The sequence below is a fragment of the Drosophila willistoni genome, assembly GCF_018902025.1.
Source record: "Drosophila willistoni isolate 14030-0811.24 chromosome XL unlocalized genomic scaffold, UCI_dwil_1.1 Seg141, whole genome shotgun sequence".
In the NCBI taxonomy this organism is placed as follows: Eukaryota; Metazoa; Arthropoda; class Insecta; order Diptera; family Drosophilidae; genus Drosophila; species Drosophila willistoni.
Window position 1 is genome coordinate 14,804,302 of NW_025814052.1, and position 288,358 is coordinate 15,092,659.

The window sequence follows — 288,358 nt, forward strand, 5'->3', positions numbered from 1 at the left end:
TTTTGAATGTTGTTTTCCCTCCCTTTTGTTTGGGCTGCCTTTATTCATTTCAATTTTAATTTACAATTATTGGTTGCCTTTTTCCCCCTTTTTTTGAGTGGGATATGGGGGCGGTGTATGACCAAAGAGGCCGTTGAGGGGAACGGCACAAGAACACAAAAACTCAGACAGAACTGAAAAAGGATTCATGACCCAAAAGTTGTCTGCTCCATGACAATTCTTGTGCCGGCTGCAACAAAAACAAAAAAAAAAGGGGCCAAGTACATGACATACCTAAAAACAAGACCAAAAACTCAAAAAAAGAAGATAACAGAAAGCAGCTAATCTGTCATACCGACATTTGTATGCTCTTGCCAATATTGGTCCAATTAATGACCAGTTATGTTTTGATTTTGATTCAAAGTCTTATTTTACTTCTTTTCGTTAATGTGATTCTATTGTTTGATTAACAACATTTTCGAATATTTTTATGAAAACTCACCGAGATATGAGACCACAAAAAAATGACAGTGAACATATTCAATTAAGAAAAGGGTATTCTTGAACGGGGCAGTGGGACAAAAAATATACACAGAATTTTCCAAACTCCATTTCTATGCCTCTTGATGATGTTTCTTGTTGAAGCTGTTGTTTTTGTTGTCCTTCAGGCTCGTTGTTGTCGTTGTGTTTTTGAACAAACATATCATTGATATTTGCGCTGGGCATTGTCAATGTTGTTGTTGTAGTTGTTGCTTCTCCTTGTAAATGAAACTTTTGCCAGTTTGCACAAACGACATTGAAAGTTACGACAACGAAAGGCCTTCAATATGAGTCTGGTTAGTGAACAAACTAAACAAACTGACTGAATGATGATGATGATGATGGCATTCATTACAGGTGGCAAATTCAGTGCCTTATATCAGTCTCTTTGATTACGACTTGTCAATAAATTGTGAAGTAAATTAGGGAATATCATAACGTTATCATTGAGCAACTTGATAGTTGTGAAATAGCAATTAAAGTGTTAAATTTAAATCAAAAATCAATTCATCTTAAGTTGTATTTCATTTAATGGACCATAAGTTATTTTAATGTTAAGAAAAAAGCGATGCAGAAATAATTTTAATAGAAACATTATTTTTATACTATGTATACTGCGGTTTGCATTGTTTTGAAGAGAGCTCAGATCTCCAGTGGCTTTCCTTTGGTTTTCCGCCTCTTTTCCTATTCACTGACCGCACTTCAAATGCAAAAAAAGGAAAATAAAAGTGAAAAAAAAGAAATAACCAACAAACCAAAAATGAAACTGAAACTAAACTTGATGTAGACATTCACTGAAAATTACGTAAATTAAATTTGTTTTTATGGCAGGCAGACGATGCTTAAATGTGCCATACACCCACACACACACACACACACACACACACACACACACATAGAGCAGTAACAACAAAAGCAAGAACTGAAAAGGGAGCTTAATAACCGCCGGCCACACACACACACACACACACACACATAGACACATACACATACTTGTACGAGAATTTTCCTTTCTTCCAACTCGAACCCTCTGCTACTGCTGTTGCTGCTGCTGCAAAAAAAGGAGAAAAAAATGAAATGAACTAACTCAGAACTTGGACTCTAAAAGGAGCCGAAGGGCAAAACCCAACCAAACCAAAAAACGAGTAATAAGCCCTCAACGGGAGGCGCCAGACCTTGGGTCATGCCCAAGCGCTTTCAGCCACTGTTAATAATGTGCCTCCGACACACACACACACACACACACACCCACACCCACACAAATACACACATACACTCACACTCACCCAACCTAGAGAAGGGTAGCAAGCAACACAGCAGGGCAGCCGGGCCAGGCCAGGCCTTCATCAATTTATAGTTTCATCATTTTTGGGATGGTTAACAAATATGCGTAAAATACTTAAGCATCCAAGGAGATTGAGATTGAAATTGAAGAAGGAGAAAGACGGAGTACGGGTGATGCGGTGTGGGTTGGGGGAGAAGTCACTGGAATATGCTCGTAAGTGGGTAATCTGAAGTCGGTAACTACTCTGATTTCAATTAAAACAACATTCAAAGAGCAGTTTCTTTCAAAATAGCTATCAATTACAATTGATGGTCATTTTTGGACAATATCAAGTTTTTGTTGGCAATTTTGTAGTAATTAACAAGCAGCTAGAGTAAAAAAATCTCCCGATACTAATGGTAAGACAATTCATAAAAAAAGTCCAATGAAAAAGACTCTTATTGAGCTAGAAATAAGTATAAGAAATGACAAAAGTAGACATTTGTAAATAAGTTAATGAATAAGTGTTCTAGAAAAGACTTGCAAAAAAGTCTTCTCAAAAATAAAATATTTTATATCTTAGCCAAGAACCAAAAATTTCCAAGTAGGAGGGCTGAATTTTTAAAAGTGTCTGTTTGGGAATTTTTCGAAATCTAAAATATGTGGATGTTAGACCAGTTCCTAAAAAATACTAACGAATGTGCATAATTAGCTTAGGAACACAAAATTAATTAAGTGGGCCATTTTGACTCATTCTCTGTATATAGCCAGCTTCTCCTCGGGTCACTAATTTCTGTTAACGCTGTGCAAGTGTTTGCTACTGACAGAATGATCCCTCAAGAAGCTGCAACTGCTGACGCTGATGCTGTTGCTGTCGTCCATCACTTGGCCATCATCTCATGGTGCATCATTTGCATGTCCAATCTCAGATTTCTCCAATCAGCCCCAACTGCCTGTCATTGCGCTAATTTGCATGCAAGTCCATTGACTGTCTTAGTTAGCAGTAGAAATTGTGGCTATGTCTTCGATTTGCCATCGCCATCGCCATCGCCATCGTCATCGTCAAAGTCGTGTCCTGGCAGTCGCCATTTTATTTTTGCATTTTTAACTTCTGCCGCTGGCATGACTTCGCTTCAAAACTACGCTGGCAACTTCAACTTAATAATACACAAAAAACGAAACAAGAGGAAAAAAAATATGCACTCTTATTATGCCATTAACAATAAAAACAACGTTCACAACGACGACGCTGAAGCTGCTGACGGCGAGGCAACAATACAAAATAATAACAAAGTTTAACGCTGCGAAAAAAAAGAGGAATGTTAGATGTACCTCGACTTGGAGATGCCTCGCTGTGTGCTGTGTGTCTTTAAATTTCACACACTTTTCCTATGTATTATTTGGCTCTGAACTTTTCATAATAGCATCCTACATCGTCCCAAACATACTTACCTTTGAATAATTAAAATATTTCACGGTTTGACCTCATCAAAATAAAACTGCAAGATTTAAGTTTGGAATTCGCAAAAAAGTATGCTACAAAAAATTAATTGAGATATCAGCTCAAAATGGTTCTACTTAGGTCCATATACATTTGCCCCATAAGAATGGGTACAGGGTAAGTGAAACCGACAACTAACAACAACATGCAACAAGAACTTTTCACTCCTTTTTTTATGTTTTCTTTTTGCATCAGCCTCTTGTGGCAGAGCTGGTCGCGACAGCTGAACAGTTAGGCGGCAGCAGCAACAACAGCAACAGCAACAGCAATAATAACAACTTCTTTCTTCGGTCTCCATGTCTGACTGGGAGCTTCCCATGGTCTTACTACTGGGCACAGATTTCATGATTTGAATTCAGAATACATAAATTAGATATGCTAATCATAAAAAATGTTTGTTTTCCTAAGTTATTTAGATTTCATTATCATTTCAAACTATATATATTTAATCCTGAATCTATCTAAAGTCTCTTTAAATCTATTTTAAACTTCAAACGTAAATTCGAATCAACTAGAAATGTCACCTTTATTTGTCGTTCAAGATTTCGACCTGTTTAAAATATATAAGACTTTGCGCTCAAACCAGCAAACAATTATTTCTAATTAATTTTTTGTCTGTAAGCTAAATCCTGTAAGAGGATAGTCGAGAGTTAGGCGCAACATTTGCATGATAGAAGTTACCATGATCTAAATAGAAAATGAAGAAAGAACCAGAGGGCCGGGGCTAACTTCGACCGCGTCAAAGTTTGAATACCCTTGCAACTTTTATGGTAACTCTTTTCTTACCTATAGCCATCAAAGTGAAAAAACGTTCAAGCTAAAAAGGCTAATGTTTGCGAAAACAATCTTAGCATAGGAATAAACTAAGATATTGATCAAAGTCACTGTTTTCCACCGATCGTTCCTATGGGAGCTATATGATATAGTAACCCGATCTTTATCAAATTCGGCACAGTCATTAACAGATATATTAAACTAACAAATGTTTAATTTGAAAGCAATCGCGTCAAAAGTGACGAAGTTATTGACAAAAGGGAGCTATATGATATAGTCACCCGATCTTGATCAAATTTGGCACAGTCGTTTATATGTGTAATTAACTCACCAATATTAAATTACATGACAACAGCTCAGAAAATAACGAAGTTATTGAGAAAAGTCACTGTTCGTGACTTCGCCATTTGTATGGGAGCTATATGATATAGTGATCCGATCCGGCTAAATCCGAGATATACAACGCCTGCAGTATATACAAGCCTACATGCAAAATTTCAGCTCTGTAGCTCTTACGGTCTAGGAGGAGTTTGCGTTGATCCAGACGGACGGACAGACGGACAGACGGACAGACGGACGGACGGACGGACGGACGGACGGACGGACGGACGGACATGGCTATATGAACTCGTCTCGTCGTGCTGATCAAGAATATATATACTTTATATAGTCTGAAATGCTTCCTTCTATGCGTTGCACACTTCTGACCAAAATTAATATACCCTTTTTGCAAGGGTATAAATATTCCTTGAAATTCCGCATTCCCATGCAGACGCACATTCTATTGCTGATGCTGTTGGTTAAGACTCAATGAGCCAAGATGACAGACTTTAATGACGTCAGCAGCCGCAGTAAGATATCTTCATTTGCGATATTTGACTGAACTGAACTGAACTGCACTGACTGTTTTTGTTGATTGCTGCCCCAGTGACCTACTTGCGTTTCCAGCTAGGAGAACTCACTCTGCCCCCGCTGCGAGACCCACCATTCTTCATTTCCTGCAGCTGCGACTGCAACTGCTTTATGCCAAAGACAACACAATTGCAACAAAGGACGGCGATGACGATGGCGATGGGTGATGGCGAGGGCGACGGCGACGGCGACAACTATGACGACGACTACGATGACGATGAAGATGAGAAAGAAGATGTAGGAGTCGCCGCTGTTGACGCCGTTGACGCCGTTGTCGCCGCCACAGTTGCCATTTAAATGCAAAACAGCTTCTTGGCATGACTTGGTTTGGTTTTTGGGGTTTTGGTTTTATTTTTTTTTTGTGTTTTTTTCTTTTTGGGTTTTTTTGCGTTCCGTTCCTATGGATATTTTTGTTCTTTCATTTTTTGCACAACAAAGTTAAAAGGCGGCATAGGAAGAAGGAGAGCGCGAAAAAGCGTGAGAGAGAGCACGAAACCGAGTGAAATAGAGAGAAATGAAATGTGGGGAGATTGCGCAGATATATTCTCAGTCAAGTGGTGAATTTTTTAAACATCTAAGAGAATTTACTCTCCATACAATAAAAAAGCTCTCGTCCTTGGAAGAGAATTACATTTTATCTATGTGTGTGTGTGTGTGTGTGTGAGTGAGGGTGATGCTGTGTGTGTTGCTAAGGCAAGGGCAGATTTACGCTTTATTTGCTAATAAAACACACACTTTTCGTTTGAATTTTCATGCAGAAGGTTTGAAGCAGCAAAACTCTTGAAAACTTAAAGATACTTTTCTTATCTTTCTTTTTGCGATTTTCCTTGTTTTTGTCTTCTTCCGTTGCTATTGCTTTTGCTATTTCTTATTTGGGTTTTTTTTTGTTCTTTGGTTTGCCTTTGCTAATTGCCGTTTGTCTTGCGATTCAAGTAGGAGTGAAGGGCAGGGGCGTTTGGGAGTTCGTTTGGTTGGATTGTCGGCATACTCAAAAACCAATTGAACTATGAGCCATAAATAATTTGCCAACTTTGCTCTTGCTATGATATCAAAAATGTTTCAAGAAGTTTGCCGACTTTGCCATTTCTGTCGCTCCCCTCCGCACCTTTTCTCACCATTTTGGCTTGCTTTCTTCTTTCATCCCCCCTTGAAATTGGCAAGCCACTTAAAAGTTCAACAAAAACGAAAAGTGAGAGGAAATATAATGATGAAACGGCTATCGTTATCCCATCTTCTGATCTATATACAAGTGAAGTGGCTAGTCCTATTGCAGCTATAGATATTGCAACAGATATATCATATAATCAAGATAGTTCATGAACAACGGACATGAAATTGTCCAGGCATTTCAATTTCCTTCCCGAATCCAAATTTTCGTGTTATCGATCTGACAAATTTTGGTAACATTTACAGTATCCAAACATTAAATTGTTTATAAACTGTAGAGAAAATTTGAGCATGAATGTGAAACAGAATCTGGCTAAATAAGTTTGATTCTTTTTACCTGATGTTGTTGTTATTTATTTGCAGCTATTACTTTCAGATGCCTTTCCCACACACTGTTGTTTATTTAAAACAATTGAAAATTAATTAATTTACTTATGTAACCGAAACTGACACAAAACAAACAAAATGCACATCTCAAATTTTGGAGACAGACCAAGAGAATGGGACGCGAAATAGTGTATATATGTATGTCGTGTGTCATTGCTGTCAGTTTGCTAGACACAAGCATATAGCACACACAAGCACACTCTGACAGAGCGAGAGATAGAGAGAGAGAGAGAGAGAGAGGGAGATACAGTTGTAGTGAAGAACTTCCTGGCCATGACAATGCAAGGCGTTCAACTTGAAATTTTGCTGCAGTAGCAGCAGCAGCAGCAGCTACAAGCAAACAAACAAACAAACAAACATATAAATAAATAAAGCATAATAAGAAGAAGAACTGGGTTGAGAAATTGGGTGTTGGGGTTTCTAGATGATGAGTTAAAGGAGAGAAGTTGGAGAGAAGGATTGGCCTTGCTTTTGCCTAGACAATCTGTCTTGAAATTATAATCAAGTATTTGTTGTCGTTGCTGTTGTTGTTGTTGTTGTAGTACATCAGGTTGCAGTGAGAGGTGCAAACTGAAGTTGTGCAAAGTTGAAGTTGTCAATGTCATTAGCAGCAGCAGCAGCAACACCGGCAATGGGAGCAACCGGGGCCAAGACTGGTTGCAAAATTCATGAAATATTTCTGAAATGCAATAAACTTTTTTGTTTTTGTAAAAACTCTAATGGGAATTCATTTATAATTGATTAATGTTGGTATGTACAAACAAACATTCAGTTTGTGCTCAACTTGATTTCAGTAACAAGTTACTAATTGCTTCCGTTGGCCCTAAAAAGTAGGCAGCTTTGCAACATTTTCTCGATTGAATGCCAGCAGGTTGACTTATATATATATATGTGTATACATATGTATGATACATATATGGTAATTATAATAAAATGTTGTTTGTAACTTTTCGGTTGAATTTGTCGGTTTGTTATTTGGCCACTTACATTTTTTTTTTTGGCATCTCTTGTAGTTTTTGCAGCAACAGCAAGAAATGTTGCAGCAACTTTTTTTGTTGTTGCTGACATGTAAACAATTGGCAGCAGCAGCAGCAGTAATAGCAACACTAAAGCGTGAAAGACAATAGATAATGATGACGCGTCAGCTTTTGTCATGTGACAATAAGCACCGACAACAGCAACAACAACAGCAACAACAGCGAGACGACAACACATGAAACCCATAGCAGCGGCAACATCAGCATCAGCAGCTACTCGATGTCAGTTGTCGTTGTCAGCCGGAGGTAGCAGCAGCAGCAGCAGCAGCAGCAGCGAAGACGCGCCAAGTAACAACTTGAATGGAGGCCACACTCTCCCTTTTGTCTCCTATCTCTCTTTCACTCTTTCTCATCCATTCGTGTTGCTGTCATTCGTTCTGTGTCTGTGAATACAAACAACCTTTGTAAGAGCTGCCAGCAGCAGCAGCAGTAGCAGCAGCAGCAACAGTAGCAGCAGCAGGAGTTGCCTTTGCAGTCTTCCTCAATGCAAAGCACCACAAAAGCAACTCACAATGTTTGGCACACCAACTGCTGCGGAAGTCAAAGTAAAGTAACGGAAAAGCACACAAACACACGCACGTAGACACCAATACAAATAACTGTTATACGCACAAAACAGACTTTATAAAATAGACAATACTGGTACCTAGATATGTATACGACGGATATAGATACATCAAGATCATACAGATGGAACAACCGATAACTTGATAACCTTTCCAACTAAAAAATCGGACAAAATAAAAACAAATTTAATGCTTTTACTACCCTATAAAGGAACGGAAGTCATTTATTCATTTGTTTTTTTTCGATTCAAAGAGATGATACTTAGTTGGCCCACTGTGCGTATACGTTATTCTTGCCAGATGTCCTTCTGTCGCTGTCCAAAACCTATTTCAAATAAAGTGTAAACAGTTTAAAGTCTTTATTTGCCAAATGGTAATCCATTATTATAACAAATATTCTGTATAATATTTATATAATTATTGTAATGATGTATATTTACGACGAATTATGAAACGTGTTTCAAATAGGAAAACTTTTGAAACACAAGAAGTGCCAAAAAATTAAACGCTGTCATTAAATTTTTTCCAGCGAAGGTTTTTTTAAGTGTTCCACTTAAAACTTTTATTGTGAAACTTCGAGATATTTTTCAAAATCATGGCCAAAATTATATTTGTAACCAAATAACAGAAACCCGGGATAACTCTTAGTTAGTGACAAAAATTGAATACCCTTGCAAGTTTACTTTTCGGATTAATTGCTCTTGTGCGACCTATGAGTATCTATGAGCGAGTATTGCTTGGTTTTAGTAAGTTATGGCATGGATGTTAAAGTGCCTTCGGCAGTTTAAAGATCTCACCTCTATGCCAAGGGATTCATCTCATATTTCTATGTCGGAGGTCAGCAGATGATGCTTTTGTTTTGGAACTTTTTAATAAGGTCGCGGTTCAACCGATTTGACATGCCTTAAATTGGCACATCATATATTGAGATAGGCTTCAGGATTAGAACCTAATGATCTAGTCAAGGATACCACTCTTGCCCCTACCACTCTTGCTCCTAATTGTATAAGGAAACCTGTAAAAAGAGTATTTAAACTGTGTCAGTAAGGGGGCGTTTTCTTTCTGTCTTAATTTAGTTGGATGCTTCTTGACTTTTAGTTAGTGTGGCAGGCAGTCAGCTAGTCAGTCAGTCAGTCAGTCAGGAGGTTCAAATGAGTTGAAGTTAAAGTTGAACTGAGACGCGTTTGCGATTTGCGTTTGCCACTGACAGTTGAGTACGTGACGGTTGAGTCCAGACGTTTGACTATGACTATGTTGATGTCTCTATTGTCTCTCCCCCCACCCAATATTCTAGCAACTGAAATCAACAAAGACCACCCGAAAGCAACCGCCAACCCACCCACTAGACACCCGCACAGTGCGTGCCTCAATTGTCTCATTTCATTGTGTTGTTGTTGTTCTTGCTTTGAGGAAGTTTTTCTGTATATGTGTGTTGTTGTTGTTGTTGTGTGTGTGACAAAGAAGAGAGAACTATGGAAAAGCGCAGTTGATGCCACCGCACTATGAGTAGTCAACGGCAAGTCAATTTAATTTATTTTGTCACTTTGTTGTTTGACAGCAATTTTGTTGTTGCTTGTGCTATTGTTGTCGATGTCACACATGCTTTTCTATCTGGGTGTGTGTGTGTGTGTGTATGTGTCAGTGACTTATTAGTTCTTCTCATCAAGTTCTGTCCAAACTGCTGACTCATTTCAATTTGTTAATACAATTTGATGCATGCAAATAGATATATAACGAGATATTTAGTTCGGAAACGATTTCAAAATAAATCGACTTTAGGTTTAGCTTTCTTTCAATCAAATAAATTCTAATAGATAATTATTTCTAATGCCTGATAACTTTGCAAGCTCCGAGATAGTTATAAACATTTTTGATGTGACTGAAAAATGTTGTTCATCACTTTTTGGACCAAATTGAAACGTTTGTGGAAGTTAATACTTGATTGCAACTTTCTTTTAGCATAACTTAATAAAATATTTACAATTTAATTAAATGACAGAAATGCCAAAAACAGGCAAACGGATAGACGTTTCTTGAAGAGGGTTGAGAGTGGACGCACTACATTCTGTGTGGCAAGTGGCACAAAAGAAGATGGCAAACTGGAAGTTGAAGTGAAGAAAGCTTAAAAGTTACATCGAACATGAAAAGAAACAAAAAAAAGTGATAAAAAGAAAGTGGAAATTATATATGTAGATGATTTATACTTGAGCTGGACTCCCTGGGGGAGGGGGGCGATATGTATGTATGTATGTAGTGTATGAAATATTGAGACAAAAAGTGTGTCCATTGAGTGTCATAAAGTGCATTTTACATTCGGCAACATGGCACGTGCTTAGAACTTAAACATATTTCCATGGGCGTGGCTCACACTGGAATCCGAAAGGAGTTAAATCTAAGACAAATATATTTACAAAAGAAGTGAAAGTCGCTTTTGAATTGTTACCCCATTCCTGTTAGATGCTATACCTGTGAATAGTTCTCCGAAAGTAATTGGATCTCTCATTCTCTCACAAATAGGGCATACATACTATGTGGAGCAATTCAGCTAATTTCTCTACTTCAAATTTATGTTAACTTTTTTTTATTTCTAATTTTGATTCTTTTTTGGCAGTAAGACTCAATTACTCTTTGTCTTCTTGTTGTTTTTTGTCCTTATGTTCGTGGGTCACCTCCAAACTAAGTTTTGAAGTGCGCCACATAAGTTATGCATGAGATGATTGTCTGTGTGTGTGTGTGTGTAAGTGGGTACAGCGCAGAGCAAATGTTGTTAGTGACAAAATCAATAATAATCACCTACATATTGAAAAAAGAAAATGAAAATAATTCGGGTACAACTTGGAAATTTTTCAATCCAGAATTTAATTCGTATTCACTTTCTAGCCAAATTCGAGCCATCATTGTCATCATTGGCTTTGTCCTGGCTCATAAAGCGTTAACATGTTGCTGTTGTCTACAAGTTTGTGCCACCAGCACCATCCTTTAGCAGCAACTTCCCCACCTCGAAGAACAAGCTCTTTTTTCACCCCGCAGCGCATAAATTAATAAAGTGTGTAATTACAAAGTTTATAAACTTCAGATATGCCTCAGCCAAGTTCAGTTCAGCTCATCTTCTGTGTGTGTGTGGGACAAGGGAGGATTTAAAGGAACTTGGGGTTGGAGTTTCAGCCAAGACAAAAGGACCAGCATACAACAGAAGCAACAACAACAAACACCAATAAAAAATTTAAAGGAATCGTTGGCTTTGAAGGGTTTTATTTTGGGGCCAAATCTGAGGGTAGCAATTCAATTTGCCTCATATTGGCTTTAATAACTTACAAATAGTTTTTAATGGCATTGATCACACAATTTATAAGTCCTTTAATAATAATATATAAATATTTTGCATCAAGAACGGCTTAGGGCTCATTAATCTCGAATACCATACTAATTAAACCCTTATAATTGATCAGATATCGATATATTTATGTGTCTTCATTTTAATTACTATCTCGAACTTCTCGTAGATCATTAAACTAAAGGCTCAGACTTAAGGAAGTTATCAAAAGTAGAAGACAAAGAAAGGGTATGCAAACTTTGGTACATCATACTTTTCGTTCCATTGTTCTAATTGTGACTCTTGAAGATTGGACTAAGTAATATTAATAGAGCAGATTAACTTGTACTATCGCCTTAATATGCAGATGTTGTTATAGGGGCAAACATAAGCACATGTACATAATCATAAAAATAAATTAATTTGTTGTTTTTATTTGATTTAAGATTCAAAGGGTATTTTTGCTATACATTTAAAAGTTATTTTATTATTTGTTGCCAGTCTACAAAAAAATGTCTACCGTTTTGCCACTCAATTATTTTATTGGATAACACCCACACAGAGTTTTGTATGCTTCATTCTCTTTTTAAACATCTCCATCTCCTATTTGCAACTTTCACACACACACACACACACACAGAGGAAAAGTTTGTGTGCCAAGGTGCGAATTGGTCGCCATTGTGCATATTTTATGAGCTAATTAACTGGCACATTTGGCCGTTGGGCTTGTTTCTTGTTTGTGGTCCTTGTTTCGCTCATTTTGCCATCTTTTGCGGTAAAATTTGTGCAGGTTTTTTGTTGGAAAATTTAGAATATGTAGTCATAAAGTTGTACAGTGGTTTCTGTGTTTTTTTTTTTTTTTTTTGTTTTTTGTGTCGGATGGCACACCAAAAACCAACGTGTCTCTACCCTAATGGGAATAGAAAGTGAGCGTGTGTGTGTGTGTGTGTCTAATCTCTAATTAGCCACTAAAAATGGGATGGCATAGTCGTGGCGGGAGTTGAAGTGTCGGAGGGGAGATGAGTAGATGTAGATGAAAGCAGCTAAAAGGTGCGTAAATGATGCTTTTTATTGCATGCTTGAATTTTTGTTAAGAAAATCTACTTCATCTTGACATGAGTCTTGGTATCTGACAAAATCATATAGCCACTTCTGCTCCTCTCCGCACATTGTCCTTCTGCTGCTTTCGCTACTGTTTCGTCCTTAGACTCGTGCGTCGGTCCTTGTGCCCTGTACCCTATGCCGTTTGCCCCGCTCTTCGTGCAGATGCGCGTGCATGTAAAACATTTCCGTTTTCCGCTACAAAAGTTTTTGGCTTTAGCTTTTTGTTTTTTCTACCTCCAACCTCCTCCACGCATACGAGGATGGCAATAAACATTTTCCAGGCATTTCGGTTGACAGAAGAAAAATGATACAACCCTATAAAAATGGAAGATTTCATGTCATTTTGCGATTTAGATTCGACTAATAACCGATTTGTTACAGTTTACTCAGGAGCGGATTCGCTCCTCCTCTTTCTCAAGAGAAACAAGTATAGAGAATGATTATCTAGTCTATAAACGCTGAAGTTATGGGCTGGCACCTCCAAAAGTCGGATATTACTTTACAATGACGGAAAGCTTTATCATCTGATTTTCTATTTCATAAATGGAGCTTTCGTTTTGACAAACTAACATTAAAGTAATCAATCTGCTATACGAATTCGTAGAACTGTGCAAAGGAAATTGAAAGAAAAGAATTGTGAATTTTTCTGTTCTGATACACACTTTTTTGTGGAACTTGCCCATATGAAACTCCTATAGTCTAGATATTAGAGTATAAATTAGTCGTTGAGCTGAATTTAAATTATGGTATATTCTTTTGTTATTATATGATGTACTTTTGCCCTTGTTGTTGTTGCTGTTGTTGCCGCTGCTGTTGCTATTGCGGACTGGCTTTTGCCGGAGAGAGAAAGAGAGAGAGAGAGAGAAAGAGAGAGAGAGATGGCGACCGAAAGAGAGATTCAGGCAAAACATCGTAAATTTATATAATTTGAGGTTTTTTTTTTTTTTATCGTGAGGGAGGTGGAGTTGGCAAACAGCAGGAACAGCAAAAGCAGAGCGATATAAACGATGTTTTGGGTGGGTGTGGCACATTCCTCTTGTACTAAGGCAAACCTTCGCCACCTCTCTATCTCTCTCATTCTCTCTTTTCTCTGTCTATGTCTCTGTCTCCCTTGCTGCGCACACATTGTTTGTGGGCAAATATGTAATTTAAATTAATTTTTGTTTTTTAAGCTTTTCATAGACGATGAAATGTTGTTCATCTAGACCCCCCCTCTTGCCGCCCTTGCCCATTCGCTCTGTCTTGGCAAACTTTCTTCATATCAAAGTTTTTGGCAAAGTAAGCAGAAGCCGAGGCAGCTTTATCATCATCATCATCATCATCATCATCTTCATTATGTTCATCCAGAAGTCGGTTGCAATAGAACAAGTGGTTTGCGGTGGTATGGTCGGCGTTTGGTGGGCATGGTTGTCCAGAGCAATTGTATAATTTTCATAAATTACGAACCATTAATTTCGTAAGGACCCCGCCCACACCAGTTGACCCATCAACTACAAGATCTGGGTAATTCAAACACAAACACATGAAAATTAGATGCAGGAATATCTAAAAGGATATACACTATGACAGAGTGTAAATCTGTGAGAGAGAGAGAAAACTTTAATATTATTACCATGGTATATACTTTTCTCTGGTTTCTCGACCCACTGTGTGTGAACGGTCTCTCGTCATTGTCATCTTTTGACCGCATTTTAGATATTAAGAAGCATCTAGCACATTTCTCTGCTGCTGGGATTAAATGCAGTCAACGTTGACGCCGGCAGCGCAATCAAAAATTATGAATTACATATTAAGCGACCCAGCAGAAAATGCACCAGCTCCTTTCCCTTCTCCTACCATCTCTAGCTTCAACTCGAGTTCAAGCTCCAGCTGTGCAAGGGCCAGAAGAGCCGCAGCTTTCTCACTTACTCATTACCAACGTCATTTAGGGGCACTTAAACTTTGCATTAGTGTCCATGCACTCGGGGAAGAGCAACAAAATGGATGAAACAATCCAAAAGTACGAGTTTGGATTCGGGATCACAGACTGCCAAAGTAAACGAACTAGGAGACTAGTAAACTATCCCCGACTATTGTAGCAATGAAACCTTTAAAGTTGTCATCATTTAACTACAATGTCACTGAATTGGATATGACAAGAACAAGGATTCGGCAGGTTTTCCTCAACCTGTTATCCGACAGAATTCAGAATATTAAAGAGGATACATTAAATTACTGGAGAAGATAATTTCGACTATGCCAATAAAATTATATTTTATCATCATAAAAAAAACTATACTTGAGTAGAGCACATAGACAATTGAAATCCCAAGAAAAATTTGGATTTTTTCAATTTTCTAGACTTAACTAAAATTTTATCTTATATACATACTCCATTATGTTATATACATTAGGAGAAACCAACTGATAAGTAATATATATATAGGACTGTGGTTTTGCCATCGACTTCATTCTTGTACTAATGCAATTCCCATTTGCAATGAAAGAGAGCAGGATACGCTCTTCAGGTTCAATGGACTCGAAACGTGAGAAATAGCTAATAATAGTTCTCAATTGGATAAAGGTTTATGTATTAAGCCAACTAATAGACAAGTTGATTTGGTTTCATCCTTTAGATTTTGGCCACTCTTCAGAGTCTTTCAGTTGCAGATGCATTCAAGAAGCCAGCCAATCAACTAGCTTAATGGTCATTGGTGGCCAAATGGCAATGGTGTTTTCATTACCAAAATGGAGCTTCAACTAATTTAATTTTCGAATAGAACTGAATGAGCATGTGTGTGCGTGTGTGTGTGTGAGTGTGTGCGTGTGGTAAATGGTAGTGCAGAAAGTGGGTGAATGGGGAATATTTGGGGATCCATCTATCTCTCTCTCTCTCTTATTCGGTTTACCAGTATGCAATTTAATTGAAACGATTGACCACACATCCGGGATCGGGTTGAGAGATTGTTTAAGTGTGTGTGTGTGTGTACTATAAGCATGCATTAATAATGTCAACCGCAGTTTTATGTTTTTTTTTTAATTTATTTGTACATTTCATTCCATGCCATTTCACTTTTATTATTCATTTCTCTCTCGTTCTCTCTCTCTCTCTGTCGTCTGTCGTTGTCATTGTCATGTCATTTACCATTATTATTACCGGATTTAACAGAGATAGAGACACAGATAACTAGAGAGAAAGAGTGAGAGAGAAAGAACCAGATTAAAAGAGAGATAGAAACAATGTCGTACACTAAATATTAAATATTTATAGCCGAGACAAAAATGCCATTTAATATACTCTTACAGAAGGCTTCCCAATGTGAACACAAACATTTTTTTTCTTTTCTGTTTTTTACAATGTGCATATGTACATATGTATATAGTATATTGCATTCACAGTGAACGGTTTGAAAGGGTGACGCGGTTTCATTACGGCAATAATTTAACGTTCTTTCTTATACCGATTATATTTATCGATTGGGTTAGTTGGATCAGCTCATCAGTTTCAGCTTGCAGAATTAATTTGAACAGGATTATGTAAATTGAACATCTGCCGATGTACTTATCTATGGGTTTGTCATAAGAGAAACTATATTAATCCATCCCCGATAAAACTACTTCTCATCGTTGTTGGGGGGGCGGGGAAACCATTTGTTTTTTCGCACGGATCACCTAAGGATATGTCAAAGTCGGCTTCCTTCCTTTTTATTTATTTTACGTGCGGCACTTTTTATTAATTAAAAAGTCCGCAACAGTCCCGGCAATTGACAACTCAAAATTGTGAACGAAAAGGAAAAAAGGGATATACCGATATATGGATATGGTTATATGCATATGTATGTATATAAATGTGCTATCTACATACATACATATAGATTGCGAAGCCGCTGGTAAAAATATTTGTATTATTTATTTATATTTTCTTTGTCGAATTTAATATGCATAAAATAAATAAATTCAAAATCAAATTGCAGTTGACAGTTATCCATGGCGTATGAGGAATGTGGATATTCAGCTAACTTTTTGGTTGGTATTCCTTTTTATAGTCATATTTAAGGCTAATTATGGCACATCAACGAGCAGGTTTATCGATGCTGTTATATCCTCTGTGCATGTGTGTGTGTGTGTGTGTGTAGGTGTATCATGTGTGTGTGTGCTTGTGAATGTGTGTGTCGGGCAACCAAGCAGGCAATCGTAAAACTCATTCGATCGTGCAATGAATAATTTCCGCTTTAATAAATTTTACAACACAAAATGCGATTTGCAATATGAGTTCAGGCAACATATATACACACATACATATGTACATATATATGTATTTATGTATGTTTAAATGCACATATTGTAGATGTGTATAAATATAATATGTACTTATGAATATATGTACAGTCAATCTTTCCTATAGTCAACTCCTATATAATCAAATTGTTCATTTATTAAATAATAATCAATGATAATGATACTGGACAATATAATGAATTAAAAAACAAGTCAGCTTAAACGAAAAATGAAGCCAGGAGACAACCCAGCACCGTCCATGTAGACGGCATTGATCTTGGCAGATTTCCATAGAGATTGGCATTTCACCCGCTATTTGAGGTTTACAGATTATACCAAACTTAATCTATAATATACTTACTTAATTTCATTCTGGTCTCGCGCGCGTTCGTTATATTTAAGTTCGACTGTACCTATATGTGCACATTTGAACATTAACAGCCATCGAACTGTATATTTTTTTTAAACATTTACGAATATTCTACGTATTAACTACGGCGAGCAGAAACGCCTTTGAATTTTGTAATCCAAATGGATTTTTCATTCAATTCTTGCTATATATGTATATGTTGTTTTTACACAAAGAGAGAGAGTGAGAGAGAGACAGAGAGAGAGAGGAAAAGAGAAATGCCAAGCACCTTTCACTTGAGAAGTTTACTTTAGTTAAATTCTAATTTGAATTCCCTTTGAAATCTCTAAAGTAGCTCTATATTTTAGTTGGATGTTTTGCTACAAACAATAATTATATATGTTCTTATTAGCTTAACGTTTTTTGTATATAGTAGCAGCTTGTTTAATTTGCTTAACTAATAAAATACTATTAGATTTGGCAATAGAAAATCAATTCAGTCAAACAACTAACTACCATGTCATGCCAATTAAGTAAAGTCAAATAAATATATCCTAGTACATATGTATGTATGTAGATATATGAAAGTACATATGTACATACATACATATATAACTGTAGTATTGACTGCATTCAAGTGGCAGCCACTTGAGCCACTTTTTGTGGCACAATTTTTTTGTATTATGCCTTGCAGCAAGCTCTTGCCTAAATACTAGCAAAATGGCCAATATTTTATTTTATGTATATAGCTACATATATATGTAACTCTATAGGCATGTACATATACATATATGTATATATAGCTAGGTAGATCGATCGATAAAATATTACAGTTAGTTTAATTGATTCTCAGGCATTGGGTTTGACGGCATTGAGTGTCTCTAGTATCTCGTTTCAGATATCCCATTAAATTGAATTCAGAAGATTGCTTAAGCTTTTTGGGTATAATTGACACATCACTTTTTTCTCTTCGTTTTGGAGTTGCGTTTTTCTGCCATTTTTTTTTTGTCGTCTTCTTCATCTTGAAGCACAGGCCCATCCTAGCATCCTGTGCGAGCGCCATAGCCATCTCTAATGGCACTTTAATATTGATAGACAGACATAAGTACGACCAATGCTAATACATATCTACGAGTGTGTATATAAAATAGATACATACATACATATGGATGTGACGGGAACTGCCAACAGCTGCAGTTTTTCATCTCAATGACGACGACGACGACGACGACGACGACGACGACGACGACGACGACTGGCACAAGGACGAGGCAATGGAATTTTTGGTTACTATATAGCTCAAAAGCAATCAAAGCAAACGAAATGGAACCCTTACGGTGGCATTTTGAATGAAGCCCACCACGCCATAGCCGAAAAATGAATAACGCAAGACGACGACAACGCATGACTGAATGATACTGAATGTGAATATGAGAAAAGAAACGAAATATATACCAACATACACACATACACACATGCCGTATATAAAATAGAAGAAAAGTAAATGAAAAACATGAAAAGAAAAGACAACCAATTGATACAACTTACTAGTAACATCGAATTTGAGATACCCAGCAGCAACATATATAGAATATAATTAAATTAATCAGGAGTTTAATGCAGCTCTCGATTCATATATCAGTCTCGTTTTTTAATGGGAATACATTCTATGAGATTTTTCGAAAATATGCCTTCTGGCTACAGTTGCATTGAATTTTTTAATCGATAGTTTCTCCTCTTGTCACGACGATTACGGTCCATAATCATCATCATCATTCTTTTGAGAAAGTAATCATATTTGTTTAGTTTTATTCTTTTCTGGTTGCCATCTCAATGCTCAGCAGAACTCTTAGCTCTCGATCCCCAGGACACGTTATTTTGTTTCGTTTTTTACTTTTTGTTTGAAGGCAAGAGCCAAAGGCTTTTACAACGTTGCAACTCCAATTCTTTAAGTCGTTGCCGGTCGGCCACTTGTGTAAATTGTAGCCAATCATGATTTAATAGATAAAAAACTGTAAGAGTTCAAGTGGATAAAGCATAAAGCGGTTTTTTTTACTTGTACACAAAATAAGGCCAGAGGGGGTGCACAACAAAAGGATGGGGAAAAACAAAACAGAAAAAAACAAAAAACAAAATATACCAGAGAGCAAAGGGGAAAAACGAAAAGCCATGCAAACCATTTTAAGAGCTCCCCCAGGATCGATCTATGCTAAGGCTAATAGTAGCCAAAATGGGATAGGATGAAATGGTGGAGGACGAGGAGGGAAACAACTTCTGTTGAGAGATATTGAAACAAGACGAACACATGAAATCGCTGCCCGGGCTCTGGACCCAGACCCACACATTCTCAAGTGGGCCAATGCGAAGTGGTGAAGTGAGTTTGGTGAGGGTGACGAGCGAGGATGGGGAGGTGGAGGGGGAATCTCTGCGTTGACGTTGATGGCGTCTTCTTCCTTTTTGCTGCTAGTTGCCATCGTCATCGTTGCTGATGCTGCTGTTGTTGCTCCTGCTGCTGATGATGACGGAAATTGATAAACGCGCAAAAAGGGGGAAATGTTTGTTGCGCACGGAGCGAGCAACCAGAGCAGCAACAGCAGCAGGAACAGGCAAGGCAGCACAGCAACGCAATGGGCACAATAACCAAAATCAAAATCAAAATCAAAAATTGAGCAGCTTTTGATGACAGCTCAAATAGCTCTGTAACTGCGAAGCTTTTAGATATCGATTACAGGCAATAGTCTATAAGTATTTCAGACATTCGAATTTGAGTGCTCTAGGTGCAAAGAAGAGCAGAGTATGTATGTGTGTGTGTGCGAGTGGAAGTGGGGGTGTGTGCAGGGAGGGCATTGGATTTCGACTTTTGGATTCGTTGTGGTACCATTTTAATTGCCACAACTGCACAAGGCAATGCCCTCGAAGTGGCAGCATGAATTAATCAAATTGCCAAGTGCGGAAAGAGAAGAATGAACCGAAGAAAAAAAGTGAGAGGCGATTACGAAAGGGTTAGGCACTGGAGCTGTGGGGCCGGAAATGCTCGCTAATGAGTGCGATACAAAATAATAATAGGAGAAACAGCATAAAACAGGATAACAACAACTACAAAACATAATAGCAAGCAGCTAACTGTAAGTCTAACAAGAAGGAAAGAATAATGTAAACTTCATACCACGAAAGAGAAGAGAAAAGACGAGTCGAGCAAACTTAACGAGCAGTTTATTATAATATGCTTCCATATAGAATATAATTGGCTATGATGAGAACTTTACAATAAAAGAAAGCCCTTGTGAGTGAGAGAGAGAGAGAGAGAGAGACAGACAAAGGAGAAATAGCTAAAAAGACAGCCGAACATTATGGCGGGAAGAAAGCGGAAATTGCTTTTTAACTGATTGGATTCTACTATGGTTAAGACGGAACAAGGAAGAAAATAGTAAAACATGTCGACATCTCTTATAGCATTCAAAAGTAATAGGCTGTCCACAAAAAGTTTACAAAATTGTCGATTTTTTAAAAAAGGTTTTCAAATTTTTGTCATCAGCCTTTATGCATATTGTTGGTTGCATAGGTTGCTCTGTTGCCACAATATATTCATTGGATTGAGCCATAGAAGCTGGACGAAAAATTAAAACATTTGCATGCAAACTGGCCTTAACTTTACTACCAACCATTGTTGTTGTTGTTTGTGTTGTTGCCCATCTGTTGTTGTGATTTGTGTGGCTTTCAAATTGCGAAATTCGCGGAAGCTGACATTTTGTTCAATAGCAACAGGGACCATGGACTAACAACATACATATGCATGCGTATGTTTGTATATACCTACATATATGTATCTCGATACATACATGTGGGAGAGAGTGAATGCATCACAAAAAGAATCACAAAATACAAACAAAAACAAAAATCACAAAAATTGCAGCTTCAGGCTGGATTGATGGATATTGGAGCTGGGCTAGAGCTGAACTTAGAGACGATGCTGATGGGATAGAGCACACAGGCAGAGAGAAAGAGAGAGACACAGAGTGAGAAAGAAAAGGAACAGAACATGTACATGGCCAACATCAACAACATTGCTATCTCGGCAAATATGCACACAAGGACAAAAAAGTGACCTGGCATGATGAAGTTATCAAATTAAGCCCACAATACAACAAGTTGTCCACAAGCAGACGACTAAAGCAACCTGGGGCCACCAACATGAACATAAACGTATTAAAAACATTAATTCATTCGATTGATCGCCACTACTAAAATTGTGTGGGAACAAAAACGGTATATTCAAAATTAATTTACACAAAAAACAAAAGAAAAATTAATGCATTTTCACATGCTTTTTACAAGCATATCTTAGTATCTCGCTCACTCAAGCATACGAGCACCCTAGCGCCCCCACCAATCAACGGCCAACTCCGGCCTTATGGAAATCCGTTTATGCATAACATGGCTATTTTTTTGTCACTTTACAAACTAAACGAGCCTACATACCAAAGTTGGTGGCTCTATCTCTATACTCTACGCGTTCATACGGACGGACGGACAAACGGGCAGACGGACAGACCGACGGACATGGCTAGATCGTCTCTGCTGTTGATGCTGATCAAGAATATATATACTTTATAGGGTCGGAAAAGCTTCTTTCTGCCTGTTACATACATTTTGGTGACTTTAATATACCATTTCGCCCTATGGGTGTATGGTATAAAAATGTATTACCTCAAATTTACTAGGGTTTTTTGCACAGTGTTGCTTACGTATTCAGTTTGTATGCGTTGCAAGCATGTGCCATGAGGTGTTGCTCATTGTTGCTGTTGCTGCAGGAACGAATTGTACTGTTGCGATGCTTAAAGTTAGTTCCTACCATAGATGGGGGCAACCAGTTGCCGTTGCCGTTGCCGTTGCCTTTGCCGTTGCCATTGCCGCTGACATTGCCGTTGCTATTGCTGCTGCCTTATGGCATTGACACCTACAAGGATGCTTTAGTGTTTGTTGTTGTTTTTGTCGCATAATTTAAGCCATGCAACGCTCAGAGCTCAGCCAGTAGTAGTTGCCAGGGTGATGGCTATAAAGCAAATGCGCCATATGCTGGCCATATATATTTACCTAAGCCAACTAGAACTACTGGCAATAACTATGTATGTATGTATGCACATAGACACACAAATATGCTATCTGTGTGGGCCAAATACATACTTCTACATACATAAACACATCTGTATGTATGTATGTATATGAATCTAAGCAAATATGTTGAAACGGAAAAATAATGAAACTCATTTCTCCCCTAACTTGTATATTTAATTGAAGATAAATCTGTGTATCTGTGGGGTATTAAAGTCTTTGATTTTATCATTCACTTATCATTGGCTTTCTCCAAATCCAAATATATTCCCGTTGTGTCGACCTCATGGAGAATCAAAGATCTTTTTCTCGGAGTTTTGAATCGATCTAAAAACATTTAAGATGAACGAACTCAATGAGTTTCAATATAAAATTAGTTTGAAAGAATATAGGGAAAAGGTGAAATGGTTTTCCCTTACCTGAAATTCGTAATCAACCAATGCAAATGAAAATTGACTGCAGGCATAGCCCCATACATATGTATATACCAGGCCATTTATCTATATATAATACATATGTGAATAGGTGCATCAGAAATGCAATACATAGTATAATCTTGTACATATATGCTGTCTATGTAGTGCGTTATATACACGTTATCGTATAGAATTGATTAAACAAATATTTACATTTGTGCCACAAAAGCCTGCGGCTCATCGTCTGTTTGATTTTCGTTACTTTTTTTTATGTTTTTGCCCTCTCATCTTTTTGCTGTTGAGTTTTTCGTTTTGTGTCCTTTGTTGTTGGGTTTGTTGTTGTTTGTGACAAATCTGTGCAATTAGCGTAATGCCGGCGGCCTTGAAACCAAGGCCATGTACAAATATACATACATAGGTACGTTCAGATATTGCAGGTCGATTGAATTTTGATACGACAACAGAAATGTAGCCATGGCCCAAAGGAATTCTAGTTGAATAATTATTGAATAATCATTCGCTATCCATCTCCCCAACAATTTGAAAGAGCTCTTTCAATTGAAGTATATTTTTGTAGCACAAATCCAATATAAAATTCGATGAAGAATACTTGAGAATTTTTCACATAACTTTCAGTTAAATGTTGTGTTGATAAATTGCTATTTTCTACTCCACATTCACAATGGCGATTTGTGTATTGCGATTTCTGGAATTTCATTTCCCCAAGTAAGTAAGATTATATTCTACAATGCAAATTCCTGGCCGAACAAAAGAGAGAAAGGTACGTACATATGTCTGTATGAAGTTTGGTAGTTCAATTAGGTTTATTTGTTGGCCTGTGGAGCCGGAATGAAAGCGATAACTAGGAACTACTGAATGCCACTGGGTGATAAAGGTGATGAAGGGTCAGAGTGCGGGATGTGAGAGAGGGCCAACTTGAATGGCTAATGCTCTGGCTGGATTGCTTGGTGCGTTGGCAGCCCGAAAACCCCACAAAAGAAACCAAGGCACTCTCATTCCATCAGCTGTGGCTATTTTTTTACTAACTACTACATGGACGTTTTTATCCAATCAGATGGCGGGTATAAGGATTACGCCATCACCTATAACCAGCTAACAACAAGCAGGTTATTATTTATAATTAAAGTAACTGTTTTTAATAAGATAAATTCAAAAGTTTTTGCTTCTGTTTCTTACATCTAAGATGAACTGTCTCGATGCAACGTTCTACAGAAATTTTCTTTTTATTTTTATATAGTTTTGCGCTAAGAAAATTGATAAATAGTTACAACTTTAGCGTTGAACACTTGGTTGCAATGGATGGCAGGGTATACATTGCTGATGTAAGAAAATTCTTAAAAGCTTCTCTGGCTTGTTCTTAACAACCATTTTTTTTGTCGAGTTTTTGCAAGGGCTTCTGCTTTTGCTGTTGCTGCTCTTGGCCAAAACGATGATGAATGGAATCTGCTGGAGTGTGACGCCAACTCGGCAACTGTTGCAACTCTGCCGTGGCCTGGTAATGACCATCACGCAACAACAATTGCAAGTGAGCAACAGCAACAAGATGCACGCAAAAATGGCAAATGAAAAATGGCAGTTTCAACTTTGAGGATTGGAGAAGCTGCTGAACTGGACTACTACAGTTGCGTGGCATTGCTGGAATGCAACATACGTTTGGCAATTGCACTAGCACATGCACACAAACACACACACACACACACATACACATTGGTATTGGCATATACTCATCAAGCGTTGACATAGCCAGGCCAAAAAGGTGTTTCTCCCCTCCATCTGGCCTTCATTTTTCTTCCTACCGCCATCTTTCTCATCAAATTGGAAAATATGTGAGTGCTTTTCATTCGTTTTTTTTCTTCTAGTCGTTTCTTTTCTTTTGCCAGTTTTTCTTTTTCTTTTTCGTTTTCTTTATTCTTTTTTTAGATCAATTTTCTTGCCATATTTCTTGGGTTTTTTTTTGCTTTTAAGATTAACTAGAAATTGGAAAATTGCACTCAGGCAACAACAAACAGGCAACAAGAATCAAATCAAACGTGCCAGCGATGAGTAAAATGGGGTAGCAACAATTGTATCCCACATACATATGTGTAGGTTGTATATATATTTTTATCCATACACCAAAAAAGATATATACATACATATGTATATACTTTTGTGGAACTAAAAATAAGCTACAGTTACTGTTGCAATCGAAATTGCAATTGTCGTTTGCAGGTGGCACGTTGGCGGTTACAATTGATAAGCGGTAAGAAATGTAATATAGCCAATGAAAAGAGATTCCAGAGCATTAAATCTAAGAGATAACAAGAGTTCTTGAAAATTGGTAAACAACTTGGCAATGATTGGAGCGCATAGGTGTACATATGTAGGTGTGAGTTACACAACAATATTACAAAAAGAGACCACAAATAATATTCATTAATGTGGGTTTAATTTCCCCGTTGTGCGAGGCTTCCTATGCAACCTAGAAGTATGCAACAAAATATGTTACTTCCCAAATCTCGGGCCGAATGGGTATCGGATCAACAATTTCTGGACTGGATCCTAAAGACTATATACAGACCTATAATAGTATAGTTTTTTTTTTGTGGGGTTGTTGGTTTATGACAATTGCAAGACTCGTAAAATAAGTTGGCAATGACTTTCTCTCTCTCTCTCTCTCTCTTTTTTCTTTTTTTGTCTTTCTGATTTTTTGCCATCCCTCCGCTCTTAGCCATTTGAGCATTCATTGAGCAAAGTGAAGCCAAATCGATTGAATCTTTTGCCACTTGCATTTGGGCTCTAATTTGGCAGCCATCGACGTGCTTAGCAGTAAAAATATGCAGCATCCTAGGATTAGGAATGATGATAATGTTGTTGATGCTGGTGATGATGATGATGTCGCTGCAAAAAGGTGGGCGTTGGAATGGGGGGGTGGCAGATGGAGATGGAGTCGGAGGCTGAGTGCCATTGAGAATTTTCAAGTGTTGCCTGAGCGGCGTGCAAAAAGTTGGCTGCAGTTGCACTTGGGCCAAGTGGCGGGCGTGGCCATAAAACAAATACCCACACACACACATAGAGCCATAAACCCCTAGACACACACACACACACATACACATACCCACCCACAAGTACACCTGAATCTTTGCTAGACATCGTCGTTGTCGTCATTGTCGTTAGCAAATATATGGCCAAAGGGGATCAAAGAGCGCGTTTCACGTACCGCGTTCTGTTGCACAAAATAATTGCTGTCTGCGGCTATACCAAAAGGACATGGACCACCAGATCGGTGACGAGGACGAGGACGAGGACGAGGACGAGGACGAGGACGAGAACGAGGATGGGCACAAGCACGAGGATGCGGACGAGGTCGGTTGTAGTGACTGTGACTGCGACTGCATTCATTTTGAAAGTCAAATTCCAAGCGCTCAACCTCCCCAGAGCACGCCAGCTAAGCCTCCTTAATGCCATTTGTCATCTTTTGGCCCAGGCCTTTGGATTGGGTTGGGACCCGCTTGCCTTGTCTTGCCTTGGCTTGGCATCTCCCTCGCCCTTCCCCGCTCCCCCTTGCCCCTTGAGCCAAAAATATAAGAACCTGCAGTTTTGTCTGTTTGCCATTATGCAAATATTATTTTGCTCTACCAAAGCCGACTTCTCCATTTATAATGGAGCCAAAGCCAGAAGCCAGTCGAGCAGCAAAGTCGAGACAATAATAAAAACATCAACGGCAATAACAACAACAAGAACAAACGACAACAGAAACATCGCCCAGGAGAGTTAATACTTATCGAATAGCTCGAGAGAAATATCTCAACTTGAAGTTTTTCTCTAGCAGCAGCCGTCGCCAAACAGGCCAAACAGGCCAAACAAAGGCTGTCAAAGACACTGTCATGACTTTGTAATGTATGACAATGTAAAGTCCAACGGCATCGGCTTACTTCGGCTTGATTTCTTTAATCTAATTTGTTGCATCCAAAAGAAAACTTCATATTGAAGATGGAACAACTTCCTCTACTAATATTATGGCCAGAATGTTAAGACGAGTCGAACCACATTGATGAGGCAAAATGAATATGTTACGAAAATCGAGATCAAATCATCAAGTTATAATTATGTGAATTTCAAGGAAATATGTAGTAGTGGGTACCATGAACTTTAAAGGGCAAATGCGCCTGTGTCAGAGAAATGAAATGAATTCAAAGTCATTCTCATCAGCTTCGACTGAAATGAATTGAAATCAAATGGAACGTGACCAAATTCGGCCACATGTCAATATGCTAATGATGATGTGGCACTACATTCTACCCCAGACTCCACTCCTATTTGCGAGGGGGGTAGGGTGGTGAGGTGGCGTTGAGCTTCATCTATGGCCATTGTTTCTCATACATATGAGAGCTAGACAAGCGGCAGTGTGTTAAAGGTTTTAAACACATTTTTGGCAGCAACAGAAACAGCATCAAGAGATGGCAAAATGTGTGTGTGTGTGTGTATCTGTGTTTGTATATGTAGGTACATGGTTTCATGGTGAGCCGAAGAGAGCCCATTGCCAGGGCCATGTTGTGTAATTGCCGGCCCGAAACGAATTGAAATGGGAAATGGTAAATAAATTGAATGAAACGTGCATCACACACATATGTATACATGCCTAGAAAGGGAGATGAAGCAACGGGAGTGCGGAAGGATGGTTGGGTCTGAACCAAGGACAGGTGGGCAGAATTGAAAGGGCGTGGCTGTTGCTGCTGCTGTTGACCACAAAGTGACATTTCCGTATCCGTTTCTCTGGCATCCTCTCATTTCTCTCCCATATCTTGCCCACCCTCTCTTTAAATATTTGATTTTAAATGTGACACATTTCTGTCCCCTGCATTTTGTCTTTCTCTCTCTCTTTCTCTCTCTCTCTGGTGCTCCTTTGACGACCATGCACCAGGACATGGACACCTGCATTCTACACTTTGTTGTTCAATAAAGGTGAATGCAGTTTCCTTTTTCATTTCCCTTTTTTCGGTTTTTGTTTTCTGGTCTATTTGTGCAATACTCCCCATTGGACTTCAGTGCAACTGAAAAAGAAAAATGTTTGCTGTATTGTACTAGACAAAGTTTAATACTTCTGCACACCTATGACACCACCATTTCGCATTGATCCTGCTGAATTTCCTTTATGGGGGCTCTAACCTCAACGCATGATACATTTAAGGTCTCGCGAAGTCATTTCCCCTCAGCCAGCAAGCTTTTGCTTAAAATTTTGGCTTACTCCTTCTTCTTCTTTAACTTACAAACCTTTATCTCCATGTTGAATTTATATATCGACATCTGTCGATTATCCTTAACAATTGGCCTCATAAAAAGTTATGATCTTCTGTTCTTGGCGTGAAGTTCAGGGCTAGAGCTTCTTATGCCCATTTGAAAATGAAGTAAGTAAGTCGTCTCGCCGACTACTATGTATACACCAGTAAAGCAAATATTTCAAATTTATTAAACATGTGATAAAACTCCAACCATCAAGGTCTATCCCCGATGCAAAGCACATTGAAAAAATTACAAGTCCAAAAAACAAAAGAGTGCTCAAACCTCTGTCATTTTAAGGACGACTGGTATATCCTTTGGCCAGCTTAAAGTCCTTGTCCATGTCTATCGATTGACATCATCAGGTCCTGGAATTTCCTTTGAGTAGGTAAGAAAAAGGACGTTTTTGGAATATTGCATGTCCTGCATCCTCAGATAACCCCAAATTTTTTGATGGCAATCTGTAGAGCTCGTCAAGGACATCTTAGGAAACCATGTCTTTTTGTCCTGCGGCAGGATTTTTGGACTCTAGAGCTAAGAAACGAAAAAAGGATAATTTTCTCGATGCCATATCTCCGCAGGACATTAGTGGAATTCGACAGGACACACTTTTTTGGATTTTCCAGGAGCAGGACTATTGATCTGCATTCAAGGATTTGCAATGTCCTTTAATAAATATTGCTCGAATTTTTATAAGGGGGTTGCTCAGAAAAATGGCGAAAAATAGCAAGAAACGCATAAATGTCCTTATAACTCAGTCATTTGAAAGACGAACAGGACGTCCTTATATCAGATTGTAGGCCTTAATGATCCGCTTCGACTGACGCTAAGAGATCCTGGAAAGTCCTTCAGGAAAGTGAGATAAAAGGACTTTTCGGTTTGACGAAAAATGTCAAATATCTCGCGAATCCTGTGAAGGATCAGGACGAAAGTGGTGTCATAAAACTCCGAATATCAAGGTCTACCTCCGGTGCAAAGGACATCTCAGTAGTCCTGCGGAGAGCTGAGATATTAAGGTTTTTATGGTGCAGTTTATTGGCTACTTGGTTAAATTTGGGACTTGGAAAAAATTACAAGTCCAAAAAATAGAAAGAGTGTTGTTGTTGTAATTGTTGTAATTGTTGTAATTGTTGTTGTAATTGTTGTTGTAATTGTTGGTGTAATTGTTGTTGTAATTATTGTTGTTGTTGTTGTTGTAATTATTGTTGTTGTAATTGTTGTTGTTGTTGTTATTGTAATTTTTGTTGTTGTTGTTGTTGTATACACAATTACAACAATTACAACAACAACAACAACAACAATTACAACAACAACATCAACAACAACAATTACAACAACAATTACAACAACAACAACAACAACAACAACAACAACAACAACAACAACAACAACAATTACAACAACAACAACAACAACAATTACAACAACAACAATTACAACAACAACAACAACAACAACAGCAACAACAACAACAACAACAACAACAAACATTACAACAACAACAACAATTACAACAACAACAACAATTACAACAACAACAACAATTACAACAACAACAACAACAAACATTACAACAACAACAACAATTACAACAACAACAACAATTACAACAACAACAACAACAACAACAACAACAACAACAACAACAACAATTACAACAACAACAATTACAACAACAACAACAACAACAGCAGCAACAATTACAACAACAATTACAACAACAATTACAACAATTACAACAATTACAACAATTACAACAATTACAACAACAACACTCTTTCTATTTTTTGGACTTGTAATTTTTCCCAAGTCCCAAATTTAACCACGTAGCCAAAAACCTGGACCAAAACCATAAAAACCTTAATATCTCAGCTCTCCGCAGGACTACTGAGATGTCCTTTGCACCGGAGGTAGACCTTGATATTCGGAGTTTTATGACACCACTTTCGTCCTGATCCTTCACAGGATTCGCGAGATATTTGACATTTTTCGTCAAACCGAAAAGTCCTTTTATCTCACTTTCCTGAAGGACTTTCCAGGATCTCTTAGCGTCAGTCGAAGCGGATCATTAAGGCCTACAATCTGATATAAGGACGTCCTGTTCGTCTTTCAAATGACTGAGTTATAAGGACATTTATGCGTTTCTTGCTATTTTTCGCCATTTTTCTGAGCAACCCCCTTATAAAAATTCGAGCAATATTTATTAAAGGACATTGCAAATCCTTGAATGCAGATCGATAGTCCTGCTCCTGGAAAATCCAAAAAAGTGTGTCCTGTCGAATTCCACTAATGTCCTGCGGAGATATGGCATCGAGAAAATTATCCTTTTTTCGTTTCTTAGCTCTAGAGTCCAAAAATCCTGCCGCAGGACAAAAAGACATGGTTTCCTAAGATGTCCTTGACGAGCTCTACAGATTGGCATCAAAAAAAGTTGGGGTCATTTGAGGATGCAGGACATGCAATATTCCAAAAACGTCCTTTTTCTTACCTACTCAAAGGACATTCCAGGACCTGATGATGTCAATCGATAGACATGGGCAAGGACTTTAAGCTGGCCAAAGGATATACCAATCGTCCTTAAAATGACAGAGTTATGAGCACTCTTTTGTTTTTTGGACTTTTTTCAAGTCCCAAATTTAACCACGTAGCCAAAAACCTGGACCAAAACCATAAAAACCTTAATATCTCAGTTCTCCGCGGGACTACTGAGATGCACCGGAGGTAGACCTTGATATTTGAAGTTTTATGACACCACTTTCGTCCTGATCCTTCACAAGACTCGCGAGATATTTACCATTTTTCGTCACAGAAAAGTCGTTTTATCGCAGTTTCCTGAAGGACTTTCCAGGATCTGTTAGCATCATTCGAAGCGAATCATTAAGGCCTACAATCTGACAAGAGGACGTCCTTACTTAACTTTTTGTTTTGGACTTCACGTTTTCTCTTTGGGCAAAGTTATATGTATTATTGTGCGTTTAGCAGCAAGAAACAATTACTACTTCAGGGATTTGCTTCAGCTCGAATGGTTTACTGTTTTAATTACAGGGTTTTTTTTTTGGCTTTTTATGAAAATTGCCAAGTTGGAATACAATGGCTAAAAATTAATTTGTATAAATGCGTTTATTTTGTTGGCACGACTTAGAGAGAGTGTTAGAAAGTGTGTTAGAGCAAAGAATAGGGGTAGAGGAAAGTTTCCTTCTAAAACGGTTTGGTGGATTTGAGTTTTGGGGCGTGTGACTGAGGTAGGTGTGGGCGGTGAGCTGTGGGTGTGGCTGTCTGGTTTTGTGCATTAAGCGTAAGCTGCAACAAATGATGCCGCTGTCCGGGCTAAAAATAGGAACAAAGCCAAAAGCCCAGACAAAAAGACTATGACAATGAGGTTGGAGGATGACATCTGCCCAAAAATGCATGCTATTGTTTTTTGCAAACTTCCTCCCGTCCCCACCTCCCGAGTTCCCGCCCTCTGAGGGTCTGTTCCTCTTTCAGTTGGTTTCTCCTTGTGAGTGCGTTTAACTATGTGTGACTGCTGAAGCGTTAAGCCTGGCGTCGCCCATTTTACTCTTCTCTCGCTTTCTCTCTATTTCACTATCGCTCTTGGTTACCATACAACTGGCCCGTCTAGTGGTTAACCTAATTTAGCTTAATTAACATGCTAAATATTTAATTTATCAAACAAGGCGACACGCATACATACACACACACACATACACATATATGAACACGCAGGTGTTTAGTTCGTTTTCAATTAAGCTCCTCTGCAATTTTCTTCCCCTACCAGAATTTCATTTTTTTTGTTCTCTTTTGCAATTTTATCTTACATTTTCTTTTTGTCTACGTGTATATATATACATACATACACAAACTCACACACATTTTGTTGTTATTACTGTTGTTGTTGTATTTGTGTTTGGCCAGGTTTTTGTATTATCTCCATTTGCTCCCCCACAACCATTTCCACCACCACTCTCTCGCTCTCTGGACTGGTTGACTGACTTAATTACAAATTGCATTATTTATCGTACGACAAAGTTCGTCAAACTGCAGACTCAGAGTGTGGGAAGAGGAGCAGCAGCACGAACAGGAGTAGGTGGTAGCAAAAGGAGTAGGAGGTGAACTGGCAACAGAAGCAGATGCTAGCTGTGGATAATCACCATTCGAATGTGTTAATGATATTTGAGTATACTTATACACACCCACACACACACAAGCACACATTTGCGGTTTATATCGGTATATACATATAGTATATATAGAAATCCGAGTTGTCTATATATGTGCGTGTGTGTATGAGTGTTCGAGTGCGCTAATGATTGTGCTTGTGAATCGTTAAAAGGACTCCTAAAGGACTAAGGTGCCACACTAGATACTTAAATCTGAGAGGGGAGAGAATATATGGGAACGGCAAAGTACTTAAAAGTCGATCAATATTCAGCTTTATCTATGGGATATATAACACAACACAATTGGATAGATAGATCTACAAAGTTTGCAATTTACGCGCAAACTTGAACAGTTCGTTAGTACAAAATTGATTATGAGGTCCAAGAAGTACCTATGTTTTGAAAAAATGTAGTGACGGAACATTACCCGCCAATTAATCCAGTTTAAACTCAATATTCTATATGATAGACTAGGATATTTTCCAATCAAATAGAAGTGAAACTCATAATGGGTATTTTATCTCTAAAACTAGTCAAATTCCGATTACGACTGCGGTAGATGACTAAATTATCTCGGGCTGAACTTAAACGGTATATTGGCGCCTTAAAGTATGCAATACTCAGTCAAAGAATCCGTATTAATTTTGGCAAAAAAAAGTATTTGAAGCATTCTTTAGAATGCATTTGTTTTGCAACAAAATGTGGTGTTACAAGCTCGAACTACACTTGTCGAATTCACAACACCAAAAGTCATGTCAGCCTGTATAGACGACTAACGATTTCTAGACTATTAGACATAAATTTCAAATATGTTTGCAATGTAGAAACTATCCATTAAAATTCATAAATATTTCTCCCACATTGCATTTGTTAGCCCAAAGGAGAATGATAAACTGAGTGAAAGAGAAAGACAGAGAGAGAGAGGGAGAGAGAGAACAAGCGAGGGAAAACAATTAAGCTGCAGTAGAACCTAAAATTAAACTAATTGTTTACACATTTACAACGAATTTGAATTCGAATTATTTCCATTATGTGGTTCGGGAGTATGTATTGTTCTCTGTTTACTGAAAATCTTGTCCTTCAGTCAGTCAGTCAGTCAATCATTGAGTCAGTTAGAAGGGGAGTTAGAGGAGATTATAAGCAAGTTTCTAATGAGTTTTCAAACAATGCCTTTTGAAAGGTTCGTTGTATAATACTGAAATTGAGTAAGATTACCTCGATGGAATCTTTTGTGTGGTGATTTTCAATTGCGTTGGTCAGTGCCTTTATATTTGAAAATCAAATATATGTATATGCACACACATACACAAAGAGAATCTGACACAGTCGGTTGAATGTATTGTAAATGCAAATGCTTGGGAAATTATGTCACCCTGGTCAGTTGGCCACATATTCCGCTTGAGACGACGACGCAAAGCAGGATGCGGAGGAGGGAGAGGATGGAGAATGGTGTAGGTGTCGTAGTATCGCTGGCGTTGTGTTTGGGGGACGGGGATGCCATCGTGGCATCGTTGCGCTGAAAAGGTTGCGCTATATGCCTAGCGCACATGGCACATAATTGAGTGACAACGTGGTTAGAAACATTTGCCATGTGAGAGGGGTGAAGCAAGTGGTTGGGGGCTATGAAAATGAGCACACAAGTGTGTGTGTGTGTGGGTGTGTGTGTGTGGCGGCAAGCATTTGAATTTGTAATGAGATTACACACAAGGCCTGCCAAATGAAATGTGTGTGACACAGACAGAAATAGTGAAAGCGAGAAAGAGGGAGAACTGGGGGAGAGTTACAACTGTTAATTGTGGCCATAATTAAGGTGGTGACCTCCTACTCGTACTACCCCCTCCCTCTAGCCCCTCTTCTTAACCTACTACCGCTGTTCTTCCACCCCCCTTCACTAGCTAGGGCAAAACGTGACGAGCTCATTAATTTTATATACTTTATTTGCTATGCCGTTGGCAAATTGGTTTCATTTTTTGTTTGCTTCCTTCCATGTGACTTAAGGACGATGTTGGTGGCATCGCCCACTGCCACTTGGCAGCTTTATGTCATTGATGTTGCTGTTGCTGCCGCTGTTGCTGGTTAAGCGATGCGTCTAATTTTGCAGCTGAAATTTGCATTTCGCTTGTACCATTCCACATTGCCTTTGCCATTTTACATTTGCATTTACTTTTGAGCTAGGGCACAAGTAGTAATGGAAGAGCCATCTGCCACATGCCACCTGGTGGTTCCAACGCCCAGTCTCCTCTCCCCTTCTCTTCGCCACCCTCTCTGTCCATATCTCGTTCGCTTTCTCACTATACTCCTCTTATAGCCCACTCTCTCTCTCTTTTCACGTTGCTCGTTAATTTTGCAGCATTTCCGCTAGCAATTTTCAGGCAAGCATTTTCGTTGGCATCGTCTGCAACCGGAAATGCAGGAAACGGATATTACACGCTCCAGAAAACACACTGAAGAGCAAATGGAGACAACTGAGGGTGAGAACGAGAGTTGGAGAGAGAGAGAGAGAGCGGGATGCAAGCTTCAGCTGAAACTCCAGTCGTAGCTTCAGTCGAATAATATGCCAGAGATATGACTTTTGATGACAAGCAACTACGACGACGATGATGACGACGACGTCGACCACGACGTTCTGTTCTGCGATATTCTGTTCCATTCCTTTTGAGTGCTGCTGTTGCCGTTGCAGTGAGACATTTCGCATGTTTAGACAGCTGGTGGGCCTGCCAAAAGTTGAGCCTGGCAATTTCAATTGGAACTGGAGCGCAAAAGAACGGTAAAGTGAATAACGCGAAATGTGCCGCTTTAATTTGTGTACAGCATTCCCCTATAGCACAACACCTCAATTCAGCTCACCTTCCCCGTTCATCACCACACACCATCTATCGTGTATCCGTTCATCCGCTCCCCCGCTTGCGGCAATCTGCTGCACTCATGTTATATGACCTCGCCAGCCTGTTCAATTGTTGGGAAAATTAAATTATGTGGGTACTTGAGTCAAAAAGGAAATGCGAAAAGAAAAAAAGAAGACAAGGAGCAAAGGGAAAACAACAAACACAAACACTTTGGTGGATATTAGGGGAATGGAGGGATTGCCGATAGCTGTTCATTCTCTCCCTATCAGCCAGCCGAGGTTCTCAACTGTAAGTGACCTTATTTGCAGAAGCCTCAACAGTCTTTCACTCTGCTCCCCACCCCACTTCTACACTTAGATGTGCCTTTTGAATGGGCTATCTACATGGACATTTGCGGTATTTTTTTTAATCTTACCACTTAACTAACTAACTGTGTGAGCTTCTTTTATAAATTAGATATTTTAATTACCAGAGTTTTTTCCATCAGACGTAAAGTCGAATATTAAATACATACCTTTATACATATAGATACCTTTATACATACACATACCTTTATACATCTACATATTACGCAGTGGTGAAATGCCCTATTTGGGCTTATCAAACTTTTGTTTTTAAAAGACCAATGTCCTTTTATATTCTTTTTACCCTCAATAAGTAGGCAACACTTTTTAAAAACATCATATTATTCACTGATTTGAGAAATGTTATTTTTAAATAGGGTTTACAATATTTTGAATATTCTCTGTCTGTGAAGATACTTACCCCCTTCTGCTTTCCGCCCCGATTTGCTTTTGAAATTGAAATGCATTTATTTAATTCTGTCAGATTTCATTTTGTTTTTCTTTATTGAACATAATAATTTGTTGTTTCTTTTTAATGCTTGCTCACTTTGCTTTGTTAATCTTAATTTAATTTTAATTTATTTAAAGTTAATCATTATTATTTGTATGCATTTATCTTGTTTTTGCTGCTGTTGTTGGTTTTGTGGTTGTTGTTGTTGTTGCTGTCGCTCTTGTTTGCCTATGCAAATGTTATTTCTGTACTTGTAGTTGATTTTGTTATTTGTTTTTGTGTTTTTTTTTTTGTGTAAACTTATCTATTAGAATCGTAGCATATAGTTTTATATTAGTTTAGTTTTATCATTTCTTGATTTTTTTTCAATTTCTTTGTCTTTTAGATTTAATATTGTGGTGATTTTTATTTTCATACTTGCATTTGTTTTTGCTTTTAATGTTTAGTTTTCTTTTGCAGCATAAAAAAGGTTTTCGATTTTGTTTTTGTTTGTTTGTCTTGTTTTGGTATTTTATTTATTCTTTAGCAATATTAATATGAACATTAATTGTAGTAGCTTTTGCATTGTTATTTTTTGTTTTTTTTTTTTTTGTTTTGTATTTTTGTATTTGTAGAGATGTGTCTGGGGGTGTGTGTGTGTGTGTTGTGCTGTTATTTCTGTCACTTGCTTGACAGTGTTACAGCTATTGACAAAATATACTTCGTAGTTTGAAATGTGTATGCGTGTGCTGTGTGTATGTGTGTGTGTGTGATGGAAAACTAGATAGAGCCAATCGACGATAATCCCTTTTAAATAAACAAAACTCAATTGTTTTGCTACTGAGACATTTTGAATCCATCATGCATCACATATTCTTCTGTGAATGCCAAAATTGACATTATTTTTGGAGAAGGTTTCCTTGTCTCACCTACAGATTATAATAATGTATTTGTTGAAAATTGTATGAATAAACAGGAATACGGATTCAAGGCTTATGTAGACTAAACTGCAAAATTAATAGCAGAAAAGGATTGTCTACCTCCTACTTACTTATCGATGGCAAATGCTCTAAATAATGATCCTGGCCTATCTAGTTTTTGTTGGTAACTTTAACTTTTCTTTTATATGCCAATACTGTATGTGTGTGTTAGGATTAGTTTGCATGTGTATGTGTGTGTGTGTGAATAAATTATTCAATAATTTCACGTGCACGAATAAATTCTGAAATTTTTATTTTACTTTTAATTCTTTTATGCCCTTGCAGAATCGTTTGATATTATCCTTCTCTAGATTTGTGTAGCTAAAACTATATTTCATATTCGGACAATATTGGCAATACAATTTTAAACAAAAAAAAAAAAAAAATAAAAAAATATTGAATTCAATTGCATTTACTAAATATCGGAATATTGGAAAATCGAGCATGCAAGGGTATTAAGCTTTCGGTTTGCCGAAGTTTATCATCCTTTACTTTTTTTATGTATTATTTGTTTTTTTTTTTGCAAATTTTATTTTGTATAAATTTAAAACTGTCAGCCATTTTTTGTTTGTTTCTTTAAAAACATTTCGCATTATCGTGTTATTTATTTATTCTACTAAATGTTCGCATTACATTCTTTTTGTGTTTTGTGGTTTTCCTTTTGCAATATTTATTCTTTGTTTCTTTTATTTTTTGCTTATCTTTTAGGTTTAATTTAAGTTGTTTTTAGTTTCATTATAGTCTATAAAAAGTGCATAATTAAAAATTGTTGGCGCTCGCATTTTTTACTTTATGTTATATATATTTTTTTTTTGTTTTTAGTTTTTGTTTTGCTTTTGTTAAATTTATTTATTTACTTCATTATAGCTAAACATTATTTATTTAGAAAAAAAACTGTTGTAGTTGGCTGCTGCATTTTTTTAGTACTTTAAATTTTTATTTGATTTAAATCGTTTGTTTTTTTGCATATATATTTTGGCTGAGCTTAGTTAGTTAGTTTTTTATTTTTTAATGTTTTTTTGTTGTTTTTTTATCATTTTCTTTTTTAAAAATACCTTTAGGCTAGGTTAATTTTTCTTCTTTTTGTTTTATTTTCCCTTTTTTGTTTTTTTTTTTTGTGTTTTTCCTTAAGTTATGTACAACATTTAAATTACTAATACATAGCTTATCCGTTCTTTTCTTTTGTCGACTTGTTGAAAAGGAACGAAAAATTCAAAATTAAAACAAAAGAAATAAATGTAGTCTCAAAGGAAATCGTTTAATTATTGATCTGATTATGTACACAAAAAAAGATACAACAGAAAACTGCAATTGTTTGCAAAATGTGGACAGCATTTGATAATTTAAACACACACACACTCTCTCAAGTAAACCTCATACACACACACGGACACGCACACAGAGACACAGCCACACAAGCATTTTGATTAACCTTTGATTATTCTGATTGTGTGTTGAATCGTATTTAACTATATTATAATTTATTTGTTTTATTTGTATCTTAATTGTTTTATCAAGATATCTGTCCACAAGTTACATACTTGAAATACTTCATTATTTTTTGTAAGAACTTTATATATATATATATATGTATATGTATATATATATATATATATATGTTTATATACAAAATTTAAACATTAAGTGCAAATGTGGTATGCCTGCCCAGGGATGGAATTGAGAAACAATGGTTTGTCTTCCAGACAATCGAATGCCAATTGCAAAATGCAAAATATATTTAAGATTGAAAACTAAAATGTTTTATATTCGTAATGTATGTATATGTATACATATGTATAAATAAATTCACTGGCAACAGAAGGTTAAACAATTATAATTATTTTTCAAGACGAATATGATGAGTGGAATGATCTTTAAAGCCATTCTTTTTATTATTCTGAATCTGAATTTGAAATATTGCCAGATCTTCTATAAATGTATTTAAATACATATACATACGTACGTATTTATGTTTATTTAAGTAAATTTATATGCATGTATTAGTAAATATCTCAATTTTCGTGGACGTTTGATGTTAGGGAATTATTTTTTTTTGTTTTTGGGTAAGCCAAAAGTTGAATTTAGCACGCTTAAATTGGGGTTTATGAGGCGGCGGGCCAAAGGGGTAGATAGGGAGGGAAGGATATACTTAAGCTTCAAATAGGCCTTTTTCACGATTTTTATATCTTTTTGGACGCAATGAAATTTATAAATTTATGTTTTATGATATTTTGGTAAGTGTGCTCACAATTTTGTTTTGCTTTTTTGTTTCTTTAATTTTTTCGAAAATGAAATCTTTGCCTTTGGCTGATAAGTTTTGCCTAACGTTTTTTTTTTGCAAGTCATGTATTGTTATTGTGTACGTGTGTGTGTGTGTGTGCTATTTATATATATGTATATTTATGTATTTATTTATATATATTTTAAAATATCTTGCCATGCTTTATACCTATGCATCGGGTTTTTTTGTTGTCTGCAATTAGAATTTGAAATTGCGCGCTAATCGCAAAATTTGCATTATTTTATCATTAACTTTTTTTTTGTAATCTTTCATAAATTGGCTTTATTTTTGTAGGTTTTTGTTATCAAGTATTTTTATTTAATTTAATTATTTGTTTTATTTTTTGTTAATTTTTGGCCACTTAGTTTCATTTTCATTATTTTCATTTTGTGTTGTCGTTGCGTTTGTTGTTTTATATTTTGTATAAGTGTGTGTTTGTATGTGTGTTTGTGTGTGTGTTTGTTTATGTGTGTTTTTATTGTGTTTTCGGTTTTGTTTGGTTTTTTTTTCCATCTATTTCGAAAACGTTTTCACTAGATTTATCATAACTGATTATTGCGTTTTATAAACACTAACTCTCTTTCTTCCTTCTCTCGGTTACCATCTGCCTCTCTTTTTCTACCACTCATTTTTATTCTCGTCTATTCTGTTCTATTTAAACTACTTACTTAAGCCTTTGCGTTCTTTCGTTTAGTATGTTTTCACTTTCCGGTTGTTGTTTTTTTTTTTATAATTATATTTAAATATATATTTATTTGTTTGTAATGCTAGAAAAAAAAAGTTTTTATTTTCGTTTTTTTTTTGTGTTTTCTTTTTTGTGTTGTTTATGTTTTTCTCGCTCACACCAACACGTTGAATGCGTAATTTATAACTAGACAAAAAAATTAGTTTGCTTACTAGCCTAGAAATTGTAAAATGTCTATAAAAAAAAAAATTGTTGATAATAGTAATGGTAATAATAATAATAATAATAGAGACGAATGCACTCGTTACCTTCTGCCTGTTACATGCTTGTATTTGTTTATCAGTTGCACTCGCCACTCGTTACTCGTTATGTTGAGTTTAGGTTGTTTTTTTTTCTCTATATTTGATTCAGCTTTGTTAACTAGCAAATTAACGCTTTTTGTTTTTTCTTCTCGCATTCATCAATCCATTCAGTAGCGCTGCTGATACTCATGATGCCACCGATTAAAATCAATATGGAACACAATTATCGAGCCAGTGGAGAGGCCAGCCAGCAAATATCTGTAAAATGCATAAAAAAATAAAACAGAAGAGAAGTGTATTAATAATTAATAATAATTTGCTTCACATATATATTTTTTTAGTATAAATCATTAGCGACAATTTTGTAGGTTCACTTACTTTTGATCGTGCGTTAAGGCCAGCGAACGTATGCCCGCATTACAGGCGGGGAAGGCATAAAGTGGTGCCAAATTGAAGGTACGCCATACCTCCACAATGCCACTATCACCGGCTGTCATCAGATATTCACCATCCCGTGAAAGCAGCATGCACTAATTATGGGGTAGCAAAATGGGAAACAACACCGAAAAGATAACGAGTTAGCAAATGCATTTCAAGGGACATTCGTTTGCATTCGTAAATACCTGCAGATTGTCGTTGTGCGTCTCGTGGCGTAACTTTTTACCATTTATGGTATAGGCAGCCACATTGCCCTTATCATAGTTGATGACTATGAAACCCTCCCGGGACATTGTTATCAATTCGGGTGAATGGAATTCAGCCGGCGGATCCAGTGAGCGCAATAGATCACCAAATGTTGTGTGAATCAATACAGGACCGTCTAAGCGGATAGCGAGACAAATAGGGAGAGATGAAAAGAATATTGGACGTTCAAAACTTGTATTCTCTATACACAACTGGCTTTTTTTTAGATGATTTCACTTACTTGTCGAACCGGACACTACCAGACCTAACTCAGCGCTTATAACCACAGAGGTGACTGCCTGTTCGTGGCCAGTTAGAGTCGCACGAGGTGTTGGCACATCGCCCTCACCCACAATGCTCTGGGTGCGCGCATTCCAATGCCATAGTAGAACTGTACAATCAGCGGAGCCTGAAGCTATATAGCAATCGGAGGTAATATTGCATTCGGATCGGGCCATGCAGGTGACCACACCAAAGTGCCCGAAGACAATTTGAACGATTTTCGCTGAGAATATAAAAAAAGGAAAATAGCAAAGGGATACGAATCGTTAAGGGGGGTGTCTGTTGGGATTGTGTGTGAGTGTGTACACTTACCCGTCTCGGTGGCAAATACACGGAAACTATTGTCCCAAAAGCCGCAAGCAATCAGGAAACGACTATCCACTGTGGTCACAAAGCAATTCGAGCGAATCTTTAGCATTTGACTAAAGTTATCGCCCAGGTGACGCCGGCTAACTGCATTGCTATTATTATTCGTTCCATGGCCAGCTAACACAAAGAAAAAACACAACAGACACGTTCCAGTCGAGTGAAGAGAAAAATATGGTGGGGCATGATAACTTACCAAGAACAGGATCAATGGTCAACGGCTGATTTGAGCCCGGCGATTGCGGTGACTCGGCATAGCTGGGACTCTGGACGGAGGCGGTGTAATTGCAATTCCATCGATTCACGGCAAACTGATGGCCAGCCGTGACAGTCACAACCGAAGGCAACGATAGTTGCGGATACGTATTGGCCGATATGTGTATGATCGGCGAGTTCTGATAGAATTTTAACATCTGGCACAAGTCCTCGGGCATGGCGCTAAACATCATCGGCGACAAATGCATTGCCGAGCTACGTGGCGGATGGGGTTCCATTAGCAATTGGCTAGGAGTTTGTCCGAAATTGCGTATTTGATTTTCGACTGCTTCACGCATCACCGGATCGAGAACTCCGTCTAGATCAACACTTCCCTCATAGGTGAGATAGTAGAACACGTTAGTCGCCCTAATGGCCTCGGGACCTCGCTGCTTATAGCCGAATATCAGATCGATCCATTGATGTAGTTGACACGATACGAACTCTGATTCCAGGGCCATGCGATTGATGCGCACAAACTCTTCCGGGCTCTTGGCCCAAGGCGGTAGTTCGATGTCATCGACCAGAGCGCCATCTTCGCGATGTCCGAGCCGATAGCCAGATGAATTGTAAAACATTTCTGGCAGGAAGTACCATTCGGGTATCAGTTCCTTTACATCGGATGTATCGCGTTGACAATTCTTCCATGACAATGATACAGAAGAGAACAATCGATCGGGATAATCGAATTTACCGCCCTGTAGGGCCAGGAACATGGTGGTAAAAGGCTCGACACGGACCAACCAATTGAGCGTAAAAGCGGCCGTCGAATAATGAGTGCCATAGTGGAAAGGCGGAATCGTATCACTATCCCAGCTCTCGTAGCGCTCCTCAAAATAGGCACGACGCGATGGATTCAAGGCGCCAATGGGCTTCGACAGGTCGCGATAGTTCGAAGGTAGGCTGAGATCCAGATCCTTAGACTCGTAGTTGGTCAGCACCCAGGGGAAGATGGGATACTGATTGAGGTCATTGTATGTCCGTCCAGCGATTGTATTAAGGAACATCAAATACTCGAAATTCGATATTTCACGTCGTTGCCATTTTTGGGTCATGTTAGAGTTGCGCATTAATTGCCGAGGTGACATCATTGAGGCACGCCTGGTTTGCGGTATTCCGTACTTAATGCCAACACCCACACGGGGCAATGCTTTAATGACCTTTTTCACCGTGTGCTGATCGGGAAAGGCAAACAGAATGGAGGTACGACTGGCTAGAAATATCTCAAGTGCCACATTTTGCAGCAAATAACGACGCGAGAAAATGGCTCGCACTTCGGAGAAATACCATTTGCCATGCAAGTGATCGCAGTACTTAAGCACTTCGGCATCAATTTTCTGAAATTCTGGATGATCTTCGTCTACCTCGAAGAACATCTCAGTGCTGGTGATGGACACAGTGCCTGGTGCAACCAATCCGGGGGCAATTAGACGTGCCTTAGTGCTAATATTCACGGGCCCAGTTAAATCCAAATCAAGTTCCCGATCCTCAATAAGCAGTTCGGCATCGTCCAATAGTTCGCCGCTATGCTGAGATGATGGATGTGCTCGCGACACGGCGATTTGTGTGTGAAACTCATCGCGCGTCTGCAAAATGGCATCCTCGGGTGCTCCATTCTCGAGCGCCGCCTTCAGGGTGGCCTGCGGATGTGAAGAACCGCGTGGATTCTGAACCATACGTTTGCGTCGACGGGCATCGTCCTCCCAGGCGTCGAGCTTCCAGTACGTACTCTTTGGCAAAAGCGAACATTGTCCACTTGTAACACTGACACTGCTGGCATTGCCACTGCCATTTCCATTACCTTCACCCCAAGCACCGTGGCGATTGCACATTATGTTGCGAACCTTTTCCAACAATCGACTGGCAATCACATTATCTCTGCGTCGTGCTGCTGTTATCAGATGATCGCACATGCGTTCCTCATCCCGTCTCTCTAGTAAAGTCTGGGCACATTGCGACTCAAAATCGGCATGCTTAAGGACATCATCCGCTCGCATGCGATTCAATATGAATTCCGCTTCATTGGCCACGCGCACAATGTGATCCTTCATGGCGTGGGATAGTAGACGACCCTCATTGATTAGCTCTATGAAAGCGAGACCGGCATGCTTCTGCAGACTGTTTTGCCACTCCTGTGAGCAGAGCAACATGACCAGCTCTACCACCGAATGCGAGTTTTTGAATGTCGTCAGTCCCTTACCCTCCATTAGCAACTCTTGGCCATGGGAGCCCACAAGTGTTTTAGATAGGAATGGTGCGAAGTCAACCATGATTTCACGCAAAAGAGGACACACTGGACCCAGAGCGATTTCCAATTTCTGGGTAAGGCTGGCCTCACGGGACGGTGTTGTCAATGGCAATTGGGCCACCAAGGCGGGTGCCTTCATGGGCAACTCATCGGCCCGTGGACGCTGGACCATGGCGTTATTGGTGTTTATGTCATTTCCAGATCCAGAACCAGGGCCACCGACACCGCCGGGATTACCACTACCCGCGCCAGTTGAAGATCCATAGCCATCGGGTACACGAACAACAGAGATTTCCGAGTCCGGCTTATCGCCACGCTCTTGACTCTGATGCTGCTGATGTTGCTGATGCTGTGAATGATGGAGTGCAGATCCTTGCTGACCGGAAACAATCCCATCATGTTTTGCCATATCGGAGGCATTAGCACTATTGGCATCAACTAAGCCGACAACCATGCCAGCGCTAGCTGCTTGAACGGCAGCATCTTCATTCAAATTGACATCCGTCCAGCTTTCATCATTGGAATTGCTTGGCTTATGATCATCGATCAGTATTTCGCTAGATGATTCCACCTCTGGCACTTCATTTTCGGTTGAATTCATGTTCAAAGACCCAACATCCGAATCGACACTCTAAAGAATTTTGGATTAGACAGAGATAACAGTAATGGAAGTTATAGTTGTAGTCATGGTCATGAAGTCATGGTAAGTGTATCGCAGATTATGCTCAAGCAATCGATGTGGGAAATGTCAACTCTCTAGGCAGGTGTGCTGATGTGTGGGTGTGCTTGTGTATGTGCCAGTGTGTGTGCGTGCTCTCTGCCTATCATTTGCGCATTAATTATGGACATTGGACTATAAATCAAAATAACCCTCCCATCCCCCGTCCACACTGAGTTTCCGCCGTGTCAACACATGATGCATTTGTCATCACCCTCTAACACCTACACTCCCAACCCCCTTAACAGCCCAACCATCACCCAACCCATTCTGTCCATTCTGTCACTCGGTTTTTGGCCATGCCCAACCACGGCGACAGTTTGTCAAGTGATTTGCATAAAAGCATCAGCAGAAGCAGCAGCAGAAGCAAGAGCAGCAGTTCCAGGCATTAGGCAAAACTTCCTGGAATGGAACGAAAATGGCTCTGGCATATGACAAATTTTGTTAAGCGTTTGACAAATGTCAACTGTCAAATACAACAGCAAAATGACAGACAGACGGAGATGGCAACGGCGACGGGGTCGTCGACAGACATATGGAATGGAAGTTAGGGTAAAGGAGTCGCCTGATGCATGTTAACCCCAAAACCCAAAAGTGTAACTAGGTGTATGTCCTCAGCTGTTGCTTGCGTACAGCATGTCATCAACATGAAATCAATCGCCTCTTTGTTTGCCGGAATCCCGTCCATTCTCCCCCTCTCCCACTCCACCACTGGGCACCTAAAAGCAGTCCCAAACCCCATTGAAATCTGTGGAGTAACCCAATATCCACAGCACAGTCCACAGTTGGCCGTTCTCTCTTCTCATCTTGGTCACGTCAAAAGTTGATATATATGCATACACCTTCCGCACCCAGGGCAGTATAGACGGAGTTTGAAGTTCCCACACACGCACACACACTCATAGACTCACACCATGTCAGAGTTCATTAAGGGAAAGGCGATTTTCCGGAGCGCAAAAAAAATGAAGGCTACAAATTGAGTGGGGTGTGGGGAGATGCCAAGAAAAATGCGGCTTGTGGATGCTGATGGGGCTACATATTGTAGGCACATTTCACTAATTGCACTTGCCACACAAACACACTTTGGCACACACACACACATACATAGAACACATACATTTACATATATCTACGGTTACATTAGCATTTACATTTACATAAACATACATACGCACATAAATCGGATTACTGAGACAGAAATACAGAGTGAGGGAGTGAGAAAGTTACATATATACTTTATATAACTTGCATACAAATCGAAATCGAAAGGAATGTACAAGTGGGGGTAAAATTATGTTTGGTATCCAACGAAGTGAAGTGGAATAAATTTAATGGAACAGCAAATACCAAATGCCTAAATAACTACCTCTATCTTCACTTTTATGTTTAGGTTTTTTGATTGCTATCGTTGGACTAAACCGAAATCTAACTAAATAAGCCATTTAACATTGTTTTCTTAACATTTGATTATTAGTTTTTTCTGAATTAAAAAAAAATAAATACCGAAAATACTTTTTTCAAAAAATTATAGCATACTATTTGGGGCGAGTGAGTTTTTAATTTTAACTTATATTACTTTAAATATATAAAAATCTGGACATGAATTTTTGTTTTGTTACATTTTTGCACTCGTTGAATTGACCAGAATTTAATTGGTATTAAAGCTGAATTTTAGAAAAATAAAATTAGTCAGCCTAAGTGAGCGAATTAGAGTTTCTGATCAAATGTATAACAATGTTTGCTTTTAAATTCATTATTAACTTGATTTTTCAATCAATTAATAAGGTTGACTTTTTTCATTTGCATAACTAATCGAGTTATGCATAAGTTTCAAATCAACTTGTGTTACATAGAAATTATTTCCAAGCGCTTTTTAACTGATGACAATTCAATTAGCTATTTGCCTCCCAACTAATCCATTATCCTCTCCAGCTCTATTAAAGTATTAACCATTTCAGTTCGCAAATATTGATTGAATTTGTTTATAATCGATTTTTATTTATTGCCATAATTTGTTTCGTCTGTTGTTCAATTAGTAAAGTTATTTGTTTCGTTTTTTTTATTGTTTTCGTTAATAACTTTTGAATTCAATTTAAAATTAAACTAATGACAAACAAAGGGAATGGAAATGCCATATTTATGAATAAAAAGCAAAGACGAAAATGTGAATTGAAATTGCAAATATTTTGAAAATGCAATAAATATTTATAGATTTATGTGTGAATAAGGCGAGGTGGGTCTTGATGGTGGGTGATGGTGGTTTGGTAGTGCACTAATTAAACAAGGAATAACAATGCAAATTTCATGAAAATTTAGATAATGCTTTCGTATTGCTATTGAAGCACTATGTTAGTGTTAGTATTAGTGGTCTAATGATTAGTGTTTCGAGGTGGTTCGTGGTGGTGGTGGTGCGTCAACATTTTGCCCATTAATGTGGTGCTAGTAAAAATATAATGGAATTTGATAGTTTAATTCACAGTGAATTAGAGTAAAGAAGTGAGTTTGGTTTTTGGTGTTTTTAGTGAGTAATTAAGTAAGTTAGTGGATTGATTGGTGAGTTTTTCTTTTTTTTGTTTGGGTGGTGGGTTTTTTTGTGGCTGTTACGACATGTACACAAATTATTTGCATCATCTGAATGAATATACATTTTTGTTGGTTTTGATGTTTCTTTGATGTCGGTTTTTTTTACCTTTGGCAATTTTTGTGGCACCATTGGCTTGGGTGGTGACAATGGTTGCTGTTGAATTTTAATTGTATCTTTGGTTGTAGTAGTTGTTGTTGTTGTTGTTGCTGTAGCAGTTATTGTTGTTGTTGTTGTTGTTGTCTTAGTGTTGTTATTGTTATTATGAGCGGTTGTTGTTGTGGTTGTTGTTGATGTCTGATTAAATTCAATTGATTTTTGATTTCAAGTGTCGAAAATTTTTTGTTATACATGCAAATGAAGGTTGTTGTTGTTGTATTGTTTCAAATTAGTTAAGAAAATTAGTTCAATGATAAATTTTGTTTTTTAACTTACTAAATAAGTTCACATACACACTGAATAATGTATATATGCATATGTAAATACACATACACACATATAAATTAATATATTTATATATTTATGTATATGAAACATTCACTCAACTGAATTATGAATTAACTAAAACATGCAAAGTGCTTCTGCAGCTTTACTTTCTTTTTTTTCTCTCATAAACCTTAACTAACCAAATAGATTAATATACAGGTATATTTAATATATATATGTAGACAAGTAGCAATTTTACGATTTCATATATAAGAAACAAATTCTTACCTTGATCGATGGCGGTCCACTGGAATGTGAATCATTATCGGCCAGCACTGAGGGATTGTTCTCATCGACAACGATTATCTCATAGTCGCTGTCCTGAATTTGGCGTGCACCTGCAGAATTGAGAATGAAGCATTATTAAATTGTGGCCTAATGTGGCATAGTTTTTGGTCATTCAAATTGATTTTTTCTTTCAATAGGTCTCATTACAATACAAAAATACTTGGAATATATTATGTAAATAATTGTCAATTGGAAAAGCTTTAACAAAACAAATTTAAAATTAAATTCATAGAAAAAACAATAGTTTATAAATTTAATTTTAAGACATTAATCTCTCACATTCGCATACACACATACTTTTTATTTAAAAACAGTTTCACTCTTAGGTATGACTATACATCTATGTATAAATTGTTCTTATTCTCGAGATTCACATTCAATCAATCTGTCCATCTAAAAATTTATCCAAAATCCGTATTAAAGTTGATAGCAGAAATAACGATTTGGTATAAGGCCTTAAGAGTTTAAAAAATGTTCTTTTTTTAACTGCTAGCTACTGGCGTTCTCCTATCTGGTAATAATTAGTATGGGGAATTTCTATTCTACGTCTCTCTGCAGTCAGTCTGCGTTTATCCCCGGCAAATTAACCTTCTTTAACATTTTGACTATTTTTCTCGTTCCTTTCATTCGTTTTTAGGTTTTTTCTGTTTATTTTTTTTTTTCGCTGTGGCTTAATTGAAATTTATGAGTGTGTTACACTTTTTTCCACTCAGGTTTTTGTTGCGGCTTTTGCAATAATTTTTCCGACACGCCGTCCCCAACCTCCTTTCATAGCAGACACACACACACACAAGCGTACAGATAGAAAAGGAAGAGAAAGTGTGGAAAATAGAGGGAGCACCACAAATTACTTCTGTACAACATTTGGAAGATTTTATCGGCTCCAACAGTTGTATAAACTGTGTTTTTTGTCGCTTTTCCTTTTGCCACATTTCTACATTTTTTTCATTCGGTTTTAAATTATCCCCGCTCCGTTTTTCATTTTCTTTTATTGTTGCGACTAATTTACATTTCTGTCGCTGGCATTAATATAATAATGGAAAGGCTGCCCCAGCTTTTTGCTGGTCAATACTACATATATATTTAGTCCTTTTTCTTGGCATAATACTCTATACAAAAAATCGGGAATCGTAAAGGCGTTTGAACAAGAAGTTGTGGAATATATACATGTTTAGTACCCGTATATCCATTTGTTATATCAGTCAACCGATAGTACTAATAAGTAATAATAAGATAATATTATAGACTTTTCAATGAAAATTAAGTGGGTATTTAATTGATTCTAAAGAGTTCTCTTAAATAAATGTCTCAACTGAGCTTTTTGGTTTTGAACAACAAAGTATAGTTGAAGTGTTTTCATATCATATGAAAAGTATCAAAAGAATAATTATTATATACTATCGCATCAACTTTTTGTTTATAGAATATGTGTAACAAATAGAAAACAAAGAAAAATGGAAAACTTTTTGTCAATCTCTCTTACTCCACTTTTCTCTTTTGTTGCTTTTTTTCGTTAAGGTTTTTTTTTTTATTTTTTTTTGAATACACGTTTTGGTATGGCCATGTCCAGAGGCAATTTTTAAAATTGCAGGCGTGCCGAATGCCATTTTATGGCCTGTCGGTGAAATATTTTATGCGCACACACACACAGACAAACACATTTTCATGTATATGTATGGATGGCAAATTGTATAATTTTCATGTAATTCATTTTCATAAAATGTAAAATTAACGAATTATGTTTTATTGCAGAGGAAAAGAACTTTTCGCGCTTCATGGCCCTGATGGCCTTTTCTCTATCTCTTTCTCTCTGTGTGTCCATCTCGTTCGCTCCGAGTGGCAAATGAAGAAAAATTGAATGAAATTTCTGCTGACAAAGCTTGTGGAAAAGCCAAATGAAGAAGAAGGAGGAGTGTGATGACGATGAGGAGGGGCAGGATAAAGAGGAGAAGTCGCATGGTATGTAAGTTCTTCTAGTTTTGGCCTCATGTAAAAGCCGCCTGGATCTGTCAAAAAATTCTGTTTGCTCCTGTCATTTTGTGGCTGGGCAGCATTAAGTTCAGCATAAGTATGAATGAATGTGTATCTGGTGCGTCTGTGTGTGTGTGTGTGTGAGTCGGTGTGTTACGAAGATAGATTGCACTTTTTAAGAGCATAAATCGATTACTGCACATTTGCCACCTTCCGAACATGAATCAACATATATTCACACACACACACACACACATACACATACATATGTGTGTAAAACAAATTAGCCAACGTCGACTTCGCTGTAGCTGCCGCTGTCGTTGCTGCTGCTGCTATTTCTCTTACGAAAATCAAATTCAAAATATAGGTATAACAAAATAAAAAATTTTGTTCTTTCAACATGCGCAACCAAAAATCGGTAGACATAAAGAAAAAACCAACTGAATGTAGAACAAGAAAAAAAATCAACGGAATCATGAATTTCCATAAATCTATGTATTTATGTATTGTATGTGCGCTGTATTGTGCAAAAGGAAAAAGAAATAAACAAAAAGGATAATTCTTGAACTATTTAAAGCATTTCAAAATTGTGAAAAAAGGACAAACGAAAGTGAAATGCAACAGAAAAACAAGAAAATCAAAAAACTGAAAACAAATGGGAATTTTATTTTATCAATTTGTTTCAACTTGATACTTTAATACGCCTTAATCTTCTTTCGATTAATAATAATGTGCCGCAAACAGTTGATAGAATTATGCTTTATGTTCGCTTTTAATTTGTTTACAATGGAATTATTATTATAAATAGTTTATGCATATGTGTATGTATGTATGTTTGTACATCTGTATATATAAGTAGACAAATAGATATGATAAGATTAGCGTGGGTGAAAAAAATATTCTTTCAAATCTATTGATTTATTCTGCTCAAATGAAAATTCTGGCAATTGTTATTTTCATTTCCTAATGGAATTATTGCTACAATTTTTAAGAGAATGTGTTTTCAAAGTTTACAAAACAACAATGTATTTATACAAATATATTTTTTATGAAATAGATAAATTATCCTTAAAGCTGATTGTAGACTTTCGTAAGGCTTTTTTTTTAAACGAGGAGGAGACACACATAAAAGTCGTCAAAACTATTCTTTAATATATTGAGACGTGGATTTTTTGGTTGTGTGATGAAATATTTTATTGTTAAATTGTTGATAAATTACTATTTCCCTTTGGTCTAGAGTTTTATTTGAATGTTTTATTTATTTATTACACACATATACATACACACACAAACAATCAAAATGAAACAAAACTGCGAGTTTGGTGGACAAGGGAGCGGTAAAAAAACAAAACTGTACGGCATACATATTTACAAATGGCTATGGATGATTGTATTTATGCAATTAAATGGGGCAAAATCCAAATAAATTGAAACGCATAAAATGAGCAACAAAATACATATACACCGAAGTGGAAAAAAAACGATAGAGACAAAATTCAAAGCAAATGAAAGCTATACAAAAGAAACAGAAAACAAAAGAACAAAAAACAATAGACAATTGAACAACATTCAATTTCTATTCTAACAAATAACTGATAAGTAATAAATTTCGAATATCTAAATATAAATTAAGGTGCACATATATATCTAAATCTATCCATATAACTATATACAAATTCTTATATGAGTAAATAGAGAGAGAGAGAGAGATAGAGAAAGAGAGAGAAAGAGTGAGACCTAACTTATACTATAAACACACAGAGTGAGATAGATAGATGAAGAGAGAGAAATAAATATACATTTCTAATCTACACACACACACACACATACACACACTCACACACACACACACACACACACAAACTTATAAATACAATCAACAAAGACAAAGAAAATTTTCGCTGTTATAGAGCTAAAGCGAGCGATACCTGTTCCAGAGCCAGACACATTGCCGGTGCGTCCATTGTAGCGGTAATTATTATTTATGGCATTTGTCTTGTAAGCATTAACACCGCCAACGCCGCCGACGCCGACGCCACCGCCGCCAACACCTCCACCTACATTGCCATCAGCCATGCCTATGCCCATGCCCATGCCCATACCCATGCCAATACCCATGCCAGCCATGCCAGAGATGCCACCACCTCCAGCACCAGCACCAGCACCACCACCAGCAGCAGCACCAACACCACCACCAACAGCGGCAGTTGCCGTTGATGAGTTTGGATTATTATGACCATTCCTCAGATTTCTCATATTGTTCACCATGGCATTGTTGTTATTACCATGACCATTTAGATATTCGGCCAAAACATGTCCGTTCTGATGCTGCTGGTCGACATTACGCATATAAGCATGGGAATGCGGATGCGAATGCGGATGAGCATGCGGATGATAGACAGTTCCTGCTGCTGCTGCTGCACCTGTCGACCCATTCTCATAGTGTCCTCCACTGGTATGTTTACCATTTGGTTGTTGTTGCTGATGGCCATTGATCATGGCATAGTGCGGTTGTTGCTGTTGCTGGTGCGTGTGATATTGCTGCTGCTGTTGTTTGTGGATCTGTCTGTGGGTTTGCTGCTGACCTTGCGAAGCCAAACTGGAAAGAGATGAACTTGAAGCTGGCTGTGAAGTGGCCGTCGAGCTGGCCGATGAACTTGTCGAGTGTGTGGCCAAAGTAGTGGGCGAAATGTTGCCACCCAATTGCTGTTGCTGCAACTGCTGTTGCTGCTGTTGATAGTAGCTTCCAGCTATATGATGATGTGAGTGATTGCTGTGGGGCGGCTGTTGCTGCTGCTGGTAGTAGTGTTGCTGCTGCTGTTGTTGCTGCTGCTGTTGTTCTTGCATGTTGCCGGCAGACACATGATTCTGATGCGACTCGGGCAAAAATTGTGGATAGACATGATGCGACCATTGGGGGAATAAGGGGCGAGCACTGGCAGCTTCTAAAGTTTATATTTTTTGTTGTTTTATGAATATTTACAGAGGAATTGTTTTTGGTTTTTTTCGGGGGAAGGGATGGTGGGCGTGGCGAAAGGTTTTTGTTTTTTTTTTTGTTGTTGGTTATCATATATGTATATTGTTTTATTTTATTTTTTGTTATTTGTACAATCCGAAAAAGCAGCAGAATAAAAAGGAAACAAAGAAAAGGAAAAATGAAAAACCGACCAACAACACATGATGAGTTTTTTTTTTGGTTTGTTTGTCTTTTTAAGTTTTGATTCTCTTTTTAATGTTTGGTTTGCGGTTTGTTTTTGTATTGTGGTTCTTTTTTAATGTGTTTTCTTAAATGCTAAGTGATTAGAGTTCAAATGAAACAAAATCAAAATCTAAACGATAGATAAAACGGAAAAACAGAACAAGATGAAGGGCCATGAAAGTGCGCCTAGCTCAGATTAATTTGCTGTTCATTGTTCATTGAAAGGGGAGAAGGTAGTGATGGTGGGGGGTGTTGGGTCGTTACGACTACCACTATGAATATACAGAACAACACATTTGTTTAGCTGTATATAAACTCAGTAATATATATTATATGACAAGAATAACCCAAATCAAAAGAAACGAAACAAGCTCCAAGTATCGAAACAAAAATCACATGAACGATTCAATGAATGAATGGAACGCATGTGAAACAAATGATACAAATATCAAGTAGAAGAAAATCCAGGTGTAATTTGACATTTTTTTTTGGTGCATTAGAAAAGAAATCAAGACAACGAAATGAGCAAAGTAAGACGAGACATAGAGACAAAGACGAAGCAGAAGGCAAAGACGCAGACAAAGACGAAGACGAGCGAGACAGAAACAGAAACGGAAACGGAAACTGATGCAAATAAGGATGAAACCCATAATCAAAACGAACACAAGTAGACAGAGACAATAATAGGTAAACCGGAAACGAAAAAAAAAACAAAAAAAAACGAAACAATTATAATTGATATATAAACCCCCAAATATTTCTTGAAAAATTAGAAAAATTATACATCAAGTATACATATATGGATATACTTTTATACCCATAATATACTTCGAAGCATCGAAGTTTATGTACCCTTGCAGATCTGTTTATAATATATATATATATATATATATATATAAAATAAAATAGTTATCTCCCATGATATCAATAGATATAACAGGTAAACCATTATCTAAACCAATTGAGCAAAGATATTTGTTAAGCGTTCTATCTAGTTTAAATCGAAAGCGGATGGACTAATCAACTGTCAGAGTACAGATACATGGGAAAATTAAAACCTACCAAATCGAACTATATAATTACTCACTGCAAGGGTATAGTAAACCGACTTCATTTTATATAATATAATAATTATTTGATTATATATGAAAATATATTGGTATATATTGGAAATATTTGTTAGGTAACAATATATAAGTTAAGTTAATTTGGAAAAAACTTACCGCTATTACCGCTGCCAGCTGTGCGTTGAAGCACTGGCGATTGACGTTGAATTTGTGGTTCCGCAGGTGGTTCCAATATATCACGATATTTGGATACCATCAATACTGAAATGAAGTAAACAATGGCTAGTGATAGGAACTGAGCCTGTTTCGTTTCCTCCTAAATAAGGAAAGAGAGAGAGAGAGAGAGAGAGAGAGAAAGAGAGATGGGAGAAAAGAGCAAGTTAGAAAATTCTACAATAGTTCGAATTTCGCCATTCAGACCAACTCACCACATCACGATAGATGACAGCGCGCAAACGATTCACATCCATATCTTGGAGGAGCTTCTCTGGATCTTTGACCGGCGACAATTGGCCGGTGATTGATTCGACAATATTCTAAAATAGAGTTATTCAATTTATATAATGAAATCAAATGTGACTGCAAGGTGTGTGTATGTGTGCGCACCTTTGGCGATGCCTGGGCACCTCGTATTAGGGCCTGCAAGTGTGCCGCTCCGGGTACATCACGAGCCAAGGCTCCCACATTGTAACGCGTCCGCTCTTTGCATTCCAAACAATTGCGCACAGCACAGGTGCAGACCAGACGCAGGCACTGACGTAATATGCCGCCGCTTGACATATTTTTTTCGGCCTCTAGTTCACCGAAATTCAACGAGGTGGCAAAGATCAAAACATCAGCCATATTAACGAGACGCTGCAGAAAGGATACGGCCACTTCCAAAGGCATACCCTGCGTTGGTTCTAAAACGTCCAATTCGGACTGAACACAAACAAATAAATGATTGAATGGGCATTGAGTTAGTCAGCCAGTAAATTTCAATAATCCCAGCGTATTGCTTATAACATTTATTACCCCCACAAATGTAAGTGAGAGATACGAGTAAAAACTTACATTTGGCGATGTGGCGCTAGCCAGCAAAGGCAATAAGCCGCCACAGGCAATGATAAGATTATCGGCCAGTTGTGATATCAAATGCACTGTATTCACCACAAAAATGGCATTCTCACTAGAGTTGACAAAGTCAAGGACACTTTTTGTCGAGTGGCTGCGCCAGACTTGTATATCCGTTTCCAGCGAGAAGAGCACATCGCTTAGCAGACGCTGATGTATGTAGGACCATTTGAATTCCGGTATACGGAAAGGCGGGCGTGTTGGTCCAGGACTGAACATGGGTCGCGTTGATCCTGATTTAGTACGTTGCTGCTGTTGTTGTTGCTGCGGCTGCTGCTGCTGCTGGTGCTGTTGCTTTGAATTGGCACTAATTTCAATGCTGTTTTGTGCATTACTGCCAGCTAATACAATTAGTAGTAGATAAAAATACACGCGTTCAATTTGAATATATATAAAAAAAAAAGCAATGTTTCATAACATACCATAGTGATTGGCCTTAAGCTGGGCTGAGACTTCTGTTGATTGCTGCTGTTCGATAGAGTCTACCAATTGGGCATCTGTCTCTTGTCCCGTTATCTCCATAATCTGTTGACCTGCCTCATTCTTCGGTGTTGTTTGAGTGGTAGAATCAACTTCTTGAGGTTTTACTCTAACTGCAGCAGATGGCGCTGCTGTTGTTGCTGCTGGTTTCGGAGGTGGCGTCTGCGGCGGTGTCTCTGGTGTCTCAATTTCTGGTTTATCTAAAGGCTCGGGAGATGTCTGTGTGGTTTGCTCGGCGGCCACTGTTTTGACAGTTTCTTCCACCAGATTGTCCAGGACTTTGCTCACAATCTCGGTTACATGCTCCTGTTCACTCGTCTCTGTCACGACTTCGTTATCGGCCGCTGTCTCATTGTGACTTTCTTCGACCAAGTCGAGAGCTGCTTCAACCACTTCTTGCACAATTTCTTGGGCAGCCGCCGCTGATACACTCTCTGGTAGTTCCGTACTCTCTGGTACTTCTTTAACAACAGCGGTGGGCACCTCATTGTTATTCGTTTCCGTTTCTGTTTCCTGTTCGTTTTCTGTTTGCGTGGCATCGATAACTTTTTCAATTAATTGTTCAACAATGTCGCGAACTGCACTGGCCACAACATCATCCGTCTGTTCTCCTTCCGAGTCAGTCAAATGCAATAGATTCTCCTCCCTTACTGGCTCAGGCTGGTCATCTGATTTTGCGGATTGCGAATCTATTGGGGCTGGTATCGATTCTGGAAGCTTTGCTGGCTCACTTGCCGTCTCTGTTGGTGGTGGACTCAAGGGATGCTCCTCACTGGTCGTTTCCTTGATTTCGCTTTCCAATTTATCATTATTGTTTAGCTTATTAGCTGTTGAATCTTCAGTCTTTTGATTACTGGTCTCTGTTTTCTCCCTTTCGGGCTTTGTTTCCGTTTCCTTTTTCGCTTCCAACGTTATTTCTTCTTCATTAGTCTTGGCCTGACCCTGACTGATCTCATTGGCATTCACCTCAATTTCCTCTGCCTGTGTTTGCGTCTTTGTCTCCGTCTTCGTCTCCAATTTTGAATCAAGGATCTGCTCTTCATTATTGTTATTAAGCAAATTCTTGCTATTGAGCCGGGACACATCGTCATCTTGACCTTCCTCACCGTCTTTGGCATCTTTAGTCTCCTGCGTTGCTTGAGCTGGCGTCTTTTTACTTTCGCTGTTAAGAACTCCCTGGACCACCTCGTTGACAGCCAATTCGATCTCTTCATCTTTGAGCACTGAAGATGCTTCCTGTAAAACATCATCCACTGCCAACTTGCATTCATCTAATGCGGCTTCCGATAATTTTAGCACCTGGGCCACATGCTCATTCGCATCCAGCGAATCCTTAGCCGTAGCCAACTCCAGTTCCTCGACATCCATTGTGTCGCTAAGTTGCAGTGTCTCCTTCAAAGCCGCTTGGCCACCATGCGTGGGTGATTCTGGTTTAAGTTCATTGCTCGTTTCCGTGGTTTCGTCATGGCTACCATTGCAAGTCCGTGTGGGTGGTGCGATTGTTGCCTGAAGGGCTTCGTCTGTTTTGATTTGCTCATTGTATACATCGGAAATGTTAGCTATAACGGATTTATTTGACACAACCTCCGTCTCCGGCTGGTCAATACAGGCACATGCCTCCGTTTCTGGCTCAGGCTCTACATCTATTTCGGTAGCATCATTCTCATTCTCGTTGTCAGCTTCAGCGTCAGGATCTGCTTCTACTTCAGCCTCCACACTGAGACTTTCCATCTCTTCAACTTCTTCTTCCACAGCAGGAGCATCCTCTAATGAGGCCATGGATATTGCTGGCTGTTGTTGCGAATTCGAATTGGGATTCGGTATGGGACTGGCAGCACCATTTTGCTGTTGTTGCAACTCCTCACGTTCCCACCCACTGATCGTGCTAATTGGTCTCGCCTGCCTTAAGGCCGGATCCGTGATATTATCCGTCCGCTGTCGCTCATAATGCTCATACATTTGGGCGAACTGCAATTTAAACTCCTCATATGACACTTTCGAGTGGACAATGGCTAACGTGTCTACCCATACGCGCCAACCGCCATATTCATGCTTGATGGCATGATGAAGCAGCATTCGAAATAGTGAATAAACCATATCACTAATCTTTTGCTCTTCCGAGTTCTTTGGATGAATATATGCCATGGCAATAAGCCATTCTTGCCATACAGACATTTGAAGAACAGTACGGCGATTTTCACGATTGCTATTACACAGCAGTGTCATATCCTGCAGAAACAGTTTCTTCACATCGATCAGCGACTCGGTTTGCTTCGATTGCCGAATGAGGGTTGCAACGACTTTAAGGATCACTGGGAGGACGCAAAGGGGTGACAAAAGATATAACCTAACTACAAGGACAAAAGGAAAACAACTCTCTACTTACTTGGATTCTCCAGGCGATAATGACTCTCTGGCTCTGGATGGCGTGTGTACAGGATTTGCTGTGATATATGCTCGGTCATGATCTCATAGAGCACATTATATGTGGGCAGGGATAGTGACTCCTCGTACAGGAGCAGACGTTCAGCCAGCAAAGTGTACAAATTATGTGGTGACATCACATCATATTTACGTCTGCAGGATTTACAAAACGAGAGAGAAAGAGAAAAGAGAGAGAGAGAGAGTGAAAGTGCAAGTATTTCAATGAGTAATCGGTCGTAGCTTCTGTATCGGTTAACAGGAATTTACTTACTTGTGTGTGCTTCTTGAGAGGAAGAAGCCCAATAGCTTTAGGGCCTGTAGGCGTATCAATTGACTTTCGGCTGCCAGCAATTTAAATATGCTGCGCACACCGTGCTTCACATCGAAGGCAGGTACCATAGAGCTTGGATGCTCGGACATCAATGAGATGAGCATTTGCAAAACATCATGCAAGTTCTCGTCCTATAAAATGGAATGTTGTAGAAATGACCCAAAAATCAAATGTTACTTCTTTTATCTAGAGCCCACTACTTACCTCATGCATGGTCGTCAAATAGTTGAGTATGCTTTGCAGTTCATCCTCCTTGACGCCATTACCGATCATAATCAGCTGCTTTAGAAATAGTAGAATGTAAGCGCGAATGGCTAGTATATCCTTTTGCGCTGGTCGCGGTCCATCTGTAAAATTAGCCATGAATTTCCTCATTTTCGCCCACTGCGGTAGCACGCAGACTCACCTAAGCCCTTTGGTATGATGCCGCTCTTGGCACGTGGATTGACCACCCAATAGTAGTATTTGAGAGTGTGCACTGTTTGCAGTACAGTGCTCACTCGACGAACATTACTGTAGATTTGGGTGTCGCTCAAGAATTCAGTGGCCAGATATGAGTACAGACGTGCCTGTACATTGGCTGGCGTATAGATCCACAAAGCTGGATTGAAAAGAACATGATCGAGCAGCTGCCACGTGAGAAACGAGAAACAGAACAACTGCAAGAAATTAGTCAAGTAACAAATGCTGTCCTCGGGCAAAAGAGACTCGTTGGTTGGTTGGGTGGTTATGAAGATGGTGGTGATGGTGTGTCAGTGATTTGTATTTGATCGATGTATGTATATACAAGTAAGAGTATTGTGTGTATGAGTTCAAGAAGATGGAGAGGTGTTATAGAAAAAGTGAGAAGTAATATAGATAGATAGATAAGTTTATAGGAATGTAGCAGCGAGTAGTAAGTAAGGAGTACAATTTAACGAGTAAAAATGTTTTTTTTTTGGTTTGTATACATACGGTTATATATGAGTTTCATATGTTGATTGTTGTTGGGATATTTTTTATTTTGGTCGTTGGATTTATATATTTTTGGGTTTTGTTGGGGGATTTATATTTGGTTTGTTTGATGGGTAGTAGTAGTAGTAGTAGTAGTAGAGTAGTAGTAGGATTCGGTTGTACATATTTTGGATAAACGATGGATAACACATGCAGCAAAACAGCAATCAATCAATGCGATCGAAACGAAATTCCACAAAGTAAACGAATATAAAACAAAAAAGAAACAGAGAAATCAACGTTTAATGTTATTATCAAACAATCAATGAAGATGGATCTAATAAGGCATTCCAACTAGAAACAAGTAACAAGTAACAAGTAGCAAGTAACGAGTAACGCGAAACGGGAAGACTTGTCGTTTTGTCAATTTCTTTAACAAAGTAATTCGTAAGTAGTATACGTTAAGCTATATTAAGCTAAGATTATGATTATAATAATATAAGTACATATTTATATCAGTTTCAACTAGTTAGGAAGTTACAAAAAATATATATAAAATATGATATGAGCTATATATCGCCTATATCTATAATTTAAATGTAATCCCTTAATGCCTAACCATACACGCACATGTACAAGTTGGGTACATATTCATTATTCATATATTCATTGTTTAATATGATGATGTATGTACGCCTCCTGAATTTCGATATTTTCCTACAATAGCAACTGCAAACAAAAAAGAAAAAGAACAAAGTTGCAACACCTCTCAGAATGGAGAACACAAGTTTTCCCAATTAAAAACTGTGCACGATATGCGAAAAACATACGAGTTTATGTGTGTGAAAGAGTGTTTGTACCATAAAAAAAGGTGGCAAATTTAAAAATTGTTTTTCAACAGAAAACAGAAATAAAATTTTACAAAAAGTTTTCCATGCATAGGTGTGTGTATTGTTTTTTTTCTTTTTCTTTCTTTTTTGTTCATTTAAAGCGAACATGAGTATGAGTCTGAGTGAAATAAAGGGTGAGACGATGGGCTAGATGGATAGATGGGTGGATGGATGGGATGATAAGAGAGAAGCAGCAGTAGAGATTGTCTGCAATTGTTTTATATAGCAATTAAGGCGAGACAGGCAAACGATTTCTTTCAATTATCCAAATGACACATCGAATAAATTGACGTAGCGTCGAACCGAACGACGAAATATGGAATGGCATGAGTTGATATATGTACATATGTATGTCTGTGTATGTTCACTTTATATTTAGGAGAGAGGATAAGTAAGACGGAGGGATGAGGTTGAGGCATTTGTGGCTTATGTGGCAAATGCGAAACTTTAAAAGATTATGTGGTTGATGTGGTTTCATGATTGAAATGAGAGCGCAGGTATTTAACAAAACGTAGATATGTCGGTAAATATACAACTTTAAGACCCATTGCAGAGCTTCCTCTGGTGGTCGTCTCTACATACATATATACATACAATATATGTGGCATAATAATATACAATAACAAAATAAAAAAAAAAAACTTTTACAAATTTTATAAGATTTACATTTTACATTCAATATTTTCTCATAATACAAGAGAGAAAGACAGAGAGAGAGATAGAGAGCGATAATACACATAAAACGTATTTAAGTATTTGTATGTATGTAACTCAAAAAAAAAACGACACAAACGGAACGGAATGTAACGGAACGGAAATGGAACAAAACTTTATATTTGTAGGTTATGTAGAGTATAAATCGCAGAATTGAGCTTCACCTGGTAGAACTGTTGTTGTTATTGTTGTTGTTCGATCGATTATTGTGTTGTGATGACAGAAGTTATCGATAAATTAAGAAGATTTTACGTATGTATTTGTGTATCATATGAAGCGTGGGTGAGTGTACGTGTGTATATGCGTGTGGATATAATGATGAAAGATTCATGAAACATGAGAATAAATGGTACGTGTAATAAAGTTTGAGATCGAGGGAGAGCGAGAGCGACAGAGACAGCGGGGGGAGAGAGAGAGAGAGAGAGATAAAGAAAGACATAGTGAGAGTGAGAGCGAGAGAGCAGACAAAGGAGAAGAAGAACAGTTAAGTTGTAATTAATTTGCACGTTCTCTTTTTTCATATTTCTTGTTTATTTATTTATGACTAAAAATAAATTGAAAATTTGTATTCTCATTAATTTTGATCGCTTTTAAAGTAAAGTAAAGCAAAGCTTATTAATAAAGCGTATATAAAAGAAAATTGTGCGCGCAACAGAAGACAAATTTCTTGAAAATAAAAGAGCTAAATTAAGCCAATTATTTCGATTATTATTCGTTGAATGTAGCCAGAAAAGCTTATTAAAAGCAGTAGCCAAAACACATGCAAATATCATTGAGTGCCGGAATTAAAGAAACATGCCGTGTGTTACCAAGTACATACATTTGAATCGAATTATTCCGATTGCAAATATGTATGTACATAGATATGATAGGTGTATACATATATCCGCTACGCAGTGTATATAAAAAGAACAAAAAACTTCTGGAATTCTTTCCTTTTTAAATTTAAGTACCCAATATAACAAAAACCTCTTAATTTTTACTGGTCAAGATTATGCCATGAATAAATCGGATTGAGTATTGAAATATATGTATATATATATATTTAGTTTTTAAAACATTTCCTGATAAATATGTGTCCATTTTTAATTTCTGAGTAGCGGATAGAAAATTAAAATATGAAAAATAAATAATACATATTAGCAATTCCAATCTGATCTCCCCACAGTATGCAATCAATTTTTATAACGAAAACCATTGTTTCGGAAATAGAGTTGAAACTACAATGGATCAATTATTGTCAATTTGAAAATATGAGAAGACAGTCTGAAAAATATATATCTACGATCCATATTTATAGGGAGAAACAGAGGAAGAGAGATTGGTTGATATAAGCAAGAACAAATTGACTGTTTAATCAGAATTGACAATCACGAAAGATCAATATTATTGTGTCTTTTAGTCAAATTGTTTTATTAGATTAGACAAGTCAGAAAATATTTAGACACAAATGTCTAACTATGTTTAAATATCAACAATCCTTACGAAAATGCTAATATGGTTCTCATTTTATTTGAGGGGTAAATAAGACAGGAACCATTGAGTGGGAAAAAAAGTAAATGGATGTCCCAAGTGTTAAATGTTTGGTTAAAAGAATAGCAAGTGTAGTTACTAAATATAAGTGTTTTTTGAACATATATATTGTGTGTAGCATAAATAAAAAAGTATGTGTCGATATACATATACGTATGTGCATATACATTTCGGTTTTATTTTGGTGTTTACTTTTTTGAAGGGATTACGAAGGCCCGTGTTCAACTGTAAGCCATCACATCATCACAAGGCAAACACAGACACAAAAAGGGGCGTGGAGTGAGTGATACAAAAAGAATGTTCGATAGATAGAGCATATCATTTTGAATTTGTTTGCAGAGGTATTATCATGCCGCAAAGGGAAACAAGAAAAAATAGAAACAAAATATAGTAAAAACACCCAGAGGTGTAGAAAGACAGATAAAGAGAGAGAGAGAGAGAACAACAACAAGGAAGAGAGTGAGAGAGAAAGAGAGAGAGAGATATGTATATAGGTTTTTGTAAAGATACACATGTTTTTTCTCATAAAAAAAGGGTAGGAAAAACAGAAAGTTTTAAAATAATATGTTCCCATGAAATGCTCACAAAACGAAACAAAACAAAAGAGTTAAAACGAATTTACATGCCTGACTTTGATTTCATATTCACTTAAACTCAAACTTAATTACATACAAAGTTAATAATACTAATAATAATAATTATAATAATAATAATAATTATCATAATTGATATCAATACATAACATAGAGACATAAGATATTAATATTTGTTTAATTTAGTTAGTTTAGTTTTAACATTCAATTCAATTTAAATTCAAACAAACGAGGATAACATGCTTGGCAGACATTGCGCATACGCAGCGTGATCCCATATATTATACATCTTTATATTTATGGACTCAGTTTTTGATTGAGATGTAAGCAAATTTTTGTATTTCATTGATAAAAAGAGCCCCATACCATCAACTAGCCGAGACTTACCTGCTTAAGCAGCAGATCACTGTTGGCCGATAGGCAGGTAACCAAATATTTGGTCAAGTTGAGAAATGAGCCCAAAACTTCGAGCGTCAAATGTTCCCGCGAGGAACGTTGCAGCATAAATGATATGACCAAAAATCCACGATTCTGGATCATATGCTGCTGCACTGTCTGTGATGTTTCCACTAGCTCACAGATGAAGCCCAACAATTTGGAGCTGTAAACGACGATGATGTCGATGAGTCGATAAGCAATCGACCACCGTAAAAATACTTACCACAATGTTGGATCTCTTTTGATATCGCCAATACCATCGTGAGCCATATCTAGTTGGGAGAAAAGTGGAAAGAGCACTTGGATGCCACCAATGGAATTGAGGGTACAGTGTATTGAGTGAGTGACCACAGCCTTGACATCCTGTAACATTAACATTATGCATTTTGAATTAGTTAAAATTGGGTAAACAAAAGATTATAATCAGTTTGGGTTTGCATGGATCTAGTTTCAGCATTTCAGAATTTTAATATCACTGTGTGGATCTAAATTGCATTCCAAATTATGTTTAGTGAATCAAATTGAAAATGCCCTTAGCCACAGATGGAATCAGTTATTTCCCATTATTAGGCATAGTTATTTTTTGCGGGTACAATTGGAATTTGCTTTTCTGGCTTATACTCAACCCACTGTGCCGTTTTAATTCATTGTTATTGTTATTTTAGATGATTTGTGTTGTTTGTATAAGAAATTACTACAAAATTTATTGAATAATTTTGTTTGGAGCCTACAAGGCTCAACACTGCGCATTAAGGAAGGAAGAGGACCATGGCCATCGTGACTGAAGGTCCTGTGAGACAGGACCCAGTAATAGAAAGTGGGTGGTGGATGGTGTGAGGTGACGAGCTAATAAGAAATGCCAAAACATGCGCTCGTGTCGTAAAATCCGGCAAGGAAGTTATGTTTGTGTGCGCTCAGTGGGTCTTGTCCTGGGTAGGAGCTTCTCAATAGATGTTTACTTACCTGCAGCATCAGCGCATGCGGCGTGTGTACAAAATATGAAACATTTCCTTTGGGGGATGACTGCAAACAGAGTTGACCATCGGTTGCCACCGGATTGTACATGAAGACAATGGCATTCGATAGTTTACCATCGTACAAGACCTAAATGAATATCGAGAGGCAGATAGAAAGACAGAGAGAGTGAGAAAGCTGAAGATTAGGTTGGGCTTTGGCTCTAGTCATCATTATCATCATCAATATAATCATTATAAATATTATCCTTATCATCATTGTTATCCTCATCACTGTGAATATTGAGTTTAAGTTTGAGGGCAACGTGAGAAACAAAAACGTAGACCAGTTTTGCAATTGGCATTTGTCTTTAAGCTGGCGGCACACACAAACACACACACACAAACAACAACAGATATATAAGTACATATATATCTACATATGTATATAAATAAATTTATATATATATATATAGAAGCACATAGAACAAAGATGAAGACGCAATTTTGTGTTAGCCTCAACTTTTGGCTCGTTGGCTGGCAGCTTCATTTCTTTTATGGAGTTTGGTGCATTAGGCGTATGCGCAATATTCTCTCTAGCTGCAGCTGCTGTGCGGATGTGAATGCGAATGTGTATGTGTGTAGGTGTATATATATATGTATATATATATATATATATATATGCAAGCTGTGCTTATTGTTCTTGCTGTTGTTGTACACACTGCTGTTCGCTGCATAATTTGCTGCTAAAAATACTTCTTTTCTTTTTTTTTTTTGGTAAGAAAATAAAAAGCAACGTAAGAAAACAACAACAACAAACAAAATGGTAAAAAAAAGCAAAGAAAAAGAGAAAACTGAGACGAAGGTAACAAAAAAAAAAACAAATATAGGTACGTATAAAATACACAGTATACATAATACTTGGCAAGTATGCAAGTACGTACAATGGGTATGTATATAGCTATTCCATTATTACTTAGTGTAAGCATGGAAAATTTACTCTATCCCACCACCTTACGCCAACATATTTATGCGTTGAGGCAAAAGAGCAGCTTACATATCGCACATACATTATACATAGTATACAACTTAGGCAAACATAATGGCCTCGCACTGTGTCAAGCATTTACCTCTACGTAAATGTATCTACTACACAAACACATAGTACACTTTGAAAATATGAGAACTAAAAGAACTAGGAAACTGTTTTAGTTTGTGAGAAGTGATACCTATTTTCATATCATTTGAGCATGGCATTGCAACCATTTAAAAGTCAGTATGAGAGTAGCGATATTATCCCATAAATTTGAGTTCTTAAACATTCTCAGTTTAAGTTTAGGAAATGAAATACAATAAAACTGGCTCGTACAAGTATGCAATAGTGAAAAGTAATATAATTCTCAACCTGTTATGGTTCGCCATTTCTGAGGTTTATCTTTTGGGGGTATTTATTTTATTTTTCTGAGTGCATACACAGGTTTCTTTCGGCAACGAGTAAATGGAAGGCGCAGGGAAAGAATTTTTTCAAAAATCCCCTTTATAGGTTAGAGTACAACGAGCTTGGCTAAAGCGTAATGGAGGAGGCATGGGCATGGACATAAGCCTGAGCATGGTATAGAGCAGCTAGATGTATGTAGACTTCTACATTTAGACTTCCTCTTGTTGTTTCGTTTGTTGTTTGTTTTTTTGTGTTGTTTCCTTTTTTTTGTGTGGCTACATTTTCGCTACCTGTTTTTTTTTTTTCGTGAACCAAGCATCTTACAGTGAAAAAGTGAAATGAATTTTTCACAGTTTTCCCCCTGTGCGAGATAGGACTTAAGAATAAATTGCTTACAGCTTTTAGCTGGTTGATTTCCTCTGTGTCGGCTCCAATAGCGGCAGCGACCATGGAATTAAGACTGGTCAGGCTGGACATACGACGCAGTTGATCTGCGGCACGTTAAATCAAATGACCAATCGTCACAATAATAACAAAAATAAACCGAAAAAAAAGAAAAACATAAATGGGAGAAATCAAAAATTGTAAAGCGAAACAAAAAATTAAATTAAATGATAAATACCAAAAGAAGCATTTCCAGTTGGCAAATGAGCAAGTGGATCATCCGACTGTTGCACTGAATCCGAATTATTATTGCTGCTGTTGCCTGAAGGAGTTGCTGGTGCGTTTGCTTCCACTGCTGTACCACCACCTCCACTCCCTCCTGCGGTTGCCGTTGCTCCCGCTGCACCTGTAGCTGGTGATGTTGATGTTGCAGCACTCGGTGTTGCTCCCGCCGTTCCCTGAACGGCTGCCAAAGCAACCGCATTGCGGGCAGTTAGAACTGCACGAATTTTAACAAAAGCCGCACTCAAATCTAAACGCTCATCAGACCAATCAATGGCGCGTGCCTCCTGCTCGGCGGCCAATGTTTGGAACTGCAATTGCAATTGCTGTTGCCCGCTGGCGGCAGCGGCAGATGTCGCCGCATCCGAGGCGGATGACGACGAGCCGCCACCACCGCCTCCTGTTGTGGCTGGTAGAAGTTGAAAGTGACTCACCCGTTTGTGATTATCCGGCAGATTCAGATAGCATTCGTTATCGAAACGAAATTGCGACTGTTCAGTGTGGTTGGTTTTTTTTTTTTTGTTTTGGTTTAGCATGTGCATTAAGTTTAGATTTGCATTTTGATTTGATTTTGTTGCAGGTGCAAATTGAAGTACACAAGACGCAGCGAAACACACAGGATAATAGAGCGAGAGCGAGAGAGAGAGAGAAGAGACAAAGAGAGTGTGAAAAAGACGAAAAAGAAAGTAGAAGATAAAACAAACATTACATTAATTTTCTTTTTTTTTCTTATTCTTTGTACAAAGACAATTGGACACAATATACCAGTATACACGGTATATCGTTTAGTGATTCGGCTTCGGCGGCTGGTGCAAGGTGAGAGCAAGTGCAGAGCTCTTTGTAGTAGATTTTTGTTTTTTGCTTTTTCTTTTATTGGACAAAAGCTTATCTGATATGAACGAATATATGTATGTATGTTCTTACCTTATAGCCGGGCCCCAGACGATGCATGGCACAGATTTGTTGAGTGGTCAATGCCTCACTGAACAAATATATTGCCGACATTTGGCCACAGAAAACACGTTCCTCATCCAACTCGGGCGTGGCTCCTATGTAGCACTTGTCAAAGGGCTGTAAATAATTGACAATATTAAGTTTAATAGCATTAAATAAGGCTATAAAATAATAACAAAACTAACGTTTAGCCCACTTATACGTGTGTTAATGATTACCGATCTAACTAACTAAACTACTTACAATTAGAGAAATGATTAGGATCAAGCTACTTACATCGTTTGTGGAGACAAACCAAGCCATTTCAGTTGACGAGGCTAATTGTCCATTTACTAGGCACTTGATTTCGCTTTTCGTCCAACGATTGTATATATACACTATGGCAATCATGTACCACTGAAAACGTTAAAAGAATAAATAAAGAAGAAAATATAAATGTAAAGAATATAAAATATAGGTACCTATTTATACACAGAGATTGGTACTCACCTTTCGTGGCTGAAATTCATATTTGACACAATGCTGAAAACCTTTGCCTTTCACCTTCATTGAGGTTAGGACAAGGCAATTGCCCACGAAATGCGCTGTATAGCCCACACCTTTTGATGTCTTGAAGCTGCAAAACGGAAACAAATGAGAGCATTTGTAAGAAGAGGTCAAGGAGTGGGTAATGGCAAAAGTACTCACCAATAGAGGTATGGCTTCTCTCGCTCAATGTTCACCGAGTTAATTGGATCCAATCGAAACCATGTGGTAAAGGTAAATCCATTCTCATAAGGCCATTTTGCCAACGGTGGCAGGACCATGGCCTAGAAAAAAAAACAATAGAGCAAAAGCCAAAGCAATTATACACAAATAATGGTTAGTGCAAAGCTTTCACTCATTTAAATCTCTCAATTATGTGTTTGATTGTTTGTCAATTGGCTAAAAACTCGTTAATAATTGTCAAAACAAAGAACTTAACCGAACCGAAGCTATGATGACAAAAGTCAAAAACCAAATACCTAAAACCACACCTTAATGGTTTTGAAGGGGTGTTTTGAGGTGCGGGGTAGGGACCAACTAACCAACTAACAACCGGAAAACGGTAACCAAATGCATCGACTAACCCATATCACACACACACACTCACAGACAGACAAACATACACACCAACAAAGAGACATAAATCAAAGTCTGCAAAACATTTCGAAATATTTTTCAACGGACTTTGACTTTGGCTACTTGTGGCATTTCTCTACTTCTACTACAAACACAGCCACCCACACATACACACAACCTCAAAGCCATTTTAAATGGTCATGACCACGCCACAGGTCTGACTGAGTGCAAAGCAAGCAAAAGTTGTTCAAGCCGCAACAGAAATGAACTGAAAATTAAAAGGAAATGAGTACATTTCATTTATCATGAATTTTGTGGCCTAACCAATACTCACAACCATTCACCCATCTACCCGGATGTTAGTATGTTGCTGAGTAGAGAGTAGAGAGAGAGAGAGAGAGACAGAGAGGATATGGCATAAGTAGGATATTCGAGTCTATAAATATATTTCCTTGAACCACATTTAAATAGTTGAAGCCCACAATATAAATTCGAAGCATTAATGCCATAAAAGTGAGCAATTTTTGTTTCTATAAAACTACCAACTGACTGAATTTTATATTTATGTAAGAAATCACCAAGTAAGAAACTTCTCCAATTGATATTTGCTTTATTCGAATTAGTATATAAATACGTATGTATGTCTGTACCAACTAAAATGATTTTCATTTCGTTACTTCATTTCCTATTTTAGTTTAATCCGTTTTGTGCCTAGTTTTATTGATTCCCATTCCATTCAATGACACTAAATTCATTCACTTGATGTTCATTTTGTGGCCCTAAATCAATAATGGGCTAGCGCATCTTGGCAATGGGTCAGACAGAAAAGACGTGACAACGGTTTCTAGTGCCCAAAAAAAAGTAAAACGACGAAAACAAAATCTGTCTGTTGCAGATTGCATTCTCTATTTTTTCTACTTTTTTATATCTTTCTATGTAAGTTGTGCCTCATCAGGCAGGCATCTTGCAATCAGGCAACATCATCAATGTCATTAGTCGCAGATGCAGACACAGAGGTAGATACACATGCATTCCGAGCTGAAAATGAACAATTTTAGCATTTTTCCGGCTCGTGCTGGAATGGCTGAAGAGAAAAGTCTGTTTATTGAACATTTTGCGACAATTGTGAGTTTTCTCACACACAGACAGTTCGCATTTGACTTCCAATTCACTTTATAGCATTTTTTTTATGTATTTATGGGCAGATGGAGACATCTCGATAAAAGAGGCGGGGAGAAGACACATACACATACAGATATTAACTGTCAGATGGACAGGACATGAAACGACAAATGGACATACACACACATACACATTTCGAATTCGATTTAAGTGCGACGCAATAAAATAAAAGCCTCCCTCACACGGAAATATCCAAAAAGATGGGTAAAATTGGACGACATCTATACACATACATATCGATATATACATAAAAATGTATGTATGTACATATGTATGTATGTTCATGTTTTTTTTCCCCCTCTAGCAACATCATCATATCAATGAATATTTCTGCGTATGGGTAGTCACAACTACCGCGGGGCGTGGTTGTCCATTCAACGAAAGAACTGCATACGCCTGAAACCGAATATCAGAAAAAATAACAACGGATTTCGCTTTCAAATCGAGGGAAACACACAAAAAGAGTGAGCGATTCAAAGTTTGAGTACATTTAATGTTAAACGTAAAAAATTGAATTACTTACCGAACCCTTACGACCTGGAAAACTAAAGAACACATCGGGTCCATTGCGATGTGGCATTTGTCGTAGGACATTCAATAATTTTGCCGAATGTCGCGGCCATTTGGCATTATTGGCCTTCATGGTGCCAAAAAGCAATTTTAACTCTTTAACCGTTATGCTATAGCTGGCCAATACGCCCAACATTTCGATAAGCAAATCTGTAAATAGAGGAAAAGAAGAAAGAATCATGGTAGTAAGTCATTAATTCTCAGGCTGCCACTAATGGTGATATCTTACAAATATCGATTGGCAACTTGTCAACTTCTTATGATTCTACAATAACTTTAATATTAATCTTAAATTGAATTAAAATAAAAGCATCATTTAATAGCTATCATTCGCGAAATAAATGATTGAAGTCAAAATGAAGAGAAAGGATTGTTAATATATTATATTGTTTTTTTTTGCTTGACTAGCAACATCCTTATTCATCTTGGCGACCCATAATCGCTGGCAGTTTCAATCATTTCAAAAAGCTTGACCAAATAGTTATTAATGCCAAAGTTCAAACTGATTGCCACTGCCCCTGAGAGAGCCAGTAAGCGAGAGAGACGAAGACTGGCTGCCCTCTGGGCCCTGTTGCTAGGGTTCTTGCGTTTTGGTTACTGCGCTATTCCCAAACTTAATTTGTAATGCACACTAATTGAAATGGGACGCAGGGGCCGTTTTAATGCTTGGCCGGTGGCCCCCAAGGAGAAGGAGAAGAAGCGTAAGGAGTAGTCACACAAGACCAAGCCGAAAGCTAAAACTTTCCAATGCCCACACACACATAACCATGGACACACTCCAACACACACCCACACACACCATCAACACGTTTCGGGTTGCGTAAATTAGGAAATTGAGTAACAAGAAACGACCAATAAAGTAAAAACAACAAATGTCCAAAGAGCCATGTCAATCCCAAGATACTCTCTTTCCTACATTTTCCTCGATTCCACAGAATCTCTCGATTAGCATTTAACAACTGAAAGTTTTTACAGCGCAATGTTTCAGCATAGCTTTAGATTTGTTGATAAACAAAATCATCTCAGCCAGCAGAAGATGAGAAATTATAGTAAATTTTGTTCTTGTATTTTTTCTTTTTAGGTTTTTTTTTTGTAATGTTATAATATGGCTAAAAACAATTTTCACTTCGATATCTGTCAGACACACATGCGTTCGGGCGTCTACATGTAAGTATATAAGTGTGTGTGTGTTTTTGGAGAACTTTTCTTCTTACTTCTTCAACGAACTTTTAACTTATCTAATTTCTTGGCAAGTGTCACGTTTCGGCATTTGTCAGGTGACACACGCATACACACAGAGATGGAGAGCGAGAGAGAAAGAGAGAAATTATGTCTTTGTTTGTAACTGAAGGGAATCCCCTTTTTCCATTGCCTTTCTCTCGTCCTTTCACGTCTTACCAGAAAGCTCAAAAGTCAGCGACTGCAAATTGACAGCAGTTACAGTTCGTTAAATGCGAAATGAAGAAGGAGAAATACAAGATGATGGTGGGGAATGATTAAGAAACGAATGGAGAAACACAGACAGAGAGTGATAGCGGGAGGGGGTAGTGAGTAAGTGGGTAGAGGACTGAAAAGGTTGTGCCACAGATGTGTCATTGACTTAATAAAATCAAAATCAAAGCCAAAGGCATGCACATGCCTAAGGCAATGACAACGAAGGGTGCCGGGTCGGATAGATGGTTGCCCCGCTAATGAAGAGCAAATTTGCTGCTTCTCGCATGCCTTCCACCCACCACACCAGACTTTATGTATGCGTGTGTGATTGTGTGTGTGTGTGTGTGCGCATGAATGGTTGTGTGGTTGCGATGTCAGAGTTGTAGCCAGTAGAATTCTGCGGCAGTTGTTCCTTAGGTCGACTGGGCGTGTCAGCGCTGCTGACAGGCGTGAAATTAATCGAAAAACAATTCGGACTGGGAGCCCAGTCGATGAATACGAAGCCCTCTTCAATGAAGGGACTGTATTCTCGTACTTGAGGAACCAAAACTATGCTTCAAATTATTCCCTAGAGCGATTAGCCAGTTTATGTAACTCCAAGTTTAGTAGTTTTGTGAATCTAAACAAGATTTAAGCAGTATTGCTAAGTTAATAAAGCTGACTTTACTTTAACGTAAAGTTTAGGTTATTTAAAAAATAATATGGACATAAGCTAAAATTATATTAAGTCATATTGATAATGCAACTTTGAAATACAATGCATTTATCTAGAATTAACTAAACTAGAAGCCTTAAATAGATTGCTCTTATTGATTAGTCTCGCTTACCTGCCACAACCGTTTCGGAGCGCTGCAAACGAACCAGAACATGCTCAATGAGTCCCACATCTGTGCAGGCTTGCAGATTGCGAACACTTTTACGTAGAATCGCAATAAAGACGCTCCAGATTTCAGCCTGAAATGATAAGACGAAACGGAACCAGGATTGAGTATATGTAAATTTATTTTTTACTGAGTATATTCGAATGCATGTTTGTATGAGTAGGTATGTAACAAAAAAAGAAAAGAAAGAAAAACAGTTGTCTTATCGTATACGAATTCCCCAGCGTCTGTGCGTCTGTGTGGGCGCTAAGGAGGCTGAAGGGGGTGGGTAGATTGGTGCACAAAGGGAGTCCAGGCAAATGTATTGCGAAATCAAAGAATTCAGACTGCTGGTCTGGCTGCTGCTGCTGTTTCTGCTGGTGTGTGGCAGACACACACATACAATTTCTCCCTTTGCCCAGTTGAACAAACAAGAGAAACCAAAAAGAGCTCAAGCACTTGGCAAGTGTGTGAGTGAGTGTGTGTGTTTGTGTATGTGCCTAATGTAAACAGTCATTGAAATAAAGTAAAATAATGGAAAATAATGGCAAAATAATCGCAAACTCAAGCCAAGGCAAAAGTTTGGCCCTCTCAGCATTATTGCCTCAATTTCATTCCACTTTGCTTTGCTTTTTTTTTTTGGCAAAACAAAAGCAAGAGCAGCGCTTGGCGGTTTTTATGATTATTGCCTTGGCAATACATACACACAGACAGGGACGCTCACACACACACGCACACACACATATATATATATCCATGACAATTGCACATTGATTGGCCATTGCATAAAAGTGAGGGAGATGGCAAAAGAACGAAATGAATATGATTTCCGTTTCTGTTTAGACTGCCAGGATTTGCAAGCTAATGAGATGAGATTCACCGAGAGCGAACAAAAAAGACAAGGCCAATGTAAGGGCGAAAAGCACAATGAAAGTGCAAGCGTTTTCATATTTATAATATGTACATTCACATAAAGAGAGTGAGAGGGACAAATAACTTTAAATATTTTTAACACACTCGAAAGCTACCTCACGGACTTTCCTTATTAGAAGTTCAGCAATATTTTATTGCATACTTATTAGTTGAAATAGAAAATAAGTTAACTTTAGTTGCAGTCGTGGATATACATATATTAACTATTGATTTGTTGTATATTTGCTTAATTCTCACAAGTTGCGTACAATATCTCAAATATTCTACGGGGTAGGTGGGAACAAGTCTTTAAATTCCCATTTCACATTCTACTTTATCTGTTGCTTAGCTCGTTTTACGCTTCATTTTCTTTCTTTTTATTTTTATTTATTTTTTTATTTCCTGTTTTTTACAAAAGCCCAACCAACGGCTCAGGTCGTCGCCGCCTGTTCTTATCTTCCTGCTTGTTTTCATCTATAACTTTGTGTCTTGTTTTTTTCATTCTCGTTTTCTTGCTGTTATTTTTAATGTACTGCACGCATAATTTAATTCGTCGATTCATAAATTGCCAACAAAAATTCACTCATCCAATGCCTCTAGGTAGGTAAGTAGGTTGTTGGGTCCTAAGGTCGGTTGTTTGGTTGGTTGGTGGGTTGGTGGGTCGTAAGGTAAGGTACTTGTGAATGGATACACGGAGCTTCTCTCGATTTTGTGTTCATACGACGGTGGTTTTGCGGATGATGGTGGGCAAATTCTCCTCTGCCAAAGAAAGCAACTTTTTGAATATACAAACATTCTTAAATAATATATAGTCATGATTTTTTATATGTATAAGTATGTCGTGTGTATGTGTTTGTGTTTGTGTTTGTGTTTGTGTGTGGGTTGTATGCTGTGTTTATGTAATTTTATCAGCAGGCTGGATTTTTTATGTTATTTGCTTCAGAATTTTGTTCTGCTGGTCTCTGCTTAAGCTGCACCACAGGGCACTTATTACGCTCGACATAATGCCCATGGCCTTTTTGTTGTTCTTCTTTCTCTTTCTCTTGGTCTTCTTTATCTTCTTCTCCTTGTTTTTTTTTTGTTTTTGTAAGCATTTGTTTTGCCTTAGCTTTGCTGAACTAGTTCTTTTGTTTTTCATAAATTGTATACAATTTCTGAGTCACTTCAATGCATTATAAGCTAATATTCTGAACTGGTTTTCGAAATATTTTCAAATTTAGCGTTTTTATAGAGTATCTCTAAAGTATTTATTTATTTATGTTCATTAAATATCGCTAAATAAATCGAATTGAATAGAAAATATGAATACAATTAATTTCATAAAAACTTGCTTGAATTTCTACTTAGAAAATCATATTTAAAAAAGGACATTTAAAACTAAACGAGCTAAACTAGTGCCTGCATTGGTACCCTTTTTGAAATTTGGCCAGAAATGAGCAACTTGACGAGCAAATCTTGTAAGTTAATAGATAAGGTATATCCAGCAAGCAAACAGCCTCCTCCCCTTTTTACGTATTTTTCTACAGTCTGTTGGATATCCTAATGTTGCCTTTGGGGCCTCCCTCCATCACCCCGCACTCCTCATCAAAAAAGTAAAGAAAATATAAAGTTGATTTGACGCCGCTGCGATTTGTTTTTACAGCGTTTTGTTTTCCCTGTTGCTGTTGTTGTTGGTGGTGGTGTTATTATTATATTCTTTCATTTCTTTTTTTTTTTTTGTGTTAATAAGCGCCAAGCGGCACCCATCATGTTTTAAATCTCCTCCCAATTTGTGCCCCAATGGGGGCCCATCTCTCAGACAGACCTTAAAGAAAGTTACCAAGTGGAAGATGATGGAAAGAAAACAAGAAAGACGAGACCAAAAAGAAAAAAATAAGAAAAGAACAAAAAATTAAATAATAAGAGAAGCAACTTCAGTAAGATGTTATTACGTAATTGGGTAGCAATTTCTGCATGGCAGCAACAGCAACAACAACAATAACAGGACGCCACAGCCACTGAGCACAAATTAAATTTGGTCTTTTCCCCCCTCTTTCCGTAGTCTTTCTCTACGGTTGTAATTTTTGCTTTTGCTCTTCATTTCTTTCGTATATTTTACTCTGCTCTGCGCAGCCCTCTTAAGTATACTATAGAAATGAAACTTGCTTTTTGGCGGCCTCGTTGCAAGGTAGAAGATGAGTGAATGGGGGGAACGAGAAGAGAGAAAGAGCTCAGTCAAGCATGGATTGGATTGGTCTAAGGTTAAATTGAGCATCGTTGTCCAAACAAAAAAAAAATCAAGAAGCAAAAAAAAAAACGGAAAAGTCAAAAAAGAAATTAAAAATTAAGTGCAAAGTTTGTTAAGATTATTTTATTTATTGTTTTTTGTTTTTTTGCTGTTTTTGTTTTGCCGTTTCTCCTGTATGCAAAGTTGAAATTGAATGCCGAGCGCGAGATGGCAATTTATTTGCAATTTACGACAATTTTTATTTTTGTCTTGTTTTTGCACTCATTTTCCACTTTATCAGCGATTTGTGTATATGTGTGTGAGCTCCTTTTTTCATGCTCCATCTTCTTTTTCTTCTTCATCACTACTTGCAGTCAAATCGTTTCGTTTCAATAGAATTTCAATAAATTTCTTAACGTGTCGTTCCGCTTGCTGAGTGTCTTTGTGTCTTGGCAAAACGCGCAATCGGTCGTATACTTTATCTAGGCGACAGACAGTAGGCGGCAGAAGTGGGGGAAGGATGGATGAACGGTTGTCTGGTTTGCATGCTAGCGCATCGTCCTGCACCATCACCACCATCCCCGATTCAATTTCAACACCCGCTTGGGTCTATCTTTATGTCATCTTTTTAGTGCCCAAGCAAGAGAGAAGCGAGCTGCAATCTTCTTCCGTTTCCTCTTGCTCATGCTCATCGTCTTGCAATGCGCTTATGTGTTTCCTTCCTTATCACTCCATTCATTCTGTCTATCCTGCCTGCTTGCTTGCCTTGATGTTTGCCTGCCTGCTTGATTCTCTATCTCGCTCTTGGCTTGTTCTCCCTGGGTACGTGCCGTCAGGCCAGCCAACTGGTTTTCTCTTGCAAATCTGCTGCGGCTCTAACGGAAATTTATTATTGACAGCAGCTGCCGCTGCAATGCAAACAACTGGCAAGGAGTTTGCCAACCCAAAAGGAGCTCCTCAGCTCCACGCACATGGAAAAGTGGCAGTGGCAGTGGCAGTGGCAGCGTCAGCAGTTTGCGGGTTAAGTAGCATGACCTCACTCTTTTCTTCTGATCCTTTCCACCCATTCCCTGAGTGTCTGCTGATGTGCATAACATTGACACAAAGTGCAGGCATTGACTTAGTTTGTGCTTCATCTAAGCAAAAGCACAAAAATGAGACTGACTGATCCAGGCGACGAATTTGTCGTTTAATAACCAAAACGTGCTCCACTAAATGCTTCAATAACATCAAACACTACATTTCAATTAGTCATCGATTAACAGAACAACTGTTTTCGTTATTGTTTTTTTAAGGTAATTGGTTGAAGAGTAGATGTGCTAATCTTGTCTAAGCAAAAAATGGACAAATGCATGTATCAGCAATCGGCTCAAGTTGGGCTCTACTTAGTAGCAAATATGTATATTGCTTCTGACCAATTTGTCGCCTGCTCCACATAGATAGATTACCTCTACCGTTGGTCTTTCCAGTGCTTTTGTCATTGCCAATGCCTTTTAATGGGCCATCGTTCGTTCTCTGTTCTATCCTTGGTCCGTGTAGTCGAGTCGTTCGTCGTTGTCATTGCTTCTTTCGTTTTTGGTTAATATTGTTTATGCAATGGCAGCTGTTTGTGCTGGTTGTGCTCTCCATTGCAATGGCTCAGAGTGGACTCAAGTGGCAAGTGATAAAGGGCAATCACTTGTGACCGACCCCTAACCTTATCCTTAACCCTCAACTCAAATTGCTCGCATTTTTCTTTTAGCTCTGGCATCAAGTTAATAACATCTGCACTGTCCAAGTGTTTTATTTCAATTTGATATTTGGCCAAATTCTAATTTATTTAATTAATTTAAGGTCCACAAAGGGTGGAAAAGCAAAAATAAACAGTGACGGACCATTTTCTATTTTTCTCACAAAAAAAACAAAAAAAAACAAACAAATGAAAAAGTTCAAGAGTTTAATTATTTGTTTTCGACTTCCTCCTATTCCTCTTCCGTTCTGTAAAATGGGGTGCAACACTTTTTTTTTCTTTTTGGGTGCTTTGTTTTTTGTTATTGTTGCCTATGTGGCAAGCTTTTAACGCGTTTTTTCTGTAAGTATGTATGGGTGAAGACATACCCTGTAATCATCAATACTAGTACGGCCGGAAATATGTATATTCTGTCACTTGATCTTGAAATAACTTTCTTAATCATGACCTTATTTCGAACAAGAGAGAAATGGGAATCCAGTCTTTTGGCAGAGCATTATGAAGTCGTTGCTACCCACGATCCAATATGTAATTGTAAGCTTCTTCTTTTTATTTTTATTTTTTTTTTGTTCTCTTGGTAAATTTCACAAATTAAAAGTTTTGCCGCATGACAGTTTTGTTTGACCAAAAAACAAAAAAATAAGGGAAACATAGGGAGGGGCATAAAGAATTCAATCCATTTTCCCTTTCTAGCATTTTTCGGTGTCAATTTTTTGTTTGCTTTGTTTTTGTTTTTGGTGTGGAAAAACCCACCAACAAGTTAATTGAGAGCAATTTTCAGTTTGAATTTGATTTTGTGATCCTTTCGAGGGATGCTTGCCTGGGTGTTGCGTTGGGTCACCTAAGCGGCTGACTTGTAATTAAGTAGAAGAAGTGTTATATACCACATCACCCCTGCTTCGCGGACGCCCCATCCACTTGGTACGCTCGTTCACTCAACCGTATTAAGGTGTGAGAAATTGCGAATGGAAGCTGTGTAAAAAGAAGAAGGAGCACAAAATAAAAAAGGAGCCCAGCTAACAACAACCCTTCAAAAATGGTTGACAAAAACCTTTGATGCCGGCATTTTACTTGGCGCAAAGTGCTTTTAAATTGAATTATATATAACCCAAGAGAGCGAAAACGAGAGCGGGACCGGCTGTGAGGCAAGCTAATTTTATCTTAACCCTTTTATATTCCCCACCCATATACGTAAATACAGACATATACTAGCTAGTAATCTAAACTTGATCACTTTTCGATTTGCGTAAACAGGAGGTTGAGTGAAATGACAATTCAACTAACAAAAAAAGTGCAAAACCTTTGAGAAATCTTTGTATTACTCTCTTTGGTATGGAATTGATAGAATATCAATATTTTTTTAATAAATTAAACGTGAAGTTTGTTGTAGGAGTCACTTTGTATATTTTTATCTTACACTCTCAAAATGCTGTAAAGAAATTCACTGAAATATTAAACATTTTTCTAGTTGATATTAAATTTTGATGCTTTGTTAAATCCGAATTGATTACACAAAACCATGTTCCCACAGGCACACCATGCACAATGAGTGTCTATGGGCTCTCGAATACATAACTGTGATTTGGAAATTGAAGCCAATGGAAATCACAATAAAATTTTCTTGCTTGTTTTTTTTGGTTGTTGTTCAGTGCCCCTGGCAAAACAAAGAAAACTTTGCGGTGCCAAAAAGGTACTGATGAAAGGGAAATGGCGGGAGGGGATCACAGCATGTCAAACATGAAATTCAATTGTGTTTTGGAATTTGAACCAACACAAAATGGACGCCTAGGACGGCCGGGTAAACGAAAAGCATATGCGTCTTGTTCGAATAGTGTGTGGAAACTGGTCGGAGAATGGGAAACGGAAAACGAAGAAGAAGAAAAAAAGAAGCGATGGCTGTTGTGAGGTTAGAGCGGAAGCTTGGCATTTGTGCAAAAGTTTCACGTTGACATTTCCAAAATAATTTTCTTTCATTTTTTTCTTTATTCATTTTTTTCCTTCAAACAATTTTTTTTTTTTTTTTTTTTTTGAAAAGTTTGCATTGCTTTTGACGCACGACTGATTGTGCCTTGAACGGAAGTACGGAAAAGTTGTGGGGAGTGAGAATATTAGAAGAGGCGGATGACCAATGGCAACCCCTTTCAGATGAGCCTTCCTGCGTTCCTGCCTGCCTTCCTTTTTTGCATATTGATGAGAATGGTAGGAGGAGTCGATGTCGAAGTGAAAGTGATGGAGGTGGAGTCGATGCCATGTGGGATCTGGCATCTAAATCCGAAACTGTCTGTGTTTCTGTTTCTCTGCCCGCCTGTGTGCCTGCCCTGAAGCGAGGGTTATCACCAAGCAACGCGTTGCTCGCGTCAAAATTGAATGACAAACCTCATGTGTGGCATTAAAGACCGCCCGGTCCCGCCCCCGCATCGCCTTCCGTGCCACATTCTCCTGCCATGTGACTTGGGTTTTTTTTTTTTTTTTGTTGAGCTAAGCCCACAAGCCAAAAATGCAAAGCAGCTCAAAAAAGTATTCCAAACAGTTGGCCTGCCTACGTTCTGTGTCCCACGTCTTTCGAAATCCCGCATTGCCTTCACCTCCACCCATATCACGCGCAATGTTCCCACTCCCTTTCCATTCCCTTTGCATCATGTCTGTTTGTCCTTAGGCTGTGCCAAAAAGTTTATACATTTTTCATGCCTCGGCAACAGCAACAGCAAAAGTGAAAAAATGATAATAATAAAATCAACAAAATATATAAACACGTATGTATGTATGTATATATATATACATGTATATGATATACATATGTATACATAAATAAATATAAATAAAATATGTATATATAAGTAGGTACTTTGGGTATATAATATTTGTAGGGATGGTATGTTTTGGCAATTTAAAGTGTATGCTTCAAATTGACAATCAAATACAAATGAACTAGTTCATTTTGTAAACATTGTACAAGGAAATGTAGATGGCAGACAGAGATTTACCAAGAAGATTACAGATGCTATTGACGAGATGCAATTCAAAGATCAATCGAGTAAAGTAACTAGTCGATGGCATAAGTATAAGTGACACTAAAAGAAACCCTGATAGTGAAATTTTCAAATAAACTGGTCATTCCCAGTTACCTCATTAGGTAACGTTTTATTCAGCTTGCTGTATGGTTACACATTTGGCGAGAAAATTGTAGAATCTAAAAATTAAAGCCACACAAAAAGTGAACATTCATTGAGTAACTCGAAAACCATTGTGAGGTTGATGAAATGGGATCAAATAATGTGTTTTTAATTTCAATTGAATAATATTCTCCTTTCTTTCCCACCCTCCATTCACTTTATCCTCATTTTCTCGCTTTCCTTTTTTCGCACAAAGTTCAATTTGATCAAGTTTATAACAACAATTTCAGCTCCATCTACTTTTTTTTTTTTTGTTTATTTTGCTTTCGTCTGCATTGGATTTTTGCTGTACTTAAAATGCTATTAACTCTAAGAAAGAAAAAAGCAGATGAGCCAAAGAGGAGGGGCAAAAAGCAGAAAAGTGAAACTTGAGCGGCTTTTTCGGCGCCGCTTTGGTAATTCTATTTTTCTTGTAGATTTGCCTGGCTTTAGCGATTTTTTTCCCCACTTAAAAATACATTTACACTTTAATGACGAAAAACCCAAAACGACGAGAAGTTGAATACAACACACACATACAATGGTCAGACTGGGACAGGCCGAACAAATCAAAAAGAAATTAAATGACCTTTTCACATTTCACATACACACAAAGAAAGGTAAAGAGAGAAAGAGGGAGAGGGGGAAGAAAAGAAAAAGACTTTAAACTGGCGACGAATGGGATCAGGATCAGGCTCAGGTCAAGCCAATGTGTTTGGCTGTCGTCGTCATCGTTCTCGCTAGGTTTTTTTTGTCTACGTGACGACGACGAAGAGTTGGTCCTTTTAGCTCCCCTTCATCTTCCCTTCTGTTGTTTAACTTGCAGCCAATAAAGGAAGGATGGAGAAGAAAAAGCCAAAAGAAAGCAGCAGCAGCACCACACAAATGTAATAAAAGACGGCATCAAAAGGCCAAAAACACACACATATATACACAGAAGGCGACATCGCAAATACAAATACCAGGCCCGAGACAAATGTTGAACCCATTTCAAAGTGTGTCCATGTCCAAGTCGCCACACCCTCCAAATCAGCCCAATCCAATTCACTTCCTTTTCCTATACGTACATCGATTGTCCCGTATAGCCGTCCAGCCATTCAGCTACGTTTTCTATCCACTTCCATTGCAGCATCTCTTATGTACCTACATGTTCTCCCTATTGATTGGCAATCATTTCATATTTAATGTGTGCACAGCGCCTTGGGAGTGGCTTTTTAAAGCAACTTTTCAATAGTTGTCATAGTTTTGCATATCAATTCGAAGAGAAAAAACAATATGAGCAAATGGGTTTAAAATTGATCCAATATGGTCATACTTTATCCGTTCATATGCATCCATGCATCTTGCATAGGGCATTCAAAGACCCATAGCGAGTGCAGGGCAAAGAAATTGACTTGCATAAAAGTGTGGCATGAAGAGCATGCAACAAAATAAAAAAAAAAAACACGGAATTGAAAGATGGAAGATGGAAGAAAGACGCCAGCGAAGCATAGAAATGGATAACTTATAAAATATCTAACCAGAATACAAATTCAGTTCATGAATAAATATTATGTATAGCCTTAGGCTGTTGTTGATGCTATTTTATATGCTGCTACCAGGCAACTAAGACGCCAGCAACACTATACTTCCATCATTCAAAATTCCTCCGCCCTACACCCATCCCAAAGCACCCAGAGTTGCCCACAGTTTGCAAGTGTTTAGTATAAATGATTATCTGGGAGTGTGTGTGTGTTTGTGTGTGTGTATGCCAAACAGAAGATTTACCACCACTCTCGGATAATTACACTGCGGTCTAGACTTTAAACTAAGTGCTAGGTGCACACCCATCCTTCGTGCCACAACTTCTTTCGCGACCCCGCCTTCCTCCCTGTCTCCCTGTCTCCCTTTTCTTTCTCTGTGTGGCATGCGAGCTTAAACATGCCGCTAAGCTGCAGCTAAGCCGCGGCCAAACGAATACCATCGCCTAGTAAAAGTTTTCACCATTTCAACTGGCTAGGGCTGCCAACTCAAAACTCAAACTCAAAACTCTCTGGCATTGGAACGCGTAGGGCGTTCACATTGGCAACATAATCACAAGTTAATCCTCCGTGTAACTTTCGAACTTGAAGCCAAAAACGAAGGGGACAAGGGACAGGGGACGACAACGATAACAGGATAAAACGGTGGCAAATAGTAGCAAGCAGCAAATGCTGTTCGAACGTAGATAAGCAGTAGCACCACACCCACCAACACCACCAACACCACCAGCACCAACAACAACCTCGAGCAGCTTTACCATCAGGAACAGTAACAGCAGCATCAGCTCTAAACCAAACAAATCGCCAGTGGCAAGAAAAAAAGTTTCAACAAGATTTCAATACAGTAAACTTGCATAGTTTTTGCAAAAGCAAACTATGTAGCACTACAGAATCATCGCAACATTTTACTGGAAACGAAAATTTCAAACTGAAGTGAATTCTTTAAAGAGAAGGAAAGAGAGAGGGAGTTCAATTTAATTTTAGATGAAGGCTCAAAGGTCTTTCTCTTCACACAACGCTCTTCACTTGTTAAGAATAAATGTTTTTAAGCAACTCCATAAAGTATGCAACAAAATCAAATCAGTATTTGTGGCTGTGTGCTATATATGCTATATATTCTTGATCATCGTTAGCTAATTGAATGCAGCTAGCATAAAAAAAATACAAATAATAAAGTTCAAGAATAAAGTACATCTTAAAAGAGGAGCCAAGAGATCCGAGATAGTCAAAAGATAAAACACAAAGCTATAGAAAGTTTTGTATATTTCGTCCGGATTTAATTGGCTTATACACTTTGAGATCTGATGTAATCGGGGGGCCATTAAAGGCCTAACCCTAACCTCTTTTTAATGGATTCATGAATTCAAATGTCATTCTGATGTTCGACATACTAAAAAAATGCATGAATGAAGGCTGCTTTTCAGGCAAAACAAGAGCGGGCCAGACCAAGGGATCTAACAATGTTATTCAAAGCAGCTGCCACCAGGTGAAGGAAAACCAACAAACAAGGCAGGCAAAAAAAAAGGCGGCGTTATGATGAAAGGTGAAAGTTGTTTTGTTGGCTGTTGATTCCTCTCTTTCTCTCACTTGCCAGCTTCACTCCTTTTCACCCTGTCTCCCATTCTCTTGGCTCCGACATTCTATGGGCAAAAGGTAGGCAAAAGAGTTACGCAAATTGCTGAGCTGGTAAAGGTTGTAAAATTTTATTGGGCATACAAAGAAGGCAGTCAAAGAAGGCAAGGCAAGCCCAGACCAGGTCACCGAGGCACGACAAATATGCGGTTAGTGGCCCAAGTAGACGGATGTGGAAATGGATGATGCCATGGATGATGGGGTTGGGGTTGGGGCTTGAGGTGGGGACAGCTATGCGATTGGAGATGGAGTTGGGATGCTTGCTGGTAGGCCGCATTACGGCCTTAATTTTCAAAAGACGCTCTGATTTAGCACGAAATGTGTGCGAGAGAGGGAGGCCGTAAGGCGATGAAGGCGACGAATTTATTGTCAAGTATAAAATGTTACGGCCAAAAAGGACTGAAACAGTTATTTGCACTTGCCATGGTTTACGTGCCGAATCAATTGAATGAATTTGCCAAGTCGCAAGAGCCAGAGAAGAGCAACAAACAAAAGCAGAATAAAAGACATAAATCATTTAAGTGCCAGGTTGCCGGTCGCCCTTTTGCACCTGCGTGGAATGTCAAATGGAAATAAAGACGACGACCAAAAAGCAAAAAGAAGAGGCATATTTGATGCTTGTTTTACATATGCCTAAACACACATGCACAGACCGAGCAAATTTGTTACTGGCAATTTTCATTAATTTTCCAACAATACACGAAAAAAAAAATCAAATACATTTTTCCAACACATACAAAATCACAACGACAACAACAACAACTACTACACTCTGCATATCATTAAATATCTCTTTTGCACTCACACACACAAACACTGAATCACAGGTACACATACACACACACACACACATAACAAACGAGGGAATGAGAACAGGAACAGGCGTCATCACTTTAATGGCTTGCATATGTAAGTCCCTTTTAAATGGATAGCTGTTTGGGTTGTTGCCTCCCACTAACACTGACACACACACACACACAAACACATACAGACACCTACAAACACCCCCGACATCATCATCATCATCATCATAATCATCATCATCGTCATTATATTGAAGCCACCTGAGCAACCTCAAGAAACAAAACACAAGACATTTCACAATACATAAGAAAAGAGTTGAAACAAAACTTTCATTTCCTTTGTTATGAAACATTTTTGGCCACAGTTCTGTGTGTGTGTTTGTTTGCGAGGGAGACTTGAACCAAAATATTTTTATAAAATATCTATATTTGCACTCACTATCTACTTTGTCTGTTGATCATTTCTTGACAAGTGAGACTAATCTACTTTTATCAGAGGATATTGTTATCCTTTGAACCGGCGAAAATAACAACAAACTCCTCCACATAGATTCTCATACGTTGTTGACGCTGATCAGTAGCATGAATACTATATAGGGCGACACCTATTAAATTCATTTATGTTTTTCGTTTTGTTAGGTAGGTCAGCTAAGGTAATGGTAAATTAAAGATGGCTTTAAGTTGTGCATCTACAGTTGAATTACTAGCTGGCTTTTGGTTTCTTTTATTTAAAGCAGTGTACGAGTCGTACGAGTAAAAGATTCTATAACTTGTTGTTGGAGTAGGTTGTCGAGCTGCTGGAGCCGGTGGTGATGACGGGGATCCTTGCCAGCAGTCATGCTAATAATTTGATGGCGCCCGAGCGCACAAACGACAACAGTGACAACGTCAGGTGTAAAATATTGTTTAACATGCACACGCACACACACACACACACACACCCACACCCACACCCACACCCCTCACCGCACACACACACACATGTATGTGAAATATAAATTCATATGCAAATCAAAAAAGCAGCAGGAACAAGAGCAGCGGGTAAGAGAGTCATAGTAGAAGGAGGTTGTAGAAGCAGCCGGGGGCGAACGACAGATGACACGACGCAATGACAGCAGAAGAGTAAATGGTAACGAAAGCAAAAAAAAAAAAAAAAACAAAAAAGGGAACCGGCAGAAGGAGCCATCAGCAAAAAAAAAAAAAAAGAAGGAAAAAAGAAGCAGTTGAAAGGCATTTCATGTTGATGTTGCGTTTTCATTACGCGCAATTTGTGCTGTCACGCCTCCCATGAGCCATGGCACTACCAACCAGCCGCCCCCATAGGCATTGAGGGGGGATTACTCCTATGTACTTCCACGCCTCCCTTATCTTCTTATTGTTGTTAATTTTCTTTGATGCCACAGTGAAAATTGAATTAAATTCTATTAAAAATGTCACCAAATGAGTGAGCTGCTTTCTTCTTTTTTGTCTATCCCTCACACGCTCCAACTTGATAAAGTATATAGATAAATATCGATTATTCGACATGACTCACCTGCAAATTGGGCGGACAATGATCCAACAGTTCCAGCATATGTTTGATATTCTGCGCATCCTGTATCACAAAATTCAATTCCATATCGAATTCACCGCCAACAAGCTGAAAAACAAAAATGAAGAAAAAGGAAAAAAGAAAACAGGACAGTGAGATAAAAATTCACAAAATTCAGTATAAATAAATGAAGGAAATATATGTATATTGCGAGATGTGTTCACAAAGTATGCGGATTTTCGGATATTTTTAGAAAGTAACGTTTTAGTGATGCATCTTAAAGTCTTCTTCTGCTCGAGAATCGTAATTAAATTACTTTATTGACAATATTATAGTATTTTACTATAGAGATTGAACGAATAGTTAATAGAAGATTAGAAAAGCCAAGTAAAGAAAATTGTTTCAAAAACTAAAGGCCTAGGGCTAACTTCGACCGCGTCAAAGTTTATATACCCTTGCAAGTTTTTTGTTACTCTTATCTTACTAACCTAGAGCAGTCAAAGTGGAAAATGGTTTTATCTAAAAAGTCTCGCGTTTGCGAAAGAACGGCCTACAATCTTAGCATAGCAAATAACGAAGTTGTTGACGAAAGTCAATGTTTTTGACCGATCGTTCCTATGGGAGCTATATGATTAAGTCATCGGATCTGAATCAAATTTGGTACAGTCATTAATATATACGAAACTAACAAATATTAATTTTTATGACAATATAAATGATATGAGAAGACCTCGTTTCATCGGTATTATATTTATTTGTATCAGTACACATAATAGTAGCATATATTCTGGGCGTGTGTGTGTATTTATGTTGGTGTGTTTTATCGGCAATTAGTGAGTAAAATTTCATTTAGTATTTTCTGTTTGAAAATTTTTCGGTCAATGAATAGGCGCCTAATAAAAACGATGCCAATGGTGAAGTGAACAGGATGCACAGATAATAAATTATACGTTAGCCAGCAAAATTAATGCCGTGAAATATGAATTTATTTTCAAATTGGTAACTGGCTTTTCTATGTAAGTAGATTACTAAAATAGAATCCAATATTTATGTAATTAATTTTGCTTTTAAAGTTATAAACGTGTCACACGAAGATTAAGTCTTTTACAATTAGAAAGAGATTTTGCTTCAAGCTATAAGCCATATGACGAAATATGAGTTTAACTTTTAGAAATTTCAATTGCGTAAGTTAAAGTTTTCAATTTGTTTAATCTTTTTGCACAGATTTGTCTTTGGGATTTGGGAAACAACTAAAGAAGTTGCTTAGTTCTGTTGCCTTGGGGCCTGAGCCCTGGCGTTGAGCCTTTCTTTCAGAGGCTTAAGTTAAATACAAATGCCGCGCACTGTGTTAACTGATGGGGCGTGTCCTGCTTAGCAGCACATCCTGCTATATCCCAGCAATCACAGCGGCACTTTTTACTAAAACTCAACTCAAAATCGAAAAACCTCTAAGGAGTGTCACGTCACATTGCCAAAAAAACAAGCAAAAAAAGGTTCTAACTTAATTATGCCAGGCGCCAGTAAAATCCGCTTTAGCCCAGAGAAAATAGAAGAACCGAAACATCGTTTCTTGCTTTTGTTGTTGTTGTTGTTTGTTGACAGGCAATTGAGCCTGCAAACGAAATTTTCATGGGCACGCCTACCAACCACCCGCGCATACACATACACACAGACAAGTTTTATCTCCACTCAAATTTCGTTGCTTCTTTTTTTGTGCGCTTTAATAAAATCAGCAAATAAATTCAATAAATTGATTAGACAGTAAAGGAGCAAAAAAAATAGGAAGGACGTGGCAGAAAGAGACTGATACAAAAAGAAACCGAACAAGTGTTACAAGTGTCCATGAACACACACACATAGATACACATTCACCCACTATTTATGATTGTTTTTGTTTGGTTTTCGGAAGGAATAAACATTTTACTGGCGTCCGCCAGTTGGGCGCCCACCCGGCTGGCTATCGATGCCTCTCAGATTTTTGCTCTTTCTCCCTCTTTCCCTTTTCTTTCTGTCTGGCTGCATTTGAGAAAAAAGAGTGTCAGAGAGAGAAAAGGAGAGGGAGTGGTGGGCATTGTTTCTACCTCTTACACATCTTGACAGCTTTATAATTATGCGGCTGTTTTTCAGGTTATGAAACAAAAACAAAGCTGCCGGTGCTGTTGCTGTTAAGCTAAGCGGCTTAGATTTTCCCAAGAAATACGAAAGAAGCAAAACAGTACCAAAAACAATGAAACAATCTTTAAAGAAATGTTCAAATAGGGTTTTAGCCTTTGCCAAGGCTGCAATCTAATTTGCATGATTTCCTTTTATCCGCCTCTTCCTCATCTTTGTTCTGCTGCTTCTCTTTATCCTATGTCTTTCCATGTATACGCTTTACTCAAGTGGCAACAGTTCGTATGAACGATAAGCACAACTGCTTTCTTTTCATCTGCTTTGATTAGAGTCGACAGTGAAATCGGTTAAACTCAGTTTATTTAATATTCTATTCAACATTTGAAGAAACACATTGAAGATGTTATCTGTTTAGATATAATATTTAAAGCTTTAAAGGTTAATTAATCCGATAGTGCTCCATTATTTTACTAGACATCTGCCTTGAAAGCTTAAATAAAAGTCTTGAGATGATCTCGTCATTGATGCTCATATTTTAAAAGTTGTAGCTAAATAGAGTAAACTTGATGTGAGTTAAGTTGAAAAGTCAAAGTTCAAGAGAGAGAGGAAGAGATGGCTGAAGTGCTCTTCATTAAGCTTAAGAAAACATTTCGAAGCTGATTTTCTATAATTCAATTGCCGACTTTCTCTTTTACGAAATGATAACATAGACACAAACCATCAATATATCATCAAAAATTCAAAAAATTTGAATTGCAATCGAAAGTTAGAGTAGGAGAATGAGAAGGAACAGAGGACAGGAATGCTATCTATACGAAAAAAAAAAAATAAATGAAAAAGGAAAGGCCGAAATTGGAAGTCCTGATGATGTTTCGGGCTTTCCTCATTCATATTTAAATTAAACTTTTGTGGAAAGTTTTGACGGGATGCCCCGCCTCATACTAATTAAGGCCGGAGGAGCAACCTTTACCCAATTCCGCCCACCTTTGCCATCCATTCCCGTATTCTACCATCTCATCTGTCGTTTGCCTTCGTTTTATTTTTACTAGTACAAGCGTTTTAAACGCCGCTTAATTATATTCGTCTTCTTCGTCGCCCGTTTCAATTCTCCAGCGAGTTTCGCACCTTCTCTAGCACATTTAGTCAATTTTAAGTTCATTTAAAAAGTTTTTTTCTCTTTCTTGCTTTTTTCTCATCTTTTACTTTGCTTTTAGAGCTGGCAGTGACGTGTCAACGTGTTGGTTGCCTCCCCCATCCCACTCTCTTTCTCTGCCTTCTATTTCAACACCTCCTTGCCAACGCAGTCGCCTGCCTCTTTCACTCTCTCCCTTGAAACATTTCTGTTTCTTTTGCTTTTGTGCGCTTATTTAAAGTAAATTGAATTTCTATTTTATATTTCAAATGCGCATTGAGACGCACTAAAAGTTCTCAAGTGCCAGCGTTTTGTGTGTCGACGACTACAGCGATAGAGAAAAACGCTTGGGAGGGGCCTGGGGGTTTACCTATGTAGCACCTGAGCGTTAAATGGTGGAGGACGCAGCCCAGGAAAATTCACCGTGAAGGTGTAAAAATTACAATTTACAAAAGCGCAAAAAAGAGAAAACTAAAAAGGTAGCAAGACATTGTCAGAGAAAACTCTAAAGTGTGAGGGGAAAGTTTTATACCTTTACACAATTCAATTTATGTAAATATCTAACGATGGAGAGAGAAAGAGCCCAAGTTAACTGTAGGCTGTGCTAAAACTTGAAATTATTAACCCGTACGAAGTTCTGCTAAATAATTAAATGTATTTTCCAAACAGAATTGATTGATTTCATATAATTGCACAAATTTTTAATGCGCTTTAAAACGATTTCTGTGGATATTTAAAGTAGCTTTAAGCATTAAAATTAAATCAGTTATGGCATTATATATATTTTATTTAGTTTGAGATCCTTGAAAAATTCTTATTCTATATATCCTTCTGTTTGTTTAAAACTTCTCCAAATGGTTAACTTTTGTCGATAGATTCCCTTTAGTCCCTTTTGGTCTATTTGGTTCTTTTTTGTTTACTTCACGTCGTTTACTCTTTACGGTACTAATGCCGAAATGATGCTTTATCAGAGAAGGCAGGCTAGCTGGCAGCCTTCTGGCGCAAAGGAAAAAAAACCTGGAGGAAAACCTTTCACTACCATTTTTGTTGTTGTTTTTTGCCCCTCTCTTGGTTTTTCTTTTGCTTCGGAAGCATCTGTCATTAGGGAATATTCACAGTTTTTCGTGGTTAAGCTTTTAAAACAGTTTTTCGTTTCTTTCGCTTTTCTGCCACTTTCAATACACCGCCACACCCCTCTTAATTCCATTCCATTCCCTCCCACGCAGCCCGTCACCTCGCATCCCACTACCTTGCCATCATTCGGCCCCCTTAGCCACTCGCTCTCTCTCCCTCTGATGGTGGGGGATAAATTTGCCTACTTTTAAGTTTCAGTTTCGGCATTCTTTTGCTTATTTGGCAATGTCTTTTTGTTCCTCCTTGGCGAAAAATTGCTCGTTGGGGAAATTTTCTTGTTTAACTTCTCGCTTTATTTCTGTTTTTTTTTTTTCTTCCTTTTATTTTTGCTTTTTTCTTATTGTTTCTTTACGCTTTGGCACCTTCTCGTCTTTGGGAAATTACTTTGATTGTTCTATTTGAATATTTGAAAACGAAAAAGATGGAACGAAAGGAACAGATAACGAAATGCGGTTTGTGGCCTCATTAGGTACCCAGCTGAATTATTGATGACCCAAATGGCCAACACACATTCACACACACGTATACAAACACAGACAGGGAGTATGCGGTTGTTGTTGGTCTTTCGTTTGGGTTTTTTTGTTTTGTGTGTTTTTTCCAGCAAGCAAAATCATTTATCATTACAAACAATTGCTGCCGCCAGGCTCGTCCTATAATTATTACTGCCCACACCCACACAATATATGTATACCACGCCTACACACACACACACACACACACACATCAGCACGCAAACACACATCAATCAGAGAGAGTGAGAGAATATGGATAAAGGTCAAAAAAACAGAGAAAAGAAAACACATTTTCCACACTGCTCGTCTAAATAAAAGAAAATAGATTAAATAATCTACAGCTTTTCCACAGTTGTTTTTTTTCTTTCTCTTTTTCCTTATCAATATGCAAAGTTCAAACACAAAAAAAACAGGCAACGAAATGTCTAGGGGTAAGGAAAAACGAAAGTTTGACTAGGCAAAAGCTGATTGAGTGGCGTCCAGAGAGGGTATGACAGCACAAACGAAAAGCAAATGGTGAAAGAGGAGAAGAGGTTGTGGCGAAGATTTGTGCACTGAAAATTGTTAAGCATATACATTAAAATAAAATTTATGCCATGAAAACACACACAGAAAGAGAGAGAGTGAGAGAGGGAGAGATACGTAGAGCGAGACAGCGAATGAAAAAGTTTTCAATTCACTCGCTTCCTTTCACTTTCTCGTTCTATCTTCCTTGTTTATATCATTTTGCCATATTTTTTTCCCCATTTTCCATTGCATACTTTGGCGGGCGCATGTGTCTATGGCTATGCCTATACATATCTCTCTTTCTCTCTCTCTCTCTCTCTCTATGTGTGTTTGTGTTTTGAGTTAATCGAAAAAGTTAATCATCGAAGTTTTGTGCAACAAAAGCTGCTGGCTCATTGAAAATATATTTTAGAAAGCACAAGAGAACAGAAAGGGATAGGAAGACAAAGAGATAAAGAGAGAGAGAGAGAGAAAATAACAGTAAAAAGGAGGAATAACAAAATAGATTAGAAATCAGAACATAAAATCCAAATGTTTCATTTAAACTGTTTCAAACCGAAACCAATAAATCAGCCAATACAAACATATATCCACAAATCTTATTTATTGCTATTGTTCGCATTGAAACGAACTTATGAAATTCAACTGAAATTAAGGCTATATTGAGCTTAACTAGAAACTAACAACATTAAAAGCACTTAAATGACAATTTTGGTGTGGAAAGAAAAACCTTTAACAAAAATAAACAATTCCGTTTACTAATTGGAATTAAACCTAACATCATAACACTCAAAATTTTAGAAGTTTAGTTAACGAATTCAAGATAATTATTTTGTTTAAATTGGGTTTATGGTTTATCTGTACCAGATATTCCCATACATACTTATAACATTCACATTAGCAACAAAATCTCATTAGTACGTATGACTCATATAACTATTCTTCATTCTTCTCCCTAACACACAGATACAGAGATGACTTGAAGGAGAACAACACAATTTCAATGCATATTATTTGCTGATTGATTGAGTGATTGATTACTAAGGCAAACCATAGGAATACAAACCGATCTACCGACCCAAGCACCCACCATTAAGAAGGAAGAAGCACCTAAACAACATACCCGCACCACCAAGGCACCACAAAGTGGCTGTCATTTGTGCTTGCCTTCATCACATGGAGATATTTTATAGGCTGCTTCATTGAAAGCTTTACAAATTGTCATTTGAACTAAAGGAAGAAAGTGACGGGGAGACAGGAGGGCAGAGTTATTAAGTGCCAAATGGCAGCGCTTAGAGTCCTCTCGACTGACATTGACTGCCTCCTTACCCCCCTTCCCCACTCAGTATCTCTTCGCCTTCAACCCACAACCTGCCTGCTGCTGTCTACTGTCACAATCTCATTCCCTTTTTCTCCATCCTCCAGGGTGGCCATTAGTTTGGCATTGTCTGTGACATTGTCGACTTTGAACGCCAATAATTGAGCGTAAAATATGATTTAAAGAAAAAAAATGAGAGGGTGCAATAGAAAAAAGGAATAACCGAGTATTTTGTGAGGAAGGGAGGTGCTCTGGGACTGGGCTACAACCTGCTTACTGCTTACCCTTGGCTTGATTGTTCTGACTGACTGCCCGACTGGCTAAGTGTGGGATAACGCTGTTAGAAATTATGTTTCAGGAACAGTTCAATTTTCAAATCGAAGCCAAAAAGGAAAAGCCAGAAATTTGGTGCGAGTGTGGCTAGGGTGGCAAGAACAACTAAACGAAGATTCGCAACATCTTGCTTGACTGCGCTTTTCAATCTGCAAAGTCACACACAGACATATACACACAACGAAAAAAAGCGCACCAACACAAGGGAGGAACAAAAAAAAAATTAAGAAAAATAATAAAAGTAATGAAAAATGCCATACCCATAAAAGATAACCTAAGGCAGTCAGTGGCGGGGAAAATTTAAGTTTTTCCCCATTTGCTATTTTTCCTTTTGTTATTGTAATGCAATTAATCAAAAAGATTTTGCCATTATCATATATAAGTTTACACATACATACATACATAGACAGTATTTTAATAGATTGCAATTGACCCTAAATTGGGACTACATTATGTTGTTAAATATTGAAACAAGGTTTTTAAAATTTATGAAATTCGTTTAATTACAATTTGTTTGTTAGCCTGTTCATGTTCATATCATTGAAAAAAATCATAAAAATTTAGTTAAAAACTTTAGCATTTCTCTCCCCCCTCTTATCTACTACGTCTCTGGCGAATCATGCAATGGACTCTAAATGTGCAACGTAAATGTTGCAGCCAGTGCAGCACGTGCAACGATAAAGCAGAAAAATAAAATAAACTATGGGAATAAGGCAGAAATAAAAAACAAATATAGTTGCATACTTTTACGGGCACCCATTTGCAGTTTCCTTCCTTGGCTTTGCGTTTGCTGCTGCTGCTGCTGCTGCGTTTATGGCGGGCTGTCATTTTCATTTCACACATACACAGTCACACACACACGAACATGCATACCTATATAATATTTCCACAGGTAAAGTGGTAAAGACAAAGAAATGAAATATTTGCAAGCCAGTAGAGGGAGAGAGAATGAGAGGCATCAGTTCTTCGTTCTTTTAAAGTTTTTCCTCTGTGTGTTTTTAATGGCACAAGTCAAGAGCCAACAACCTGACTACTTGCAATGAGTGTCTGTTATGACTTTTGTGAGTAAAAAACAAAAAACAAGAAAAAAATTGTAGACACTGGCAAAAGGAGTATAGCATCAAGAACACAACAACAACATGATGACGAAGAAGGAAGTGGCAAAACGAAGTAAGCTCTAAGCCTCAACTCTTCAAACCCGAATACTGAAGGAACCCAAAAAACCCACAGAACATGCAGCAGCAGCCACTTTGCTTAATTAAACGTGCCACTGCTGTTGTTGTTACTTCTTTTGGTTGAAGCAACATAGCTAAAAAAGATGGGAAACTAGAGATTGAAAACTGTGCCAAGTGGGCTACACTTTAGGTCGCGCTGGTATACACACACACACACACACACAAGCACACAAAGTTGTGGCAATTTTTAATTTAAATAATTAAAGAAAGACAGAAAGAAAAAAACGAGTTGAGTGAGGGGAAAAGGTAGATAGATGTAACGCTCCCAGCTCTCCGGGTAACCGGAAGAAGAACTCTTTCGCATGATATGAACGCTCCTTGACAACACCGTGCACTACCTACCGCTACTCCGACTATTTCTTCCTCTCTACCTATCACACCTAACTCCTGGGCTCCTCAGCTTGGTAGCTTCGCCTTCTCCCATCTCTATCATCTCGGCATCAGCACATTTCATTTTAGCACCTTTCAGCAATAAAATTTTCTGCAAACTTCAACAATTTTCTACGCTTTAGGCAAAAGGTAAGCCAGGCACAAGCCCCAGCTTTTCCACACACACATACACACCTATACAGTAACTAGTCGTAGTCAAAGATCTGCACGGTCAGATAGGCTTGCATACTTTTTAATGAAAAGCTAAAAACAAAAAAAAAAAAAACAAAAAATGAAACAAAAACAAAAACAGGCACAAGTTAAAGGAAAACCAGGACCAAATGGCAAAGCCACCTTAAGCAGCCTTAGATATTTTTTTTTTGCTTTCTTTCTTTTTCTTTGGTAAATTGCCAGAGCTTTTGCTCTGATGTGTGGCATAAGATAAGGAACGCATCTCATGCATGCCTTAGAACATGCTAAAGCTAGAGATGGTGTTGCTTCGATAAACCTCACTTCGCGGCAGCTCGCACTCTAGAGATAGAAGGAGAACCCGAACGTCATGCAGGCATATAGGTGTGGTCTTTGTCTCTGTGACATGAGCGACAGACAACATGTACTTAAACACAATCCGATATTTGTAAAGAAAAAAATACGAAAATAGATGAGCATATTGAAATTTGACTTAAGAAGTAATTTTTCCTCTACAAATACATGGAATTATAGATTCTGTTAGGTTAGTTATCCTTTGGAAAATTAGTTGGCTATCGGGCTTCATCCTCATTAAGTTTTATTTCACTCGTTAAATCGATCAAATAAAAACCATTGAACCATTACGAAATATTTTGTAAAGATATTTTTATACCATACACCCATAGGGTGAAATGGTATATTAAAGTCGCCAAAATGTATGTAACAGGCAGAAGGAAGCATCTCTGACCCCACAAAGTATATATATTCTTGATCAGGATCAAAAACCGAGTCGATCTAGCCATGTCCGTCTGTCCGTCCGTCCGTCCGTCCGTCCGTCTGTCCGTCCGTCCGTCCGTCCGTCCGTCCGTCCGTCCGTCCGTCCGTCCGTCCGTCCGTCCGTCCGTCCGTCCGTCCGTCCGTCCGTCCGTCCGTATGAACACCTAGATCTCGGAGACTATAAGAGCTAGAGCCACCAAATTTGGTATGCAGTCTCGTGTAGTATGTACGCTTATCGAGTTTGTTTCAAATTTTTGCCACGCCCCCTTCCGCCCCCAGAATTTACATAAAACTGTTTTTCTTAAAAAGTATAGCAGATAGAAACATCAAATTTGGTTTATATACTCGTTTAGTTAGCGCGCAGAAAATAATTGTTCCAACTTTTTGCCACGCCCCCTTCCGCCCCCGGAATTTACATAAAACTGTTTTTCTTAAAAAGTATAGCAGATAGAAACATCAAATTTGGTTTATATACTCGTTTAGTTAGCGCGCAGAAAATAATTGTTCCAACTTTTTTCCACGCCCCCTTCCGCCCCCGGAATTTACATAACTCTGATTTTCTTAAAAACTATGTAAGCTACCGACATTAAATTTGGTATGTAAGTTAGCATAATAGACGCGCAGATATTGACTATTTAAAAATTTTGCCACGCCCATTTCCGCCCCCGAAAATTAAACAAAACTGATTTTCTCGAAAACTAACAAAGCTAAACTCACCAAATTTAGTATGTATATTGGCTTAGTATGCGCGCAGAATACATATATTTTAATATGTTGCCACGCCCACTTCCGCCTCCATAATTTAGAAAAAACCGATTAGCTCTTGCAATTTTTTGACCATCGCGATCAAATTTGGCAGACTAATAAATCTTATCTATTTCTATCAAACTACCAAATTTGATTGAAATCGGACTAGAAACATGCAAAATATACGTATGAATGTATTTTGCTACGCGATTCATAAGGGCAGAATTGGCCGTTGGCTAGTGGCGGCGCTAGAGTGCTCGTGTGTTTGTAGAGTGAGCGAGATAGCATATGGTATGAATTAAAGCAATTTAATAGACATACATTTGGTTTTCGAAATTTTAAATATTTGTTTCACCTGGTGTATGGTATACCCAAGTCGGCGAGACGACTTACTTACTTCATTTAATGTTGTAATTTATTATTTGATTCTAATTGAATGGATTTGCGAATTGAAGCCAATTTCAAATCAAGTGGAATATGTAAGTTAAAAGATTTCATACATGCATATGTAAACTTCGCTTATACATATGTATATCTACACATGTGTACGATAAATAATATGGCAATTCATTTGTTTTGTGCCACAAGTCAGACTAATTATGTGCCAAAGAAAGAAAATAAGAACACGGAAAGATGTAAAAGCGAGTAAACGAATAAGCCACCAAATAAGCAAAAACTGTTTCCCATACATACATATAGGTATACTATATATATACCTTATATATATTTATATATATATACAATTTGAACCATTAGCTAATATGGCGATTGGCAATGGGGAAACTTTTGCTTTGGCCACTTTGTGAAATTGTTTGCCATATTTGCAGCTGATGAAACTTTATCAGCACACACACGCACATACTAATCAAATAAACTGCTATGCCATGGGTTAGGGGGGGTAGGGGTGATTTGGGGGGGACGGTGGCAGTTCCACGCGTATTGAATATAGAATATGCCAGTCAAAACACAAGCAACATGGATTCAGTGTCCAGTGTTTGCGGCAATATGAACAGCCTTTATTAAGTAGAAGGCAATATCAAGTTACACACTTCGTGGTGAAACTCTAGAGGGCAATGCCTGGCTCCTAGAATGTCTATATGTGTGTGTTTGTTTATATGTGGCTGTGTGTGTGTGTGTGTCAGGATAAAGTTTGTCAAGTCGTTGTTGCTGTTCCTGTGGCAAGTGGCAGACTAATTAATGAATTGGCATAAGTTTCTTACTAACTTCAAGCTTTATATACTCTCTTTTCTTTTTTCTCCTTTTACAACCTCACTCTCGCCATCCCCCTCTCTCTCACACTTTCTTGCTCGTCCACTGATTCTTTTACTTGTTTGCTAAGAACAAAAAAAAAATTGACATCAACTGTACACAACATAAATGTCAACTAGCTACTAGAGGAGCAAAGGAAAAACATATAAAAATAGAGAAGAAAAAATACTAAAACCAGGAGAAAAGAAGGAGAGCAAAAAAAGTCGTTCCTTTATTTTTTCAGTTAAAGGCAAAAGAAATTTGATTGATATAGAACAGATATAATATCACATTTTAATAAGCCGGATTTCAGAATAAAGGGCAATTGTGGTTATAAAGTAAACTAAGATTCAATTATAATCTGAAAACCGATTAACATCGAATGGAACTGAAAAATTAAAGTAGTTGCGAAACATTTTCATAAATAAATATGATGATTAATATCAAGAATATTTAAATTACCCTTGACTTAAATCTTGTATCTCCATTTTATAATTAGTAATTTTTTCATATGTGTCTTAATACAAGATTGTGAAACAGTTTAATCAATCGGAAGTTTAAAGTAAAAAAGTCCTGAACTATCAACTCATCTGCAAAAACATCCAGGAAGAGAATAATAGATAGTACAGGTTTTTTCTTTTCTTGCACGCCTATTGAAAATTACTACTGAAGCGTTAGGCGACAACAACTACAACAACTTGATAAAGCTCACGACGAAAAAACTTAATTTTGTTTAAAAATAGCGTATGGATATGCACATACGCAACATAAAGAAACGAAACCGTTGCCCGACAACAGCGCCTAAAAAGCGGCAACGAATAAACAAACTACAACAACAACATTTTACTTTTTATTGTAAATCTAAACCAAAAAAAAAAAAGAAAAAAAAAGAAAAATGAACATTAGCCGCATTTTGTCTTGGCAACCGCACACACACTCACACACACACACACACACACACACGTATCCATTTGGGCATGCTTCTCACGTAGCGAATGCCGCTACTACCTATTCGAAAAATGGTGAAGAAGGGTGGGGAGCGGAGTGCGGATTGGTTACTGGTGTTTTGTAGCTAGTTTAAATGCTCAACGCCATGCCATGCTCATTTTTTAGTGAAGTTTTATCCAAAACGACAAAGTCTACGACATGTACGTGCAACAATACAGTGAATAGACACAAACACACATACACACACACTCGCAGAAGGAAGACTCAGAAACCCAAAGACTGACAACACGGTTGCTGTTGTTGTTTTTACGAAGAGGGCGCACCATATCCATTTAGATAGATGATGGTGCACAACTGTTAAAGAGAGAGGGCCAAAAAAGGAGCAAGAAAAAAAAAGCGCCTAGGCATATGCAGCAGCTTTTTTCACGTTTCACACACCTACCATCGCACACACACACACACATGCCCGTAAACTAGCGAAATTGTCAGATTCCTGACATCGTCTAGCATACTGAAAAGCAACATTTTTGTTTTCCATTTTAAGTGACAGGCAATGAATTTCAAGTGCTCTTTGGCAAAAAATTCGCTAAGGTAATGCCAGATGATTTTTTCTTATTTTCATTTTTCAGTTGCACTAACATTAATATTGGCCAAATACAAACGAAAATAAAAGCCTCCAAAATTTTTATTTAAAGGCAAATTGTAATTTACGTAAGCTAAAGTGTTTTAGACAGAAGACTGAAACAAGTTTTATCTCAGACTTTTGGAATTACTTTTGCCACGATCAAATCGTATAGAGCTACAAATTATAGCTGAAAATGGTAAACTAAAAATTATTGAAAATTATTTTTGAACCTACTTAGGTTTGGTATAAAAGAATGTAAATAATTATTATTTATAATCGATTGGAAAAAAAAATATTTCTGTCTTCAGTTTATTAAGTTACATTTAAAAATAAATTAATGAGCGAAAGAACCGATAACTATGCTACTGTTGAATTTGGACGATTGATTGATAATAGTTGACCATAGACTAAGCCTTTATTTGAATAAAAATTTGATTCGAGTGATAGACGAGATGAAATGATAAGAGCAAAATGGAAATGCATAAACAAAAGTATGGGTTAAGCAGTTTCAGTGAGAGAGGAAAAGAGAACAGATTGAGGTTATGCAACTCAAATATCCGCTTATCTCATGCATACACATGTTACATATAGCACAAAAATGCAAATGTATGTAGATTTCACTGTAATTGTATCTTTAACTGCATTAGGTCCCTTACACACACACACACACCCACGCACAGCGAGAGGGATACGTGGATGTGGAGCTGCTTAATGAGCGTGAGCTTGTATGCTATCTCAAAAGTAAACAACACGAACAGCACAACATGGCGATGGCATGCACGTGTGGTGTTTGTGTGTGTGTACCTGCATGTTGCCTCGAAAGTGTACACAAATTTGCATAGATCTGAGACAGCAACCACAGCAACAGCTCACCTGGGTCAACAACGAGGTTAGACAAGGATAGTAAAGAAAAAATCCACATAAATGTAAAAGAAGACAGAACGTGAGAAGTAGAGAAAGTTATCGATAGTCATCCGACTTAACGATAATTAATGTACGCAATAGATATTCCTTGTATCGGTTTGTTTCTGTTCCTTTTGTGCTTTATAACTAGCAGAGGACACTTAGAGCTGAAAATTAATTACATAACCCAAAAGAAAAGGCTGCAAAGAGAAATGAGTTACATAAAAATAGCCTTCATCAATCATGTTTGACCGCAAGAAGTGCAGAGGTCTCTGGGTCGGTCTCTGTATGTAGTCAAGGACAAGCGTTTCGTTTCATTTCCTTTTTTCTCACCGCCCCCTCCCTCTCTCTCTTACTCTGTCTCATTTTTGGTCTTTGGTGCAAATATTGCGCAATTTGTCGTCATTATCCAGGATATTGAACCTCATAATGTGCGTCGACATCATCAATTTGAAAATGTTGACGCGCATTCAGTGCAAATAATGGCGGTTTCGTTTGATATAAGTGAGTGGGCGGTTGGATGAGTGGTTCAATACATATAGAATACATAAATTTTAAACACGAAATTAAGGGAAATTTTGTTGAATATTTATTACATGGCATAGCAGTGGAGTGAAAGAGAGAAAGAAACGATTACTTATCGATAACGTGATGGAAAGAAAATAAATTCTCCCCTTTTCCTATCATAAATTCATTTCAGGTTTACGCAATACATAAACATAATTTTTGCTGTTATTAGATGCAAAAGACATTTAATTAATAAATTGATGGTAAACAAACATCTGACAGTGAGTAACAAAATCGATTTCCTCAAGCCTTATACTTTCGGTTAATCGGTTCATCATCGATTGATGCCTTTTTTTTGGTTTGTTGTTTGTTGTTCAGTTGCCATTTTCTTTTCGTTTCTTTTCCCATATTTTTACTCCGTTTGTCGTTGTTTTTTTGTCTGTTGTCTTATTTTGTTTCTCTTTTCAATGGCTTCCACTGGTTTTACTGGCAGACAGAATTGACAATCATTTTACACTTGGTAGGATATTATGTAAATTGCTTTTCATATTTGTGCAACATTTAAATTTCACACACACACACAGGGAAAGAAAGAAAGAAAGAGAGCAGGAGACACCCTGTATAAGCGGATGACAAGTGAAAGGCAAACGGGTAAGAAGGGCACGTAAATCACGACTCTGGCTGGTTGGCAGGCTGGCTGGATGGCTGGATGGCTGGCTTGCTTGGTGGATGGTGTTGATGTCAAAGTAAAGGCCTTCAAGCCTCAACAACGCCAACATCATTATAACCCAACGAAACCAAACCTCCATTCCAACCAACCAACCAATGCCTGATTGAATGAAAGAGTGAATAAGTGACAAACTGACAGACTGAATGAATGAAAGCATGATGTAGACAGCAGGCTGGCAGAATGTTGCCAGGGCATCATCACATTGCCGTCTACAGGGAAAAATTAACGATGCGTAAAAAGTCCTTTTGGTGACTTTTTTATATATCAAAATATATACATACGTATATATAAATTTTTTTTGTTTATACTTGCTTGGTAAGTCTCACCATCTATCTGACTGTCTGTATGTCTGTGTGTGTGTATATATGTATGTATGTAGCAGTGTTCAGCCTTGGCGCTTCATTTGATAGCCCCAGCAAAATGAAATCGCAATGTGTCAGTTTTAATGGCTCTGCAATTGCCGCAAGCGCTTGATGTCTGTCTCCAGCCTCCTCATACTTCTTTTTTTCTCTCATTCTCTCTCTCTCTCTCGCTCTGGGTGGGTCTTTCTCATTTGCCATTTCTATCTATCTATCTGTCTATCTATCTGTCTATCTATCTGTATACTGAATGGGCCAAAAGAATAAAGAATATAAGGAAAACGCAGAGAGATAGAAAGAGAAAAAGAGAAAAGTACAGGGATTTGGTAGGTAAAACGGATTGGGTGTTAAGTGCAAAAGGCCCACAGTAGCAGAAATGGCGGGGGACAATTCGTGCAACCCAATCCCGATCATCGCAGCCATCACAACCGACTGAAGCCACCGTCTGCAATTAAGCCCAAGGCAAAGGGCAATATGCAAGAAAGTAAAAGATGCCAAACATAAAAATGTAATTTACACCGACCAAGGCAATGGGAGGGAAAAACCAGAGGGCTGGAAATATGGTACAGTGCAGAGAGTGATGGCTGAAGGCGGGAGCAGGAGCAGGCAGACGGGCCCACACAACTGTCAGTGACATAAATATTATAACAGCCGATAAAAACCGTAAACCGTAACTGAGACAAAGTTAATTAAAAACTGCAGTAAATCAATCAATTTGCAACAGCAGCATCAACAGCAGGAAATTGAGTTATCAGCCAGAGAAAGAGTCAGGCAAGATAGACAGAGAGACAGAACGACAGACAGACAGCGAGTAAAATGCAATACAAACAAACACCTTAAATATTTATAAATAACAACAAATTGTCGAAATATTCCAACAAATGGCCCCAACAACAATAACTGCAAATAACTAATTGAATTTCAATTGCAATAAATGTGACAACAACTAAACAAATCAAAATATGCATATCACTCATACGCCTCGTGGGGCTCAGAATCAATTTAAATTTTAAATAAAAAAAGTTTACCCCCTAAATAAGTCGATTAAAATATACAAAACATTCGAAATCTGAAACGATATTGAGATTGGAAGCTGATTGTACACAGGTAATTATTTTTTTGAAGCCCTTCAACTTGAGCTGGATCTCGAAACAAGTTTTAAAATCGTTCAGTGTTTCAGTTTCTACAAATTTCCCCAACCAGAAGATTATTCAAATTGTTAATTGATGCATTATTGCCTGAATGACTGCCAACATGCGCTCTGCCATCACACCATATTATGCATGCGAGCCACATATCGAATCCGTAAAAATCCTTGTGCAAATTTGTTTTTAATTATCCTCTTACTGCTGATGCATTAACTCACCTGCAAAGAGAAAAAAGAAGAGAGAAGAGAGATAATATTAGAACATTTTTTCTGATGCATAAGTTGGGATTAAATCAAACTGTGAGGATGGAATATATGGTATTGTGGGTCAAGTGTTTTATACAAACAAAATTAAGTTCTACAATTTTTATCACTATGTATTCGTCGTCCTCACAGTATATTAAGTTATTTCATTATTAAATGTCGCATCTGTGAAGATTGTGCAAAAGAATGAGTAATGTGTCCTGCCTAACTCTCTGCATCTATCTGTCTGTCTATTTCCCTTTCTCTCTCTCTTTTTCTCTCGCGTTATTACTCGCTCCCTCTTTCTCCATTTTTCAACCAGTTTTAGAGTTTCTCTTTCTCTTGTCTCTCCCGGTTCCCACTTACCGAAAATGCTTTGAGAAATACCAAACATTGTATGATGCCCTCCATGGTATCGCCTGTGAGGCAAAATGTCCCAGTTAGATGACGTCCCTTGCGTCCCACTGTGGCAGCTGCCAATGAGGCATGGACCAGGGCACGCTGCTGTATGGCTGCACCCACAACTTGGCCACTGGTTCCTTTGCCAGCAGCAGCTGCAGCAGCAGCGGCAACCACGCCGCTGGTTAGCATTCGAGGCAGTGGAGCCGCTCGCATGAGACGCTCCAGCGAGTCCATTTTTCTCGGTTTCTTTTTTCTCTCTCTCTTTTTTGTATTTGTATAATTATTATTATTATTTTAACTGCTGTTGTTGCTGCTGTTCCCGTTGTACTTATTGTAGTAGTTGGATTTGAAACTGTTTAAATTGCTTTTATTGTTTGTGGTTTGATTGTTCTTTTGAATTGATTTCACTTTGTTTTTCTTGTTAATTGTAATTGTTTTAAACGTTTTGTTAGTATTTTGCTCTCCTTGTACATTATTTTCACCGCACATTTTTGTTCAACTGTAAAATATTTGAATGATTTTGCAATTTGGTTTTTGTGTTCTTTTTTCAGTTTTTTAATTTAATTTTTTTTTTTTGGTTTTGCTTTTCGCTTTTTATACAATTCATAAATAGAAAACTTATAAGAAGGAATTTCGTAAGAAAACCAAACGGATATGTTTGATGTGATTATCACCCAGCAATCAAATTTCAACTGAGACTCAAAGGCCAACTCAAGAAGCAACGAAGACAACACGAAATCAGACGAAGTAGAAGTAGTAGGAAAAGATGACGAAAAAAGAAACAGAATAAGAACTATGGAAAGGGTTGGCAAGCAAACTGAAAAAACCTTTCTGTGTCATTGTGCGAATGACTTGAAACATTTTGTTTGTTATTTAGAGCATTTTCTTCATTTCCATTTTCAAATCCACCCATTCCTTTATTTCTCTCTCACTCTTTTTCTATATCTTTCTCCCTCACTCTCTCTCTCTTATGCTCGCTCTCTCTCTCTCTCACTCACTTACTCTCTTTCTATGTTTAGCTATCTCACTCCAGCTGACCGCTGACTGGGGACTAATAAAATTCAAGTTAAATGGTTGTTAAAAATTTATAGCACCCAGTCCAGAAGTCAGAAGCCAGCCTCAACCGCCTCAGAGAACAGTTTCCGCCGTGTGGCAATTTTTATTCTCAAAGTAGAAAACAGAGGAGACATTTCTGGTAGCAAGTGAAGATATATATTTCGCTTTCTTGTTGGCAGAAAATACAGGCGACAATAATGTCAAATTCATATTCATTGCTAGAAACGAAAGAATTTTGAAAATCAATTAACGAAAAATTTTATTTACCCTTTAAATCATTTCCTTTGAAAATTTTTAATTTTAAATTTCTAATGTATCATTATTGTTTTCGCTGGAATTTTTTAAATTTTTGTCGCCCAACACAAATGTTCCGTCTTGTTCTCTCTATACCTTTCTCTTTGTCTATCACATTTCTTCTTATTTCTATTTTTTTTTTCATTCTTTTGGTAGCATTTACAGTTACAGTTAAATTTAGAGTTGAAGAAAAATATGCATACAGCTGCTTGACAGTCGACAGAGAGAGAGAGAGAGAGAGAGAGAGGCAGAGGAAGTAAAGTTCTTAGTCCTACTCAGCTCAGTTCTTGGCTCCTTCCGTTACGCTTCAGGCGTAATTTATCTGCCAGGCCACAGGATATACACATGCACACAAAAACACACACACGCACATACACACTCAGCATGCAAAATGCTGAGAGAATAAGAGATACTGGAAGTGAGAAAGAGAAAAACAGAGACGAGGGCATGGCTGCTGTCAACAGGACTCGCAAAATTTATGCAGCAGCATCAACGTATGGCCAAAACAGGATGAGCTGACTTTCTACGTACACACACATCACATACAAATATACAGTATATGTTTCTTTCTACGTCTTTGTGTGTATTTTTGTGTGCCTATGTGTGCCTGTAAATGGCTATGGTATAGTTGGCTTGCTTGTAAGCAAGTGTATTAACTGCAGCTAAATCAAACTTTTTGAAAGCCAAGCTATGAATTATTTGCCATTGCGTGTCTCCCTCTCGGTCCTTTTCTTGTACAATTCTGTTCCATGACAGGATATTCCTTTTGCCATACACACATTACTCTGTTATACCTGCCTAGTCATTGTGTCCAGTAGTACATCATTTTGTCTACGAGTAAATTTTAGCAAAAGGAGCAAATTTTTTTTCTATAGCATACTTTTTTGGGCCCAAAGCAGAAAAAAAAAACAAAACAAAAATACAGAACAGAAAAGGTTTTCTGTCTTGCCATTTGACTTCCAGGCAGGTGAATTTAATAGAAAAAGTTCAGGAGTAAACAAAATACAAACATACACACACACACAAAATCATACGCCAAGGAACAAAAAAAAAAGGGAAGTGAAGCAAAAATTAAGTGAAAATAATAAACCCTTGGGCGGTAACAAGAGCAAAACAGACAACAAACACACACAGATACATGACCAAAAGGGCAAAGTGCTTTTCCTTTCCCGCACTCCTCCCCCACACACTAACATTTACTGAAATAGGAGACAGTTAATTAAAGGTCGTCTTTAGGCTCAAACGAGAAAATAAAAACGAATTTCTTGTCTGTGATTAACTTATCAAATTAAAATGCGATGCGTTATCTTATTTTTAATAATTTCAAAGTAGTTAATGTTGCCTAACAAAATAATAGACATTAGATGCTGCTTTACGCATATAATCATTGCAAAATGCACTAATAATAACTGCATAATAAACATTGCAACCTGCAACCAGTTCCCTTTTACGTTGCGTGGCATTTGACAGACATTGCGATATATAATGGATTTCACCATTAGTTAATGATACTAAAGTTTTTAATGCCCAATATAATTGCCATAAACTGTAATTAATTGTACAAATCTGATTAAAAGATAGAAAACAAAAACCAATTCTTGCTTTTACTTTAATAAATCTTTCTGATCAAAGAGAGTCGGAGAAAAGTAAGTTGTTGTAGAATGGATACTTGCCTCATGATGATGGCACCTAGCAAAGTTGGAGCCAACTTTTAACTTTGTGTGGCCATAGAGGGGGCCGATGCTGGTAGTGGGGTGAAGTGGGGTGGGTTGGTTGGGTGGACAAACTGAAAACTTTGCAAATGAATGGCAAGGCATTGAAATAATGAGCCGTATTTACATTTCAAAGCATACAAAGCGGCAACAAAGCATAAAAAAGGGATAAAAGCAAAACCGAAGAGCAACATAAGCAAAGGGCACTGAGGGATAGGATATAGCTGGATACGGTAAGAGGTATAGCCGGATAGGGAATGGAATTGAAAATAGGATTGTGTGCATAGAGTTGGAGGTAAGGGTGAAGCTGGAAGGGGAGTACGAGGCAAGAGGATTGGGGACTAAATTTAGAGCCAAGCATTCTTTGGCCTGGGGATTGCATACAATTTGTTTTATGGCCTGGCGTGCACATTAAACGCACACTTAATCACACGCATACGGGGGCGTAGCGTGAGACGCCCCCAATTGCAGACCTCAGCATCAGCAGTAGCCGACATTCCATTCCGTTCTTCCTAGCCTACCAACCTAACCATTATCCAGCCATAACTAAGGCGACAAATCAAATTGATTTCGTTTTGCTTTTTGTTTTTCCTATTTTATTATTTCTTTCTCTTTTTTTTTTTGGCTTCCCCCCTTTTTGGTTCTTGGTGTTGCTGTTTGGGGTGTTCGGCGTTGCCTTATTAAATCACTTTTGTTACCATTTGAAATGTGCTAAACTTGGCCCCACCAAAAACCCATGACCACACCCACTTCTCCCACGCGTTGTATATGTAATATGATTCTCGCATTTTTTTTCTCTTTGCCTTTTTTCTTCGTTCTCAGTATTCGGTTGCTCAATTTATTGGCAGATGCGGCAGCGGCGGCATCGGTAGGACATCAGCAAATGTTGAAAGTAAATGATATTTGTGGGCTTGTGGCTGGCTTTCTTGGAATTATGCTTCAAGCTCGCTGAGTGACTGACAACCAAAAACAACGACAAGAACAAGAACAAGAACAACAACAGCAACAAGCAAAATAACAACAGCAAAACAAACAATGCGAGTCAGATGACGCCACACGATGAGACGGCATTCAGCCACAAGCAAATTGATGGCAAGCAGGGATGAGAGGCGACTCTGTTCTGTCTGTTCTTATTCTGCCTGCCTTTGGGCTTGTGTGTAAATCAATATAAGACCTGCCTTATAGCCCAGAACTAAGTGGCGAGGGATTCAGCACAAAAGCGCCGAAAAATCTTTGCTTAAAGTGAGAACCAAAAATAAATACAAACAAATAAATATTATTAAGTATAAACATGTAATATTTTGGTCACAACCTCATTCGAATCATGATTTTCATTTAATAAAAATCAAAATCATCGCTAACATTCAGAAAAATTATATTCATCAAATTAATATTTTGCAATAACTTTGTGGCATATGAAAAGGTCATTGGACAGACACAAAAAAGGAACTAAGTCACTTCCATAGCTTCAAATAAATTTCAACATTTTCACAACGTTTTCTAGGTTGATGTTAATTGTGTTTACATTCTCTGTCATATATAGAAAAAGCTTACTAACCACCTATTTCATTCTTATAAAATAACTGTTGGGATTAATAGAAAACTGTACGCTTTGGATTACGTATAATTGGAGATGGATTATAATTTACGTGAAATTTACGTGATTAGTTGTTGAACTAACTGAGAAAATATTTTGTATAAAAAGTTTAAGTGGTGTGAAATTGATAGGTAAAAAGTTAGTTTGTTTTTTCATATAGTGTATTTCATTAGTCGACGTAGCCGACAGGAAAAGAAATGTGCAGTGTTTAGGGCAACCCTTGACATTTCAGCGGGGCATGTAATTCAATTTGCACCTGCAACAGTGCAACACCTCCAAAAGGCAAAGCAGGCGGAAGTAAGTGCAGTAACTCCCTCCCCCTTACGGGTTGTCGATTCTCCCCAATTACACTAAGAACCAGCGGGCCGGGTTAACTTCGGCTGTGCTGCAGTTTATATACCCTGCTAGTTCGTATTTTACTTTTTTCCTACTCCTACATTACTATGTCCCATCCGGCGAAATCCGATATATTAAATTCCAGCAAGAGCCTAATATAGTTTTTTGCGTCAACAGCCAAGAAGTCTACATTTTGAACTCTACGTTTTGATCAAGAATTTGTACACTTCATATGGTCGGAGATTCTTTTTGCAAGGGTACAAAACCATCACTTAACCAGAGAGAATGCTCAAGTGGTTGACAAAAAAATAAATAACTAAAGGCTGTATAAAAATGGGAAAAACAGAAAGAATTTACAGCAAATTATTGAGTCAAATCACACTTTCGTTTTATCAACACTCACACAGAGACTAAAACACACACCCAAGGAGCCAAGGCCAAAATTATATATCAAATTAGAAACAACAACAGACACAACGGAGAACGGGGAATACAAAACGAATCGAAATTTTTTGAAAACAATTGTAAAAATTAGCTGAAACGAATAAACTGAAGAAGTTCAAGAAGCAATATGCCCATGACACTGCCATGTGTGTCAAAGCGCAGCACACTGACCCTGCATTCTGATTGTTATGATAAGCGTGGACGTAAAATTTATCTAGAGCCACCAGCTCCAGCTATGCCACTAGAACCGGATATTGTATCCTGTGGAAATCGTGGCGGCGGTGGTAAATTGAGATCAGGTTCAAAGCAACAACAACAGCAGCAGCAACGACGTACTCTGCCACCTGGCACACGAGCACCAGGTGCAGTGGCTACAGGAGGAGCTGCTGCTGCTGCTGCTGCTGGTGGTGGCGCACCTCGTGGATCTCTAGCTGGAAGTCGTCGCAAATTCGGCAATAAGCCGCCACCGTCGCAAAAACGTATTGAGGGAGCCAAAGCCACGTTCTTTCATGTCCAGGGACAATCATGGGAATCGAAAGGGTTCGCTCAGTTGGATGCTGTAGAGGTGGAACGTATGCGTGCCACCCGTCCACGAACAGCTGAAGAGAAACTGTACGACCAGGAGCGACGACTAGATGAGCAGCGTCGTTATAATGAGGAGGCAGAACGCATACGAAACTATTTTCATGATATTGACGAAGTGCGACGCGAGAAGGAGAGGGAGAAGGAAAGAGAGCAGGATGCTCTGGCCGAGGATAATATCGATGAGGGAACGCGTACAGAGGCTAAGCGTGTACAGGTAGGTGGGTATACACTCATCCATCGAACAATCGTCTATTAGTAAACATTCTCGTTTGTGGTCTAACAGGTCCTTCACAAGGCCTTAAATTCACGATATGAGTCGGATGTGCGTGTTAAAGAAGCAACGCGCGCCATCAATGAGGCAAAGTGTAGTGCCATGTGGACCGCCCAGATACAAGAGCGTCGTCTTCTCGATCGTATTAAGGCCAACTTCGATGAGGAACAGAATAGCAAGAATAACGAATATAATCAATCCAAATGGGGCACTCTTGAGCAAAGGGACTTAAATGAGACCGAAAAGCGTATGAAATTCGGCAATGCTGTTCGTCAACAGATAAGTGATCGTGAAAAATTACGCTTTATGGCTCAAGATCGAAGTCGTGACGAGGCCAAACAGGTGCAGGCCGCCATCGACGAATTTAAACGTTTCGAGGCCGAGCAGTCCTTGCTTAATAATACACGTAAATCGGCCTATCGTGATGAATTGCACAAGTATATTAAATTGCATAAGGACTTCCGTCGCCTGATGTGCGAGCAAGAGCAGCGCGACGAGAGGCGTGCCTATGATTATGTTCTCGAAAAGGAAAAGAAACGCAAGGCGGATCGTGCTGAACGTGAGGCTATTGAAGCCGATCAGAAGCGTAAACGTGATATATTGTTCGCTGTGCAGCAGAAGATAATCGATGCTAAGGATAACCGTGATGAAATGCGTTTCCTTGCCGAACGTGAACGATTGGAGCGACGGTATCGCGATGAGGAACGTCAAGCAGCAGAAAAGGAACGTCGCCTTGTGACCGAACTTAAGCAAGCGAATCTGGATCAAATGGAGCAGATAAGCAAATTGAAAGCCTGCTATTATGTGCAACGTGAAAAGGAATTAAAACAAATTCTCAAAGATCGCAATAAATTTGAAGAGGAGAAAAAGAAAGAAGCCGAACAGCTGCTCGCCAAGAAGGATGACCTGCGCACTGCAGTGGCCATGCAAATGGAGGAGCGCGAGAAGATTCGTCGCCGTGATCAGGAGGAGGAACGTTTAAATTATGAGAAATCACGGGCAGCTGAAGCTTTGCGACAGAAAGAGATCGATATGGTAATCGCTGTTAAATTGGATGATTTGGCCAAAAAAAATTGTCTTCCAAACGTTACATTGCGTTCGCTGACTGGACGATTGACTTATGCGGGTCAAAAAAAATTGGGCGCCAATTTAAGTTAGATGATGATTTTGGGTTTTGCTTCCATTCGTTTTATTTCATTCTATTCGAATATGCACACACACACACACACACACACACGTGGACACATTCGCACACATTTGTTTAGATGACAATGCTTTCCTCTACTCAAAGTCTCCATCTCTACCCACACCTCTTGAAAAAGTGCGGCATTAAAACTTAAAGCATACTTTTGTGGTGGTAACTTTTTTCTCTTTTCTTTCATTTTTTCTTTTTTCTTGTTTTTTTTTCATTTTCTCTTTTTTCGTTATTTTCGTTTTTTTGTTCCGTCATTTGCAGACTTTTCAACTTGAACAGCAACAAGAACAACCAACAATAATGGGGCATCATCATTAATTTGGTGGATAATATTTTAGAAATTTTCTGTTTGTTATATTTAAAGAGTCAAGTGATTTAAAAGGGGGGAAACTGAGGGAAAACGTTAAGGATAGGAGGATGATAAAGCATATTAAGCATTTGGCTTTATTTTTATACACAGAAAATTAAATAAAAGTAAATTCGAGGCCTTTGTCAAGGGGTATCTCTCAATACACACAGAAGGGGGTCATTTAAAAGGACACAATAAATTATGAAAACGGAATTAGGAAAAAGAATGCCGAATGGGTCTCTCATCAGCTGTAATTTGTGGTATTGGCCCCTATTCACTCTTTCTTAAAAGTGGGGATAAGAACCGTGGTAGCACAATTGCCTCGAAGTTAAGACTTTTTTAATGGGCCCCTTTTTGTAAGGGAACTACGTTCATGAACTATTTTAACATATCAACAGAGAGCGGGAGAGAGGGAGCAAGGGAGGATTTAGACAGAGTGAGAGGGAGTGAAGTTCAGCAAAAAAGTTGCTCAGAGAAAAGTTGCTTCATTCGTTGTTGATTAATTGAGTTGGATTTTTGGCCTAGTCTTTTTGCTTGCTTCTTCCATGCTTTCTATAGAAGCTAATATGTCTTGTTGTCTTGATTAACCAGACAAAACCATCACAGCCCAATCCGACCAAACAAAAACCTGGCCCAAGCCAAGCTAAGCCAAGCAAAGCAAAGCCTAGCAAAGACAAAAGAAAGCCTTCCAAAATGAATGATTAACGAGAGATGAGTTTGCTAGAATATAAAATATGTTTAATCCCATAAATGGGGGCCGTTTTATCCGTACCCCACACCCTCTCATGCTCTCTGTCTATCGTTTACAAAATCATGAATAGGGAAATATTGCTAAGAAACACATATATGGATGTATAAATACTTTGTTTTAAAGAAAACAAAATGAAAAGACAAAAAACTATGAATTTGCAAATCTGTTTAATGATGCATGTGAAATGCAAATATTTGCCAAGATGTGGCCTTTATGAAGCTACTTGACAACCCTACCATATGCACAGATACAAATACCAATACAAATAGACACATACACATGGAACTGAATGTATGTATGTGTGTGTCTGTCTGTATGTATAAAGGATAATTGCCCATCATCCCGCATACACAAAAGGGGAACAGCAGCTGCTGGGCCAAAGGCTAGCGAAATCCGTAAAAATACGCACACCCACCCAAATCATCCACCCATATACACGCACACACACACATAGAGAAGTATGTACGTATTGCATGCGTTTGTTTGCATGTATGTATGTGGCAAAAACAAACAATAGTAAAACTGATTAAGTCGGAAAAACCACATCAAGCTAAACGATGATGAAGAAAAAGACCAAAAGATTACGAACAACACACACATACACTAACACAGATTCACATACACGCACACACACAAATACACATGGAAAAATAAAAGCTAAAATGGTATAACAGAAGCGGGCCAAGAAATGAAAACGTAGCAAAAGCTGAGGGTTGAGGGAAAGGGCATTTGGTCGAAAAAATAAAAAGAATAGAAAAAATGGGAATAAAGAACAGAGGACACACACACATACACACACAAACATACACAAGGCAGAGTAACAAAAGCGGAAAAGGGAGCAGAGGAAATAAAGAGGAATAGAGGGCAAAAATACTACCACATATATACATACCCTCACATATATTGAATAATTGAAAAAGATTTAAAAAGATAGAGGGGGAGGCAGTAAGGGAGAGAAAGAGAAAAGAATAGAGAATATGGTAAGGCATGAGGCTGGGCTGGTTGGCTGGTCAGGACTGTGACAATTTGTAAGATATGATAGTAATGCTCTATGACAACCAACCAAAAGCCCAGACTAAGAGCTGAGCGCGGTTGAGGTTCAAAAATGACAGCAAAATTAGTCATTGTCCTCGGCTTCAGCTTCTGCCATTTGCATAGACCTTCCAGCTATGTGAATGTGTGGTGTATTTGTGTGTGTGTGCTGGCAGGAGGTACAGATGGGTGTTTTGTTTGTTGTAGTTCCCTGACAATTATGTACAATTTACTTTGCATAACACTCGACAGCAGAGCTTGGAAAATAACACAACAAAACAAGAGGAGACAGAGACAGAGACAGAGAAGGAGGAAAGAAATGTGGTTGAGGTCAGGTAGCAAGGGGGTGAATGGAGAGAACCACCAACTAGTTAACATATCTATGAGAGACAACGTCCGGACTTTTGCATTAAAATAGCTTTACCTACTATACAAAGGACATTCTAGATCTTGCGACACACACACAAAGTAGACTTTTAGAAAAATACAACAAACCGAAAAAAAAATAGTTTGACCAGTAAATCTAAATAACTTTCTGAAAACTGCTTTCTTATGCGTTTCAATTAAGTCAATTGAAAACTTTCACGTTGGGCGCCAGTACGAGCCAAGAGAAATATGGCAAAGTTGAAAGAATAACAAAGCTTCGTTTGAAAATTTTTGATCTGAATAGTCAAATAAATGAAAGTGTTCCAACGACTTACGTTTAGAATTTGGATTCCATTATGTGTTTTAAAGAGAGGAAAATTAGAACTTTTCTGGTTTTACTTATAATGAGAAATCTTACTATTTAGTAGTATGGTGCGTTTGCTGTGATGTACAGTTTTGCTGCTGCAAAAAATAAACAGGTTACTTTGAAAATACGAATAATATTATCCATAGAGCGAGAGAAAGAGAGCGAGAGTAGGCTAAGTGATAAGTGAGTGGGGTGAGTAAATTAGTTAGTGAGAGGAATAGTGACGAAGAGATAGAGAGAGAGAAAGCTAGTTATACGATATTGTCGCTGCTGGCTGCTTGTGAGACTGCGAGTGCTGAATAGTGGTGAATTAAACGAGCAGAGGTGATAATCGTGAGTATTATTACTTTTATAGAGACAAATGGAATGAAATTATGAAAAGTTAAACCAAAAAAAAAAAAAAAACAGAAATAAATGCAGTGCAAATTTTTATCGGTAGATATTTAATTTTTGTTTTTTTGCTGTTTCTTTTTTTTCGTTCTTTTTCTATCCATTTTGATCCATTTGTCATGGTTTTTTTTTTTTTTTTTGCTAACCTTGTGTGGGGTAATTCTCTTTGGGCAATTTTGTGATTTTGGTTGCATATTGTTCGATTTTGGCTGAATTTGGACTTTGATTAGAGAAGACTTTTGATTAACTTTTGATACTTTTGGTTTTGTTTTTGAGATTTGGTTTCAATTTCGGTGCAATTGTGAGAGTTTTGAGTTGAATGAGAGATGGTGGATTTGAAGGATTTTTGGTGGTGGTTGTGGAATTTTCAAAATTTCTCCGATATGCTATAGATGCGTTTAACGCTCACGCACTTGCGTCGCAGACGCTCGCATTCAATCTCACGGAAATCAGCATGCGATGATGCTATTGCCAGGCAATTGGAGCTGGCCGCCGTTGATGATGTAGTCGATGATGCCGCACCCTGTGTATGTGAATGTCCGCCAACAACACCGCCAACAATATCATCAATGGCAATGTGATGAATGCGGCGAGCAGATGATGCTGCACAAATATTTGGCTCACTTAAGGCTCCGCCAGTAATAGTTGCTGCAGTTGTTGGTGAATTTCTGCTACTGCTTGAACTACAAATATATGAGTTATTCCGTTCGTGTAGATAGTTCCCTTCCTCCTCGTCGTCCTCCTCCTCAACCTCGTTGCCGTCGTCGTCGTCTTCCTCTGCCTGATGCTGCTGCAGATCCCGCTCTTCCTCTTGATAATCCCGATAGTGTTGCTGTTGCTTATATTTATTTTCCTCCTGACACTGACTGCAGATCTGATCGTCGTCTAAATGCCGATGATGATAGTGATGCTGATGTTGATGTTGACTGATAATCGCCCGTTTTAATTCAACGAGAAGGGCCGATGTTGGAGCAACTGGCTGAGGTTGGCAATCGAAGAGGCTTGGTGTTATCTCACCCCCACCACCGCCGCCAGCTGGAGCAGTATTTGTGATTGACAAAGGTTGGGTTGTTATCACACCCAAGACACTGCTAGGACCAGCTGCTCCAGTCTCTGGATAGATGCGATTATCCGATGCAGTCGAACTAAATTTAGATAGCAATGATTTGGAGCTAGCCTTGTTTTTCAATTGCTGTTGCTGGAGATAGTAATAATCACGGGGTAATGATGATGTAGCATGTGCCGGATCTTCTGGATCGTAATAGCCCTGACGATATAGTCCGGGTGTGCTTAATGAGTGTGGTTGTTGCGACTGTTGATACGACTGCGAATGCGATTGTGACTGGGATTGGGACTGTGATTGCTCCTGATCGTATGAATCGCTTATCACGCTGGCTGTTGAGGCTGTGGGTGTTGTGGAGCTGGTTAATGATGACTGAGAACCACCAGCAGCAGCTGCTGCAGCGGCGGCAGCAAATTGGGCACCCAGCAACGGAGTTAAGCCGGCCAGGAATTGTTCCTGCTGCTGTTGCTGGCGCTGTTCGTCTAATTCGCGGCGATATGCCTCGATTTGATCGCTGGGCGATGGGGTGTTGCTATGAATGCAGCCTTGAAAGAAATCCAATGCTTCGTATAGGATAAAACACAGGCCCAGGACAAGAAATGTCTCCATCATAAGTAAATGCTGACAGCCATTTGGCTTAATAAGAGAGAAGCAAAAGCGAGAGCAAAACGTGAAAACGAAACGAAAACGAACGGAAACGAAACGAACGGAAACGAAACGAACTGTAGCACGGACCGTAAGTTTATACTCGCGCTCACTCACTCGATCTCCTTTCGCTTGTTTTGTCGCTTTTCGCACGATTTTTCTTAACTTTTTTGTGGATTGTTTTTTAGATTTTCGTTGCTTGAGTTGATTTTTTTCTTTTTGTCTATTTGAATTCAATTTGTTTACTTTCAACACTTTGCCACTTCATTTTCATTTTTATTTGCATTTTCATTTCCATTTTTATTTAATTTTTTTTGTTTTGTTTCTCTTTTGTTGGCGTTTTAATTCTGCTGAAATTGAGAATTGTGAGCATATTGCATTTTTGGCTTTGTGTTATTCCAATGGGAATTAAATTCCAATCTCTCTTTTTCTTTTGTTTTTGATATTTTTCGAGTGCGTCTGTGGGTGTGTGTGTGTGTGTGCAAAGTGAATCATTGTGGTATTGGAACACAGCAAGCAAACACATACAAACCACATATTTATTTATACATATTGCTTCTATATACAGATAGTTACACATACATACATATATTTAAAGATCGCTCGTAATGGAATATAAGTATATTTAGGTTTGCATTTGTTTTGTGGTTCATTTGTTTTTAGTAGTAGTTATTATTATTATCATTATTTTTTTTGTGCTGTAAGCCTACAACATATATGTACATATAGCGCAATTTGTGCGGTGGTGTATGTATGTGTGTGTGTGTTTTTTTTTTTTTAGTAAGCATCGAACGAACTAAAACTTTAAGAGAAAACCATAAAACAAGAAGCCAACTTTGTTGCAGAGAAGGGAGACAAAAAGAGCTTATCGATAAGACCACAAAAAACACTGTATGTGGCAAATGAAAAACTCATAAAATTCTCATATAAATGAGTTTATATTCTACCATTTGGGACCATTTCCCTCAACTAAAACAAGTCAAAGACTTTAACACAAGCTGAATTAATTTAAATAGATACCGCGGTTAAAGTGAAAGTCTATGATTTGAAAATTCTTTCATTCAACATATTAAATAGACACACACATTGGCGAAGACTACTTCTTCTTAGGATACATACACATCACTTAGATAGAAAGCAGCGCTACCTCTTGTGAATAACTACTTGGATATGATTTTTTTATAGTCTGATTCGCGAACGATGGCAAAATTTGTGCTTTAACTTTCATTTTTAATCGATTTGCATTGCAGCACAATGGAATTTCCAGACAAATTAAATATTTGCCCAAAAATATTTTGTTTTCTGTACGTTCTCTTGGTTTGAGTTCGTTGGTTTATTGTTGTTGCCATTTCAATGGTTATTCTTTGGTTGCACCATTGAGGATATTTCGCTTTTTATTTATTTTGTTTTTCCTTTTTTTTTTGTGTCTGTTCCCGTGTTCTCCACACCACTCTTCTCAATATCTGGTCACCGCGTTTTTTTTCTGCCACTGCCTCTGGTCTATAGTGCTCTGTGCCCCACTTTATTATGGTCGTTTGAATTTGTTTTTCATGGCAAAGGGGCGAAAGCGGAAAGCGGAAAGAGAATACGAAATACCCCAAAATCTGCAATAGGAAAAACTGAAAAACTGCTAAACTGGTTGGCTGCTCAGTTGGTTGGTTGTAGTAGCAGTTCCCAAAGCTGCCATTGTTTACTATAAAGCTTGTACTTTACACCCTGCTGTCATTATTATTACTACTATTATTGCCGAATTGTTGCATTGCATAGATTTATAGAATGTGGCCATAGCAAAAGAGTTCTACATAGAGATATACATATACATATAGAGAAAGAGAGAGAGTGAAAAAGATAGAGGGAAAAGGAAAAAAGGCATGCATTGCACAATTTGTACCTTTTAAATAAAATTGCAATGAAATGTCATAAAAAAAAAATTTAGAGAAAACAGCGACTTTAAATAATTTAATTGAGAACAAATCGAAATAAAGTCGCTTTAGGATAGTCATTTGCGCACACAAATGTCAGTCTATCTATATGTACAGATATACTCTACATATACAGTAATTCTAATGAATGTTAGTTCATCACTTAATAGGTATTTTTAGTTTTGAATGATAAAGAGAAGCAGATAATTTTAGTAATGCGTAAAGCATTAGCAGTTAACTACAAGTAAATACATTCTCTTAAATGAAAATCAAAGACTGTTGTAAAATTACTAAATTAAAGTTAGTCATAGTCTTAATACATTTCTGATTTACCAATTTTGATTGAAAGGAAATGTGTTCATTTACAACCATTTAACAGCCATAATCATAATAATAAAAATCTTAAGATGAAAAAAAAACAAATTGAAATTGAAACACTTTACAGTACAATACACACATGCACACATATCCGCAAAGACACAGACACATGGAAAGAGGACGAGCGGAAAGCGAGCGGAGACAACGATTGAACCTGAACCCAAATGATGTTACCGCCGAGAAGTGAGGATATACATACATAAATATAGTACCACAAGCCAATGATGTGGAAAAGGGCAGGACAGGCCAGAACCAAAGACAGGACCCAAGAAGAGAGAAAGGAGAACGGAACACAGGGACAGTCCCAAACCGTATCCCTTTTTTCGCCCATCAAAATGCACAACGTGTCGTTATTTATACGTCCTTGCCCCACACTTTCCCTATTCCCCAGCCCCGTAGTCTGTCTTAACTCCCCGTTAAAGCTACAAAGCAGGCCGAGAAATCGAGAAATCGAATTCGGACATTGAACATTGTCCAGAAGGGGAGAGGAATGGCCAAAGTGGAGAAGGTAAGGTAACACAAAAGCAATTCAACCGTAGCATTGACTGCAGTTTTTCTTTTTGCTCTTCTTGTTTTTTTGTTTTTATATATATGTATGTATTTTTTTTCTTTTTGTTGTTTCTATGGATTATGCAACTTGACCAATTGTTCAGGGGCGCGGCTACAAATGGATAAAAACATTTCAAAATGCCCTTCTCTGTGAGACGGGTATATCCTTTCTATCAAAATTTGTTGAAATGTTATGTTGTTATGACATTGCTAAAAATGTTGGAAATTAACCAAATTTGCCAACGATAGTTTTGACAAAATATATTAAAAATCATTTTAGAGGGTATTGAAATAGAGCAACAGTCTTCTTGTTATATATTTTTCACTTCGATTTGTGTCGATTGTGATTTTATTTGGTTTTTTTTCTTGCTTTCGTTTGGTATGTATTTCTCTTTTTTTTTTGTATGCTCTTTAATTAAATTTTTAATGTCTGAAAAGAGGAAGAAAAAGTTTTTGCAACTTCAAACAAATTCCAAGTAATTGCACATTGAAATTGACAGAGAACAAGAGGAGACGAGAAGATTGAGATGGAAGACAGAGGAAGTAGAAGACGAAGGTGAAGGTAGAAAGGAATGGCGAAGCTGCAGCCAGGGCCAACTTAAGGGCACAACATTGTTATGCTCACGTTAACTTTACATGGAACACTCTGAGATGCCTCTCTCTTTCTATCTATCAAATCGAGTCCCTCTTCCGCCCTTACTCCTTTTCCATTATGCTTTGTTTGTGTGTGTGTAAAGTTTTGGCCGAAACAAGCAACAATAACAAGGCAGAACAAGACCAGAGACTGATGTAGATGTCTGACTTTTTTGTGGCCGGAAAGGGAATGGGTGGTTGTGTGGGTGGAGAAGTAGGACGTATTGCACTGGCAGCGGCAGCAAAACATTTTTCAACAATTTAATCATTAAAAGCCATTAAAAGCAAAGCAAACAACACCGGCAACAACAGCTTCAGCAGCAGCAACAACAGATGTGGCAAGGATTTCTTTCTTACATTTTGATTTTTCTCACTCACTCCCTCTCACTCTCACTCTCACTCTCTATCTCTTTTACTCATGTTTAGTTGGGTTTATTTTCCGTTTTTCTTTTCGTTTATGATGGCGCCTTTAGCTACAGTAACAGCTATAGCTACTTGTGTTAGCATTTGCCATCGCATTTCCCTTCCAGCCCCACCCATTTTCAGCCCGTTTGTAATTGCCATACAATGCAGCTGTGATTATGGGTTTCGGCCATAAGAGAGATGGGCCAGGAGTAGCACTCGCAGAGGCAGCAGGCGTTAATTTGATTCTGTTTTTTTTTTTTTGCCTTTGTACTTCGTGTTATGAAATTAAATTCTGGATTTTTTTTTTGTTTTTGTGTTGTTATTCATGACATTTAATATGCCAGGAAAAAAATGAAAAGAAAGACGGAAAGAGTTAAAGATATATCTGTTTTTCGCATGTACATGTGTGGTAAAAAGCAACTTTTATATTTGTGCTATTTCTATTATTTAATTGAGATTTATCCGATATTATACATTGATAATCTGGATAACAAGGTGCATTTGTAGAACATTGGGTTCGTTAAAGGCCTTGAAGAGAGAACGCATCTTTTGGTGGTCATAACATTATTCACAAAATTCCACATTCAGTTGAAACTAATTTGTACAAAGTTTCGGACCACTTTTACAATGCTACTGCAAATTAAGAATAGCACAGATGATACTACATATTTTGAAAATTTTCTCATTTTGGTGTACTTCCTTGGGTTTTTGTTTTTTTTTTTTTTTTTTTGCACACACACACCCAACACAATGAAGTGGATGTGGCCGTTAACAGCAGCAGCAGCAGTAAAACAGCTGCAGCAGTTACAAATTCCAGCAGCAGCAGTTGTACGTAGTACGTTATTGCAGTAGTAGTTTTTAATGCCCTTTCATTGGGCTAAGGGCAAAGAAATTTGCAGCAGCATCTAGTCAGAATGACATATAGTGCACTTAATCAACACAATATACATACGACTTTCTGCACATATAGTTCCGCATATGTCTAGAATATGTGTGTGTGTGTGTGTGTGTGTGTATGTGTGCGTGTGTCCACACGAGTGTAAAACTTTTCAATTTCAATTTTGTTTCTTTTTTTTATAACTTTTTAATCCAAATTTAACTATGTTTCATTTTCTGATTAAAAGGAATAGCTGTCTCTGTAAAAATAACTCTAAATTAAAATTCTTCAGAGATAAGATGTGTTCTCTTTGTAGTCAGTTTTTATTAAATGATTTTTGAGAAAGTATTTAAATTCATGAAACAACTTTTTTTCAAATATGCGTATTTTTGTAGTTCGTGAGATGAATAAAGCTAAACCATAGCAAAAACAAAAATAAAACAAATACAGCTGACTGTCCGTATAATGTTAATTTACCCAACATAAGTGTTGCGCTGCTCGTTATTGTGGCCCCATAACAATGCAGAGTAGGACATGGAGATGGACACGAAAGGAGTCCTAGGCTAGGTCAGGTCATGCTAACCTCTTTTCTTTCTCCCCCTCTCTTGTTGTTGTTGGCAGCTGTTGTTGGCCTTGCCTGCAGCATAAATTTTTAAATTGCTTGCCCCAAAAAGTGTGATGCATCACCTTCTTCGTCTTTTGCACCTCTTGCATGACTACCTCATCTGCTTTGGTCCTTGCTTATCCTTACCACAAATATATGGAAAGTTCTTTATATTGCGGCTTGTCAACTGCAGCAACCTTCACCTTGTACGCCACTCCCACACATAGACACAGACCACACGCACACGCCCAAAACCCCACTCACCAGACAATGTAACCAAAGTGACAGCAATTACAACAAATTTGGCATTCAAATCGAATTGTTCTGCAATTGAATTTATTGAAAACTATTGCAATTTTTCGCATTTCATCGAGATGATAGTAAACAAAATCTTTAACAGGACCTCAAAGTGTATGCAGATTAATTTACAAATGTAATGATTCTTTTCACTTAATGGACACTGAATTTCCTTTCAAGGAAATGGAATGACAAATAAAATGGAATTTCCTTTCCATTCATGAATGCCCATATATCAGTCTGATCCGTGACCCTACCCATCCACTACACACAATCAGAGAGCTCCAGTAATTCATTTAAATGTCTCCACATGAATTTTCATATTTATAATGTCTGCCGCTGTTGCCACAAGGCAGAATGAGCCAGTCAATACAGGGAAAAGAAAAAGAGAGATATATATAGAGAACACCATTCTCATGCCGCTTATTTCACAAAAGGAATTCCTGTGGACCATTTTTCATGCAGGACTGAACTGAAACTGAACTGAACGGTATGGGCAGGGTAAACAAAATGACAAAAAGTATATATACACAATATTAAACCCAATATATGCAAATATATATGAATGTGAAAAGCATGCCATATTGTATATTGAAGGAAAATCGAAAGAATTTGAATTTAAAAGAAAATACATGCGAGATTTATCCCTATAGTTTACATAGTAATCCTCCATATTAAATATGCTTAAATGCAACTCTTTAAACGTACACAAACATTTCGTTCGTTCGGTTCTTGGTTAATTATTTTCTTCCATTGAACCGTGGTGGCGGACTAAAGCACCTCAAGATAAACTCCACAGCGAAGGCGATGGATGCGGCAACGCCTTGAGAGAAAATGTCCTAATGGCTGAGTTGTTTGATTTGCAAATTGAACGAAAACAAAGTTCAAAGCTGCCAAAGCCGCGAGATGGCAAGGAGAGATAGAGAAACGGGCGAACCGCACAGAATAAGAGAACCCAAGAGAGCAAGAGACAAAGAGTAAGCAAAATACGTAAGGGAAAGCAAACGATTAACAAAGCCACTGGCAAAAGGAAGGAAGGGAGCACAGGAAGAAATCGTAAAGAGTTCAATTATTTACTTTGAACAATTTTCTTAAATTGTTTGAGAAACTGTACTAAATTGTTATCGATATTGTTAGACACATAGTTTATCGATATCAAAGAAGGAGATGTTTTTGCCCTCATAGATTATATATGTAAAAATTCTTGATCAGCATGAAAAGCCGAGTCCATATAGTCATGTCTGCATGTTTGTCTGTCCAGCTTAATCAACTAGAATGCTCAAATTTAGAAAGCAGTTGGTATCCATTTGACAATTCCCATGCTGAATATCTTACTCAACTACATTAATTATGTGAAAGAGAAAATTTAAGCAAGTCCGAATGACTAATATATAGAATTCCAACAAAGTAAGGGATGGCTAATAGAAAACACCATCAAAAAGAAAATATTGCACAAGAATTGACACAACAAAATAAGTGTAAAAGACAGGTGGGATCGACATCGTGAGACCCTTTTGAAAAAGGAGAAAAAATGAAACAAAATAAAAGGGTAAAGTATCTAAGTGTGTGAAAGGAATAAAAGATGCTGTCAGAGAATGACGTTAATATGGCCTGATAAGTATTGACATAAGTGAAGAAGACACAGCGAAAGAGAGACAGAGAGAGAAAGAGGCAAAATCAAGTTGAGCTCCAGCGGTGACAAGTGGCAAACAAATATGTAGAAATCAGTGAGTTGTCTCTCTATCTCCTTTTGTTGGGCACTCTTTGGCTATTTGTCGTCTCTTTCTACCTTTCGTTGTCGCCTTCTTCACTATCCAAACCAATTGCCATTTTACAATGATGATGTAATTGATTTTTAAGCAAATACAAATACGTTTTTACAAAGAAAAAGGCAAAGAGAGACAAAGGAGGGAAGACGAGTATGGGTGTTGAATCGGTTGGGTAAGCGAATGGCAAAAGAAATTGTCAAAGTGAAAGAGGCAAGAAACGTGCAAACATCGATGACGAGTGCTTGTTTAAAATCTTAGCCTAACATGCCCCACCCACTAACCAACATCCACCTACCATTCCAAACACACACACACACGCACCCACATATACACATACTAACACCCGCGCGGCGTATAAATCAGGTGAAAGCATAAAGAAATCGAGGAGACTATAACAATAGACTACAGTTTTTATTGATCGACAAGGATCAAGTAATATTTAGATGATTTGATTAATATAAAATGAGATATAAAAGTCGGGATTTCAGCTGTAAATTAAACAGTTTCTAAGTATATTAATCTGGAACTCTTGGTGTGTGCATTTCCTTCTGGAATCTAATAAACCTGTTTGATATTAAATAATCAAATTTGAATATCGGTTGTCTGTCAATTATAAGATAGCGATATCTAACATTAAAACATTAATCGGAATATAGGGTATACAAGAAATCACATGCCAATGAAAGACAGATGCAGGTGAGCCACAACCAAGCATCCAGTTCCTTCAAAGCAAACGTGTGTGTCTATGTGTGTGGGTGTGCAGCCACTTTTGAGTGCTTGTACAACGGGCACGACTTTGCTTTATTTACACTTGGTCCATACATCAACACAAACATTCGACAATAAAAAGAAGGATAAAAAGAAAACAGAACACATAAAAGTTACCCAAAAAAAAGGATGGGAGGAAAAAGAAAAGAAAAAAGGTACAGAAGAATATTTGCTGTTTTTTGGCTTCTCTGTTTTTTTTTTTCCTCTACCAAGAACATAAAAAATGAAAGAAATTAACTTCAACAATTTAACCTTGCCTACTTTTTGGTTGCGTTATCTCAGTGTTTTTCTTTTGTCTTTTCTTTGTATTAACAATCAACTGAATCTTCACCTTTGTCTTCTCTTACTCTCTCTCTCTCTCTCTCTCTATTATGGTTTTTTTCCTAGATGTGTTTTGTTCACCCGTCACTTTTACTCTTTTACAGTTTATTGACTTTAATTGAAACTATCATCAGCAATTAGATTTTTTTAAGCTTAAGAAGATACTTTCAATTGCATTAAAATTCGTTTCATTATAATTGACAAATTTGCTGGTGTAGTCTCTGCTATGTGTTATAAAACACAGAAGAAACAGGAATAAATATCTTTTGGAAAGCAATTTGTCACTATTCATCATTTATCAATTTTTTATTAGGTTCTGCAGACTATTCGCTAGGAGAGTCTTTTCAGTTTCATATTTAGAAAAGTTAGTTTTACAGAATTTTCAAGGACACTTTAAAGAAGACCTCTTCTTTTATACATCCAAGAAATATTTGATTTGCTGTTCTGTGCGTTGACTTTTAAAAATGATTCTATTCTTAGCGGTAATATGAGCATAAAAGTGTATTGATTTAAAACTTTAGTTTAGTTTAACTGAATAATAAGACTATATTTAATGTATTCATTTTTTGAAATGTGTCAACTTTCTCGATCAATCTCATAATGTTAAGTTTTTCCCATCAAAATTCAGAACCATTTGACTACCACTTTGATTCGTGACTATGTTAACTTTAACATGTGAAGAGTATAATATCTTCAGCACTGGATAGTAAGCAAATTATCCTGTCCAACCGAAAGCGAGTCGCAGTTATATCTTTATAACAGATAATATACTAAACGTTTAAATAAATGTATACATATGTATATACATATATATAAATTATATAAGTATATAACTGAAATTATTTTGTTTATATGCATTTCTTATTTATTTATTGTTATGTATTTCCTTTATTTTATTGTTGAGTGATTTGGCAAACACCCATACTCACACACTCATACCCACACACACAAACACATACGCACACACACACACAGAGACAGTCCCGTTTATGTGATTTTGTTTTTATTACTGCTGTTTGTTTTATTATTATTATTTCATTCGTTTGATTTTTTTTACTTCTTTTATTTAGTTTTCATGTTGTGTTCCATTTTTCTGGTTAATCCGTATTTTGATTTGTTTATTTTTTACTTCTTAGCTCTGCACTGTTTTAATTTAAATACACTGAACAAAAAATATTAAAAATACAAGATTCAATCATGAATTCATTTGCATTAGCATAATTTTGGGCGCGCGTTATTTTTGATTTCTTTTCCATATTCGTTATTGTTGTTGTTTTGTTTTTATTTTTATTATTGTTACATTTGTTTGGTCTCCTCCCTTCGTTTATTTTTTTGTGGCTGCTGTTGTTCTTGCGTTTTGTTGTTGATAGGCGTTGTTTTTTTTGTTTTGGTTTTCTTCTTGTTATTTTTTTTACATTTATACACAGTATATATGTAAATTATGTTGTTTTTCCTGTTAATTTTTTTATTATTATGTTTTTTTGTTTTGTTTTGCTTTTTCCTTTTTTATAGCGTTCACGACAACCGCTTGACGCCCGTATAGAAAACAGACTGCAGAAGCCAAGGCAAGATTTATCCCAACAGAACACGGCACACGCAGAGATGATGCCGATGCGAATGCCGAAACCGAATGCCGAAGCTGAGGCTGGAGCCAAAGCCGAAACCCCAAGCCGATGTCAAACGACGTTTGCCGTATAGCGGTAAAATTTGTTTTCGTCAATGGAGCAAACAGTCAGCATCCGCTTACTTTTCGTGTCTGTGTCCTTATATGTGATTTTGTGTGTGTGAGCGCGCACGCACTATTTACACACATAGACGCCCACACAGACATCCAGCAATATGCTCTGTTAGTGGTGAGAAAGCCCACGACCAGGTGTGGTGAATATATAACTTCGAGCACCTTTTCAAAAGAGAAATTGTAGCCGCCAAGATCAGTATTCTCTGAGGGAAATGTACACAGTACGCTCTCGTTTTCGACTATGTAGGATTTCGAAATTCTACATCGATTGTACAACATGTCGTATGAGTGTTATCATTCATACGACATGTAGTTCGAATATTGCTTACTACTGTCGATGTCAAATGGGTGGAATAATAATTAGCAATGAATTTTAAAATTTAACCACAAATAATCAACATTTTTTTTTATTATTTTTTATTATCTAATCAAATTTCGTGTATATTTAGTTCCACATGTCGTATGAGTAATTCAAAATATTAAAATTTCAACCGAACAAAAATATAAATTTTGTTTTGATTTTGATAACTTTTGGTCTTTCTTCTTTTGGTCTCTCTTTCCTTTTTGCTTTCTCTCTTTTTTCTGGTCTCTTAAAGGACATTATTCAACACAGAAAAGAGAGAGCGTCGTGTGGGAGAAGGCAAAGCTTTTATTTTGGGAAAGCTTTTTTGACAATTGCAACAGTTACGAAGAACACCATCTTCTGCATAAAGTGCTTGTCCTATTGTTGATGGTTAGGTTGGATGGATGATGATGGTCATTATACGTTTGTAAGTACATATGTGTGTGGTATACGTACACACACACTCACACACCCACACCCGGTCCCGACTAAATACGCCATATCTGCCTCCTACCACCTTCTCATTCTCTTACTGTGTATGCCCGGCAAGAGCATTCATGTTGTTACTAGAAGCTAATTTGAACGAAATTAAGCAAACATTTAATGAAGCAATTAGCAAATGTTGGCAGCTGCTCCTATAACCCCAAACCCCTGAGTCCGCTCAATATCCCTATCTACCCCGTGGACACGCCCTCAAACCCTTAGCTCTACTTTATCCCCATTTCTTGCGGTTTGCGGTAAGTACGGTATATAGTATTAAGTATCCCATAGACTTCCACATACGTAAGTATGTATGTACTTATATACTATATACTTTCGTATTTTATGTCGACGCACTTCCGATTTAAGCCGTGTCGGGGCGTTAGGTAAACGACCTTCTCCCCAAAATATCATACCATTGCCCCTTGTATTAATAGATTTGTATTTCTTGCTTGAACGCACTTTAAGCCACATACAAAAATGAAAAAAGGTAGTTTAACCCTCCCTTCTTAAGAGCGTATGTGGGTTCATCTTTTATCTGTTCCAATTGCGTTTACTTACCTGTAAAGAGACAAGAATACAAACGAAGATAAAGGAGATTAGTAAAAGAGCATTAGAAGACAAATTTCAAGCATAGGGAAAAATCATATCAAATATCATCCCTACCTAAATTATATTGGACTCTTTAAATTAACCATACCTACTATACAATATATTGAGAAATGTTAGTTCCCCATTTCATGTTGTGTATATAATTTTCTAATTAAAACTTTCAACTGATTAGGTGGATGTCTGTATAGCAATTTACAATCAATCACACACATATAAAATACATAACTTAAACGGAATTTCAAGTCGACCTTTTGATTTTTAAAGACCTCAGAAAGATGCACAAACAACAATAATAGTAATAATAATCACAAAACGGAGAGAGAATAGGCAGAAAAAAGAAAAATCAACTTAGACAGAAAAGGCGATTTGAGTTTTACTAGTAGTTGGTTGGGTTCATTGGTCAAGCGTTTAAGAATTACAACAACCATAACAAAAGCAAAGCAGCAACAAGAGCAAAAATCAGGCATCAAAAATTGTCGTTAGATATGCGGCAACACATACAGACACACATATAAACGCACAAAAAAGGCAATCAAAATGCGGTCATTTGTCGTCATGTGTCCCTTTTTATTCTGCTTTATTTTTTTCTTCTTTCTTGCTACTTTTGTTGATTTCTATTTGATGATACCCTTCAATGTGGGTTTCAGTCTCTCCGATAACAAATAAAATTGTTTCTTCGAATATTTAAAAAAGTTCGAAAACGAGAATTTGACTTTAAGTTAAATTTTCATTTTTAAAAATAAATTGTAAAGCAACAATTTTTTTAGTCTTAAATTTAGAATTGAATTAATTATATTTTATCTCCCACATCCAATCAGGTTCATCAACTTATAAATTTACCCTTTTTGATTACTTTCCGAAAAAGCATTTCAACAATTCACAATTGAGTATATCATTTTCCCTACACCAAGGATATCCAAGGATATCTGATTATATGAAGGGGGCGAACTAAAATATGTAAGTAAAATATTTGAACAAACCCCATTTTACTGTTGCGATTTGCACTTCAGACGATGGCGACAAGGACATTATAGCTGCAATAACAACTAGCTTACGGTAAACCTCGTTGTTCCTGACAACCAGGTTACAAACATAAACCAAGTTTCTGGCACAATTTAAGCATCTAATTGGCATCGTATGAAAAACTATACTACACCAGTTTCTTTTTGGCCAACAGGGAAAAGAAGACGAAGAGTTCTACTGCAGCAGTTTTTTCTTTAACTGGGGCGAATTGAAATTCTTTGGCAATCAACCTGAAAAACGTAAGGCGAAACCTCTTTTTTAGTTCGTCGCACAATTCCGCACAATCTTTCCCTGTGCCACTCTATCTCTTGCTTCTTTATCATCCATCCATCTACCATTCAAGTTACCACCCACCCAATTTCCCGTGCTACATCCTCTTTCTGGGCATCTCCTTGGTCGTTGTCAGTGAAGTGTTAAAATCGATTAAATAAAAGTTTATTGCTAAATTGCTAACTGGCTAAGCTCCATCATCCATTCCCCTTCATTCATTCCCTTCTCTCTTACATCTAGACTAATTTTCAGGTTTAATTGGTTCAAGTTTTGTTGTTTGGTCCCTATGAAATTTTCTACTTTGAAGTGTTCCCCTCCTTTCTTTTCCCTCTAGCAATTGGGTTTTCTTTAATTGTTTTTGCCCGAAATTAGTTAGACAAATTGGCGCAAAAATATATGTTTACGAAAATACAGATTGAAGTTTGCCTTCTTAATTCTTTTATTTCATTTTGTCCTTTTAATTTAGTTTGATTTTTTATTTTTACTCCGCAACGCGAACATTTCAACCTTGATTTTTCATCATTCGTTTATTTTTTACTCGGTTTTCAAACCATAATTATTTGTTTTTATTTATTTCATACTAATGATTTTCCGGATGAATTTATTAATGTTTCTTTTCTTTTAACTTTTTTTTTTTTTAATTTCACATTAACACATATTGTTGTAAGGACGTTTAAAAAGAGAGGGGTCAAAAATCGCATATTTTGTTTTGCATTTAGCTCAAAGCCATCTCCCAAAGAAATCGTAAACTGCTTAACTAATTCCCGCCCCTTAACCCCAATTCAAACACAAAGCCCATCTCACTCAGTCTTACCCTTACCACCTGTTTATTAATCTTTTCTCTACCCCCTTTTCCCACCAATCTCTTTGTTAAGAGAGCTTGTGGGCGCACGTGCTTCAACTCCAATTTTTACTATACCAAAGGAAAAAACAACATTTTAAATTATTTTCACATTTTTTTCCTTCTTTTTTTGTGTTGGGGCTTGAAGCGTACTTGAAATTAATGAAGAGCATTTTCGATTGTAATTATGTATTCGTAAGTGGGTGACCTCCTCCCCAGCGTTCCTCCTTACTTCTCCCTTTCCATGAAAATTGCCTCCAACTATGTTGTCCGTTTCCCGCTTCACCGTCTCTTGCCCATCATCTGCCTTTAGCTCATTAGGCATAATTTGTATAAAGAGAGTGAGGGAGTAAGAGAAACAGTGCGAAAGAGACGAGAAGTGGGAATTGTTTTTAGGGCTACATTTAATTGACTGTAAATTTGCAGTTCTCTTTCAAAAAGCTTCATCTACTCATTAAACACACACCGAAAGTGAGGGATAACGAGAAAAGAAAGAGAAAGAAAGAGAGAAAGAGAGGGAAAAGTACCAGAAGCTAATATCACTATGTGGTTTTTTGTATACCCTTGCGGTTCATTCCGTTTTTTAAGGGACTTCTGTTTCGCTGCATCCACGTATAGTTGTTTAATTTTACAGGACCGCATGAGCGTTTGAACATGGTTGCATCATCATATGATATTAAACGTAAACGGTCATTATGAGAGAACTTCCTTGTAATAATTCCAATGGATAATTCGGGTATTTGTATGGTCTTAATTCTCCATTTCACTTACAATTAGAGAACTAGCGCAATCCTACACTATAAGAGCGACATTTGGTGTTGCTTAGCACGAAAATTGTGTGAAAACTGAGATACTCTCAGTTGGGCAATAAAAACAAGATTACGCATACGGCCTGTAGTTGTTAATTGTTTTTGGGGTAGAAGCTTAAAAAACGGACTTGCACCCCACATGTGTATGGGCTGGTGGGAGTAGGGAGAGAAAGAGATAGAGGCACATTATCTGCATTTTTTACGGTCCAAATCCATTTCCAGCAGCAGCAGCTGTAATAACATAATGGCTCTTAAAACCTACAAGGCACCGTTTGCTTACGTATGTGGAAAAGTAAGAGCTGGCTAAAACCACACACATAGATACACACTTACACACACAAGACTAAAAGGAAAAGCTGCTGCAACAACAAAGTAACAGGCAAAGCATAAATAAATAGAGATAATTAGACCATAACAAAACAAAAGAGCATCCCCAAAATGAAAGGGAAACACACACACACACACGCACACACACACACAGACACACAAAGAGAGGCACATACATGCAAGATGTAACCCCTTTCAATTTTTTTTTCTTTCTTTTTTTTTTTGTTGGTCCACCGGCATCTTTTCTTTCCATATTCCATCTTTTGTTTCATCTTGTTGTCCTTCAGCCCTGGTGAGACTTGAGGCACTTGTTTTACTTTTTTCCCCTCCGTTGTGTGGTTTTAATTGTGACCAAAAAAATGTTGTGACCGCAAAGCCAAGCAACAGCAAAAAAGCAGCAGCAGTAATGGCAACGGCAGCAACCACAAAAAGGTAGCAAACAGTAAGTTGACCATAATCTAGTTTCGTCCAGGATCCTAAATTAGGTGAAGGATATGACATGGAAAAACTTCAGCGAACAAGAAGCGGCGAGTCGACCTTTAAATACCTTTTAACACATTTAATATTTTGTGATAATTTCAGTCAGTGTTAGATAATGACACACGAATTCTACAGTACTTATACACAACTAAACTCGATTAAGGAAATGAAAACGAATAACTATAATGTATAATGATAAAATGTTTCCTTGGTTTCGTGCATATCCATTTGCCTTTTGTTATTTATGGGGTATCGAATTTGCCCTGCTGCTGCCATAAAATTCCAAAACAATTTTTGTAAACTGAGTTGCCAGTTGAGATTTTTTGTTTCAGGTGGCTTGAACAATATGTAAAATAAATAACCAAAAAATTGTAACTTTTTGCCTGGACACACAGATAACTAAATGTGAAAGGGATCTCCCTTTCCCTCTCCATCTCCAAAAAGCAAAACGAAGCAAAAAAGGGAAAAAAGCAGTGAGAAGTTAAAAGAGAGTGGAGTAAAATCCTCTGGCATTAAAGTGAAGTTGTGATAGAACCACGTTTCGCTCATTTTGTGGGTTTCCTTTTTGCCTCCTCGATTGGTCTTGCATATCATTTTGATACTCTTCAACTGAAGAATAATTTAATACAATATTGACAGCTAATTTTCAGAACCGTAGTAACTTCTTTCTATATTTTGTTTTCATTTTGCAAAATTATAGCATTCCCATTACAGAGATTTCACATACTTTTTTATATACATTTTCATAAGTCCATAATTAAAATACGTGATCTTAGGTTTTCTTCTGTGTAGCTTTCAGTCAATTTTTCGTTAGCTTTTTAACATTCCAACATTTTGTGGCTTAACAAAAGGGGGAAAAAATTTAAAGAGCAAAAAACAAAAGAAAACTTCTTGAAATTAGCAACAAAATACGAAGACAAAACTCAAACTATTTCTACCGCTACCCCATCTCTCCCATGATATTTAAACTGAATGTGAGAGAGAACAGAGTAGGTTTTAGGGTAGGGGAGTACTCATTAACATGCAAATCTCCTTCATTCTTTCGCTCCTCTTCTATGCTGGTCATTCTCTGTGCTACTAAACAAATTAACGAATTGCGCGAAACTAAGTCGAGGGAGAGAAAAACGAGCTTGACGAGGAAAAAGTAATAATAGAGATATGGAGGGGTGGTAATCAAAAGCTGTATGTGTGGACCAAAATATACACACGTGACCCGTGCACTACATACACCCAGCGACAAAAAAAAAGCCGCACCCGGCCGTTTTGCAAATTGGTGCGTTCTTTGCTCAGAGATTCATCTAAATTTCAATGCATTGATTAATTTAAAATTTTTTTGGATTAATCAATCAATTCCACATACATTTTTAAAAATTTAATTTTTATACGTCTTTTATCCAATTAAAAAAAAAAATTTTTCTGAAATCACACAAATTAATTGATTTTTCACTAAGTTGGTCCTCTTAAGTAAAAAAAATTATTAAGTAAAAAAACAAAGAATTTTCAACAAAAACAAAATTTTTTCATATTAATTAAACTATTTGCTGTTAATATAAATTATAATATAGTCCAAAATATTTCATTCTGAATTTTTAAATTAAATTATAAAGATATCAATATTTGGTAGTGCCACCTTTGGCCTTTATAACACATTTGACCCTATTCGGCATGGACTCGTACAAAGTCTCCAGATACTCCGCCGTTATATCCTCGAACCACACTTTTTCAATCGTTTTCATTAATTCCTGTAATGATTTTGGCTTTTCCTTTCGAATTTTGGCACTCATAAGGGCCCAAACATTTTCAATAGGATTGAGGTCAGGACTGTTCCCTGGCCAATCTAAGGACTCAATACCAAGTTCTGACTTCAAAATTGATATCTGTGGTTAGCGGATAGTTAAAGTTTATTAAAAAATGATCGGAATGACTAATTCTTGAAAATCCACTTACAGAGCGCGCCCGATGACAAGGTGCAGAATCGTCCTGGAATATGGGCTCTTTTTCTCTTTCAGTAATCGACTCAATGCTAGGCACAAGTCCACTGAGAATGATTTCTTTGTACTTCTCTGCATTCACCATCCCTTGAAGCATAATAAGTGATTCTGTTTTGTATTTGGAAATGCATCCCCATATCATAACATAAGGCGAATGCTTAACAGTGGCAACACAGCAGTTTTCCGAATATCGCTCTCCGTTTCTGCGCCGAACTTTCAAGCAGCCATCGGGTCCAATAAGATTAAATTTGGACTCATCAGAAAATATGATCCGTGACCATTCAAATTGACCCCAATTTTGCTTATTTTTCGCCCAGTTTAAGCGAGCTGTCTTCATTTTCTGGTTGAGAAGAGGTTTTTTGGCTGGTGTCCTTGCTATCAAACCCATCTCCTTGAGCCGACGTTGAATAGTCCGAGCCGAAATTTCTTTCGTAAATCGTTGCTGCACTTCAGATGCAATTTCGACGGCATTTTTGAAGCGATTCTGGAGGCTCGTTCTCATAATAACGCGATTCTCCCGTTCATTTGTGCAATTTTTTCTGCCTGATCCTTTCGTCCTCCCCAATTCCTCCGTCTCACGATATTTTTTCAAAAAGCGTCGAACTGAACTTTCATTAAAATTAGTTTTATTAGCTATTTCACGATTCGACACGTTTTGCTGAGCCAAAGCAATAATTTTGGCCTTTTCAGTGAGGGTCATCTGTTTTCCTTTAACCATAATGTTTAATGTTCACCAAATTGAATCTCCGCAAAATGAAATTTTAGCAACCGACAAGTCGAAAATTTTGCAAAAAGTGAAGAAAACAATCGAGGGGTTCCCCAAAATAAAAGTTAAGCGACTAGAATACAATTTGGGGAAACCCCGAGCTAGAGAAGGCAAAAGTTGCAATAACCTTAAAGTGCGGCTTTTTTTTTGTCGCTGGGTGTATGTATGTTTGTGTGTGCTGCACCGTGGCACTCAATCAAAATAAACTTTGAAGCATTTTCCAAAACACACAACTTTCCTATCAATCCATCAATCAATCAATGAGTTGAAGTTTCAATTTTTTTTCGCATTTTTGGCTTTTCGTATTTGGTATTGGTGTATACCACCAATTCTCTTAACCTGGGACGCACTTCAATCAATTACCTAATCTCATTACAGCTTAATAGAGCATGACCAACATACGCACACATACACTCACACACACGTTGTGACAGATATAAAATTGGAAGAAGAGACAGAGAGACTGGTATAGAGACACATGGCCTTATGTGTCATCAAATTGCAACACTTTGTGGCAACATCATGTAGACCAAATTGAAAATTGCATTTGCCATTGACACGAAATGAGTTTTGGCAAAAGGAAAGCTTACAATTTTATAAAACAGAAGTGGAAATTGAAACAGAAAATGAAAAGTGAAATCATGATTTTGTTTGGCTATAGCTCTACCACAAAAAAATAATTGAAGATTGTGGCTTTAATTTATCAGAATCCACCCAATATAAAATTGGAGACCATCGAGTTGACAGCTTGGAAAAAAATTTAAAAAAATCTTTTTTAAAAAGTTAACAACTTAAATTGCTTGACTGCGTTTGAATGGGCTTTTTGAAATAGGTTACCTCTCAATATCAATTTTCCCTACGAGTTTTAGTTGAATTTGCAATTAATTTTGGTTTATTGTTTTTAGCTTTTTGTGAACTAGTTGAATTTATAAATTGTAGCATTTCATTCCTAAGGGTCGTGGCTCAAACAAAAAATTATAAAAACTAACAACAAAAATTCGAATACAGTAAATGGAATCTAGTTCAATTGGTTTTCGTTGCAGTTGTTGTGGTTTTTTATATGTATGTATGTGTACACTGTACAGTGTAACTTTTGCCCACAACTTCATTAGCGTTCACTGCGATTTTGTAGTTAATTAATTGATTACGTAAAATCCGCTTCAATGAACATCTGAACATTGAACCATTTCTGTTATATAATTTGTTACGCTTGCCAATTACAACAGGCAATGGGGAAAATCTCGATTCTCCTACCATCAAGAGCCAGGTCAAACACTTGACTCAACAGAGGGCGCCTCATTCTCCTTTTTGTTCTCATTCTTTCTAAAATTATTTCTCATAGTATTGCATTTTTTCCGACGAACAAAAGTTGGGAAACTAATTAGAACAGCAACAAAATGACCCACAATGATCCACAGGTAGATTATGTTGGATAGTTTAATCTTGGATAAATTAATCTGATAATACCGAATTGTCCAGGGGGCATTAATTGAAAAATTTATCCTACAACTTGGTTACCAGTCAGCTGCAACTGCATACATTAAGATAAGATACTAAGACCAAATTAAAGTTTTTATCTCAGCCTTGACTTGTTAATTTGCTTGCAAATGTGACTTCGCAGTTCAGTAAATACGCCTTGAGAGTGAACAATAGTCAAATTAATTAACATTGTCTTATTATTATGTATGTATACTTATCACATGAATATGCACACATTGACCAACTAACTGACCTAAATTACAAAAGCCAATGGATTGCAGTGTATGTAAACATTGCCCCATGTGGACGTTTATTGTGCGATACAAGCAAAAATGCAATCAATGCGAACTAAAATGTTTGTTTTTGACTGTTAATAATAATAATTGATCTAATACACTTTAGGCATTTCAACTTCAAATGAGACATTTTTTAGTATATATGTATATTTATATTTGGTTCTCATATATTTCATTTTTATGAATAGGAACTTAAAAATCTTCATTGGCTTTTCATAGTTACGTCTTTTCAGTTTGGCATAGTTTTAAGATTACATATTATTGATACCCTTTAAATATAGGTACGGCTTACAGGTGAAAAATTAAGTCAAAGAGTTGCAAAGTAATTGGCTTTATCTGAAAGCTAAAAATAAATCTTTTATAGGCACTTTTAACTTCATTTCAATTGAACTCTTTCCCATTTAATATATCTTTAGCTTGTCTAGTGTAATGACATCTTCATTCAAGCGCGATGCATTCAAAGCCATTTTATTCTTTTTAGCCAACTTGAGCAAAACTTGAAATTCTTTTGGCGTATATGAGTTACGGAATAATGCAAGCGATTCAATTGATGACTCAGCAAATTGTTTAATCATTGCATCGCAATCAGTTTTGAATCTTCTTTGATGTTCATCGACATCCTCATCATCTGATGATAATGGATTTGCATTTGTTGCACTCGTTTCTTTTTTCTCGAGACCAAGTGCTCGAGTCCAAATATCTCGTACGGATTGATTGTAGTTAGTGATTCGTTTATCCAATTTAAGTATTTCTTCCGATATTTCCTTGTTATTCGGATGCTTTTCCTGAGCCCGAAGAAACTCCGCACGTGCGCGATCACATTCACCGAGGGCGGCCAGCGCCCGACCATGATGGTAAAGAGATTTTCCAGAGGGATTCTCGTTTGTAATGTAATTCAAGGCTTTCATCATGATGCAGACCCGTTGTGGTCGGTTTAACTTATTGTAGCAGACCATTAGATTTTGATATAAAGTAATCAGAAGATCGGTTTGCTTTGTCTCATCCCTATCATCAGCCAGGCGACAATAGTTGAGCGAAATGGTGGCCTTTTCAAAGGCTGTGACTGCACTGTGGTATTTCTGACGTTTAACGCAAACTTTCCCATACAAGTGCATATCTATTGCTTTGGGATATACAATATTGAAATTATTCTGATCCTCAGAATGCAGCTGGTCCAAAGCTTCGCCATCGCCAACAAGAGTGAAGTTGCCAACTTCAATTTTGAATAAGCCATCGGCCTTGGGCTTTATCATGGGTGGGAAACCCAAGTCACGGAACAATAGACGATACGAAATAATGAATTCAGCCTGCTCAAAGGGATACATTGTGCGTACAGCAGCTTCTAGACCTTCGATGACCATATGCTGGCCAGTTTCGAATTCATATATGGTTCCACGCAGCAATGACCAGTCAAAGGGAGCACCCTCGCCCTCCCAGTAGACACTGTAACGGAAAGCTACCCAAGCTTTATCCGGTACCAAGCCCAGCTCCTTTTCACCCTCGCGGGTAATGCGCTTATGAATATGTTCTGTCAAGGGCACCATAAGGCGTTTTAGTTCCTCAAATGAATGAGTCCAAGGCGAGACGAGCTCTTCGTTGTTGATATCCGCCTCATTATCATCGTCGTAGCTGTCATCAAGGTTTATCATGTCGAACTCATCAAGGTTTATCATGTCGAACTCATCTTTCGCAGACGACAGGTCCACTTCAAACTGGGCTCCAGTGTCGAATTCAGTGTATTTTTCTTCCATCTTAAGTGCACTTCTTTGCAAAATGATTTACAGATTGTACGTATTAGCAACAATTATATCTTTGCCCGCTTTGACAAATAGCGATAGTCAAACCTATCGATGGATTTAATTGTCAATTCAATTTGACAAATAGCGATAGTCAAACCTATCGATGGATTTAATTGTCAATTCAATTTGACAAATAGCGATAGTCAAACCTATCGATGGATTTAATTGTCAATTCAATTTGACAAATAGCGATAGTCAAACCTATCGATGGATTTAATTGGCAATTCAATTTTTACCCGGTAAGCAGGAATTGAAGTAGTCAATAGGGGTTGTTTGAATGTGCAAAATCAAAAATGACTTTTCTAAAAGTCTCTCCTTTTTGTTTTTATTTTAGCATGCTGGGTTTTCATTTGATTTGCCTTATGCACAATGGAAGCAATTTACGGATAATTTTCATTTTGGAAATTGTCACATTAATATTGTGCGGTCGTTCTGTGAATAATTAATTGCGAATCGATTGTAGAGCTTCTTAATATGTAATTAAGAGACAATCGGCCACACACACTAAGAAGATATTGGGAATGTATGGGCAAACGCCTTTGCTAATTTTCAATAAGACTTAACATATTTGGTCTCATTTCAAATTCAACCGCATAATCAACAAGACAAAGTGAATAAGGCTTTTCCTTTGGCTTCGGTCTTGATGATGCCAATGATAATGATGATAATGGCCAAACAATTTAGAGACGAGTTAACTTATTAGAAAATCTTTTACACTCCGCAAAGAGAAATCTTATTATTTTTCTTTTCTTTTATAGTATTTTTATTTTATTTTATTTTTTTTGGCTAGCGGTCATAACTGTTAACTCTTAAGCGGCCTTCAGTACGAAAACTTTTCCTTTTACTAATTTTTCTTTAGCCGTCGCCCGATGTATCTAGCATCCGCCGCTCTCCCCTTAAGCTCTTTGGCTCGTTCTATCTCCCATTTGCGCAATAGTTGGAAGTTTTTATCTTTTGGGGGCTTCGACTTTAGAATTGTGCTGGACAGCAATCCCCAAGACAAGTTGGATTGGAAACGATTGAGATATCAAAAGTCAAAGACAGAGTCTGACTGTCGGTTTTCCTATTTTGGTTGGTTTTCAACTTCAATTCGAGTTGCCTTTTCTTTTACTTTTTACTTTTTCTTTTGGTTTCCTAAATGTGTGTGTGTGTGTGTCTGTGCATGTGGCAACAGTGTTTAGCTAAAGTTGCTCATTTTTATACCCTGCTGCACGCCCAAGGAAGCATATTATATTTGGCAAAATGTCCTAGGAATAATACATATACTTAGAGTTACGAAAAGAGCATTTTATGTTAGGAAATAAATAAATTTACCATTTAGTTTATTTAATTTAAATAACTATTTATCTCAAGTAAATAATTCCATCAAGCTCATTTTAAAATTCTCGACCAGGCAAAATTTGATATGATGATAGTATAAAGAATAATAAATACTGGAAAAACGTTTGCATTATTTTATTTAAAGTTCTCATTAATTCTTGAAAGCAAAAGCAGAATATTTAAAAGTTTATATCGGGTCTGTTCCCATATATGTATAAATATTCAAATCTTTAAGATTGCGAAAGGTTCTTAAGCCAAAAGAAGATTAGCAGAGCAGTAAACAGCTTATGTGGGCTACGTTTTATCTATTGGATCTGGTCAGTTCGATAGGCAAAACTAAAAACAACAATGGCAGCAGCAGACTTAACCAGCTGTACATACATACATACTGCTGATTTATTATTCCTTTTGCTGCCTCTTTTGCCAACTGCGATAACTTAAAGTTTTCCTGTCTGACTGTAATTAAATGAAAATTCAACAGATGCTGACACTAAAACATAACAGAACAAACATTGCGTCGCATTTTTATTTCTGTTTTTGGTATTTTTTCGTGTTTTGTGCTTTGTGCGTTTTATTATTATTTTCATTGTTATTTATATTTGCATATATAAATTATATGGCCAAGGCATAAAACAAGCAGCAGAAATATAAAACAAAAGTAAAATACTAAAAGAGTGGCACGAAGAAACATGCAGAAGGACAACGTCTTATAATTCAAGACCTTACCACACACAGACACAGCTAAAGAAGAAGGACAACAGGCAAGGAGTCAACCAACCTACCAACCAACCGACCAACCAAGACTTGGCCATATTTCATGTGACATGGTTAAAAATTTTGTGCCTCGCGGTGCTGTAAACCAAGGATGGGCACGTAGTGGCTCTTTTGGCTCCCGTGGCTCTTTACCGGCAGAGGCTGGGCAGAGAAAAAGGTCACTTTTGCGAGTCGACGCACACAAAAATTTGTGTGCCTCGAGTTTTATGACGGGTCATAAAACGACCTTTTTTGGGTCGAGCGAGCGATCGTCGTCGAACTTATGGGCAGAGGGACGGACAAGTCCCGAATTTTACGGGGAGGGGGAAAAAGGTCACGATCTCGAGCTCGCAACTTGTGGGCAGAGGGAGTGAGGGACAAGTAAAAATAAGGGTTGTTTTTGATGAGTGCTCGAGATCGCGACCTTTTTCCCCCTCCCCGTAAAATTCGGGACTTGTCCGTCTCTCTGCCTACAAGTTGCGAGCTCGAGATCGCGACCCTTTTCCCCCTCCCCGTAAAATTCGGGACTTGTCCGTCCCTCTGCCCACAAGTTGCGAGCTCGAGATCGCGACCTTTTTCCCCCTCCCCGTAAAATTCGGGACTTGTCCGTCTCTCTGCCTACAAGTTGCGAGCTCGAGATCGCGACCCTTTTCCCCCTCCCCGTAAAATTCGGGACTTGTCCGTCTCTCTGCCTACAAGTTGCGAGCTCGAGATCGCGACCCTTTTCCCCCTCCCCGTAAAATTCGGGACTTGTCCGTCCCTCTGCCCACAAGTTGCGAGCTCGAGATCGCGACCTTTTTCCCCCTCCCCGTAAAATTCGGGACTTGTCCGTCTCTCTGCCTACAAGTTGCGAGCTCGAGATCGCGACCCTTTTCCCCCTCCCCGTAAAATTCGGGACTTGTCCGTCCCTCTGCCTACAAGTTGCGAGCTCGAGATCGCGACCTTTTTCCCCCTCCCCGTAAAATTCGGGACTTGTCCGTCTCTCTGCCCATAAGTTCGACGACGATCGCTCGCTCGACCCAAAAAAGGTCGTTTTATGACCCGTCATAAAACTCGAGGCACACAAATTTTTGTGTGCGTCGACTCGCAAAAGTGACCTTTTTCTCTGCCCAGCCTCTGCTGCTGATGCTCTGGCTCCCAAGTTAAATTTTCGTGCCCACCCTTGCTGTAAACTAAACGCTGAGAAAGGCAAAGAAACAGAAAAAGGTACAGAGGGTGCGACAGAGAAGGAGAACATTTTGTTGTTGTCAAGCTAAAAACAATTGTCACACAGCACGAAATGCCGTGGCTGGAACAATCAGCATCAAAAACCCGCAGAGCCAAAGAAAGAAACCAAACCGACTACTAACACACAGAGCCAGAGACAGAGAGAAAGATAGAAGAGATGGCAAGGGAGATGAAATGGTATAAAAGCAAGCAGACAAATAAAACAAAATGGCTACCCCGAGGTCGAAGATGAATGGCTTTAACACACTATACATATATATGTATATACACACGAGTATCTGTATACATTTGTATGTGTATACACATATGCATCTATAGCGTAGTTTACCTGCACATATATCCTGCAAAAGTAAGAGAAGGACAAAGGCCATTGGGACTCAAATAAAATACATATAAAACTATACAACACCATCAAAATTCAACTTACCCGCTCCCCCCAATTACTGTTAGATCAATGTCCCAAACCAGATGTCTCTTTCAAATCTCTAGCCCGAAAATCACAAATTTTTCCAAACTCACAGTTGATATTGACAATATATATATAACAAAATTTTAAAAATCAACTCATGTAATATGTTTATGGGAATATTACATATTATTGTCATTAAAAAGTTATTCGGTTAATACTAATTTGCTGTGACTGTTCCAACTGTGTGCACTTTTACTTGCTGTCAAATGGTATTCAATTGCCCTTTTAACGATTTCCTGTCACACATGCTGCTCAGGCCACCTTTTTCGTAATAATCAACTTAACTCTTTTGCCAATTAGCCTTACTTTTACGTCCTGTAAATATAGTATTCTTAGCTATTATGATCACGTCACAATCTTTGTACTTTAAAAAGATTTTCAATTTCATATTATTATTTTCACAAAGGAAACCAAACTTCACCCACAAATAGTATATTATTAGGTGTTAGTATACAGGTAAATAAATTAAAACTGTTGCAGCGATATAGCGTATTTCCAGGTCGAAGTCCTCAAAAAGTGCCAAAAAGTTTGCTTTTTTCGTTTTTTTTTTTCTTTTACATTACCCCATACGCAACTTTATTTGATTATATGAACATATGTATATGTATATTATGCATTGTTATGCAGCACATTTAATTGAATTTAAGTTTATTTTTAATTTTAATTTGCAATTACCATTTAAAAAAAACACTCAAATTGAGTAGGTATCGCAATGATGTCATGATTGCTGCTGCACTTTTACTTTTGTTTTGAAAATAATTATAAATATAAGCTTCCATTCCCCTATTGCTTTAAATGAAACTTCCAGCGTGATGTGAGAGGAAATATTGCTTAGAAATTATGTTATACTAATGGTAAACACTACAAATTGCCTGCGGTAAGAGTATGTCAACGTCGGTGTGCCAAAGTGATAATGGTTGCTATTTTTTTGGTTCTTGTTTTTTATTATTTTGCCTGACTTGAAATGCAATTAAGCGTGTACACAATCATCACCACCACCAACAACTACAACAGCAAGGACATTAATTGAGAATATAAATTATTGCTTTTTGTTTGCAATAAAATCAGCTTAATTTTCCCTAGGCTTTGGCGATGCTTTTATTATTGTTGTTTCAATTAAATTTGAACACACACATGAGCATGCCCAGTCATAATGTCATAGGTATACATATACCTTGGCAACTCAAACTCAAACTCAAACTAAAAAAAAAAAGGGCAACCATAAAAAGTGGAGAAGAATTATCAACGCTTAATAGATTTTCAAGCACGTGCAATGAAAATTTGTTTGGCCTGTTGGTTTGTATCTCTGAGAAATACATGTGTTTGTATGTATGTCTGTATGAATGTGTGTAAGCGTGTTGCATTTCTGTGATCCCAAATGGCCCCAAAGCCAAGTGAACCGTATAAACAATTTATAGCCGGCACCCACAACAGAAGCAGCAATAATAACAACAGCAAGACCAACTACAGCGACACACACACACACATCCATATGATATTGCTCCAACAACCAACCAAGCAGATCGTAAAAATGCAAAATGAAGCAGCAACAACAAGCCAACTGCAAGGGGACTGGCACATGGAAAGGAAGAATGAGTAGGTTTGCCTCTGGTGTTGGCTTCATCATAAACCACTTATTTGCGCTCCAAATGCAACAACAATTTGATAAATGTATATACAAGTTTTTCACATGTTGTATGCACATACAGAGACGTACATATATGGGTGTATATATGTGAAGGAGAAATTCGTATACATGTGAATTTTACACATACTCTCATATATACATAAACACATAAACTTCGCCCTAGACTCTATAGTCATTGTAGAGTTTCAGTTAATTTTTTTAAAGCCCCAAACAGTATGCTATGGTTTTTAAAGCTTCTCTTTCTTCCCTCTTTTTTGCGTGCATAATCCAAAAATTTGCTAAAATACTTCCATAATTAACCCTTTTTTCAAATTTGTCCCTATACTGCAACTCACAGAGCTAACAACAAATAATTTAACGAAAATAAATAAATAAAAATATGTTACGAAATTAAAGAACTAAATATTGCAACTATTATATACATTTGTATATATATTGTGAAAATGCATATCAAATTACTGTCAACCTATTGCTTAAAGGTGACACTGAACGTTAAATGTGTTTTTTTTTCTATATAGTATATTCCTATGTATATATTTTTATTTTTGCAACAATTTATTATTAATAAAATGCATCGTTTTGCTTGTTGTATTCCTGTTTGAAGTGACAACAAATTGGAACATACAATTGTCTGTAGCATAGATGAGTAGGCGATAGGCGATTGTTAGGTAGTGCATGGTAGGCAACGGCCAACCTCTACAAAACATTACCGCAGTGACCCAAATTTTCTACGACCAGCAACGACAACAAGAGCAAGCACGACACATAGCACAGTGTTGCATTTTGGTTGCTGTTGTCTGGGGCAAGTCCAACTAGCAACATAAAACTGACAACAACAGCAACAAATTAAAACAAAAGCCAAAAAAATTTTATTTATGCCCTTGTCAACGGCAGTAGACTCTCCCACCCCCGTTTACCATTGCTCGTCCTATATCCCCACAACGCCGCAGCAACCGCTCATAGAACAGACCTCTCTCTACTCTTGCTGCACATGGTAACAAAAGTCAAAACAATGTATATATTATACTACAACTAAATAGTTTCTCTAGCATCAGCAGCAGCGCCAGCAAGTGGAAAAATTTATTAGCAAAACAAACTTTAAGTTACCCATTGCTCTTGGTGGGTAAGGAATCAGAGGAAGGGAAGTGCAAAAAGTTTTGCTTAGAGCGAAACCAAAACCAGAATAGAGAAAGATAGAGAAAGTGTGTGCAAGAGAGCGAGAGAGAGAGTAAAAGAGAGAGGAGATAAAATTGAATCATGTTTCATGTTTCAATTAAAATTCAGTTTACGTTTTTGCCTGCATTCATTTAGATCATTGCCGCTTGCCTAACTTTGTCCTTGTCCTTATCCCCTCTCTCTCTCTCTATCTCTCTTTGGCTCTCTATCTCTTCGTTTTCTGTGTCTGCCCAAAAGCAAGTTCATTTTCGCTAAAAATTTTAGAAATATTTAATACAAAGCCTGACAATTGGCATTCAAAAGAGCCAACCAACAGTAGTTTTACCATTCAAAAAAGGAACTAATTAGAAAACAGGTATTCTCCACACAACCGGGACGCCGTGGTTTTAGCAGAGATCTAGATCTAAATGAGTGATTGGACATTCATTACGAATCACTAAATTAAAATGACTTTTAAAGTGTTCAAAAATTGTACGTAAATTTATTTCGCCTACTAGAGAAAGAACTTCTAATGAATATTGACCTAGAGTGCCAGCAAATATTCACAGAGGTCGCCCCGGCCATAAATATACAAAAGCTTCAAGGCTTGAACAAGTTTTATGGCAAAGCTGTAGCTAGGCGCAAAAGCACAGGAACTTTTTATAGGAACAGCCATAAATAAAGCTTTTGTCCGTTTTACTCTTAGGTGAAAAGCTCTCGAATGATAGTAAATAAACTTTAAAACTTTAATGTTCTATGATCTGATTTTATTTTTAGCCATAAATCAAGGCCGAGTTAATTGTTATAAAATCACAACAGCAACCCCTCCACCCCGCGACTGAATCGAAAGATGCATCCTTTTGTTAACGGTTTACTAACGGAAGGACATTGTTTGCTCAACGCACACCAACCAAAAAACCATTGTCAATAAATTGTATACAAGATTTATTGTCCGTCTGCCGCTATAGAAATAGCTGCCTTCTTCTGCCAATTGTTTGCCTTATTTTTTCTTGTGCTCTTATTGCATTGCATATTGTAGCACTCGGTCCATCAGACATCGAAAACAGTCGCAAAAAACAAAATAAAATTCGGATGCGAATAATTCCTACAATCCTGTAACTGATAACGAACGAAGGGTTTTGTCATAATAATGGTGATTTTCAAAGGCAAATTTATCGCTGACTTCGAATTCGAATCTGTTTGGTAATACAAATAAACCAACCACCTTGTGGTTTAATATCTGTCTTGGAATTGATCAATGTGAACTCAGAACCGTTCATTGAAAATAATTAAACACGCTCAACAATCAATGTTGCTTAATGGAATTCATATTTTATACAAAATTTCTATTGACACCGTGCGATTATTTCACACGCAACAACATTTTCGTTTTGAATTTGATTTTAATTTGATTTAAATTCCAATTGAATTCAATTCAATGCAATTTACAAGTATAATTTGTTTGTGCAACCAACAAACTAATTTGCATAATTAATAAAATTCCGAAAAACAGTTTTTGAAAAACATCTTTATCGAAAACAAAATGTGCAATAATTGAACTCATATTTAGTTTATTCCAAATACTCTGCTGGCTATTAAAGACCTCCCTATGCAATGCAAATAAATAATGAAAATGCTAATTATAAAACGCAGTTCAACAATAAATTAACAAAGCAAAATAAACGAAACGAAAATATTAACACCACACAACGATTTTGCATTTTTTTCATGCCTATGAAAAATAGTTCACAACAGGTGATGACTCAATAAGAGAGAAGAGGGAATTTAAATCAGTCAGTATCACTGTACGACAATAAATAAGAAAAAGTTAAACTTAAACAGGCTTAATAGGGTATACTAAGCTGGTTAAGACGAAACAATTCAAAATAATTGTAGGCAAACATATCTAATGCTCTATATGTACATACATACATAGATGCTTAATCAGAATTAACACTATAAATGGAATTATTAGGAAACTTGTTAAAGGTTATGCTAAAGTCCATTTTTTTTATCCTCTTTCCTCATATATTTTTGTCTACTTGAGTTCCAGAGTTTGCCTTTTGTGAGTTTGCCCTTTTTGCGTTTTTGGGGAAGTTTGAAGTTCTCTTGTGCAACATGTAAATGACAGGCAAACACACACACATACACGCAAACACATAAATGTTCTTGGTGGCTCACAGGATCAGCTCATTAACTTTCACATTGTATGTACAATATGTGGCAAGCAAACATTTTTGCGCCCTGCTTCCCTGCCCCATGCTCTGCGTTGCTTTACTTTGCTCTGTCTGATGTTTGTGTTTGTGATTTTCAATTGGGTTTTCCCTCGTTTTTGCATCTCCTTCTCTTCACTTGCTTTCCAGCTTTTGCCATTGGCTTCAATTTGATTTGCCGCCTGTTTTGGGCCTAAAGTCAAAGAAGTTTTCCCATTTGCCATCGCATACGCCGACTTCTAAGTTGACAGACAAACTTTACTAATTAGAAATAATGCACCCACATATATGTCTATGATTTCAACTTATATCGTGTGTGTGTGTTTTCGGTTTTTTTTTTTTTTTTTTTTTGATGGGGCTGAGATGGGATGGTTGGAAAAATCGCAAAAGCTAAAGCAAACAAGCAAATTTTATAAGGCCAAACGAATGTAAGTGTAAATACACCAACAAAATTGTCAAATTAAAATTCGTTGCAGATATATTTTAGGTTTATAGAAAGAACATTTGCTAGAATGCAGCAAATCAAGTATCAAAATTATTTTCTTCTAGCTAAAGATATTAACTGTTAACTACTATTCCCAAAATGATAAAATTAAACTTGGATCAACAGTAAGGTATAAGAACAATATTTGCATTGCAAGTGCTTTCAGATACATCAAGAATTTCGATGATATAAATCTATCAACTAAGCTATATTAAATTTACATCTTTAAAAATTAAATTCTTAGAGCAAAAGCATAAATTAAGCAAATGCGTTTGACGCATGTGTCAGGTAGATGCCGGCACATGAGGAATTTAGTGCGCTTTTACGCTTTGAAAGTTTTCATTTGCCATAGAAATGCTGGCACCTGTATAAGCAGCTCTCTCTCGCTCGCTATACCTGCCAGTTTATCCATATCCCTTAACGGCCCTTTCATCCTTTTTAGTTGGTGCAAAAATAAATTTACCTGGATCCGGCGAGGATGCGGCTAAATCATGACAAGCCGAAAAAGTGCCGAAAAATGCAATTAGACGCATTAGGCGGATTGTGGCACACACACACATGGAAATCCAAATCCAAATACAAACACAAACACAAATAGAGCAAATGATGAAGGCGAATATTGCCACGCCCAATAAACCATCGATCGATGGGTGGCTGGTTGTAGTCGGATAGCTACGGAGGGCAACAGCTCTTGGCTATGCATTAATTGGTAAATTTTCATTTTGCGGCATTTTAATTAAATCACACGAATTGGTGCAAATGGCAAAGAAAATGTCCCAAAATGGGAAACGAAAACAAAAAACAAGACAAACGATGCCTACTGCGAAATGGGTGGCGGGTGGCGGGTGGCTCGTGCGCCTGCTGGATGGTTGTCAACCACAAATGTCGTTTTCTAATTAGTTGCCGAAATGAAAATTGAGAAAATCAAAGAAAAAATATGTAAAAACTTCATTTGTCATTTGCATTTTACCGTTTTTCGAAAAGCAAATTGAAAAATTTAATGCTATCAAATTACATTTGTATTGTATACAACAACGAAAGACAAGGGGTGGAGTGTGCGGCGAGTGGGCGTAATGGCAGGGCCATGGTGTGGGGTATCAATGAGGTGGGAACAAAAATATAAACAGATTCTTGTTGTCTGCCCTTGGCTCTATCAAATATTTATGTCATACATAGACAAAACAAGTGAAAACGAGACATCGAATCGGTGTGTGGATGTATGTGTGTGTGTGGGTGAATGAGCTAGTGAAAGAAGAAGGGTTGCTATGTGAAGTAGAGCCAGAGAAAGAGAGGAACAGAGAGTTTGGGGGTAGAGAAGTACCAGAATTAATGTTGACATTGGGCCATTTACTCAGACTGCAAATTAGTTGGCCAATTGACAATGACAACAACAGTAGCAAGACAACGAACAGGAGGAAAGAAAGAGGGCTGCCAAAATCTAAGGAATTTCATTAGAATAAGACAAAAGTAGAAATTAACAATCAGAGAGAGAAAGATGGAGCAAACAACAAAAAAAAAGAAAGTCAGTATATACAAATTATTTAAATTACACATTATAAATATTTTCTCTCGCAAAATAATGATAACTACTAAACATGTCGACATTTAATGTGAGATTTATCTGTCTTTTTACCCCAATATTTAATACTTTCGATCTTATAATCAATGTGTGTTAATTATTCAATGAATAAGCACATCGATTAGTCGTTTAATCTACTAAGTGCTTGCTTCAGAATGAAATAATATAAGGTTTGCTCCGAAGTCATTAAATTGAAACGAATTGATCTACATAAGTATGTGGGTAGTCTATCGAAAATGCTTGTCGTTATATGCTTAGTAAAGAGCTTTGAATGAGTTTTATGTTAGGCAGGCAGTTGTAATTCCCAACTAGTCTAAATGTTGTTAGTTTAACGTTTTCGATTGACCTCAAAATGAGGTATGTGCTATACATATATATTCGTTAATTACTTAGACGCTTTAAAATTAATTAGAATGTTACATAAAAGTTCAAAAAGCCTCAAATATTTGCAAAATTAAAGGCAGATTGCTCATCTGCCATTAGTGATAAGATACATAAATAAATATTTAAACGATTGTTAGCTAAAAAAAAGGACGACGCGGACGGCGACGAGTGGCAATAAATGCTAAATGCTGCCAGAATATATTAAAATCCAAATGTAGAATTCAATTACGGGATATCTGTGGTTAGAGCCGCGCACACTCACACACACACACACACACATATATATATAACACCCATCACGTAAATATGTCATGGACATTTTGGGTGTGTAATAATAAATTATCATAAAATTTTGTTGCATTTTCAATTGATATCTGGGTGCATTGAATTTACATATAGGTACATAGTTCATATTAAACGAAATAATGCTTTAATTGCAAAAGTTGCTGACTTGTTTCCACTTGCATAATGAAAATCACCGCTTTAGTGAGTGCTGATCATGGATGGGGCCGTTGGAAGGGGGGTGGGTCTATATATATATAGGAGAAAGGCAGCCAGTCAGTTGCCTGTCTTTGTTGCGGCTGGGAAATTTTTGTGTTGTTGCCGCTGAGAGGTTTTTGCGGCCAAATGCAAATTCAAGTGCAACGGCATAAATTCAAAAATCCATTACAAAAAAAAAAAAAGAATAAAATACACAAGCATACATCTATGTATATGTGTATGTTCATAGGAATACGAAGAGCAAAGGCAGGATAAATAAAGCCTGAACAGGAAGGCTTTCTATGTTAGCATCGCTTCGGTCTCGTCGTGCTCTCTGCCTGCGCTTTGTGGTTTATTTCGAAAAGCAAGAACGAAAAAAAAAACAGAATGAAAATAAATAAATTTGATTTTATTTTATTCTGTGGCAGCGGCTGCAACTGAAGTTAAAATTGTGAAAAGTTGTGGTCAGCACCAGAAGGCTGGAATGCTATAGCCATGGCTAAAAAGGGAAGATGAAGGTTGGGGTAAAAGTCCGAAGTTGGCGAACAATTTTGTGTTGTATTGCATTTGTGCTGTAATTACGAAACTCTTTCATCATCATCTGTCGACGCCACTGCCGATGTCGCTGCCGAAGCTGCTGCATCATTAGAGCAACCGAATGCCATCTCAATCTCTTTAGAACCTTTGCAATTGCAAAATAAATAGAAAAAAAAACCAGAATAAAATAAAAGGGAAACCAATTAGCCAACAGGCCGACGATTCGTTGACTTAATACCTTTGGATACATATTACAGTTACACTTATAGTAACTCATATCCAAGCCTATGTGAGTCAGTGTGTGTGTTTGTGTTTGTGTGAATAGCTTTAGAGCGCCTAGTCCTCTCCCCAATGCATAAACAATGCAACTCAGCAGCAATTGCAATTTAAAGTTGTTCGGGATTCTTTTGTTGGGGCCGGAGTCCTGCTCTGGGTCTAGTCTCAAGTGGCAAGACCTTTCCCCCTATTAAAGACCCCTAAAAAACCCGCCCCAAAATGACTAATGGATTGACGTTCTTCGTCTCCTTTTCTTTCCTGGTTAACATTTCCTGTTTTTATTTTTTGTTGTATTTATTATTACTATTTTTTTCTGATTTCGGTTGAAGAGTTGAATACGAGTTAAGTGGAAAATGGGAAAATGGCATTGGCATTTGCTTTAAAAGTGATATTTAAAATTAAATTCAATTAGAAAGCAAACTCTAAATTTTATTTACTAGATTTAATTAAAAGCCATGTCAGGTGGAAAATGTAGGGGCAACTAATCTAATTAAATTATCTCAGCGATTGTGACAAATGAATAACCGATAATTGACAAATGCACTATAAATTCAATATAAATCGTGTTCAAGTAGAAGTAAATGAAGAAAAGTTCAATTCAAATTTGTAATTGTATTGTATACAAGCAAATTTTTTAAATAGTTGACTTTTTAAGTTTTCGATTCTGCTTAAATCTGGAAAAATTCCGGATTTATCAGGGGAGAACGTAAATAAAAGTATATGTTAAATTAAAAGTTTATTTCCCACTTTTGACAGAGTATACAAAAGTCGGCTAGGTATTTTCGCATTTTTTTGTTGCACGGTGCTGTTTGCCAAGTTGCATTTCCATAGTCAATGGCCGCGATTATGCAAATTCAGATTAAGATCGTATGTTTGTAAAAAGTTATAAATATAAATTAAGCAAATGTGTTGTGTAAATTGCTGTTGTTTTGTCCGCCAAATGGTAGGCGTGGGTAAAACACACAGGGAGGGAGAAAGAGAGAGGGAGAGAGAGAAAGAAAGCAACAAAGTGGCAACAAAAATTACGAGCTACAAGTATATAAAAGCATCTCTACAATAAGGTAGGAGAATGTGAAAAGGTGGAAGAGAGCAGACAGAAGGTAGCAGAAACAGGCAATTTTATTTCCCATAGAAATTCGTGTTGGTGTGTGTGCCTATGTGTGTGTGTGTCTACACTGATACCACAATATTTGCATATCATATGCATAAACACAAACGCGACAACCACCCAGGAGAACTCAGCAACCGAGAGCCGAGAATCGAGACCCAGACAGACACAGAGACGCAGTTGCAATTAAGTTAGACACTATGAGTCAGCCTTCACATCCTGCACAATGTGCAATCTATATTATATTCAAATGGCGTCTTCACACACAGATACACTTCTGTGTGTATCTCACTCATACCCAAAGAACTTTAGTCAATCGCTTAGTGGCTTGGTCCAGAGTCCAGAAGCAACAAACAAACAAACATGTGCGACATGTTCAACATGTTATCAAGCAATTGCTGCAGTTGGCTTTTCTTTAGAGATAAATATATGCACAAAGTCGAGCACATACATACATACATACATATAGCCCCAACCGTTTCAGACACACACGACAACAATTGACATTGCCTACTTTTAGGCTATCGAATTCAAAGTCAAATTCCAAGTTAAATGGTCAAACGAAGACAGTAAGACTTGCATATAGAGAGACATAACAAGAAAAACACAAAAGAAAGAAACAAAGAAAGATAGAGAGAATAAGAAAGCAAGAATGCAGAAGAATGTTAAAGGAATGTTTGTTGAGAATGTTAAGCATTTCCCTTTTAGCAATGAGGAAAATGCTTACAGAAAATAGCAACATGAAAATGTTTTCATGTCTAAGTAAATTATATCTACTTTCTATTTCATTTTCACAAATATTTGCATCAAACTATTTAATACTATCTTCTTTTTAACTGATTATGTAATTGATATTGACTCGAATAGTAAATGTGCCAGCAATTTGTCAATATGTGACATTAAATCAGGAACAATTTCTCTTTATGCATTTTTTAGCGAAGAATTAAACTAATTATGCTTGATGTTCACAAACTACAAAGTGTAAAGAAAACAGTCAGTATGGAATAGGATTTTGGTTTCTTCATGAAACGTTTTACATAAGAGAGGAATAGGGCATAATTATCATGCTCCATCATACACATAGGGTGGGGTTTGGGTGGCTATCATATTTTTTGGGTTCATCATTCACATGATGGAAACGACAAAATGCATTTGATGCACAAATACAAATGAAATTTCCCGTTACATCATTGCAGTTTGTGTGCACTTTTCACTTAATTGCACACATTTACGCACATCAGCCACGTGGACATGGGCATGAATACGGACCCGAACACGGACATACGCCCTATTCAAATCATGAAATTAGCACACTTACATGCACACACCTACACACATACTGTGGGGGGGGAGCGGGAGTAAAATCAATTAAAATACAAAAACGCTCAACTATCTGCAAACAACAAAGCAAAAGCAAAAAAAAAGAGAGGAAGAGAGAAGCGAATAAATAGACAGGGAACAGCGAAATGAAGGGAATGCAAAAGAAAATCTCTTGGCTACCGCATGGTATGTATGGGCAATGAGCGGGAGGCATAGAGGTGAGAGTGTCGGAAAACCATAGGGTTATATAGATGGTTACGGGGGAAACAAGGCTATTGAGTTAGCTTCTCTTCCCGATTTCTTTTTCCTTTTTTATTTTGCTGGCTGGCTTTAGCTCATTCTTTTTGTATTGCATAACTTGTGGCGCGCTTGTGGCCAAAACACCCCACGCACACAGGTGGCAGACGGTAGACTGATATAAAATGCAAATGCTTTAATTAAAAGCTTTGCAACTTCGGTGAAACGTGGTAAAAACACACACTCACACAACGATAACATCAGGCAGCAGTGGTGGAGCCCGTTGAGAAGATTTTTTTTCTTTGTTTTTGGTTAACGTTGCATATGTTGGTTGTGAAGGCTTCCAGCAGCGCATGCTACCATCAGATGAACAACTTATAGTCTACATTTGTTCTGATTCAGTGTCAGCATTAACCGATAAAGGCCAAACACCACCGATTGCCCTTGTTTTACATTTTTTTCACTCTCCCTACTTGGTGTCTTATAGTGATTAGCATAAATTTTTACCTTATTACAAAACACACCGAATCTTTAAATACTCTTGTTGCAACTATTTGACTGGCATAAAATACCCGATATAACCTGATAATGATAAACCAATAATCCTACATTTGCATAAACAAAATTAAGATGCAGATCAAACTATACAAATTTCATTAAAATTTGTTGTAACTAGTGAGACTCATTTTGCTTGTATCGCCTTTCTATATGCTGCTGATCAAGAATATAAAATACACTATCACAACATGAAAATGACATTGGTGTCCCCTTTGCATAGAAGAAGTCACAAGCATCGTGACAAAAATAATGATGCCCCTCAATGATACGAGAATACAACAAACAAGGGGAGAAATTGTTGCCCTCTTAGTATTCGTAATAACTGGAGATTATTATGCCACACAGTTTTTGTGTCCTTGTCTTGCCATATACATAAATATACAAAAATATTTGTGTATGTACACAGAATACATATACATACATACATAAGTATATATCCCATAAGAACTTCCACATATTTACGAAAAAGTGCTCTGCCATTAACATAAAATATTATGCGAATTTTTGGTTTTAAAATTGCAAGTATGTAAATATATGTATATATGTGAGTAGGTACCATGGGATTGAAATCAGTCGGAGTACCAAATTATATAAAATTAAAAAAAAAAACAAACAAAAAACTAAATCAAGCGTTGACACTTTTGCATATGGTTTAAAGTTATTCAATTGTTTTTTAATACATCTTTGGTTCATCAAGTAAATCATCAAAAATCTTTAAGGAATTCATTCAGGAATTCTTCAAGAAATATTGGAATTAGATGGCAGAGGAATTCATTGTTGTCCTGAAGAATTACTAAAAATAAAAATAACAATTGTTCAAATTTATAATTCTTTCAAGCTTTAATTTCGGCAAGTCATGGTCTCAGAATCAAAAGTATAGTATATGTACATATAGTAGTTGAAATGCTTATGCCGACTGGTAAACATTAAAACCTCTTTGCCGGCTATAAGAGCTGGCAACCAAAAACGTCCAGGATTCGTTTTCTCCCCGTTTTAAATGGGGGACACTCAAAGGAGGAGCGCTCTCAGTTTAGTACCCATTGTGTAGGTAAGTATTATGTTATGTCAGAGAAAATTACATAATTAATTGATTGCAAGTTGATACTTTTTTCCCAAAATGGCTATGGCGGACAAAGTTGTACGTTGTGTGTACGCGGCGAAAGTAAGAGGAAGCGAAAAGGGAGAGATAGAAAGAAAATCATGTTGGTGACTTCATTAAGGGCGGAAAAGTTCTTTAATATATGAAATCTATTAGTTTCCTGGATGCGTGTGCGTGTGTGTGTGTGTGTGTGTGTGTGTAGGTAAATCGCGCCAAATGAGTTGACAAAACTGCAGAAGCAATGAGTATTCACAGCCACAGGACGACAAGGACAACGACGATGCCTGACGCTTATAATGGCTCTCGAAGCTGGTGGTTTTGCACAGACTGCAAGGGGGCAGGGGGAATGGTAGGTAGGAGAAGGTCGAGTCGCATATATATAGCATTTTTATCATGCTGAACTAATTGCAGCCAGCACCCAGGAAGAAGCGCAGCCAAAAGGACGCGCCACATGCCGCACAGCAGGGCGCCAGCAGGTCCTGTACCCATCCATACTCATATACATATCTATCTGCTACATATGAACGTCTATATGTGTGCGTTGGTTTGTGTGCGTGTGTGTGTGTGTGTGAGCGTGTGTGCGTGGGTCCTGTGTATGCTATAACATAAATTCTCATAAGCGTAATGCTTTGAAATTGAAGCAAACTGTGATAGCACTAGCCCTCCGCTTATACCACTCCATCTTGTCCAAACCAACAACAATTCACACAAAAACCACTAAGACTGCACTGTGGTAGCAAGGCTATCAATAAATTTCCCAAGAATAGAACATAAAAGGAAGAAACACCATCAATAAAAACAAAAGCAAAACGTTTTTTTTACCCCCTACAGCATTTATAACAATAGGATCTAGAACTGTGAGACTTTCTCTAATAATAAGCTTAGTGGACATTACATCATGCCAACCTATATCATGTCAAGACTTCTTCTCATAATTTTGCAGGTAAAAAACCTTACTAGAGAATCTAAACTGACTGTTACACAAAAATCAAAAACAGATATAAAACTAAAAGCCTAAATTAGACATATGTATCTTTCAGTTTGTGGAAACTTAAAGCATGTCCATAATCGCCATTTTTTGTTCGACTTTCTTTACAACAAAAGGGTTATACACCTTCTGTAATTCAAGAGTGCAAAACTACAGGCAGAAAATGTTTCTTATTCTAGCCCAGTCATACTGTTATTTAAGTTAAGAATATTTGCGTAAGACTCGTTCCAATGTGCAGCGCCTGCTGTGAGTTATTGGAAATTGCAAGTTGAGAGTGCGGCGCGAGTTTTTTCTCCGCGTTCTGTTCGAATGAACGATTTAATTATAGCAAACTTAATTTATATTGAGTGTATTCTTTTTTGTTTTTTGTTTTTTTTTTTTTTTGTCTATGGGCATTCTATTTTAATATCTGAATTTATAACTATTCCATATATATTAAAGACATCAATTGTGCACCATTTTAGTGTTGATTTTATTATAATAATAATGAAGCTGAAGCAGCTGAAAAACAAAGCAAAACACAAAATAACAGGAACAACAACATCATCATCGACAACAAGGACAATCAAAAAAATAAAACAAAAAACAAAAAAAGAAATGGAAAAAAAGAGAAAAGGCAAAAGAAGAAGGAAACAAGTGGAAGGAAGGAAGGAAGGAAAAAATCAATAACCACCCGGCCAAGGCAAATTTGCATATAAGCTGAGGTGGTTGCCCATGGGGTGGTGCGACCAACTGAGACGAATGGGGATGGGTATGGATATGGGGTAAGAGAACGAAAAGTAGGAGGTTATGGGGGTTTAAGGTGCACCCACTCAAGGTTGTGCCTCCTGCACGCTCGGTACGCCATCTCTTTTAATATTGTTTAAGGCATTGTTGTTCCCATTGTTGTTGTCGTTGGTTTTGGCGCATGTTGCGCCTACGAAACGCTTGTTTGTTGGACCTAAGTGGGCGGTCGGTCGTTTGGTCGCTTGTATATGTGATGTATTTTGTGTGGGTAGATGGTAAAAAGAGAATGGAAAGGAAGGAAGGTTAAGCAGGCTCCAAAACAAGGGCAAACAAAAATCGCAAAATATGCAAAATCAAAGAGTTTGAATGGCAAAACCAAAAAAAAAATAGAAGCAAACCTACAATTGAGATCGATCAATAATACACACATATCTGTATGCAAAACCGATATTTGTTAGCGACTATAATTTCTGACTTCAATATGCACATTTTTACTTACAGAAAGTTTTTCATTCTCTCATTTGTTTTTTTCCATGCCAATGTCAATAATCAAATCAATTTTAATTACTAATTCCGTGAAAGAACTTGACTTTTAACAATTCAAGAAGCAAATAATAGTGTTCTTTGTACCACATAAACTACCTCTGTCTATTACATTTCCTTTAACTAATTCATTAGCTTAATGATGTTCAAGTCAATTTAGCGAGAACACAATTCTCGCGCTCTATCTACATATTGTATTTGAACTCTTTTCCTTTGCCCTTTTCCATCGGCTAGCTAAGTAAGTGGGTCAAGTAAATTCAGACATGCCAAAATGTACACATATACATAAATATGTGGATATATGTGTGTGTGTGTGTGTACCTTTAGAATACCTATAGGTACATATTCTTGTAGACGTCGTCAAGCTGAAACTAATTGGCATATTGTGCAAATACATATGTACATATGTATATAAGTATATACAATATTTGCTATGCCATGAAGCAAATAACTGAACAACAAATTCCAATTCTGAGTGGTGCGTTTTGCGCTTCATTTGGCCTTTTTGCAAAAATATCGTATGTGAAATCAAAGATTGGAAAAAGTAGACGCAGACAAAGAAGTTGAAGCAGTAGAGAGTTTGAAAGTTGAGTTGAGTTGAGTTTCTCAGAGTGACTGACTGATTGAACTGGACTGAACTGGCTTGGACTGACTAGTCGGTCGTGCGCGTTTATTTATTGTGTATTTGCATTATTAGAGCAACTCAACTGTGAAAAGCAACGAAGGCAGGAAGGGTGGATAAGAAGGATGATGCCAGAAGCAAGTGACCACCCGCATCACTCACTCACTCATTCACTCAAATAAAAGGCAAAGCTACAGGGATACTGAATGAGAGAGAATTGGGGCGGAGGTTATGGTGAACGTGTCCTTTGTCTCGATAGGTGTCCAGGACGAAAAATTCTAGCTGTGCTCTCAGTCTCAGTTCTGCTTCATATTGTTATTGGCAACTTGTTTAGTTGGGGAACTTTGTAATTTTGTTATGGCACACAGCAGAGGCAAAGAGGTCACTCCCTTTCTCTTTCTCTTCCTCTTTCTCTATCTCTGTCTCTCTCCATCCCTTGTCACTCACTGTGCATGAAATATGGGGATATTTTTAGCTATTTTGTTGCTGCATTTTATACGTAGAGACCAAGGATTCAATCTAACCATACTGTTTGTTGTTGTGCTTTTTTAGCTAATAGAATCATATAAACTTATTTATGTCACAGAAAATCTAATACACTAGGCAAAAGACAGGCAGGCAGCTAACCAGCCTTTGCCTGCACTTTGACACGCTGTCTGGCATCTGCAACCTAAGCGAGTGTGGGCGTGACAGTTTGTCATTTTAAATTAGAAAGAGAAAAAAAAACAGGTTTATTTAGTACTGACAAATACGATAATAAAAAATTAAAGTGATGAAATGATGCTGTGCAAAAGAAATATCAAGAAATTTTAACTTAGCACTATGAATGAAAGAAACTACATACATAGGTCACAATCTTGGGTCCTTTTTTTAATAAAAACTTTTTCAAGTATCGGAAGTTTACAAATAATTGGTACAATTGATCAAGTAAATAAATGGATGTTACGGCTCACAAAAGTTTACAAAACCTTTGAAAAATTAAATAAAAGTGTATCTAAGCTTCGTTATAGAACAACAGCCATAAGCAAATGACCTAGATCGCAATATACAAATATTAACAAACGGAACTTCTACCAATGTGTTTTTCATTGCTCTTCTTTAGCATGAACTTTGTTAATTTCCTTTACAAACTTGCCAACAAACTTAATTTTTAACTGCACGGGACCTATGTTCATTTGCTTGTATGTATGTACTTGAATGACATTGGAAACAAAATGACATTTCGAATTATTGTTTTTAATGGATTTAGTTATTAATGTTGTAGATTGTGGTTGTAAAACTTTTTTGTTCAAACTGCCATTGATTATGTTGCATTTGATATTGTGGTTGGTTGCTTGGCAAAACACTACCCTGTGGAAGATTGACAGTTTTCTTTTATGAATATGGCAAACTCATCTCATCTTAGTCACAATCCTTATGCAGAGGACGATGACAATGACTGAATGAGGGTGAACATCAAATAACAAATATTTCTGCGTTATTTTTTCTCTTCATTTTGCAGCTCCCTCAGCTTGAGGGCTTTTCTTTCGATTTTATTTTCGGTTGCAACACATTGGCAAGTTTGACAAGCCAGAAGATTGACTACGTGCTGCACATTGACAAATGGAACGCGCAAACCGAATCTTTCATGATTTCACACTGCGTGATGTGTAAATGGTGTGCGGGGGAATGGAGGGCTCTGGCGATGCTATCATTGCTTGATGGATCGACAGAGACTTTAATCATGGGGACTCTGCACTTGCTACAATAAATGTATGTATTTACTCCATACAAACTTACTTGATAAATTGCAATATGGTTGGGGAAGGGCGAAAGGTATTCTGGCTTAATAGCTTTTACTCACCTGCAAATAAAAGGAAAGAAAAAGGTTTCATTAATTGATTTTCCATATGATTAAATTGTAATAGAGCATACTAGAGCCGTAGGGCACATGGAAATGAAATTGATTAAATACATAATTTTAATAGGATTAATAGACTTAATTTTGATAAACACTTCAGGCACTCTAATTACTACCGATGGGTTTTTACTGCTATTTTTCAGAAATCGTATTTGTAAAATTATGCAACAATAAAATAATCTATTAGTGAATTTGAACAATCGATCGATTTGTTACCTACATGGTCGAACTAATTTAAGTTGAGCAATTTGTGTGTACATCGAAAAGGATATTATTATATAAATTTCTACATTTTCCTTATGGGAATCCTATCTCTCGAGCTTCATTGCCATTTCGTGTATAATGATTTTTTTCTCTTAATCGCTTACATCTTCCCAAAGTGCATGCCAGTATCAACAGAAAAATAAGCATTAAAAATATATAAAAGTAGAAACCAAGCCAAGCCTTTTGCTGCAAAAAGGCAAGATGATGGGCAACGTCGAGACGCGTCGCCGGTTTTGTGACTGCAGCTTGTCTGCTGGCTGCTTTTCTGCTTTGCCATTGACAAAAGCCTCAAGTTTCCAATCTCTTTTCAAGCTCTTCTGACACAGCCTCAACTTGGCCGGCTTATGTTTTCATACACACACACACACATTCAAAATTCAACATTGAAGGGAGACGACAACTCGCTTTCTACATACTTAGGTACATACATACATACAAACGTACACACACACACATGTGATGCATGTGTCATGCATTTTTAAAGCGACTTTGCTTGAACGAGGGAAATCAAATGTTTGTAATTAAAATTAAATATTCTATTAAAGGATCAAAACTGCAAGCGTAAAAGGATGGATGGATGGTTGAATGGAATGCAGTCGCCCAGTAAATAGAAATCAAAAGCCTTCTCTGCCTCCATACTAAATGCAAATAAACGAGGGCTACTCAACATCTCAACGACCCCAGAAAATAAGTTTCTATTAGAATATAAATAAAAATTCATAATTAATACCTAAATCATCATTAAATTCTTTTAAAAATTGTGGTCGCGGTAGATTGAAATGGTAAGATAAATTTTAGGTCCGTAATAGACAACGTATTATTGAGACATAAATAGTTATACATAAAAATTGGTATACACATTGATAACTTGATTTATTTTGCTTTCGGCATTTGCTTTATGTCTTTGTATGAGAATTCAATGTATCCTGTTTAATTTAATCTCTTATGGTAAACTTTCCTTTAAGCCCTCGTTCATACATATATATAAAAACAACATATACATATATATTTCATAACACAAATGTTTAATCAACATGGGCATGAGACCAAAAATAAATAGCACATCAACTTCAGGAAAATGACGATGGTTTTACTGTTGATTTTCATACTCCTGGTATTAAAGAGAATCGAATGGGAGGAGGAGCGTGTAGGTAGTATGATATGGGATGGTGACTAGGGTATATGCATTTTGAAGGAATCTCTATGTAGAGAATATACTTTATTTCGCCACTGACTGGCTTTCCGCTTTAGATACCAAGTGCTATTGCCATTGCCATTGCTATTGCTATTGCTATGAAGCGTGAAATGTCAAGTGCTCAAGTTTGAATTTGGTTTGGCAAATATTTATATATAGTATACACAGAGGGGGATAAGAGATAGACGACAGAAGAAGGAAAAGGAGGAGAGTAGCACAAATGCAAATACGTTAAGGACACACACACACACAGTGATAGAGATAGAGATAGAAACAGAAACAGAGACCGAGACCGATACCGATACCAAAACCGAGACAGATACGGATACACAGTGGCTGGCAGGCATCAATTAATAATTGAAAATTGTCTGATTTAAGTGCTTGACAAACTTATGGATTTTTATATACTCTTTTTCATTCTCTCCTCCACTATTCATCTGTGTCTCTACCTCCCTCGCTGCCTCTCTCTTTCATCCACTTTGTGTATGTGCGAATATTTGTGTATTTATTCTGCGTATATTTATGTATATTCCGAATAAAAGCAAACAAAATACCCAAATACAATGACAAATATAAATAAAATGAAATGATTTTCTGTCTACTTAAAATAAAAATAAAAATTGAAAAGAAAAGTTTATTTCCAGGAAGTACTTAAAACAGGATAATCCGCTTAAGCTTTTTGCGGTTTTTTTTTTTTTCAAATATTATCTAAATGTCAAGAAAGAAATCAAAAAAAAAGTATAAGGAGAAACTCTCTCGGTTGAAATGGCGAGTACATTTAATATGGCAGCATTTCAATGCGACAATTTCAAATAGTGAAAATACACTTAAAAGTCAACTTGGAAAAGTTTTCCTTTAATCAAAAATTTCCAGGTGTCGGAAATGCAAGCATTTATGGTTGTTTTAACTTTCAAACTGTCGTTATTTGTTTTTCTTTTTTTTTAATAAAATGTTAGCGCTTAACTAACTAATTTCAGACAATTGCCAACACAAATATATAGTTAAATACTTATTGTTAACTCGCATGACAAGAGCATGGGAAAGAAAAACAATATATGTATTGTCTATGTATTCTTAAAGTTGAAGTTAAAGCATTTAAGTAACCAAGATTTGTTGTGGCCCTTACTCATTTGTTTTATGAATTATGCAAAATTACTGCTAGTTTGGGGCAAATTGACAGCTCTTAAATATGCATAATGTTTTTCGATAAACAATAAAGAAGAATAGAGAAATTATAGATAAAATGATTAAATGTATAAATATTTGTATACTTTTTGTTAGGCAATTATGCAAAATCACATATGCGCACATAGATACATAATAAATTGTTTCGAAATTGATTATGTTAATGATTTTGGTTGGTTTTGTGGGTTTCTTCTTGTTATTTTATTTTGGTTTCTTTTTTTGTGTGTGGTTTGTTTGTTGACAATTCTAATTGTTCTTGGAATAATCAAAATGAAAAAGAAATATCCTATCCTATATATGTACATATATATATATGTACATATGTATACATATATTGGGTTTTTATTAACGGCGGCGGCGAGTGCCATAGCGACTTTTAGATCGTTGCCCGGTGACAAATCAACAGCAACATTCTCCTCAACCTCATGGTCGTCATCATCAAAAGCAACACCACGTGAAGAGGCGGAACGGACAAGCTCTCTCTCTGTATATGTGTTTGTGTGTGTATCCTGTTGTCTGCCGCACTGTTTGTTGTTTGTTTTCGCTTTTGTGTTATTGCCACGCATCCTTTTTGATGTCCTGCTGTGATTTTGCAAACCGCCGCAGCCGCATTGGACTGCCGCCAGTCAGCCCAATGTTGTTTGTATAGTCAACCGCCAATGCACACACACACACACACACAAAGGAAGAGAAAGAAGGAAGCAGAGCCAGAGACAGAAAGCGAAGGGACACAATTCACCCTGACTGCTTCTTCTTCTCCTCCTTCTCCACATCGTTCACTTTATTCCTCCACTTTATGCACATTTTACGTTGGTATATCCAAAGGTTTGCATTTACACACACACACACACACACACACACATACACACGCACACATGTAAATATGAAATTTATTAGTAAATGTTGCATATCCTTTTGTGCCGTGTCAGTTCCGGGTTGGATTGCATATCCATGCATCCTGCATCACTCTGCCCCCGCCCCATTTGGTACTTGTCCTTCTCCTATAGCCTATCTAACCACTATCTGGCATTATTGTCAGTTTGCTATACACTCCAGCGTTTATTATTTCAATTTGTCATTACATTACAATGAAATGTTTCAATACCTTCCAAAAACAAAGCCAATGAAAATGTATGAGCTACAAAGTTTTGTAACAAATAATAGATTTCCATACAAGCTTGTTTCTTAAGAAGCCCTCAACTTGGCAAAATAAAAATGATCTAAAATATAAAATGGCGAAGCCCAAAATTGATCAATACTATCAGATATTTTTTTTATTTCCCTAGCCCCAATTAGCTCAGGAATGCAGCTTAGAAGGTCCTTTGCAGGCAGCCACAAACTTGCTAATTATGCATAGTAGTACGTAAAGCATTCTTCACAATATTTCAGAATCCATATACTTTTTAAATTTTGAGGTATTTTTTTTCTCAGAATTGTTTCATGCTCCCTAGTTAACAACAGCGTAGATTTGAGCATGTCAAAGTGAGTCCGCATGAACTGGAATGCGATGGTATAGAATGTTTGCATTGTTCTTTATTTCAACAAATTTACGTATTACAAACTTTTCCTCCTCTATGGGGGAAAAAAAAGCGAAAAAAATTTATTCATTGCATCTGGGATAAAGATTTCCTTACCTCGCCCCACAGCTCAACCACCAAACCGATCCTATTACCATTTTCACATCCCGCCGCCTTCCATTTGAAAGCTAGAACAAAGCATCCTCGGTGACATTTTATTGCCGTAAATTCTCTTGCCCGACCTCACTACGTCCCTCTTTAACGTTCTCTCTTCATATATCGCTCTGTATATCTGTTTTTTGTTTTTTTTTTTGGTTGGCTTGGTCGGGTTTTTGTGTGAATTTTTACGCTATTATTTGATTTTTATTCGAAGTTTTTCCGTTCCTTTTTTCTGGCCATAGACTGGGAGTTATTGTTATATTCCCACTGGACTGTGAACCCTTTTGATGCGAACTAGGCCACTTCCATTAGGTCCAGGATGCAGTTCCGCAGAGGATGACGCCAGCCAGGCAGTCGCTAGTTTGTTTTTGATTTTTTTTCTGTCAATTTGGCAACTGTTTGTGCCAAAAATGGAAATGCTACGTAAACATATTTGACTATCTCTCTCTCTCTCCCTTTAATCGCTTTTTTTCATTTACTCGTTTTACGAGTTTTCTTCCCAGGATACGCTTAAGGCTGGTGCGTTTCCTTATTGTGACAGTGTTCAGCGTTCAATGTCAAGACCATTTCTGAAGCTTCTTCTCATAATTTTCACCCAGAGGGAGAGTCCTAACAGTAAGATGTTATTTTTAACAGTGACCCATTTCTGATATATGTAAACGATATATACATATTTACGCATACTTCGATTACTGATTTTGTCGTTAATAGAGATTTTTGATTATCGTACTTCAAGGAAAGTCAATTAATGGTTGAGGCCAATGCAGAGTAGAATACATACATTCTATTTATGGTCAAACCACATTAGATTCTTGAAAAAGATCCAAGTGAGTGCACTAAACTTTAACTAGTTTTCCAGAAATTTGGGCCTCACCTCACTTGACTACTGTTAGCTCCTGCTCACACTCTGTCTTAGTCTTTCTTACACTCCCTCGTTCTCTCTCTCCCTCATTTTGTTGCTATGCGTGTTGCATACTAATTTCAAAAATTTCAGCATTACAATGTGTAGCTGTCAGACAGGCATCTTTGGTTTTTTGCCTCTTTGCTAGCATTCCTTCCCATCTTGAATTACATACAAATGGTACAAATGTAGTTAGTTTGTTCTGTATTTTGTGCTTGATGATTAGAGTACTGTGAAGAGATAGAGTAACTGGGCTGAAAGTGGGTGGCTAAGGTGAGCGAATGCTTGGTCTCCTGTAAAAAGTTTGTGTAGTCAAAGGAATTACAGGCGGCAATGGCAATAGTTAGCAGCATCTTAACTACATGTATAACATACACACATATGTACATACATACATATTTGCTGACATTTGTCTATGTGTGTTTGTTTCTTCAAAGTAAATTTCCATTTCCCAGGCCAAGTGTAAATAAAACTTTTCGTTTTCACCCTTTTTCTCTTGGTTGCCTTTGGCCTTAATTGCCAGTTATTTGCCTTGCCATATAACTTACAATGAATAAAGTGTTAGAAACTCCAAAAGAAATGAACAAACACACAGGCAAGTGAAGATACTCAAAGTCGCAACACAGTAATAATCAATGTGGTTAGAGCATAGTAAATATTTTTCAACTTTTTGGTAATTTGTTTTGAATAGTTTTTGCGTCATTCTAATACAATTAATTAATTACCCCAAACTCGAATGTATAACTTGTTTAACAACTCTAGATAAATATATAATATTCCTTGTATTGTTTGCAACTTTGTACAGATTTTCTAAATAAAAATGGAATAGAGAACTGCGATTTTGAAATATTGGACTAAAAAAACTCTAATCATATTGTCGTTGGATAAATTTTACAAAAAATCGCTAATAAACTAACCAAACACAGCTCTGCCGAATCGTTGAAAATTTACAAATTTAAGTATCAAAATACATAAATTTTTTTCGTTGAATGTAAACTTTTCAAGTGTTTTATCTGTAACTTTCCTTATTTTTGCCGAGACAGAAAAATAAAAGAGAGAGGGAGAGACTTCTTTCAATCGGTTGTTCCGTCCCTTAAACCCCAAACCAGGCCCACTCTAGTTCTTTCTAAGTATTTCTTTTTCTGTAATATTTTTTTTTCCTTTTTAACTTTTTCCTCTTTTTGTTTCAAATATCTTAAAGGCGAAAGAAAAAATGAATATATATTTTTAGTGCTTTTTTGGCTTCTTGCCTAGGTTGTTATTGCTGCTCCTATTGTTGTTGTTGTTGGTGTTAGTGTTGTTGCAATTGCAGTTGTTGTACACGTTGTACAAGCAAGTTGTTCTCTAACTTATGGCATCTCATTTATCTTCGTAAGTTTTGGGACCAACCGACTGAACGACGAAAACGACAAAGACTAAGACTATTGCAATTTCTTGTTGTTTTTTTTTGCTCTTCTTATAGTATTTTTATTTATGACCATTGCTCTTATTCGTTTTTTATATCCTGATGCAAGACACGCAAAAAAAGTTCCAAATCACCGAGTCGAACGGCTGCCATTGCCTCAGCATCAAGATGAAACGGTTCTAGAACGGGCCCCAGTACGCCAGCTTCCAAGCCAATAGAGAACTGAGCAAAAGCCTCATAGAACTGTGGGGAACGTAAATGCTCCTCGATATATAGACTTGAACCATTTGGATCATTCAGCATCCGTCCCGGCTCCTCTACTGCTTTATCATCATCTGGTGGCAGCTGGGCAAGTAGAGCACGCATACGCATCTTAGATTTTACAAGTGTTGATACAGCCGACTCGCCATCCATTTGTAAGGCCAAGCCCAAGTCAATAAACGAGGACTCAATGAATGGCGAGTCGACCAGATCCATAGGCTGCGGTGACTGCACCAATGCAGGAAGGCAACTAGCCTCATTTATGTCTTTTAAGACCTGACTTGCCGATTGCCCATCTTTCGGGGTGGTCCAAAGTTCCATCATTTCGTCTTCTTCCATAAATATATAACGCCCTTCGTCAAAAATATACTGGTCTTCTGTAGGAATGTCGTTGCCGCCACCACCGGAACGTTCTTCACTACCTTCTGTTAAAGGCTTTGAAGGATCGATGGTGCCGTCGCCATGTGGGCCCAATAGGTATTCATTTAGTTGAATGCAAAATTCTTCATCATTTTCATGTTGCGGCTCCTGCAACCAAAAGAATAAACGACGTGTCGATTCTTGAAATCTTAAGACATAAACCCGTCCCGTTTTGCATTGTTCAATGCGACGGAACTGCAATAATCCTGGTTTCGCTACAACATCAATTTCAATATGCCCCGTTTTGCGATCCAACCAACAGAAATGTATTTGATTATCCTCCATATATCGACGAAGGAAGATTAAGCCCCTACGTTCTTCGGGCTCAATACGCTTACCCACCATAATCATTCGTCCTGCTTTATATTCAATCAAATTCGCACTTTGATCAGACATTTCCTTTTTTACTAAATGAACGAGGGTGTTATTAGTATAACAAACACACATATAAAATAATAAAAACAGAGAATTTCGCAGTGAGATTCACTTGTGTGTGTGTGTGTGTCGACAGCATGAAATGGAGTGCAGTAAAATGAGAGCCTACTTGATGTTTACACATACACACACACACATTTTTCTTTTCCTTTTGGTCTCAATGCTCTAACCTGGCGCGGCAAGTCAGAGACGGCCGTCAATTGACCTTTAATTGCTCACTTAAAAGCACATAAAAACGTGAGGCAAGAAGTGTTCTTGCCACTGTTGCTGCTGCTTGCTCATCGTTAAGTGTGGCCAGCTTAGCCTCTGTGTGCAATTAAATTAAAGTGACCGACTTAGATGGGGCTTAAGCACATCACCATGGGGTAGCCAGACGTAGCTAAATATATAGATAGGTAGGTGCAAAACCAAAGCTACTACTTAAAATCTTCACACAAAAATTTAAAAAATCTGTAAAATATCCTGCAACAGAAGTAAATAGTAAAGAAACCAGAAAAGGAATAAGTAATTCAATATAATCCATATAAGATCACTCATAAAATATGTATTACAATCCAAGGGAAGCATTATTACAATTTATCAGAAATGTAAATAAAACTACGATGACAATTATATTATTAAAAAATTGCTCATGAAATGTCAAAAAGTTATGACCTTCAGGAAAGACAAGCATTCACTTCTCTCATATTTGTGTTTTACCGGGGTGTCCAGAGACTTAATGGGTTTTTTCCTTTGATAAGAATTTGAAAGCAATTACAATTTATGTACTTAATTAGGGCATTACGTGAGCAAACACTCACACACACACAAACACATGTGTACACCCACAAACATTGAGAGCAACTAAAATGGCAGGTGAAGTGAAAGAAATATAAAATATCAGAGGAGCCACATAACTTCGGCTATGACAAAGTTTATATACCCTCGACTGGACGTCTCATGCTGATGCGTTGCAAACATCTAACAAATTTTAGAATACCCTTTGCAAGGGTGTACACATAAAATAGCGTAACGGAATTGCCTTAATCGACTCCCAGTGCAGAGTTTAAGACGAAATGTGCCAGATGTGGCAAATAGGAGTAGTGGCCGGATGAGAGAATGACTGTATAGGTGTATGGGCGGTAATGGGGTGGGTCATCCGCCTTAAAATACCAATAAAAATGAAGGCAATTTGGCTGGTTGCTACATCCACAGCAACAACAACAACAATAACAAAGAATAACAGCAACTACAAAACAATTTGTAGTTTACGCTTTACGCGTTTTCTTGATCCGAAAGTAAAATGTAACAAAAAAAGGTGACTTGGCAACAGGACACACACACACACCTATAAACACACGCGCACGTCCCCACACACACACCTAATATCACCTAATAGTAAATAAAATCAAGAACAATAAAAAAAAAAAAAACCATTACGTATAATATATATATGTATTATTGTGACCATAACATGGCGAATTTGACATACTCTCTTTATTCTTAGACTTTTCAAACATTTGTCAAAAACTCAATCAAATTAACAATATAATGATAAATGAAATATTTTTAAATACACGGAAAATGTTGTATAGTTTCAGCAAATGTAAAATGGGAAATAAAAAGTAAGCATCAAATTTCCACAAGAAGCTAATGAATCCATCAAGTAAAAGCGACAATATTGTTGGCAAATTCGTTTATACCCATACATTAAGAACTAGGGTGTTTTAGACGAAAAAAAGAGTGTTGACAAATGCTTCAACTTTGCCCTGGTGCCAGTGTGGCAACAGCAAGCCAACCCATGTCATGACTGGTTGTTGCTTTAGCTGTTTTTTCTCTTTGTTGCGTTGTTGTGTTTGTTGTTATTGTGGCAAATTTTCATTTTTATTATGGTTATTCGGGTTCTCTCTTTTATTTTGGGCACTCCACGCTTCACGTTCGCATGATTTCTACTTTTTCTGAGTATCAATAAATTTACGATGCGAGTAAGAAAACAGGTAAAATAGCAGCAAAAGCAACATCAATAGCAAACAAAATATAGAATATTATACACACATTCGAGACGAAAATGTTTGTGTGTGTGGTTAAAGCACATTAAATTAAAAATAAAGTTCTAGAATAGGAAGAAAAAAAAACGATACACAAAAACATAATAAAGGTGGTAAAGTGAATTTTTTTTCAACAAAAATGAGAAAAGCATAAGTTAAAAGTTTAATATGTTGCTGGTTCAAGGTAGGGGGAAACCATTTGGGAAAGCTGCTAAGACAGTTTTCCATCTGCATACATTCATATATGTATATTCTACATTGGTTTTCGCTTAGTTTTGAATCCGTTTTCTTTTAAAACTGCAAAATTTCGAGTGATTGTCTATGAGAATGTTGAGGCGGGTCTTTGTCCTCATCATTTATCATCTACAACCATTCGACTTATATAAAACTCATTCTTACTCACTTCTTAGCACAAATACGAGCACACAATTAATAAAATGTTTATACTCGCTGTGCTAAAATAAAAAAAAATGCATATAAATCGTCATGGTAGGACCACCCATAAATGTATGCTACACTTTTTAAACCAAAACCTTATTACACAATTTCAATGTATGTGGGCGAGACCTCTGACATTTCGGTGAACAAAAAATACCCTTAACTTCACAATTGAAACACAAAAGCCCTAACTAAGTCTAATGACTTAATAATATATACCTACATATGTCTTTTTTTTAGCTTGTTTTGTTTCCTTTTGTTCCACCTCTGCAGCTGCGTTCGTGTATCTTTCTGGTCGGGACATATTGCAATTTGCTTTTGTTTGTCGAATAAAATTAATTACTTTCAAGTTATTCTACTTGCCAATCGAATACAAATTGATGGAATTTGGATTGCAATGAAGTACGTCAACTGACAATATGATATGCCATGAACATCTATTTGTATAATAAGTAAAATGAAAATATTAATTGCACTTAACTAATCAATATTGCACAAGATTTCTAAAATAACAAATTGAATTGAAATTGACGAATATTTAGACCATATTTCCTCCTTCGCTCTTTGATATCTCTGCGTCTATCTGCCTGTGTCGGTTTCACTCTCAGTGTCTCACTATCCTATCTACATTTATCTGTGGCTGGTTTCTATGTACCATATACTGCGTTGTTCTGGTCATTAATTCATAAGCATGAACTTCATTGCGTTCCGTTAGGTTTGTGTTTAGTGTTTTATGTACACAGGCGAGAGAGAATCACAGCGAAGTAGAGCGGCAAGCAAGCAGGCAGGCGGCATGCAGCAGGCAGACAGGCCAATTATGCGAGTGAAACGAGGAGTCAACTTGAAATTAACACACACTTAGCTTACACACACATACACCCCTACAGACACGCACTCAACTTTATGAATTTCAAAAATTCGCCTCCTTCTCTCTCACGGCCTAAACTAATTTTCCAGCGCACACCCACACCCACAACCACACCCAAACACAACCCTTTCTCTCCGTTTTATTTTTCTCATTTTTTGTTGATGTTGTTTTGGCATTTGTAGGTTGTTAGAAAAAATGGTTTGTGCACACATTTCACTTGAGGAGTCGACTTTTAAATTCCCTTTATTACACAGTCATGAAGTTAGCAAAAGATTTAAACGAGCCTCATTAGTCACATAAAAATAAAATACTAAACTAAAAATGTAACATTTTTCGCCCTTTGAATTGTATTGAAAGCAAATATCAAATAAACAAATAAAACATTACAGAATTCTGATTGGTTTTTAATTTAGTGGGCAATCATGAAGCCTTGAACGATTGGTATTGAAAATTATTATTTGTTTTCGTTCTTATTTCTTTTTTCGTACCACGATTTCGAAAAATTCCTTTGATCATCGTCGTCATCAATGTCGATTTACGCTTAAAGCCAGAGCGAGGTGGAACATTGCTCCATGAAAAAACGTAGCAACCACAAAAATGCCACGAACATGGCACAGAAGTAGCGCCCATAGTCTGTTAAAGCCGCCACGCCCACACACATGACTTGTCACTCGCAACGTCAAAGGCTTGGCTCTAAATACAAACAGAGAAGAAACAACAAAAAAATAAAAACAAAAAGGAAAAGGGAGAAACAGAATGGAGTAAATATGGAAAGGGTAACGGCAACATATCCGCTTGCCCTTGCGGAATATCCTGCTGCCTTCCTTCCTTCCTTCCATTCTCTCTAAGCTATACTGAACTGAACTGAACTAAGCTAACCTAACCTAACGGCAATGCCAATGCCACTGCCACACCTCTGCTCTGCTCTGTCAGTTTATCTAACACGCACTCCCAGGCATGCCCAGACCCAGACGCGAGACCCCACTTTGGCTAGAGGCAAAGAAGAGAAGAACACACACAGAACAACACGGCCAAGCCAGAAAATGTAGAGAGCGATAGAGGCAGCAGAACAAGTGTGCGGAAGGGTAGGGAAAACAAAGGGGGAAGCAGCCACCAAAAATACGTAAATTAACAAAACCTGCCGCCAATCATGCTGTATGTAGAGGCGAAAGAGCATACAAACCAAGGAACGTTTCAAAAAAGAAGAGGGAACCTAAAAGCACGAAAACAAAGGACGCGAAGAACAACTTGAAATTCGTTTTGCACCTTAAACGGAATTCCGTTTCCAATGAAGATTTTTTATTCTGTAGGCAAAAATGTTAGTCTATATACTTTTAATTCGATTTTTAATAATGAAGTTATTTATATACTCAAAAGCTTTTAAGATATAAAACAAATTTTCTCAGCAAGCGCATATGGAAAGGTTGCAGGGGTAAACAAATTGTTTTTCATATTATGCCTTGCTTAACTTAATTCCATTTTATAATATTTAGTACATGTTTTATTAGTTCGTTTTCACAGAGTGATGCTTAGTCGATGCTTACTCACTGTGGAAGAATTTTTTAATTATAATTATTTAGTTTACACTTTTTGGTATATTCTTATTTACATTTTTGTTTTGTTTGCATAAAACGGGGTTTTCCGAGGGCCAACGACGGATGGATATAATCACCGTATCACAGAGATTACAATTATGATAAGCGGAAGAAGAGTTGGGTTTAGCCGGAAATGGCAAAATTTTTTTGTACTCGCTCCGTTAAAAAAAAATTATGTAATTTCGTTAAATTCAGTATGGTGTCTCTTTAGCAACAATTAAATGAAGCCCACACTCACAGCTTTGTTACATTTGCTATAAGTATGTTTTATTGAAACCTGCTGGGTCATAAATTCCAAAGAGAAATATAAATCAAAGCTAAACTGCTTTGACCCGTCTAAACGAGCAATATTAGCCAGCAAAATCGAAGAAGGAAAATAATAATAATGATCCTGGTCATGCCAGGACCTTAAGGTACATACTGTGGCTGTGGCCATTAAATAACATTTAAAAAATGTCAAGAAAAAATAGAAAGAAATTGAATTGGTGGCCAAAAGAAGAAAAAAGTAAAAGTAGAAGTTCAAGCCAAAGCAAACAAAGCTGTAAATCTCAAAGCAGAGCAACAACAAATAAACTTGAAAGCAATTTAGGATGCATATGGGATGAGGAAATGGAGCTGCAGAAGATAGAGGACACGGGTACGACAAGATGGAGTGCAACTATGCATAACCATGGCAAACAAGGATGACAACGCGAATGCGAGAACGCTATGCTTGGTTGCAATTACACGCAAGGACAAAGGAAAGAAGGATGCAGGACGTAGGGGACACAGGACTAAGGACGATGACGACGATTTGCGGTGCACCAATTTGATGTACCAAACCATGAAGCGAAAGAAAGGCAGTAAGAGAGTGAAATAGAGTGGCTTTAGTTGCTGTCTCTCCCTCTAGCACAATATATACACATACCTATATATACACATTCAATTAAAGAAGGAACACCAGCAGCAGTGGCAGGAGCAGGATCGCTCACAGCATGCCGGCATATGCGTAAATCAACTCTGGGAGTGAAAAAGATGCTTCAACGTGGTGCAACTTTGCCTGCGCCTGGAGTGACTTTTCTCAACGCCTTTCTTTATTATATTTCACCGTTGATTTTCTTCTTTTCTCAACATTTTCAAGAAAACTTTTTTTCCTGTTTTCTTGTTTTAATTCACGCTTATGCAATTGCACATTGCACAACGTTGAGCTTCAGTTACATTCTCCGCCCTTAAACATCCTTTCAGTTCCACATCTTTGCACCATCTTTCGTTTCGACTCAACACTTAGCCTGTCCATTTGTCTACTCGCCTGTCTGTTTGCATGTCAGGGGCGCCCGTCTGCTCTCTCGCTCATATCGCACTTCTGCTTTTGGTTGAAAATAAATATTATAAATCTTAAAGTCATATCCAATTGTAAAGCAATTGAACCTAAAATGGTTTAAGATTTGTTTTTAAATTGATAAATCGATACGTTGTTGCTCTCGCCATTAAAGTATGTTACACTTTTTTATACCCTTGCGAACAGGGTGCAATAATTTTGGTTTGAATATATAACCCCATTCGTAACAAAATGACAAATGAAGACAAGAAATTATAAGAACTTTTGATATCTTTTACTTTTTCAATTTGAATTGATATTTGCATTCATAATCAATTGCTTGCTTTACCTTATCAAATGATATTGATAAAACATAATCAATATCTTACTTTTTTATGCAGTCAACTAGTCAGTCTGCTCGTCAGTTAGTCATTCTGTTTAAGTGCAACGAGAGCCTTTTGCTTGACTGCGTCACTTTTTGGTCGCTCACAATTCGGGGCTTTTGAGTTGGACTAATGTTTGTTGGTTGAGTCTTGAACACATACACACACACACACACAAACACACAGACTGGGTAAACACACACACTCAACATGCACATACATGTGTACAAATCATCGACTTGTCAACATTCTGACTGACGATGATGGCCGCCAGGACCTAGGACCCATCCGGACACCGCCACTGAGAACTAAGCATAATGTCTAACCCCTTCCCATCTTTCAGCCAGTGAATGAGAATGTTGATGCCAAAGGGGTGAAATCGAGGCGAAGAGAATCGGTTCGACGGGGAGAGGGTTTGTCGCCAGGATGGCAAAGTTGGCAAATGCCATGTAGACCGAAAACCGTGTGTATATGTCAAGTGCTTAATGCGCCACTCGCCCAGGACATATTTTTTAGTATGCCTTTTTGTTATGGCATAGAAAATCCTTAATAACATTTTCTTTACAATTGTGCAGAGGAAGACAGGAAAAAAGAAGGCCAGCGAGAGAGAGAGAAGTAAAGCGGATAAGGTTTTCGCTAGGACCCAAATCTTTTTACGATGGTTGCTGCTGCTACTGCTGCTGGTTTTTGCCTCTCAAGTCGCCATCGTCATTCGCTCGTAAGCATTTCACGCTTTGCCAAACAATAAGTTTTCCCTCATCTTTCTCTTTCTTTCACTTGCGCGTTCTCTCCCTCTTTTTCTTTATTTTGCTGTCATTCATCTTGAGCTTCTTCACCTTCTTCCTGGGCCTTTGGCTGCTGCTGCTACGGCTGTTGTTTGCTCTGTCCGTTTTTTGTATTTGTTTTTGGCAGTCCGGAATTTCAGGTAAAATGGTATAGGAAAAAAAGGGTGAAAGCTAAATTCTTTTGGCTAGCTTTTAGCTTAAACGCATTTCTATAACCGGAACAAGGATGTTGCTAACTTGGTTATGGTTATATCTACGTTTGCTGGGGTCAGTCATTTCACCTACTCATACTCACACTCATGGATAAGAGTTTAAGCTGCTTGAATGCCGGACATGAGCCCCAAAGCAAGGAGCCGGATAGAAGCATAGAGAATCCTTTTATCGCAGAGGCAGGACGGGAAGAAAGTGAGACAGAGAGAGACCTGAGAACTTCAAACTCGAACTCGTGAAACCCGTGTGCAGTGGCCCGAGTTGGATAGCGATTTGGTTTCTGGCCTGTCTGTCGGTCTAATTACTTAAATGGATTGTTCTGCTGGTTAACTAGATTAGCCAGAATGAAGCATATGTGCATAGAATTTCGTCATGGTTTTATTCACTACATCCAGCTACATTTGCTCAGAAACTGTTGAAACTATGTATTAACCAAAAGGTTTTTATACTAATCTTGAAATCTATCGACAACTAGAGTTATATCCGTTGAAGATACAATTAAATTAAAGAATTCTAAGTTATCAAAAGTTATATTCTAAAGAAGCAAAAAAAAAAACAATATTATCGCGAAACGTTTTTGTTTTATAGGCAAATTAGCATCAATTTGACTAGACTGGGTGTAATCGTATGTACATAGACCCTTTAATTCCTATTCAACGCCCCAAAGTTGGCTCCATAGTCATATCGTTGTTTGCTTCTTTAACCCCATTGTTCAAACACGCCATTAGGCGATAAATTGACCTTCACGCATGCCACACGCAAATTGAGAGTTTTATTACAAAAGAGAACGTGAAAGCGAATGTAACGGATGGGGATGGGGATGAAATGGTAGGTGAGGGGTCGTTGACGTTGATTGCTAACCGCATAAGCCGAACCACTCCACTTGCCTAAATACCCAAGCGAGGCGAACCAGCCAAGCCAACGAGCTTATGACGTCTTGAGCATGTACGTTTCACCCCAACCCCAAACCCAGGGACAGCACCAGCACAAGCCCCGCTTCATACACAGAATTTGTTGAAATGTGAAAATGCGGCACATACATGGGCACCACCACACTAACATACTAGCATCGGGTGCAATTTGTGAGGCTTCACACCTTGCAAACCCGAAGTGGCTAAAAGTGGATGAGAGCTAAGGCATAGCAATACGCCTTTCATCATACTCCTTCGTCTTAGCCGCAATGTCTTTCTATGTATATAGCTATGTAATAGTTATTTGATAATCTACCTGCTATTGACCTCATTTTTATTTTCACACGCCAACCCACACACACACACACACTTTCCTTGGGTGTACATGTGTGACTGAGTGAAAGAGATAAGAGATAAGTGTAAACAACATTATATTGGCGTGTAAATTATGTTTGCTTGTGTATTACGTAAAAAGAGGGGAGTAGGGTGTACAACTCAACATACCAACCACATAAGACCATCCATGCAAGTTACCTATTCAAGTCGATTGCATTGCACATGTCTCTAATGCCTTCACTCTCTAACACAGTAAACGATTTAAAAAGCGAAATGCACCGTCTACATAGAATTTTATCAACCAATACTACAGCTTTGATGCACTACGGCATGCTAGAAATATTCTTTGCTATTTTGTATAAATATCTGCATTGTTTCATTAATCATTGATCGAAGACAAACATAAAATTTGGGAATAAATTTGATAACATTTTCAAACTATGATTATTATGAAGATCTATGTCCCTTTAAATACATGGAAAGCAACCATAAAAAAATTTACTATTACTAACTAAAGTTTCTCATTTTATATCTGAAGTTTGCGTAACAAACATATCTATAAAACACCCTTACATAATAAATAGCTCCGTTTGCCACAAATTCTTAAAGCTATTCATGTTAGGTAAATATATCGATAAAATTTCACGACCTCAAATTAAACCAAGTTCTATGTGAGTGTGTGTATAAAACATCTTGTGTTATAAAGCATCTTACTAAGTAGTGAGTGTTTGTATATTCTTGTGAGCGTGTGCGTATGCGTGTATGAAGCTCTGCGTGACTATATGCATTAGTGTGAGTGTGTTTGAATAGATGTGAGTGCATGTGAGTGGGTGTGTTGTGTGAGCGTAGCTTTTGTTCAACTACGCTCGATTGCAACAATTACAACAACAACAGGAGCGACAAATGTTGCCCTGGCCCGGTCGCCATGCACATTTAGAACGATGCGAGTGAGCACGAGGTGTCTGTCTCTCTATAGAATCCATTGTTCAGCTTAGCTCTTGTACACACACACACACACACTCTCGTATGTATGTATAAGTGTGTATATATATTTAAAGACAGTTACACCCATTCAATGTGCGTGTTCAATGGCAAACACAATAGGGTAAAGGGACGACCCCTTCATGTTCCAATTGCATGCGATGAGAATGTGCAACAGCCGTGGTCCCATCACCCACACTTACAAACAGACACACACACACAAGCGAGCAAGCGCCTTACCTACTCTTTACATTTTCTTCGCCTTCTCCCCTCATCACACCCTTCAACACTTTTTACATAAATGACTAATTTCACGTGCTTTCTCTTTCTTCCATTTTCTCTTTATGATTTTTGTTGCACGCCTACTTTGATTGTATTTTTGTTGCAAAAATTCATTTCGTTACACTTTCGTCAACCCGTTTTAATGCTTCATCATCATCGTGGAGGGCACTCAGAATTCTCTCAGACTGATTACTTGAGCTGCTCTAAAGCTTGCCTACTTTTTGGGGCACACAAACTTATACAGAGAGAAAGAGAGTTTTTATTGATTTTCATTCGCTTACTTAGTGAATAGTTTTGATAAGGAACGACGGTTTAGACCATGTCAAGGTTGCTGTTCACATAGTGTTGGCAAACTAGGAAAGTGTAAAATCATTAGGAGACTCACCTAGAAAGAGAAGATGCAGAAATAATGGATTTATTAACTAAAATTAGTTACATACAAATACAAATAATAATTTAAAGCTTTAACAGCAAATTGTTGTTTATTAGTTTTACGAGCTTAATCTCTTTTGAGTAAGTTGAGTCCTCATATTTTCACATTAAATAACAATTTCAAACTTAGTTTATCTTTCATCCTAAAAATTCATTTATTTTGCTACATATTTCTCCTGGCTGCAACGAAAGAAAATGCGAAATAAACTTTCTTTCTTTGTAGGATCAAAGGAAAAGCATGGCTTAAACTCCAATAAACTTATACGAATACCGAATGTAGGTACAATTTAATTAACGACCTGAGCATACCACAAAAGTACAATACAATTATTCCATCGAGCTCTTTACCTTCATGCCCTCTTGTCTCGCTCTTCTTACGCCATCCTCCCGCCTAGTTGTTCTTCCACACAAAATGCAAGTACTTTCAGTTATTGTTATGCAAATAGAAATTGCAAAAGTTGTAGATTAGTAATTGAAAATATGTTGGCAACCCAGCACTTGTTTTCCTCTCTCTCTCATTCTCTCGGTCTTTCTCATTCTGTCTGTCTTTTATATTGAACATTCCAAATAGAATGTGCGAGTGCAACGGTGATTTCTAAGTATGCGCACAAACGAGGGCTTATCAAACATAATGCACAAAAACTCGAATAAATAAAGTATCGTTTTAAGAAGCATATTAGCATTTTATACATACATTTACTTGGGATGTGCATGAACAACATTTTTGAGTCACATATATTTTCAGTTATCTTTAATGACTTTTACTTCTCCTGGTCATAAGCTGTGTATTGATTAAAGGCTGCCAACTTTAGATCGTCAACTTTAAGGTTACGCCTCGTATCCGATTCCTTCATCTATATATATATATATTTATATGTATGTATATGTATGTATGCAAAGTTGAGTGTGCAGCAGCCACAACATAACTGTTGTAAACTAATGTCAAACCACGCCTACTCTCTACCAACTCTACTTGCCTCCCGGCTAGCTACTACATGGATACATATGCGACTAACTTATACACGAAATATACGTATGCATAAACATATACATTCATATATTGGTTGGCGGGTCAAAACAAAACTAACTTTGATTCTCATTCCCTCTCCCAACCATCTCACCGACGTCCGGTTAGTGTATTAGTTTTCTATAAACTGGGTATTATGTTTGCGTTTGTGTGTGTGTGTGTGCATCTTACACAGTTCTAGATTTAAGCTTTGTGGTTAGTTAACATGTATGCGTAAAGACAAAAGAAGAAAGCAGGATGTCCGAAATGATGAGGGAATTCGGTTGAAAACTCAAGTACACATACAAATGTGCGCAGTCAGAATTCAACATATTTCCCACACATTGAAAATATTTTCAACTTTTTTTTTTGTTTTTGTCCTTTTGATGGGTTTTCCTACATTATGTGACCAGCTTAAAATGCAAGTTAAAAAACCAATTAAAAAAGAAGCTTTTTCTTTTATAGACTTGACAAAAGATTATTGAAAACTATATATAATAAACATTATCAAAAGTCCTTTAGCTGAAGTCAACACCCAAAAGGATACCAGCAATCGAATCCCAATTTTCACCTCCCTTGAATCGTGCTGAGAAAATAAACACACGGTGAATAGACAGAGTGGAGAAGCATAACGGTAAATACTATATCGTGGAAAATTTAGCCTGATTTACAAAATGGATAATCTACTTATAATCTGAAGTGTTTAGTTATTTAATTCACGTTAACAGCGTTAACGAACTTAAACCATAAATTTTGAATATTTTAATTATTAAATAAAACTATCGGAAATGTAATATTGTTGATAACACGCTGAAATCACTTTAAGAAGTATCACATACATAGCTCTTGTGTCTGTTATTTTTTATTTTTTTTGTTCTCCACTCCCTTTCTTGTGTGTTTCTAAAATGTGGACACTTTTGCCTGACCGAGTCAGATTTTACAGAGTTAACTTGATTTAAATTCTTAATGAAATTCTATAGGCAAAGTCAGGCCAACGCACACAGACACTAAAGAGCACACACACACATAAAGAAAAAGGAAGTTTAAGGGTGTGGAGAAAGAAAAAACGAAAATATTAAGAGACAAACTTGGACAAGCTTGAAAAGCAATAAATTATTTAAAAACTAACATGCAAAGACTCCATAGCTAGGGTTATAGGGTTTAGGGCTACCAGCTAGCTCTCCTTCATTTCTACCCCGTCGTCCTTCACTCACTCCACAAAAGTTAGTGTGTGTGTGTGTGTGCAGAGGTAAAAAGACACTGGGGAGTTGCCTAATGACTGTTGTTGGCCAGCCCTACCTTTTCACTTTGCACAAAGGCACCTGACAAATTGTATTGAATATTTATGGAAAGCAGCCCCAGTCGCCTGTGCGTATGCTATATAAAATTTCTGCTTTTTTTCGCCCACACTCAGGATATTTTTTGCTTTTTATTGTTACTTTACGACAATTTAAATATTTTAGCAACAGGTTTCTTTTTTTCCGGTTTAAATCCTTGCACACATGACAGCTTCGTTTTGGAATAGAATTAAAGTGAAACTAAAAACATTTCCCTCAATGGACACATTAAAGAAGGGTAACCTTTTCCGACTCCCCAACCATTTTTTGTTTTTTTGCTTTTAATAATTTATTAGGAAAAACAACAAGCCATCAGTTAGATTAAGAACTAGAATGACAGTGAGAGACGATGAGACAGACAACGAACAGAGCAAAGGACTAACAGATAAATTTCCCTTTTTTTTGATTTCAACTTTATCATAACTTTTGACAGAGTTCAAGTTTGCTTGCTCCATGCATAGAAAATTCAATTACTTTTTAGAGGGGAACAGCACTGGTTCCAACTTGCAAACAGGGTTGAAGCAACCGAAACGATAGAGTGCATAATAAATTAACTTTACAGATATACCAAAACGATGACCGTTCAAGACCTTATTTTATACCCTACACAAAAGAATATGGGAATCAATAAAGCATCTAGCCATATGCCAATGCCATAACAACCAAATTATGTATAATTATGTATGTATACAAAGATCTAAAAACGTTGTATCTTTTATTCAATCCAATATTCAATATTTTGACAACAAGTTTTGTTTTAATCTACTTCAAATCGTATATTTTCATATGAAACTTTTTTAAATATTTTATTAGAATTCTATATACCTTAATGTGGATTTCTAGCGTAATTATACAAATCTCTTCAGTTTTTATTAGCTTTCATATTATACGTTCAAAATGTCCAATTTAGGTTGTAAAATTTGAAAAGCTATATCAAATGGCGTATATCTTCTTTGGGCGCTTAGACCACTTTCTTGAAGTGGTGTCAAGGCTTTAATATAATTCATCCTTTTGACTTGGGTTGGTTCCAGAAGCTTATCTCCCGTGCCCACTCATTTATTCACTCACACAGCGATATATTTACAATTTTATACTGCGAAAAGTTCGTTCTTTTCGTTATATTACAACAAAAAATAAAAAAAAAAAAGGAAAATCAACCGCCCTCCGAAATAAAATGAAAAATAAAAAAAAAGGAAAAAATAGCCCATGCCCCTCACGTACAAAACACAGGGAAGAGCATAAAATTTCCAATTTGCTGCTGTTACAGCTACAGCTGCCGCTGCTTCTGCTGCTGCTGCTGCTCTTCTTGTCCCTTACACAAGAAAGTTGGCCCGTATGGCGCGTGTCCGCGACTCTTGTGCTTCCTGCTTTTGGGGTTGTTCTTGTTGCATATGAATGGGTGCAGCAATGGCAGCAGCAGCGGCGGCAACAGCACGAATAGACGAAAAAGCAGTCGAGCTTATGATTTGTGTTGGCTGCCTTCTCAGTTTTGGGGCACTTGGCCTTCTACTATTTTCGTTTACACCTTCTGAGGGCTTGCCATATTGAATTTTGAACAGCTTTGGCTCTTGCTTTGGTCGTTGTTGGTTTGCTTCCTCCGAATTCCTCCTAATTTTGGGCAAATAAAAGTACTGCACTTTCAGTTTAACATACACTTGGAGAAAATTTTCAACTTTCTTATTGAAGTATTTGTTAGGCAATTTATCAACTAATTATTGTGCTTATGCTTTTAGCATATTTCAATTTTAAGCAAAACTGTAAATTCAATATAATTCAAATACGAGGAATATATTTGCATGCGATTGTTATGATTTCGTTAAGTGTATTTTTAGTATATATGTATACATAATAGTATGTATGTATGTTGGTGTGTGTCTGTATAAAGTCAAGTTAGAGCACGACAATAAATGCGGCTAGCCACTTGGGAGCTTCATTTTGGATTCATGCTCACCATCATCTAGCTGGAAGAAGAATGGACAAAACAGGGAGAGATTGTTGCCTTGGCTTTTCTCAACTAACTAAAGCAAATAACTTTGGCCTAGGCCAAACATAAAAAAAAGGTACTGAAATTTTCTTTAAAGACTAAAAGGTACTAAGTGAGGCATATTCGAATTTTTGAGCAAAGATTTAGAGCTTTTATGGTATCTACAACACAAAACAGAGGATACACATTTGGTCGATGCCATTTCCTATTTTAGCGAGCAAAAACTTTTCTTTTTTGTTCTATTTTTGGGTTTTTTTTTTTTTTTGTTTTGGTTGGTTGCTTGCTTCACCTTTTGTGGGTCCCACAATAAGTTTTGGCCACATTGAAAAACAACTGACTGGCTGTTTGGGGCTGTTGGGCTGTGGTTTTTCAACTTGGACTTTGAACGCCTTTGGCCATGACTCAGTGTAATTGAAAGGCTCTGGCTATGGCAATGGCTATGGCTATGCCTCTGACTATGGGCGATGGCGTCAATTCATTGCCGTCGCCGACATCAGTTGACGTCGCCTTCTTGCTGCTTGGTAATTAAAAGTTTGCCATCTTCTTCAACATTTTGAGGGTAGCAGCAGCAGGCAGCAATATATCAGTTAGTCAGTCGTCGTAGTCGTCGTCGTCACCTAGCTTCATTCCATCAGGCATTTCAACATTTTCAAATTAGTTCAGATAGAGAAGGAAAGCTGGGAAAACTCCTTTTTTCTCTTATTCCTTTTTTTCGTGTAAGAAGAAAGTTTAATTAGTGGGCGTGGCCCATCAGACGAGAGAGTGTCTAGTGAAAATTAATTAAGCCGCCATCATCATAAGAAACAACAAAAAGAAGAAGAATATGCCTCATTATCAATTCAAGCTCAATAGAAACTAAAGCTCTGATTCCATTTCAATTCAGGCAGCTGCAAGCACGTGGCCATCTATCAATCTATCATTTCTCACAACCATTCATCAATGTCAATGTTGTGTAGTTTTTTTTTTTTGCTTGCTTGCTCTTTGGTTGTACATACATATATTGTGTTGTTGTTGCTGCTGCCACTTCTGCTTGCTTGTTGCTCCCATTGTTGTTTCCAATTCCAATGAATGATACCAACAACTAAGGCAGCAATTAGTTAGGAGAACTAGTTTAAGATTTCAGTTTCAGATCCAAGTTAGAGCTATGAATTTTTGCTATTATTGATATTATTTTAATATTGTTGATTTTAAATTTTATTTTTCTAGTCTCAAAACAAACGAAAGTTTAAAGAAAGTCAACTAAACTGCCCCTTTACAACTTTTTAACTTTTGTGGGTTTTTTTTTTAACAGGTAAGCGTTTCCTTAAGATATTCTTTCATATATGTATATTCTTTAGACAGCAAGTATATATGTATGTCTATCTCTTTCATCTCAGAGTCATCTATTGGTGTATAACTTTGCCCTGCAAATTCCGTCTGCAATATTTTATGGCTTGGTCTAAAAAATATTTTTCATAGCGCACTTATGCGGGCAGGCAGCTAGCCAACTAAGTCGAATAGTTTCAACTGTCTCTTTCTCGCTTCTTTGCCTTTTGCTCACTCTCTCTCTCTCTCTACCGCTTTTGCCATGTATCTTTTTCAGTCTCTTTGCAGTGCAACAAAAATATTTTGGCAGAAATGTTGCAAAAGATGTAAACGAAATGCGTGGCGTTTCCTTTCTATATACATATATAATTGTTTGAGTGTGTGTGTCTGTGTTTGAGTTTTTTTTGCGCTTTTTGTTTGTTGCCCCTTCTCGTTTTCCTACACCTCCTCGCTTGCCTTCAATGACATCTTATTTGGCAACGCCAACAACGAGAACGTCGTCTCTGTGTCTATTTTCAACTTCCTTTTTTATTTCCGTAATCATTTATATGCAAATCGCTTGGCTGGTGTATCCCCTTCCTCACACACACAGCACACACACACACACACAGTCACTCATACAATATACGTAGGTATATGCACACACTACCTAGTCGCTTGCCACGCCCACATTTCAAGTGTTGGGCTCTTCTTTGATTGGGATTAAAAACAAAAACACGAAAAAGTTTCCTTAACATTTTTTTGTTTTTGTAGTTTGCACATGAAGAAGCTTCGTGTATTATATATCACCAAAGAATCGAAATTTCATTTGGAAAAATATGCATACATACATATATAACACAGAAGGAATCAGTTAACAGGTTTTTATTTGGGCTATCGAAGGGTATCCGAAATGCGGCATAACAAAGCTACTCTCTCTCCATATGTTTTTATTGGCATTTTAATCCACACACACACTCTTCTATCCACTCCTCCAACTCTTTTTTTCTTTCGTAACTTAAAGTTTTATTTTTGAATGTTTCTTTTGAAGCGGCAATGCTCATTAATATTGCACAAGACTTGATTTGCATACGATAAATATACATAGATATACGATAGATACATATATCTTTTGGATAATACTGAAGGGACAGAAATAGAACGGATGCCTGGGTTGACTGGTTGGTTATTTTCACAGGGAAAGAAAAAGTTTGGCCAATATTTCTTTAATCCAAAAAGAAAGAGTTTAGCATCATACATCTGATTGGGTCTAAATCGTTTTTTTTTCTTTTAATTTATGAACTAGTTATGAGGGCATACAAGAAAAATGATGATATTATGACAATGTACCTATGCAAATATAATTCTACTCTTAAACAAATCAGTTTATCCATCACGATGTTGTGCAGGATAAAACAATTTCTCAAGCACTGAACTATCATACCTTAAATTCCAGGCAAAAACCCTACGTAGATATCACAAAAGAAACCCAATAAGATTCCTGTTCCAGAGAAATGAAATCGAATTTCTTGTTGTCGTTTTTTGTCTCAACAGTTTTTTATGTTTTTCTTTTGATTTTCAATTGTAGAGTCCGGAGGCGTCTAACGTATATTTGTATATGTATGTATGTACGACAAGAGTGAAACGAAAACAAAAAAGTATGTGGAAATAATAACACAAATCATCTTTATAGGAGTGACATTGCTGGAAGCAGCATACATATTTGATAATTGAATTTGTTATATTTTTTTGGGGTCAAATGTTGGTTTTCCTGTGTGTTGACTCCTTTGGCTGATGTTGAGGATAATTTAACAACGGAGAAACAAAGCGATAGAGACAGAAAGAAAGAGAGAAGGATAGGAAGAAGGAGGGATGTAAAAAGTGGCGCATTGAATTAGCTTTCATTGTATTTTATTTGACAACACACTCACACAGACACACACAAAAGTTAAATAAATATAAAAAGACGCGCACACACATACGAGCAAGAGAGAGCATTACAGTTAAAGAAAGAGAAGAACTGACAGACATTGTTTTTCTTTCTGCTTACATGACTTGTGGGCTTTTGTTTTTTTCTTTAAACAAGAACAAGCTATAGGGTTCTGTCTGTGTGACTACGTCTGTGTGTGTGTGTGTGTGTATGTAGAAAGAAAGAGAAAGAGAATTGTTGTAGAAAATTTCATTTGATTTATTTGCCAGTTTTTCTTTTCAATTCCTTTTTTGTCTCGCAATTTTACAATTTTGTGTAAATCAAATAAATATACATACACACACACACACAGAAAATTGGCGCAGAAACGTGCATCAAATGTATTGCATACTTTACTGCGTCAACTTTTATACTCTTTGCCAGCATCGTTAAAATGAAACCACTACCACAATTCCATTAAGAACACGTACATATGTACATATGTATGTAAAAATTCTGAAATTTGAGTATGCTTGGACTCAGATGCCCAGATCTTGAAGTACTAGCTCAGGCATTTTAAATATGGAACAATACATACCCAAAATTAAGAAAACTAAAGTACGGAAAATTTTAGTACAACCATAGATTGGGCTTTATCATTCGTAGTGATGGCATGATTAAACATACATATGTTCCCGAAAATGTATTGTTTTTATTATTCTTTGATCAATTATGTCTGATAATCGCGCATTCGATTAATTTTGTTTGTCGGTACTACTCATGTACATATTTTTAATAACTTAAAGCCACTATATCGCTTTCATGTTAAAGATTAAAAATAGAACAGGGTAAACGTTGGACCAATATTGTTTCGAGTGGCTTCCAGAATAGAATACCTAATTCAATTTTCATATGCTATCATTTTAATTGGCAAACACGGAGAGAGCGAGACCTAAGCTCATTACAATTATCCAATCAACAGAGAAAAAGTGCAACGGAAAGGCACACACGCACACACAGAGACCCTTCCCCTTCCCCTAGCAGCAGCCCGTATCTCTTCTACGCCAGTCCTCCTTCTTGTATGTTGTGTCTGTTTGTGGTGGCAAAAGAAAAAGTTACTTGGCTCGCTGATTTATTTACTGAAAACACAGGAAAAGTAGGGAAAAGTGGGCACAGAGTAATAATAATGTGTAATAATGAAGAAACAGAAACAGAAGAGCAGCAGAGAGCTAGCATAGCCAAAGGACATCAGTATACACACTCTCAAACTCACATACATATATATATATATATATATATATATATACATATATACATACATATACACACACAGGCAGCCATACGCCCATAAAACGGAAACGGAAGTGAAGCTCCAACAAGCAGCAATGGCCATAAGGCAAAAGCAGCAAAAGATGCTCAAACAACAACAGGAACAAAAATATGGGCAACACAGCCCAAGAGGAGAATAAGGAGAATAAGCAGAAAGAACTAGAGAGGCCCAAGAGAAAGTTCTCAGGTAATTATGGCCTAAAAGCGCAACATTTTTTTTCTCCCCGTCTTTTATATATTTGAGTACTTTGTCGTTTGTTTATTGACACACGCACAACTTTCAGTTCAGTTGGCCCTGTTATACTTAATGTAATTAGACTAAATTGCTTTTTAAGTGCGCTACCAGCGGCAGCGACAAAAAGTATACGAAAACAACAAAACAAGATGCGTAAAAAAATATATATGTACATATCCATATATCCAAAAGAAGTCATAAGATGATGGAGCAACGGGACAATAAATGACATACGTCAGATTTAGCAGACAGCATGACAAAGCGATAAAATGAGACTAAAGTTAATCCACCTATCTTTATATTACTTTCATTTTCCCTTTTCAAATGACAGGATACCAGGGACAGACTTTCAATCACATTTAGATGGAAATGAACGTTACACCAATTCTTTTTTTGAAGTTCCTTCAAGGACTTACATCTCTTCATTCTTTTCTTCGTTTAACCGTTTCTTTCATTACCTCGATGAGAACCATTTGTACTTCTGTTCTCAAACATACTATTTTATTACCTAATCATTGAATAGATTACTGACTAATACTAATACGTTATAAATTAAATAGTTTTCAGGCAGATATTTGTTGAGAAATTTTCCGCACAATTTTCAAAAAATTTTCGATATTGTAATTTTTCAGCGGAATACAATAATATATTCATTATTTAATAAACTTTTGATGTTTTTCTTCGAGTATATTTTTAATTACGTGTATGAATTGGTTGTTCGCAAGCAATCTGCTTTTGATGAAACACCATTTCTACAATCGCCTCATTAAATATTTACAGTAGACATTTTCATGCCAGTAATCACAAAAGAAACTTTTTTTACAGATTGCCTGCACTACACCTGTGTGCATTATGTAATATTACATAATGAAGAAAACTTTAGAAAATAGAAGAAAAGTGTTAATTGCTTTAAAATTAAAGTGAAAATTGTTTATTATGCTGCCGTTTAACCCTCTTCAGTAAAAACTTTGTAATTAATACTATAGCAAACGAACGAACGAACGAACGGACAATGTCAACGATGTTGCGACCTTTGTTGGTCTTGTTATGTTTATTATAAATAACAACAACAATTAGCCAGCTTAAAACTGAAACAAAAACTTTAAATGGAACAGAAGTGTGAGGGAGAAAAGGTTTCGAAACTAAAAACAGACAATTAACAAATAAGTTGACAAGAGTTTGAAGTCGTTTAAGTAATTTGAAAGTTGTTTCATCATTTTGTTCGTACATATTTATCATTTTATTTGAAATTTTTTCCATTACCTACTTTTCGATGCGTCAGATATGCGGTAAAAAAAAATCAAAACGTAGGATGAGAATAAAGAGGAGAAATGCAACAGTTTGTGTCCTGAAGCTGACAGACGGACCCATATACAGATACAGAGGGATACAGGACAGAGGGAGAGAGAGAGAGAGAGTGGAAGACAGGCAGCTAGACTGAAAGGCAGACAGACAAGCCCATTAGAAGCAAGTGAAGCGCAGCATAGAAAAAACTAACCACAAACAACGACAACAACTGCAAATGGATAGGATACAAGCACAAAAACCCAAAAGGAAAAAATATGACTGAATTGTACACCTTTTTTTTCTGTTCAGTATTCAGTTATTCTTTCCATTTTATACTCTGTCTGTAAGAAAGGTATAACTATATATACATATGCTATTTCCCGAAAATAATCAAAGATGACATTTGGAAATGTGACAAAAGAGTTTAGAATTCGAGTTTTTAGCTTTTGGGAGCATGTAAATTTATTTTAATACTTCTTTAAATCTATAAGTTTTGCCTCGATATATTTCTATGGTCTCCCTTACTTAATAGGAAAAGATTATCCCATCAAGTTCGCCTCAAGGTAACGGTTATTTTAAATATCGATTCGTTTCAATCGCTTGATAGAAATTTTTGTTTTAGCCATTTGCTCTAACATTTGAACTATTGATTTAATTAACAAATCATTTGTTCAACTGTTTCTTTTCTAAAATTTGACGTAGGTTAGAAGTATAGTGTATACAGAAAATTCTTGTTTCATCATCAATTTGAATTTTATTTTGCGTGTTTTCTTCTGTATTGTTATTGTTGTTTTTCTTTTTTTGTGTTTTGTTCATTCGTGTTGCTTTATTTTGCTTGGGTTTTGTTGGAAAAGCGTTGAGGCATTGAATACAATGAATTGCGCCTGTCCATTGTCCACTGGACAATGGCATGAATGTTGCTTGGTAAAAGGATAAAGCGTAAATGAGTTTTCGACCCCAGCCCCAGTTGTAGCCCCAATGCCAACCCACTTTCAAAACCAACCAACTAACCTAACAGCAACAACAACACAACTATTAAAAGCCAATGGACAACAGCTGACTCAACTCAACTGGCGATGGACGACGACAGGCGACTGGACAAAAATGACTGCAAATGCAGCTCTCAGATATTAATACCGAGCCATATTACTAAGCCAGATGATACACATACATATGTATATAAATATACACACGCGATATACTTTATACATACAAACATATGTATGTATGTATGTATGTATATGGAGCATGGGGTGTTGCTTTGTCCAGGAGTCCGGCTCGCCCTTTGCAACCACAAAAACGGCGACAATGTTGGGCCAACCAACCAACCCCTCGAGGTTTCCATAACAGAGCATGAACAAGGCAACACACCTTTTTTATGTCTGTGTGTGTGCGCGTGTTTTGGTGTTGGGTGTATGTGTCGCCAGCTGACAAACGGAAATATACAACGGATATATTGATTGTCAAATGGCGTATACAAAGGGTCATCAGAAATGAGCAAGTTGGGCCTTCTAGCCGGCTCGCTGGCCTAACCTGGCAATTGGTACCGTCAAATTTTTTTACATTAAAGCCCACACACACACACACACTATGAATATCCTGTACAAATTAAAGGCGTTTTCGGAAATCTTTTTGTAGTAGATTTAAATACAGTTTGAATTCAGTTCTATATGATTCTCTAGACTTTTAAACATTTTTTGTCAAAACGGTTTTTCAAAACGAAAAAAAAATAATAAAGTCTTTAGTTAATAACGGATTAGCCCACGAGTTGTAGTCGGATATAACTTGCACCTCATTTTTGGTTTTTCTCTCTCTGTCTTTCTCTGTCAATCTGTCTGTATATGTTTTGGTTTGTGTCTGAGTCGGATAATTGAGTTTAACTGGGCATTTTGTAGGCACATTTGCTCAAAAATTGTTACGTTAACAAGTCCCTAAATCGAAACTCCTATGTGGAGCAAAAAAGAAAGAGAGAAACATACACACACAGAACTCCGATTCCAATTCCACTTGCGAAAGGCTAATCCCTACTAATACCCACAGTAACTCATTTCATCTTCTCCCCACTCTGGACCTCTGTTTTTGTTTTCTCTTTTTTTCCCTGAATTCAAACACTTTTTTTAGTTGAAAAAATTGTTGTTTGCTCTTTTTGGATTTATATTTTTTTTGGCCTTTTTTGCAACAAATTTGTAGGGCACAAAGCCCTTGGAAATAAATTATGCACTATGCAATAGTAGTAGGTATGCGCGTTCATATTTGATTTTACAACGAAATTAGTTTTGTTTTTATGGTAGTGCTTTGGTTAGTCCTTCAGTTAGTTGGCTTAACCAATGCGTTGGTAAATGGAATGTGGATGGTCGGGATGGCGGGCTGGTTGGCTGGTTGACTGGCTGGTTGGTTGGTTTTGTTTTTTGCCTTAGTTCTGGTTCTTGTTTGGTTGCCTGTGGCTTATTATTAAATTTACAATGTTATCCCAAAAGTGTTGTCGAGTATCCCTTTCATATTATTTTTTTTTTCCTTTCTTCCTACTCTGGAGTTGTTCTTGCTGTTGTTGTTGTGGCTGCGGTACATGTGTGGGTGGATAAGTGGGTGGTTGGATGGGCGTTGAGAGAAGGACCATGCGGACCCTTGCCTTGTCATATTTCGCATATTAATGTTGTTCATTAAAGTTGTATAAATTATAAATGATATGACATGGCTATATTATGATATCCCATAGCCATATGAGACCTGCACATCTCTAGAGACACACGTTGTAGTTGTTGTTGTTTGTGTATGCGCTTGTGTGTGTCCTTTTTATGTCCTTGCTATGAATTTATTATAGAGAATTTTGTGTTGCATACTTTTGCTAGTTTATAGATTTCTTTCTTATTTCATATTTATACAGTATACAAATATTCCATGTTTTTTAGCATTCATATAAATACAGAGTTTCGTTTTACCTCTGCCCCTGAAAAAATCTAGATTTTTGATTGATTTAATTTCATCTCATGTTGTTTTTTTCTTTCTGGATTTATATTTCTGTTTGTATACATTCAAATACATACATATATATGAAGCTATAATGCTGTATATGTATAAAGAATAAAAAAAATAACGGAAAAGGCACAATTTTCCGTTTTTTAATGGGGCAGTGAAACGATGCTGTCGACTGCCGGCTGTCGGCTGTGTCATCATTAAATCCTGGCAACGCAATTCTGGCTAAACGCAAATGGCCATGCCCAAGTCCCGCGTGTCCTTGCTGCCTATTTCAAGGTTTTGGTTTTAAATCCAGCTTTCTCTCTCAATTATTATGTCTAACTCTATATGGTATTTCTTTCTGTACTTCCTTCGCGCTCTTTCTGTCGTCGTTCTTTACCACCTCCCTCCTCTGTCACTCCCTTAATCTTGGTGTGTTTTCGCGTATCTTCTTTGACTCAATTGGCAAGATTTTCGCGTTTTATTTGGGCTCAATAACGTTTTCTGTTCGCATTTATGTTTGCATTTTATTTGCCAAAAAAAGCGAACGCGAACCGAGTCGCCATGTGTGTATACAGATGTAAGTGTCTCTGTGTGTGCGTCCGTGTGTGTGTGTATAACGAATTGCGGTTCTTTCCTGTTTTCCAACTGTATTTTAGAGCCACATCAAATGTATGAATTAGACGACAATCAATTGGAATTGCTTGGGATTTTCTTTTTGCCGACTTCTGGCCTTTGGCTTCATAATGCACTGCAGCCACACTAATTGAAGAATAAATTGTTTCGTTTCTATTGAGCTCATTTATCAACTTGAAGTGCAACGGAAGCTTAAATGGACTAAATAAATTTGACATAAGCAGAATTCAAGCACAAAATTAATGCTTTTAAAGTTCATCAATCAATAAGTTAGTGTTTAGTTCTTAGAACAAATATAAATTTTGTCAGAGAGTTGCAATGATTTAAAGAAAATATTATTATTAACAGAATCATCGTAGTCGTGTGTAAAAATAAGTATGTCGAAGTTTTGTTGTTTTGTGTGTTAAATGATACCACGAGATAGAATATTATTTCATGTTGATTAGTTCAATCGCTTTTTGTTCGCTTTTTATAAAGCCCTTAGAAAACCCGAAAAAGCAAAAAGCAAAAATCAGCGACGCTTTCAAATTGTTCAGACAACCCTCCTATTTTTTTTGTGGTCTACTTTTTGTTTATGGCGCCAAATGACATCTAATGTGTCTCAAAGAAAGAGTCTGCAAAGATTGAGGGGATGAATGAATGAGTTGCTGCCTCACTGGGCGTTTGGCCCAAAAACAGATTGAAGATTCTACTTTGCAGGGGTCTAGTTTCCCTTAGCTGGTGGGTTGACAACGTCTTCAGTGAGCAAAGCAGAGCAGAGCAGAGCAACCCTTCTTGAGCATCTCTCGCAAGCAATCACAGACATGCGGGGATTAGTTAACAACCCACATAGAAAAATCATGGGATGAAGAAACAGAAGACAGCGAAATGGAAGCTATTGACCTGACCTTGCTGTAGTTCTATTTTCTGGTGCCTTGTCAACGCCTTCGTGTTGGGGATATGCACATAAATTGAACGAAACGCACAAAACCCACAATATATTTTCATACTTGCCAACATTTTGGTATAAATAAATGAAAACCCAAGCAAAGAAACTGGAAAAAAATCAAACAAAATCCCATACAAGAGCAAAAATTGAAGCGGGGTTTATTTTCTCTTTTTTTGCTTCACACATCGTCCAAATTGAGGCCCAATCCCAAAAACCAAGTGCCAGTCATAAAAACATTTGCCACCCTGCTCTTGTTGTGCCTCCCAATTGAATTTTATCGATTTTTCTTTATCACGTCACGAGGCTCCACGAGTTGTTGCGGCACAGTTGCTGAGAGGCAACTCAAAGCTGACGTTCGTGGTCAATGGCCCCTACCATGCTCACCCATTGAGACTGGGTCAGGACGATCAGCGATCAACGATCAACGATCAGATGGCAAAGCACTTAAACCGGGAGTTAGAAACCACATGGTCGGGTCAGGAAAATTAAATTACTGTCCATAAGAAGCAAAAGAAACAAAATGGATAGATTCGCGAAAAGTAAAAGATCCTTGAGAGAAGAAATGGTTTTATTGCGTTGCCACAGTGGGAAAAATGGGGAAGAATAGTGGGTATTAAGTCGATGAGCAGAACACACACACTCACAGGGAGACACATCAGTTTGCCCACGATGCATTACAAAATGTCGCCATAAATGTGTCACGCCTCTCCCCCTACCCAGAAATGCCTCCACTCCCTACGCAATCAAACAGCCGTTGAAATGGCTACCGGTTACACAAAATGTCGTCCGCCGCAACCGCCGAAACCCATTTCTCGGCGCCCCCTCATCTAGAGCAGTTTCAGTTCCATCTTCCCCCATCCTTATTCCCATCTGGTAGTCATCGTCATCGTAGTCGCCGTCGTTGTTGCCATGAAATGGGCGCATGCGAGAATCCCGTACCATTTTGAATCCCTTCAGCATCGACCTTAAATAACATTGCGTTGTTCTTTATTGGTCGTTAAATCTCTTGCGGTTGTCGTGTCTTCGTTTCGTGTTTTCTGCATGTTCTCCAGGCTGGATAGGCGACGACAACGATGATGACGATGATGATAATGATGAGGGGAGGATGATGATGATGATGGTGACCATACCGACAAACAAAACGAATCAAACGGTCTCAAGAGCAGCTTCTTCGTAGTAAATATACAAGATCTTTCTTTAACTTCATCTTTCTAATGGTTTCTAGTAAGAAATTCTTGATATAATACATACATTTCGATAATTTCTTCAAAGTTAGAATGAATAGAAGAAATGGTTTAAAAGAAAGAGAGATAATAGTAACAGTAATTGCAAACATTGAGGTCAATAAAAATGTTGAACATAACTTAAAATCCAATATTAGATAAACCCATTGAGTATATCCGAATTTGGATAAGCTTAAAATTTTGGGTAAATTCTTTGTCGCTTTCAAAGAGTACAACAAAACAGTTTGTTAACCGATCGAAGAAGCATATATATTTCTATATATGGACGTTTTTTTGGTTAGTGTATTTAGAGAAAAGGTTGACAATTGGGGCACTAGAAATTTGACCCATTCCACTCTACGATTCCTTCGCCATTCCCACGCACACATTTCAACGATTCCACCATTGCAGCGTTTTCATTCCCGAAAGCAGCATTTAGAAAGCAAAAGCAAAGCAAAAAAGCAAAAGGAGCGACAGCCTGACGCCGTTTTCTGCCTTTGCCGCGTCGACGTTTTGTTGTTGTTTAATTTTCCATTTAGGGTTGGCAAACACACACACACACACACACAGAGAGAGCAAGGCGAGGGCGAAAGAGAGAAAGAAGTTAGCACATCCCTGTGTTTTGTTTTTGTATTAATGTAATTCTTCTTGTTGTTGCTTACCACTCGCGCCACTCCCCTCGACAACAGCACCATCTCCACCACCACCACCACAATCAGTACCACCTCAACCCAAAATAAAAAGAAGAAGCAAATTTTGTGACGTTTCATTTCGTTTCGTTTCGCTTTTGCGTTCAGCAACGGCAACGGCAACGGCGTCGGCTTTTCCTGATTTTCCTGAGCCTATTTTGACACGTTCACCCACCCATTCCTTCCTATCCCATTCCAGCAGAAGCTTTTCTCTTGTTGTTGTCTAGGCTTTATTTTTTCTAGCTTCTTTTTTTTCTTGTCATTCTTTATCATTTTACTTTCTCTCTTTCTAGAGCGAATCTCCCTCACGCTCTTTCTCGTTGTGTTTGTGTGTGTGTGTCTGTGCATTTCGCCCCATTCTTATGTGACTTTGGCATTTAGTTTGCTGCTGTTATGTGGCCGCCATCTAAATACCAACCTTCTTCTCTGGGCCCACGCCCCCTTCGGCCCTACCCGGCAGCCCATCTCATTCGGTTTTTGTCTCATTCCCTACTATTCCTGACATTGCCTGCCGTTGTTTGTCCTTCGTCAGGATGCCAACAATATAAGAAGAGGCCTATCTTCATTGTTTCCTCTCTGACACTTGGAACAGCTGACAGGCGTCGACATTGATGTCAGGTAGTGGTGGTGGTGGTACTTAAGTGGAATGGGCGGGTGCCGGTGCGGGGGTGGGTTGAATGTCCATCGTTGCGTGGCTACACGGCCGTTAATTAAATTAAGTAAAAGTAGCAAAGTATGTTCGTACATTATTTAGTTGAAGAAGAGTTCCCTCTCCCTTCTTCTCTGTAGTACCGTTCATCCATTTTTTTGCCTCTCCTTTTCTCTCTTGCGCCAAGTCTGTTAGTGCTCAATGACTTTATCAGCCAAAGCGAGCAATAGGAAATAGTAAGAAAAGGGGGAGGTGGGTAATAGAAGAACCGGCCTCGGAGTATATGTACATGTGTATGCGCATATGAAGTGAGTTAAGCCATCCCCAAATTCACTCCATATATTCCCCACCCATGCCCCCTTCCATATTTTTTATCTAAATGTTTATCTTCAAAATAAAGTCATTATAATTATGGATAAACATAGAACAAACAAAAACACGTCCATACTTTGCTTGCAGATCCTTTAGGGATGTAATTAGAAAGATGAGGAAAAATATGACAACTCAAACCACTTGCGTAGTTGTTTTAGTATTATCCAACACTAGCGTTTGCTAGTGGCAAGCCCAATTTAGTTTTCTTACACTCGCTCACTGACTTTGTTTCAACTTGAAAACGATTTTAAATCATTTATTTCTATCTTAAACTAAACAAGAGGGACCCATAAAGAGGTTCGTTCGATTGATTGGATATACATTATTTTGGTCCCATTTCCGATTCCTATTCATTTTTCATTCATTTTCAATAATGACTTTCTTCCATTAGCTACAATTTAATTAATCAGTTTTTGGAGCCTAAAAATCAACAACAAGCATATATCATTTTTGCTTGTACTCCTTATCAGAGACATTTATAGATGGATGGATTTATCGAAGTACGGATAAAACGAATGTTTGGTTAGTTGGCTCATTGCATTGTTAACCATTCCGCCCCTGTGCCGTCTCTCATAGACAAAAATACACACACACACACACACACACTCGAAAGATTCGTTCTCTGTTTGGCCTTTTGGTGGGGAGAAGCTCCCAATTTTTGTGGCTAGGCAAACATACATAAACGCAAGTCATAGTAAACTGAAGTGAGGTGCCCTCTTTCTTGTGTACATATATCTATGTAAGTGTGTGTGTGAGCGGGCAAGGAAAGGTTTCTCCTTCATTTTGCACTGAGTTTTAAAATCGTTATTTTTATTGTTGTTGTTGTCTTCTTTGGCAAAGAAAAAGCGATTTGCATTAAACGTTTATTTTTAGTAGCGAACCAAAGGAGACGAAGGCAAATCGATTAAAAGGCTTTGCCTGCCTGCCAGCCAGTTCTGCACGTGACACAGCACTATGTGAAGAGCGAGAGAGAGAGACAGAGAGAGAGATGGAGATGGAGAGCGAGACTAAGAAAGATTAAGAGAAGGAAGCAGGAAGTTTTGGGAGTTGGAAGGAGGAGCAGAGCTCAAGGGTGCGCCACATGGCAAAATGGACATAATTGAGCTGTATAACAAGCCCAATGACCGATTAAGCCAACATGGAGAGTGACCCCCAAACAACAACAGTGTGCAAGGAGCAAGGGGTACTCAGGAAAAAACGAAAAATACAACCGATAAAAGAGCGACAGAGACAGTTGCTATCGGTCGAAACGATAATTAAAGTTGAAAGGTCGCCGGGTAACTAGCAAATGATCAAAGAATTTATAAAGCCAGACAAAAGCAGGAAATCAAACCAGATTAAAAAGACATTCAAGGAATTCCAATTCGCAGCAAGATAATAACAGGGACGCGGCAAGAGAAAAAAAGAAACCGGAAACTAATTTCAATGCGTTTCACTTGTATCCGTTTACAGGGAAAACATGCATCAGCCTTTTAAGAGACATAAGCGACACATTTTTGACAGTAGATGTTGACTAGATACTTAAACTTTCAACCCTTAGACGAGGCACAACAGAAAACAGACCAAAATAAACTAAAGTTATCTGAACATTAATCGCGGGACTGGGGAACAAGTCCCAAGAGAGAGGAATTTATTGTATATTGTATAAAGTATGTTGCTTTGCCTTGTTTTTTACCATGCCGAATTTTATTAAATATGCAAAATATTGATTATACCATTATCTCTCTTGAAAACATTAATGCTAAATCCAAATGAACCCAATGTCATAATACGCAATAATCATTAATCAATCGACAGCCATAACTTTTTGTATATTGCTTTCATTTCCTTCTCCTCTTTGTCGTCCTTATTCCCCACTTTAGCCAAAAAAAAAAAAGAAGAAATCAATAAAGAAATTGTGAAAACGCCTAGAACAGGATATCCAGATATGTACGAAAAATACACTGGGTGAAATGTGAGCAGGCGAATGTATGTTTTTAAAAATTGTTCTGTTCTGCTGATTAGCAGTAATACGTAGGTGCTCCTTTAGGAAGTCATAACAAAATGACCATGGGCCGGGTTTTGTTAGCATGTTCTTTACGAGAGTCGAGTGGCCCATAGCCAGGCAGGCTTCCTCACTAGATGGTGCCAGTTTGCGTTTCTTGTCGCCAAACTTTAAAGATTTGAATTTGGGAAAGAGTTATTGGGGCTTATCTTGATGGGAAGCATGTGACACGTGACTGACGAGGAAAAGGAATACTTTCAAGTTAGAATTCCGTCCCCAATCGCTGAGAAAATTACAACTAATTGCTAATTGTTGCTAAAGAGAGAGTACTTTTCAGGTTGGTCAAATTTGATGAGATTTTCCGTCAAGAAATAGCAGACAGATTCCTACTTGCTTAAACCATATGCTTTTCGGTATGGTTTCATTGCACATTTGATTTTTTTTCTTTTTTACCTTATTTACCAATTCAACCATTTGGGAACGTTGTCGCATAGAAACACGTCAACACATTTTTTCACGCTTATCAAAGATCGTGGCATACGAAAATAATGAAAAAAAGAAAGAAGTGAGAAATAAGAAATAAAAAGCACTGTAGGGTGGTAGGCGACGCATACCTACAATTTCTCTTCCTAATATTATGTAGGTGGGTAGGTAAAAAGGTGGGTAGGTAGGTACATATGTATATGTAGATATACACATGCATATATGTATGTATCACCTGCCGGTATCTACAATATATCAGCCGGTGTGTTGCCTTATCTTATCAAAGCTAAACAGCGAGAGGCAGAGAAAGAGAGAGAATGCGATGGTAACAACTAAGGGTAACGGCAACGTCGACAACGACTACGATGATGATGATGATGATGATGACGTTGATGTTGATGATAATGACGACAGTTGACGAACTTCAATTCAATTTCTTTTCAATTTCTTATGCTTCCACCCACCCAAGGACCCAACCAAACCCAGCCTTCTTGCCTCTACTTCTTCTTCATGATTCTGGTTCCTTCTTCTCCAGCATTCTTTTACCCATCCGCCCCATTTTTGTAATGATGAGCGACGGTGTCATGTTTTCATTAAGCTCCATAAAAAAAATCAAATAAAAATGTGTATAAAAATGTATATAGAAAATTTAAATAAGAAAATATGTTGTAATAATCATAATAATGTTTTCTAATAATGGAATATGTGTAGATGGATGTATGTGTGTATATAGGTGGGTGACTGTGTGTGTGTTTGTGTGTGCCACCCCATTGTCTTGAGCTTGTCTTTTGATCTAATCACAGCCCAGACACAGGGCCAGATTTTTTGACATACTCTCACTCTCTCTCTCTCTCCCTCTCTCCCACGCTTTTCCTCCGAGTTTGCCTATCTCTATCTTATTTTTTTTTTTTGTGTTGTCACCACCTTCCCACATTGCCCTTTTTCCCCCGCATCTAGGTGATGCTGGAAGAGGCCTATACCCAAGTTGTGGTTTTGCTTGAAATGTTAATTTTGTGCTAATGAGTTAAGAGGGATGCTATTGGGTGAGAGATTGGACGGGGTTTCGGCTGGTGGAGCAGACGTCACTTTGTCAGTTGTCTAATAAAATTCCATCAATGTGTGTGCATGAGTATAGGTTAAGTTGCCTCTTAAGTTGGCTAAATGAAGTTGGATTGGATTTTCAATTTAATCAGCTCAACTGTCTCTCTCTCTCCCTCTCCATTATTTTTATCACCTATTCGCTTGGCTGATAACTACAACGTAGGAAGAAAAAAAACGTATACAAAATTTAGAAAAACAACAAGAATTTATGTAGATACTTTACAACTTATTTACACTCTCAAAGAGTATTTATTGTTGGCAAATAAAAACCCATTTTACCTGACTGACAGAGAACTTTAACAATCGTTACCTTTGTCCCAGAGTTTTCACCAAGTCAACCTTAAGACAAATCAATCAATAAGTCAACTCCCTAAAACTCGAAAATTGATTTTCACAACGAGTTCTCGCCAAACATGCTACTTTGCGTCAGAGAAGGGAAACCCTTCAACTAGCTTGGACATTGGAGAAGTTATCCATATTATAGGGTATTTCAATGTCGATGTGTCCTTAACACATATTGTGCCAAGTCCCATGAATATTTAATACAAATTTCAGCCACTCGAAGAGGAACGAAGAAAACATGGCGACACTGGTAGACGGCGCAAAAAAGGGTCAAATGCAATCAGGCATGTAATTGCTGCCAACTTAAATGTAATTGTAATGATAATTGTAATTGTAGAGTCATTGATTGGACCATAGTAAGTAGTTATTCATATGGGTACTTACCAAATGTAACACAGTATTGACCACCTCACGATTGGTCACCTGGCCCACCTCGATTAGGCCGATGAGGACGGCAAATTTCAAGTTATCGGCGGTTGTCATTCTGACAATCTCATCCGGCCGTTTGATCTCACTAAACGGCGGACGCATGATGTCCGCCATTTTGTTTGCGTTGAAGTTTTTGTGAAGTTTTTATTTTTCCGTTTTCGGTTTAAGTTAAGTTTGTTTGGTTTTTTTTTTTTGGGTTTTTGGTTTGTTGTTTGTGTTGTATTTTTTTATAGTTATTGACGTTTTAATTGATAGATTGATTGATTAATTTATATATATTTATATATATGTGTATATATGTAGGTAATATATATATTACATATATATATAGGTAGTTGGGATGTATTAGAAAAATTTGGTTCAATTTAGTTTTTGTTTTGCTTTGATTTGTTTTTCGTTTTTTAATTTTTTTTCGTTTTTTGCAATGTGTTTTTGTTATTGTTGGTATATTTTTGAAATATTTTTGTTGTTGTTATTCAAGTTATATACGAATTAATGGATGGAATGCACAATAAAACACACATACACACGCACACACATATGGACACAAAATATAGGTACATATACATATAGATATATATGTATATGTATGTATGTATGGACAGATATATTTATATATGATATATATTAAAATATCTATATATATATATACTATGTAACATAATAAACAATTAAATATTGCCAGGCAACATTTAGAGGGAGTTTTTTTATTTTTATATTATTAATATAATTATTATTTATTTATATCTATATATATTTTTTTTTTTTTGGATGGTGATTCTTGGAGAGTGGAGGGCGTTGGCGGGGCGGGGCGTGGCGTTTTGATAGATAGATAGGTGAGCCGCCGAATGCCCAGGAAGGGTTTTTTTGGGGGGGTTAAGGGGACTTAACAAAATTTTTCAGTTGATGATCTTTGTTGCTTTTTTGTTTGGCTGGATTTTGATTTTTTACACTTTGGATTTTAAATATTTTTTTATTTTGCTTTTTTTTTCTTTTTATTTGCACTTTTTTGGTATTACTTTGCCCTCCTTTATTTTCTTCCTTTCCTTTTCTTGTGTGAAGCTTCAATTTGTAATTTGTTGCTTGGTTTCTTTTGTGTTGTTGTTGTTGTTATTATTGTTGGTTTACTTGTTGTTGCTGTGCAGCCGTGTTGCTGCCGCCGACGATGTTGCTGCCGCTGCTGCTGTAGTTGTTGATTTTATTGTTGCGGCTCGCATATTGAGTTAATTTTTTTTTTGTTGGCTTACACTTTTTTTTTATATTTATTGTTGTTCAATTTTTTGATTTTTCTCGTCTTCATTGCACAATTTTAACATATCTGGATTTAAAAAGGCCATTTTTTTTTGTTGGTTTTGGTTTTGATTTGGAGTTTGGTGTAGGTTGTTGTTGTTGTTATGGTTGTCGTCATTAGTGATTGACATTTAGATTTTATTATTTAAAATGTTTGTATGATATGTATGATTATATATAAATAGAGAGAAAAAGATATATATATATATATGTATACATTGGAAATTGATAACAAAAATTAAATCAAATATATTTATATAAAACACACACATACAAACATACACTGACTGATGAGGTAAAATTAATAGAAAGAGAAAATAGTTATCAAAACATTGAAAATTAGTTAGAAATGTTTAGGTATTGGCAAAATATTCATCATACACTGGCATCCACTTGAATAAGAACACTACTATGCACTATTTCTCATTCTTGGTCGTTTTATATAGTTTGTTGAAAAAGAACAGAGGATTGATTACGTTCTCTCAAAAATTTGTTACAATCTGTCAACTATCAGGAACTATTAGAAAGAGGTATCAAGAGACTAGGCCAGCGGGCATTTTGGGGAAAAGTCTACCACTTTTGGGAGAGGAATTATCCCTCCCATTAATTCTTACATATGTGAAAATTTACTTACAATTAGTCCTACATATATTTATAGTATTTATAATCTTTACATACAAATATGTAAATATTGATAAGAACCACATTTGTGGTTTTAATGTTTGTATTGACTCACAAAGAAAGTGACTCTTCGCTCACAATAACAATTTATTAATAATATTTTGAAGTGAAACTCGTTTCAGATAAGCCATTTTTAGCCCTTGCCTTGTGTAACTAATATGTAGTTACTAACTATCTTAGAGTTTTCTGTATCAGAAATATATGTAAATGAGTTTATACAATAAAAACCTCTAGTTTCGACCGATTTATGATTTCGACTATACACTCCTTTCAATTGATTTATGTACGTATAATTGCGTTTTGAGGATTTAAAAACTGTTTTGTTGCACTCTGCTTGATTCACTTCCATTCGTTTGCGGTTCCAAATTGTAATAACTTTATTGCACTTCATAGAGTATTCGGATTGTGGCTCGATGTGAGTCATGAGTTTGGTCTTTTGTTTTTTTTCATAGGGAGTCACAAGTTGTCATCTTATATAACATTGGAGGTTGCGCCTCCGTTTATGGGGGGAGACGGAGACGTTGGAATCCTTATATAAATTGGAAATATTTACTTTTTCAATCAATTTTTCATTTTTAAGCAGTTTTTCGATGCTTCCACAAAACACTACACAACAAAAAACAACAAAAAATTTATAGAAAAAAAACATTTAAAACAACAAGAAAAAAGTTGACAACAGCAAAAAACCAAAACAGGAGAAAAAATGCACACAAACACACGCAACAAAAACAACAAGACAAAAAAGACACTTCAAGCCAAAAAGAAAAACCCGGCGTGGCATAATATATACATACATATACATATGTATATATATATGTACATATATATATATTTTTTTTTGTAGACGGCGGCCGGTTTTAGATTTGGTTTTGGTTTTGTTTTCGATTTCGGCTTGTGTTTGCATTGAGAGGGAGAAGATAGTGGGTGAGAGGAAGAGAGCGAGCGGGGAAGAAAGAGCGTAGAATCGTAAAGAATGTAGAATTGTAAAGCGGAGAATTGAGAATCGAGAACCGTGGCAGGTGTATTGCATACAAATATTTGCTCTGTCGTTGTTGTTATTAATATATATATATATTTTTTTTTATGTTGTTGTTGTTGGATATTGGAATTGGCGTTATTATCATTTACCAGTTAACACAACCTGGCGCGCACTTTGCTAATTGCACATCAAATTCCAATTCGAATTTTGTCGACTGTCGCCGCTTGGAGCGCACGAACAACTAACACTAACAAACCAAACCGAAAAAGCAGAAAAAAAGGGAAAAAAAACATCAACCAGAAGAAGGAAAAACAACAAAAATTTTGCTTCTGCTACCGCTGCCGCTGGCACTGCTGCTGCTGTTGTTTCTCTTCGTCAGCTCTTCGTCTCAGCCGTCTTGCCACTGCAGCAGCTGCAGAGAGCGAGTTTCATATCGTTTGCTTTGCTTTTAACGTTCTTTTTTATCTTCACATTACCACTGCGAGAGAGAGAGAGTGAAAACGAACACACAAGAGAGCAAGCAAGCGTGTGCAGAGAGAGAGAGTGACAAAGAACGAGAGAGAGTTAATGCGAGTAGTACTTTCATGCCCGGTAGAACAGGCGATTCTTATTGGCATTTTTATCCATGAAGTTGTTCCTATCAGACAACAGGAATAGATCCAAAAAAAAAAACACAATTCTGACGTAATAAGAAATTTTGTTTTATTTTATTTAAGGACTAATAAATATCCTAGCTATTTCCTTTATTCGTCGAAAGAAGATTCATTCTTAAAAAAAAAAAAAAAAACAAACACTGCTGACTAACTAGTTTGGGTCGAAATACTTAGTTGGCTAAGACGAATTGTCGTAATCATGTGCAAAAGGTTGCATCAACTTGGCACTGGGTTGCCCCTTAGTTGGAGTTCAAGACTCTCTTCTTCAGCTCTCATGCTCTCTTTGTTATTGGGTTTTATATATGTATATACATATATACTTATATATATATTTTTTTATTTAGAGTTTTTTTTTTACTCTTTTTGGTTGGGAGAGACTTGACGGTGGTTACTTTTGCATTCGCCTTTTAACCAATTTACAGTGGGACAAAATACTTTTGAACCTACCATTTGGTAAAGAATCTAACAACAAGAACATCAACTAATTATCAATTGCACACACGCACATTTCAGGTTTTTCCTTTGTTTTCCCACGTTTGGGCCACCGCTGCCAGCCCCCCTGCTATCCTTCTCTCTAGCGCTCTCTCTCGCACTCTTTCGCTGGTTCTCGGACACCCTCGTCCACCTTCTTGTGACGACTCACGATTTAGAGTGGAAAAATCAATGAATTGAGAGAGAACGCTCTCTTTCCCTTATTCTCTTGCCCGCCTCCCGCTTTACCTGCACCACCATTTGCAACTGGCCATGGCTGAAACCATGGGCGCAGGGGGACCACAGAGGGGGCTTGAATTTACTAAGGACAAAAAAATCTCTAAAATTATTTTACTCACTTCGCCTATCCCAAAACTACATATTAATTAGCTTTAATTAAATTATTCTGATTCTATCACACATGAAAATGGTACAGTTTAATGTAATTATTTATTTCTAAAGCCATTTTGTGCATACAAAATATTTTACAAGTCTCTAGAAGGTTTTTTTTTTTGGATACACCCCCTGGCACTACGTCCATGGTGGAACGAACGAACACACGTTGTCGTTGTCGTCGTCGTCGGTTTGTTAACTTATTAGGTTCCACACACACGCACTCACACACACATACTAACAGACACGAAGGCACCCACTTACACAACGTGCTGTTGCTCTCTCTATCTCACTGGGCGCTCTCTTTCTCTCTCTGGAAACGTCAGTAGCGTTGCGGCTTTTTCAGCTTCTTCTTGCTTGCACCGCTTTGTTATATTTTGTCATTCTAATAAGAATACAACACAACCGACCAAAAGACCAACACCAGCAAAAATGCTAATTGGCCAAATTAACTAAACAAAAATAATAACAACAACAAAGCAAACTCCCAAAAAAAACGAAACCAAATAAAGTAATTAAATAAAAATACTAATTTAATACTTTATAGTAGTATTTTTGTTTTTAATAAAAGTTACTAATTTCGTACGTTGATTTTGTTGCCGCTTTTTGCTCTGCTCCCTTTTCAACAGTATTAACGTTTTTCTTCTTCTTCGTTTGTTTTGGGGTTTAACTTCTTATTAAAAACTTCAATAAACAATTAAGGATTAAATTTTTTGTAATGTTTAAACTTGTTTTTTTTTTTTTTTGCTTTTATAAAAAAATATGTAATTATTATTTTTGTTAACACATTTACAGACAAGACACTTTAAAAAAAAATGGCGAAAAAACGTTGTGCATAAATAAATAAACGTTCTGGCCAAAACACACAAAACACAGAGAGACACAACACACACAGACCGTTTCGTTATATTTTTTCCGTTAACGTTGTCAACCTGCCTTCTGCCCTCGTCCGCAAGCAAGTCGACAATGACAGCACGCACACACTTGCACAGACATGACATTCACTCACACCTACACTGTACATGAAATGGCTCTCTCGAATTTACCCAATTGGAATTGAGATCAGCAGCTCTGCATACGTAGCCATGAAGTTAGGTACATTACCAGCTAATATCAAATTGATTTTGTGTATACGTACATACATACATATACATATTCTCTATGGCGTCTAATTAGGTTAGGATTATGCGAGCTTAAAAAAAATTAATTACAAATTCAATAATGATCAAATTGATCACATATTATTCTGTGCGCACAAGATTTGTGTCGCATTTTCCAACTGGGTAGTTTCGTTCTCTTTCGATTTGTCAAATCGGGACATTCGCTCTCGCTTGGAAAACAGCTGTTCAGGGCAAGGGATATTTTCATGCTGAGCGGGCATGTATAACAGTTATTTAAAAGTGATTCTAAATAAAATTATAGAATTTTATTTATATATAAAAAATTAGAAACGATTTGAAAATAGTCCATTATATTACAGCTGGTTTTTGACAAATTCAGGAATATGCAATTCGAAATTTATGTCCTCCCAAAATACATATGTCCTCACATTTCGAAACTGAAAAAATTTGGAAATTTTAGAACGACCTTTCCTCCTAAAATGCCCATTATAATTGTAATTGCAATTGCCCAGTGTAATGTCATTTTATGATTGAACTCGAACTAAAGCAAAAAAATGCGAAAAATTAACTTTATCTACATATTTTAGGGTGTGAAAAAAGTTTTTAATTTTGGGTTTGAGTTAAATGGAAAAAAATTAGGGAACGAAATTTAAAACTTTAAAGCGATAAAAAAAAAGTGGGGGTCGGCTAGGGCGAATTCGACATGTCGTTGAAAGCGAATGTTCGTTGTTGGCATTATCGGTATGAGTTGTGCAATAAGTTACGGCGAATATTCACACCTTACGGCGAATATTTTCTCTTCACTGCGAATATTCTCACGGCGAAAATTCAAAAAGAAATTTAACTTCAGAGAGGAAAAAGTGCGAACATGTTGGAGTTGCAAGGAGCTCGATGTGACTTCGAGTGGTTGCGGCGAATAGGCAAAAAGTTCCGGCGAATGGGTAAAATTTTAAGGCGAATATTCCATTTCTTACGGCTCGGGCGAATTCGAGATGTTGTTGTTGTTGTTTTTGTTTTGTTTTCCAAGTGAGCGGACGTGTGTGCTAGTTACTTATTAATAATTTAATTTAATTTAAAACAAGAGGCAGCAGCAACGGCAGTCTAAAAGGTGATTTTAGACATACCCGTAGGTGAACAGAAACACACACACACACACACATATATTAAAGTTTAAGTTGAGCAGGTAAAAATGTTAGTTACAAAAAGCACAAAAAAAACAGGATAAAACCGCCCACAGTTACAAAACAGCGGCAGGTAACAAAGAGTGAAAGAGGGAGCTTGTAATGGTAAAGAGAGACAGAGAAGGCGATAGCGTTATTGTTGTTGCTGTTGTGGTTCTCATCCTTTCCTCGTGATGTGAAAGAAAGCCAGCTAATTGTTTATGAAGATTTAGCGCAAAAGTTATTTTGTTTAGTGCAATTGATTGATTTTTCATGTGTGTGAGAGTTCTTGCATTTTATATTGGTGTCAATGCTGCTGCCGCTTGTCGCGGGGGTTGGAAAACTCACTCAACACCCGACACCACCCACCACCGTCTCCACCCCCCGACCCTTTTCGCTGCGTCCATCAGTATTGATAACAAGCAGCGCTTAAAGTGTGCGAGAGAGAGAGACAGAGGAAAAGTGTGTGCCAATTGGACAACGTTTTGGTTTAAGTTTTTAAAATTATGACAAAAAAAAGTGCTGATTAGCAAGTACCAGCACCTTACTCCACCGATTCGCCACCCCCCAACCAACCCGTTATCTTCCACCCGCCAGCCCAGTAGCTCGTGCGCATTTTTGTTTCTTTTCTTTTGTTGTTGTTCTGTTCTCTTTTGTTGTTTGCTTTACGCGCATGTGGATTCGTTTTATTGGTTGCTCTAGTATCGCATGATAATCTCCTCATTTTTGTTGTCGTCGTCGCTTAGACGTTGTTCGACTGTTGTTGTTGTTGTTATTGTTTTTGCGCTTTTCCCCCAGATCAATTGAGCAGGTGCGTTTACTTGCTAGAATTGTGCAAGAACCAAAAGAACAAAAACAAAAAACAAAGAAAAGGAACAATGCGCAGCAGGCAATCATCTGGATGTAGATAACTACATTTGTATCTACGCGTATGTCAAGTCGAGACACAGAGGCGTCATTGTAGGGGTAGCCAAAGTTCTAACGGGATTTGGATCCTTTGGGGAAAATGAATACTCATTCTTAGTATGTTGGAGAACGATATAAAGATCATAGTTTAAAAGAGAAATTATATCTGATTGGGGGGAAACAAACCACAGGTTAAATGTTCGTTAACAAGCGCAATGGCCAACTGCGTTGTTTCCGTTTATTCGTTTTTGTTGGCCCCGTCTTGGCGGTATGGGAAAAGAAGCGTAACACGCTAACTATAATTCAATTTCTATATAGAAAATCGAAAGCTCATTGACAATATTGTCGAACAACAACAGCAGCAACTAGAATAAGAAATTATTATTAAGTAAAATGAAATCATGTGCATAGTTGCATTAAATTGAATTTTTAAATTAAAGTCACCCGTTTGATCTAAAGAACTTTGCACCGCGATCACAACTTGCCGCTTTCGTTTTGGATGGTTATTTCTTATCAAATAGCTGTTGGCGTATTTTGTTTAGTTTGCCTTATCGAAAGTTACTTACTACAGTGTGTCGTATAATACCAAGTAACAAATGCCCAATTTCATAATTAGTTAATAAATTTCTTTTGTTTTCATTTTGCTTCTGGTCGTTTTGTCTTCTTTTTATATCTGCTTTCTTTTCATTTTGTTTTATTATGTTTTACTTGGTTTGTTTTTTAGCTGCTTTTTGCCAAAACGCTTAAATGTCACAACACTCGAAAAAGAATACAGCAGCGGTAGCAACGGCGGCAACATCAACAAACTCAAGTAGTCATGCCACAACACGTCACCGTAATAAGCACGAAGACAACCACCAGCAGCAGCAGCAGCAGCAAAATCATCAACAGCAGCAGCAGCAACATACCAACAAACACAACAACAACAGAAAACACCATCAGCAGCAGCATTCATCGACGTCAACAACGACGCCCAATGGCAATTTAAGGGGCAATAATACAAATCATAATACCAATTCCATTAGCAACAGCAAGTCGATCGGCAGCAATATGCAGATCCATAGCAGTAGCAATCATAAATCTCAATTAAGCAAAAAGGAGAAAAACCAAAAAGACAAGGAACGTGAACGAGAACGTGCCGAACGTGGCCAACTGGTGCTTTGGCGTCGGCCATGGCAAACAACCAAATATTGTGTCCTCGAACTGATGGCGTTATTGCGCACTTGGAGTAGCAGGTAATGACAAAAATACATTGCAAATCTTTAGAATTCGTGTGATGTTTCGTGTTTTTCTTTATTAACATAACGAATGCTTTGTTTCCGCCTTGTTTCCTTTTAGATTACTGCAACAGCGCCTTCTCCTGGCCGTTTTAATAGTATTAGGCATTGTATTTAGCATAATTTACAAATTCGACGGACCACATCAATTGGCTATTGAGTTTATTCGTCGAAATACTTGGTTCTTTATCTATTGGCTTGGCTTGGGTGTCCTCTCATCGGTGGGACTTGGAACTGGCCTGCATACGTTCCTTTTATATTTGGGTCCGCATATAGCCAGTGTTACATTGGCCGGCTATGAATGTAACTCCCTGAACTTCCCCCAACCACCATATCCAGACGAGTGAGTTTTTAGAAGTACAGTGAATATGTGTATGACCAATTTTATACTAAATTTTTTCTTATTATTGTATAGAATCGTTTGCCCCGATGAACCCTATGTAAAACGAATGCCAAACATCTGGTCCATTATGTCCAAAGTACGCATGGAGGCATTCCTATGGGGCGCTGGTACAGCTCTTGGTGAATTGCCTCCATATTTTATGGCAAAAGCGGCTCGTCTCTCTGGCTATGATCCGGACGATGCCGAAGAGTTGGCCGAATTCGAGGCCCTAAATGCCAAACGGAATCAAAAGAATCTTAGCCTAATGGACAAGGGTAAACTGTTCATGGAGCGTGTGGTTGAGCGTGTTGGTTTCTTTGGCATTTTGGCCTGTGCAAGCGTGAGTATGCGAAGAGTAAATGCAATCGAATTAAACTAATTGATTTTCTTATTGGTAGATTCCTAATCCGTTGTTCGATTTGGCTGGCATAACATGCGGACATTTTCTGGTGCCATTTTGGACATTCTTTGGTGCCACACTCATTGGCAAGGCCATCATTAAGATGCACATACAGAAGGTATTTGTGATAATTGCCTTCAATGAGACGCTTATCGAACGGGCTGTGGATCTATTGGCCGCATTGCCAATATTTGGTAGCAAACTGCAGGAGCCCTTCAAGGCGTTCCTTAACAATCAGAAGCAACGATTGCATCGACAACGTGGTCGTGGTGCTGGTGGCAATGTTGCCGGCGGCAATGCAACCGGCGATTCGGGTAATCTGCTCTCAAAGATATTCGAGACATTTGTTATTGGCATGGTATGCTACTTTATTGTCTCTATTATCAACTCTCTGGCCCAGAGCTATCACAAGAGGCTCCACAAGAAGGCCCCACCACCATCATCATCATCAAGGCCAAAAACGATATCCGCATCCTCCTCCTCTGCCTTCACCTCGAGCAGCAGTAGCAGCAGCAGCAGTTTAAAAAAGGAGAAAGCCAAGCACAAGGCTTTACGCGATTAGGGTCTATACAATAAACCAACAACAAGAACAGAAAACCTAAAAAAAAATAGAGATGCAACAATTCTTTTTGTTATTATTTTGCCCCTCTCTCACCCCTAAACCCAAATCCATCTTTCACTTTCCCCACCTTGTTTGTATTCCCCATTTTTCGACCCTCCCGCCCGTTTTTTTTTTCCTTTAGTCAAATTATAATTAAAATGTAATAAGTCTTACACTACACATATAAAATAATTTTTTTTTTTGTTTGTTGGGACTAGCAGATATATGAATATATATATATTTTGTTAATATGATAGCAATAGAAATTTATACCGGTTTTGATACCTTTGTAGAAGGTATTATACACATACATACATACACATATATAAAGTAGGTATAACTTTGATTTGCCCTAAATTTGGCATACGTAAGCACTTTCCTCTTAAATCTATAAATGTCTTTATTGAGAAGTGAATTGAGACTGTCTAGAACTAGCTGTCTGAGCCCCGCTTCCTCCCCTAATACACACCCGCATATATGTATGCACACAGACACAGACAGACACTTCTTCATGTTAGTTAGCCAAATGTTCAGAGTTGAATGCTAAAATATAAGGCTGATTCTCGGTCCTCTTTCTATGTCCGTCTGATTAAATATAGATATAGAAAACGCTTTTTTCACGAAACGTTGAAGGAAAACACTCTTTCGTTACGTCTAAACTTTGTAGTTGTAGGCCAAAGTTAGAGCCAAGTCATAAGCCCGAATCGGTTTAAAGGTCGCCTAGAGAGAGAGACTGAGAGATAGACTTTAAAAACGTTGTCAAAAATAATAAATAAACTGCACTTGCTGCAAAAGGGAAAATCGCCAGCTCGCCTTATGGAGCAAAGTGAGAAACAAATGAAATGGAGAAGGTGTAGTGAGAATTAGAGAGGTATGCGATATGTATAAGAAAGAGATGCCACTAGTCCCACATGAAATGAAATGAAAAGCAAAAGCAAAAGACAAATGTTTAGAGAGCCATTAAAAATAGTGAGAAACAAAAGATACAAATACAAAAATTTAGTTGAATAAACAAGGAAAGAATTATAAAAACAACAAGAACTAATTAAAATGCTGAATAAATGAAAATAAACGATAAATTCAATAGAAATGTGTCATTTTATTCTATTGTTATGAATCTATTAAAGTGAGAGAGAACAATTCAATATTATCAACCCGAGACTTAAACTTTATATTTATATTTTACAATATGTTAGTGACCCTTCAACCCTATTGTTCTTATGATACAAAAGTATTGCACGTATTCAAAGGCTTGATAAAGTACATAGTAGACATAAAAATTGCCAATTGTGACTGCTTATTCCTATGTTTTTTCAAAATACCAACAAAAAAATGGAAATAACAACTTTCTAATAGTATGGATTCGAGGCAACCATGGCAGCGTGTGTGTTTCGGTCGTTTATTAAAGTAAATACAAAAACGTTTTCGAGAAATTGGAGTTTCTTATAACGTTTTCGAAACAAGTCATCAACTTTTTGCATAATCACAGTACGATTAGAATCTAGTGAAAGAGATACCCAACATTAGCTTTATAGACAATTTACTCAGCAGTTTTGGGGGGCCACCGACTGCCTGTGTGGATGATGCCTTCATGGTTGCCTGTCGGCATTGACTCATTAAGCCAAAACAGCTTGCCAACTAGCCCAAGGCGCAAACAAAAGCTAACTCAAATGCCGCCTCCATCCACGCAAAGAGGACACAATTGCCGACACCCGCTTGCGCTCTTTCTATCACTCTCACACGAGCTCTCTCTTTCTCTCTCTCTCTCTCTCTCTCTCTCTGGTTCTCTTGTACGCCTAGTGTCTGTCTCTCCCTAACGTTTATGGCATGCGATTGCGTTGCGGACGCGTTTTGAATGCCTAATCCTGTCAACAACAGCAAACGGCAACAGCAACTAGCTACAGGCAATGTCAACACTCGGACTCGGACTCGGACAAAAACGAAAGAAAGAAAAAGAAATAAAGAAAAAAATGTCAACGACAAGCAACAACTTTGCACGTACGTTAAATATTTTCATTTAGCTGTCAGCATTTATTTAAAATGGACACATGGCCCACACCACGCCCATCAGTGCCACCCACCTCCATTACTGCTATCTAGAAACAAAAGGGTAAACTTGGGCACACACAGGATCGTATTCGGTAAAGGGCGGGTCAATTATGTTTTCAAATGATCTGTAGTCCGCAAAAACTGCGAGAACTTAGTCTTCTTCCTGACTCCTGGCTAGGAGTCGCTTAAATTTGTAGCCTACTTATCAGGCACTGCATTTGATTTGCATTGATGGAAATGGTATTAAAATTAAGCATAGCCCACTTTTTAGGGCAAGGACTTGTATAATTTTCTGGACTCGGCAGCATGAACTTTTTTGCCGTCTTATGGCAATATTCCTTTGGGGAGATCTGGATCATCGGTTGTCTAGAATTTAAAATAAATAAAACTATTCTTGAGCTTGAAAATACTGTGCTTAAGCAGCGCCCCTGTTAATAGACAATGTCCACCTGATGATGTCTGTTGCTGTGCAGGATTAAGCCTAGGCCGCCACGCACATAAATTCCACTTGAATGCCTAGTGGAAATGGGAATGGACAGAGGGAGTCCGTTGGGAGGTATGTATGTATGTAGGTAGACCACACCCGCTCTCTATGTCTCGCCCCCTCGTAGGATATGCAGACAGTGAAGCAACTTTCATAGGCGCTGAGGGGTTGGGTGATTCTGACGTGCGTTGCCTTGGACATTAGATGACACTGACAAAGAGAAACCAAAAAAGAAGAGAAATAAACCAACAATACATGTATTTGTATGTATATTTATTTTGTGTTCTTTCCTTCTTTTTTTTTTTTTGGCATAAAACTAACTAATATTTCAACACCCCTCAAATACGTGGTGGGGCACCATTAAAATATGCAATGAAATTATGTGGCATGTGGAAAGATAAAAAGAGATAGCAATAGAGCGAGCACAGAGTGCTGAAGTGGTTACCATGACGCCGCATAGATGGAGCTTTGCTTTTGGCCTGCACGCGTGCAAATATGCCTGAACTAAACTCTCCACTGAAAAACCCCAACCAAACATTTTCCCCACCCACCCACAACATCAACATCGCTGCCCTCCTCGTGGTCGTTGGCTCCACTTGAGCTGCTTCCTGTGGGCGCCATATGGTGGGCTTAGTTCTCTGTTTCTGGCCTCACTGTGCAACAGGCTGAGAGTGAGTGACAAGTGGCGAAGTCAGAGAGGCAACCGATAGCATTAGTAAAACAGTTATCGCACTTCACCAGGAAATTTGCCCTTGTCTGGAACGTTCTGTGAAAATAAATTCACATGAAACGTTATCAACTAGCCGCGTATTGTGTATGTGGTAAAATGACCGAATTCTGCCCTCCTAAGTATGCAATATAATGTTGAAAATTCCATAAAATAAAATTTTGTTTGAAACAAGAACGAAGAACCCTTTTAGCTATAGAACATTTCCAAAGTTTTCTTACGTTACAACATATTATGGGATGCAATCTTACTTTAAGTCCTGAAGGGCGTTGATCTGCTACTGTTTTTATGCATTCTTGTAATAATTGAAGGTTGTAACAAATAAAATGATAGCGCAAAAAGTCTTAAAACCTAAATATAATTTTAATCTTAGTGTGCCTGTGAAATTTGAAACTTGTATACTCCTCGGAACCTCCCCGAATTTATCGATAAGCAAGCGTTTCCATCGCTAGTAACCGCCTTGTTTTGGATAGCCTGCCAGCCAGCCAGCTAGGCTCGTCGGTTGTCGCTTGCCAGTTGTGCTGCAGCTACGTTAGCCTTTGGACGTACTCTCGCCATACGCCGGAAATCAACAGCTGCGGCAAACAACGGAGAGAATTAAAAGCGCGACGCGCCTAGAAGCAGGCAACGGGTTTTCAATACTTTTTTGTTTTCTAAATTGTATTTTGAAATATATTATTTACTGGCCGTCCGTGTGCGCGCGTGTGTGTGTGAGTGTACGAGAAAAATAATGTGACAAAATGGACTTTCAAAATCGTAATAATACGGCAAATAAGTTTGTCTGTCCCAGTGACAGGCAGCTGGCCTTGCGAGCCAAGTAAGTAGAGTAACAAAGATGGCAATACACAGAGACAGGAGATAAGGAGATGGTACGATAGAATAGGGAGAGTAACAAAGGGGCAGAAGGTGGGTTTAGAGATGCGGAATGCATTCCAGCAGCAGCAGGCAAATGACATTGAGACAATGCAACAATTGTCTACAATGCACAATTGTTTCAAACAACATAGTATCCACTCTCTTCCATCTCAACCCCCTGCACACCCCCCTCTATTACTATTATTTTGTACCTATAGCGTTAGCATAAAAGCCAAATCAAACTAAAACTGATAACGAATAATGCCAGGTTCCCTTTATTCGTATTTGTATCTGTGTGCTTGTGTCTCTGTGTGTGTGTGTGTATGTGTGTGTGCAACAGTTAGCCAAAAACTTGACAAAAGCTTTAGTTATAATTTAATTAAGTTTGTCTGTGTGCACTTTGTGTGCGTGTGCAGTTTGTGTGTGTGTGTGTGTGCGCTTGATTAACTAAAAAACAAAAGCAAAATGGATGAAATGAAATTGTAGCCTAATCAAATGAAATACATACACAACAAACCGTTGTAGGATTTTTGGATCTGTAGAGACAATGAGGGGAACGCTTGAATGAAGTAGGTATGGGGGGGAGGGGAAGGGGAGGATTGAGGGCTGGTTGAACAGTTGAGTTGGTTTGACCCTGAGACTACAGGGGAGCAACAACAACAACAACAACAACGACGATGAGCAACACTAAAGTATTCTAATCATAATTATTACCCCGCTGACAGATTAATTCAATTTTAATATTGCTGCCAGCCCATTTTATGGCATTGTTAATAGAAACCATATGTTGGCACACACACACGCACACACACACACACATGCATAAATAAATATATGTATATGTATGCATTAATGCAATATATATAGCCTACTCTTTGGGGGCTTTGAAATCAATTCTCAGTTGGTTTGAGGGAGTTCAAGTGCCTAGGAAAAAGGAAATTCACACTTTACCAACGGCAGGGGGTGTATTTTGAAATTCAAATTCAAACTCAAGGGAACTCACGCACACACACACACACAGACATATATACTTGACACGCACACCAATAAAGAAAAGTTTCGGTATCAGTAACAAGGTCTCGTATACACGTGCTCTACTCAAAAACACGATGGTTTTGCTTTTTTATTTCCCCAAGTGAAGGTGATCAAATAATGTAACCAAATAGAGTAAATTATGTACAGTTGTGTCGCGAGATTTTTGGCCAGAAACTCGAATTATAATTTAATGGTTGAAGAAAATGTAATGACCGGTCTTAAATTTTCTATCCGAACTTTTTCAAAATGTAAAGTCTTCACCTGTTTTTTTGCCTACTTGGGGAAAGGCAATGCTTCCTTTATTTCATCACCTTGTAGATTTGCCTTTTATCACAGTTCTCTTAAATCGTAAGCATTTACGCTTTAAGAAAGGTTTATTTATTAACAAATTATGAATTAAAATTTCCTACTTTAAGGTATTTCTTTTGTTTGACAATGGAAAGTCTTGTTATATATTTTTTTTATGATAATTTAAAATAGGTTTCAAAAATACATATTTCGCTGTCAATTTGTAATACAAATTTTTTTCACTTATTGGAGACAGACAGATTTCTCTTGTAATTCTTAAAAGATTGAGGAAGATGACAAAAATGTTGCTAAAACCGACATAAAGTTTAATGATTGCCTATTTTAAGGGGTTGACTTGATGCACAGATTTTCGGGTATTCTACTGTCTATTTTTGGCTCAGTTTGGCTCACTTGTTACTATGAAGTAAGAGAATTCTAAAACTCTATCAAGAGATCTGTCTCTCTCTCTCTGTTTCTCCCTTCACAACTCATAAGTTCATTCATTCATCATGTATAATTTAAACGAGGCAAGTCAATAAACCCGTGACGGGTATAAAAATGGCAGAAAAAAAAAGAAAACAACACTCGGCCCGGATTTGCATGCCAAACCAAGCCACATGGTTACGTGCCCGTATGTAATGTGGGTAAAAACAGTAAGTAATTGAGATGGCAGACGGAGGACGGCTGAGAGAATGTTTAACTGGGGTTGAGGTTAACTTTTTTTTGACGCCATGTGTAAGTGATTCCAAGTGGCTATAAACGCAGCCGAGACCCCAAGGCTGATGCTGATGCTGATGCTGACAAAGCCAACAAGGCTAAGCTTGGACGAGTTAATTAACTTTGAACTTGACATTTTAGTCTCGCAGAGAGACAGAGGCCGAAAAATAGGGAGAGCCAGGGGCAAAAAAGGAGGTGGTATGGAGGTAAAGGGGGACAAGACAAACACGAAAACCGCATTAAGCTCTGCCTGTCCCCCTAAAAAAAAAAAAAAAAGAATAATAAACACACATACAAAAAGAAACCCCTAATGACCCTCATTAGGGGAAACCATCCATAAAAACTGACACCTAGAGCTACTTTGCGTGTGGTTTCTGTTTCTGTTGCAGATTGAAAGCCGGCTGGAGTAGTTCAAAGACCAGTGAACCCCTACGTCCCGAAGAGCAGGAGGCCATCATATCCGTGATACGTCGCAATGAGGAAATCGAGATTGCCGAACGACAGCGTGTCGGTCGCCTTGTGGAGCGTGTCGAGAAGATTAAGCAACATGCTGTCGAACGTGGACCCAATTGTTGCCGCCTCTGCGGCGATGCTTTCGGTCTATTGCGACCACATCGCATCATTTGCGAGGATTGCCGCCAGGCTGTGTGCACAAAATGTAGTGTGGATATTAACATACGATATCATACTAGCGAAAGGACACGCGAAATTTGGCTATGTCGCATTTGTTCAGAAACTCGCGAAATGTGGAAGAAGTCCGGCGCATGGTTCTTCAAGGGCCTGCCCAAATATGATATGCCACGCAGTGCCAGTGCCACGCCTACGCCCACAGTCACCACAGGACCTGGTCCAGGTAGGTTCCATCTTCATACCCAACGATTTAACAAAAAACCAACCAAAAACAAAAAAACAAATAACATAAAAAATGATTGAAAGTGAAAACCGGAATGCTTTTCTAGTTAAACTTTTGCATACAACTTTTCAATACAATCCACTTCAGCGACATGAAATCCAATAAGTAGTTTCTAAAATTTGCCTTTGATGCCTTTATACTGAGCTGACCATTTTGATGTTGCACCCATTCTCGGTTCAGACCAAAAATTATCAAGAAAATTTGTTGTCGAAATATATATTTAACTTACAAATCTAATCTAATCACAAATCTAATTAGATAAATGTTTTGATCAATTTTGTCTTCCCTTTGCTTCGGATTTTGGTTCGATTTGACGGGTTTCAGAAATTAAACGAAATAAACATTAATTGAAATGTAAAATGTTGAAAGATATGTTATGAAGGCAAAAAGTCCATGAGTCTCCCAAAATGGTTTGTATAAGAAAATCAAGAAACTATTTAAAATTCTTTTAGTTTATTACGCTTAATAAAAAGGAGAAAGATCCATTTTTGTTAATTGTTACAACAAACTGTTATAAGAATCGAAAATCGTCATGTTTTTAGGATCCTAATTTGGGGTTTTTTGTCTAGAGGACGTTGTCATCTGAATATACATAATTAGATTTTTGGTCACGACTAAGGATTCGTGTAATTGGGTGGTGTTTTGAGAATTGCATCGCTAATCATCCACATTATCTTATCGCAGGCGATATGCGAGCAGTTCAAAGTTGCCATGGCACGCCCACAAGGGCTGGACGGGTAAAAAAGTTGACGATACGTGTCAACGACAGCAGCAGCAGCAGCAGCAATGGCAGCGCCAGTGGCCATTCGGAGCCCGAGGATGAACTGGATGGGGCGGCAATGGGCGGCAAAATGAGGCCATTGGGTAAACTTCAACGTGAGGATAGTTTTCGTTTGCGTGCCTACGGCTCCATACGAAATTTCATCGATGGCGGTGAACGCAAATTATCGCAGTCTTTCTTCTTTGGACGTCAGCAGAGTCAGCATCAGCAGCAGCAGCAACATCGGAATTCTGAATGTATGGACTATGACAACATTAGTGTCTCCAATGCCTCAACTGTGGCCCAATTGCGCAGAGAGAGCAGCTTTTTGCGACGTGGTTCAATCAGCTCATCGTGGTCCATTAGCGATAGTTCGGGCTCGGGCAATTCGGCTACCCAATCCCAATCCCAGTCTCAATCTCAATCTCAGTCGCAAGCGCAGGCCATGACAGGTCACTCGCAGCAGCATTGTCGCGATCCATTGCTCGGTTGGCTGGAAATTTCGATAAGTTATCGTGAAAGTTTTCACAGTCTGGACTGTACAATGGTGCGAGCGAGAGACTTACCAGCCATGGACTCAGCTGGTCTGGCCGATCCCTATTGCATGCTGAATATAATCACGCCCGAGGCACATGCCAAATACACACGATGGCAACGCACCAAAACAGTCCACAAGACAAGAAATCCTGAATTCAATGAGACCCTACAGTTTGTGGGCGTGGAGCCCGAAGAATTGGGCAATTCCCTGCTCTACGTGGCCCTATTCGACGATGATAAATACGGACATGATTTTTTGGGTGCAGCCAAGGTGTGCCTGTCGACGGTGAGTTTAGTTTTCGTTTTTTTTTTTTTTAATTCTTTTGTAAAAGTAGCGTGAAATGGTTTTCGGTTTTCACTTTCAATCAATTACAAGAAGAAGAATACAGTTTGAAAGTCACATATTAATTGCAAGATCTTTGGCGGATATGTTTCCTCGGTCAAGATAGATCAAGAATATATACATATATATATACTTTATGGGGTCGAAAACGGCTCCTTCTCTGCGTTATCACCATCTGAACTATTTCGTTATATCCTCTGCAATTGAAATCGATTTAAATTGAAGATAATCAACGGGCATTATTCATTTATTTAAATAGTTTTGAAAAAGAAAACTTTTCGACATCACTTTGCATACTTTTGGGGGCCATTGGGGAACCATTTTGCATTCCTTGCTACAACAAGAGCAGGAATTCAAAATTTGAGATTCAAGGAATATTTGAATAAGCATAGGTTAACGGAAAATTTATCTTTGCAGGTGCACAGCACATCGCAGTATCGCATATCGGTGCCGCTGGGCGCGGAGGATCAGTATAGCAATGTGGCTGAGATGTCACAGAATTGGCCCAATGGCAAAATGTTGCTGTCCTTGTGCTACAATACAAAGCGACGGGCTCTGGTCGTGGATGTGAAGCAATGCATCAATTTGATGGCTATGGACAGCAATGGCAGTTCCGATCCGTTTGTCAAATTGTGAGTACGAGTCAGTTTTAAGCTGTCATTATTATTATTATTATTATTATTATTATTATTATTTTTGTTTGGTTTTAGGCAACTCAAGCCGGATGCGCACAAGAATAAGAAACACAAGACAAGCGTTAAATGGCGCACATTAAATCCCATTTACAATGAAGAGTTCTATTTCGAGGCCAGTCCACATGATCTCAACAAGGAGATGCTCATCCTAACTGTGTGGGATAAGGATCTGGGCAAAAGCAACGATTTCCTTGGCAGTCTTCAATTGGGTGCTCAAAGCAAAGGTGAACGTCTACAGCAATGGCTGGATTGCATTCGCTTGCCCGATCATTTCCACGAGAAATGGCATTGCCTGGCCGCTGACAATCCTACCCACTAGACCTCGTCTATACAATCCTTCCCTCTAACTAACTACCTACCTACCTAAATGCTAAATCTAACTACCTAATCGCATAATATGTATCTGTATAGAGTATATATATTATTAATGACGTATCTATATCTACATATGTATATCTATATAGACGTATATACATACAAATATATATATATATTTTTGATATGCCTGTGTGAGTGTGCCAGAATGTCCGAACGGCTGTATGTGTGTGTGAGTGGGATGTATGAGAGTTGCTTTTTTTTCCAACGACAAAAATATCTTCTCTTATATAAATATATTTAAATTTCCATATATATACATATATTTTTTTGTTCTTATCAAAACATTTGGTATACTGCATGTAGGCTTTATTTAAGTGTCCTTATAAAGGGGTTTATCAAATTAAATACTAATTGCATTTCTAACCGAAACCAAAACCGAAACCGAAAAACCGAAATTTTTTTTATTTAATTCAACATTTACATATATATTGCAAGTACACATATACATATGTACTTCTACTTATAATTAACGAAATCAAAATAAACCAATAAAACATATTGATAATACAAACCATATTATTGATGGTTTTGATGTTGTTTTTCTTTCATCTCAGCGTTATAGAAGAAGCAAAGCATTTGCAGCAGCATTCGAAATGGCTAAATAATGTTTAATTGGTATTATTAATTGCTGCTGGCTCAAGTTTCTTGGGCAGATCATCTCCAACATCTGAACAGGTCAAAGCTATTCAAGAAATCCAATAATAATAATACAATTGAAATGTTTTCGTTTTGGTTCATTTTTTTTTTTGTTGTTTTAATTATTCATTTTACATTTAATAAGTTTGGCATATCGAGCTGAAGTTTTCAGTGATCTACACACAATAAATCGTAATAATCCCTATGAAATATATATGTATATATATTAATATATGTTTAATGTACTAATTAGGTAAGTACGCAATTGCGAAAATTGATTAACTGGCGAGTGTGATACATATGGTAAATGGTATTACAGTATTTAAGATTCCAAAAAACGCTTAACATAGAGTATACATCAAATATTTGTATTTTTTTTTTACTTTTTTCTTTTCTTTTTTAGCGTAGGATCGTGGAGAGAGTTGGGTAAGTGGATGCAGAGGATGCTCCTATTTAGCTAGGCCTTTAGAGAACCTCCAAATCATTGGAATCGAAAGAGTGTTTGTGTGTGTGTGTCCCTTTAGCTCAAGTTTTAAAAACTGGAAAAATGCCACGCCCACAATTGGCAGCTGTAGCTGAAGTAAAATTGGAACGGGAACGAGCATGATGATGCTGATGTTGTTGCTGTTGCTGCTGCTGGTTATGATGTTGCTGTGGGGGCTGCTGAAAGGACGCAGCGTTGGGCATATGTTAGAAGAGACGCTTCTCATAGCTGAAGAGTCCATGGACATTGCCCTCCAATTGAGCCGAATGTGTACGTTTCATGAAACGCAATTGCCCATTATAGATCATTTCCCTGGAGAACAACAACAAAAATAATTGTAATTTATGAGTTCGAGAGAGTTTTGAGTGTGGCACTTACCTCAACTTAAGCACCGAATTGGCCCCAATATCTTGACAACTGTGTTGCAACCCGCACTCCAAATAGGGCAAGTACCGCAAAACACTTCCCTTGTCGACAATGCTGCCGCTAACACCTTGGGCCACCTTCATTTTATCCATCTCATTGTGGTAATAACGTGACATGGCCGCCCCCTTGGCATCGCCGCGTTCCATTGCCTCCAACGAGCCCATGCCGCGGTATTTCTTCAGGCGCACACCATCCGAAAAGAAATACTCACCAGGAGCCTCCGATGTGCCAGCCAGCAGAGAGCCCATCATAACAGCACTGGCACCTAAGGCCAGCGCTTTGACAATATGTCCAATTGATTGAATGCCGCCATCGGCAATAACTGGAACACCAAATTGTTTGGCATATGTGGACACCTGATAAACGGCTGTGGCCTGTGGGCAACCGCAGGCCATAACCTCTTGAGTGATACATATAGAGCCAGAGCCCATGCCCACTCGTAGACCATCGACACCGGCATCAATTAAATTCTTGGCCTGGGCACGTGTGACAACTGAAGAGACGCATGATCACAAGCAGGCAGGGGGACGGAAAGACAAAGACAGTTGGAAAGAGGCGGAAATGAGTAATTAGTTTGTGTGGATGGATATTAATTTCATGATGTATGCTCTTACCATTGCCGCCTATCACTTGCAATTCGGGATACTTGTCCTTGATGTATTTAATCATTTCAACCTGATAGATGGAATTGCCTTGCGATGAATCCAATATGATGACATCGACACCATTGGCCACCAGCAATTGTAGACGAACCTTATCCTCATGCCGTGTGCCTATGGCAGCGCCCACCAACAATTGTTTATTGGAATCTTTTGACGCGTTCGGATAGGATCGAGCCTTCTTCAAATCAGTCCGAGCAATCATGGCAACCAATTCACCAGCCTGATTTACTATTGGCAATTTACCTTTCTTACTCTTCTCAAGAATATTATTGGCCGTTGGTAATGTGATGCCATCGGGTGCTGTGACCAGCTCGGTAGTCATTATATCGGCCAACAGGAGATTCGGTTGATTCTCACGGAAATCAATGTCACGTGAGGTAACCATGCCCAAGAGTTTACCACCAAGTTTGCCATTCTCGGTAACGGGATAGCCGGTGAAGCCATTTTTGCGTCTCGCTTCGAGGACATCACCAACTGTATTATTGGGCGACATTACCGAGGGGTCGCGCATAAAGCCATGTTTGTATTTCTTAACCTTGTGCACCTCCAACGCTTGATATTCCGGCGTGCAGTTGTGATGGATGATGCCAATGCCACCACACAGCTGCGCGACGGACGCGACGATCGCGACATCAGATGGGATAGGATAGAATATAGCGAGAGCGGTTAGAGAGGCGCATAAGAGTGTTCAATTACAACCACAACTGGAGCGTCACCTCATCATCACCTCATACATACACTGCACAATGAGTGAGTGAGTGAGTGATTGGGTGGTCGAAGTGAAGTGAAGTGAAGTGGGTGAGGTGCGTGCGTGCTTGCGTGGTGCTACTTACCGCCATGGCTATGGCCATCTCCGACTCGGTTACTGTATCCATGGGCGAGCTAACTAGCGGTGCTCTCAATGTGATGGCCTTCGTTAGTGGTGAACTGAGATCAACCTCCTCGGCGGCAAAGTCTATGTAGCCGGGTAATATGAGAAAGTCGCTGCGATGATGATTTGCAAAAACAAGACGTGATGTGGTGGAGGAAGAGACGAAAAGCATAGATTGGTTATACACACACACACATAGAAAAGGTAGAGCACACAGCATGATCAGGATAAAAAGTGGTAATTATTTCGTTTTCACCTTGCATCAAAGAACGTAAGCGAAATATAAATAAACGAATCATCTAATAATAAGAAATTGGACTAAAAAACCCCATAACAAGAGTTTTTTAAATTTTTAAAATTCTGGAGTTTTGTCCCAACTCATTGATCTATCAATAAATTCTGCCAATTGGTCCAAATTAAGTTTAATTTGTAACTGTGTAGGTGTGTGTCGGCCATATATGTATGTACTTACTTGTAGGTAAGACCATCACCGTTATTAAACAATTCCTCACAACACAGGCCATCTTGCAACTCCAGAGCATCTCCAGTGGCGCCACTAGCTCCTGTTGCTGCAACAAAACCGTTGACTTTGCTCGTTGTGGCGGGGGCAACTTGTTGTTCTTGTGATGCTTGTTGCTTGCTTGCCATAGTAATAATAATAATATTATTGATAACAGGCACAGAAAAGTCAACAAAATATCAAGAAATAGCAGAGGCAATGGCCCAAGTTTGTTTTTTTTATCGCAATCTTAGAACGTTGACGTCGCTGTTGCTGCTAGTGCCGGCGCCGCTTTTGATCCTCCTCTTTCTCTCTTCTGTCTTTATGGGGTCTCTCTGTCTCTGTGTTCTCTCCTCCTTCAATGCAATTCAAAAATTCTCATTCGTACCTAAGAAATTGCACAACGCAATTTGCTAAACGTTTTGTTGCCGACTCGTTGTCTTTAACTGAACCAGAAGAAGAAGAAGCAAACAGGAGCAAACAGAGAAAAATTAAATACAAAATAAAAAAAGGTTAAATGCGTTAATTGAACTGTCATTGTCAATGGTCATTGGTCAGAGAATAAGAGGGATGAGGGTAAAACACAGATGATTGGGAGCAAGGGTATGTAGCCGGTAGGGAGAAAGGAAAGGAGGGTGGGGGTCATGAAGCACATGGTTTTATGGCGCTTACCAATCGAAAAGGCAACCAAAGCGGCAGCTAAACAATTCTAACAAATCTGTTTTAAATCAATCTCAATTCTCAATAAATTCTCTCCTTAGTTTATCCTGTATATATCGTGTCAATAAATATATACAATTTGCCGACACACACACGTGTTGTTCAGCGTGGAAAAATACAAATTTTACGGCCAATACACGTCCGCTCAGCTCGAAATCAAAAATACAGTTAAACAAATTTTCCGATTTTGTAATTTATTCTGTACTGCAAAAATTTAGAATGTGAGCCACATGGAATTCTGTTAACCGCGAATACCTGTTAGCAGTGCTGCCAGTTTAACCGCTCTCTTGTTTAAATTGCTATCAGCAACTAATCTAACAATTTATAATATTTAAATAATTGTATTGAAACATTTTCATAATAATTTAAGATTATAACATAATGTTCTTTTTTATTTAGGTTTTTTAAAATTTTCTTTCCATAAAATACATTTGTTTCTTGAATTTGAATCTAGCTATTTTTGTTTTGAAAATCCAGGCTGCACTGCCTGTTACTCTCAGCTAACAGTTGGTGTTACTACCTCTGTTAAACTCGAAAAACAGCCAGCCACTGTTAGCAGAGTGGTAAATTTTTTTTAATTTTAAGTTGAATTTAATACAAGTTTCACCAAAAAGTCAAGCGCAATTATTTGGCTTTGGGTGCCGCATTTTATTGATTAACCAATTTGCCGCTTAACTTTTTTGAATAAACCCCACCTCTAATGACTATCGTTCAGGGCCGGCTTTGATCCATCTCTAGTGGTGCGGTCTGCGGATATCGCCTATATTAACGAAAATAAACAATTTATGTGTAGTTTCTTTAATTTCTGTATGAAAGTTATATAAGTAATATGCTGCGCACAGTTATAGGAGATTTAGCCCGCTTGAGGTTCGTAAATTGAGTGTAAAACCTGTCCAACTCAACCAATTTCTCACTTTGCAGGCTGAGCAGTAGCAGCAGCAGCAACAGCTGCGTTTTGGTTACACAAGTGCGCGAAAAGGGCCACCTGAGCCGGCCTCGTTTACGGAATCCGCATTGGTTCCTGCGAAAGGAGCGCTCTGTAAGTATCAAGAAATCAAACAATTCATAATGATTTAAAAATATTATTCATCAAATAACCAGCAAACCGATGACTATGTAACCGCAGAGAATAGAAATTTTGTTAAAGAAGTTGTGCATGAGACCTACGGATCGCCAGCACTGATCAAGGGCGTGCAGACCTACGAGCAAAAGCTAATAAGAACCCCAATTGAAAAACCGTCCGTCGATGCTGAGCCTTGGACACCAAAAGTCCGTCGTTGCGGTGTGATAGCTCGAAAAATCGGCCAGTATCCACTGTGGCTAAAGAATGGCGAGCGAGTGCGTACGACTCTTCTGCAGATTGTAGACAATCATGTGATCAAGTATACTCCTCCTGAGGAATATCAGCCTAGTCATCGGCCCAGTGTCCATAACCTGCATAAATACGGTTGCCTGCTGGTGGGAGCCGAGAGCACAAATCCCGCTCTGCTTACTAAAGAGTATTGTGGAATATTTCGGGATTCGGGAGTCATGCCCAAGAAGAATGTGGCTCGCTTTATAGTATCACCGCAGGCGGCTTTGGCGCCGGGAACACCTCTTAATGTTGGTCACTTTCGCGTTGGCGAGTTTGTCGATGTTCGTGGCAAAACGTGAGTGTTGCTTTCATTTCTAGTTTCACTACAGTACATTTGACTTTACTCTGTTTTTTAGTGTGGACCATGGATTTCAGGGTGTTGTAAAGCGACATGGCTTCAAAGGTATGCCCGCCTCTCATGGCGTGACCAAGACCCATCGACGTGCCGGCAACATTGGCGGCGGCGGTGAGAAAGGACGCGTCTGGCCTGGCACGAAAATGCCTGGACATATGGGCAACCGCTGGCGTATCAGCAAAGGCTTGCGCATATGGCGCATCAATACTAAGTATAATGTCATGTGGGTCCAGGGAAGCGCTGTGCCCGGCTCAACCAATGGTCTGATCTACATCTATGACACAATTCTACCCCTCCGCAAGCCCAAAGAAGCCCCACCATTCCCTACGCTGTATGAGGATGATGCCGCTGCCTTGCCCGAGGATATCTGGTACGATCAAGTGCACGATTTCAAGGATGAGACCATCACCTACAAGCCCGAGTAATAGGGTGTGGTCTGATGACCGTCGTTCTTGTTATATATGTACAACCATAAACTCCACACAAAGCTTTTCACACATAGTTAAGGGAAAAAAATAATATTCAATGATAAATGAAAATTTGTGTTTTTATTCCTCAACTCAAGTTATGTCATAAAAACTCTTTGTGGTCTTCAAATGCCATCATGTACACTATAGTCGTCTGATTTGGTGATTATTTGTATTGATTAAGTCGCAGATTAGTCCGCAGGACTTTCATTAGATTAGATTATATAACTTAGATGCAACCAAATCTCGTTATGTTCTTTGGCTGAACTGCTACAACAGAAGATTGAAGAAAATTTGACCTTTATTTTGATGGGAAGGAATAAAAAGTCATGCAAGTGAATTAAAAATCAAACACTTTTTTATGTCATTTCAATTGTCAATAAATAACATTTTCGGGTATAGCTTTATTTTGCTTGTATTTTTTTTCTATAGGGGGATGAAAATATTAGGTAAAATAAACTAATTTCTGTTTTATCTTTTTCTTCCTTTGAAGGCGAGTGTGGAAGTTATCACAGCAAAATGAAACAGAACAAAAATCTGACCGATATAAATACCTATATATGCTACCCACCCTCAGAAGAAAGAAAAAGAACAGCACACATTTGCCACACAATTAAATTTTGTTATACACAAATAATTAAAAAAAAAAAGAAGAAAAATTGTGGGAAAAAAATAAAAGAATCTAGGAAAACCAACAATAACAACAACTGTTTTCCCCCTTATTAATCGAGCGAGTTCTGCCCCACACTGTGGACATCTAACTCGGTGCTGGAAATACTCGGAGATATGGTCGTTGAGTTTGAGTTACCAGCACCACGATCCAGATTATAGTATTGAACAATGCCTGGTGGCGGACGATTCGAGATGACCTCTGTGATTTGGCCAACAATCCACTTGGTTAGCTTAATGACAGCCACATGGGCGGCAAACTGCAGGATCATGGCTCCAAATCCTTTGTAGAGGCCGCCAAAACCTTCTGTTAGGATGGTGGTGCGATAGCAGTCGACAGCACCTTGATAGTTGGTTAGTATGGGAACCACTGCATAACCATTGTCCAGATTGTCAATAATCGTTCGCGTGCCTTGAAGCTGCAGGCGATGCAAAATAGTCTCAAACGGGAAGAATATGACCTCGGTGGTCAGCATGGCAATCAAATTGGCATAGATTTCGGCGTTTTGATGCTCCAATGTATCATCGCGATATTTGGCCCCGCGTCTCTCTTGCATAAGGGTCAGACGGCGTCGCATAATGCGCGATGAGACGCCGCGAATGACCAGACTGAACAGATATTTGGTGATTCCTAACGATACGCTCGGACCAATCAAGGCCCAAGCTGGTAGCATGCGTCCCTTTTGCGGTGAACTCCAATAGAATAGCCGCAGACTGCCCTCGCGGAACACATCGAACAGGCCCGGCTTTTCGCTGGCAATATCACTTTGAACAGTCTCTACCAGGGAAGCGGCATAAAAGGGCACAACGAGTCCAATGCTAATGCTGTAAACAGATCGCGATAAGTAAATGAAATGAGGCTCTAAAGCATTCTACACTTGCCATTTAAGTAAGATATGCTGACCAAAGCGTTTTAAGCTTGTTCTACTATCTACATCTTTTGGCCAACTGGTAACCTTTGATATCACATCGTCAACGGCCAACGTCATTCCTCTGACTAATAAACAGCTACCCAGACCTTTCCACAGAGTGGTCACACCCTGGCGTCTATGCAGATGCACAATGGTTGGTAGGAGCGATATCGGATGCAAATGATATCGCTGCGATGCATTATAGACCTGGCATTGGCGACGTAGCACAATAAATGGATGACTGAGTAGATTTTCCGTGACTAGTGATACCCATTGAACACCAAATACAAGATATTTGCGTATCGATACATCTGCAAGAGGAATCATTCAGATTATTTCATCTAAGAGAACCGCTCCCTTCTCAATCTTACCATCCTCTTGGCTATCTAGGTATTTGTCGAGCATCTTATGCTTCTCCAATGGCAACGACAGATCTCGATCCGAATTGACATATTTCAGCTTTGTGATTGCATCCTGATCCGCATTTATGTTATCCACAATGGATTTTTCCCGATCATCGAGACTGGGGATTAGTGGCCGGATTGAATTGAATGCGTTTATGTAATTACAGCATTGTATTTACCTGCTGCCCATGTGCATGCTGGGGCCGCTGATAATTGTCAGGGGCGGGGGCCTCTGTTTATGTGGATGTTGGTTCTCCCGATCTCCTTGTTCGTCGTATTGCCCCCGGTTGGCGGCATATCTATGGAAAGTGAATGGAAGCTATTACTATTCGCGAGAGATTTTTTATCCAGTCCTTACATCAAATTGGAGTAATTGTTTATGCCAGCCATAATCTGGTGGTTTGTCTGTGTGTAAGGATCTATAGATGTGTGAGTGGTGCCTTCGTTTGCGATTCTGTGTACTTGAGATGCGGCTTAAGTAAAGCGCTGTCTTTCGCTCTCTGTATGCCTATAGACGTGTTGCCCGGCCGACAGGTGTAAAATATTTGTAAAAAATAAATCAAAACAAATTGTTTTCAACTTATACATGTGCCCATGTGAATTTCCATGTATATGTATTTGAGTGCCGTGCGTTTGTGTTTGTATTACCCAGAATAATCGAAAGTAGGCTATGCAAAAAAAGTCCGATAACCGGTAGTGATGTAAGGGCCAATCGACAAATAAATTCAACAATAAATTCCAAGTGAACTGATTTATAAATTTCATTGCTAAATTCATGTGAAATGTTATGTTATGTTTTTCAGCCGGTTCAATAATTTTTCCAACAACAAATTTTCATGCAACTTTGTTCGTGAACTAGTTCTCAATTTTCCAAAGTAATCAAGTCTATCGATAACGATTGCGTGGTTTTCATATAAATATGTGAAATTTTTGAAATGAAACATGTCAAACATGACATGCTAACATGTCAAAAATGTTGCAGAAGAAGGGCATTATACGATTAGCAGCAAGTGCCTGCGATCTCGAGAGGACATTGCTGGGCGGTCAGAGTTTTCGGTAGGACTTTACGATTAATCAACAAGGCAGAAAATACTTATTTGTTTGTTTCCCACAGTTGGCGTAAATTGAGCAATGAGCGGCAAACAAAATACTGTGGAGTTGCGTTGGACACGTTTTGGGTTCTAGCACCAACAAATGAACATATTGAATTCGAGGCTTTTGCCGACTCAGTTCCGGAACAAACGTATGTGTATGAAGCTATGCTAAGTGAATATTTGCGTGCCGACTTTGATTTGGAACGGGAGCAATGCTCCTGGACGAAGAATGATGAGAAATTTGCAACGTTCAGTGGCAAGCCAGTGCGAATATTGTCCCAAGAGCCTCTTGAGAATATTATTTGCTTCATATGCAGTCAAAATAATAATATAAAGCGGTAGACATCAAATCATTCTTAATTTCAATTTATCAACGTTTCTAATGCTGATTGAATGTCATGTTTAGCATCTCGGCCATGATCCAGTGGTTCTGTTCCTCGTATGGCACTAAGATTGGCCATTTCCATGGCCAGGATGAGTACACCTTTCCCGCCCTGCAAAAGTTCAAAGACATTGACTGCAAGCAGTTGGACTTGGATCTACGAGCTGCCAAATTTGGCTATCGGTCGAAATTCATAGCCCAAACATTAGAGCAGATACAAAAGCGTGGCGGTGATGAATGGTTCGAGAAACTGCGCCAATTGCCGTATAACGAAGCACGTGAGGCTTTAGTAGAGTTACCTGGCATCGGATACAAGGTGGCCGATTGCATTTGTCTGATGTCCTTGGGTCATCTGATAGCAGTCCCTGTGGATACGCATATTTATAAGTTGGCTCAGCAACACTATTTGCCCCATTTGACTGGCCAAAAAAGTGTTACCAACAAAATCTATAACGAGGTGGCTCAACATTTTCAACAACTACATGGTCCATATGCGGGGTGGGCTCAAGCGGTATGTTCTTTATATACATACATACATAGGTCGAAAAATCTATATAAACATATTTGCTCCTAATGAAATTTAGGTACTGTTTTGCTCTGCTTTACCCGAATTCAAGGATAAATCCGAAGAAGACGACCCACCAAAAAAGAAGAGTAAAAAGCTAAAAAAGTAATTACATACTTGTAGGAAAAGTATGTACCTATTTCTAAAATGGAAGACAACTTAGTAAGTAATTATGATAAAAGTAACTGTTTTTAATTTTCCGACTTGATTCTAAAGGATTATTCATTGAAGGTCTCGCTGCTTTCCCCTTGAGCTTTGTTTAAACAAATGGGTGGGAACAAGAAAACGCATTTATCTAGTTGTTACTAGTTGATTACTAATTGTCTATTAAGTAGGATGATGCTCAACAAACAATAAAAACGAGAGACCTTTTACTTTATGTAAATGAAATCAATTATATTCTTTTACAAGGCTTCCCGTCATGACATTACTCTGAAATGTGTTTGACTAAAACAATGTTTAAGACAATGCTTCATGACCCAGCTACCATTTATTACCATTTTATGGAAGTATATAAGATGAAGCACTTAAGTTTATATGCACTAAGTAAGACTACACAAAAAAAAAAAAAAAAACAAAGTATTTATATATATATGTATTGTATATATTATTAACTAAAACAAAAACGAAATCTTAGTTGTACATTAGGTATATACACATGCTACGTAGAAGACACATTGCCACTGCAATGCACAATTTATTGTCCACTCCGACGTAGACGCTGATCGGGAATCGTTCTACTGTTCATCCTCTGGTCACATATTCCTCGTCCTCGTGACGAGCTGTCAGAGAAGTTGCTTGCGCACAGCAGCCGCTGCTGTAGCCGATGGATTACCGCCTCGTGGGGTTAGCTGGCACATGGATGGCGATGGCGAAGATGGCGATGGAGAGGGTGATGGAAGTGTGGCCGTGCTGGTTGTCGCATTAGCCGCCGATCGAGCAATCACACTGCTGTAGGGCGGCGGCGGTGGTTGACGATATTCGTAGCTTGCGGCATTGTTGTCGGTGGGTTGGCTCCGCAAATTGGGCATGGCCATGGGCAGGGACTTGCAGTGCCGTTGTAGATTACGGGCTTGGGTCTCAGCCAGTGTTAACGATGTGGACGAGACAAGTGGTATGCTAGGTGCGGCCTCACGTTTGGTGTGATATGCCATCGCTTGCTCCTCGTTGCCATTAATTGAGTGCTGTTGCTGATGTTGTTTGTTGTTGCTATTGTTATTGTTGTTGCTGCTACTTGCCGCAGTCCGGACACTACCGTATTTGGTCTGTAGATATTCCTGGACATTAATGTTGTATTTGCTGCGCGGATTGTGACCAATTGTCGATGGCAAATCCTCACCGCTGCCCCGCTGACTCTTACATGTGGGCAATAGATCCGGCCTGTACTCACTGCCTGTGGCCAAAATCGATGTGTGGCGTCCTCCGGCTGAGGAGTCGCTGCGACTGAAGGATCTAGTGCTGCTGCGGCTAACTTCGGTTTGCATGAACTTTGCATTGAGCTTATCTAAGGTGGAGAACAACATATATGTAAGTATAAATGAATCGGAAGAGTATTCTAATAGTTACCTTCAGACTTTTGCTCCAAAAAGTGGGTGCCACGACTGACATCCTGACTATCGCCACGCAGCGAACCATCCCGAGTGCGATCTCTTTGCAATCGCATTGATGGACCCTCGGATTCGGCGCCCATGGCCTGACCCTCCAGATAACCAACCACGGAATGCGGTGAAGGTGATTGGCGCGACAGGTGATGATGATGAGTGCCACCCATAATCACGTCCACATACTTGCTATCTTGTCCCGTCATCTCACCATCGGGTCGTTCGCGATCCGATGGCTTGTGATGCTTAAAATTGCTGAGCGATGTATTTTCTACGGCACTCACCGAATCGAGGAGAACTTCTGTCCCGCCGGTAACATGAGGAGGAGCTGCAACACCGCCAACACCAACACCAATACCACCATTGCCTCCAGGATTATTTGCCCCGGTGCCAGCTAGTTGTTGGGGCGATAGATTCAACTGACGCAAATGGGCATGCTGGCTAGGATGAAGCTGCTTAAAACGCCTGTAAATGCAGCAAGTGACCATGGAGAGCAGCACCGAAACGCTGAGCAGGCCCAAGGCCATCAGACAGATGACGACAAAGAGATTGCTGTGCAGCAACAGATCCCTTTGGCCAGGCTTTTGGACCAGCAGGCTCATTTGGACGGCATCCTTGCCGCCGGCATTCTCTGCCAAGCATGTGTAGATGCCCTCGTCGCTCTTTTCGGCCCCCAAAATAGTGAGACGCGAGATGAATACATCTCGCCCAAACTGCTGATGATCCTTGGACTGCTCTTCGCGTACCATCTGAATGTGGACACGCTGATGCTGCTGCTGCTGTTGCTGCTGTTGCTGCTGCTGATGATGGTGGTGTTGTAAAGCGCTCTCCGATCTGTAGAGTTGCTTGTTGTAGTCCCATGCAATCACCGTGTTCGGCGAGCCATGGACGCGGCACACCAGGGTCACATTTTCTTTGGAGGTGTTGATGGAGGCTCCGCGGGCCGGGTAAATTATACGCGGCTTGCAGGCAAATGCCTGAGGCTGGTCCTCTATCCAGAGCATGCTGCGCAACTGCACCGGATAATAGCAGGCGGTTGGTGGCGTGTAGAGATTCTGTTTGAGGACAAAGTCTCGAAAGAGCTGCAGTTCGCAGGTGCAATTCCAGGGATTCTGGTCTAGGGACAGGGCCGTCAGACGTTTCAACGACTCGAAACTCTCCTTGCGCAGCACATTCAATTGATTCCCATCCAGATAGATCTGCGACAGAAGCGGCACACCCACAAACGCCTGGGCATCGATGCGCATCAGACGATTGTGTTTCAACTCGATCTTGTGCAAATATTTCAGATTGTGGAAGACGCCGCCATTGAGCGATTGCAGCAGATTGCCATTGAGCACTAGGGCCCGTACCTTGATCAGTCGGACAAAGACGTTCGGCTGCAGTTCCCTTAGCAAATTGTTGGACAAGTCCAATTCGATTAATATCTCCAGCTGGGTGAAACTGCGCGGATTGATCTGTTGCAGCGAGCTGTTCCTTATGAAGAGCTTGTGCAGATTCTGCAATTCGGCGGCCAGGAAGGCATTCTGCTCGAGATAGGGTATACGATTGTGCGATAGATCCAGTACTTGCAGCTCGGAGCTGAGATTCTCTGGTACACCGCTCAGACTTAGATTCCTGCAATCGGCCGTCTTTTTGCCGGAATTCCATTTGCAGTGACAATTGCCGCAATCCATTAGCCAATCGGCGCTGGCGGGACTGAGTCCTCCTCCTATCAGCAGGAGTCCCACAACACACAGACATTTCAGCAGACTACCTAGTGGGGCCAGGGCAGCGACAGGTGAGGTGAACGGAAGTGGGATCAGGAATGGGGTAAGGGTAGATGAAAGCCGTCTCTGTTTAGTGGGATTGCAGATAACCATGATTCAGGTGAATCTTTATCCCGTGCGGCGTCCGCTGCTGCCACTGCTGCTGCCACTGACACAACATTCAGCCAAGGTTCCCCCCAAAAAATGGAGCAAACCAGAAACAAAAAATTAAAAAAAATAAAAAAAAAAAACAGAAAAGAGATGAAGTCAAGCACCAGAAGCAGCAACCTTCAAGTTAAAAAAATGATAAAATAAAAAAAAAACACAATGGGGCTGCGGCGCGTCTGGAGCTGCTACTCGAACAAAGCCTCCGGATGGTTGGATGCGTCTTGACTGACTGGAATGGGATCGGGTCTGGAACGTGGAACGGAAACGAGACCGCGACAGGCCGATGGTCTCTACTTGGTGGAGTCGAGTGTGTGTGTTGTGATGTTGATGTTAACTCCGCGTGTCAAGTGCTCCCCGCTGACTGTCAGCCGTCTACCCTATCGCCCTTCCTTCCTTCCCTTTCACTCTATTGTTGCAATCAGCGGCTTCTTGGCTCTTTGGCTTCTTGGCTCCTTGAATTGTTGGCTGTTTGCTGAATATGAAGAGCAGGAAATTATTCACTGTCGCCGTTGGCGTTGGCGTTTGAGTTTGAGTTCGTGTCGGGATATGGGTTTGGGTTTGAGGTTGGGTTTGTGTCTTGGGCTCGGCTAAGCCACTCGCCTGCCTCTGTGGTCACATAAACTTGGCACGCTCTTCAATTTGGCAGATTCGCTTGCACATCCGCTCGTGCATCCGGTTGCACTTTAATTGCTGTTTATTCGATTGCTTGCTGCGGCGCCTAATCCTATCTGTCATTCACGTTCCACTCCACTTTGCCACACACAGACACACTTTCTTTCTTTCTTCCCCCTCGTTCCTTGCCCCTTTGTTCGCTCGAGAGCACAATTGGAGCTGGTTAGATGCACCTCGTTACACTGAAATGAAAGATTGTAATACGTATTTATATGTGGTATATATAAAGATACATATGTAGAACTAAGAAATCAGTGGCGGAGTGCCCGGTGGAGTTAAAGTTAAGTGTCATAATACATCATTTTAATATTGTTTTCCATTTTCCTTTTTATAATTATATACGTATGCCAATAAGTATGCTTTTATAATGTCATGTCTCACAACTCCCAAAAATTGTTAAATCAGTTTAATTTTCCATTTGTTTTGAAAAATAGTAAAATATTTATATAAATCCGGAAAGTTGTGACATTCTTCTTATTTTAAAGTGAATGGAGATCTGTTTCATTTTGATTAACATAAATATTTTGAAGAACCTAAACAACGCTCTTGTTCAAATCGCAATTGGGAATATTTTTGTTATAAAATTGAAATCGGGATAAAATAAGGAATGATTCTAGGTTGCCAAAAATAAAAAACCCGTCAAACCCGTTGATATAGTAGATTCGACCCTGGCATACATATGTATATGTGTATATATATGCATAGTCATGTGAAGAGTGTGGCATGCTTGCTCTTCATTGCATAAAGAGAATGCGGCAGCGAATGGCTTTCAGTATAAATGTAAAGAATATGCAAGATGGCAGAGGTAGCAGTGGAGAGAGCGGAGCGCGGGCACAGGCTTCATGGCCATGTAATCTACTTAAAGACTAACTAGTTATATACGCGCATTTTCAATTAACTCAAGTTTGCCTTTCTTCGCGAAAAGGAGGTGTGTGTGTGTATAAGTGTGTGTCTATCTACTTACATTGTTGCGCCTAATGACCTAACAATTCATTTTCAATGTGCTGTCGGATGGGGTTGGAAATTGGTATATATAGAAACCATTTGATTTGCATTTAATTAACCGCTGACACGAACTAATGCCTTCGCCTATAATTCTTTCTCTCTCACACTTTGTTTCTATCTAACTCTACATATATTCTTATACTTTGAAGTTCATCGGTTACAGAATTTTCTTTTCTACTACTAAAGCATGCATATATGTAAGCTACCTATCTAACGTTAATAATTTATTATGAAATTTAATTCTACAAATTTTCCCTCAACTGAACATAATGCGAAACGGAAATCTCTATACCTGGGTACACAATCAGAAAATCCTCATGGGCAAAAAAGCCGAAAAAATAACAACACCCAAACCCTTATAAATGTATTGGATGTATTTGGCTTTTTATTTGTATTTTTAAGTAAAAATATTCAAATTTTTAAAGTCAACTCTCTAATTTATTGTATTAGGTATATTGTAATTTTTACAAATAGCGTGTTAATGTATTATTTGGATCACTGTGCGTATGAGTAATTTGAAATAGCTCCTAGTGGGTAAAACTTTAACTATTTTGTTGTGGCAACCCCCGTCAGGATTAGATTCCACTTTTGTAAATCTGTGTACTTGACTATCTTTTCTTTTGTTTTTTCTGAGTGTATGTATATAAAACACTTTAGGCAGTCAACATTTGTTTAAATCGCGTTTCATTACACGTGTTTACCGGTTAATTCCCCCAAGTTTTCCACGTGTTAAAGTTTCATTTAAATTCTAGTTTGCCTTAATGCCCGGCCACGAATCCCCAAAGCTCATACTTCAACCAGTGTCCGTGCTGTGTCTGTGTCTGTGTCCGTGTCCGTGTCCCTGTCCGTATCGGTGTCTGTGTCCGGCCCCCTTTAACCGTCTGCCCCATCAACTTTAGCAGAAGCCCAAAGCCCCAAGCTGAAGTTCCCCCCGCTACAGCCACAGCATTCTACTCATGACTTAAGGGGGGGAAGTCGACATTCGCAAATGGTTGCCACCACACAGCGCAGAGAATGAAAATTAAAAATGAAAAACTACGCTGGCTAATGTGCAGTATTTTTCTGCGCGTTAATATCTTTTTGAACCAGAAAACACAGCGGCTGAAACGGAGGCAAAGGCAGTGTGACAGTGGGTGATAAAAAAAGATATGCCGAAAACATTTCGGAGAATTGCCCGACTGCACATGTATCCAGCGATTGCTCAAAGGTTGCTAGTTAAGCCTCAAAGTATGCTATGCCTACGGTCAAGCTGTGTACTTCAAGTGGTTTAACTTAATAGCTGGATATTCTATATGTTTTCATTATAAATTGGTTTCATTGAAGCCATATTACGATCCCTTGTTTCGCAAAAACCCGAAAAGACACAATTAAATAATGTAACTTTCATTGAATTTATGTCTTAGAGTCTTACAATTCCCAAAAGATTCTTAGATCTTTGAATATGTAGGAAAAGGTTTGAAAAGGTGATGAGGTAAAGTTTAAGCGGTCACAGAACTTGAGGTATTTAAATGGTTACAGCTTAGAATCGAACTTGCTCCATAAATACTGCAAAATGATTCAAATACCCTACCCTACCCTATGTATGTAAGTATATGTATATTAATGTGTGTATCCATATAGGGTATGTGAAAAGGCACGATTTGTCCGCAGTGTATGTATGTTTATGTAGTATGTGTATGTGTGTGTGTGTGTGTGTGTGTGTGTGTGTGTGTGTGTGTGTGTGTGTGTGTGTGTGTGGTGTGAGATATATTTCGACAAACATATGAATGTATCTATATAAAAAAAAAAAATGGTAGGAACGTGGTTAAGTACAACAACGAAACGAACGTCATATTGTGCACTCATCCTCACATATATTGGTATATATGTATGTATGTACATATGTACGTATACGTATGTATGTATGTATGCATGTAATATTCACAGGCACGCATCCAGAGGAGCCACATTCCTACCTACTTCACACACACACAAACATACACTTGTAGGGATATGGTATATGTTTGTAGGTGTGGCATACTCTAGTCGAATATATGACAACTTTTCAACCAATTTAAGAGTTGCCCTATGTCGTCGTGCCATCCCACAAGGGATTATGTGACGGCTGGTTAAAACAAAGAACAGTGCTATAAATATGCGCTATTTACACAGGTTCTTCTTGAAATACTACATAGTCGTTATTTAAAAAAGTGCAAACACAAATCATAAGTGAGCAACAGAAAGAGAGAGCGGATGGGTGTGAAATAGTGTGTGTGCGTGCATGAGTGTGTGTGTGTGTGTGTGTGGTGAAGCAAAACCTCCATGTTTCTTTGAAGTCATCTTTGCTTTTTATGCATTCTCTATCCACATTCTATAAAAATAATCCCCATATTCAGCACATTCCTTTCTATATTCAAAACAAGTCGTTATGTTATCTCTTTTTAAATTCTAAATATATTTCATTGTTTCCCTTACAAAGCATTTAGAAAATACATTTTTCAGCATAATTCTTAGGAAATCATATCTTTTATCCAAGTAATTTTGATTTAACACAATGAATTTCTAAAATTACCTAAAAATGCTGTCTTTAAGATGGAATCATGATTATGGATTCTATCAAAATCAGATAATGTGATTTTATATAATTAAATTTGTATTCTTCAAGATCGTGGCTATGGAAAACTAATAACTAATAAGATTTTAAAAATTTTCTTCAATTTGTCAACAATTAAGTCAACTGCTTTAACGTGGTTTATGTGACTGTGCAAACAATATTCGTGTCTTTACATTGGCTATATAAATAAAAAGGTCAATTACAAATTTCGAATGCAAATTAAACAAAACTTAGCTACGGCATAAATTATACAAAATACTTCAAATACAAAAGTTAATAAATCATTTTTTTCCCTTGGTTTGCAAGCTGAAACTGTGCCGAGCTCTCCTATGGGAAATTTCGTTACCCTGTTATCAATACAATAAATGGGTATATTCGGAAATAAAAAGATTTAAGTTTAGTTTAGACTGAATAAGAGCGAGAGAAGTTTTTAGGAAGAAAAATTGGAAATATGAATGTGAAATGGAAGACTATAGAGAGAAGATAGTAAACAAAATGTTGTGACACCCAAATCTTATGAAAATCTAATAGGATCTATTATCTGGTATACTCTATTCAAGATTTTACTATTTAGAAGGTATCACGAAGCCGTGTTGTTATTTGTTGGTCCAACTAGAGTTTCTATGCACAATTGACATCTGTCGAATGTGTAAGGAGGCAAAGAATAGGTTCTACACTGTTTAAAAACTTTGCCACGCCTCTTATTTAGTATTTATTTTACTTCCATGCAAGTTTTCTAAATTTATGTGGCCACCAATGGTCATTCTTGTGACCATGAAGAATGTTTAAGTAGATACACACAAATAAGAAGTGCGTGAAATTGAAATTGTTTCCCTTATTTTTGCAGTCTTTACAAGTGTTTTAATTTGGTTTAGTACACACTCTTACACAAGCACACACACACACAGAGACACACGCACATAGACATTCACATAGAATTTTCCTAAAATAAAGAGATTTTGTTTAATTCAATTAAAAGTGGGGCTAATTAAAATCTAATCAATTGGAATTATATTTGCATTCAATTAATCTTTGTGTATCTATCTAAAAATTGATTTCGAGATTATTCTCAAGTACATTTTTTGTGGTACTTTATAATGATGTTTGCTCTTATCCTATTGCCATCTCATCCTTCCCCCCATGATATGCATGATGTTCCTTTTTACTCTACCACCCATTTTCAACCCCCCGCCAGCTCTCGTTCTTCCTCTTTCAAATCTCATTTTGAATTTTTTTTCGGCTATCTATTTTGTTTTTTATGGTTTTCTTTATTAAGGAGATGATTGCAGAGGATTCCAAGGGAGAGGGAATGTGTCAGAATCGCTTAGTAGGTCATTTAGTAAATTCAATTGATATTTTTCGATTATTTATTTTCTGGTTTTTTCATATATGCAAATTGCAAACATTTTATGTATTCATATAAAAAATGATTGTCGCTGTGTACGAGGTGTGGAGAAAAAGATCAGGAGATTAAAAGCTACATACATATGTCGATGATAAGAAATTTATTGAAAAATATCAGAGAAATGTGTGCATCGTTTAATGGAAGAGAAATGTTCTTTCGAAACAAGTAATAAATGTATTGTATCTTCATGGCTTTTTGAGAAGAAAAAGTAAGCATACTTTTTGGGGCAATTTTCAATTTTCAATTTTGCTTACGATAATCTTTATAGCCACATCTCGCACACTAAATATGCCCACTGAAATGCACATATTGTATACCATACTCAAATATGTACATACATGGAAAATAATTGGCTTGACATGCCAAATCATGGGGACAACACGTCGTATGAGTATCAAACTTTCAAATCTCACTTTGGTGACGTTAAAAATTCAACTGTTCTGCCAGTTTGTTTTGTCTCTGTAGTTTTTATTCAGACATTAAAAATGTTGTATCTCAAATAATATGTAGAACAAAATATAATCATTGAAAGGTTCATATTTAATGTTTTTGATGAGGGACTCGTTATGGCTCGTTTAGATTAAAAACACACTGGCCAAACAAATGCTTTAGGTTAGGTCCCAGATGAAAATGAAATTTAAGATAAAAGAACCGGAATTTTTAACTCAACCATACAGGCATATGTGTACATAGTTAATTGTTTGTTGGCCTTTTTTATTTTTCTTTTTTTTTGGGTTTGAACTTTGTCAAAGCAAGCAAGTCAAAGCATTTTACGATTGTCTTTTGTTTTGACATTAAGTTCTATTCGTCTCACATGCAAAATACTATTTTGTTTTATTTTATTTTTGGTCTTAATACCCTTTTCTTTGGGCGGGTTAAAAGGGCAAGGAGAAAAGGCAAACGAGTCTAGCCTGAATTGGAGTATGTTGGATTCCCAATGACCTTTCTAGAATAATTTTCTACTGAAAGAAGCAATTAAGGCCAAATTAAGATAGATAATTAGATTGCACGATAACCAATGGCCTCAGGGGTCGCTGCAATACATTTTAGAATATCTTCAGATTATGTTTTAATTTTTCAAATTTTGCTCCTCTTCCCAGAGGGTATTGAAAAAGTTAATCCACTTTCATTTCTTTCAAATTTCCTTAGAAGCTTGCACAGGAAGTTTGTGGATGAGGAAGTACAGGGCAAGGGAGAAGGCCAGGGCGTTGTCTTTATGGCCCAGATGGGACATGATTGAGACTACGAAAACAAAAAGAAGAAGATCTCATCAACTCACATTTTTGGCGTTTGGTTTTTTATTGTTCCATTCTTTTTCTTTTTTTTTGTTCTTCGGTTGTTTTCTAAATCAAATTCGTTGGCCGATGTTTCTTTTCCATTGTATATCCACTCTGTATTCCTTTTATTCCTTTCTTCTTATTATGTTTATTATTTCATATTATGTTTTTTCGTATTCACAACTTAATTTCTTTAACAAAAAAAAAAAAGAAACAGAGCACAAAAAAATCAGAGGAAACTGCTGTTAATTTCACTGAAGCTTTTTCATTTTTAATGCCATGTGCGAATTGAAAAAAAAGAGAATGGAATAAAATTAGGAAAAAAAAATTGAAGAAAATTGAAAATGAAAAATAAGAACATGAAAAAAATTGAAAAGCATTGCAGGGAGCAATGAAAAATTCAAAAAGTACATCAACGGAAGAACGATAGCGCGCTCCCAAGTCCCGCAGTTCCAGTTGCCATTTGACAGGGCCAGTTAGACAGTCGGCCAGTCTGTCTGCTTTCTTCAACGTTGGCTTTAGCCCTCGCGCGCGTCTCTAACAATGTTGTTTGCTTTGGCACTGCCTCAACTTGTTTAATGTGATTATTTGCTTATGTTGTCGCCGCTTCTTTGTTTGCCATGGGTGGCCTCTGCGGGCAATGATGGTGGGTGGTTGTGGTGGTGGCCACTAAAAGATGGCGCTTATGCAGCTTGACCTCTGGCCAGAAGAACACAGATACAGACACCGACACCGACATAGCCAGTGCCATCACCATTATTGCACAAAGCACAGCAAATTGCATCAAAAAATGGCAAAAGACTAGGCAAATTGAAGACAAAAAAAACATGAAAAAAAGGTAAAAAAAGTCGCGTTCTAACGCACACAGCTTTTGCCTTTTGTGGCTATTCTTTGGCTCAATTCTATACAATTGGCTTTAACACGAACGGCAATATGATGACACTGACCATGGCCAGAGTCGTAGAGCTTTGCGGCACTTTCTTGGCTTGAAAACAAATTGCATTTGGTATGCTCTCCCAAACCCCCGGAGCACCCTATATGCTCAGACAGCCACCACAAAAGTGTCTTTTGTATGTCTCTGTGTGTGTGTGTGTGTGTGTGTGTGCTCTGACAATTATGGATATTCGTTCTTAATTGTCTCATCGTATGCCTGATGGCCATAAAGGTACATAGGTACATGGCATACGACTTTGACGACTCTTCACACGGCTTCATTGCCACTAACTCACATTCGATGTCACCTCACGTCACGCCACGGCATGCCACAACACGGCACACGGTACACACGTTCACGTTCACGTTCAAATGTTAGTTCCAGAGTTAACGGTAACGGTAACGGTAACACTTAACGGTTGCGGTAACGATAAACGGAAATGTTGTTACTGCCACTCCCACCAACTTAAAGACACTAAATTGGACATGCCGCGCTGCCAATTGTGCGACTGAGAGAAATGCCGTTTCTTGGCCCCAAAAAACAACGACCAACACCAACGACCACGCTCGCCCGCAGACTGATTTAGCCAAATTCCTTGCATGCAGCATTTATATGTCCAAGTCAACTAACAGGGCTTCAACAGTGCCTTAACAGAGCTGCTGAAGCAGCTACCATTAAATGGGCGCATGCCGAACGTCTCTCCTTCTCATTGTCTCAGTGTTGGGCACATTTCTCTTGTAGGGGAAATTTTCACTGCTTGCTTATTCTTTGGTGTGGTCTCTGTAGCTCTACGTACTTATGGTTAGACTTCGATCAGTCCTGCCTTCTTGTCAGTCAGTTTTATGGATCTTGTGCATTAGTGGCAACTATTTCACTAAAATGATAATTCGACAACCGGCGACCTTGGGCGGATTTGGGGCGATTTTGTTTTCAATGAGTAAACCACACGTGAGTTAAATAATTACACAAGGCAATTTATTTTTCATCATAGAGTAACCTAATGCAAAGGACTCGTGCGTGTTTAAAAGACATCAGTGGGATCATCCTTCGTCATCGTTATTGGTAAAAAAGTGAATGCAATGGCTTATTATTTGGGAAATGACATACAAGAAGGCCAACAGGTTAATAAAAATTAATGCATCGATAGTGAATCCAACGACTTCGTTTCCCCATACTAAATGAAGAGTAAAAAAATGTTTATTTATAATACCATAATAATGTGTGTATGTAGTACTCACCTATTGTGTTTGATTCATTGTCTTCAATGCGATAGATATTATGGTAATGATTCCGACTTATTGGCCAGACGATGGACATGATTGTTAGAATGCTCAAAATGATTGAATTTCGCATGAAAATCACAGGGCTTTTTGCAACAAAGCGAGTCTAATTCCACAAAATTAAGCGTGTAAGATCAAGGCCATCTTTGGTTGGTCAAAATGTTTACTGTGAGTTCAAATTGTCAATAATTTAGATACACGTTCTGATAGATTTCTGGATTCTATTTGCAAACTTTTGCAACACTCAGGTGGAGACTTCAATCATTTTTCTTATTCTCCAACACTGCGGATACAAGTAATGAAATGTCGTATCTCTGATAATTATATCTTAAAGCTTCTGACTTTCAGTTGAGAGTCGCTCCAAACGAAATCGAAAAGTCAATCGAAATCAACAGTTTCAAATTGTTTTGGCAATCGAATTGGTGAATTGAAAATGATAAAATAATAGGCCCTAGAGTGGTAGGGCTAAAAGGAATTCCTATTGCAAATGGTCAGCAATGTTTAACATGGCTCAGTGCCGCTTTTCTCCCTGCTGAGGGTGTCCCCTTGCTCATGGTAAACACTAACTAAGCACAACTAAGCAGACTTAAGTTCCTGAATAAACTTGCTGGGACAAGAGAAGACATGAGTACAATTTAAAGCCTTATGCGCTGACAACATGCTTCGACAAGTTCAACCTAGTTTCGAGCTTTCCTGTTTCTTGAACAGAACAAAAAACAAAAAAAAAAATAAACAAAAAATAGAGAAAACCTTCCATGTGCAAGTGTCCTTTCTAGTCCTGTGTGTGAGTATTTTTCTTTGGTTATGCTACAAAAAGAAGAACAAAAACAACAGCAGCAACTAGAAGAACGGGGCCAAAATCCCGGCTCGACCGAAACTGCATCTGATATAGATTAGTATTTCCTTTATGCCAGCTTTCATTTTGGGTCTCAGCCTGGCGCCTGGTGTCCATGTCCGTATCCCGTGTCCATGTCTGGCTTCGGGGCAGTGCTTCGAAAAGCAAAAGCAAACTGCTCGCCGTGTTTCACTTAACACCTGATTGGAGCAGGAGCCGGCGGATGCGTGTTACTTGTAAAATACTCGGAAAGTATGCCATCGATATATGTACATATGTATGTATGTATTTATGCATGTATGTATCCATCAGTGTGTGTGTGTGTGTGTCTGAAAATGGTATGAAATGATATGGAACGGGTCTGTTACTTACAAGAAACACAGCTGGCGAACAGTGCGCTTATGGCCCACTCACACAAGTCCCAAAACAGTTGCCAACAGTCGGGTTGACCAGAAAAAGTGAGAAAGAGAAAAAGACAGAGAGACAGAGAGAGAGAGAGAGAGAGAGAGAGAGAGAGAGAGAGAGAGAGGTATCAACCGGACCGGGACCGGGACCGAGATCGGACCGTACACGGACCGCAACTCAACGGCAGTTGGTCGAGGCTTTTTAATAAAACTTTTTTACTTGTGGCGTAATTAGTTGGTCGATAAAGCGAATGCACGAACACATGCTAAGTATAACAACTTGGTGAAACTTCTTGCCGTCTTTCTGCCCCAAAGCCGTTACCATTGCCCTGCCCTCGTCCCCTGGCTACCTCCCCTCCCCACACCACTTATAACACCGTTGGCTCCTTAACTCTCCGCAAAATGGTTGTTTCACAGACAGTAGAGGATTTTGTGTACCTCGAAAAAAGGTGCCTATTTTCAAAATCCCACAAGTTTAAGTTGTATCCTTCTCTGTCATACATACGGCTGTAGGCATTAAAAAATAGATTTTTGTTCTTGATAACTGATTTCTTTAGTAGGTCTTCATGTAGTCGATAGCCAAAATCCAATGGACAAATATTAAATTTGAGAAGAGTTCTTGCCCTCGAAAGCGATCAGGGAATTACCGAGTTCTTCAGAACATTTTCCTATGAGTCCGCTACTGATTTGGCATGAAATTGTCGGGAAAGGAGTTGGGTCATGAGTTGTGCAGCGTACAAAATCCTTGTGTATACGAGCTTGTTTAGGTAAAAGTTCTTTCAAATACAGACAAACACTGCCATGGTACACGATAGTAATCACACTGCAGTCCAGAAAAGAATCGAGACTTTAGAGAGACAGAGATAGACACACATAGAGACAGGGAGACAGGGCGAGAGCGAGAGAGAGAGAGAGAAAGAGAGAGAGAGAGAGAGAAAGAAAGAGAGGGAGAGAGAGAAGGTGGCTAAATCGAAATGCCGCACAAGAAAATTAGGTGAAAAAGAAGAGAAAACCGCCATTAAACGGATTGCTGTTTCTATGAAGAAATTCGATTAGCATAGCATTAGGAAAAAAAGAAAAAAAATATTACTTACCAAAGTCAAAGTTAAAATGACGAGTAATTAGAATCTCATACGAACACAAAAAATGTCTCGTATGTCTCTTCATAATTTAGCACAATTTTTATGTTCATTTTTTTCTAGCAGAAGTTATATTTTTTGTTTCATAAAACTCTCAAGGTTTTGCCAATTTTCAGCGAATACAGGATATTTATTTTGGTATCGCAATGCGCTTGTGATGGGAAAGGAAACCACCTTGACAGTGTTCCAGGCTCACAGCTGACAGCCGAGGACATTGCGTAATTATGATACGAGAAGTCCTTCAGCTGAAATGTGAGCATTATTAAGGGGTTTCACTTATTTTGCGGCTCATTAAATTATGTCCTCTCCTAAGCATAAGAGAGGCGGCATGTGCTCTGATTATGCTGCCCGATGTCTCCTTTGACGGGCTGATGCCATTTATCCCAGCAGCCGTCCAACCATCCACACAACCATCCATTCATCCTCGCGCTACTTCGGCTGAGGCATAGACTGTGAAAATTCACTTTCCTCTTATGTCCTTAATGTACGTACATAAATACATACATACATACATATAAAAAATTGCGCTTTTCATTTAATTTTTGGCTGCACGTCCTTGTCTGTCTCTACCATAGTTGCACGAGCCGAGCAACTATGAGCCGAACACATCTAAATTTGATTCTGCTGTCTTTCTCATTTGAATATAGCTTGAATTTCAAACACTTTATTCATCTATAGTTTTTGGTTTTCTAATGTTAAAGTCCAAAGTGTCCAAAGTTATTTTTATCGTTTTTCTTAAGCAATTGGGTAAACAGTTCTTTTGTTCTAATGTTGGGTGCGAATTTAAGATATAATTTATTTACTGTGAAACATAATGGTACTTTTCTTTTTCCTTTATAAAGAAAAGTAGTTTTAATAATCTTTTAATTTGATTCCGAAATTTATCATATATTTTGCAGTAGATTCAGTATTTAAATAATATTTTTGTGGCCAGAGTTGCCACTTGCATGTATGAGATTAACTTTATCGATTGTCCCTCTTCAAATGCAATCGATTATACTCTAACTCAAATGAAATTAGTTTTTTTAAACAAACTTTCCCTCTCAGTCATCATCAGACATGCATGCGACGTTACCATCAATCGCAAAAGTGGAAAGAAATGAGTCTAACCCTGACTACAGTGCATGATTAGGTAGGTCAGTATAAGCAACTGGTTACTAAGGTTACATTTTGGGTAACAGAATTTACGGTTGAGGCAGTGCCAAATGCCACATCCTGCATAAGGACTAACCAGCTTTGGTTGGGTGGGAGGAGCCGCAAGAGAAATGCGCAAGTAAAAAAGAATAAAGAAAGGAAGAAAAAAATTACCTAAAAGTTCTTCAGCTACCATAAAATATACATACACACACACCCACAGATAGATACCAAGGAAAGTCAGTCGGGCTGGGCTTCTAATTTAGAACCACTTCATTTCAGTGCGAAAAAAGTAAGATACGAAAGGCAAAAAAAAAAAAGAGAGAAGAATAATCTACAACTTGGCATAGCGAAATGTTCATACACTGCAATTGCCCAAACAAACTGATGTATAACAAAGTAGTCAAATGGTGTTTATGAGCGATGGAATTAAAAAAGGATGGATGGATCCGAAAAAGTTATAAAAAGTTATGGTTTAGCGGAAATTCTTGTCGATTATAATATTTATCGGTAAAAGGCAATAAAAACTATTTGTCGTGCTGTCAGGTTGATTGTTTATTATCATGAACCGATACAAATTGAGTGACAGCCCCATTATGCTTCAAAGTGAAAGTGTAAAATAAAAAATAACCCAGCCAGCACAATAAGAGAAACGCGACTTTTGGCACTTAAGTCGACAACGTGGACGATGTTGTCGCTGTTTGTCGTACGGTGGAAGCTGCTGCTGGTTGCCAGTTGCCAAGATGATGGTCCACGATGGTGAGATGTCGCTGGCGGTGTCATGGCGGCTGCTAGCACAACTGACAGGCCTTTTGCGTGGCGGGCAGATGAAGACGGAGCGTCAGAGCCGTTGGAATCGTTGGCGACGGAGACGGCGATGGAGACCGACAATGGCATCAGCAAGGATGGCAAAAGGAAACGAGTAGACCCACTCAAAGTGCCAGTGACCGGGCCAAGCAGATGCCAGCCGTCAGCTGACATGGGAAGTGGACGACAGAAGGCATGGTATGTTGACGACGCGACGTACATCTGGATGATGGCGGAAGGTATAAAAGAAAGAGGAAGCGAAACGGAGAGAGGAGAAATGATTGTATGCTTTAACATGATCTTTGCTGCTTTTATTTTGATCTCTTAAAAGAGCTTCCATTTCTAAATCCGATAACATTCGAGTTAGGTAAATTCAAAATATACGTCTTGATAGACTTAAAAGATTGTTTTAAAGAGTCAGTGCGTTTGAACTCCGAACTATCAACTTCAAATTTGTATGTCCTGTTTTAGTGAAATCAAAATTTGACAGTTCATGTTATTTATTTGAACTTTTAATGATCAAATTAAATGCCTAAAAGTATTTTTTTATGCAACGTATGCAATTGCTCTTTTATTGTGTTGAAATGATTAAGAATTGGTATCATTATCCGTTTAGAAAGCAATTGCTTTGCTCTGTTTTTGTCTGTTTCTCTTATTTCATTCAGTTATAAGATCAAGAGAAATGCGCTATGAATTTATAGTCATGAAATAATCCCAGCTTCCTGACTCTTCCCCTTGCCCGTTTACCACGGACTGATCCCAACACGTTGTAGCTGTTGTCAAATCACGTATTTAATTAAACGAGCAATGACAAAATTGAAAACAAACTTTGGCAACAGATTATTGTCGTCCATACCCCCGTCCCCCAGCAGTCTACCATTCCCTACCATTCCTTTCAAATCCCTGGTTGGATTTCTAATGAATGTCACTAATTTGCGCCGCCAGCTGGGTGCTGCGACTGGAGATGGGTGCTGAAACGGGAGCTGGGGGAACTGCTTATACTGGAACTACAACAAAGAGCAGAGCAAAAGAATATTGCATGCATGTAAATGAGCAGCCTTAAGGCTGGGTTGGAGATGGGTGATGGGTGGTGAGTGGGTGGTGGGGGTGGTTATATTCGTGGCTCCGTCTCAAGTCTGCTGAGGCTGGCAGCAATCTTAGGCGGTTGGCATGTGGCGCTCTCTAAAACTAATCGAATTTTAATTAACGCCTCTAACGGCAATTTTCAACGCCAAGTCTGAAGCCAATCAACCGCACCATATTGACTGCCTGCCTGACGACCTCTCTTCCCTCAGCTAGCCTGCCGCCTGTCTTGTCCGCCATCTTGTACAAGGAGTATAATGGCAATTTGTTTCGCTCATTTTGCCATACACGTGTATACTTATGTAAGATGCCCAAATTTACATTTGATTCCTGGACACCGACAGCGGCTGTCGCACAATTTTGGAGTTGGTCTTTTGGGTTCTTGGGGGAGAACAAGCACAGTGAAAGACGACGACACTGATAGAGGCAATAGCTGGGTCGGCAGGGACAGCAGGCACAGAGGTAGAGACAGGGCAAAAACATCTTGTTAATTGGCAATGAAGTTTCGTCGCCACAAGCCACTCAATTTATATGAAATTTTTCCCATCAATTCATTTACTCAACAATTTAATATACATATACATATAATACATTTTTGTCAATATTATAAAATGAAAGACAAAACGTTGAGGGTTCCTGTAGTTGTATATTTAGATGGCAACGCTTTTAAAATGTAGTTAAATTTTATATTTCTATTTACTTATATTAATGAAAGTTTATTAGGTTATGTTTAGGTCAGTTTATAATGGCCTCCGAAATGTCTCCTCTCAGAGAAATGGAGCTATATATGTATTATATGTAGCTCAATGCCGTGAATGAGTAACATTGCTCAGTAGCCTAAGATAATCGCGATGATGACAAGGTCATATAAGTACGTTTTTGGGAGGAGGGTCATCTATCCAGTTGAAACTTTTTTGATCCCTTTTCAAACTCACGATCGAGTGTAAAATTGAAATTTAAATTAGATATTAAAGTATCAGCATAAATTTATGCAAATATTTTCTTGGCTCCTTTTATGTATCTGAGAATATTGATTGAAAAAGCTTAAGTTTCTATCATAATGTGCAGTAGGCTGGCTGGTGAGAGAGAGAGAAAGAGAGGGGGAGCGTGGAGGAGAGAGACAGACTTGAACAGTGTCCAAAAACTTTAAAGTCAACTCAAAGAACTGTTTCCGCTAGATTTCCAAAACTCTCTCCTCTTCATCAAGGCATCCTTGGCCCTTCTTCTTACTTCCACCCTCTTTTTACCACCGGTTTCATTTTTTCTTCTCTCATTGCAATGCATTGTGTGTCTATGGCAAACTTGAACAAAATATAGAACACAAATATTTGTCCAAGGCAAATGCAAATAATCTTCTTTTTTCTTTTTACATACCCTGTAAAAATAGATTAAACGGAGAATATTATTCAAAATGACATATTTTATACATGTCTGTTTGTTTACTTCTTGCAATGGGAATTTGCTGGTGGAGGGCGGGGTTGTTGGTTCGGGCTAATTTTATATATTTCTACAGGGTCTACAGGGTATTTTGATTTCGACTAATTGTAGGGTATTTGTATTTTTTATTTTCGTTTTAGCAAAAGTCAAGAAACTTAAAATTATTAGCTCAACACCTTCGCACTGAGAATTTCGCAAACTTTGGCCAGCCCGGTCCCGGCTTGACCCGAACCGACCCGACCTGGCCCTTCAGGTGATTTGTTGGCGGATACTGTGTACTTGGTGGTGTCGTGTTGTTTCCGGTCAGGTCTCAGCTCTTACCTGAGTGCTGGCAGCGCACTTTGGATGTTTTGGCTTGCCATCGCACGCCATGGCCAGGGTGTGGGCCTCGTCCTCCGTCAACTCTGGCGTCGAGACTGGCACCGAGTTTCGTCTAATCGCCGCCGGCTTGGTTGAGTGGGTGAGTGACTAGTGAGTGGGAAGGCCGGACAGGTGGGGCGAATCGGTGCTGTTTCAGTCTTGGAGTGACGACGACGATGATGACGGTACGAAGAGAATGAGAATGAGGATGTGTATGAGTATGAGTATGTGGATAAAAGGGCATAGAACGTTGTAATGCAAATGGAATCAGAATCAGCTAAATGTGCACGTATTTATGCTGCTCCACGACACTGAGGCTTCTCCTCCACATGGCACCATCGGTTCAAGAGATGTCGTGTACGGCAGGTAGGCAAGGCGGCCAACCAGCCAACCAGCCAACCAGCTAGCCAGGTTACTGCAACTGTGTGTCCTATGATTTGAGGCTGTGTCACCTTTGTGCCTCCCACCCACCTGGCAACGCCCCCACTAGACACGTTGGCCTGCTTAAATTAGTTACAGTTTATGCTCTATCAGCGCCACGTTCAAATCTCCACTTTGGCACGCATCCAACATGGCGTCGGCGAGTCATATCGATGTGGTATATATGGCATGTGAATGGTCCCGACCCCGATCGCCCAAAAGCACGTCATTAGAAATAGGAAATCCGAATAAAATTATCACCAATGCCAGATTATTAATCAGAACATGCAATAAGCGAAATAGAAGAAGCAAAATAGGAAAAAAACTAATTTGGCGACAAACTATAAACATATGAATGTGTCCGTATACCCTGTAAAAAGTAAATACATTTAGATTTCGTTATAATTATAACAATTTTTGTTGGTAAATTGTTTATAAAAAAGAACTCTATACACAGCATTTGTTTCTCGATTGCTTTGAACCTATGTGTATGTACATATCTATATACAAATCAGATAACTAAGTCAAAACTTGACTTGCATTTAAGCCGGCTCAGGTAACTATAACATTTGGCTTGAACCTTATTTATTCAGACTGAATTGAGAAAATGATTAAGACATAATAAAATATTCTGATATTTTATTTCATTTATTTTTGTATCTTTTTGTTGATTCTAATATATCCTTTCTGTAGCACCCAAGGGCATCTAATAAGCCAAACAATGCGGTGTGTGCAGATTTCTACCTTTTTGGACTTCAATCATACCAAAATTGCCACTTCAATCCTCAACTGGTATGTAATTGCCCTTAGACAATCGAATTTGTCAGCTTTTAATGGAATGGAATGCATGTTGTCGAGATGCCTAAGTATTAATGAGCATTCTGGGGGAAGGTTGTGGTTGATGCGAGTGTCAGTTGAAAAGAAAACCAGAAAACGAGAACTCTGCTTCGATGTGCAAACTTGGTGATATATGAGATATTAACCATTATACCAAACAACTCATTTTTCATTTACTTCCCAAATCGAAGTAAGACAATGCGTTGTCAGCCGCAATTGCGTAAATGTTCAAAGACGTATTAAGCAATAATTGCTATCGGCTGAACAACCGTCGGTTCTGACGGTTTAAGGGCTAATATCAATCTAGGTGTTACCTGATTCATAGTTGTCGTAAATAGTATATCGCTTTGGTGTCCAATTGAGTACTTGAAATTCACAAATGTGCCAGTTGCTCTGAGGAGTGTTTCAAAAAGTTACAGATAGTCAAGAGAAAAGTAAATATTTATCGCCTTCAGGTGATTTATTCAATGGCGAAAATGGACATAATCGGTTACTTAATGTGTGAGAAAAATGGCTAGATTATATTAGATAGTATACCAGATTTTATGTGTATGATTATGATTCGGTGTTTGCGATGGCGAGCAATTGAAATAACAATGGCTGGGCAAGTGCAAAGTAATTTGGATTTGTATACAAATTTTAATCTCACAATTGTTGTATATTATATATGTATGTATCTGTGTGTTCATCCTGGCGGCAATTGTGAGTTGAGTTCGCGTAGAAAAGTCGAGAAATGAAACCGAATGCTAAGAAATACGTCCGGCTACCAAGAGCTCTGTACTCAGTACTTTTGTGCTTTTGCTTAAGCATGATTCAGCTTCCACCTTATGTCTGTCCTCTCGAAGTTTTTGTTGCTGCAATTTGCAATTGCAACAGCACGAGGATTCAACAGACTATAGGAGCTAAATGGGTCTGAGGTGGATGTGAAGGCAAAGGCGACTGACTGACTGACTGACAATGTTGCAACAAGAAAGAAATAAGAAACGTAATCGTCGTGTCAGAAAATTAAAAAAAAAAAAAAAAATGAAAAAATATATATACATACGTATAGAAAAATCCACAACAACTATAACAACAAAAATGTTTTGAGACAAGAATATTATGGTGATATTAAATTTCGTCCCCCTACAGATGAGAGAGAACGAAACGAAATCTAATATTATTATTATTTTTATTTGTATTTGGACTTTTTGAAAGCAAAGAAAAATGATTAATCGAATACAAAGAAAACCCGCAAAAAATAGTCCGAGAATGACTAAAGATTTCATTGAAGAAAATATAAAAGAATATTGAAAAATGTTCTAAAACACCTTAATTGTGATGCATAGGCAAATTATTTACGATTTTTCAAAATGATTTTTTAAGTTTTCGTATAATTTACTACTCGTTAACTATGAAATTAGAGTTAGTTAGTTAATAATGGCTCAAACGACAAATCGATATCTTTAGCACATCTCGTTTTGATGTCAGTCTGGTAAAGGTATTATCCCTATTTGCGGACACAATTCGCAATTACACATGCTGATTGCTTTAACCTCGATGAGCCGGGTGTTAATCATGCATACATACATATGTACATACAAGATTATTCATAATTGTTTTTCTTTATTGACGTATTGATTTTTATTTACCTTTAATTATGTTACTCCATACATATGTATTCAATGTCAGCATAAAAATTATTATCAAAGATGAACAACGAAAGCTTTTATTTTATCGCTTACACAATGTTTATGATTAATTGGGGTTTGCAGTGGTCTTTTAATTTGCACTAAAACCTTGAAAGCTATTTGATTTGCCAATTTACCTATAAAATCCTGTTGTATGCATCAAATGACAAAATCAAATTCAGAGTTTTCAAATAAAGTTGTGTTGTTTGTCGAAGAAGTTTGCCTGAAGTGCATTTTAATGGGCTAAAGATAGACTGATTATTGGGATACAAAAAAAGCTTGGAATTTATTTTGCTAAGAGAGGTTAAAGCTTCAACCTGTCAAATAAATTTTTATTTAATGCGCAATCTTTCATCAATTCAACATCTTCATGGCTTATAAATCCCCTTCCCATGCGTAGCCATCATCTTCTCTCTCCCTCGCTCATCATATTCATCTTGATATTACTTTGACTTATTTTTCATATAGTAGTCTGTGCACCTTTTTGCCAACTTGCAAAATTACTCACAATATCAATCATAATCAATCAGTTCGCCTGTCGACGAGCCAATGATTATCGACCAAGTGGTCGATGGTGTTCATCCTGGTTTTGGTTCTGGTGAAGGTCCTGGTAATGGCGATGGATATGTATCGAATCCTCTCCACACGGCGCCTTGTTAATATGCAATTAATATTGAACCGGAACTTGGTTGGCCAACGCAATAAAAACCTCCATTAATTATACTGGACAGCTGATTGGCCAGCGGGCTGACTATCTATCTGTCTGTCTGACTGTGGGTCTGTCTGCCTGTCTGATTATCTGTCTGCGTGCCGGCCTGTCCGCGTAAGGACAATGGTTAATGCGTTTGAATGCCCTTCGAACGATTGTACGAATGGGGAAAGAATCTGAAACAGAAGCCAATGCTCAGAGCCTGGAGCCTGAAAAACTATGCAGCTTAATGAATTGATATTTGTAATATTACAAAAGGAAATTTCACACATTCAATTGAGTGAAACGATTGCGAGATACCCTATACTACATTGAAATACATAAGGCTTTTGATTTCCCTGTTGAAATGCTGATGTAGATATGTACATTTTGGTAATTGAGAATATAATATTATTTTCAAAATAGCTGAATGGAAATGCCAAACATGCAGATATATGCATTCATTCATATCGATATCGATATACCCCACTTGAGCCAAAGACAACAATTACAAAATTACGTATTTATTTATTTATTTATTTATTTATTGAAGTGCATAATTGGATTGTTCGCTACAGGGGATTAGAGTTAAAGAGGGGTGAAAGGGTTTAAATATATGTACATTCACATAATTGTAAACAGGACAGAAGTTGTCTGTCGACATTCATCTTTTTGGCTTCAAATATAACACAATTTTAATTTTTACCGAATTCTTTGAAGGGATGTGATCTTCCTGCCGTTTCCTTCCTTTCCCTTCGCACCGCCCCCTTTTGACACTTCTATGGATTTCCTACGTTTTTGCATTCAGACAAAGACAGACAATGCGACATGAACAATGGCTGAAAAATAAAAATTTATAAAAACAATCAAAAACTTTTGCGAATTGAGCATCACGCGGCGACCAAGAGCGAGAAACGAAGGTAGGGGCACTAAAGCGGAATAAAAGTGCCAGTGGGGTGGGCCGAATGGCGAATGGATGGGGTGGGGAGGGGACAGACAAACATACATCCTACCTGCCGCTGAACAATGCTCATGCTCCCGTTTCCATTCTGTTGCCAGCCTCTTGATTAATTTTCGGTCACAGTAAACAGTGAACAACAACAAGAAACAGAAAAAAATAGGAATTTTATGCGTCATGCCCAAGTTTTGACTTGTATTCGGATTCATTTTTTATTTTATTTTGTTGTTCATTTTTTTTTTTTAATTTTCCAATTTTTTTTTGCGTTTGGTTGTTGATGGATTTTTTGTTATACCCTTTAGTTTTAAAAGGGATTGTTCCATTTTGAGCCAGACCATTTTTTGCATTGTGGATTTGGTTCTGAATATTAACCGATTAAAACGTAGATCAAACAGTTGATTAATGTGGAAAAGGAAATACAATGATCATGAATGTAACCCGATCAGTGAAATGGAATAGTGCACTCAGGGCATCAAGAAATCGGTGTCACTTTTTTGACGTGTGGAATGGTTTTTGTTTTTTTTAGCTTGATTCTTTTTTTGTTTTTTGCATTTTTGGGTAGCTTTTTTTGTATTATTTAAGAATGGGGTGGAAGTAGGCCAGCAAAAGCGGAAGGCTGCTATTAACTCGCTCAGGGCTCTTTGGCTGAGGCTGATTCGGATGCTGATGCTGGGGCGGATACTTTTGCAAATGCAGACAAACTTTTCAGAATATTTAATTTCAGATTAATTCCTTTATTCAAAATATGTCCCCCTCCGACTCGGGCTCCTCTCAACGCCTCCTCCTCCGCATATTCCCTAGCCGTGGCTGCCAAACACTCCGTCAAGCTGAATGAACTTTTGGCACTTGAGCCCTGCATTAACCCTTAACAATGGAATTAAGTACAAACGAAAATATTTCTTGACAATTGGCCAGGCTAGTGGTAGTCGTAGTAGTAGATGGTAGTAAACGTACGACCAAGAGTTGCGAAACAACTAAAAAGTGACACAGTGAGGCAAACAATATTAAATATATATATGTATGTATTTGCAACTAGACAGGTAATTTGCATTGCAAATTATAGTCAACCATCACTAGAAATGTGCAAGCCGAAATGCAAAAAAAAAAAAAATAAAAAATGCAATAACTGTTAAAAGCCTGTAACTCTAATTGAAAATTTTCAAACTTTTCCGTAAATGGTTAAAGAGTTTTCCACAATGAACGCAAGTAAAGATTCTTTTTCGATAAGTTGTTACATTACATTAGTAAGAAGATATTTAGTTATGAACCACTGTGGTACAGATTTGAATCACTCTTAAGATGACAGCTACAGGCTTTTACTTTTCTCTTCTTTTCAAAGATAAAAACCGCAATCAGATGAGTCTGCATTAAGGATAACTATTCTTAATAGAAGCAACTGGTACGATGAAAAATTGAATTCAATTTTAATATCAAATAAGGAAACTGAACACTAGAAATTTGATGCCGTCGACTTTCCCACCAAGTTGTTTATAGTTTTTATTAAAGGGATTTTAATGGCCGTAAGATTTGTAAGTAGCTTATAAATAATCTCTTTTTTGATCCCTGAATATAGATTTCATTACGGTCGCACAGTTTTTTACAACCTGAAAATGAATACAAATTAATGATTTTGTTTTCGAATTTTTGAATTAAATATAATATATTTTTTGTTTATTTGTACGGAGTTTCAAGGTATTTCGCATCAAATATTTATGTGCGAAAATGAAGGGAAAAAGTAAAAGAGAAAATTATAGTAACTAATTAGGGACGAAACTTGTTTTGGCCAATTGTCATTGTTCGATATGCATGAAACTTTTAATGAACAGATTAACCATGTGGCCAGAGGAAACTTGTAAACCCCCCTCGCCACCCAAAATAGCTGTAAGCGCTTTCCATTTGCTGGCAAGTGAAGAGAAAATTTCCCTTAAAGCCATTAGCATTGACTGGCTGTTTTTGCTTCTGCTCCTGTTCTCTGGTCTCTCTGTAAGCAACAGTTGTTTCTGTTACGGACGACCACGGATAACTGCTAAGGACTGCTGCTGCTTCTACTGCTGTTGTGGTAAATCCATAGATTTCGGGCCTATGTACACTTCACCTCTCTTCTACCCTTTTGGCCTACTAAACGTAAAAGAAAGTGCTTCGGGGCATGTTGCACTTCCATGGTAGCTTTAGTGCAACTTAATTACCTTACCCCCGGCACCAGTGAAATCCTTTGGAAGCACTATAGCAGCATTGCTTAAAAAAACAAGACGACGCTTAATATGAGTTCAACATTCTGGGGCGGCAGCTGGAGGAAGCAAAAAAAAAAAACATATAAAAAAAAAAACAAAAAGGTTAGAATGAAGTAAAAGAACAAGAAAGTTATTAAGTTCGCCACTCCTTCCCGTTCTCGTGCTTCTTCCCTATGCAAGATCGAACAGTGGGTAAAAGTTTTTACCAGCCAAATAGCAAACAAACAAGTCGGAGCCACAGAAGCAGCAGCAGCAGCAGCCAGCAGCTCTCAGAGATGGAGACGGGAACAGAGTGACGGTAATGGTTAATGGGTGATGGGAGATGATGGTAAAACTAGCAACTGGAAACGGGAAACGCCGCTATGTGGCCCTGAAGATGACGGCTGGGCTGTGCATAAAAGTTCGGGGCGCAACAGAAATGCTTGAAATTCTGCTGATTTTATGTTACAATGTTGCAAATGGCGACGGCGAAGCAACGGCAGCAGCAGCAGCAGCAGCAACGGCGCCGGCTACCAACTTTGTTCCAAGTTCTTTGTCGGCCAGATTGGATGATGGTAGAGAAAGGAGGCATATATTGTGTAGCGTGCCAAAGGTTATCATGTGTGGGTGAGTGTTTGTGTATGTGCATATATGGACGACTGTCTCTGTGAGTGTGCCGGAAGGGAAATAGTATTTAAAGTGCTCGCCTGTGGCAGCCAAAAACTTCACTTTGCATTATTATTATGTAGGTATGTTTGTAAATGCATCAAAACATACCTACTTACATTATGCATACATTGATGGCCAAACGATCAGAACTAGAGACAGAGACAGAAACAGATGGAGAGAAAAAAGTCCAATCACTTCATCAGCTCACTCATTTGAATCTTAACTTGTTTAGATAAGAAAACAGCTAATACATAATCATAAATAAAAAAAATAAATACAAGCTACATTTTTAAGAACTTATAGATAAATTTTATAATTAAAGAGTATTTACCTGAGTACAGATTGCTTGAGAAATTCCGAAGAAATTTTGATATAACACTTGTTCTAAACATTTATACCTATCCATGACCTTCTTTAACGTTGAACTGCCAACATTTAACATATCCTGACCATTTATTTGGGTTCTTTTCCTCAAAGTGTAGATGTTGCATTAAGTTGTGGGGCAACATCTTGGTCTGTTAACAAAGCGCTTGGCCACAATGCTGTCGCCTTACCTCTGTTACTGCCAGCCCCAAAAGGCATGGCCCCGTCAGTCTCTAGCTGCCTTGCTGCTTCCGTTCGCAAAACATCAAAAACCCCAACAACAACAACAGAAAACCCAAACCGAACCCCATTCCGAAAACTTTGTCCGTCAGCGGCATCATCAATTACACCGAAACTATTTGTTTACTTTAAATTTGTTACTCACTGGCGCCACTCCGCATCCACAGCATCCGCTGCAGCAACCATCTTCATTGCCAGCTTCTCTTGCTTCCCTTCTGCTAGACTGCCTGCCTTCCTCTCTTTTGGCTCCTCCTGTCTCCCCATCCGCATTCTCAAATTGGCGGTGGCAATGCCCACCACATACATGTGTATCCCAGTATAACACTCGGCACTTGCCTTTTGCTTTACCTCCGTCGCCCCTCTCCCCTTTAACTACGAACGTCCGCCTGTAGTAATGGCTTACTCAGTACATTTTTTAAATGCTCCTCCTGCTTTGGTGGCTGCTGCTGCTGGTGTTGGTCCTGGGTTGCAGCCTGTTTCGAGTGTTGTTTATGAATCTTCGTTTCTCTCCCTTCATGGTGCAGAAAAAGGAAAAACGGCGACAGCTTCAGCTCAAACTACTACCAGCTTTGCCAGCTCTCTTGTGGCTTTCGACCCTTTCCATGTTATGGTACACCTGGCCTGTTCCTTGCTGCCGCCAGTATTCTGCCTCCATCAGCGACCACAATGTTGAGAGCAAAAGAATATACAATTTAAAAGGATTTCTTTGGTTTGCTTTTGATTTTGCGTGTTATTCTTATAAAATTAAAACGAAATTGTTATAAAACTTTATAGAATTAGAATACCACTTAAAATTGTCAAAATAATGGTAATATTATGTTGAAGCTATTTTAAAAGAGAAATTGCAACTATGAGCATTTTGTTGGAAATTAGTCGGCAACTGTTCAACGAACTAGTATTTTCAAATATTAAATTTGATTTTGGTTCAAAATTTAGTTAAATATACAAAAGAGGGATAATTAGCTATTTGATTGCATGTTTTCAGAAACAAGTAAAAGCATTAGGTATACGACAGGGTAGCCACCAAAAATATGGTTTATACCAAGAACTAGGTAAAACAATTATATGGCCTGTCACCATACATTCAGATTACATTTTTAAAGTTTTTCATGAATACACACTTTTTTATGAAGTTCATGGCAGAAATCGTTGACTTTGCAAAGAGAAAAGTAATTTGTATTTACGGTACATGTTCGGTGTCTTCTAATTTCAAAATGTTTATGAGCTCACATTTCAACTTAACTTGTTGAAGCACTAAACGAGCGATCTTCTTTCTCATATCCGTATCGCCACCCCCTCCCTTCACTGACACTTTGTAGTTCTCCCTCAACGAACAGCCAGAACATTCGTACACTTTTTCATAGCATACTTATTTGGGATGCTTTTGATTTCCGTGCAAAGACGTCAAGTGGTAAATATTCTTGGATTTTTTGACGGTCTGAGATGCGGATAAATTTGAAAATTATACTTTCAATTCGAAAGTAAAGCTTGAACTAATTGAAAAAGGAATTCAATTGCTGTCATGAGTCGTTCATGCGGTTTTGGTTTTGTTTGTTTTTCTTTTGTCGGTTCTTATATTTGGCAAATGGCAGAGGGGGGAAGAAGAGATCTGAAATGGTTTCCACTTTATACAACGAATGTGTTAATATTCAAATTTACATTCTAATTTCATGTGAAATATATTTCAGCATTATTTTTGCCTACTTGCGAGGCATGGCCAGAGACCGAAGCAAGCCCCTCCCAGAAGCCAGAGAGATGGAGTCACTTCTTTGCCACAGTGCTACCACATCACAACATCACACCGCGCCGTCAACCTCAACCTCAACCTAAAAATGTACGCCCCCAATCGCAGGGAAAGTCGAAATGGAGGGCCGGAGATGTGGTAGCTTGTGGCCTGCCCCTCGTTTCGTTGTGTTATTCTTGTGTGTCCCATAAACATAAATTTGTTTGCTTTGTGTCGCATAATGAATGCGTTTGGCTTTGCTCCCTACCTCTCATTCTCTCTCTTTCTGTCGTTCTCCATCTCTTACTACCCATTCGCACTTGCTTTCGCATTCGCACTGGCTCCATCCATTTGTGTTCCATCTTGCCTGCCTGTTCTTTTTGCCAGTCTCTTCTTTCAGTCTCCAGTCTCCAGACTCTTGGCCCTTGGCCCTTGGTTCTGACTTGCCCTGCTGCCTTCTATCTGCCAGTTGCCACTACCCACTTGCCACTCTGGCGTGGAAAAATCCTCACTTGAGCAGAATAAAGTTTTTAATTTACGATTTTTGATTAAAACATAGACAGGGACGTGGGCAGAAGCTGTTGTTGTTGTTGCTGGTGGTGCTGATGCTGCTGCTTTCATAGCCATTTTGCCGTTTGCTTTTGCTTGGTTCGCTTTCGGTTTTTTTGTTGTTGCTTCTTTCGGTTTTATTTTAAACACTTAGCTTTAATTTCACTCTTTCGGCTGGAGCAATTGAATGTTCGTTGGCTTTTTGTTTGTATCCTATCATCCCTATATCCCTATGTGTGTGTGTGTGTGTGTGGGGGGCTTTTCTCATGGCGTGCTAATTGGGCATAAGTCGGCAAAGCAATACTTCTTCAGGGAAGTAAAGTTAATTTTCGAAAACGCCATGGGATAAATTTATAAAGCGCGCACAAAAAAAAAAAAAATCTACCGCAGAATAATTGCTGTGCGCCGAGTATCAAATACCCTCACTGGATAATGGTACTCAAATGTCTTTTGAAGACAAAAAATTTTCAAATTTTCATCACGTGTCAAAAAAATTAATGGATATTGGCATTTCAAACTTTCTTGCTACATTTAGATATGTCTATAAAGCTCTATAGAGCAATTGACTTGCTTATTGACGATGAAAAAGAATACATTATGTATAAATATTGTGTTTATTTTGCCGTTTTGCAGATGTCTGACCTAAATGAATACGCCCATTCCGCATGGCCGTTCTTAAGGCGATGAGAAGAGAAATAGAGTTCTGGGGGGTAACTGTATCTTCTTGGCCATAACTTCAAGTCGAGCGGGTTTATAATGGTCTATTGTGGCATAGCCAAAACTTGGCTGCTTATATAACTATGTGTTCCATATACATATCGTTATATATTCGATGTATGTATGTATATACGAGTATATACACACATAAGTATGTATCCTCAATGCGATATGTGATGAGGTTTATGCTGGACTCATTCTCAGATTCAGATTCAGATTTATATATGTACATATGTACAGTATGTATGTATGGTCGCAGCTGGCTTCACTCCTCTGGGGCGTGCCAATGTCACATTGGTCTGCATTATCATAAAGTTGCAAAACAACATTTTAAAAACATGCATTGTTGAAATCTGTGTGGGGACATTGTCGAATGAAATGAAAATGAAAATGTCTACCCGACTGCAATTTATGTTGAGAATTTGTTTTATTCTTTTTGTTTTGCTCTTTTAATGTTGCTTTGATTTTTTTCGTTTTTGGCTATTTACCATAGTTACAATTGGGTTATGCGGCAAATATGTATGTACACATATGCTTAATCAAGTGTAAGATTTATAGAAAATACTAATAAAAGATCATAATTTAATTATATTTGGATGGATTTCTCAATTGGCTTGTCTATTACAGTTGAAACTAAATGCGAACCTGGAACCATTTTTTTTGTCTCTGAAGATAGTTTTTGTAATCGAGTTAAATTTTATTAAAGTATTGGCGTCGAATTTTAGTAATAAGTATTATTTCTTACTTATTTAATTTTTAAATTGGCAAAAACTTACATATAATCTGTCTTTAGTATAAAAAAAGATTCAACTATAGGGAGCAACTCTTTCCAGGTCCATACATTTCTATCATGTCAATGAAATTGCAAAAAGTTGCAACCCTTTCACATTTGAGTTGAGCTCGAAGTTGTAACCATGATGAAAAATCTCAGTCTCCATTAGGAGTTTTCCATTCAAAGTCAAAGTCCAACTTTGTTGTTTCGCTTCTAAGCCTCTAACTATTTTAATAACTATATTCTTGGCTAATTGAAAGAAAAATTTCAAATTGAAAAACAACAAAATGAAAATCATAACAACTTGTTTACCCATTTTATTTGCAGTTTCTGTACTTTTGTGCACTAACCTAGACAAAAATGGACCTGCACCACATCCAGAACCCCATCCACTCATTCTCCCCTGTCGTATTGACCTTTTAGTGTTTTCAGCAGAGTTTGCATTTTTGAAATAAAATACCAAAGTGTCTTTCTCTCTCTCTGAGATATTGGCAATGAAGCGTTTGGCCAATTCGAAGGGCTTTGTATACACGAGAGGTAAATGACAAGTTAATAAAATGTTTCGAAAAAAATGTTTAAAAATTTTGAAAGAAGTCTTAGATAGTTTAGTCTCAAAAGGAATTCACTTGGAACCTATTTTACAGGTACATCTCTTTTGGGAAGAGAATTGTTTTTTTTTCATATTTATGTAATGTTAGTTTATTAGAAGTTTGTTAGAAGTCGTTGTCTTCATAGCAAATTGCTTATTTGGATGATAAGTTTTTAGCCGCAGAAGATACAGAAGAAAGAAACTTACGTTGGGCAAAATTCGACAAGTCATGTTTCAACAAGAAGAACCAACTGTGTTGTATCTAATGGAAACGTTTTCTAGCATAAAACGAGGGCAATTCAACAAATTTGTGATAATGAGGCCCAAAAGTGTACGTTTTGGTGGGTCGTTTGATTCGCCCACGGATTGTCCACAATTTGGATGCTTATTCGAATCACTGGATTGCTGTTTCCTTCATTAACATAATCCTCATTTATTCAACAAGGAGAGAATAATATAAATATTGCTCCACCATTTTCATTTTCATTGCCTGGAACATGGCTTTTAACTGATTTTTGATAGTCCAATCCAGCACCAGCTTGAACTTCGACTTCGTTTCCTGTTGCTCCAGCTGCTGTTGATCCTCATTCCTATCCCATAAACGCCCACAAGTGCCTAATTTGTTTTAATACAAACGATGCGGCAATGGCAACAGCATCACAGCTCCGTGTTACTCGTGTTCAGTGCAGGAATTTAATACAATTGACACAATTAATTTCCCCTGGGAAGATGATGGGCGTGCACGGGGCACGTGGCGACGACTCGCTGCCTCATACCCGGACGGACAAAAACGGACTTCAGACTCAAACCTAAATGTACAAGTAATGGAGCGACAACACCAGGCCAAAGGGGCCACGAGACTCGGTTCGGGTGGTCCTGAGTTGGGGAATAAGGCTATTGATGCGCTTGCCGGAATGCTCTCGACTTAATAAGAAGCCATTCAATATTGGCTAATCAATAATACGCGTCTTAATTAGCAGCGATGAGAATGACGGAATGCCGTGCGCCAGTTTGCTCTTTTCATTACATTCCTCTCCTTCTGTTTGTTTTTTTTTTTTATATGTGGAATTTCATTCAATAATACATATTATATTTGTGAGTGCTAAGAAATATGTATCTTAGATTTGTGTAGAATCAAAGTGTGGGTTCTGTTTTGCGTGAATGTAGCCTTATGAACTTAATTTGTAAATTCATGTCTGTGAGTTTAAAAAGTTATCTGAGCTGTGGCATTTTCCCTTTATACCATTTTAAGTAGGCTAAGTTGAGGAATTTTACATGAACATCGTTGCAATTTCTAACCCCAATACTTAAGTCAGGCGGGTTCTAAAATAGATATATACTGCGTCACAACAGGTTTTGTTTATTATGAATACTCATACCATAATCATATTCATATTAAAGCATTCAAAACAATTTGGGTACAGAAAGATGGATTGGAAAACATTCATTTTTTTCATTGCTTAGTTTATTTTTTGTTGATTTTTTGGTATGTTGAATTGATTGTTCCACTTTGAAATTGAAATTTGTATTTGTTTAAGATGGCGGTGGCTTCTGCCAGGAAGTTTCGATGGAAAAACGTTTGCAAAAATGCTTTAAAACTTGTAAAAAGCATCGAAACAAATATGTTTCTTGCGATGTTTAAATTTCTTCTATTTGACTTGAGTATTAAATAATGTCTAGATAGATCAAAGGCGCAAATGTTCTCCTGCTCCTCAATTTTTTTTGTTGCTTGTGTTTTTTATTCCTATTTTTTATGTGTATTTATGGCTTTATGTCCCAGCTGAGCTTTGGCTTAAATTGCCGACAAGAAATCAAAACATGTATAAATATATATATTTATATTTATATATATGTACATATATGTATACTTAACAACGATATTGGGTAACTTTTGTTTTTGTTTTGAGACTTTTCTTATACATGAATGGTTCGGTTTGGGTTCGTTTTTGCGTTTTTTTTTGTTTTTTTTTTGTATATTTTTGTATGTATGTGATGTACTTACTAAATTATTTATGCGTATGTATATGTATTTTTAATGGCATGCGAAATGTTCGCTTGTTGGCTGTATATTAAGGTTAGTTAGCAACGAGGCGGAGTGGAGTGGGCGGAAGGGGTAAGGAAAAGAGAACAAGACCGAAGGATGCCTGCCGCTGACAAGTCGCAGTCAGAGTCAGAGTCATAGTCATAGTCATAGTCGTTGTCGTCGTCGTCGTGGTCTTGTTGCTGCTGTCATCGTTGTGGCTGTGTCGCACTTGAGGCTGCATTTTAAACAGGCTGCGCCTGGCTGTTGTAAGAATCTTTGACTGGCACTGGCCATTAACGCGCGTGTTTATGTGCGCACTGAAGTGGCGGACACAAGTGCCATGACCGCGCCTATCATAATCATTATCATCAACAACAGCAGCAGCAGCAGCAGCAACATCGGCAACACCAACAGTAACATCAGTAACATACCATGTTGTAAAGGCAAAACGCACCCAACACCTACATACCTCAAACTACCTCATATTCTGCATCCTGTTGGATTCACAGTACATACACACATGCACACCCACAAAATGCGTATGCAAAATTAACCAAGCTGTCGACGGCGACGAGCCCACTTGTCGAATATTGGCACTGACAGCAACAGCAGCCACATTATGGTAATAAATTTTCACGCAGCAACATCAGGCGCAGCACATCCGAGCAGCAGCAGCAGAAGGAGTAGTTGCAGACAGCAACAGTAACAAGAGCCACGCCCTCAGGTCAGAACGTTACAGGGTTGGAGGCGTAATAGAGTGGAAGAGTAAGCGGTACTGGAAGTCAAGCACTGGCTGCTGGCAGCTACACTACTCTTGAGTGCTACGACATAGATCTGCCCACCCAAAACTCTCGCCCACCCCTACTTTTGCTCCAACTACCAGCAGTCATATTCACCCTATATCAGAGGCAGCTTCAGCATCAGGCATCCGGCAATGTTGCATTTTAGTTGGAGCCTGCAGCCAGCATCCTGAATCTCCTCCTCCTCCCCCTACTGCAACGACAAGTCAGTCTGCCATTTTGGATTACGCGCTGACAATGAGTGGTAAAACAGGGCATGGGCACCCCGCTCGTCCATTGTCACCGGGCTCGGGCCCAAAGGAACAATATCTCAGTAAAAGAGAGCTAGGCCCGCTACACATGTTTCCAACCATTGTTCATAGGCGCACACCCATCCATCCAACCATCCGAACATCCATTCAAGCAAACATCCATGTACCTACCTCCATATACTTACATCTGTATGTGTACGTATAGCCAGTATGTGCGTACTCGTAAAAGAGACCAAAAAAAAAAAAACAAAAACGCACACACACAGAAAAAAGATAACTCACGGCATGGAGAAATAAAAAGACACGTCCAAGCCAGCCGCACACATCGCTCAATAAATCGCATAGAACAGCTTATGGCCAAATGAGATTGCTGTCAAAATGTCAAACACCGACGCGTCGCGACATCTGACGCCGGCGTCGACGTCTGCGCCGACGACGACGACGAGGACGCCAAAGTCCCCCTGAATTACGAGTAGTAGAGTGCTGACGCAGAGTGCCTGAAGCCCCATAAAAAAATAACAAAATAAATTTCCATTCCAAAAGTAAGGACAATTAGATATCCTGTGGTGTATTCGAAACGATCAATTATTGAATTTCGAATCTTCCTACTTACTTCACTGGTTATCGATGAAAATTAATAGTATGCCAAATAATATGCCGTATATTTATGTATATCCTTTTGTGAGATAATACTCTAATAATATGTGTATGTAGAAATTCTTAGAGTCTTTTTTTTTTGTCACTTTATTGATCCATATATACCCGTTACTTGTCCATGTTAGATGGGTAGATACAAAATTGTTGAATGTTCCGGAGTTTGAAATTTACATTTTCTGCACTTCCCTTTATACCAAAAGAAGAAAAAAATAGTTTTTTATTTACTTATCTATCTATGTATGTAAATATGTGGATATGTATTTTTTATACGCTTATCAAATACGAGTATATAACTCTATAATCTGAAGGACAAACAGCGTTGATTTATGACCAACCGTAGCGATTAGTATATTGTCTGATGTGTGTATGTGTTGGTAGTGGCACATGCTGAGAAAAAGAGTTTTCCACTTGTTTTCTTTTATTGATATGGGAATTTGTAGGAAAGTTATATACCCTACTAAAATATCACATCATTTGAGCCAAAATATCTCTATTCCATGCTGGGTTTTGTTCGTAAGCTAATGAAAAGACTTCTCTCTTACCTTTTAGATGACATTCCCATTAAATGTACATAGGTAAATACTATGTAGTGCACACACAAAGAGGTTAAAGTGTAAAGTTTTGCAGTTTGAAAATGATATTTGAGCAAAGTTTTTTGGCAAGAGAAATCCCCAAAAAATATGCTGATGGCTGTTGTGCACGAAAGAAATTCAAGGCAAGACAAAAATGCTAAACTAGAGTAAAGTACGTAGAAGGCAACAAAAGAGTATGTACCGTAATTATGTATGTATGTATGTATTGCTATGTACATATAAAGCATAAGTGTGTATTTATTATAATACAGTATAATAGAATTGGTTTCGTAGCATAATCGGTTGGGGTAGTCCCCTTTAATCCATTGTCCTTTATTTGTTTTATTTTTCTTGTGTCCTGGGGAAAGTGAATGTCTGCAGTTAGATGTGTGTGTGTGTGTGTGTGTGTGCGTCTCCAGTCATGTGTGCATCTGGTATATCGATCTAGCTGTCTAACCCAAAACATATCTCCCTAATTGACCATCAAATTCGCTTGCTTCGACGGTTATTCGCTTTAAGTGAATGCAGACCAAATGCCTCCCCAATCCCCTCCTCCCATAACAGAAAAAAGAGAGACAGAAGTCGGTTTAATGGACCCAAGCCGCATGGCCCCAAAGCCCAGACGCAAGCAGATACAGATACAGATACATTGGCAATGGCAATGGGGCATTCGGCTACGCGGTAGTGTAGCAAAAACACAGACACAGACATGGACACGGGCAGTGGCAGTGGCAGTGGCAGTGGCAGCGCTTAAAATGTGATTGGGAAATACGAACGAAGCGTGGACGGTTTTTGGACAACGATGGCAACGACGACAACTCTTTCATTTAGTGCACATTACGACGAAAACGGTTTTGGCTGCTCCAACAGCAAAAAGCATTCCACATATACAACTCTTGCAAACGTACGTTGTCATTGTATACAGGCGAGTGGTTCCACTCTTTATCTCTCCCTCTCTCTCTCTCTCTCTCTATCCCTCTATCGTACAATCGGAATTCGCATTCAAAAAATATTCTTCCTTTTTCTTTCTTTGCATAAATGTGAAATTTTGCGCATTAATTTTGTTTGTCGCTCAAAACGACACCAAATGTGCTAACGGCTCCTAACCAGACATAAAATTTTATTATATTCCCGCAAGTGTTGTGACTGTCAGTCAGTAGTGGAGAGGTCGTCCAAAGGATGGGTGGTGGATGAAGAGTTCTCTGTTCTATGTTGGGCAATGCAAGGCAAGCGCCTGCAAGCCGAACCGTATGCCCCGCTCCACGTCGTTCGTACCACGTTAAAGAAAACAAAATCTTCCATGTACACGCGTCGTATACGCAATTTGGTGTGTGCCTGTTCTTCTTATATTTTTTGTTATCTAAAATACCCTGTATCTAAGAATGCAAAGGGGGCATATTCAAGAGAAATCCAGTTAATTCTGCTTTTTATTCGTGGACCCAGTACAAGTGTCGTAACGAAATTTTGTATGTGATTGTGATATAATGTATTGGTCTTGTCGAATACTTAAGGAAAACGTAACTTCTTAGGGTTGGACTTTCTTGCAGTGTTTCTCAATTCGAGAGCTCTTCTCGTACTTGTTTGGAATATATTATAGGGTAAATACATTATAGTGCACTGTACAGGGTGCACACTTAAGTCGTCACCAATAGTTTAACATCTGCATTTGCTTTTATTTCTAGTTATGTTGGTGTTGTTTCGATTGCATTGCCCATTGACGTTGCTGTTGCTGCTGCTGATTCAATATGCCATGCAATGGAGTAGAGTACGAGGTCCGCAATGTAATGTACAAGGTGCGCACACAACCTAACTCGACTCCATTCGGCTCCAACTCCAGGCGCAAAATTCCCCCTGAACGTGCCCCAGCAAAACCGTTGGCGATGCTGATGCTGTTTTGCTAAGAAAATCGAATTCCTCGGAGAGAGAAATGAAACGTGTCGAGGTCAGACGCAGGTGTGCAGCACCATGCGAACAAAACGATTATTGATTGGCAAATGCAAGCGCCACCAGCCAAAATGTGAAATTGTTTGACACAGCCCCATTCCTCCACTCTGTTTCTCTCTCTTAGTAGCTCTGCCGAAAAACTGGCCAAACCCCAATATCCCCAATCGCATTTGCGGTGGGAAAAAAGCTTAAACGAAAATAGAACTCAAACCCGAGAGAAGTCCACAGCGACCTTTAGATATGCTTCCGCCATCATTTCGCTAAAAGATTACAACAATTTAAGAGTTCAACTACCTCAGTAAGAAGGGTCGTTGGGATTAAGCAGTTAGTTGTATACACCTTGAAGCAAATCAAACAAAATTAGCCATTTTATTGCTCTCTTTGGAGAATATTCTGTGATTTCTTAAATCTATTGCTTAAGTCTTTGTTGAATGCTTTAAAAAACTCTTGTATTAGCTCCAGAATTGCTTTTGAGTAAGCAAAATTTTCTAATTAATTATTTAACATGAGTCTTTCAATTGTAAATGTAACAACCACAACTTTATATTTTAAATCAAGGGACCAAATTCTATTACATTCCATTACAATAACACTGAAAATCAAGAAATTTATAATAAATTGATGAACTTTTTGCTTTGCTTTTTATGTTCTCTCAATTTTGAGAAGTGTCAATAAATTATAGAGCGAAATTTGTAAGTGGCAAATGGGTAATTGTTGGCCAAGTTTGTAGCGAAAGGCTCTCAAGCGAATTATTGGCTCTAGGGTGTGATAGTTGGAATGGGATGGATCCGGACCTTGAACTAAGAAAATGCACGGCATAGCAAATCATTTTAATGCTGGATTAAGCAATTGCAGCAATTTTTATTTACTTTTTATGAATACTCGTACAACGGCAGGCAGGCATTTAGGCCGCTGGGTACCACTACCAGAACGATTGGAGGTCTTGGTGGCAGGCAAGAAGCCAAACGTAAAGTAAAATCTCATTGAGGCCAAAAAGCTCACCCAGGTCCCAGGTCTGGTGCCCCACCAAAAAATGGCGGTGGAGGCCAACTAAATATTTTACGACCACTAAATGCCAAAGCGGCAAATAATCTCGGGAAAATTTTTATGGCCGTCAAAATGCGTGCGACACAATAAATGAAACATTCTCGTTGCTTTCATGCCTCCACCATCATCTGAGTGTGCCTCCTTTCCCACAGTCATGCCCATTCCCAAATCTACTAACCAACTTTACTCTGTGTCTTGTTTTGTCTGTTTTGTTTGCCGGCAAAATCACTTTTATAGTGGCTTCGGTTCCGGCATCAGTTCCGGCCTCCGGTCTCCTCTACATCTCCTTGGGGCTATGGCTTTGGTTCTGTTTTGCTTCTGGGGTTTTTTCGGTTTTGACCACTTATTGGCGTCTTTGTGCAAAGCTGGCGAATGTTTCAAATAAAACGAAGGGCCGTGTCCAGGTGCAACGTTGACAATAAAACCCAACCAACAACAAAAAATCCGTTGAAGGTGTCCAAAAAACGGAAAGGGAAATATCAAGAGTGAAAGCGAGGGACTAAAGAGACAGAGTGAGACGAATAGAATGGTGGGAGAGTGAAAGCGTATGTGAGTGAGCTGGGCGTCGGCCCATTGAAAAGAAATAAAATTGCAAGGGAATTTCAGCACTACCCCGCGATTGTTTCTGCCCAAAAGCAGATCCCATTCGAGAGATGAGGACATATCCTCCCCCAAAGAACATATACATACACACACACACACACACAAACAAACAGAAACAGTCAGTTTGGTCGTAAAAAAGCTTGACTTGTACTTTTTACGATCGTATTCAACGCACGCCCAGGCTCTTACCGGCAATGGGTTTACCCTGGTTGCGGGTTGCGGCGTTGTTACAGTTACAGTTACTGTTACTTGTCTCAACTAATGCCCAGGGATCCCGTTTCAGTTTCGGTTTCTCAGTTTTCATTTCCGTTTCCGCTACCGCCCTACACGGGCATACAAACACACACACACATGCACATGTTGTTGATGCGCGTGCGGTGAGTGTTGCATTCTTCTCAAAATTAGATTAGCATTATTTTTGTGTGGCGCCACAATTGTGTTTTTTATTTTACTCTTGCTACGGAAATATGCATCTGATCTTCATCTTAATTCCAAGGATTCGACTTAAAAGCTGAGCAAGCTTTAACAGATATTTTTTTGGATAAATTTCAAGACACTTACTTCCAATTGAATAAGATCATCTTTAATTAGTTTTGGGCTAATTATAATTAAATTCTGGGGAAGCAAAAACTCAAAATGGATTCAATTCGATAGACAGATTGCGGCTAATGAAATGTCAAACTTTTTAATGCCAGCAAAAACGACCTCCATTAGTTGGTTTGCTCACACAAAAAATATAACAAACATTGCTTCGTATATTATTGTTGTCAATATGCTACACATAAGCAGATCCAGATCCAGTTTTTGATTACGATTGCATGCTTAATCGGCACAATTTTTGTTTTTGTTTTGTTTCATTCGTTATTCGTTATATAAATACATATATGTATACTTTTTTTTTTTATCCAAATGAATATTTGAGCTACATATCTAATTGCTTTCGCAAATGCCTCGGCCTCGGCCTGTCTGGACCTGGGTCTACGTCCAAGCTACAGCAGCTCTACAGCTCCATTAGAATGTCTGAAAACGGAATGGCAGAATGGCAGAATGGCGGAATGAAGTCCGCGATAACATGCAGCCGCGTAGCTATTGCTCAGTTTCTCTGTCTGAATGGTCCTTCATACCACTGGTGGCCCCCATTCTGTGACTGCCAGACAGCCAGCCAGCCAGCCAGCCAGCCCGCCATATAGCCTTCCTGCGTGTGAGAGTAAACACAAATCGTGCAAATAATATTCAAACCGTTTTAATTAACTATGAAGGCGCCTGCTGGCTCTGGCTCGGTCTCTGGCACTAGCACTGGTTAGGTCCAAGAGTGAGAGTGAGGGGCAGCCATCCTGGCAGCCTTCCTGAGGGTGGGTGGAGTAGCAGCAGGCTCATTATCACCGGCGCCAACACCTAAATATACTCACACCCTCAAGCGACCATGGAAGTGGGTGTGTGTGGAGCTCGGAGAACTTGCTTGCCCCTTGCCGGCAACAAAATGACGCAGACTTTTGCTACGGCTTTTACCAACGACATGATAATAAAAATGTATGTTTATTTTGATATTCCCGCATTTTCCGACAAATGGCGATGCGGTTGCCAGCCAGTCGACCCTCGTTTGCCAACGTTCCTTCTTCTTCAGCTTCAGCTACGGCACCAGCTCCCCTCTGACACGCAGTGGAAACTCGCAGAATTTCAAAATTAAGCGAAAATTTACGTAATGCGAACTAAATAGCACAAAATTAACCTGCAAATGGTTGAGGCGCGGACGCCAGCAAAATGGTAAGTAAGAGAGGAACGAAATGTTTGATGCTGAGGACCGGGTAGACCGGGTCCAAGTCCGCGGCTCATCATCGTCATCATTATCATTATCATCATCATCATGCCATTAGCAGACGGCAAAACCTTCCAGCATCAGCAGCAGGAGCAGCAAAAGGTACAAAGATTTTATCACACAGCACACGTAAATATTAGAATTTCAAGGTTCGTTGAACGTTACCTGCCGCACACACACAGCCACACACCCACACACATACACCCAGGATGATGTATATATGTACACATATAAATTAACTAAAAGGGGGCTCGGGAAGATATCGTGGGCGGTATTTCCCCGTTGGAGTTTACTTTCAAAATTTGCTTATTGAGCCCTTTCGCTGATGTCCAAATGTTTGCCAATAAACCATTCGCAACCCTCTAACCACTTCATGTCCATGTCGGCCCCTTTGCCCGCCACCGATTCACAATACTCATAACTCGTTTAGGCCCTCAGTTGCGGGTCAGCAAACAAAGTGAAGCACAATTAAAGCTTGTAATAAGTTCATTCGATGAAAATCGCACAGCATTTAGCCCATCTACCATCCGTTCCGTTCCACACAATTCTCAGTTTGGCATCCGGCTTTCGGGGTGTGAAGGCTTTTATAACTGACCAACTGTCCGACCTTTTGTCCATTCGTCCGACCAACCGACCACGGTCACCTCTCCCCTCAACGTCTCCCTCTACGCCTGTCGCCAGCAAAATAAATTTGATAATTAATTTTCTCTCTCACACAATTGTTGAACGCTACTGCTGCTGGCCCCCAAACCACTTACGATTTTTTTTGTTGGACACTGAAAATTTTCGCATCTCTTATTTTTGCGGCGAAAACGCTGTGAAAATGAAACACAAAAAACAATGGCGGCGGCACGAAAGGAAACAAAAAGTAAAAACACAAAAAAGAAACGCCCTTTTCCCCGTCTTCAACTTCTCTTCCACCGATGATGATGGCTGGGCAATGGAATGGAATGATGTACAACAAAAACAAAAGAGAAAAAACCTCACACACTTACAGAACTCGGTGAAAACTTCGTTGTTATTTCTTTTTTCGTTCAATTGTTGTCTTCCAAAAACAAAAAACAAAAAACGAATTGCAAATATCCTGCGAATATCGGTTTCGAAGCACTTTTACGCCTTTGGTGTAAATTTAAGTCCCTTAATTAAAGCTACTTGCAAATTATCTCATTGTTTAGAACAAAGCGCCAACCGGTAAGGAATTCGTTAAATATTTATGAAAACGATCCTTTGACATCGAAGAGACTGCCATTATGTTGATTAGAAAATGCAAATACAGTACTGGATAGATACTGGATACCCCTCCAATAAAATGAATCGTTGAAACCTTAAAAGAGGCAATTTGCAAATATGTAACATAATATGGTACATTTTTTACTTTAAATGGTGCTCACTTCGGTTTTAGTTTTGTATATCTTGCTTAAAATGAAGTGCTCTGAACGTTGAGAACGTTTTGCAGAGAAATTTCGCAATTAGGGACTTCGGGAATCGAACATAAACCCATATGGTTTAAAATTAAGCTAGATTATTTAAAGAATATGCATCTGAGTCACATAACTAATATGCCGGATTGAAATAGAGTAGCGAAACAGAGTTTGGACCACGAGTAGAAAGCAAACGCAGAACCAGAACCACGACCAAGACCAGTAGCAGGACTCGGGCTCGCACCCATACCCGGGCCCGGGCCCGGCTATTGCCAGCTCGGTTGGTCCAGCAGCAGCACATCACAGGATACACTAAAGAAATGTATGAAGTTATAAATTGCATTGTGTCAGCATAATTATGACATTAATCACCAATGATGTTGATGCTCGCTGGGTGATGCTGCTGATGCTGATGCGGCTGCTGATTCTGCTGATGGTGATGCTGATGTGGATAACCAGCCGGGTGGGAACTTGGTAATGAAAATAAATGCCAAACCACTTTTCCTTTTGGTACCCCCTCCACTCATCGTTTACCCATCATCCTGCAATTCCATATCTTTTATTCCTCGGCTGGCCGACCCTTGTTGCGCCATAAAGCGAGTTATATGCATTTTAAAGATCGTGGCTTTGGTAGCCCTCTGAGGAAACGAGTGATCCCATTTGAGACATGTCATAAAATATATATGTATACAATACATCTGTACGTACGAATCAGCGGTTGAGGGGTTTCATGGAGACGGGAATGGGCAGCAGTTTATGGCAAAATAATTACATATATGTTGCGAATGAAGACAAATGTGGGGACATAAAAAGAAGCGGACATATTGCCAATACTAACCTACACAAACGAATGTGTATATAAATATATGTATATACATATGTATTTATTTACACATAGGTACATATATGTAGCCTGCCATCATTGGGTTATGTTTACGTTTACACTTACCTTTATTCATTCTACAAACACACAGACATACATACACGATTATATACACATACATACATGTATGTATGTCGCATTTAATTTGATGTTTTATTTATATGCTCGTCAGCATTTATTGAAATTAATGCGGAGCCATAATTTTTATATAGCTCCGTCGGTCCTAGACCCGTTACCAGCTCTTTTCATTTCACCCACTCGCGGTGCTTCCTCCATCTCACCATCACTACCAAGTCCAACCCCATGCCCATCCTCAACCGAAAGTCCCAGCTGTAAATTGAATTTTATTCATTTCGGTTTACACAATTTTTATATTGTTCATTTCCCGTAATACTTATATATTGCCTGCTGCGTTTTAGTTGCCTTCGACCGCTCCCGTCCCTCCTCCACCCTACTCCTATACATTCACCCTTATTTATATATATATGGGTGTATGGGCGTGTTTGTGTGTGTGTGCGTGCGTCTGTACATACATACATACATATGCTTCTATAAAAATAGATTGAGCTGGGCCCCAAAAAGTAGACTATTAATTCGGTTTAGCGAATTAGGCTGACTGAGTGAAGCAACAAATCTGTTGCGTATAACTCTGAACTAAAGTGATAACTGGGCGCATAGTCAATGGAAATTCACTCAAATAAAAAACGACAAGATCAACGAAAGTTAGTTATGAGAGTGCTAGAATGAGAATCTTCTTGGTTAGCTTGATAAACATCTCTTTGAACGGAAAGAGACATGAATACATAGTTACAACACGCTGCCTGCACTCCTTTTCATCTCTATACACACAAACGAATTATAAATTTGAAGCATGTGACACTTGGGATTCACATCAGTCTACCTAGAGACTTTGAAGTATGTATATATATTTGGATAGTAATATATATATTACAAAGAAATCGAAACGAAATTTAATACAGAAGCATTCAACATTTGGAAAATTATGGCCACGGCAATTTGCTGTAAGTGCAATGAAGTAGTGAAACCCCGCGTAGTAAGCGCCTTGGGTAAGACATATCATCCACATCATTTCACGTGCAAGGAATGCGAGCAACCGATCGGATTATTGGCGTATAGTGTGGTGGATGACGAACCGGTTTGCAATACCTGCTACCGGGAGAAGCATGCATCCCGATGTTATGCCTGCGGAATGGCAATACTGCAGCGTGGCATCATCGCCGTCGGCCGCAAGTGGCACGAGAAGTGTTTCCGGTGCGTAAGTTGCAGCAAATCACTGGTGACTTCGACATTCTTCGAAGTCAACGGATATCTGTTCTGCAAGCTCGACTTCCGGGAATCGTTGTTGTCCCGCTGTGCTGGCTGTGCGGAGCCCATCGATAAGAATGCCGTCGTTGCCTTGAACACCAAATGGCACTCAAACTGTTTCAAATGCTGTATCTGCCATCGGCAGATAACAGGATACAAATTCAGCATCAGGAGTGGTCGAGCTGTATGCATCCAGTGTGCTAACTATAGAGAGGGCGAGTCCAATGGAGATGCATAATTCTAGTTCTGGTCCCGTTCTCATGGCCACGCACCTGTTGACCGTTCATTGAAAGCCCGTTGGAAAACGTGACAAAGCCCAAGGCGTATCCAAATTCCCAGTAGTTGTCGATATAAATTCTTGTTCTTAACACTGCTAATTCCTTAACATAACTAAGTAGATAGTAAAAAAGATGTCCATCTAAGCTCCAAGTAAAAAACGTGTTTCTATTTTGTTTACTGTATGCATGAAGATTTATATCACATCTATGTACTAATGATGTGGATCTGTAATTGCTAATATTCCACTTTTATTTTGTAATCCGTCCGTAAAATTCTTTTTGCATCATTTTGGATTAACAAATGATAGAATCGTATGTGTGTCATGCCGTTTCTATGAATGGGCTCCTCGTATTGAACACATTCAATCAAAATCTGAATGATACCGATGGCTAGTGCTGTTAAGTGGCTCACGTGAGAGTTTCATTGTAAAGCATCCTGTCAGTTACATACATATAACCTGTACAATTAGGCCTCGTTTATACAAACATACACATATGTATTTATGTACCTACATACATACTTATTGGTATGTATTATATGTACAATATTTGTTTAGTATATGTATTCTTGTAGTTTCAATTTCAAACTTGGAAACCTTCCTTGAACTCTCGAAGTAATAGAATTCATTTTTTTTCTTGTCTTTCAGACTTGCTTCATACCCTGAAGTTATTAACAAGAAGATAATGCATAAAGAGGAAACCAGAGCACCGTCCTAATTTTGCTTAACAACGAAGTTTCAATACCCTGACAGAATTTTATACTCACTGAAAACTAATTAACGATTCAGATAATAGAGTCAAAAGATTTGAAATGAAAAAACTAAAGTCACTGTCTTAATAAAGTACGTAAACGGTAGCTCCAGTTGGCTCTACTCTTTGTGCAAAAGGGTATGAGAAACTCGCTAAAATTCTGCCAGAAATGGAAAAAAATAGCAGAGAAAATTGCAGCAAGGACGCTCCCAGTGGTGTGGCATTTGGATGGGGTTTTGAGGATGTTGTGTAACTCTTATTTATACCATGCACCGAGAGGGTTAAGGGTATATTATAATCGCCAAAATGTATGTAACAGGCAAAAGTTAACTTTTACGGCCGTATTAAGTATATATGTATATATGCTTCTGATCATCATTAATAGCCTAGATCATACCCGTCCGGAGACGGGAGACTATAAGAGCCAATAAAAAGACGATTTTCTCCCCCAACATTTGAACTCTCGGATTCCAACTGGTCTGAAACTAATATATTTGGTTGGTTTTACATTTGGTCTTATGAATTTAAAATAGTTGTTTCATGGTACTGGTGTATGGTATACCGAAGTCGAGGCGACTACTTATTTACTTAATTTTTTATTTTTTTTTTTGTAAGTCCCAATTTGGCGTAAGAAACGCTGCGAAACCTTAAACTCTAATCAATGTATGACAATGTTTTGCAACTGAAATAACTAAATTAAGTTGGCAAAACTGAAAAATTGCTTCATTATCCTGCCAGAGGGTATATGATAGTATATACACCTGCATAGGTATTCATTTTCTCATTCTCATAGTTAAAATGATAACCGGAAATGGTTAGATGGCACTTTGGGCCCAGTGGTTGGAACTGAAACTAAAACGGACAACGACAAGTCCTAAGCGGATCATTAGCAGTTGCAGTTGAAGGACACAAGTCAGGAAATAAAAAGAAATGGCAAAGAAAGTACTAAACTTTTAATTTATTTCCTTACAAATAATTGAAATAGAAGATTGCAGAGCACTGAAAACGGAAAGGAGAATATGTGTGTATAAGTAATTTCTTCCACTCTACGGGTCTTTCAGATATCTAGGAGATCCCGATTTAAAATCTACACACAATAGATAGACTGATCCATGCTGTTAAGTAGTACCAATACTCTGATCGGACAACTTTATGGAGAGTCCAAACAAAGGGTTCCAATAGCAGGTGGGAGAATGAGGTAATGTTTGGTTTTCCGGTTGGCTTCGTTTTTAAGAAAAGTCCTGTTAATTATTTGTGTAGAAAGGTGGAGTTAACAAGACACACACACACACACACACATGCATTCATAGAGACACGCATGTGTACGTAGGTTAACGAAATTTGAAGAGTTTTTTATGGATCGGGGTGCCAAGTCCTGTACGCGATGTGCCATGTGCCATCTGCCAAGTGCGGGTGGCGGGTTGCTGTTGGCGGATGTGATATTTGTGCGGCGACTTTGACTACGAGAAAGAGCTAAACAATGTTGCCCCATATCAAGTTCTTGCTCCTCTTACATGTCTACACGCATTCAGAAAGCTTTGCAAAAAAGTAGATGAGATGAAGCCCATGAAGACAATATTGTTGTTCTCAATGTTCTTGTTGTTGTAGCCAAAAAAATTAACAAGAAACAAAGAAAAAACACACACACAGACAAAGAGAAAAATTATATAGGGGGAAGGAAGAAGAGCGACAGCATCAAATAAGCTGTGAGCTGTAAAAGGGCCTATTTTTCAGCTCTTGACGCTCTAATTTATTTATTTTTTTCGCACCTTTGTTTTTGTTTTAAGCAGTATATATATATATAAATATATATATGTGTATATATACATATGTACGTACATATATACGTACGTATATTTATATATATATATATATAAATATATATGTATACAGTTTGGAAGGGGGATGGAAGGACAAAGATGTTGACGTTTTAATGACCCATTTTTCTTGCGCTTCCTCTCGTGCCGAGAATCTGAGTAATTAACAAAGTGAAACAAGAGCCTTTACTTCAGCCAGTCCCAGCCTCATGCCGCCACCCATCTTGTAACACCCCTCATCTCTCTGTCATCCAACCCCCCGTGCATGAATTCAAAATAACAAACAACACCTTCGCTCACCATGTGTCCATACACTAAGCACACAAACACAGAAACACACAGACACACAGGCAAGTAATGCCCTACCCTAACCTTTCAACTGTCTGAACGACTGGCAACAGGGATTGGAACTGGTGTGTTTGCTTTGCCGGAGTATGAGAAACACTAGCATAGCAGGGGGCATAAGCTCACACATCGACACACATAAACACATACACACAAATCCACGCGCATATTGGTCTTATTGTCTCCACACATTTGCGGGAAGCCGCGAAGTGTCAAGTGAAAATACGTACTTAATCGGACTAACCGAAATCCGTATCAGAATGTATGGTTATATACTAGTAGAATGATGCAGGATGCAAAAGCAGAATGTTTGCCCGCCTGTTGAAGGGTATAACGGGTGTCATCATGACAGGACTTACGAGCTCTGCCTCTGCCTCTGTCTCTGTCTCTGACTAACATGCATATGTAAGTCGTTTAGCAGGGCTTTGCCGTTGCCGTTGCTGTTGCTTTTGTTTGCCATATTCCTTTCACTCAAAGTGACTCGAGTGTCGCCTTTTTTTGTTTTTTATTTTCGACGCATCATTATTTCTGAATTTACTGGCACGGAGGTAGCAGAGAGAAGCAGCCCAAGAGCACGACGGCCACTGACGACAGCAATGACAAGACGACGGGGCGTCCCCCATCACATGGGATGAAGGGGTGTTGCGCGGCTATGCAAGTCTCGCATCGAGCTTAGACGGTGTCAGAGACCCCGCCCACATTTATGCCAAACTCGCACACACCTTCATCGCCTCAGTCGGCTTACTGTCTGCATCACGTGTTTCACTCCCATTATTTAGCATCAGGTATATACCTACATACATTCGCATGTATACAAACGTACATACATACATATATGAGTTCTACATATGTAATCGTATATTGTACATACATATGTACATATGTATACACATGTACCGTTACAAATCGCATACAAAATGCTCATATCGGCTGCCTTTCTTTATTTTACTTTTCAAGTTGATTGCAACTCAAAACGGATGTTGCATCTAGGCACACACCAAGGTCGGTCATCAGAACTATTGACAAAATGTAACATCCAATCTACCGCACTGAACAAGAAACGAATTCGAAATGTATTCGAGAAAGTCAGTTGAGTATATGTTGTCTGCCCATAACTTATTGATCGTAAAAAATGAAGATGAAGTAGAGAAACACTATGCAAAAATGAAGGTAGAGTGAACGATATACATATATTGACTTTTCTCAATGTCATGTCTCATGTCTCAATGTTTTTTCTGCAGATAATTGCGTATACGTCATGATAACATGGAATTCCTGACTGCAATTGTAGCAGCCATAACAAGTTAAGCAACAAATAGAAAAGAAACAAAAAATGAAAACACTATGTTTATCAATTGTACAGTTTCATATCTAAGTTTCTTTGAAATGGAATCTAAGTTGGCTATGAAAATGTATAGAGTCAAGTGATTGGCAGAAAGGAAGGGAATCGTACAGCAGTTAGTAATCTCAGTCAGTACAAAATTATATCGTATTATTCGATTTTTGTTTTTTAAAATGGCAAACGTTGAGAACCTGAATCAGTTGTTCCAGGTGAAGGGCAAATGTCCGGTAAGTGGATGCGGTCGCATGCTAATCCCCATGGAGATGTTGGCCCATTTGCTGATGTACCATGCGACCGAGGAGGCGGCCATGCATGACGTATTCGCTGGCGATGTATCCATGTATGGCATTGATCTCCAGCAAATGCAACCAGGTGAAAATCATTGCATTGCCAAGCTGTCGTTTGTCCATAGGTCGGATTATGATAAGGAACCGAGTCAGCGTCAAATTTGCAAGCAAATGCCTATCATGATGATGCTTTATGTGACCACCTGGGCAAGTCTGATTGCTAGTAAATTTGTTGAGGAGCATATTATTCCGCCAAGCCGATCGCCGGATCAGATTGATAACATGAAAGTTTATCTAATCTATTTGATCAGTTGCAGCACATCGCGTAGAGCTACCGCTGATATTCTAGCTCTAGATGCCAACCGAAAACGGGTCTGCTATGGAGCACGGGTCATTCGTAATTATGCCGATTCCCCATTGGTGGCCACTCACTTGGAGCCTTTTGGTTGCGATTTTCTATATTTTACAGCAGCGGATGTGGCCTATTTAAATGAAGGCCCCACCGAGCAAACAATGGAGGCGGAGCAAACTGAGCCAACGATGAAGCCAAAGCAGTTGCTACTGCGGCTGGTGATGCGGGGCGAACCAGATTTATTTTAACTGAGAGAAACAGATACAGATACAGAGAGAGAGGAGAGAGAGGGAGAGGGCGCGAGAGGGAGCGAGTGCAAGACCGAGCGAGAGAGAGATGATGGATAAAATGTGTCTATATATAAATATATATATATATAAATTTATTTATTTATTAACGACTATGTCTCTGTCTATGGTGACTTTACCTAGGTTGTTAGCTGCTGATTTAATCAGCCGGGACCAAAATGACAGTTGGTACTTGCTCCTTTCTTTTCCGGCCTCGACCTCAGTATCCTGGCCCTGCTCCGGCTTCTGCTGCTGCTGCTAGCCCTACTCATACCCCCATATCCAAGCTCACCCCACTCTACCATACTCGACGACGACGACATTTTATGGATAAACCTCATTACTCATTACACACGTTGCCAGTTGCCAGTTGGCTTTGGCTATGGCTGTGGCATTGGCAGTTGTCGTCGAGCGTCGAGTACTTTGTGGCTTTGAGTGTCTTAATCAGCAGATTGCGCCTGCCGCGTGCCCATATCCTTGTCGACGTCAGTGCTACTGGCGCTGCTGCCCAGGGCGTAGCTTTGCTCTCAGTAGCACTGACACGTGCACAACCTTTGCACTTCGTTGGATCGCTATCTCTCTCTTTCTCTCGTTATGTGTGTGTGTGTCTCCCTGCCACTTGTTAGAAGCGGCGACATCAATTTATTTGAAAGTCTAAACGGTTTATCTGCACAGGTGCCACATTTGCCGACAGCATTGGAGGCTCATTCTCGATGTAGCCTGCTTTTATGGCATTTGCTTAGCCCGAAAGATGAGGTAGCGGTACTATGAGGTGGCCGCGACGGAGGCAACGACGGCGGCATGATGCCAATTTGTGCCGCGGCAAATTGCTTCTGGCAGCGTGAATAAATATTTTCGTTGCCTGCGATAAATTGGCCGGCTTTGTTGTACTTGTTGTTGTGCCCCCGCTGAAAAGTTCCAGTTGACTTCCAGTTAGCAGCTTCACTTCTCTCTCTATCTCGTTTGTTAACTCTCAAGCTAACTCACATGCTCCTCCTCATTATCATCCTTGGTCCTTGGGCTTATTATAAGCACGCATTTTTTACTTGCCATTTTGGCTGCCAACTTTTTGCATGAGACATTTTATGGCCAAGTGAGCAGTTTATCTTTCAAGGAATCAAGAACAAAAATATATATAATCTGCGGGCAGTACGCCTTTCTTGTGTATACTATATATAGTCCACAACTGACCACAAATATTTTATCATCACTATGAAAAATTTGACCATAAGCGCTTAATTAATAAGTCAATTAATGCACACAATTTTTGGGATTTCCCCAAAAAGTATGCTAGAAATTGTAGGTTTAAAATTGATTATTTTAATCGGGGAACAGTTTCAATGTACATAAAGTTCCTAATATGGTGCGATTCAAGGAAATTCACGAACTAAAAAATATTTGGGATTAACAGAAGATTGTGTGACTTTTATTAAACATTTTAGTAAATAGAATATATTTGAATATGAAAAAGAGAAACTCAATAATAGGATTGCCTCTCACCCTCAGTTCCAATCTCTTTTGCCCCTTGTCCTTAAAGCCAACCATTTTCATTTAATTTTTTGTTTTTGTGTGTTTTCTCATTTTCCGCACACACAGAGAGTCGGGCAGACACGCACACAAACACACATGGGTACACGTATGTGCAAATGTTTTTCCTGCACTGCTCTGGCACCTCTGGCATGTCCGTCCAAGTTCTGTAATATGCATACCATTTATTTAGTCCACTGCCGAGTGGCCCGGTCCGCATTTTACTGCCGGATGCCGACTTCGGGTGTGAGGCAGGAGCTAAGAGGTCGGAGGGTCCACATCCCATTCCTGGTCTGTGTCTGTTCTTGGTACCTGGGCGTTGCGCCCTGCTCCCTGCTTTACATTGCCACTTTTCGAAATGTACTCATGAGTCATAACTTATGACACTTTATTATGACCGCTTGGCTGCAAAATTTAAATTATTTCATCTAACTTTAATATTATGTGTGTGTGTGCGTGTGTGTGTGTATTTTTGTGGGCATACTCAAGTAACCAGCTGCAACAACCACGACTGTGTCTGTGTCCATGATTATGTCTGTGGCTAGCTACGTCTTTCGTTTACTTTTTGGTCCCTTAGTTTCAAGTTCCATGTCCGAGGTTTTCGTTTCGGGTTCAGGTCTAAGTTCTGGACTGGACTGGATCCATCGCATGCTGTCTGCCAATTTTACTTTAATGTCCATGTATGCGTGCACGGGTTTACCGAAGGTCCCAGAGCCAGTGCTTCGTTTACCGGCGGGGGTTGAAGTTTTATAGCTCTTTTAATTTCGCACGAAACCATTTGGTGTGCCACATATTTGGTTGACCCACTGGCCCATTGAGCCGGAGTTGGCCCATTGCTGGCCAGACAAATCAAATCAACTACAGTAGTGCGTGCCAGGAAACGAAACCTCAATCAGTTTAAATCGCTTAACCAACACTGGGCCAACAGGTGCAAGTATCCAGTCATTAACGGCATTACGATAAAGAATCAAGCAATATAAATATCAATTGTTAACTTATCTATTACAACTTTCATCCACAATATGTACTGATAACAAAACCATTCATAGTTCCGTAGAAATGTTTTGAATTTTAAAGTGCAAAACTTGTAATAATCCCTAAAACTTTTCAAACTAGAAACATAATATGCGAAGCAACAAACAAAATTAACAACATTTCCGTGGGGAAACATTAATGTATCTGATTCGGAAGCCACAAAACGTGATACCCAAAAAGTGAAACAAGAACCAGAGTGTCGACTTTCGATTTCCCTGTACAAAGTAATATTTTCTGATACTTCAAATGAATTTTTTCGTTTCAAATGAAATGTTTGTTTTATTTCAAATCTTATGTAGTATGACACAGTAACTTTTGTTAAGAAAATAATTGTATGAATTGGGTTAATACATATGTGAAATACACATTTTAAATCTAATCTAATCTTTAACCATTCCACTATGGAGTTTGCGACAAACGAATGGCTACTGTAGATTCACATTTATTATGGAGAAGCCACAAATTAAGAAACGACCAACAAATTCACATTGACGCAGGCCAAATGTGAACTGATAAATGGCAACGCGAATAATAAATACGACTTTGTATGCCAATTCATTGTCCATTCGCCCTGCGCGCACCGACTTGCGCCCTTCTATCCAGCCGTTCGTCCGGCCCCCCCAGTCCACGGTCCCCATCCTAATGCAATTTTCATGTACATTAAACAGCCACACACAAACAATTCAGGACGAGGCTGGCTCGCGAATGGTTCATGTCGGTGTCCTTGGCACGGCGGCGACGATACCAGATGATCGGCTTCAAGATGAGCTCTTAAAGCATACAAAAATGCCAGGCAGTTAACCAGGACCAGTTTCAGAAACAGAAACAGAAACAGAACCAAAAGCAAGAACAAGAACAAGACCAAGACCAAGACCAAGACCATCAGCAAAACCACAAATATTCTGCGGGCGCTTTTTGTGGCCAGAGGTTTGCCACCTTCATGCAAGGTTATTGGCCCACAGAGTTGGCTCTGGTTTTTTGGCTTCTTTAGTGGGTGGGAAATATGGGGAATCAGGAATGGGGAAATGAGACTAAAATATACGCCTGGCAATTTGAAAAGTCTGAAAGGCGGCCATAAACAAAACTAAGGCCCGATTATAAAGATGCGACGGCCAATGATGATGATAATGATAATGATGATGATGCCATCATTAATGCCAGGCGATGGCTTATCGATTTCAAATGAATTTCGATACGACAACGATGTGGACCGATGCCATTACACTGTGCAACAATGTTTTTGAACAAGGCCATTAAACGTCAAACAACTTCCTTGGGTAAGGTAGATAAAATCAATTAACCATAAATGCCTTAGATTTCAATTCTCAAGTAATCAAGTAAAGTTGGATACAGTTTTTTTTTTTTTTGTTACACAGTGTGAATTTTATATGGCTATTGTCGAACATTTTGGTCAAGCAATTTGTACATAATCATTCGTTGATTCTGGCATAAAGTAAGAAAGTATGATAGTGCTTGTAGGGGGAAGGGGGCATGGTGTTTTAAAAGCAACGTTGCAACGACGTCAATGACACTCAACGAATAAAATGCAAAACAGCGAAAACAATTACATTTAAGAACAACACAGCAACAACAACAACTACACCAAGAACAACGACAACTACTTAAACAATTGTCTAGGCAAAAGTCAGACGAAACAGCAATTTAATGTCTATGCAGGTTGCCTTTGCCTATGGAATGCCGTTTGGAATGGGCTAGTGGGCTGCAAGAAGGCCGCCCGCTGAGTCCCCTACATACACATACACATATATACAATCCTTTGTCAGCTCACTCTCCCTGGCACTATTTTCCATCTCTCTCTCTTTCACACTCTTTTCTTCTCTCTCTCTCTCTCTCTTTCTGTCACTCCATCTGTCTGTGTGTGTGTTTATGTGAGTATCGTTTTTGTTGCCTGCCGCCACCCTGTGGCTCTGACTTTTCGTCCCGTCTCCGTCTCCGTCTCCGACTCCGTTCCTGATTCGGATTCTGAAGTTGAATTCGCAGCCAGGGCAATTAAAATGTCGTTGTCACTTTAATGGCTGCAGTGATGTTTTTGCCTTAGCAGCAGCAGCTCCACCAGTTTAGCTCTACCCCTAGCTCTTGGATCGGGAATAAGCTAGGGGTAAAGGAGTGTATATGATTGTATGGTTGGTGCTTTTGCTTTTGTGAACATTTCGTTTGGTTGTTCGTCCACTGGATGAACTACTAATGAGTTGGGCAATTGGGCAAAACGAGAGGCCTGCTCTGGTCTGGTCTGGTCTGGTCAGGTCTTGGTCTTGGTCTTGGCAAATCGAGTGTCGTGTTGTGTGCCGTTTGTCTTTTGTCGTTTTTGGAAGTCGTAGATTCTTGCACAGCTTCATCCTCCCCCTGAGCCTGACTTTCATATTAAAACTCAATTATTCTAAGGGGATTTGCTTTAGACAAGCAAACATCTGCAAACATTTCTACATAGCCGAAGAATCTGTTTGGCATTTTCACACTACGGCTAAGAGAGGGAATGGGAAAAATCATGTGTAGCAAAAGAAATTTCTATACCAATTACTAAAACACTTAAGGATAACATCTACACAACAATAACATCAATTTATTTCTGACCACCCAAGCAGCACTTAAATAAGTTTTTCCTCTTAATTATAAACCTAATGGACAGAAATTGAAAAGCGTAACTTCCTTTCCCGGATGGGTCTTCTGTGAAGCTAATGTTCATCCTGCATTATTTACCGATATCAGATGACCAACCGACTTATTAGCGGAAATAAAAGTCCATTTCTCGAGGAGTAAATTGGGTATGATTCAAAAAAGAAAAAAAATATATAGAAAATGTTTACTTATGAATCGCACCTTTATAATATTACAGGTTTTGTGACTCGTGTGCCACTAGTAATATTAAATTCAAATCGATAGCTGTGGAGAAGAATTTATAGTTATTTTTAGTGATGGAGTATTATTTTCCATTCTACACCATTTCGATCAGTAATTGAATGTTATAAGTAATGAACCTAAAGCTCATTGTTCAATTGGAGCAAAACTCATTTTAGGAGCACGTCTAATGACATTTTGCATTTTCCATTTCTACCTACGCGTTGATTTTGTGATAATATCTCTTTTATTGTTTTTTTTCTCTCATTTTTACGATTTTTGTTTTTTTTTGGCTTTTTGCCTTCTTTCTTCGTCGTAGTCGTTGTTGTTCAAGAGGAAGCTTTGTTTCGCTTTCAGCTTTTGGCTTTCAGTTTGCTGCAACATTGCGAAACTATGATAAGTAATTTTCTCATTTTGCGCCATTTTCCAGCGCAACGAATCCTTTCAATGGAATTTTTCAATAAGACACAAAAGCCAACTAAAGAATGCGTTTGCAATTTGCATTTGGGAAGCCCGCCCAGTCGGCACGCTCATCCTATGGCTGTTTATGGTGTTCAGACTTTGGGGAATATGGGATTTGGCAGAAAAGAGGGTGGAGGGTGGGTCGTTTTCAATGTTTTGATTTGGGACCAGCACAAATAAAAAAAATCTTGAAACCTTTCCATGAGGCTGTGTTTCATAGTCGACTATTGTCTGTCGTTTCTGTCTCTGGCATTGGCTTTGGGTCGGAGTTTTGCCATGATAATTCACACTACGATTGGCTGCGCATTTCCGTTTCCGCTTGTAACAAGGATTAGAGGAGAAAGTGAAGTAGTAGTAGGTAAAGCGCACACCTACACAGCGAGAATAAGGGTTGGAGAGAGAGAGAGTAAGAGAAAGGGAGAAAGAGAGTCGCTCTGCTGCACGTACATGTGACATAATGCGATTTGGAGTGTTTAAAAGGCTTAGGCGATTAACTAGCACTTCCTTAACATAATAATTTGCAGCAGGAGAAACAGAATCCATTCAAACAACCATCTATCCAACCATCCATTCAGTTAGTCAGGCAACCAGGCAGTCAGTCACTCAGCCATCCCAATCGCTTGCCCTCAAATTCCATTCAGTCAGTTGTCGCCTGCGAGAAGATGTTGACTGCTGGCGGCAACCACCCAACCACCCACATCCACATCCGCCATGGGTTATCGCTTTTAATGTCACGAATTGCGATGCCTTTATTACATTTGCATTTATCCCTCAGTTGGGCCACTCCTCCA

At 38.1% G+C, this 288,358-nt stretch overlaps 14 protein-coding genes and 3 long non-coding RNA genes across 26 annotated transcripts; 9 read left to right on the top strand and 8 right to left on the bottom strand.

The window, feature by feature from the left end:
• Positions 1 to 39,955: 39,955 nt before the first annotated feature.
• Positions 39,956 to 200,160, bottom strand: LOC6638028 (neurobeachin). 5 transcript variants are annotated; one of them, XM_047011171.1, is made up of 31 exons: positions 199,961 to 200,160; positions 86,227 to 86,331; positions 72,706 to 72,832; positions 70,398 to 70,594; positions 68,279 to 68,400; positions 68,081 to 68,207; positions 67,868 to 67,987; positions 67,562 to 67,708; positions 66,594 to 67,128; positions 66,368 to 66,462; positions 64,544 to 64,684; positions 63,804 to 63,943; positions 63,530 to 63,743; positions 58,886 to 59,108; positions 58,684 to 58,826; positions 58,420 to 58,610; positions 58,111 to 58,301; positions 55,667 to 58,036; positions 55,185 to 55,585; positions 54,738 to 55,052; positions 54,560 to 54,667; positions 54,288 to 54,447; positions 51,794 to 52,810; positions 47,835 to 47,944; positions 47,229 to 47,417; positions 41,515 to 44,452; positions 41,265 to 41,438; positions 40,912 to 41,175; positions 40,610 to 40,806; positions 40,365 to 40,516; positions 39,956 to 40,244 (listed from the first exon to the last, which is right to left on the bottom strand). In XM_047011171.1, exons 1-31 carry the CDS (start codon positions 200,117 to 200,119, stop codon positions 40,154 to 40,156), a joined length of 11,463 nt encoding a protein of 3,820 aa, XP_046867127.1. In that variant the 5' UTR covers positions 200,120 to 200,160; the 3' UTR covers positions 39,956 to 40,153. The 5 variants fall into 5 exon arrangements, with proteins under 5 accessions (XP_046867127.1, XP_046867129.1, XP_046867128.1 ...); XM_047011173.1 differs by lacking the exon at positions 66,368 to 66,462 and having other exon boundaries at positions 67,072 to 67,128; XM_047011172.1 differs by lacking the exon at positions 66,368 to 66,462 and having other exon boundaries at positions 58,886 to 59,138; positions 67,072 to 67,128.
• On the top strand, positions 102,608 to 103,506 carry LOC124460434. 2 transcript variants are annotated; one of them, XR_006954334.1, is made up of 2 exons: positions 102,608 to 103,015; positions 103,081 to 103,506. It is a non-coding gene; the product is annotated as an uncharacterized LOC124460434 (long non-coding RNA). The 2 variants fall into 2 exon arrangements; XR_006954333.1 differs by having other exon boundaries at positions 103,089 to 103,506.
• LOC124460433 lies at positions 103,213 to 103,948 on the bottom strand. Its single transcript, XM_047011177.1, has 2 exons — positions 103,665 to 103,948; positions 103,213 to 103,274 (listed from the first exon to the last, which is right to left on the bottom strand). Exons 1-2 carry the CDS (start codon positions 103,932 to 103,934, stop codon positions 103,266 to 103,268), a joined length of 279 nt encoding a protein of 92 aa, XP_046867133.1. The 5' UTR covers positions 103,935 to 103,948; the 3' UTR covers positions 103,213 to 103,265.
• LOC6638065 (trichohyalin) lies at positions 109,095 to 111,356 on the top strand. The gene is made up of 2 exons (XM_002061136.4): positions 109,095 to 109,938; positions 110,008 to 111,356. The coding sequence occupies exons 1-2, from the start codon at positions 109,267 to 109,269 to the stop codon at positions 111,151 to 111,153; spliced, it is 1,818 nt and encodes a 605-aa protein (XP_002061172.3). The 5' UTR covers positions 109,095 to 109,266; the 3' UTR covers positions 111,154 to 111,356.
• Positions 114,747 to 116,325, bottom strand: LOC6638066. The gene has a single exon (XM_023175515.2). The coding sequence runs from the start codon at positions 116,118 to 116,120 to the stop codon at positions 114,813 to 114,815; it is 1,308 nt and encodes a 435-aa protein (XP_023031283.1). The 5' UTR covers positions 116,121 to 116,325; the 3' UTR covers positions 114,747 to 114,812.
• On the bottom strand, positions 166,208 to 167,397 carry LOC26530175 (proteasomal ubiquitin receptor ADRM1-A). Its single transcript, XM_015179322.3, has one exon. It carries the CDS (start codon positions 167,308 to 167,310, stop codon positions 166,264 to 166,266), a length of 1,047 nt encoding a protein of 348 aa, XP_015034808.2. The 5' UTR covers positions 167,311 to 167,397; the 3' UTR covers positions 166,208 to 166,263.
• Positions 200,161 to 206,604: 6,444 nt separating the features above from the next.
• On the top strand, positions 206,605 to 210,315 carry LOC6638046 (vacuole membrane protein 1). Of its 2 annotated transcripts, none has more exons than XM_002061140.4 (5): positions 206,605 to 206,776; positions 208,384 to 208,894; positions 208,998 to 209,279; positions 209,352 to 209,658; positions 209,717 to 210,315. In XM_002061140.4, the coding sequence occupies exons 2-5, from the start codon at positions 208,407 to 208,409 to the stop codon at positions 210,278 to 210,280; spliced, it is 1,641 nt and encodes a 546-aa protein (XP_002061176.3). In that variant the 5' UTR covers positions 206,605 to 206,776; positions 208,384 to 208,406; the 3' UTR covers positions 210,281 to 210,315. The 2 variants fall into 2 exon arrangements, with proteins under 2 accessions (XP_002061176.3, XP_046867085.1); XM_047011129.1 differs by having other exon boundaries at positions 206,605 to 206,701.
• Positions 210,316 to 214,081: 3,766 nt separating this feature from the next.
• On the top strand, positions 214,082 to 220,163 carry LOC6638047 (rabphilin-3A). The gene is made up of 5 exons (XM_015179312.3): positions 214,082 to 214,396; positions 216,864 to 217,327; positions 218,072 to 218,970; positions 219,445 to 219,659; positions 219,738 to 220,163. The coding sequence occupies exons 1-5, from the start codon at positions 214,320 to 214,322 to the stop codon at positions 220,039 to 220,041; spliced, it is 1,959 nt and encodes a 652-aa protein (XP_015034798.2). The 5' UTR covers positions 214,082 to 214,319; the 3' UTR covers positions 220,042 to 220,163.
• Positions 220,164 to 220,821: 658 nt separating this feature from the next.
• On the bottom strand, positions 220,822 to 224,585 carry LOC6638048 (inosine-5'-monophosphate dehydrogenase). The gene is made up of 6 exons (XM_002061142.4): positions 224,351 to 224,585; positions 223,652 to 224,124; positions 223,142 to 223,292; positions 222,261 to 222,912; positions 221,599 to 222,139; positions 220,822 to 221,532 (listed from the first exon to the last, which is right to left on the bottom strand). Exons 2-6 carry the CDS (start codon positions 223,825 to 223,827, stop codon positions 221,427 to 221,429), a joined length of 1,626 nt encoding a protein of 541 aa, XP_002061178.1. The 5' UTR covers positions 223,828 to 224,124; positions 224,351 to 224,585; the 3' UTR covers positions 220,822 to 221,426.
• Positions 224,586 to 225,026: 441 nt separating this feature from the next.
• On the top strand, positions 225,027 to 226,646 carry LOC6638018 (39S ribosomal protein L3, mitochondrial). The gene is made up of 4 exons (XM_002061143.4): positions 225,027 to 225,265; positions 225,320 to 225,437; positions 225,500 to 226,047; positions 226,109 to 226,646. Exons 1-4 carry the CDS (start codon positions 225,228 to 225,230, stop codon positions 226,530 to 226,532), a joined length of 1,128 nt encoding a protein of 375 aa, XP_002061179.1. The 5' UTR covers positions 225,027 to 225,227; the 3' UTR covers positions 226,533 to 226,646.
• A 592-nt stretch (positions 226,647 to 227,238) lies between these two features.
• LOC6638019 (solute carrier family 25 member 46) lies at positions 227,239 to 229,341 on the bottom strand. Its single transcript, XM_002061144.4, has 5 exons — positions 228,917 to 229,341; positions 228,738 to 228,857; positions 228,526 to 228,677; positions 228,126 to 228,465; positions 227,239 to 228,068 (listed from the first exon to the last, which is right to left on the bottom strand). Exons 1-5 carry the CDS (start codon positions 228,946 to 228,948, stop codon positions 227,297 to 227,299), a joined length of 1,416 nt encoding a protein of 471 aa, XP_002061180.2. The 5' UTR covers positions 228,949 to 229,341; the 3' UTR covers positions 227,239 to 227,296.
• A 129-nt stretch (positions 229,342 to 229,470) lies between these two features.
• Positions 229,471 to 230,989, top strand: LOC6638020 (N-glycosylase/DNA lyase). 2 transcript variants are annotated; one of them, XM_047011408.1, is made up of 5 exons: positions 229,471 to 229,614; positions 229,673 to 229,990; positions 230,059 to 230,545; positions 230,619 to 230,761; positions 230,816 to 230,989. In XM_047011408.1, the coding sequence occupies exons 1-4, from the start codon at positions 229,523 to 229,525 to the stop codon at positions 230,706 to 230,708; spliced, it is 987 nt and encodes a 328-aa protein (XP_046867364.1). In that variant the 5' UTR covers positions 229,471 to 229,522; the 3' UTR covers positions 230,709 to 230,761; positions 230,816 to 230,989. The 2 variants fall into 2 exon arrangements, with proteins under 2 accessions (XP_046867364.1, XP_002061181.2); XM_002061145.4 differs by having other exon boundaries at positions 230,831 to 230,989.
• Positions 230,990 to 231,066: 77 nt separating this feature from the next.
• LOC6638030 lies at positions 231,067 to 242,565 on the bottom strand. Of its 3 annotated transcripts, none has more exons than XM_023175693.2 (4): positions 242,298 to 242,565; positions 241,071 to 241,259; positions 232,166 to 234,970; positions 231,067 to 232,103 (listed from the first exon to the last, which is right to left on the bottom strand). In XM_023175693.2, the coding sequence occupies exons 3-4, from the start codon at positions 234,060 to 234,062 to the stop codon at positions 231,385 to 231,387; spliced, it is 2,616 nt and encodes an 871-aa protein (XP_023031461.1). In that variant the 5' UTR covers positions 234,063 to 234,970; positions 241,071 to 241,259; positions 242,298 to 242,565; the 3' UTR covers positions 231,067 to 231,384. The 3 variants fall into 3 exon arrangements, with proteins under 3 accessions (XP_023031461.1, XP_023031464.1, XP_002061182.3); XM_023175696.2 differs by lacking the exon at positions 242,298 to 242,565 and adding an exon at positions 241,480 to 241,760; XM_002061146.4 differs by lacking the exon at positions 241,071 to 241,259.
• A 390-nt stretch (positions 242,566 to 242,955) lies between these two features.
• On the bottom strand, positions 242,956 to 243,593 carry LOC124460487. Its single transcript, XR_006954386.1, has 2 exons — positions 243,241 to 243,593; positions 242,956 to 243,176 (listed from the first exon to the last, which is right to left on the bottom strand). It is a non-coding gene; the product is annotated as an uncharacterized LOC124460487 (long non-coding RNA).
• Positions 243,594 to 275,638: 32,045 nt separating this feature from the next.
• LOC6638031 (transforming growth factor beta-1-induced transcript 1 protein) lies at positions 275,639 to 276,578 on the top strand. Its single transcript, XM_002061147.3, has 2 exons — positions 275,639 to 275,818; positions 275,884 to 276,578. Exon 2 carries the CDS (start codon positions 275,907 to 275,909, stop codon positions 276,465 to 276,467), a length of 561 nt encoding a protein of 186 aa, XP_002061183.1. The 5' UTR covers positions 275,639 to 275,818; positions 275,884 to 275,906; the 3' UTR covers positions 276,468 to 276,578.
• A 4,356-nt stretch (positions 276,579 to 280,934) lies between these two features.
• Positions 280,935 to 281,648, top strand: LOC6638032. The gene has a single exon (XM_002061148.1). It carries the CDS (start codon positions 280,935 to 280,937, stop codon positions 281,646 to 281,648), a length of 714 nt encoding a protein of 237 aa, XP_002061184.1.
• Positions 281,649 to 284,532: 2,884 nt separating this feature from the next.
• On the top strand, positions 284,533 to 287,158 carry LOC124460479. Its single transcript, XR_006954380.1, has 3 exons — positions 284,533 to 285,526; positions 286,897 to 287,032; positions 287,104 to 287,158. It is a non-coding gene; the product is annotated as an uncharacterized LOC124460479 (long non-coding RNA).
• Positions 287,159 to 288,358: the final 1,200 nt, after the last annotated feature.

What these genes read in the sequence shown, in the direction of transcription:
- LOC6638066 (XM_023175515.2), bottom strand. Translation starts at nt 116,120, where the DNA reads ATGATGGAGACATTTCTTGTCCTGGGCCTGTGTTTTATCCTATACGAA.
- LOC6638018 (XM_002061143.4), top strand. Translation starts at nt 225,228, where the DNA reads ATGCTGCGCACAGTTATAGGAGATTTAGCCCGCTTGAG. An exon ending in TCCTGCGAAAGGAGCGCTCT is followed by an intron (nt 225,438 to 225,499) that starts GTAAGTATCAAG and finishes TCAAATAACCAG; the next exon opens with CAAACCGATGACTATGTAAC. An exon ending in GTCGATGTTCGTGGCAAAAC is followed by an intron (nt 226,048 to 226,108) that starts GTGAGTGTTGCT and finishes TCTGTTTTTTAG; the next exon opens with TGTGGACCATGGATTTCAGG.
- LOC6638048 (XM_002061142.4), bottom strand. Translation starts at nt 223,827, where the DNA reads ATGGCAAGCAAGCAACAAGCATCACAAGAACAACAAGTTGCCCCCGCC. An exon ending in AGATGGCCATAGCCATGGCG is followed by an intron (nt 222,913 to 223,141) that starts GTAAGTAGCACC and finishes TCCGTCGCGCAG; the next exon opens with CTGTGTGGTGGCATTGGCAT. An exon ending in AATTCGGTGCTTAAGTTGAG is followed by an intron (nt 221,533 to 221,598) that starts GTAAGTGCCACA and finishes GTTGTTCTCCAG; the next exon opens with GGAAATGATCTATAATGGGC.
- LOC6638020 (XM_047011408.1), top strand. Translation starts at nt 229,523, where the DNA reads ATGTCAAAAATGTTGCAGAAGAAGGGCATTATACGATTAGCAGCAAGT. An exon ending in CTGGGCGGTCAGAGTTTTCG is followed by an intron (nt 229,615 to 229,672) that starts GTAGGACTTTAC and finishes TGTTTCCCACAG; the next exon opens with TTGGCGTAAATTGAGCAATG. An exon ending in ATGCGGGGTGGGCTCAAGCG is followed by an intron (nt 230,546 to 230,618) that starts GTATGTTCTTTA and finishes AATGAAATTTAG; the next exon opens with GTACTGTTTTGCTCTGCTTT.
- LOC26530175 (XM_015179322.3), bottom strand. Translation starts at nt 167,310, where the DNA reads ATGTGTGTTTGTTATACTAATAACACCCTCGTTCATTTAGTAAAAAAG.
- LOC6638030 (XM_002061146.4), bottom strand. Translation starts at nt 234,062, where the DNA reads ATGGTTATCTGCAATCCCACTAAACAGAGACGGCTTTCATCTACCCTT. An exon ending in TTTGGAGCAAAAGTCTGAAG is followed by an intron (nt 232,104 to 232,165) that starts GTAACTATTAGA and finishes TCTCCACCTTAG; the next exon opens with ATAAGCTCAATGCAAAGTTC.
- LOC6638032 (XM_002061148.1), top strand. Translation starts at nt 280,935, where the DNA reads ATGGCAAACGTTGAGAACCTGAATCAGTTGTTCCAGGTGAAGGGCAAA.
- LOC6638028 (XM_047011171.1), bottom strand. Translation starts at nt 200,119, where the DNA reads ATGGCGGACATCATGCGTCCGCCGTTTAGTGAGATCAAACGGCCGGAT. An exon ending in CTCTCAAGAAGCACACACAA is followed by an intron (nt 58,302 to 58,419) that starts GTAAGTAAATTC and finishes TAAATCCTGCAG; the next exon opens with ACGTAAATATGATGTGATGT. An exon ending in AGCTGGCAGCGGTAATAGCG is followed by an intron (nt 52,811 to 54,287) that starts GTAAGTTTTTTC and finishes TATAAACTTTAG; the next exon opens with AAGCTGCCAGTGCTCGCCCC.
- LOC6638065 (XM_002061136.4), top strand. Translation starts at nt 109,267, where the DNA reads ATGCCCATGACACTGCCATGTGTGTCAAAGCGCAGCACACTGACCCTG. An exon ending in CAGAGGCTAAGCGTGTACAG is followed by an intron (nt 109,939 to 110,007) that starts GTAGGTGGGTAT and finishes GTGGTCTAACAG; the next exon opens with GTCCTTCACAAGGCCTTAAA.
- LOC6638046 (XM_002061140.4), top strand. Translation starts at nt 208,407, where the DNA reads ATGTCACAACACTCGAAAAAGAATACAGCAGCGGTAGCAACGGCGGCA. An exon ending in CAACCACCATATCCAGACGA is followed by an intron (nt 209,280 to 209,351) that starts GTGAGTTTTTAG and finishes ATTATTGTATAG; the next exon opens with AATCGTTTGCCCCGATGAAC. An exon ending in GCATTTTGGCCTGTGCAAGC is followed by an intron (nt 209,659 to 209,716) that starts GTGAGTATGCGA and finishes TCTTATTGGTAG; the next exon opens with ATTCCTAATCCGTTGTTCGA.
- LOC6638031 (XM_002061147.3), top strand. Translation starts at nt 275,907, where the DNA reads ATGGCCACGGCAATTTGCTGTAAGTGCAATGAAGTAGTGAAACCCCGC.
- LOC6638047 (XM_015179312.3), top strand. Translation starts at nt 214,320, where the DNA reads ATGGACTTTCAAAATCGTAATAATACGGCAAATAAGTTTGTCTGTCCC. An exon ending in CACCACAGGACCTGGTCCAG is followed by an intron (nt 217,328 to 218,071) that starts GTAGGTTCCATC and finishes ATCTTATCGCAG; the next exon opens with GCGATATGCGAGCAGTTCAA. An exon ending in TCCGATCCGTTTGTCAAATT is followed by an intron (nt 219,660 to 219,737) that starts GTGAGTACGAGT and finishes GTTTGGTTTTAG; the next exon opens with GCAACTCAAGCCGGATGCGC.
- LOC124460433 (XM_047011177.1), bottom strand. Translation starts at nt 103,934, where the DNA reads ATGGACTCGCTGGAGCGTCTCATGCGAGCGGCTCCACTGCCTCGAATG.
- LOC6638019 (XM_002061144.4), bottom strand. Translation starts at nt 228,948, where the DNA reads ATGGCTGGCATAAACAATTACTCCAATTTGAT. An exon ending in CCTAGATAGCCAAGAGGATG is followed by an intron (nt 228,466 to 228,525) that starts GTAAGATTGAGA and finishes TTCCTCTTGCAG; the next exon opens with ATGTATCGATACGCAAATAT. An exon ending in CAGCATATCTTACTTAAATG is followed by an intron (nt 228,069 to 228,125) that starts GCAAGTGTAGAA and finishes ATCTGTTTACAG; the next exon opens with CATTAGCATTGGACTCGTTG.